Raw genomic sequence first — 262125 nt, 5'->3', positions numbered from 1 at the left:
TAATTTAGAACCTTGCATTACGTAGCTATTGTTCGGGTTCCTCTTTCCCAAATGCATCACATTGCACTTGCTCACATTAACCGTCATCTGCCATTTGGATGCCCAGTTTCCCAGTCTCGTAAGGTCCCCTTGTAATTTATCACAAAACTCTGTGTGATTTCACAAATTTTAATAACTTTGTTTTGTCAGCAAATTTAATTACCTGACTAGTTACTCCCATCTATAGATCATTTATAAATATGTTAAAAGGCAGTGAACCCAGCACAGACCCCTGGGGTCCCCACTATCTACCCTTCTCCATTAAGAATACTGACCATTTAACCCTACTGTCTGTTTTCTATATTTTAACCAGTTTTTAATCCACAATAGAGCATTACCTCCTATTCCACGACTCTCCCGTTTCTTCTGGAGTCTTTCAAGAGGTACTTTGTGAAATGCCTTTTGAAAATCCAGATACACAATATCAAACAGGAGTGGAAGAGTGGCCTAGTGGTTAGGGTGGTGGACTCTGGTCCTGAGGAACTGGGTTCGATTCCCACTTCAGGCACAGGCAGCTCCTTGTGACTCTGGGCAAGTCCCTTAACCCTCCATTGCCCCAGGTACAAATAAGCACCTATATATAATATGTAAACAAAAGCATGGGGTACAAATGTAACAAAAAAAAATGGGTCACCTTTATCCACATGTTTGTTCACCCCTTCAAAGAAATGTAATAGATTGGTGAGGTAAGATTTCCCTTCACTAAACCCATGTTGACTTTGTCTCATTAATCCATTCTTTTGCATATGCTCTGTAATTTTGTTCTTTATAATAGTCTCTATCATTTTACCCAGCACTGACTTCAGGCTCGCCGGTCTATAATTTCCCGGATCTCCTCTGGCACCTTAAAAAAAAATCTGCGTTACATTGGCCACCCTCCAATCTTCTCTTACCATGCTTGATTTTAAAGATAAATTACATATTACTAACAATAGTTCCACAAGTCCATTTTTCAATTCTATCAGTACTCTGTGATGAATACCATCCGGTCCAGACGATTTGCTACTCTTCAATTTGTCAAATTGCGCCATTACATGCTCCAAGTTTATAGAGATTTCATTTACTTTCTCTGACTCGTCAGCTTTGAATACCATTTTTAGCACCGATATTTCTCCCAAATCTTCCTCAGTGAAGATGAAGCAAAGAATTCATTTAATCTCTCCGCTATGGCTTTGCCTTCCCTGATTGCCCCTTTTACCCCTTGGTCATCAAGCAGTCCAACCGATTCTTTTGCCGACTTCTTGCTTTTAATATACCTTAAAAAAAGCTTTTCTATGTGTTTTTGCATCCGATGCAATCTTTTTTTTTTTCAAAGCCCTCTTTGCCTTCCTTATCAGTCCTTTGCATTTCACTTGCCATTCCTTATGTTGTTTCTTATTATTTTCAGTCGAGTCCTCCTTCCTTTTTCTGAAGGATTTCTTTTTACCTCTAATAGGTTCCTTCACCTCACTTTTTAACCATGCTGGCTGTCGTTTGGTCTTCCTCCTTTTTTAATACACGAAATATATTTGGTCTGGGCTTCCAGGATAGTATTTTTGAACAGCATCCACGCCTGATGTAAATTTTTGAACTTTGCAGCTGCTCCTCTTGGTTTGTTTTTGCTGTTCTTATCTATATAAATAATTCTCACCTTCTCTCTCACCTGCTGAAGCTCAATCTGTGCTGAAGCTCACTCTGTGGGAGGCAAACACAACACTCACTCTCACACTCATGCACCACTGTCACTCATAGACCCGCCCCCCCAGCCACGCCCCTTCCGGACATAATTCGCAACCCCAACGTTCTAAATGAAGCCTCCAAATTGCTCCAAACCGGAAGTGTGAGGCGTCAGAGATATCCTGTTTGCCCAGGCCTCCAAACGGGAACTCAGAACTCTGAAGCGCCGTATGCCCCGTCCTCGCGTCAGAATGTCATGACGACAAGGGCGGAGCACACTGCAGGAGCAGGACAAAAACTCTATCTCCCGGCTGGGACAGCGACGCTGCAAATGCTATCTCCCCGTGCCCGGCCCTCAGCGACTCGGCGGCCATGCCTCACACCGAACCTGCATCACAGAGGGGTTGCGGGACAGCTGCCTCGCTGACGGTACATCGATGCTGAAAACCCGATCTCCCCGTGCCCCAAAACCTTGCTAGCGCCCATTTCATCTCTCCAAGAAACGGGCGTTTTTTACTAGTTTCATCATAATCTCTATTTTGAAAATTAAATGCTAATGTATTGGATTTCCTGTATGTACTTATTCCAGAGTGGATATCAAATCTGATCATATTTTGGTTACTGTTATCAACCGGCCCCAACACCCTTACCTCCTGCACAAGATCGTATGCTCCACTAAGGATGAGGTCTAGAATTTTTCCTCCTCTTGTTAGATCCTGTACCAGCTGCTTCTTATAGCAGTCCTTGATTTCGTCAAGGAATTTTATCTCCCTAGCATGCCCTGATGTTACATTTACTCAGTCAATATCGGGGTAATTGAAATCACCCATTATTATTGTGTTGCCCAGTTTGTTAGCCTCCCTAATTTCTGATAACATTTCTGCATCCGTCTGTTCATCCTGGCCTATCACTATCCTTTTCCCCTTTACATACGGAATTTCAATCCATAGGGATTCCAAGATGTGTTTTGTTTCCTGCAGAAGTTTCAATCTATTTGATTCAAGGACCTCCTTAACATACGATGCTATCCCTCTGTACCAATTCGATCCACCCTATCACTATGATATAATTTGTACCCTGGTATGACAGTGTCCCACTGGTTATCCTCCTTCCACCAGGTCTTGGAGATGCCTATTAAATCTAATTTTTCATTTAGTGCAATATATTCTAACACTCCCATCTTATTTCTTAGGCTCCTGGCATTTGCATCTAGACATTTCAAACTATGTTTGTTGTTCCTATTTACATCTTGCTCAGCAGTTGACAGTGTTAATTTGCAATCTTTTGTCTTCCTTTTATTTAAAGACACCTGGAGGCATATTTTCAAAGCACTTTGGGAGGCTAAGTTCCATAGGTTTCTATGGAACTTTGGGAGGCTAAGTGCTTTGAAAATATGCCTCCTGGTCTACTATGGTCTCTATTTCAACCTCGCTATCGGGATACCCTATCTTTCCTGTTTTGGTGATATCTTTGAAAGATACCTTGTTCCAAACCATGCGCTTCTGAACGACTGTCAGCCTTCCCCCAGGTTCTAGTTTAAAAGCTGCTCTATCTCCTTTTAAATGCTGATGCCAGCAGCCTGGTCCCATCCTGGTTAAGGTGGAGCCCATCATTCCAGAATAGGCTCCCCCTTTCCCAGAATGTTGCCTAGTTCCTTACAAATCTAAAACCCTCCTCCCTGCACCATTGCTTCATCCACGAATTGAGACTCTGGAGCTCCGCCTACATCTTGGGCCCTACGCGTGGAACAGGGAGAACTTCTGAAAATGCTACCCTGGATTTGAGCTACGTAAGAGCCTAAATTTGGCTTTCAGATTCTCTCTCCCACATTTTCCTGGTCTCCGTATCTCAAAAAAGATATAGTAGAATTGGAAAAGGTACAGCGAAGGGCGACGAAAATGATAGTGGGGATGGGACGACTTTCCTATGAAGAGAGGCTGAGAAGGCTAGGGCTTTTCAGCTTGGAGAAGAGACGGCTGAGGGGAGATATGATAGAAGTGTATAAAATAATGAGTGGAATGGATCGGGTGGATGTGAAGCGACTGTTCACGCTATCCAAAAATACTAGGACTAGAGGGCATGAGTTGAAGCTACAGTGTGGTAAATTTAAAACGAATCGGAGAAAATTTTTCTTCACCCAACGTGTAATTAGACTCTGGAATTCATTGCCGGAGAACGTGGTACGGGCGGTTAGCTTGACGGAGTTTAAAAAGGGGTTGGATAGATTCCTAAAGGACAAGTCCATAGACCGCTATTAAATGGACTGAAAAAATTCCTCATTTTTAGGTATAACTTGTCTGGAATGTTTTATGTTTGGGGAGCGTGCCAGGTGCCCTTGACCTGGATTGGCCACTGTCGGTGACAGGATGCTGGGCTAGATGGACCTTTGGTCTTTCCCAGTATGGCACTACTTATGTACTTATGTACTTATTGGTACCCACATATACAAAGACAGCCGGGTCCGCCCCAGCTCTATCTAAAATCCTATCTAGGTGATGTGTGAGATCCAACACCTTCGCACCAGGCAGGCAAGTAACCAGGCGATCCTCACATCCACCAACCACCCATCTATCTACATGCCTAATAATTGAATCAACAACTACAACAGCTGTCCTAACCCTTCCTTCCTGGGCAGAAGCTCCTAGAGACACATCCTTGGTGTGAGATGATATTGCATCCCCTGGTGGGCTGGTCCTGGCTACAGGAAATCCGATACGTTAGCATTTAACTTTCAAAATGGAGACTGATTAAATTAGAAGAATGGTGAAAAGAAACTTAGCGGAGCAGCTGCGAACTTCAAAAATTTACATCAGGTGTGAGTGCTGTTCAAAAATACCATCCTGGAAACCCAGGCCAAATATATTCCATGTATTAAAAAAGGAGGAAGGAAGACCAAACAACAGCCAGCATGGTTTAAAAGTGAGGTGAAGGAAGCTATTAGAGCTAAAAGAAAATCCTTCAGAAATGGAAGAAGGATCCGACTAAAAATAATAAGAAACAGCATAAGGAATGTCAAGTGAAATGCAAAGCGCTGATAAGGAAGGCAAAGCGGGACTTAAAAAAAAAGATTGTGTTGGAGGCAAAAATACATAGCTGGCAAAAGAATCAGTTAGACAGCTAAATGACTGAGGGGTAAAGGGGGCACTTGGGAAGACAAAGTCATAGTGGAGAGATTAAATTAATTCTTTGTTTCGGTCTACACTGAGGAAGATTTGGGAGAGATACTGGTGCCAAAAATGGTATTCAAAGCTGACGAGTCAGAGAAACTGAATGAAATCCCTATAAATCTGGAAGTTGTAATGGCACAATTTGACAAATTAAATAGTAGCAAATCACCTGGACCAGATGGTATTCATCACAGAGTACTGATAGAATTGAAAAATTAACTTGCAGAACTATTGTTAGTAATATGTAATTTATCTTTAAAATCAAGCATAGGGTGTCACGTGATGCTCTGAAGAGAGGAAGACGTGGTCCCGCGTCCTCCAAGGCCCTGGCTCCTTACTAAGTATTAAAACTCTGGAAAAATAGCGAAAAGAAGCCTCAGTAGCTGTATACTGGCAGAGGAAGTCTTTATGGACAAATATCTGAACTCGCCAGCGCGTACGATGGCGAGTAGAGGACCTAAAAAGGACAAAGATAAAATGAAGGCGCCAAGTGGAGCTGATGATGGGCAGCACGCGAGCGGAAGTACGCCCTTCACTGCGGAACAACTGCAACAAATTACCGAGGCAGTAAGCGTAGCAATAGACTTAAAATTGGAGAAACTATATACACAGGTCTCTAACTTGGAGGCGAAGCAAATCGATACCGCGCAAAGAACAGGAGAACTGGAGCGCCGAGTATCAGAGATAGAGGATTCAGCGGGGCCTATGGCGCTCAAGCTCCAAAACATGGCTGCCACAGTGGAAACTTTGAAAGAGAAGCTAGATGACCTCGAGAATAGGTCGCGACGGGGAAACCTGCGGATAGTAGGGCTGCCAGAAACCGTAAATGATAGAATGCTCTCATCGGTCTTAGAAGTATGGCTATCAGAGGAATTTGCGCTGTCTGACAGCGCAGGAAAGCTTTGTCTCGAGAGAGCGCACCGCATTGGCAGACGACAAGATGGACGACAGACTCCACGGACAGTAATAATCAAAGTGCACAATTATGTACACAAAGAGGAGATTTTGCGCGGATTCAGACAGAAGAGAAATGAACTGCGGTATGAGGGACATCCTGTGCGCATATTCCAAGATTACTCGGCAGCCCTGCAGGAAAAGCGTCGACGATTTACGCCATTATGCCAGAAATTGCACGAGCGGCAAGAAATATTTATGCTGCTATACCCTGCAACTTTGAAAGTGAAGCAGGAAGGAAGGTGGAGAGCATTTAATGACATACAGGAGGCGCAAAAGTTTGTCAAAGATCTGGAAGAATCTGGACAGACTGCGGCGAGAACCACAGACAAAGGATGACTGTTTACAGCTGAGAGTTATTTAACAGAAGGTATAGTTGCCATCACAAGAAGAGGCTAATAATAAGAGACGGACATGCAAATTTCCAGAGTTAGAAGAGAAAGTTAACATTCAGGGGAGCGGGGGGAGGGGGAGGCGGGAAGCCCCATATGCCCATCTATGTTAATGGGACAAGGTTACAGGGATAGGTTTCAGGGGGGAGATGGGGAATTGGAGATGGGGATGGGGGGAAGGGAGGGATATGAGGGGAAAGGGCAGATAAACACACAAAATGGTAATGATGAGTGGTTGAGAGCACGGGACAGGAAGAGTTGGTGGGAAAAGCTGGTGCAGTGGCAGAGATTAACATGGAGAATTCTTAGGGTGGGTCATGCGCGAGAATATAAAATTTCTGGGGGGAGGCTGGGACCCCTGGGAAAGAAATATATTGGTATCTTAATTATCTTAATTATGTGCGAGAATACAGGCTAAGTCATCAAAGGGGAATACAAGACTGATATCGTGGAATGTGGGCGGGGTCACTTCCCCAGTAAAAAGGGCAAAACTCCTGGGTGCCCTGAAACGGCACGGGGTGGGAGTGGCCTGCTTACAGGAGACGAGACTTTCCTTAGAGGAACACAAGAAATTACACAGGCACTGGGTAGGCGAGGTGTTTTGTTCACCAGCAGTGGGACGACGCGGAGGAGTAGCGATCCTGATAAGTAAACATGTGGCAATACAGGCTAAACTATTGTTTGCAGACACTGAGGGTCATTATGTAGGGGTACAGATAAATCTGCAAGGGAAAAGCTACTTAATAGTAACAGTTTATGCCCCCCAGACTGGTGGAAAGAGATTCTTTGAGGATCTCTTTGCACAGTGCCAGAGACATGGAACAGACCCCATAATAGTGGCTGGGGATATGAATCAGGTTTTAGATCCCTTGTTGGATAGAACGGGGCGCACACGGGAAGGGAAGGCCAGTGGGGCCGGAATACTGGAGGCCTTTTGTGATGGACTGGGCTTGGTGGATCCTTGGAGATTGTTACATGAGGAAGAGCGTGATTTCACGCATACCTCGAGGGCACACGGAACCCAGTCCAGGTTGGATTACATCCTGGTGTCACAACAGCTGTTTGGGCAGATAGCGGAGGCGGAGATAGGCCCAGAGGAAGTTTCAGACCACGTCATGATCTGGGTAGACGTGGAGGCCCAGCCCTACTATCGGGCACTTGGGGGGTGGAGATTCCCGGCATACCTTTATAATTCCCCTGAATTCACTGATTACCTCATAAAAAAGTGGGAGGAATTTGCGGAACATAATGAACAACATGTAGAGACCCCGGGCCTATATTGGCATACGGCCAAAGCCGTAATGCGTGGGGAGGTGATTGCGTTTGTCAGTAGGAGGAATCGCAGGATAACGCAGAAGATAGTGGAGCTAGAAAGGCAGGCTAGATCGGCTAGGAAAAAATATGCGAGCAACTCTAATAAGGCCAATTTGGAGGCTCTGACTGCAGTACGTGTAGAGTTAAATAGCCTGTTGCATGACAGGTATTTGAAAGCAACAATAGTTCGCAAATATAATCTCAGTCGTTATGGAGACCGACCGGGGGGTATGCTAGTACGATTAATCAAAGGAACCCGTAAGCAATCTATTGTTGCTAGGCTGCGAAGCCCGACTGGGGCCTATACTTCTAGGCCAGAGGAGATTGCGGAGATACTTAAACAGCATTTTGAAAGTTTATATTCAGAAGAGAGCCAGGGGTCGGAGATACGCGATAAGATCAGAACATATTTGCACCGGGCGCAACTCCCACAGTTAGAGCAGGAGCAGACAGATTTTCTAGACTCCCCCCCGAGCACTAAGGAAGTGATGAAGGCTATAAAAGCATTAAAGATGCACTCGGCTCCGGGCCCGGATGGGTTTTCCGGAGAATTTTACAAGATGCTTAAAATACAAGTGTTAGGCCCATTGCTGAGCTTCTACGAAGAAGTGACTGCAGCGGGACAATTCCCCAGACATGATAATGAAGCGCTGATTAGCTTAATACAGAAACCAGGGAGAGATGCCACAGACCCAGCGGCATATAGGCCAATCTCGTTAATAAATGTGGACATTAAAATTTTGTCGCGGGTCCTGGCGGAGCGGTTGGCGCAAGTACTACCATCTGTAATAGGAGGTGAACAAGTAGGCTTTGTCCGAGACAGGCACTCTGTGATTAATGTGAGAAAACTGATAGCAGCCATGACAGAGGCTCCCGAGAAGACACCCAAGGGCATTGTTATTAGCCTAGACGCGGAGCGCGCTTTTGACAGGGTGGTGTGGTACTTCATGTATGAGGCCCTACATTGGATTGGAGTGAGGGGATGGGCTGCAAAAGTCATACAGGCGTTATACGCAAATCCGAGGGCAAGATTAGTAATCAATGGGGTTCGGACCGCAGAGTTCCCGATCATGAAAGGAACAAGACAGGGCTGTCCACTTTCCCCCCTACTGTTTTTGATAGTATTAGAACCGTTATTGTGTATCATTAGAAATGCCCCGGGGATTAAAGGGATGCAGGCGGGAGGAGAAGAAATAAAATTATTAGCATATGCAGATGATTTGCTGCTGTTAATAGATGACCCGCAGCGATCAGTGGCCTGTTTGTTAAGAGAGATTGGGCAGTATGGGGACCTTTCGGGCTTTCGTTTAAACATGTCTAAGTCTCTGGCACTCCCAATACTAGACTCTACTAGAAACACCTGGGTAGGTCCCTTTCCCTTTAAATGGACAGAAGGAAAGCTGAAATATTTAGGGGTGGAAATACCAGTGAATTTGTCCCTGTTATATAAAGAAAATGTACGGCCACTGGTAGCAGAAGCTAGGCGACTGATGGGTATCTGGAATTCTTGCCCCCTTTCCCTGTCAGGGCGCATAGCCCTATACAATATGATAATAGCCCCTAAGTGGCTATACAGGTTTCAGATGCTGCCGCTGCACCTGCGAGGGCGAGAAGAAAGAGAGTTAAAGGTAATTTTGAGGAAATTTCTATGGTGTAATAAACGCCCAAGACTCCCTCTGGAAGTACTATATAAACCCAAGACACATGGGGGCATGGGGCTGCTTAATATTAGATACCTTACCATTGCGTGCACCATGAGGCATGTTAGAGATTGGCTGGTGGGTAGTAGCCAATTCACGAACACGCAGTTGGAGGCCTCACTCACACCTGACATACACTTAAGTTGTCTGCTACACACCACAAAGAAAAGACCGGCAAAACCGCCTAATATGAACTGGTTCATACGCTCAGCCAGGGCAATGTGGAGATGGTTGTGCCGCAGACATGACTTCTCAGCGGCAGCTACCCCTTTCGTCTCACTGTCTTTGAATCCTGAATTCCCGGCAGGGTCAATGGGGAAAACATTTGAGATATGGAAGAAGAAGGGCATCTGCTATTTATATCAACTGTTGAATGAAGAAGGCCAACTTAGGCCACTTGAAGAGATACAGAAAGAGTTTGACTTGCCATTTGCGGACTACTATGCGTAAGCTCAGGTTAAACACTATGCACACTCTCTGGGAGCGTTTAATTTAAGCGAGGATGTGCAGGACACGTTTTCGACTGCACTCACACTGCACTCACAAAATACAGTGCCTCTCCGTTTCCACCATAGGCACCTTTTGGATACCACGGAGGACATTGATTATTGTACAACGGCGGAGAGCTGGACACGAGAGCTCGAGACAGAACTTACAACAGAGATGCTCCAGAACTTTTTACAATCTATTTTGCACAGAATCCCCTTCATTAGACAGTGGGAACGGCAGTATAAATTTGCTACGCGAGCATATATAGCTCCGATAAGAGCGCGGAAGGCGGGATTTGGAACTGGAGACTGCCCTAAGTGTGGAGCAGACATGGCAACCCTGGGACATATGTTCTGGGTCTGCCCGACCATTAGACAGTTCTGGATACAATTACTGACAGATATCGGCCAATGGTGGAAGCAGAAAGTAGTGGTTAATCCATTGATTTTGTTTGATGTGTTCATAATTGAGAAGCCAATACCATCCGGGTATGTTGGATTTTTACAAAAAGCAGTTGCAATTGGGAAAACAGTAATTTTGCTCAAATGGAGGGAAGAGCAAGCACCCACAAAGGAGCTGTGGAAGTCGAAAATGACAGAGCTATTACACTTGGAATTATGTGGATATACTCCTTATAGTGGAGGGAAGAAAGACTCGTCCGCTTTTAGGAAAGTCTGGGAGAGATATTGGAATACACTTCATCCCCTGTCAAAACGGAGAATTTTGCAAAAACTGGATGACAAAGACCAACCCAGGAATGTAGGGACAGTCGGTGGAAGACACCGTGACCACTCAGCCATTACGAGCTAGGGAGGGAGGGAGGGGGTGGGAGTGAGAGAAGAGCATGGAAGAACAAAGGGGAAGGTAAGGGGTAGCAGGGTGGGATGTTCAATCTTTGTAGAGGAATTTTCTAGGAAGTGATTACGATGAGGAAGTTGCATTTTTATTTGCTCTATAGTATATTTTGTTTTGTTATCACTTAAAATGTTTGGCAAATATAGAATTGATACGGGATGTAAACGGGGCAGCAGGGGGGAGGGAGGGGGAGAAAAACTAAAACTGTTTAATGATTCTTAGTCACTGGTTGGACTTATTGTATTGTAGACCGAATTGAATTGTTGTTATATTTCTGCTAATAAAAAAGATTTAAACATAAAATCAAGCATAGTACCGGAAGACTGGAGGGTGGCCACTGTAACGCCAATTTTTAAGGTGATCCGGGAAATTATAGACCAGTGAGCCTGACGTCGGTACTGGGCAAAATGGTAGAGACTATTATAAAGAACAAAATTACAGAGCATATTCAAAAGCATGGATTAATGAGACAAAGCCAACATGGATTTAGTGAAGGGAAATCTTGCCTCACCAATCTATTACATTTCTTTGAAGGGGTGAACAAACATGTGGATAAAGGTGACCCAGTTGATATTGTGTGGATTTTCAAAAGGCATTTCACAAAGTACCTCTTGAAAGACTCCAGAGGAAACGGGAGAGTCGTGGGAAGGAGGTAATGTTCTATTGTGGATTAAAAACTGGTTAAAAGATAGAAAACAGAGAGTAGGGTTAAATGGTCAGTATTCTCATTAGTTAGTGGGGTTCCCCAGGGCTCTGTGCTGGGTTCGCTACCTTTTAACATATTTATAAATGATCTAGAGATGGGAGTAACTAGTCAGGTAATTAAATTTGCTGACGACACAAAGTTATTCAAAGTTGTTAAATCACAAGAGGATTGTGAAAAATTACAAGAGGACCTTATGAGACTGGGCATCCAAATGGCTGATGACGTTTCATGTGAGCAAGTGCAAAGTGATGCATGTGGGAAACAGGAACCCGAATTATAGCTACATCATGCAAGGTTCCACGTTAGGAGTCACCGACCAAGAAAGGTGTCATTGTTGATGATACGTTGAAACCCTCTGCTCAGTGTGCGGCAGCAGCTGAGAAAGTAAATAGAATGTTAGGTATTTTTAGGAAAGGAATAGAAAACAAAAATGAGGACGTTATAATGCCTTTTTACTGCTCCATGGTGCGATCTCACCTCGAACATTGTGTTCAATTCTGGTCACTGCATCTCAAAAGAGATATAGTGGAATTAGAAAAGGTACAGAGAAGGGCGACGAAAATGATAAAGGGGAGGGGACGACTTCCCTTTGAGGAAAGACTAAAGCGGCTAGGACTGTTCAAACTTTTTCTACTAACCTATAAATGTACTCACTCTGCTGCTCCCCAGTATCTCTCCACACTCGTCCTTCCCTACACCCCTTCCCGTGCACTCCTCTCCATGGATAAATCCTTCTTATCTGTTCCCTTCTCCACTACTGCCAACTCCAGACTTCGCGCCTTCTGTCTCGCTGCACCCTACGCCTGGAATAAACTTCCTGAGCCCCTACGTCTTGCCCCATCCTTGGCCACCTTTAAATCTAGACTGAAAGCCCACCTCTTTTAACATTGCTTTTGACTCGTAACCACTTGTAACCATTCGCCTCCACCTACCCTCCTTTCCTCCTTCCTGTACACATTAATTGATTTGATTTGCTTACTTTATTTTTTGTCTATTAGATTGTAAGCTCTTTGAGCAGGGACTGTCTTTCTTCTTTGTTTGTGCAGCGCTGCGTACGCCTTGTAGCGCTATAGAAATGCTAAATAGTAGTAGTAGTAGTAGGTCTATAAAATAATGAGTGGAGTGGAACGGGTAGATGTGAATCGCTGGTTTACTCTTTCAAAAAATACTAGGACTATGGGGCACGTAATGAAGCTATAAAACAGTAAATTTAAAATGATTCAAAGAAAATATTTGTTCATTCAATATGTAATTAAACTCTGGAATTCTTTTGCAGAGAATGTAGTAAAAGAAGTAAGCTTAGCGGGGTTTTAAAACAGTTGGAATACCTTCCTAAAAGAAACGTCCATAAGCCATTATTAAAATGGACTTGGGGAAAATCCACTGCTTGATAAGCAATATAAAATGTGTTGTACTGTTTTAGGATCTTGTAACCTGGATTGGCCACTGTTGGAAACAGGATGCTGTGCTCGATAGACCTTCGTTCTGTCCCAATATGGCAATACTTACGTTCTTATGATTATTTCCCGCTGCACCAGGGTGATGCTCTCCTTTTAGAATACTTCCCTCCTCCAAGGCAGCACAGGGGCTGCCAGATTGGAATAAAATGGGCCCTGCTGCAGATACCTCGAGCTAAACTTTAGTAAAAGACCCCCTAAGAGACAACCCACCAAGAACAGGGTTGTGGCAATAGGAAGATGATGATAGTAGAAAACAAATGCTCAGCATATTTCATGAAAATTTCCAACCACTCTATGTCTGTATGATTATTTCTATTTATGCATATATGTGCTTTTTCTTTTTTTATGTTGTAAATTTGTGCATCTATATAGGTATACATATTCAATCTGTGTGTATGTATATGTTTGTTGGCTTTCTGTATGTCTGTGAGCAGCAGAGGAGATCAGAGGGAAGAGTGATTTCAAAGCTGCGATTTCCTCAAAAACGTTTTATCCATTTTTTTAGAGTGAGGCAGAAGGAGAGGACGTCAGCATTCTACCTGATGAGCAATGGGGTTCTGCAGGGTTCCTGTCTCTCCCCTCTGTTTTAACATATTTTTAATGTCAAAGACACTGATACATTCTTTTGGGTTTATTACCCACTTGTATGTGAATGACATTCAGTTAGCTGTAACCCTAGGTGGAAACTCAGGTCATATTCTAACTTAGCTATTACACCTGAAAATAACTCACCTTAAACTACCACTAGAAAGGTGTCACTGGGGATTTTGGCAGGTTCCTAGTAACATGTTAGACTACTTTCCTTGCTACTGTGATAAGCTGGAGTTGGCCGTAGAGTAAGACGTGAAAATAAAAACGACATGGCTCAAAATTCGAGAGACAAAGAAAAATGAAGGCAGGTAGGTAAAGACCATGTGGCCTATACTATCTACTACTTATTTCTATAGCGCTACTAGACGTACGCAGCGCTGTACACTTGAACATGAAGAGACTGTCCCTGCTCGACAGAGCTAACAATCTAATCAGCACAAACAGGAGAAATAAGGCATAAGGACAAAGAGTAGCAAGATTCCGGAATCCCAACAGTAGCAAGATTCCGGAATCCCAAAGAGTAGCAAGATTCCGCGCAGAATCCCAACAGTAGCAAGATTCTGGAATCCCAAACACTACTACTACTTATCATTTCTATAGTGCTACTAGATGTACGCAGTGCTGTACACTTCAAAATGGGTCACAAGAGAGTTCACCAGGTATGGGTGCTGCTTGGTTCCAAAAAACTCCCAAAACAATCTGAAGAGCTGGAAGATCCGGACCGGACCGGACCAGCATATCTTCTGGAACACGGGAAACGGTAAACCATCACTTCGCAGCATTCCCCAGGTCTAAACCCCGGGGACTGAGGTGACTGCGAGCCAGGGACCTGGGCACAACCGTGACATCGACAGAGCTCCCAGGCTCCCGCTCCATCACCCCCTGTTTTTGAGCTAACATCGATGTAGATTTGATCTCACCTTCTTCTCTTGGCTGGAATCATTATATGCACTACTACTACTACTACTTATCATTTCTATAGCGCTACTAGACGTACGCAGTGCTGTACACTTGAACATGAAGAGACAGTTCCTGCTCGACAGAGCTTACAATCTAATTAGGACAGATAAACAGCACAAACAAGAGATAAGGGAATATTAAAGTGAGGATGATAAAATAAGGGTTCTGAACAAGTGAACAAGGGTTAGGAGTTAAAAGCAGCATCAAAAAGGTGGGCTTTTAGCTTAGATTTGAAGACGGCCAGAGATGGAGCTTGACGTACCGGCTCAGGAAGTCTAATCCAGGCATATGGTGCAGCAAGATAAAAGGAACGGAGTCTGGAGTTAGCAGTAGAGAAGGGTGCAGATAAGAGAGATTTACCCAGTGAATGGAGTTCCCGGGGCGGAATGTAGGGAGAGATGAGAGTGGAAAGGTACTGAGGAGCTGCAGAGTGAATGCACTTATAGGTCAATAAGAGGAGTTTGAACTGTATGCGGAAACAAATAGGAAGCCAGTGAAGTGACTTGAGGAGAGGACTAATATGAGCATAACGACCCTGGTGGAATATTAGTCGTGCAGCAGAATTTTGAACAGATTGAAGAGGAGAGAGATGGCTAAGTGGGAGACCTGTGAGAAGCAAGTTGCAATAGTCTAAGCGAGAGGTGATAAGAGTGTGGATGAGGGTTCTGGTAGTGTGCTCAGAAAGGAAAGGGCGAATTTTGGTGATATTATAGAGAAAGAAACGACAGGTTTTAGCACTCTGCTGAATATTTATTTGGTGCATTTGTACCCCACATTTTCCCACATAAGCAGACGCAATGTAGCTTACATTAAGTCAAGAGTATACAGTTCAATATAGAGATGGCACAGAGAAGGAGAGGGAGGAGTCGAAGATGACCCCAGTGTTATGGGCTGATGAGACAGGAAGGATGAGAGTGTTATCCACAGAAATAGAGAATGGGGGAGGAGGAGAGGTTGGTTTAGGGGGAAAGATAAGAAGCTCAGTCTTGGTCATGTTTAGTTTCAGATGGCGCTGAGACATCCAGGCAGCAATGCTTATCCCCGAAATAAGCACAAGTACCAAGACGTGTGGAAAGAAAGAGGAGAAGAGAGGGAGCTGCCCTTATTAATGCCCTTTTCGCCAGATCTATTAATAGCTTTTTCTTTGTGCTTTCTCCTTTAATCGGTTGCGGCTTGAAATTGGCATGATTATACTTTGAAGATTGATGTTGAATACTTAATTACAGTCTGTAGATACATTTTTCTTATCAGCATTGGATGCTGTACCCTGATGCAGGCATTTACCAAAATGTGGCTGCCTAAAGTAGATCCTTATCAATAAAATCTATCTTCCAGCCATACTGGTTTGTGTTGTTCTCTTGCTTGGTCTTCCTGGTGTCTCCTGGCCAGGTTGGATTCCTCAGTTTGCCTAGTTTTACCCAGTACATGCTTGGACTTGTTCTAATTTCTCTATAACTGGGATATCAAACTGCAATTCTAGAGAACTGCAAGCAATTCAGGTTTTAAGGATATCCTTATTGAATATGCATGAGATTATCTGCACACCATGGAAGCAGTGCATGCAAATATATAGCGTGCTTATTCATTATATATGATATGCAAAGCTTGACCGGTTTTCAGCTCTCCTAGATTGCAGTTTGGCATCCCAACCCTTTGAAATGAGAATCTAGAAGGGCATGCAGTGGTGTAAAAACCAGAACTTCAGTGAGCCAGCTGAGTATCCTATGACAGTGGATCTCAATCCAGTCCTTGGGATATGTCTACCCAATGAATATGAATGAGATGGATTTGCATGTACTGCAGAGGTCTTTGGTCATTTTCAAGTTGGAGCCACTTAGGGCCCAAAAAGGCTGAAAGAGAGTCAACTTACATGGGCCATGACACCGACCAATGAGTGCTGACATCCATCCTCACCAGATCACCTGGCCACGGTCACACATGCAGAATACAGAGAGCCCCCTCTTCAAATACAGAATAAGTGATCAGAAACTAAAAATGACTAATGTAGATAAAAATTAAACTGAATTCGTAAGTACCAGATTCTGCATTTAATTCAACATCAGAGAAATAGAAAGAAATGCTTTTCATACAGCACAGTACCAAATATAAAGATAGCAGATGTAAATTCTGAGAACTGACATATTTCAATCACTAAATTGAAAATAAAATAAATGTTCCTATCTTTGTTGTCTAGTGATTTTATTATTCTCATCATCTTTTTCCCAATCTTTGGTTCTGTTTCCCTCTGTCTATGCTCTTAACTGTGTTTTCAGGGCTTCCTGTCCATTTGCTATTTCTTTTCTCTCCTCCTTTCTTCACTTCCTGCCTTACACCCATCTTTAGCACTGATCTTTCACATTCAATTTTCATCTGTATTTCTACTGCTTTCTTGAACCTATGTAATTTTCCATCTCTTCCCCTCTCCAACCATGCCCATAATCTCTTCCCTTCCCTTCCCCTCCCCTTTACCCATGTGCACAATCTCTTCTCTTTCTCCTTCCCTTCCATCCATGTGCACCATCTCATCCTCTCTCTTCATTTTCCTTCTATCCTTGTGCAGTATTTCCTTCCTGTCTATTCTCTTCCCCTGTGTCCAGCACTGCTCCTTCATGTCTCTTTCCTTATGCCTCAGTCTAGTCAAACATCTGTACTGTATGTCTCTCTCTCCCTTTATCTAGCTTCTCTCTTCCCTTCCTTTACCTGGGGTTGGCATCTCTCCTTCTCTGTCCCCCAATCCTTCCCCCATGATCTGGCGTCCCTTCTTGTTTGGGTCCAGTATCTCTTCTTCCCCTCTCTCACCCCCCCCCCCCCTCGGTTTGGTCTCTCTCCAGCAGCTCTCCCTTCCTCTCCTCCTCCCTCTACCCACCCACCCATGATCCAACAAGCTAGTTGTCTTCACTGGCAGCTACTTCTTCTAGAACTTTCCTTCTGCTGTTTTCTGCCCATAAGGCAATAGGAAATTAAGACAGAGGGCTGGAGGAAGCCTAGCTTTATCACTGTTGGCAAAGACAGCAAGTTTATGGGACAGAGGATCAGGGAATGAGAAAGGGATGAAGAGCAGCTGTCAGATCCACAAGTGAGTGTGTGGGATGGGGTGGTGAGAGAAACAGAGACTGGACTGTGGAGGGAGTGGCGAGAGATACTGGACCCAAGAAATGTTCTTCAATGCAAAGCCTAGAGCCGAATGATGACAGGGCCCTCACTGTCCTGCAGGCCTTGCATTGAAGAACAATGATGTATTGCCTCTAGTTATATGCAAATATATTGCATGTATATTCATTGTGAATATCCTGAAAACCTTTCTTAGATTCCTGATGACATGCTGTATAATACATTACAGAGGCCTTGTCCAACACCTGTTGCTTATAGTTACCTTTCCCCCTAAACCTACCTCTCCCCTCCCCCCCTTTCTCTATTTCTATGGATGGCACTCTCATTCTCCCTATCTCGTCTGCTCGTAACCTTGGGGTCATCTTTGACTCCTCTCTCTCTTTCTCTGCTCATATTCAACAGATTGCCAAAACCTGTCGTTTCTTTCTCTATAACATTAGCAAAATCCATCCCTTCATGTCTGAGCACTCTACCAGAACCCTTATCCTCACTCTTATCACCTCTCATCTTGATTATTGCAACCTGCTTCTCACCGGCCTCCCTCTTAGTCATCTCTCTCCAATCAGTCCAAAATTCTGCTGTGCGACTCATTTTCCGCCAAAGTCGCTATGCTCACATTAGCTCCCTTCTTAAATCACTTCATTGGCTCCCTATCCATTTCCGTATTCAGTTCAAGCTTCTCTTATTGACCTATAAGTGTATTCACTCTGCCGCTCCCCAGTACGTCTCCACTCTTGTCTCTTCCTACGCCCCCCCTCGGGTATTCCATGTTGTAGATAAATATTTCTTATCCGTCCCCTTCTCCTCTACTGCTAATTCTAGACTCCGTTCCTTTTGTCTTGCTGCACCTCATGCCTGGAATAGAGTTCCGGAGCCTGTGCGTCTAGCCCCGTCTTTGGCCGTTTTCAAGTCCAAACTTAAAGCCCACCTCTTTGCCACTGCTTTTGCCTCCTAAACAATACTCACTTGCCCTGTCCTTTATCCTCACCTATTTTTTCCCTTACCCTTAATTGTTCTGTCTGTTTGCCTGTCTTATCTAGATTGTAAGCTCTTTGAGCAGGGACTGGCTTTTTGTGTCTGGTGTTCAGTGCTGCGTATGCCTTGTAGCGCTATAGAAATTATAAATAGTAGTAGTAGTTACCTGGCTATTTTGATCTGGCCATTCATCCATCTGAATACCCCCAGGCCTGAGATGCTGCCAAACAGTGTCCTTGAAGGAAATGGATTTCTATGTGGTCATCTTCAGAAGTATCTCATGGTGCTCCATAACCATCTCATTTGCAAGTAAAACCTTTCATTTCATAATATTTATATCCCATCATATTCAAACATATTTTGTTCTAGAATGGATCATAAGAAGCATGCATAATAAAATTAGATGTCACCTTAGTTAAATTTAGCAATTACAACGATGATTCAGACAACTACATTGGTGCATAAACTCAGTGTAAATCTGTGCATAAGCTCCCACCAAGATCTTTCTGGAGAGCAACTAGGGTCGTAATGAGATACCTACTGAAAGATTTAGACTGAAATGTGTGTGGTAGTACTGACTCTGACCTATAGGTGGCAGCGACCCCTCACTATTGGAACGTGACTACACTGACTCACTCTGAGGAGAACTTCTTTGGCTGGAGAGGCTGGTTCTTCAAATTGTTATGTGTTCTGGGGAGGAGGGAGGGAAACAGAAAAATAACAACATTCCAGATATTGCACAGTAGAAGTTTCACTAGAAGAGGTTCAATGTTCCCAGCTACTTTCCTTCCCTGCAGCCATCCGGGCATTTGATTAAAAAAAAAAAACAACCTCATCACAATTAAATAAGTAAATGTCCTCTTTTAAGACGACATGTCCTCCTTTTGGACTTCTTCAGATATGTCCTCCAGGATTTTTACATTTTTAGGAAAACTTCCTATTTTTCTGAAGTGATAGTCTCTTACTCAACACCCTCACTTATCACCCCTACCACTGCAATTTCCCCACCCCTAGCTGTCTGTTCGTCTGTCCAATTTAGATTGTAAGCTCTGTTGAGCAGGGACTGTCTTTTCATGTTAATTTGTACAGCGCTGCGTAAGTCTAGTAGCGCTATAGAAATGTTTAATAGTAGTAGTAGTAGTATGAGCCAAGTATAGGACAGTCAAGCCATTGTGACATCACTGATGAGGTTGGCTCTTAGGCATTGGTGGACTGAGGCATTATGACATCACAATGTCAGCTCTGGTTAAATCACTGCTATGAGCCAAGTATAGGACAGTCAAGCCATTGTGACATCACTGATGAGGTTGGCTCTTAGGCATTGGTGGACTAAGGCATTATGACATCACAATGTCAGCTCTGGTTAAATCACCGCAGCTCCTCAGTACCTTTCCGCTCTCATCTCTTCCTATACTCCTCCCCGTGAACTCCGTTCGCTGGGTAAATGTCTCCTGTCGTCCCCCTTCTCCCCCACTGCTAACTCCCGGCTCCGTTCCTTCTATCTCGTTGCTCCCTATGCCTGGAATAGACTCCCTGAGCCAGTACGTCAGGCTCAGTCTCTGGCTGTCTTCAAGTCTAGGCTTAAAGCCCACCTCTTTGCTACTGCTTTCGACTCCTAACCATGACTCTCTTACTCAACACCCTCACTTATCACCCCTACCACTGCAATTTCCCCACCCCTAGCTGTCTGTTCGTCTGTCCAATTTAGATTGTAAGCTCTGTTGAGCAGGGACTGTCTTTTCATGTTCATTTGTACAGCGCTGCGTAAGTCTAGTAGCGCTATAGAAATGTTTAATAGTAGTAGTAGTAGTAATAGTCATTTTATGTGCTTATGACCAAGCCACATAACGAGAGAAACCAGCTCTGGACACATGGGGCTGCTAAAGAGAGAGAACGGCATTGCTGATCTCCTCTCTGTTCGCTGCTGGTTGAATCTGTCAAAGCAGTGGCGTTCCTATGGGGGGCGGTGGGTGCGGTCCGCTCCGGGTGCACGCCGCTGGGGGGGTGCCGCGCGCACCTGTCCTTCGTTCATTCCATGCTCCCTCTGCCCCGGAACAGGAAGTAACCTGATCCGGGGCAGAGGGAGCATGGAACAAACAAAGGACCGGCGCGCGCGGCACCCACCCCCAGCAGCGTGCACCCGGGGGGTTCTTTCGTGGGGGGGTGTCCTTTCGCCGGGGGGGTCGCGCTGCACCCGGGGTGGGGCGCATCGGCGATCCGCCCCGGTTGTCAGCCCCCCTAGGAATGCCACTGTGTCAAAGAAATTTTGTTCTTGCCACAGAACTTTAAGCAGATGTCATGCCACAACTTTCACATGTATCTCAGAAGCCAGTCAAAGTCACTGAGGTATATCCAACTCTTCTGATAAGTACGCTTGGGTTCAGACTTACTCAAACTCAAATCTGGAACATAGTAACATAGTAGATGACGGCAGAGAAAGACCTGTACGGTCCATCAGGTCTGCCCAACAAGATCGAAAAGTAGATTATTATCTACTGCTGTTCTGTAAGTCAGTCACTTTTTGATGTGTGCTCATTAACTAAAAGTCGTTTACACGTTTGCTACAATTAAATATTTCTTTTGCAAAGATAGAACCATTTTTATTTTTTGCATCCTCTCTTTTTTTTTTGTCTCTGCAAATATGGAAACTCTAGGTATAAGAAACCGATTGAACCTTGCAGGTAATTCTCAGTTTCATAATTTAATACACTTCGTGCATTTGTTTCGGGGGTGGGAAGGAGCTGTGTGTGCACCTTACCTTGAAATACAATTTCTGCTGGTGATATTTAGATCTCATTCTGGAGTCTGTAACATTTTAAACCTCCCCCTTAAGATCCATTTCCACAAAGTATATAGCTTTTTGGGAAGGTGTTTAGGAGAGCTGGATAACGCCATTTCCGCTCTCAGCAGGTAGGTCCCCTGGATTCTGTGTTGTCACATGATCACCAGGAGGCTCTGGGGTTTGTTTTTTTATTTGTACCCCGCGCTTTCCCACTCATGGCAGGCTCAATGCGGCTTAGGTACTTATTTGCACCTGGGGCAATGGAGGGTTAAGTGACTTGCCCAGAGTCACATGGAGCTGCCTGTGCCTGCAGTGGGAATTGAACCCAGGTCCCCAGTCCACCACCCTAACCACTAGGCCACTCCTCCAGGTTAGATTTTCATTAGGATGGAGATGGACCCACTGTGGTACAGTAGTTGCAGTTTGATCCCCATTGATGCAATTCCTTTTACATTCTGTGACATTTTCTCCATTCACACTGTGTCTCGCTCTTATAAAATCGCTGTGAAGCATTTTGGGGTGATGTTAGGGACAATGTGTTAACTTGGCATGGATGTACTGTGATGCAAAAATAAGGTGCGGTTAATTCAGTGTTGTATAGTAACTAAGTAAATATATCTAGTTACTGTACACATGGAGGGCCATTTTCGATGTGACGTCGTCTAAGTCCAACATTGGACATTTTGCAAAAAAACGTCCAAAATCTGCATAGAAAAGAAGGTCGTTTTCAAAAAAGAAAAACGTCTTGTTTTTTTTTTTTTCAACAAGGTTTTGTGATTTGGACATTTTGTTTTTTGGTCTATTTTCAAAAGAAAATAAAAAAGGTCCATGTGCAAAACGCACAAAATCAAGTCATTGCGATGTAAGAGGAGCCAGCATTTTTAGTAGACCGGGTCCCCCAGACATCCCAGGAGATAAATGGGGCACCCTAGGGGGTACTGAAGTGGACTTCAAAAACATGCTGCCAGATACACATCTCACCGCTCCCTTATTTTGTCTGCTGAGCCCCCCCCCCAAAAAAAAAACCCACTACCCCCAACTGTACACCCATTACAGTAGTCCTTATGGGTGAAGGGGACACCTATATGTGGGTGCAGTGGGTTTCTGGTGAGTTTTGGAGGACTCACAGTTTCCATCCCAAATGTGACGGGTAGAGGGAGATAGGGATACGAGTCCCCCAAGCCACGGTGCACTGCACTGACCACTACACTACTCCAGTGACCTCCATGCTGGCTCTAACATCTGAGGCTGGGAAGTCATATATTTATTCACATTTTTGGGAGGCTGGGAGGGGGGTCAGTGACTCCTGGGTGTGTTTTGGGGGGGGGGTCACCCCTGATTCTCTCCAGTGGTTTATTTATTTATTACATTTGTACCCCTCGCTTTCCCACACATGGCACGCTCAACGCGGCTTACATAGTAACAAGTAAAAAATAAAAAGAAATAACAAGGTCTTTAAGAAGATTGTACAAATTGTAGAAAACATAATAATAATGTGGTTAATGAATAAGTAAGAAGTAATAGGAGGGATTAAGTGTAGAAGGGAATGAGCGTAGGGAGATGGGCGTAGGAAGGATGGAGAGGAAAGCGATGGGGGGATGAACATAAGGAGAATAGGAGATATGGTCGATGTATAACAGTCATCATGTGGGTGGACTTTAGTTAAGTTGGATCATTGGGGTAGGCTTTTCTAAAGAGATGGGTCTTCGACGCTTTTCTGAAGGGCAAATGGCCGTCGATTGTTCGGATGGGTCTTGGTAAAGCGTTCCAAAGCTGCCTTCCCAAAAAGGAAAAATTGGATGCATAGGAGGATCTGTACTTGATACCTTTGCAGTTGGGAAGGTGTAAGTTGAGGTAAGTACGGGAAGACACCAAACTGGTCATTTAGGGCAACCTTTTGTGCCTTATTCGTTATAAAAACAGGTCTAGCTCAAAGTTTTAGTCTTGGGCGGTTTTGTTTTGTTCCATTATGGCTGTAAAACATCCAAGTCTTAGGAACGCCCAAATCCCGCCCTTAACACACCCACTTGTGTTTTGAACGCACTTCTGATGGACTTCAAAGAAAAACATCTAAAAATTAGTTTTGAAAATATTGATTTGGACATTTTTGTGAGAAAAACGTCCAAATGCTGCATATGCCACTTTTTAGACGTATTTCTCTTTCGAAAATGAGCTCCATTGTCACTTTTACTTATAAAGAAATACAGGAAACATTTGTTACTTTTACTGAAGTAATAATTTCACTAACATTTACTGCATCTGACGCTGACAGTTAAAAGTACAAAGCAAAAGCGGAAGTGAGACGTAAATGAAAATTCCTCAGTAAACCAAATGAAGCAGGAAAACCTGCACAGAGTTTTGTTATCGTGAACCTCATCACGCAAACAGTGGATCATCTGATCTTAAATTTTGCTGTTCAGTGAATACAGCTTATGAGAACAGTAGAGTTGCCTGTGCTTGTTGAACTGGTTACTGGTCTCCAGCCAAAGAGAACGGTGATGTTGGGTCACTTTCAAGCAGAGATGAAACTGGTGAACAGACATATGTCTTCACCACAACAGACTGCTGGTCATCCCATGCTTGTCTGGCCTTAGAGTTCCCACACATTTGACGTTCTGCATCAGTTCTCAAAGCAATTCAAACACAGGGGCCCTTTTACTAAGCCATGATAGGCTTAGTAAAAGGAGTGGAGGAGTAGCCTAGTGGTTAGTGCAGTGGACTTTGATCCTGGGGAACTGAGTTCAATTCCCACTGCAGCTCCTTGTGACTCTGGGCAAGTCACTTAACCCTCCATTGCCCTTGGTACAAAATAAGTACCTGAATATATGTAAACTGCTTTGAAGGTAGTTGCAAAAACCTCAGAAAGGCAGTATATCAAGTCCTGTTTCCCTTTCCCTTATGACATCACAATATCAGAAGTGAGCCAAGTATCAGGCAATCAAGCCATTGTGACATCACTGATGAGGTTGGCTCTTATTGGTGGAATGAGTGGAGGAGTAGCCTAGTGGTTAGTGCAGTGGACTTTGATCCTGAGGAACTGAGTTCGATTCCCACTGCAACTCCTTGTGACTCTGGGTAAGTCACTTAACCCTCCATTGCCCCTGGTACAAAATAAGTACCTGAATATATGGAAACCACTTTGAATGTAGTTGCAAAAACTTCAGAAAGGCGGTATATCAAGTCCCATTTCCCTTTCCTCTTTGCGAGTACAGCACATGCTCAAATGAGACTACCGCTAGGCCATTGCGCCCTTCTGGTGGCAATTTCAGATTTGGCGTGTGCCCATAACGCGTGGATGAATTATTTATTTCCTCCTACACACGTCGGTTCCGGCAGTGATTGGCACTCTGCATGTACCGACCAGTCACCATGTGTGTAACGCGTGAGCCTTTACTGCTAGATCAGTGGGTGGCGTTAAGGGCTCAGGACAGTTTTGGGCGTGCGCTGGTTTCATTTTTACCGCAGGCCCTTTTCCCGTCCCATTTTTTTAAAAAAGCCATTTTTTGGTAGATGTGGTAAAAACTGGCCCGGCACGTGCCCAATACATGCACCTACACTACTGCAGGCCACTTTTTACTGCAGCTTAGTAAAAGGACCCCACAGTTTGCCATCAGATGAAAAATTGTTAAAACAACAACATGTAATGATTCTAACTTTGTGAAAGCCTTCTCTGTAACTGGACATCATGAATAAAATGAAGATGAAGATGCAAGTGATGAATTAGCACTACTTCTTATGGGATCTTGCCAGGTATTTGTGACCTGGATTGGCCACTGTTGGAAACAGGATGCTGGGCTTAATGGACCTTTGGTCTGTCCCAGTGGGGCAACACTTATGTACTTGGGATTCTGAATGGAATGTTGCTACTCTTTGGAGCTCTACATGGAATCTTGTTACTCTTTAGGATTCTAGAATCTTGCTGTTCTTTGGGGTTCTACATGGAATCTTGTTACTCTTTAGGATTCTAGAATCTTACTATTCTTTGGGGTTCTACATGGAATGTTGCTATTGTTTGTGTTTCTGCCAGGTACTTGTGACCTGGATTGGCCACTGTTGGAAACAGGATGCTGGGCTTGATGGACCTTTGGTCTGTCCCAGTATGGCAACACTTATGTACTTATGTACTTGGGATTCTGAATGGAATGTTGCTACTCTTTGGAGCTCTACATGGAATCTTGTTACTCTTTAGGATTCTAGAATCTTGCTATTCTTTGGGGGTTCTACATGGAATCTTGTTACATACTAACATAGTAACATAGTAAATGACGGCAGAAAAAGACCTGCATGGTCCATCCAGTCTGCCCAACAAGACAAACTCATATGTGCTACTTTTTGTGTATACCCTACTTTGATTTGTACCTGTGCTCTTCAGGGCACAGACCGTATAAGTCTGACCAGCACTATCCTCGCCTCCCACCACCGGCTGGCTCTGCCACCCAATCTCGGCTAAGCTCCTTAGGATCCATTCCTTCTGAACAGGATTCCTTTATGTTTATCCCACACATGTTTGAATTCCGTTACCGTTTTCATCTCCACCACCTCCAGCGGGAGGGCATTCCAAGCATCCACTACTCTCCCCGTGAAAAAATACTTCCTGACATTTTTCTTGAGTCTGCCCCCCTTCAATCTCATTTCATGTCCTCTCATTCTACTGCCGTTACTCTTTAGGATTCTAGAATCTTGCTATTCTTTGGGGTTCTACATGGAATCTTGTTACTCTTTAGGATTCTAGAATCTAATCTTGCTATTCTTTGGGGTCCTACATGGAATGTTGCCTACTCTTTGGGTTTCTGCCAGATACTTGTAACCTGGATTGGCCACTGTTGGAAACAGGATGCTGGGCTTGATGGACATTCGGTCTGTCCCAGTATGGCAATACTTATGTAGGTGATAACTACAATGATGATGCCAAAGTATTATTTTCTATATGAAAATCAAGCATTTCAGACAGAGATTCCCTTGATCAATACCTGCAGACCAAGTCAGAAGATATCAGTAATATTGCAGCCTGCCCTGATTTGAAAGAACCTTTTATCAGACTGAACAATCCATTTCCTGTTTGTGTCGTTCTTGAACACCTTTTTAGCTGTGCTGGATTAATGACTCACATGCACGCTTGCATGAGCGATAGTCATTTTCAGAAATGTAGTTTTACTAAAAGCAAAGTGGATTGCATTGTAGAACAATAAAGTCGTTGGGATAAAAAAAATGATAATGACAGTTACATTCATTGTACTTATGGTGTTACAAGAAATTATTTATTTTGGGGAAAATAGCTCGAGAGCACTCGCTACTGTTTATAATTTAAGAGCAGATGCTGTATTTATAAGTTTTAGGATATTAATTTCTCCACCAATCACCAAAGGTGATAATTGCAATGAATTAAATAGATTAAGTATATATAAAAGATACCATATACTCAGAACACAAAGAGACCGTATTTTTAGCTTCAAAAAGGTTGATTTAATATACAATTGCACACGAGAGGTAGGTTTTAAGAGATCTTTACAGATAATCTGTGCATAAAATAGAACAAAGTAGCAGGTAGGTTAACTTACAAGTCCTTGTTACAAGCATGCTGTGGTCCAGCTGATTGATGAGCACATGTTGAGGAGCAAGGCATCAGGGCTTCTGCAGTGAGTGGATCTGAGTTGCTTGCAGCTGAAGAGAATCTGACTCTTGGGAAACAGCTTGTCCTTTTATACCTTGCAAGCTGCAGGAGGATATGCCATGTGGATCTTTGTCCTGATTTCCTGGTTTCCACACGACCCTTGGGCATTTGCAAAGCATTGTGGTATCTTGGTCTCATGTCTGCACACGACCCCTGAGTCTTGGTCTCATGTCTTATGACATCACAGACTTACAGGGCTTCCTGCTCAGTCTCTGGAGCAGATACACATTACAAGTCCTTCCTTTCTGCACATGTCTGAAAGCCAGTGTTGCCAGGTGGGCGGTTTTACCACCCAATTGGGCGGTTTTCCGCAACCCGCCGCAGGAAAGTTTTGCCCGCGGCGGGTTGCGGTTTTTTGGGCTGCTTTTTGGTCTTTTGGGCTGTTTTTTGGGCGTTTTTTTCCGGGGGGTGGGGTTAGTGATGTTTTGGGCGGGGTTAGTGACATTTTGGGTGGGGGCCGATGACGGGGGAGGCGGGGCTGATGACGGGGGAGGCGGGGCCGATGACGGCGGGGGCGGGGTTGATGACGGCGGGGGCGGGGTGATGACATGGGGTGGGGGTGTCAGGGGCGGGGTTTGAGTTTGGGCGGGTTTTGGGCTGGATTTATGCTGGTTTGGGTGGGAAAAAAATTTTCCACCTGGCAACCTTGCCTGAAAGCTGATGGGAGGGGCAGGTATACCTTTGACAAGCAAATGTCCTGTTTATGGTTTCCCCTCTGAAGTCTTTGTTTTCAATGGGGTATTCACACCTTTCCCACCTGCTTGACTCCTTGCATCCTCTGGTTAGGTCCAATCTTTGTTGTGTTGATCAGAGGAATAGAGTCAATTTAAAACTTTAAAGCAGTCTTAAGTCTTTTGTTTAAGGAATGAGAAAAGGCAAGGTGAGGTCCCTGCCACTGCAGCAGTACCTTTGTCTTGTAAATATTCCCCAAAGGGAGAGGGAAGAGGGCTTTTGGAATGAGACTATTTTCTCTGCTGCAGTGTCAAATATATATATATTTAAAAGCTGCACAAATATATTGGTGTATATATATGTATCTGATCCAACACAACATCATGCTACACATTTAATTCTGATGATTGGCTTATACCATAACAATGGTACTTTTGCTTTTTATTAGAAAAGTATTATATTAGACAATAACTTTTTTTACTTTCACTTAAGTACGTTTTTAATTTACATAAGTACATAAGCATTGCCACACTGGGACAGACCAAGGGTCCATCAAGCCCAGCATCCTGTTTCCAACAGTGGCCAATCTAGGTCACAAATACCTGACAAGATCCCAGAAAATTACAAAATATTTTATGCTGCTTATCCCAGAAATAAGCAGTGGATTCTCCCCAAGTCAATTTAATAATGGTCTATGGGAGGTCACGTGATGCTCTGAGAGCGGCGGCTGTGTTTTAGTGCTGCTCCGGGGTCCCCACTCGGTTCTCCTTTAAAATAAACCTTTCCTGCTTCTCGAACCGGTCGCCTGAAGTCAGCATTGAATTGGGACCCCTGCATGGACCAGTATATGGTGCCAATGCCAGCCGTGAGTACTAAACGGGGCACAAAGCTGGAGAGGGAGAAGTCGCGTGGCGCGGAACCTAAGATGGCGGACATGAGCTCCTGCACTGACACAGAGTTTTCGAGTAGACAATTGGCGCAGATCACGGCAGCAGTGGGAGCTGCTTTGGGGCAGCTCGGCAAATTAGAGAACCTGCTTATGGAGACAATGTCGCGGACCTCAGCAGTGGAGAAAAGAGTATCGAATCTGGAGGTCGCTTGGGCCCAGCAGAATCCCGAAGTCAAGGCATTGCACTGCAAACTAAAGGAGCAGGCAGATAAAATAGAGGATTTAGAAAATAAGTCGCACCACAACAATCTGCTCATTGTGGGATTACAGGAGAAAGTACCTGATCGGAATTTGGCGCCTTTGCTGGAGCAGTGGTTGGCTTAAGAGTTTGCGCTTTCAGACAGCTCTGGGCATTTTTGTATTGAGCGAGCTCATAGAATCGGTCGATTCCAAGATGGCCGACTACGACCACGGGTTGTGATAATAAAGATCCATAACTATACTCACAAGACTGAGATTCTGAGAGGGTCGCTTTACTCATACTACCCCTCTCCTCAAGACCCTTCACTGGCTCCCTATCCGTTTTCGCATCCTGTTCAAACTTCTTCTACTAACCTATAAATGTACTCACTCTGCTGCTCCCCAGTATCTCTCCACACTCGTCCTTCCCTACACCCCTTCCCGTGCACTCCGCTCCATGGATAAATCCTTCTTATCTGTTCCCTTCTCCACTACTGCCAACTCCAGACTTCGTGCCTTCTGTCTCGCTGCACCCTACGCCTGGAATAAACTTCCTGAGCCCCTACGTCTTGCCCCATCCTTGGCCACCTTTAAATCTAGACTGAAAGCCCACCTCTTTAACATTGCTTTTGACTCGTAACCACTCGCCTCCACCTACCCTCCTCTCCTCCTTCCTGTACACATTAATTGATTTGATCTGCTTACTTTATTTTTTGTCTATTAGATTGTAAGCTCTTTGAGCAGGGACTGTCTTTCTTCTATGTTTGTGCAGCACTGCGTACGCCTTGTAGCGCTATAGAAATGCTAAATAGTAGGACGTGCAGGACGTCAGACTCACAGAAGCAGAAGCCTGTGCGGCCACATTGGTGATCTGCAAGGGCCGACTTCTACATGGAATGTTGCTAGTGGAATAGCAACATTCCATGTAGAATCTCCAATAGTAGCAACAGTGGAGGAGGAGTGGCCTAGTGGTTAGGGTGGTGGACTTTGGTTCTGGGGAACTGAGTTCAATTCCCACTTCAGGCAGAGGCAGCTCCTTGTGACTCTGGGCAAGTCACTTAACCCTCCATTGCCCCGTGTAAGCCGCATTGAGCCTGCCATGAGTGGGAAAGCGCAGGGTACAAATGTAACAAAAATAAAGAGTTTCATTCTTTTCTGCATTCCAGGTGGGATGCTTATATTACTCATAATAAACAGCATTTAAACGACCCACAGCTATTTTGGTGCATGGCCAAAGCTGTTCTCCGTGGGGATATTATCGCCTATGTCACAGCACGTCGCAAACGGGTGGCCAGTAGTATTCAAAATCTGGAACGGCAGCTGGGGAGGGCTAAATGGGCATATATAAGGACTCCTATTGCTAGTAATAAAGAGATTTATATTTTGTTACAAATAGCTAAATTCACTGCTGCAGGAACAGACCCAACGTAGTGTTCTCTACCAAAAATATCGTTTTCATAGGTTTGGGAATAGAACGGGGGGGGGGGGGGGGAATCGCACCATTCACGTGCTTCGCAATGCTAAAGGCCAAGTAGTCCATCGTCCAGATCAGGGAATGCATCTATTAAAACAGCATTTTCAAGGTTTATATGGGAGGAGACCGTCCCCGAGGGAGGAGGAGGTGGAGGCCCTTTTGGCCAGAGCCCAGATGCCCCGTCTGTTGGAGGAGGCAATGGAGGCCATGGATGCTCCTATACAATCAAAGGAGCTTCAACGCTTGACTAAAGGCCTTAAGTCTTACTTGGCGCCAGGGGCGGACGGATTCTCTGGGGAATTTTTCAAGATTATGCAGTCAGCTCTGGTGGAGCCCCTACTGGAATATTACCAGACAGTGGTGCATAGAGGGGCTTTCCCACAACATGAGATTTATAGTAGTAGTAGTAGTAATTTTGAAGCCAGGGAAGTCTCAGGAGGCACCGGAATCTTATCATCCAATTTAGCTACTAAATGTTGACACCAGGAGCGTAGCTACGTGGGGCCACGGGGGCATGGGCCCCTGTAGATTTGGCCCTGCCCTCCCCTGCTGCCAACCCCTTCAACCCCCCTCCCGCCGCCAATCCTCCCCCGCCGCCATCTGGTACCTTTGCTGGCGGGGGTCCCCAACCCCTCTTGTGCGGCGCGGCCGCGTTGCTGATCTTCTGTCACGTTTTCAAAAAGCAGGAACTGGGTTTGTGAGCCCTTGCGCCACTGCTGAGGAGTGGCAGTGGCAGGCAAAACCACCCCACACAGGGATAAGGCAGAACTCTGACAGGGCCAGCTAGACTTCACCTGCACTTGACCACCGTTCCTCAGGAGTTGAGCCCCTGGGTGCAGGTGGCCGGCAGGACTTACTGGACAGGGCAGGAACTGGAAACCAGCAGGATACACAAAGGGTCTAGATCTGGGACTTCACATGTCGCCTTTCTGTGGTTTATGCAACCAACATTCAAAGTGGTTTACATAGTATATACAGGTACTTATTTATTTGTACCTGGGGCAATGGAGGGTTAAGTGACTTGCCCAGAGTCACAAGGAGCTGCGGTGGGAATGGAACCCAGTTCCCCAGGATCAAAGTCCACTGCACTAACCAGTAGGCTACTCCTACAGCTGACTGACTGATACCAGGGTTGACACTGCACCCAGAAGGGGAAATGAAATACAAACAAGCAGGAAAAGAGACAAACTTGGAGGTCAGACTCACAGAAACAGAAGCTGCCCTTGCAGATCAGCAACGCGGCTGCGCCGGACAAGAAAACTTCGGCTGGCGGGGGTTGGGGACCCCCGCCAGCAAAGGTACCAGACGGCGGGGGAGGGTTGGCGGCGGGGGGAAGAGGGGGTCAAAAGGGTTAGCGCTGAGGGGGGGTTAAAGGTGGTGGCGGCGGGGAGGTCAAAAATGGCGGGGGGGGGGGGGGTTCAAAATGGCACCGGAGGGGCTAAAATGTGCCCCCTCACCTTGGGCTCTGGACCCTCCTCCCGCCAAACTCTGGCTACGCCCCTGGTTGACACTAAATTACTTGCCCATCTGTCGGCTTCACAATTGGCTCGGTTCCTACCTGTTAATCAGCCCGGCCCAGGTGGGCTTTGTGCCAAAAAGACATCATCAGTAAGGTGATTTTATCTATTTCCCATTGCCGGAGAAACAATGTCCCTGCCCTATTGGTGAGCCTGGATGCCGCCAAAGCGTTTGACCAAGTAAATTGGGCCTATTTATTTCAGGCGCTACATTTGAGTAGGGCTCCCTGGTTTGTACCTGCAGGCCGTTCCAGACTCTGTATACTACTGAGCCATGGGCGCAGATAATGGTATATGGGGACTAGGCTCAGATGTTTGATCTCCAGTGTGGTACTAGACAAAACTGCCCCCTTGTCACCGCTGTTATTTGACCTTTTCCTAGAGCCGCTGGCTGCCCTTGCTGAACAATTCCCAAGAGGTACAGGGGGTGGAGCTGCGGAATCAGTCTGTCTTTGGCTGCCTTCACCCCCGCCAGGACCCTAGGAGGAGAGGGGGAATCCTAGAAAGGCAGCATAAACTGAGGCTGAAATAAGGATGAGTTCCTGACCCTAAGGGCAGTAATTGAGAGGGCGAAAAGAGCTCCAGGTGGGTAAGGGAACCCAGCCTGGGAGCAGGAGCTGGAGCAGAGGAAGGCTGTTCAAGGCCAGGGTGTAGCCCTGAGAGGTGCTTTGCTGGAAGGAGGACAGACAGACAGGATCACTGCCTGGTCTGATCCTGAGGGAAATGGATTGTGATCAGAGGCATCAGGAGCAGTCTTGGATTATAAAGCCCGAAGGGATGGGTGATGGACTGGAGGAGTTGTATATCCTATATAATAAAAGGCACCTCCAATATTCTGAAGCTGACTGCACGGCTGAGGCATTCCTGCTCTCTGTATCCATCTCCTGAATTGACATCACGTACTTCCGGGTTCGTCACAAGCAGAAGTGACCAACCACACGAGGTTTCTCGGCTTCAGAATGTTGGAGGTGCATTCTATTAAATAGGATTGGTCAGTTCCTTTCCTATATAATAAAAGGCACCTCCAACATTCTGAAGCTGACTGCATGGCTGAGGCATTCCTGCTCTCTGTATTCATCTCCTGAATTGACATCACGTACTTCCGGGTTCGTCACAAGCAGAAGTGACCAACCACACGAGGTTTCTGGGCTTCAGAATGTTGGAGGTGCATTCTATTAAATAGGATTGGTCAGTTCCTTTCCTATATAATAAAAAGCACCTCCAACATTCTGAAGCTGACTGCATGGCTGAGGCATTCCTGCTCTCTGTATCCATCTCCTGAATTGACATCACGTACTTCCGGGTTCCTCACAAGCAGAAGTGACCAACCACACGAGGTTTCTCGGCTTCAGAATGTTGGAGGTGCATTCTATTAAATAGGATTGGTCAGTTCCTTTCCTATATAATAAAAGGCACCTCCAACATTCTGAAGCTGACTGCATGGCTGAGGCATTCCTGCTCTCTGTATCCATCTCCTGAATTGACATCACGTACTTCCGGATTCGTCACAAGCAGAAGTGACCAACCACACAAGGTTTCTCGGCTTAAATAGGATTGGTCAGTTCCTTGAAGCACAGCCAGAGCTCAGCGTCTTGCACAGTAACGCTGAGACACCAGAGAGAGAGGGGGGGGGGGGGGGGCCTGACACCAGAGGGGGGGGGAGGTATCTCTGTCAGACACACACTCTCTCTCTCTCTCTCACACACACTGTCTCTCACACACTCTATGTCTCACACTGTATCACATTCACTCTCTATGTGTCACACAGTCACTCACACACTCTCTTGGTCTCATACACTCAGACTCACAGAGAGTCTGTGTCTCACACACTCTCTCTCTCTCTCTCTCTCTCGCACACACTGTATCTGTGTGAAACACACTCTCTCTCTCTCTCACACTGTGTCTCACATACGCACTTGCTCACACTCTCATTCTCACACACACTCGCACCCAGTCTCACTGTCTCTTTCTCACACACTCGCACATTCACTCTCTCTCTCATACACTCTCTCAAACATACACACTCCGAGGAAAACCTTGCTAGCGCCCGTTTCATTTGTGTCAGAAATGGGCCTTTTTCACTAGTTTGTAGGTAAGTTTGGATTGCAAAAAGCAAAATGTTAAATAGTGGATAAGTCTATACCAAAAAGTCTTGATTGGATTAAACCAAAAACCTCCTAAACCAAATGCTGACTCTATATAAGAAAATTTGAAGTTTGGATTTACTGCCATTCTAAAGTTTAGTAAAGTTTGCATGAAAGACAATTCAAGTGTACAGCGCTGCGTATGTCTAGTAGCGCTATAGAAATGATAAGTAGTAGTAGTAGTAATCCTTGGTTGCAGGGGCGTAGCCAGACCTTGGTGGGAGGAGGGTCCAGAGCCCAAAGTGGGGGGGGGGAGCACATTTTAGCCCGCCTCCCTCAGCCACCGCCCCTCCCCCGCCACTTCGGAACCCCACCCCCCCTGCTGCCACAAGGTACCTTTGCTGGTGGGGGTCCCCAACCCCTGCCAGCTGAAGCCTTCAGCGCCAGTCTCCGCTGCGCCGCATTCGCTGATCTGTGCTGCTTTCTTGAGTCCTGATGTCCTGCACGTTCCTTTAAGTGATACTGAGCATGCTCAGTTTCACTTAAAGGAATGTGCAGGCATGCTGCATTCACTGATCTGTGCTTTCTTCCTCCTGACGTCCTGCGACATCAGGAGGAAGAAAGCACAGATCAGCAAACGCGATGCGCCGGCGCTGAAGAAGGCTTCAGCTGGCGGGGGTTGGGGACCCACGCCAGCAAAACCAGGGGCCCGGACTAGGGCGCCCATGCCCCCTCCTAGCGACACCCCTGCTTGGTTGTGCTGAGTATTCTTGGAGAGAGCATAAGAGACAGTGAAAAGCTGACTCCAGAGCTGTTGGGGGTTGCTAAAAATAAAGGAACTCAGTTTAATATCCTACGGCCTTCCGGATTCTTATCTGGCCCCAGCCTGCACCCAAGCTCAAAAAAGAAAACTGGATATTGAGGGGAGAGTGAGTTGTGAAAAGTGTAAAAGTAAAGGATTCCCCCCCCCCTTGTCTGAGTGTGGCAGGGCCGCAGAGAGACTGAGCCGGGCTTGGGGCAAGGCTGCCCCCGGAGCCCCCGCCGCCCCCCCAATTGCTACCACTGTCGCCTCACTGTCCTGCTCCTAGGCCGCCGGTGCCGCAGTCCCCAGTCTCCACCCACCCACCCCCAGCCCCGTCAACAGCCCCCTCTGTCCGCCACCGGGTCTCCTGCATTCAAATCGGCATCGCAGCGTCAGCGAGCAGCGCCTCACCTCTGTGTGAAAGTGGCAGATCACCTCCCTTCGGGCCCTCCCTCACTGTACCCCCGCCCTCAAGGAAACAGGAAGTTACATCAGACGAGGGCGGTACACAGTGAGGGAAGGCCCGAGGTGATCTGCCACTCTCAAACAGACACGTGGCACTGCGCTGCCAACTAGAGACTCTCCCTTTTCCAAATGCAGGGGGCCCGGTGGCAGACAGAAGGGGGCTTCCGACGGAGCCGAGGGCAGGCAGGTGGAGTTCGGGGACTGCAGCGCCGGAGACCTGGGAGCAGGAGAAGGAGAGAGACCCTGATGCCGGGCCCGGGATATTTTGTCCCCCCTGCCCCCCCTCTTGGCGGCCGTGGAGTGTGGCCCAGGTCTGCAAGAGAGAATTGAGCTGGTTGGTGAGACATGTCTTCCATTAAATCTCTGTCAATTTCTTCTGTCTGTGTATGAACTGGGGATGAGATGGTTGCCAGTGGGAGAAACGCCCTTACCCACCCCCTTTCTCTTTGCAAGCAGCAAGTTCTAAAGACTTTTATAATTATATAGTTAAACTACATTTTTAATGGAAAAACAGGTGTTCCCACATAGCTCCGTAACTCTCTAAACATCCAGAGAAGAGGGAGAGATCAGTTTTCATTTTGAAGGTAGACTTGGGGAAAGCCACTTAATTCCAGGGTTTAAGTAGTATTGAATCTTTTTGGGACTCTTGTGATCTGGTCTGGCCACTGTTGGGAACAAGATTCTGTGTGTGACTGACCCTAGATCTGATCCAGTAGGGAAAAATCTTACGTTCTTCTAAATTTGCCAAAATAAGGCAACAGAAAACATTTCAGTAACTGTTCTTCTGGTAACTGTACTGATCTTTGCTGTCGCTTTACCTTCATTCTTGGGTGATATATTAGTGCCGCAGATGTCCTGCGATAGAAAACAGGGATAGGCGATGTGTGAAGATTTTTGTAAATGGCAAATAATCCATTTAGAAGTACTGCATAAGCTGAGCGGTTTGGCCATCTGTCAGTTCTAGCAGAGGCTTTGCATAAGCCTTTAGCTATAGACAGTGCTCAAAACCGATATTATGCCTTACACAAAATTCCCAAAATATCGCATTACTTCATAGCAAGCCAATGCTGCCATCCTCTTAAAGGGAGACTGCAGGCACACGGGTTTGATATTCTAATTGTCCCTGGATAAAACACTTCCTGCAATCTATTCATCTGAAGGAAACTGTACTTACTACTAATTGCAGAGAAGAAAAAAAAAAGTAAAAGTGACATTTCACCAGCCTTCGGGTGCTTTAGAAGACAGCTATGCAAGGTAAAATTAATCTTAAGAAATGGATCTATATTAAAACACCTGCATGTGTGCAAGAAAAGTCTTCTTATTAACAAGTCACTGCCAGCTGAAGATAGGAAATTATTTGTGAAGCAGATAAGATCCTTTCAAAAGAGCAGAACAAAGAGACAGTTTCCCATTTTGCAAATGTAGCCCCTCAACCTATAAGGCAGGGTGCACACTCAATACCAGAGCTAAGTCTCACAGATCACTTGCAAACCATGGCAAGACAGGATTAAGGTTTTTTTTTTCCTGTAGGGCCCACTGCACGTAGACTTTGGTACTCCAAAAATAAATTCTGGGTTAGGACAGGCTTGTCCAAGTTCAGTCCTGAAGGACCACAAATAGGCCAGGTTTTCAGGATATCCCCTGAATGTCCTGCCAGAAGGGAGGCTCCCTCGCTCCCAATTCTCCTACCCATAAGTACATAAAGTATTGCCATACTGGGAAAGACCAAAGATCCATCGAGCCCAGCATCCTGTTTCCAACAGTGGCCAATCCAGGTCACAAATACCCGGCAAGATCCCAAAAATGTACAAAACATTTTATACTGCTTATCCCAGAAATAGTGGATTTTCCCCAAGTCCATTTAATAACGGTCTATGGACTTTTCCTTTAGGAAGCCATCCATAGTAACATAGTAACATAGTAGATGACGGCAGAAAAAGACCTGCATGGTCCATCTAGTCTGCCCAAGATAAACTCATATCTTGAATTTGTACCTGTCTTTTTCAGGGCACAGACCGTATAAGTCAGCCCAGCAGTATTTCCCGCCTCCCAACCACCAGTCCCGTCTCCCATCACCGGCTCTGGTACAGACCGTATAAGTCTGCCCTCCCCTATCCTAGCCTCCCAACCACCAACCCCTCTTCCCCCCACCTGCTCCGCCACCCAATTTCAGCTAAGCTTCTGAGGATCCATTCCTGCTGCACAGGATTCCTTTATGCATATCCCACGCATGTTTGAATTTCGTTACCGTTTTCATCTCCAAACATTTTAAAACTCTGCTAAGCTAACCTCCTTTACCACATTCTCTGGTAACGAATTCCACAGTTTTAATTACATGTTGAATGAAGAAAACTTTTCTCCGATTAGTTTTAAATTTACTACATTGTAGCTTCATTGCATGCCCCCTAGTCCTAGTATGCCAAGTGGTGCTTAGATGGCAACCCTGGCTGTAAAAACTAAGGCTGGTTCTGGGCTGGCTTGTATGGTCTATGTCCTGCATATAGCAATCCAGTTTAGGATGGGCTGGAGAGGACTTAGACGGAGATTCCAGTAATTTGGAATGTGAGCACAGTGCTGGACAGACTTTTACGGTCTGTGTCCCGCAAATGACATGTCAGATTCGGATAGGCTGGAGTGGACTTTGACGGCAACTCCAGTAATTACATAGTAACATAGTAACATAGTAGATGACGGCAGAAAAAGACCTGCACGGTCCATCTAGTCTGCCCACGATAAACTCATGTGTATACCTTACCTTGATTTGTACCTGTCTTTTTCAGGGCACAGACCATATAAGTCTGTGCAGCAGTATTTCCCGCCTCCCAACCACCAGTCCCGCCTCCCATCACCGGCTCCGGCACAGACCCCGTATAAGTCTGCCCTCCCCCATCCTAGCCTCTCAACCACCAACCCCTCTTCCCTCCGCCACCCAATTTCAGCTAAGCTTCTGTGGATCCATTCCTTCTGCACAGGATTCCTTTATGCCTGTCCCACGCATGCTTGAATTCCGTTACCGTTTTCATCTCCACCACCTCCCGCGGGAGGGCATTCCAAGCGTTCACCACCCTCTCCGTGAAGAAATACTTCCTGACATCTTTCCTGAGTCTGCCCCCCTTCAATCTCATTTCATGTCCTCTCGTACTACCGCCTTCCCCTCTCCGGAAAAGATTCGTTTGCGGATTAATACCTTTCAAATATTTGAACGTCTGTATCATATCACCCCTGTTCCTCCTTTCCTCCAGAGTATACATGTTCAGGTCAGCAAGTCTCTCTTCATACGTCTTGGAACGCAACTCCCATACCATCCTTGTAGCTTTTCTTTGTACCGCTTCCATTTTTTTAACATCCTTCGCAAGGTATGGCCTCCAAAACTGAACACAATACTCCAGGTGGGGCCTCACCAATGTCTTATACAGGGGCATTAAAACCTCCTTTTTTCTGCTGGTCACACCTCTCTCTATACAGCCTAGCAACCTTCTCGCTACGGCCACCGCCTTGTTGCACTGTTTCATAGGCTTTAGGTCCTCAGATACTATCACCCCAAGATCCCTCTCCCCGTCCGTGACTATCAGGCTCTCCCCACCTAACACATACGCCTCCCTTGGATTTCTACTCCCTAAGTGCATCACTTTGCATTTCTTCGCATTGAATTTTAATTGCCAAACGTTAGACCATTGTTCCAGCTTCTTCAGATCTTTTTTCATGTTTTCCACTCCCTCCGGGGTGTCCACTCTGTTGCAAATCTTGGTGTCATCCGCAAAAAGGCAAACTTTACCTTGTAACCCTTCGGCAATGTCACTCACAAATATATTGAACAGAATGGGCCCCAGCACCGATCCCTGAGGCACTCCACTACTCACCTTTCCCTCCTCCGAGCGAACTCCATTCACTACCACCCTCTGGCGTCTGCCCGTCAACCAGTTCCTAATCCAGTTCACCACTTCGGGTCCTATCTTCAGCCCTTCTAGTTTATTCAAGAGCCTCCTGTGGGGAACCGTGTCAAACGCCTTGCTGAAATCTAAGTAGATGACGTCCATAGCACGTCCTTGATTTAATTCTCCCGTCACCCAGTCAAAGAATTCAATGAGATTCGTTTGGCACGACTTCCCTTTGGTGAAACCATGTTGTCTCGGATCTTGCAACTTATTGGCTTCCAGGAATTCACTATCCTTTCCTTCAGCATGGCTTCCATTACTTTTCCAATAACCGAAGTGAGGCTTACTGGCCTGTAGTTTCCAGCTTCTTCCCTATCCCCACTTTTGTGAAGAGGGACCACCTCCACCATTCTCCAATCCCTCGGAACCTCTCCCGTCTCCAAGGATTTATTAAACAAATCTTTAAGAGGACCCGCCAGAACCTCTCTGAGCTCCCTCATTATTCTGGGGTGGATCCCGTCCGGCCCCATGGCTTAGAACATAAGGACAGAGCCAGGAGGACTTGTACGGTCTATGTCCCAGAAACACCAAAGATAGATCATGATCAAATGGAGGAGTGGCTTAGTGGTTAGGGTGGTGGACTTTGGTCCTGAGGAACTGAGTTCGATTCCCACTTCAGGCAGCTCCTTGTGACTCTGGGCAAGTCATTTAACCCTCCATTGCCCCATGTAAGCCGCATTGAGCCTGCCATGAGTGGGAAAGCGCAGGGTACAAATGTAACAAAAATAAAATAGGTACTATTGGAGATTCTACATGGAATGTTGCTACTATTTGAGGTTCTGTTGCTACTATTGGAGATTCTACATGGAATGTTGCTATTCCACTAGCAACATTCCATGTAGAAGGCTGCGCAGGCTTCTGTTTCTGTGAGTCTGACGTCCTGCACGTACGTGCAGGACGTCAGACTCACAGAAGCAGAAGCCTGCGCGGCCTCATTGGTGATCTGCAAGGGCTGACTTCTACATGGAATGTTGCTAGTGGAATAGCAACATTCCATGTAGAATCTCAAATAGTAGCAACAGTGGAGGAGTGGCCTAGTGGTTAGGGTGGTGGACTTTGGTCCTGGGGAACTTCAGGCACAGGCAGCTCCTTGTGACTCTGGGCAAGTCACTTAACCCTCATTGCCCCATGTAAGCCGCATTGAGCCTGCCATGAGTGGGAAAGCGCAGGGTACAAATGTAACAAAATAAAATAGATACTATTGGAGATTCTACATGGAATGTTGCTATTCCACTAGCAACATTCCATGTAGAAGGCTGCGCGGGCTTCTGTTTCTGTGAGTCTGACGTACGTGCAGGACGTACGTGCAGGACGTCAGACTCACAGAAGCAGAAGCCTGCACGGCCACATTGGTGATCTGCAAGGGCCGACTTCTACATGGAATCTCCAATAGTAGCAACAGTGGAGGAGTGGCCTAGTGGTTAGGGTGGTGGACTTGGTCCTGAGGAACTGAGTTCGATTCCCACTTCAGGCACAGGCAGCTCCTTGTGACTCTGGGCAAGTCACTTAACCCTCCATTGCCCCATGTAAGCTGCATTGAGCCTGCCATGAGTGGGAAAGCGCAGGGTACAAATGTAACAAAAATAAAAAAATATTACTGGTCCACTTCTTCACTTGCACTTTTAGACTCCGTGGGTTTTTGCGTTCTTCCACCTAGGTGGACGATCTCCCTTGCCAAATATATAATATCACACTCATTGTTGATTTTAATGTTGAATTGATCATGAATGTGACTGTTGGGCAGACTAGATGGTCTTTATCTGTCGTCACTTACTATGTTACTAAGTGCTATTCGATAAAGGGGCATGCTTAGTGCCAGTTCCCTTGCCCACCTCTGGGTGCCAGAACCCAATATTCTAAAAAGCTGCACACAACCTTTTGGAACACCATTCAGCTTCTAGTTATCTTAATCCACTGGGACTGCTTTGTTCCTTTCACTGCCATACTGATTTCATGTTGTAAGCCAGATCGAACTCAAGATTCCTTGGGAAAATGTGGGATATAAATGTCACAAATAAATAACTTTCTGCTGTGCAGTGGCGTAGCCAAGGGTGGGCCTGGTTGGGCCAGGCCCACCCACAATGGGCTCAGGCCCACCCAGTAGCAGCAGCAGCACACCTATGCTAATTCCCTAGCCCCACCAGCTGAAAACTCCCAACAACTGTCCCTCCTACATACCTTGTAAATAGCAGATGGCATGCAGGTGAAACAAGGAGAGACCAAATCACCTGTGAGACAGGGAGGGGTTCTTCTGCCCACCCATCTTGAGTCCAGGCCCACCCAAAGTTGGGTGTCTGGCTACGCCCCTGCTGCTGTGATTATTTTACAGAGCTCTGCATTGCTCTGTTCAAAATTTTACAGGCAGTTAAGATTTCCTGTCCAAGCAAAGACAGAGGCATCCGAGTTCACTCAGATGCCTCTGTCTCTCTCTTAGAGGTTACAAGAAAACACTTTGGCGTCATCTTCTGGACTCGGTCTGATAAGGCTGATATTCACTGCCGCCTGCTCTAAGGTTTGTTCCTTGATACCAACGAGGGATGTGTGGGCTGGACCGCTGTTGCACAGCTGCTGCTGCTCGGCCATCTGCTAGATAAACCTGTTGCTCTGACATCTTTTGCAGAAATTGGTGTAGGTTCCCTTGCTGAGTCACAGCTTGGTGCTGCTCTGCTACTGCTGAGTCATAGCCCACTGCTACAATGCCAATCTTTCTTTAACTCCAGGTGAACCCAGACAGGGGGGGGGAAAAAAAATCTTTTGCAGCACACAGCCTGACATCCCACTTACCTTTTCACCAAAAGTGTGGTGGATGCCTGGAACGCTGTCAGGGTGGTGGAGGAGATGATTGAGACAAAAACAATGACAGAATTCAAAGAAAGTGTGGGATAAATACAGAGGATCCCTATCTAGCAAGAAGGTGGGATCTAAGGGAAACAAATGACAGAGGTTCAGTCCTAAACAAAGGCACAGAGGAGGTAACCTGCACGTACGGCACAGAGAGGCAGGTACAATCCTAACCAAGACAAGCATAGTTTAATAGGACAGAATCAGCATGGATTTAGCCATGGGAAGTCTTGCCTCCCCGGTTTGCTTCTATTCTTTGAAGGCGCGAATAAACATATGGATAAAGGTGAGCAGGTTGTGTACCTAGATTTTCAGAAAGCTTTTGACAAAGTTCCTCATGAGAGATTCCTGAGAAAATTAAAAAGTCATGGGATAGGAGGCAATGCTCTGTTTTGGATTAGGAATTAGTTATTGGACAGAGAACAGAGGGTAGGGTTAAGTGGCCATTTTTTTTTTTTTTCAAAGGAGGAGGGTGAATACTGGAATGCTCCAGGATTTGTACTGGGACCGGAGCGATTTAACATATTTACAAATGATCTGGAAATCGGAATGACAAGTAAAGTGAAAAGCAGCTCTGGAACGAGGGGGCATAAGATGACGGTGAAAGGGGATAGACTCAGAAGTAACTTGAGGAATTACTTCTTCATGGAGAGGGGAGTGAATTCATGGAATGGCCTCCTGGTGGAAATGGTGGAGACAAAAAAACAGTATCTGAATTCAAGAGAGCTTGGGACAACTACATAGGCTCTATAAGGGCGTGATAGCAAGAGTAGATGGCATGGATGGGCCATATGGTCTTTATCTGCCTACATTTTTCTCTGTTTGTATTAAATTTGCAGATGACACAAAACTATTCAAAGTTGTTAAAACACATACAGACTGTGAAAAATTGCAGGAAGACTTTAGGAAGTCGAAAGGCTGGCATCCAAATGGCAGATGAAATTTAATGTGGACAAATGCAAAGTGATGCACATTGGGAAGAATAATCCAAATCATAGTTATCTGATGCTAGGGTCTACCTTAGGAATCAGAACTCAAGAAATAGATCTAGGTGTTACTATTATTATTATTTGTTACATTTGTATCCCACATTTTCCCAGGCTCCATATAACCGTTAATGGCATTAGCCGATTCCGGTCTGAACAAATACATGGTATGAATGAATACAAAGTGATATTGTAGTAGAATGAGGTACATGTATGGTAGGTACAGTTGGGGGAACTTAGAGAGGAAAAGGGGGAAGAAGAGTCAGGTAATGTTCGTTATGGTCTTTGGTTGCATTGTGTCGCAGGTGAACAGGCATTTTTATGTTGGGTCGCCCATTCTGCCTCGCCTCACCCAATGCTTGGAGTAAACTTCCTGAGCCCTTACGCCAAGCCCCCTCCCTACCCATCTTCAAATCCTTACTCAAAGCCCACCTCTTCAATGTTGCTTTCGGCACCTAACCTTTATACCTTTCAGGAAATCTAGACTGCCCCTATTTGACTGACTGTACATTTGTCCTTTAGATTGTAAGCTCTTTGAGCAGGGACTGTCCTTTTATGTTAAATTGTACAGCGCTGCGTAACCCTAGTAGCGCTTTAGAAATGTCAAATAGTAGTAGTAATAGTAGTAGTAGTAAGGTCGGTGGGGTATGCTCTTCTGAACAGGTCTGTCTTTAGTGCTTTCCGAAAATTTAGGTGGTCGAGCGTAGTTTTTACTGCTTTTGGCAATGCGTTCCATAGTTGTGCGCTTAGGTAGGAAAAGCTGGATGCATAGGTGGATTTGTATTTGAGTCCTTTGCTGCTTGGGTGGTGGAGGTTTAGGTATGATTGTGCAGATTTTGTGGTGTTTCTGGTTGGCAGGTCGATGAGGTCTGTCATGTATCCCTGTGAGTCGCCGTAAATAATTTTATGAACAGTCATGCAGATTTTGAAAGTGATACGTTCTTTGATTGGTAGCCAATGCAGTTTTTCTCGGAGTGGTTTGGCGCTGTCAAAATGTGTTTTCCAAATATAAGCCTGGCTGCTGTGTTTTGGGCAGTCTGAAGTTTCTTTATGATTTGATCTTTGCATCCCGCATAGATTCCATTACAGAAATCTGCGTGGCTTAGTACCATTGACTGTACCAGGTTACGAAATATTTCTGTCGAGAAGAATGGTTTCACGTGTGTTAGTTTCCACATTGAGAAAAACATTTTCTTTATAGTGGAATTTGCTTGGGTCTCTAGTGATAGGTTATGGTCGATTGTTACTCCGAGAATTTTCAGGCTGTCTGAGATAGGGTGGGTGTACCCTGGGGTGTTAATGTTTGTGGGTTTGTATGTATTGTATTGGGATGAGATGATGAGACAGTGTGTTTTTTCTGTATTGAGTTTTAGTTGGAATGCATTTGCCCATGAGTTCATGACTTTTAAGCTTAGGATGTTGCGGAGGCCAAAAAAGCAAACAGGATGCTAGGAATTATTAGGAAAGGGATGGAAAATAAGACCAAGGATATTATAATGCCTCTATATCACTCCATGGTGCGACCTCACCTTTTGGTCGCCGTATCTCAAAAATATATGGCAGAATTAGAAAAGGTTCAAAGAAGAGCGACCAAAATGACAAAGCATATGGAACTCCTCTCATATGAGGAAAGGCTAAAGAGGTTAGGGCTCTTCAGCTTGGAATTGAGATGGCTGAGGGGGGATTTGATTGAGGACTACAAAATCCTGAGTGGTGTAGAACAAGTAGAAGTGAAACGATGTTTTACTCTTTCAAACAATACAAAGACTAGGGGCCACTCAATTTATTTATTTATTAGGATTTATTTACCACCTTTTTGAAGGAATTCACTCAAGGCAGTGTACAGTAAGAATAGATCAAACATGAGCAATAGGCAGTTACAGCAGTAAAAATATTCAACTAACAATGCAAAGTATGGCATAGAGGGGCATAATCGAACAAAAACGTCTATCTCCATGGGCCTTTATCTCCGAGAACGGGTCCGTGAAGGGGCGGACCGAACCGTATTTTCGCAAAAAAATAGACGTCCATGTTTTATTGGACAATTTGTGAGCTGGGCGTTTTTGTTTTTCAGTGATAATGGAAAATGAAAGCGCCCAGCTCAAAAACGAATAAATCCAAGGCATTTGTTCGTGGGAGGGGCCAGGATTCGTAGTGCACTGGTCCCCCTCACATGCCAGGACACCAACCGGGCACCCTAGGGGGCACTTCTACAAAAACAAAAAAAAAGGTAAAAGAGCTCCCAGGTGCATAGCACCCTTCCCTTGTGTGTTGAGCCCCCCCAAATCCCCCTCAAAACCCACTGCCCACAAGTCTACACCATTACTATAGCCCTAAGGGATGAAGGTGGGCACCTACATGTGGGTACAGTGGGTTTGGGGGGGGGGGTTGGACGACTAAGCATTAAGCAGCACAATTGTAACAGGTAGGGGGGGGGGATGGGCCTGGGTCCACCTGCCTGAAGTCCACTGCACCCCCTAACAACTGCTCCAGGGACCTGCATACTGCTGCCAGGGAGGTGGGTATGACATTTGAGGGTGAAAATAAAAAGTTGTGAAACATCATTTTTTTGTGGTGGGAGGGGGTTAGTGACCACTGGGGGAGTCAGGGGAGGTCATCCCCGATTCCCTCTGGTGGTAATCTGGTCATTTAGGGCACTTTTTGGGGCCTTATTCGTGAAAAAACAGGGTCCAGGAAAAGTGCCCTAAATTCTAGCTACAAACGCATACTTTTTTTCCATTATCGGCGAAAGGCGCCCATCTCTGTTCGGGTGATAACCATGCCCCAGTCCCGCCTTCACCACGCCTCTGACACGCCCCCGTCAACTTTGTACGCTTCCGCGATGGAGTGCAGTTGAAAACGTCCAAGTTCGGCTTTTGATTATACCGCGTTATTCGTTTTTGTGAGATAAACGTCCATCTCCCGATTTAGGTCGGAACTTGGGCGTTTTTCTCGTTCGATTATAAGCAGGATAGTGTACTATTTCCAATGTCAACACAATATGTACTAGAACATTATAATTGGTAGTGAAGGGTAAGGCAAAGTTGTAACATATAGATGAGTAAGAAAGTAGGAAGAATTAGAAAGTAAGGTGATTGATTTGAAGAAAGTTGCACGTGAGGTCAGAGAGATGGTTAAATATTATCTCAGCTAGGGTAGGAGTGGATAAACATGTCCTGTTGCAGTATGTGCAGCCCGAGTCACTCCTTGTGTGTGTGAGTGAGACTAACAAGTTAGTTGCTTCTTCCATTAAAGGCTTGGTTGAAGAGCCAAGCTTTCACCTGCTTCCTGAAATAGAGATATTCTTGTGTTAAGCGGAGCCTTTCAGGCAGTGCATTCCATAGTGTGAGGGCTACTCCGGAGAAGGCTTGTTTGCGGTTTTCACATCGTGTATTGTCTTTTGGAGATGGTGTGGTTAGTGAAAGTCCTTGGGAGGACCTTAGCGTCCTTGGCGGTGTGTGGAGGATCATCCTATTTTTCAGGTACTCAGGGCCAATTCCTTTCAGGGCCTTGAAGATCAGACATAGCCCTGTATTGCACTGGTAGCCAATGATGGTTTTTCCTAAAATGGTTTGATATGGTCACGTCGCTTGCAACCTTCTATGAGTCTTGCTGCTGCATTCTGAATCAACTGGAGCTGGTGCAGGCCCTTTGTAGTCAGACCATTGTATAGTGCATTGCAGTAATCCAGTCTTGATGTTACCATGGCATGTACAAATGGGATAAGATTTACCTTCTCAGTGTAAGGAGAGAGGCAGCGTAGCTGTCGCAAATAGTAGAAGCAGCTCTTGAAGGTTGCTTGGATTTGGGGAATCAGAGTAAGTGTTGAATCTAACTGTATTCCAAGGTTCCTGACTTGTGATTTGAGAGGGAGTTCGTACTTCCCAAAAGGGATTTTGATGTCAGGAATGCATCCAATTGTGTTAGGGACCCAAAGAAGCTCAGTTTTACTTGGGTTCAGGCAAAGTTTGTTGTGTTTAGCCCATTCTTGAATTGATGTTAGACAGGTAATCAGTTTATTCAAGGCTGTAGGTAAGTCAGGTTCAATGGGTATGAGTAGCTGCACATCATCCGCATAGATGTAGAACTGAGTGTCCATTGACCGAATCAGCTCAGCTAGTGGCTTGAGGTAGATATTTAACAGAATAGATGACAGTATCGATCCTTGTGGTACCCCTGGGATTAAAAAAGGTTTGGACAAGTTCAGTCTGCTATTGAGACAGACTTGGGAAAGCCACTGCTTGCCCTGGGATTGGTTGCATGGAATGATTATACTTGCTATAGCTACTCAGATAAGTTTAAATTTTTTTTATTGGATTATAAACCTGACCAAAATGGTGGTCGGAGGTACTTCATATCCTCTTCAAAAGGTTATTAAATTATTAGATTGATCAGACTTTAACATTGGTTTCAGTGGCGTAGCAAGGGGGCGGGAGGGGCGATCAGCCCTGGGTGTCAGCTCAGGGGGGGTGCTCCCTGCCAGCTCCCCCCCTCGGCGCATCGACACCCCCGACCAGCTCCCGCACCCTACCTTTAAAAGTATGTCGGAATCCAAGGCGAGGCGCAGCCCCTCGCGCCTGCCCTGCACGTAAAAGAAATGTGGACCGTCGGGCCTTCCTGCCCTCCGCTGACGCAACTTACTATTTCCGCAAGGGCGGGACAGACAGAGCGAGAGAAGGCCCGATGAGACGGTGCACATTTCTTTTACGTGCAGGTTAGGACACTAAATCAGGTGTGGACATTATTCAAAAATATCATCGTGGATCCCAGTCCAGATGCATTCCAAGTATTTGCAAAGGTGGAAAGAAGAGAAAACAACAGCCAATATGGTTAAAAGGTGAAATAAAAGAGGCCATTAGAGCCAAAAGAATGTCCTTCAAAGAATGGAAAAAGCATCCAAATGAAGAAAATAATCAGTATAAGCACTGGCAAGTCAGATGCAAAGCATTAATAAAGAAGCTAAAAGAGAATATGAAGAGAAACTTGCTGCAGAAGCTAAAACTCATAGTAACAACTTTTTTCAGGTACATCAGAAGCAGAAAGCCTGTGAGGGAATAGTTGGGATCATTAGATCACGAAGGAGCAAAAGGGGTGCTCAGGGAGGACAAGGTCATGGTGCAGAAACTGAATGAATTCTTTGCTTCTGTTTTTACGGAAGAAGATGTCAGAGATCTGCCTGTACCAGGAATGGTTTTCAAGGGTGACGATGCGGAGGAACTGAAAGAAATCTTGGCGAACCTGGAAAATGTACTGAGCCAAATTGACAAATTGAAGAGTAGTAAATCACCTGGACCGGATGGCATACATCCAAGGGTACTCAAATAACTCAAGCATGAAATTACTGATCTGCTGTTAGTAATATGTAACCTGTTGTTAAAATTGTCCATAGTATCTGGAGGCTGGCCAATGTGAGGCCGATTTTTAAAAAGGGTTCTAGGGGTGATCTGAGAAATTACAGACCGGTAAGTCTGACGTCAGTGCCTGGCAAAATAGTGGTATAAAATTACAGAACATGTAGAAAAACATGGTTTAATGGGACAGAAGCAGCATGGGTTCAGCCCAGGGAAGTCTTGCCTCACCAATTTGCTTCCTTTCTTTGAAGGCATGAATAAACATGTGATTGCGTCCCAACAGGAGCAGGAGAGAGAAAACTCTGGTGCTGGGCCCCACCTTGGAGGCTGGGGAAGACCTGGAGGAGCAGACAGCAGGCTGGCAGGGGTCCCCCTAGCAGAAGAGATCTTCCTCCAGCACTGCTCTTCTTCACAGTCTGCCGCACTGCCTTCCAAGCGGCTGATTTTCCCCTCAGGCCGTGCATGCTCGGGTTTTGAAACCAAGCATGCGCGACCTGAGAGAAAAAGCAGAGGCAGGCCACACGGCAGAGTGAAGAACAGTAGCGCTGGAGGAAGACTTCAGCTGGCAGGGCCTTGAGATCCCCGCCAAGGTATTTACAGTTGCGGTGGGTGGCAGGCAGCGGGGGAGGGGGTGGCGGCAGCTACAATCCTTGCGGGCAGGGAAGTGGCAGCAGCGACAATCCTTGAGGGGGGCGGCGGTGATCTTGGGGGGGGGGGGGGGGCAGGCCCGGTGGCAGCCCTGCCCCAGGTCCGGCTCAGTCTCTCAGCGGTCCTGATAGAAGTTAAGGTTCAGGTGTAGATTAGGAATTGGTTATTGGACAGAAAACAGAGGACAGGGTTAAATGATCATTTCTCTCAGTGGAGGAGGGTGAACAGTGGAGTGCCCCAGGGATATGTATTGGAACCGGAGCTAGTTAATATATTTATAAATGATCTGGAAATCAGAACAACAAGTGAGGTAATTACATTTGCAGATAGAAACATAGAAAAATGTAGGCAGATAAAGGCCATATGGCCTATCCAGTCTGCCCATCCATGGCATCTACTCTCCCTATCAATCCCTCAGAGGTCCTATGTACTTGTCCCAAGCTCTCTTTAATTCCACCACTTCCACCAGGAAACTGGTCCACGAATTCATCACCCTTTTCCATGAAGAAGCATTTCTTCAGGTTACTTCTGAGTCCATCCCCTTTCACCTTCATTTTATGCCCCCTTGTTCTACAGCTTCCTTTCAATTGAAAGAGACTCACCTCCTGGTATTTAAATGTCTCTACCATATCTCCTCTCTTGTGCCTTTCTTTCGAAGTATACATATTGAGATTTTTAAGTCTGTCCCAATACGCTCTCCCCTAAATTCTAGTTAGTGTGACTTAAGTTGCGAATGCAAATCCAGTCATATTCTTTTTTTTTTTTGTTACATTTGTACCCTGCGCTTTCCCACTCATGGCAGGCTCAATGCGGCTTACATGGGGCAATGGAGGCTTAAGTGACTTGCCCAGAGTCACAATGGCTGCCTGTGCCTGAAGTGGGAATCGAACTCAGTTCCTCAGGACCAAAGTCCACCACCCTAACCACTAGGCCACTCCTCCACTGTTGCTACTATTTGAGATTCTACATGGAATGTTGCTATTCCACTAGCAACATTCCATGTAGAATCTCCAATAGTAGCAACATTCCATGTAGAATCTCCAATAGTAGCAACAGAACCTCAAATAGTAGCAACATTCCATGTAGAATCTCCAGTAGTATCTATTTTATTTTTGTTACATTTGTATCCCGCGCTTTCCCACTCATGGCAGGCTCAATGCGGCTTACATGGGGCAATGGAGGGTTAAGTGACTTGCCCAGAGTCACAAGGAGCTGCCTGTGCCTGAAGTGGGAATTGAACTCAATTCCTCAGTTCACCAGGACCAAAGTCCACCACCCTAACCACTAGGCCACTCCTCCACATTCTGGGTTTGCGCATGCAACTTAATTGGCTTAACAAGTCAATCAGTGCTGATAATTGCCATTTAATAAGGAGAATACAGGAATTCAGCTGGGGGAATACCAGAGGAGGATTTATGTAAATATTGCACTCTACAATGAAGAGTTCATGCTATTGGATGTTCCTGTGGTTTAAGAACATAAGAACGCAAGAGTAACCATACTTGGTCACAGCAATGGTCCATCTAGCCCGATATCCTGTTTTCCAAACAGTGGCCAAGCCAGGTGACAAGTACCTGGCAAATTTCCATGTAGAACCCCAAAGAATAGCAAGATTCTGGAATCCTAAAGATTGACAAGATTCCATATAGAATCTCAAAGAGTAGCAACATTCCATGTAGAACCCCAAAGAACAGCAAGATTCTGGAATCCTAAAGGGTGACAAGATTCCATGCAGAATCTCAAAGAGTAGCAACATTCCATGTAGAACCCCAAACAATAGCAAGATTCTGGAATCCTAAAGAGTGACAAGATTCCGTTCAGAATCTCAAAGTGTAGCAACATTCCATACTACAAATCCCAGGGCAAGCAGTTGCTTCCCATGTCTGTCTCAATAGCAGACTATGAACTTTTCCTCCAGGAATTTGTCCAAACCTTTTCTAAACCCAGCTGAGGAATAAACTGTTTGAATTTAAGCTACTGACAGAGTGGTCATTTGGACAGAAAGTTAAACAGCTGTCTCCCCACAGGCAGCCTATTTTAACTTCCAGCTTTGTTTCTTACAGAGATTTGAACCTTGACTTTGGGTTTCCACAGGCAGATGCAAGAAGTGTTATGCTGCCCACTCGGACGCCGGATCCAGAAGCGCCCATGCAAAGGGTCGTACACGTGTTTTGGATGACTGCGCACACCGCACACATGCGGAAAACAAGGATCTATTTTCAACTTGCCCATTTCCGTGGGTAAAATACAGTCCTGTAATGTACTGCCATTCACCAGATTTTCAAGCCTATAGATGTGCAGCTATGAAGCTGCTTTGTCTGGAGATGTTAATTGCTTTTTAAAGCTGCATCAATTTACACCCACTTCACATCAAAAATGTTTGTACAGTTTGTATTGCTTTTGAAAGATGAATTTGAATTCCCTCAGTGTCTCTTAGTAATTCTCCCACAGTCTCTGCTAAGCCGTACCGTTTGATTCCGATACCGATGAACTTTCTGATTTAATTTCTTTACACAATAATCACACTTCCTGTTCCTTTTGTTTGATATTCTTCACCATATGACAATCAGTATGAAATACACCATTATTTTCTGTAAAGTACTCTAACATGCATTAGGGGTAGGCCTTGCAGCAGTACAATCTAAGGCTTATGAGATGATACTGACGGTCTTTGTGTGTTGTGCTTTCCATGTCTGTCCCTCCCTCCCTCCCCCCTCCACTAATTACAGCTTTTTAACTGCTGGTCACAGCCATGTGGGTGCTTCCTGCATCCCCCCTGCAGTGTGTACCCGGGGCAGACCGCCCCCACTGCCCAGCTGAACAAGGCCGAGGAGGAGTGGAGTTCTTACACAAACTAATTATGAAGAGGGAAGGCCTGTGATTTTTTTTTTCTCTCCCACATGGGTAGGGTTACCATATGTCCAGATTTACCTGGACATGTCTTCTTTTTGAGGACATGTCCGGGCAACCGGGCGGGTTTTGCCAATCTGCCCATTTGTCCGGATTTCTGGACAAACGGGATGGCCCGTCCTCCAGCCTGCCCGTTTGTCCAGAAATCCGGCCAAACGGGCAGATTGCTAGCCTCCCCTTACTTACTACTGCCCTGGTGGTCTAGTGACCTCTTCCGCCTTCGGGGCAGGAAAGAGCCCCCTCTTTCCTGCCCGGAGTTCTGCCCATAATGCATCCTTCGTGTTCCTGATCTCGGCGCCGATTCAAAATGGTCGCCAAGAGTTGAAGTGACCTCGCGAGACTTGAACTCTCGGCGACCATTTTGAATCAGCGCCGAGATCAGCAACAGGAAGGATCCATGTAGGGCAGCGCTCTAGGCAGGAAAGAGGGGGCTCTTTCCTGCCCCGAAGAGGTCACTAGACCACCAGGGCAGTAGTAAGGTAAGGGGAGGGGGTGTGTGACGGGGCGGAGCGAGGGCGTGACGGGGCGGTTGGGGTGTGTGGTGGGGGCAGAGCATGTGTCCTCCTTTTTGGGGGACAAAATATGGTAACCCTACACATGGGTTGCAAAGGAGGCTTCAGTGTATGGATTGTTTTTTGTTGTATTGATGATACTTTTATGTCATATATTTTTATGTGTGTGGTTTTTTTTTTGTATCTCGCCCTGGATAAGGGTTGAGGGTGGGCCTGTGAAATAACACAGCCAGATAAATTGATATAAATGAAAATAAGTGTTTACTTAATTGAATCCTGAGGCCTGTTAGGACACAGGACCAGGAACAAAAGATAGACCGCCTCTGCAGTTCATTGAGTAGTCTTAAGCAGGCCTCAGGCGGGCAAGGCCTGAACACAGTCTGTGGCTGGTAGGACGGCCCTGCCTCAAACTCAGCCTGGGAGTCTTTCTTGGTTCTTTTCTGAGTACTAGGGTCCAGTGGCGTAGCCAGAAGTCAGTTTTTGGGTGGGCCAACAGGTTGGATGGGTGGGCCCTAGACAGTGGTTTGCTAGTAAATGTTTAACAACAGGCTCTCTCCCTGGTCCACCTCTGCGCCCCCCCCCCCCCGGTCCACCTCCCCTCAAAATTGCAGAGCTGGCTATAGCCGGGGAGAGAGCCTGGGGGTGGAGGCAATGCATTACTCTCTCCAGGAAAAAAAATTAAATGTTCCCAGGTGCCAATCTAATTCATGTTTAATGTGGGATAAAATGCCATAAATAAGTAAATAAATATAAACTTTTAATGTTGAGCACCTGATTCTCAAAGTGGACATATTCCAAACACTATAATAAAAATAAAATGATTTTTTTCTACCTTTGTTGTCTGGTGACTTTGTTTTTCTGATCATGCTGGCCCAGTATCCGATTCTGCTGCTATATGTCCTCTTAACTCCGTTTCCAGGGCTTCCTTTCCATTTATTTCTTTCCTTTCCTCCTTTCTTCTTCATTTCTGGTCCTCCGCAGACTTGACTGTCCAGTGGATCCAGCTTCTGCCTATTTTCTCCATCCATGTGCAGTTTTTCTCCTCTCTTCTTTTCCCCTCATATCATCTCCTTCCTCTCTCTTCCTTCTCCTCCATCCATGTCAGCATTTCTTCTCTCTCCCTTCCGCTCCATCCATGTGCATCTCCTTTCTCTGTCTTCCCTCCCCTCCATCCAAGTCCAGAATTTCTTCTTTCTCCCCTCCATCCATGTGCATCTCCTTCCTGTCTTCCCTTCCTTCATGTCCATCCCAGACCAACAATTCTCTCCCTGCCCTCTCCTCCATCCACCCATGTCCAGCAACCCTCCTCTCTCCCCTGCCCTCTCCTCCATGTCCAGCAATTTCTCCTCTCTCCCTGGGCCCTGTCCTCCCATCCATGTCCATCGAGGCTCTTCTCTCCCCTTTGACCATCTCCCTCTCACTCCCTTTCCAGCACTCCTAGTCCCCCCTCTGTCTCTCCCTTACCCAGTCTCCTAAATTCCTCCCCCCATCTTTCACCCACTTCATTAGTCCCCCATTCCCCATACTCTGTACTCACCACCCCTCCCAATCCCATCCTTCCCTCTGCTCACCAACAATAAAGAACGACAACGTGGACGCAGGCAGCAGCTCACAGGTTTGCTTCCTGTGATTTGAGTGAACGGCGACGGCTGCGCGGGGGAGTAGAAAAAGATTTACTAAACGGCTTCCAGTTCCTTCCCTCCTTCTCTAGTCGCAGCGGCGAACTGGTGCGGGCGGCCAGTAAAAGCATAAAGCAGCCAGGCTCTTCGACTCCGTCCGACCTTCGCTTCCCTGCTCTCTCAGCGCGTCCCGCCTTCCTCTGATGTCATTTCCTTTCGGGTGGGCGGGACGCGCTGAGAGAGCAGGGAAGCGAAGGTCGGACGGAGTTGAAGAGCCTGGCTGCTTTATGCTTTTACTGGCGCCGCCGCGAGTCTGGAGCGATCAGATGAGCCAGAGTGGGTACCGTTTCTGCTGCAGTGTGTGCGCTTGGGTGGGCGGGCTGCCGGGCCTGAGCTGAAATTGGGTGGGCCTGGGCCCACCCAGGCCCACCCGTAGCTACGCCCCTGCTAGGGTCTGGCTGCAGCCAGACCTCAGAGAAAGGCTTGTCAGTCTCAAACAAGAAGCAAAAGCATCTTACCTCAGCCAGGTCACAATTCTCAACCATAGGTGGTGGTGGAGTATACTGGGGCTTCAATTCATTCTTCTCTCTGGGCCTCGTTAACCTCAGTCAGGCACGGTCTTATATACTTTATTTATTTATTTATTTTCTTCATTTGTTTCCGCTTACAATATACAGTAATGGCGATCGCCCTGCTCATTTCCGGGTGGGACTAGTGCTCTTAAGGTGGCTCAGGCTGTCTAAGGGACTGTTCTTAAGGATGAGGGGCAGAGTTCTAAATACCCCATCACAGGCGGGTTATAAATAATAAATCTAAACCAATATGTCTGGGTGTGTGTATTATTTATTTTGGGTGGGGTGGCCTTGTTAATCCAGGACTTATCAGAAAGAATGAGGTATCAAAACTGCATTTGCTGGAGTATCTGAAAGTAAACTAATCGGTGTGGGGCCTGAGAGGCAACACATGCTCACAGGCTTTGCCATAGCTCCACATGGTTTTGCTAGGTAACAGGAAGCCCTTGAGAAAGGAGGAGACCACCTGCTGCACTGAACTGATTATTTTTATCCATTACCTGTTGCTCTTAAGATCTGGGGATGTGGAATTTCAGTGCCCCTGAGTGGGCCAGGGCTTTGTGAAGGACATAGTTCACATACCCTTAAAGCCAATCCTGTCCCCATTGTATGGTCTTGCATTTTTTATTGGCTACAAAGGACACCAAGCATCATTCTACTGATTCTTCTATTTAGGAGTGAAGTCTCTACAGGATGGGACAGAGCCTCAATATTAACCCAGCACCTTGAGTTCTGTAAACACATCTGAAGTCACAGAATATAAGATGTGTCATAAATAGGTCAGACCAAAGGTTTACAGAGCCCGGCATCTCGTCTTTCAGAGTGGCCGATCCAAGTCACAAGTACCCAACAGGAGGGGCGTAGCCAGACAACAGATTTTGGGTGGGCCTAGGCAAGAAGTGGGTGGGCACCAAATGTTCTCTCCGCACCACCACCAAAAGATATCTCAGCTGGCAGGAAAATGCTTCTTTCCACCTTGGCAGTCTGCAGCAGGCATGCGCTGAAAACTGAACATGCGTAGGTGCTGGTATCGTGGAGAGTAGCGTTTTCATTACCATCAGGCGGAAGTCTTCAGCTGGTAGAGCTTGGGATCTCCACCAGCTACCGCTAAACATGTGCTACTGTTGGGTGGGCCTGAGCCCTAGGTGGATGGGCCCTGGCCCACCCAGGCCCCACTGAACAGGACCCTGGATAAATTCCATTGAATAGAAGCATTCCTTGTTGGTGAGATCTAAAGATGGCTAATAATAACAGTTTATAAACTTTTCCTCCTTCCACCTTAACGTAGTTAAAAAGTTGACCCCCCCCCCCCCTATTTTCTTAATAAACATTGAGGGGAAGTGTAGGTTTGAAATTAGATGATAATTACTAAGTGGCCCTTTGGATAAGCTATGGTAAAAAGTGGCCTGAGCTAGTATGGGCATGTGAAATTGGTGCACGCTGGGCCATTTATTTTACCTTGGTAGGCAAAAAATCCTTTTTAAAATGAGGCAGTAAATGGTCGTGCGCGATTAAAAGCAGCGTGCAGCAATGTACTGTCTGATCCCTTACCGCCATCTATTTACTTGGTGGCAGTGGCTCATACGCTACTTGTGAGGTAATCAGGCAGCTTGTGGTAATGTGGCCTTGCTGGGAACCAGAACCCTCATCCACACTCTTGTCACCTCTCGCTTAGACTATTGCAACTTGCTTCTCACAGGTCTCCCACTTAGCCATCTCTCTCCTCTTCAATCTGTTCAAAATTCTGCTGCACGACTAATATTCCACCAGGGTCGTTATGCTCATATTAGTCCTCTCCTCAAGTCACTTCACTGGCTTCCTATCCGTTTCCGCATACAGTTCAAACTCCTCTTATTGACCTATAAGTGCATTCACTCTGCATCTCCTCAGTACCTCTCCACTCTCATCTCTCCCTACATTCCTCCCCGGGAACTCCGTTCACTGAGTAAATCTCTTTTATCTGCACCCTTCTCCTCCACTGCTAACTCCAGACTCCGTTCCTTTTATCTTGCTGCACCATATGCCTGGAATAGACTTCCTGAGCCGGTACATCAAGCTCCATCTCTGGTTGTCTTCAAATCTAAGCTAAAAGCCCACCTTTTTGATGCTGCTTTTAACTCCTAACCCTTATTCACTTGTTCAAAACCCTTATTTTATCATCCTCACTTTAATATTCCCTTATCTCTTATTTGTCCTGTTTGTCTGTCCATCCTCATTAGATTGTAAGCTCTGTTGAGCAGGGACTGTCTCTTCATGTTCAAATGTACAGCGCTGCGTACGTCTAGTAGCGCTATAGAAATGATAAGTAGTAGTAGGTGTTGATGCCCCTCTACAAGTCGTTGTTGAGGCCCCACTTGGAGTATTGTGTTCAGTTTTGGAGGCCGTATCTTGCTAAAGATGTAAAAAGACTGGAAGCGGTGCAAAGAAAAGCTACAAAAATGGTATGGGATTTGCGTTGCAAACAGTATGAGAAGAGACTTGCTGACCTGAACATATATACCTTGGAAGAATGGAGAAACAGGGGTGACATGATACAGATGTTCAAATATTTGAAAGGTATTAATCCGCATACGAATCTTTTCCGAAGACGGGAAGGCGGTAGAACTAGAGGACATGAATTGAGGTTGAAGGGGGGCAGACTCAGTGTCAGGAAGTATTTTTTCACGGAGAGGGTAGTGAATACGTGAAATACCCTCCCCGTGGGAAGTGGTGGAGATGAAAACAGTAATGGAATTCAAACATACGTGGGATAAACACAAAAGAATCCTGTTTAGAAGAAGATTGGATGGCAACTCTTGTATTTGGGAAATGAAACCGGTGCTGGGCAGACTTCTACGGCCTGATCGTGACTGAATAGATAGGGATGGGCTTGAGTGTAAATTTTAAGGGGCTTCAACGTTAGCTTCAGAACGTTTAGTACAAGAGTGCTGGGCAGACTTCTATGGTTTATGCCCTGAGAATAGCAAGGACAAATCAAAATCGGGTATACATATAAGTATCACATATCAAATAAAATGAGTTTATCTTGTTGGGCAGACTGGATGGACAGTACAGGTCTTTATCTGCCGTCACTTACTACTTATGACTGGGAATGGGTGAGGATGGGGACCAGATTATGTCCCCGTACACACCTCTAGAGCAGAAGCAACACAGCACCAGTGCTGTATCTGTGTGTCATTTTTTGGGGAGTCCACCCTTGGCAACTCTGAGGGAGAGGGAAAAGGACTTGCCTAACTTACCCAGTTCTCAGCCCAGTGCTCCAGAACTGACAAGTTAACCACTTCCACGAAGGAGACTTTTTGACCAGTGCTCTTTTTACTTCTTCTATGGAGATCAGAAAAGAAATGCACAAGCTCTTTATACTGGGCCATCACACGCACAGAATAGTCATTAAACTACATGATCACCTTGCCTTAATATTAGAAAATCTGTTCTTTCCCCAGTCAATTAAAGTATCTTTTTTTTTTTTATCCCGCACTTTTTCCCACTCATGGCAGGCTCAATGCGGCAGGCAATGGAGGGTTAAGTGACTTGCCCAAAGTCACAAGGAGCTGCCTGGGCTGGGAATCAAACTCAGTTCCTCAGTTCCCCAGGACCAAAGTCCACCACCCTAACCACTAGGCCACTCCTCCACTCTTGCAATTGCTGGGCTGGGTCTGGTGTCACCATTGCGCTTTGCTCCAATTCTGTGCACCCTTTTGCAGCTGTACATCTGGTCTATGTCATTGAAACCCAATTGCTTTGGCAGCCATGCTGAAAAAATATTGTACAGATCCATGTTTGAGATAGTCTGTGGCAGCCCAACTATCCTTAAATTGTTGCGTCTATTCCTGTTCTCTTGTTCGTCCACAAGATCTCTTGGTATTGCAGTTTCTTTCTGCCAAGGCCTCAATTTGCTGCACCATGCACTGACTCATCTTCATAAGTACATAAGTAGTGCCATACTGGGAAAGACCAAAGGTCCATCTAGCCCAGCATCCTGTCACCGACAGTGGCCAATCCAGGTCAAGGGCACCTGGCACGCTCCCCAAACGTAAAAACATTCCAGACAAGTTATACCTAAAAATGCGGAATTTTTCCAAGTCCATTTAATAGCGGTCTATGGACTTGTCCTTTAGGAATCTATCTAACCCCTTTTTAAACTCCGTCAAGCTAACCGCCCGTACCACGTTCTCCGGCAACGAATTCCAGAGTCTAATTACACGTTGGGTGAAGAAAAATTTTCTCCGATTCGTTTTAAATTTACCACACTGTAGCTTCAACTCATGCCCTCTAGTCCTAGTATTTTTGGATAGCGTGAACAGTCGCTTCACATCCACCCGATCCATTCCACTCATTATTTTATACACTTCTATCATATCTCCCCTCAGCCGTCTCTTCTCCAAGCTGAAAAGCCCTAGCCTTCTCAGCCTCTCTTCATAGGAAAGTCGTCCCATCCCCACTATCATTTTTGTCGCCCTTCGCTGTACCTTTTCCAATTCTACTATATCTTTTTTGAGATACGGAGACCTGATTGGAACTCTACTTCTTATAGTCGTTGGCTTTGGGAATCAAATCTTTCTTTAATCTCCTCGACTACAGTTTGTTGAGTTTATCATCTAGGGCTATTGTGACTGTTTTTGAAATCTCTTGTATCCAATCCCCCCCACTGGGGCTGTGATCATGGCCTGGCCCTCTGCCATTTTGGCTTTATTAGCCCTGACCCTTCTTGGGTACTTCTTTGAGCTTTCAATGTCATACCCATCTCACCCATCATCAGCAGGAGCCATACATGGGAGTCTGAGAGGCAACTCACCTTAGATAGGGCACCAGTGGCGTTGGATAAGCCAATTTTTTGCAGGAAAGATCTCTGCGCAAGCTCCTTGATCACGTCTGCTCACCAAGCCAGCATCACATGATTCCCCCTCCCTTATTCAAAATTTCAATTCCCATCTGCTTCCAGTCTTCTAAGAAGTTCTCTATATTCTGGGCTGTTGATAAATGGGAATCAATTTCCTCCCCAAATTGTGGGCGAATGATTTTCTCTCTATATTGTCAAGTGCCAGGGAGCTGGGATTTTATGCTGACAGCATGAGAGATCAAGTTTGAAGAACATTTTTCTAAAGATAAGTACAATTAAATGAAATTTTATTATTTGAGTTAAACACCACATTGCGGTAGGCAGCAGGCCATTGTTCTTTTGTCCATTGTGGAATTGGAGTTTGTGGACTGGAATCTGTGAGCTAGATTATCATTCTTTGACTAATTGAGAGTTGCTACCCCTGTGCACTTCCTTTGATAAGGGTACTATCTACAGCTTAATCTCCGGGGGGGGGGGGGGGGGAATCTTAAGCCCGGAAGGTTGGTATCATCAAACCAAATTCCGTTGTTGTCCATGTTATCATCTTCTGGTGAGCCCAGGCGGAGCACGGACACTATTTACAGAGCTTCAGCTGGAGCAGTGGAAGTTGGTTGCAGCACTTGGGACGCTAGTCCTGCACTGTCATGAATGAGGCCTGAGCGAAGATGACCATGGTCTGGGCTGCTGGCGGCACAGAACGGCACATAGGCTGACCTGCTTACCCTCTCCTTGGACTACATACAGACCCTATTCTGCTTTTTGTTTACCACCAGTAGTGGAATTGAGCTTTATTCATATGCGTCCTTCTCACAGGGTCGCCCAAATCGGCATAATCGAAAGCCGATTTTGGCCGTCCCCAACTGCTTTCCGTTGCGGGGATGACCAAAGTTCACGGGGGCGTATCGGATGCGTAACGAAGGCAGGACTTGGGCGTGCCTACCACATGGGCGTCCTAGACCCATAATGGAAAAAAAAAAAAGGCCGTCCCTGACGAGCACTTGGACGACTTTACCTGGTCCTGTTTTTCTTATGACCAAGCCACAAAAAGTTGCCCGAACTGACCAGATGACCACCGGAGGGAATCAGGGATGACCTCCCCTTACTCCCCCAGTGGTCACTAACCCCCTCCCACCCTCAAAATACATCTTTAAAAATCTTTTGTGCCAACCTCAAATGTCATACTCAGGTCCATTGCAGCAGTATGCAGGTCCCTGGAGCAGTTTTAGTGGGTGAAGTGCACTTCAGGCAGGCGGGCATCCCCCCCTACCTCTTAAACTTGTGGTGGTAAATGTGAGCCCTCCAAAACCCACTGTACCCACATCTAAGTGCCCCCTTCACCTCTAAGGGCTATGGTAGTGGTGTAAAGTAGTGGGGTTGGGGGGCTCAGCACACACAGTAAGGGAGCTGTGTACCTGGGAGCAGTTTCTGAAGTCCAGTGCAGTGCCCCCTAGGGTGCTGGTGTCCTGGCATGTCAGGGGCACCAGTGCACTACGAATGCTGCCTCCTCCCACAACCAAAAGGCTTGCATTTGGTCGTTTCTGAGATGGGCGTCCTTGGTTTCTATTATCGCCGAAAATCAGAAACGACCAAGTCCTGGGACGACCATCTCTAAGGATTTCAGGATTTGGGCATCCCCGACCGTATTATCGAAACGAAAGATGGACATCCATCTTGTTTCGATAATACGGGTTTCCGCGCCCCTTCGCCGGGACGTTTAGCGAGGACATCCTCAGGAAAACTTGGGCATCCCTTTCGATTATGCCCCTCCACGTGGTAAGAAAGTGAAGAGACTGAAGGGGACTTTTGGGGCTTTCCAAGGAGCCGCACCATCTGAGGCGTCAGCATATTTCTCATCTGGAGGAGAAGATAGGCTTAGATTGACAGAGGTGTGGAAGGCAACTGATGGACTTTAAACAAAAAAGCAGCACAAAATTTATATTACCACAGATATAAACAGGGAAGCTGTTGGTGAACCTGTTCAGGCCTGTAAACACAGATTGTGACCGCGATAAAAGATGATAAAGGCATGAGATTTATGGAGGAAGATAAAATCATGGAGCAATTTGTCGATTATTATAAGGGCCTTTATGTGCAGTGCACCCAGGATGAGGGCGTTAGAGATGTCTTCTTTGGTGGAGTGTCCTCATTCTGCAGTTTACACTGGATCAGGTTCAGGGGTTGAGTCCTCTGATAATGGAGAGGGAGGTCCTGTTAGCGATAAAGAGATTAAAACTGAGGAAGTCATTTTTGATAATTCCTTGATACGCCTAACTCTGTATTGCTGTAACAGGATATTATTGCTTGTGATAACTGTTATTAAATTCAATAAAAATAAACTAAAATCAGTTCAACCTTTTTCTTTATCACTTCAGTATCAAATGGCTACTATTTGGAATTTGTTACTTCTATTTTTTCATCATTGTCAACATTATTTATTGTTTAGGAAAAATCTGAAAACATTTCTCTTTTCACAGGGCTTCAGATTTCTTAGATTTGGATTATATGGGATTATTTAGGTTATTCTACTTTGGTTATTGTAATTCCCAGATGTATTGGGTCTGGCTTCTTTATTGTTGTGATCTGCCCTGAACTGGTGTTGGCGGACTATAAGAAATGATGTAACATAACAGGAACTCCTTAGGTCCAGGGGAATGGGAGCTGTCGACAAGTCTTTCAATTGATCACAAAGAAATGGGGAACACTAGCTCAAGATCTAATGGCCTCTCACTACAACACGAGTTTGGTTCAGAAGAGATAGATGTGTTGCTCCAACCATGGACAGAGACAGAATTACACTACATCTTTCCGCCCTGGCCAATGATAGGAAGAATGCTCCACAGAATTGTGCTTCATTTGGGACAGATAATTCTGATGGCTCCAGCCTGGCCCATTTGACCTTGGTATGCGGACCTAATGTAACTTTTCATAGATAAGCGGTTTTGGCTCCCCATGCTCCAGGACCTACTCTCTCATGGACCCATATGTTTGGTCACAGTTTGGCTCTTGAGAGGTTGAAGTTAAGAAAGAAGGATTATTCTGATGTAATTACTTTTCTACTTCAGAACAGAAAGCATTCTACCTCTTCAGCATATGCACGTTTGGCGAGCACATGCTTGGCGGAAAGAGCTCTCTCTTCTTAGAAACAAAGAAATATGACGGCAGATATAAGGGCCAAGTGGTCCATCCTGTCTGCCCATCCTCAGAAACCACTTCCTTTCCTAAGGGATCCCACATGCCTGTCCCATGCTTTCCTAAATTCTGACACAGACCTTCTCTGCAGAACCCTGCCGAGAGGCCATTCCACGTATCCACCACCCTTTCTGTGAAAGAGTATTTTCATAGTTTCTTCCTAATATTTCCTCTTAACTTCATTGTATGCCCCCTCATTCCTGAGTTTTCCTTCATTTGAAAAAGGCTCACCTCCTGTACATTAACACCACTGGGATAATTAAATGTCTCTATCATATCCATTCTGTCCTGCCTCTCTTCCAGCATATACATGTTGAGGTTCCTAAGCCTGTCCCTATATGTTTTATGACCAAGACCGCTTACCTCTGGACCGTCCATCCTGTTTCTGTAGGTGTGGTCTCCAGAACTGCACCCAGTACTCTAAGTGGGGCTTCAGCAGAGACATATAAAAGGCACTATCATTTCTTTTTTTTTTCCTGCAGGTCATTCCTCTCCTTATGCAGCCAAGCATCTCTCTGGCTTTGCCGTCACTTTTTCTACCTGTTTGGAGACCTTAAGGTTATCAGACACAATCACCCCCAAATCCTGCTCTTCTTTTGTACAAAGAAACAGTTCACCCCCTATATTGTTCCGCTCCCCTGTATTCTTGTACCCCAAGTGCTTGACCCTGCATTTCTTAGCATTAAATCTTAGTTGCCAATCATCGGACCATTCTTCAAGCTTCGCCAGATCCTTCCTCATATCATCCACACCCTCTGGGGTTGTCCACCCTATTACATCATTCTTCCTTACCTCAAATTCTGGCCTTTTTACAGGTTGGTTTTAAGAAGGGTCTAGCCTATAACTCACTTAGCAAGTAGCAACACTGGCTTGTTATGGAGGACGTGTTTTAAATTCCTCTCCAAAGGCTCAGCCAGATGTAGTCCGTTTGCTAAAAGGAGTCAACCATCTTAAATCTCCTCTTTGTCATCATTGTTCTGAACTGAATCTTAATGTCATGCTCAAGTCTATTCAAAAGTCTTCCTTTGAGCCTCTAAAGAAGGCTATTTTGAAAGAACTTACATGGAAGTCAGTCTTTCTTGTTGCTATTACTTCTGCTCAAATAATTTCTGAGCTTCAGGCCTTGTCCTGTAGAGATCCATTCCTTCACTTCTCAGAGGCTGGTGTCACTATCTGTACTGTTCCATCCTTCATGACAGAAGTCATTTCTTTCCACATCAACCAATCTTTGTTCCTTCCTTCCTTCAGGAGAGAAGAATACAATAAGGATTTTGGCTCATTGCATTTTCTTGATGTACATCGAGTTCCAGTCAGATCATCTTTTTGTCTTCTTTACAGGTCCAAATAAAAGAAATGTGGCCTCTAAGGCAATGATTGCTTGATGAATTAAGGAGTCCATTTCTTCTGCATGTATTATTTCTGGTAAACAACCTCTTAGTGCTCTGGTAGCGTGAGCTCTCAAGGAACTATCTACATCATAGGTGGAATTTTGTGCTCTTTCTCTCAAAAAAAAAAATTTGTAGATCAGCTACTTGGTCCTCTTTACACACATTTTCCAAACATTAATGATTGGATATTGCTACTTGATTAGAAGAATTCTTTGGAGTATCAGTTCTCTCCACAGGTGTTTCTGTTTTCCCACCCTATTTGACTGCTTTGCTACATCCCACAGTTTTCTGGACTCTTCTGCTGATAAGGAAGGAAAAATTCTCACCTGAAAATTTTCTCTCATTTAATCACAACATATGAGTCCAGAAACCCATCCAAACTAAAATTCACACACTCCGTGACTGTTTGGCTATCAGCTATCCTTCATCCTCCCCCTCAACTTCTATTACTTCTACTTCTAAATCCTCTCCCAGATCCCTTCTATGTCTGATCTTGCCAGAATTATCTCCCGGATGAGATCCACCTTTACGACTTTGGATCCTTTGCATTCTTCTTTAGTTAAAAAAACACCATATGGACTTACTTCCTTTCCTACACTCCATGATTACGCTTTCTCTGCTAACCAGACTCATACCTTGAAATTGGAAGAATGCTACTATTTACCCTAAAAGCAATGACTCTAAACTCTCTTTTACTGACCAAATTACAGGCCTATTGCCAATTTACCTTTTCTTGTAAAGATTGTTGAAACCATCGTTCATTCACAACTCACCACATTCGCATCCAAACAAATGCTTTACACCCTAACTAAACATCCTTATTAGCACTTTTGGATGTCATTCAGTATTTCCTTGATAAATCTTGTTCAGCACTTCCTTCCGACTCTCAGTCTTTCAGCTGCCTTCGACCTTATTGACTCAGTTTTGTCCCACATGCACTAAATTACTGATACTGCTTATCATTGGTTTCAATTCTACTTTGTATTTCTCTGTTTATCACCCTCTTCTCACCTACCCACACCCATCCTGTTAGAATATCAATGAAATGCTTTGATGTCCCCATGCATACCTCCTACCCACCCCCACCCTGTCAGACTGTCAAAGTAGTGCTTGGATGTCTCACTCATATATACTATCTGCTACCACATTTGCTTATTTCTGATCTGACGAAGAAGGGCAACCTTCGAAAGCTAATCAAGAAATGTATTAAGTTATGGGGGGCAGACTCAGGAAAGATGTCAGGAAGTATTTCTTCACAGAGAGGGTGGTGAATGCTTGGAATGCCCTCCTGCGGGAGGTGGTGGAGATGAAAACGGTAACGGAATTCAAACATGCGTGGGATAGGCATAAAGGAATCCTGTGCAGAAGGAATGGATCCACAGAAGCTTAGCTGAAATTGGGTGGCGGGGGGAAGAGGGGTTGGTGGTTGAGATGCTAGGATAGGGGAGGGCAGACTTATACGGGGTCTGTGCCAGAGCCGGTGATGGGAGGCGGGACTGGTGGTTGGGAGGCGGAAAATACTGCTGGACAGACTTATACGGTCTGTGCCCTGAAAAAGACAGGTACAAATCAAGGTAAGGTATACACATATGAGTTTATCGTGGGCAGACTAGATGGACCGTGCAGGTCTTTTTCTGCCGTCATCTACTATGTTACTATGTTATTGATAATTCTACTTTGAAAATAGATATTACACTGTGCATTCTGCTGATACACAATCTAAACAATTTCATCTCAATTCAGGTGTACCCCAAGGTTCTATACTTTCCCCCTTACTCTTCAACATCTTTCTAGCACCTCTTCTTACTCTGGCACAATCTATAGATCTATGTTTGTATATACTGATGACATTTAAATTCTCTGTCCTATTAACCCTGCAGATTCATCTGATATCTTTTTCCTCAATACTCATCATAAGTACATAAGTAGTGCCATACTGGGAAAGACCAAAGGTCCATCTAGCCCAGCATCCTGTCACCGACAGTGGCCAATCCAGGTCAAGGGCACCTGGCACGCTCCCCAAACGTAAAAACATTCCAGACAAGTTATACCTAAAAATGCGGAATTTTTCCAAGTCCATTTAATAGCGGTCTATGGACTTGTCCTTTAGGAATCTATCTAACCCCGTTTTAAACTCCGTCAAGCTAACCGCCCGTACCACGTTCTCCGGCAACGAATTCCAGAGTCTAATTACACGTTGGGTGAAGAAATATTTTCTCCGATTCGTTTTAAATTTACCACACTGTAGCTTCAACTCATGCCCTCTAGTCCTAGTATTTTTGGATAGCGTGAACAGTCGCTTCACATCCACCCACATCCATCTTAAACTTATTACTTCATGGCTTACCGATAATAAATTGGTTCTTAATCCGGAGAAGTCTAAAGTACTCCTATGCAACCCTTCTGATCAGTTATCTCTGTCTTCTATTTTTTTGAACGATTTTCCAGTCACTCAAATATACTCTACATGCACTTTAGGATTTCTATGACTCATCCCTTTCTTTTCATGATGAAATTTCTAAAGTAGTCCAGCAGTTGTACGTCTTATCAGATCCATTCAGCCTTTACTAGATCCTTCTGCTCTTAACATCTTAATTCACTCAATTGGTCATTTCAAAGCTACATTATTGTAAGTCCCTCTACCTAGGCCTCCAGATAAAGGATTGACACCATTTACTTCAAAATACCGCCATTAGAGTCCTTTAGCACCTCAAGAAATTTGATCACATAACTTATCTTAATCCTCACATTAGCTTCTGATCTCTCATATTACTTACAAAATTTGTACAATAATCTTTAAAACTCTTGCTGCTTCTGAACCCCTCTTTTATGCAATCTCACCCCTTACATTCAAACACAAAGATTAAGGTCATCGCAACTCAACCTTCTCTCCATTCCATTGTACAGAGAACGTTTTCATAAACATAGTACGCATACTATATTTTCATTTCAAGGCCCAAAGAATATGGAATTCACTACCACCTCATTTAGACAAATTATCTAATTACCCCTCTTTAAGGCAGAACTCAAGACTTTTCTCTTTCAGGATGCTTATGCTTAGTTTGTTTTTTTCCCGAGGAAGCCACTCCTACCTGATTGTTTTCCCCCGTCCTATTGTCTTTCCAGGGGTGTATCTGGACTCTGGCGGTAGGGGGGGCCAGAGCCAGAGGGAGGGGGCACATTTTAGCCCCCCCCCCCGGCGCCACCGATCCCCCCCCGCCATTTCCGGACCCCCCGCCACTGCCAGACCCCCCCCTCGCCACCAATGACACTCTCCACCCCCTCCCGCCGCCGCCAACCCTCCCCAGCTGCTGTCACTTACCTTTGCTGGCGGGGGACCCCAACCCCCCGCCAGCCGAGGTCCTCTCTTCCATGCAGGCTGCAAGTTGCAATGCTTCCTGTTCTTCTGAGTCTGACGTCCTGCACGTACAACGCGCAGGACGTCAGACTGAGTTCCAAATTCTGAGTCTGACGTCCTGCGCGTTGTACGTGCAGGACGTCAGACTCAGAAGAACAGGAAGCGTTGCAACTTGCATCCTGCATGGAAGAGAGGACTTCGGCTGGCGGGGGCTTGGGGTCCCCCGCCAGCAAAGATCGGCGACGGGTTGGTGGCGGGCGTGCGGAAGGGAGGGGGAGGTGGAGAGGGTCGATGGTAGGGGGGTCCAGGGCGAAATCTGCGGGGGCCCAGCCCCTGTGGCCCCACGCAGATACGCCCCTGGTCTTTACCACCTTTCCCCTCTTTCCTACTTACACTGTAGTTCTACCCTAGTTCCTTCTGTTTCATGTTAGTAATGTATGCCCGTTTCTTCTTTCCTCTTCTGCGTTATTAGATTGTATGCCGCTCAGATGGCTTGTCCCATTTGGCGGGGTAGAAAGTCTTTAATAAATTTGAAACTTAATTCCTCAGTTGGTTTCTCTGTTTAGGACTGTTGCCTTAAGTTCCTGTTACGGTGTTGTTCATTCCTCTTTTCTGGGAGGAAGACGTTTCTTCTGGCTGCCCCAATTTGACTGCCCCTATCGGACCGACCGTTCACTTGTCTATTAGATTGTGAGCTCTTTGAGCAGGGACTGTCTCTCTTTGTTAAATTGTACAGCGCTGTGTAACCCTAGTAGCGCTCTAGAAATGTTAAGTAGTAGTAGTAGTATTACATATAGCAGTGATTTAACCAGAGCTGAGATTGTGATGTCATAATGCCTCATTCCACCAATGCCTAAGAGCCAACCTCATCAGTGATGTCACAATGGCTCGACTGTCCTATACTTGGCCCACTTCCCCCCTTAGTGTGAAGAGTTTCAGTCTCTGGTATCCAGAGCTGAGATTGTGATGTCATAATGCCTCATTCCACCAATGCCTAAGAGCCAACCTCATCAGTGATGTCACAATGGCTCGACTGTCCTATACTTGGCCCACTTCCCCCCTTAGTGTGAAGAGTTTCAGTCTCTGGTATCCAGAGCTGAGATTGTGATGTCATAATGCCTCATTCCACCAATGCCTAAGAGCCAACCTCATCAGTGATGTCACAATGGCTTGATTGTCCTATATTTGTCTCACTCTTATCTAGTAGATTGTAAGCTCTTTGAGCAGGGACTGTCTCTCTTTGTTAAATTGTACAGCGCTGCGTAACCCTAGTAGCGCTCTAGAAATGTTAAGTAGTAGTAGTAGTAGTATTACATATAGCAGTGATTTAACCAGAGCTGAGATTGTGATGTCATAATGCCTCATTCCACCAATGCCTAAGAGCCAACCTCATCAGTGATGTCACAATGGCTCGACTGTCCTATACTTGGCCCACTTCCCCCCTTAGTGTGAAGAGTTTCAGTCTCTGGTATCCAGAGCTGAGATTGTGATGTCATAATGCCTCATTCCACCAATGCCTAAGAGCCAACCTCATCAGTGATGTCACAATGGCTCGACTGTCCTATACTTGGCCCACTTCCCCCCTTAGTGTGAAGAGTTTCAGTCTCTGGTATCCAGAGCTGAGATTGTGATGTCATAATGCCTCATTCCACCAATGCCTAAGAGCCAACCTCATCAGTGATGTCACAATGGCTCGACTGTCCTATACTTGGCCCACTTCCCCCCTTAGTGTGAAGAGTTTCAGTCTCTGGTATCCAGAGCTGAGATTGTGATGTCATAATGCCTCATTCCACCAATGCCTAAGAGCCAACCTCATCAGTGATGTCACAATGGCTTGATTGTCCTATATTTGTCTCACTCTTATCTATTAGATTGTAAGCTCTTTGAGCAGGGACTGTCTCTCTTTGTTAAATTGTACAGCGCTGCGTAACCCTAGTAGCGCTCTAGAAATGTTAAGTAGTAGTATTTATTAATTGGTTCAGCTTTGTTATGAGAAATACTAACTGACATAGCTGCTTACCGTCCTATTACATAGAGTTCTGTTTGTTGTACTCTATCTCCACTTGCTGGTAGATGGTCATAACCCACAATTTTCGACCCATCTGCTACAATTAAAGGAAATAAAGTTATCAGATAAGTACATAAGTAGTGCCATACTGGGAAAGACCAAAGGTCCATCTAGCCCAGCATCCTGTCACCGACAGTGGCCAATCCAGGTCAAGGGCACCTGGCACGCTCCCCAAATGTAAAAACATTCCAGACAAGTTATACCTAAAAATGCGGAATTTTTCCAAGTCCATTTAATAGCGGTCTATGGACTTGTCCTTTAGGAATCTATCTAACCCCTTTTTAAACTCCGTCAAGCTAACCGCCCGTACCACGTTCTCCGGCAACGAATTCCAGAGTCTAATTACACGTTGGGTGAAGAAAAATTTTCTCCGATTCGTTTTAAATTTACCACACTGTAGCTTCAACTCATGCCCTCTAGTCCTAGTATTTTTGGATAGCGTGAACAGTCGCTTCACATCCACCCGATCCATTCCACTCATTATTTTATACACTTCTATCATATCTCCCCTCAGCCGTCTCTTCTCCAAGCTGAAAAGCCCTAGCCTTCTCAGCCTCTCTTCATAGGAAAGTCGTCCCATCCCCACTATCATAATTTCTCATATCCAGCATCTTACCTTCCCTTCCCCCTTTCCCTTCCCCCAGGTTTCCAGCATTTCTCCTTCCTTTTCCTAACCCCACAAGTGTACAGTAGCTACTCATCCCTATATTACCCCAAGTATCTAGCATCTGTCCTTCCCTCTTCTACTCATCAAGGACTAAATTTTATAAATAGTGTTGAAAAAATAGTGCAATTCTATAAACAGTGCTTAAAGTTAGGCACCATTTATAGAATAGCACTTAGCACCAGGAACCGTACCTTCAAGCACAACCATTTACACCAATGAAACCTTTGTGTAAATTCCTGCACGATCCCCTTTATTCTATAAAAATGCGAATAAATTAAAGGAACACCCCCAATCCTCCCATAGCCGCATCCTCCTTTTGTACCTGCACATAAAATGTATGTGTGGATCCTGTGCCTAAATTTGTGTGTGTAAATTTTAATCAAATCCAATTAGTACCACTAATTGCTTGTACAATCTCAATTATTGGTGCTAATTGGTTCATTATTCAATTAAATTGCATGCACACTTTTTAGTGACTTTTGTAGAATTTGGGGGTAAGTGTCCACTATCTCTCTGAATCTCCCCATCCCTGGTCTGTTTCCTCCCTTCATCTGCTGCCACTGACCCCTACTTCTTCCTGGGATGTTCTACAGTTCCAAAAACAGTGTGTACAGTTGTAAACCACTCAGATAATCTTTTGCTGGTTGTTATAACAAACACTTAGTAAACTTGGAGCCCTTCCACTCCAATGTAAACTTCTTCTCAGGGAGGGGTGGGATGCAGCAGATCTTGAGTGTGTGTGTGCTTGCTGGAAGGCCCGACACTCTGAGTAGCTTTCAAGTACTGCACTGCTGCTGTCTTGCCACCCCCCCCCCCCCAGACTTCTGCTGCCCTAAACAGACTAGACATCTAGTCTACCTAGTGTAAGGATGGCCCTGGTTATATATGCCTAGGAAAAATGTGAAGCTTTCAACGTTGGCTGTTGGGTTTTGCTGTGGTATGTGTGTGTTTTTGATGGCTACCCACTCTTGCCTGATCTTCCTTACCTTCTCTCTTCTTCCCTCATCACCCTTCTCTTTATGCTTCCACAACGAATTCCCAGGGCTACTCCTCCTTGGCTCCTATGCACCTTCTGCTTCAAACACAATGTGCACTGGTAAAACAGAGATGCTGCAGGAAAATGAGGAATTCCTTCAGCCCACTCTGTTGCTAAGGTTCTCTGCTGCTCCAGAACCAGGATGGGAGAGTGCAGGCATTTCCCTCATGAAGTCCATGAAGCAGGGTTCCTCATGGAGAGATTTTCTCTTTTTATGTGGTGGAGATAGAGATTTGATAACAAAGCAGTTGAACTTCCTCTTCAGAGAATCCGGTTCATAGTCAGAATCCCATTTTGAAATGTTGATGTTTATAGCGCTCTACAATCCTAGGGGCCCTATATCTCATTGCCCATCCTTTGTACTCTCTAGCCCTAGAAGTAACGGGCCTTATATCGCTGTCCCTATCTGAGTCATTCAGGGGCTCATTTTCAAAAGAGAAAAAATGTCCAACAAGTGGCATAAACAGGGTCAAAAACACAAACAGGAAGTGGCCTCTATGCAAATCCAACAGTAAACCAACGAGAAGGACAGGATGACACAACCAACCAGGGAGATGAATCTTAAAAGTTCTTTAATAAAAGCACCATGATGTGGACCCACATCCTGGTGCTTTTATTAAAAAAAACTTTTAAGATTCAGCTCCCTGGTTGGTCGTCATTTGTGTCATCCATTTGGCTCCAAAAAGTGGCATAAACCAGCAGATGGACATTTTTCTCGCTATTTTTTTTAGCCATTCTTTTATGCTGGTCATCTGCAGTGCATCCAAATCACATGGGGGGGGGGGGGGGGGTGATATGGACGGGATTTGGGCATTCATAACACGTAGACATTTTTATGCCATAATGGAACAAAGCAAAGATGTCCAGGGCTAAAAGTTGGACGTTTTGGTCTACACCTGTTTTAATGAAGACTAAGCCACAAATAGTGACTTAAATGACCAGTTGACCACTGGAGGATTAAAGGAATGACACCCACTTACTCCCCCAGTGGTCACTGACCCCCCCTCCCAACCCCCACAAATGTGAATGAAACAGTACATCCCAGCCTCTATGATAGCTTCAGATGTTATGGCCAGTCCCTATTACAACAGCAAGCAGGTCCCTGGAGTGGCCTAGTGGTCCTTGCAGTGCACAGTAGAGAAGAGAACCCTGGCCCATATCCCACTCTAACTGTTACACTTGTGGTGGAAAGTGTCAGCCCACCAACAACCTACTGTACCCACCTATTGGTGACACCTGCAGCCATAAGGGCTATTGTAATGGTGTATAGTTGGATACAGTAAGCTTTTGAAGGCTCATCATACAGTATAAGGGGGTAATAGTGAGATGTGTACCTGGAACCTTTTTATGTGAAGCAGTGGTGTAGCCACAGGGGCCTGGGGCCCTTGGTTTGGCTGGCGGGGGTCACCTACTACTACTATTTAGCACTTCTATAGCGCTACAAGGCATACGCAGCGCTGCACAAACATAGAAGAAAGACAGTCCCTGCTCAAAGAGCTATGTAATAAAAGTGAGCCAAGTATAGGACAATCAAGCCATTGTGGTGGCCTGAGGCATTATGACATCACAATATTAGCTCTGGTTACAAGAGACTACTACTACTACTATTTAGCATTTCTATAGCGCTACAAGGCATACGCAGCACTGCACAAACATAGAAGAAAGACAGTCCCTGCTCAAAGAGCTTACAATCACCAACCCTCACCAGCTGAAGCATTTGCCCAGTGCTGGTCTCTGCCGCATTGCCTGCCCCGCTCTTCCCCTCATGTTGTGTGCATGCTCATTTTAATGAAACTGAGCAGACAGGTAATGCGACGGAGACCAGCGCTGGACAAATGCTTCAGCTGGAGACGGTTCGGGACCCCCCCCCCGCCAGCCAAAGTATGTGAGGCAGTTGGGGGAAGCGGCGGGCCAAAATGTGCCCCCCCCCCATGTCGAGGTCTGGCTACGCCACTGATGTGAAGTCCACTGCAGTGCCCCCTAGAGTGCTCCACTGCTCTGCTGGGATGTCTGTGTGACCAGTCTACTAAGAATGCTGGCTCCTCCTACAACCCAATGGCTTGATTTGTGCGTTTTTCATTTGGTCTATTTTTTTTTAAATAGTCCAAAGAGATAGCTGAACTAAGCATAAAACATCTAGGAAATGGCCAGTTTTGAAACAAAAAGATTGACGTTTTTCAGGTTTGAAAATGGCCATGTGCACCACTTGATTTTTGGATGTTTTGCTGATGTCATATCGAAAATGCCCCCCTCGGTCTCCTAGAATTGTTAAGTACAAGTTGCTAATTTAATGAAGACTCATCTCTCCCAAGTCCCGTGTGCAGTTACCCTATACCTCCATGTGTAGCACTATGTAATTAGGATACAATACAAGCTATCAAAGATCCGATTCTAGAGAGTATGCTAAATCTTTGTTTCCATGCCCAAGTGCCATGAGACCCATGGCCTCTTTCCTTGCTTTGCACTGGAAGCTTCTTGCTACATCACTGGGATTCCAATTCAGTTACATCTAGACCAGTGGTTCCCAAACCTGGTCCTGGAAGCACCCCAGCCAGTCAGTTTTTCAGGATATCCACAATGAATATTCACGAGACAGATTTGCATGCACTGTCTTCAATGCATGCAAATCTCTATCATGAATACAGACTGTGTATATCCTGAAAATCTGACTGGCTGGTGTGCCTCCAGGACTAGGTTTTGAAACTACTGATCTAGACTTTGCTTGGGCCCTTCCATTTTCAAAAGATGTAACCTTCTTTAATCTGGCTTATCAACCGCAGCAGTTGTCCTCTACCTGAGAAATACAGATTGCAGTCCCCTCCTGTACCTGGCAGAAGGGCACCCTGAAATCATCAAGAATGTAAGATTGCTACATGGCTTCCTAACCTTCAACACCTTCCAGGACTGTGAATGCTGCCTTTGCAGCACCCTGAGTTTTGGCTGGCCTAAAGCATTGGAGCTAGAATCAGGATCAACCCTGGGTTTCTTACATGACAGCATACTGCTGTTGGGTGACTGGCCTGGTCTCAGATCATGTCGTCATAATCTACAACCAGAAACATTCAGAAAGTTAAAATACGACACTTTCTTCCAGATTACTTGTTGTTACCATCAGTCTGAAAATGCTTGAGCAAAACATACACCTTATGAAGATGGAAGAAAAGGCAAGTTTTGTTTATGTTCCGTTATGTAATTTCAGGTCACTATTCAGTAAATTATAATTTTGCTGCTCTCAAAATGTCACAGAGAAGCGTTTCAAATGGAGCACTCAAAGAAAATATGAATTATTCTTTTAAGGATATTATTTTCTTGGCATTCTCCTTCTGACAAATAACACTAACCAAAACTCATATTTGTTTCTCTTTAGTTTTGCAAACAGGATTTCTTTTGCAGGCTGATACACCTTTTATTGGCCCAGGGTATGAACTGTCCAAAAGTGAAGATGTATAAAAGAGGACACAGGTTTGAAAAAGAAAAAAAAAGCTGACACAGATAAGGTGGCTGGTTGTCTGGAATAGTTTAATATGCGATAGGTCATAACCACAGGTGCACGCTGATCACATATTTGGGGAGTGAGGGTTGTCTAGAAAGGAGGACCGCACAAGCAAGAGGAAGGATTAAATACCATATCCTCCTCCTCCTCCTGGTTTCTTCCAGCACACGAGGACTGTTATTTCACCAGTATAACCCCAAGGGAAAAGGACATCAAGATGGGGGAAAGTTGTGGCTACGGTGAAGAGGAGGGGAAATCACGTTACAAATGCATGGCATGTGTGTCAGGGGGAACGCATGCACCTTTCAGGTTGAAATGCTAGCCTGTTTTCCTAACACCCATGCATAATGATCTATCTCTGTACATAATAAAATATATTTATATATTCATATGCATAATGCATTTTTGCAAAGGAAAAAAAAGCACACTTCTTGGGATAGCGCTTTGGAGAGGTACATATATACTGGCATATTTGAGTTCAGAACTGGTGTCTGTCTGCTTCCCCCCCCCCCCCCACCCACCCCAAAAAGAAAAACAATACAACTGCTAAACAGAAATTTCTCAGACTTCCAAAACTGTGGAGAGAGGAGCGTTCCAGCAGCCAAATCACCCTCCAAAACAAGTGGGGGCAGAAGGGCCCCGCTGAACTTTCTTGATGCAGATGATCTGGGATTGTGAAGCTGAGTCAACCTATCGGCCTACGCTCATCCTCCTCACCAGCAAGCCAGTCTAGACCCAAGGTAGAAAGTTCCTTAATCTGTCTTCTAAAATAACAACAAATAAAAAGTAGCCCAGAAGATGTGTGTTCAACGCACAACGGGGAAGCATTCCAGCTACTGCTACATGGTTTTGGGTTCGTTTTCCTAACATTCGCTCAGGCATGCCGCTTACACTGCTCATCTTACCAGCACAGCAATTCAAGGCCGTAGTGCCTCACAGACATTTCCTATCAATTTCATCTCAGCCATTCATTCACTCCCTAGTATTATTTTATTACTAGGTTTGATTAAAATCTTATTAGAATCTCAACATATTTTTCAAATGAAAGAGGAAGCGGTGTGTTGGGGGGGGGGGGGGGAGAGAGAAATGGGAGGAACGATTAGTTCTCACGATACACCAATGGACAATTAACACATTACGTGAAAAGAAAACCTTCCATCGATGATTGTGGCAGACCTAGCTCAGCTCAAGTTATCTCTGCCTGCCCATTGGAAAATAGCTGCCTACTTACACCCGAAGGGTAAAGTGCTTGCAAGAAGCTAAAGCAAGACAGAATGACCTGAGTGGCAGGGCAGATGGTAAGGGAGACAATAGTATTAGCGAAAGGTCGTTCTAGCATGGAACATCCCCTGCCTGTACAATCATCAGCCTTGAATCGGTGCTTTAGGAAAAAACGCAAACACACACACACAAAAAAATATATGTACCATTAGAGTTAAGGGTAAACACATAAGTACGTAAGTATTGCCATACTGGGACAGACCGAAGGTCCATCAAACCCAGCATCCTGTTTCCAACAGTGGCCAATCCAGGTCACAAGTACCTGGCAAGCCCCCAGCAAACATTTAAGTCTTAGGGACATAAAATCTTGTTTTCTCAAAGGCTGGGTGTAGTGACCAGTGCCTCTGGCCTACATTTTACACTTCAAGCCTACCTGGAAGTGTCTGTTTTAAACTGTGTACAAAACATGAAGAAGAATGAAAAGAGAAGCACACAAGAAAAGAAGAAGAGACGAAAACCCTGATCAGAACTGTAGGAAAAGAAAAAGTAAAGGCCAAAATGGCAACCACAACAAGATTACTGAAAGGGAATATGGGATGTCTACAAAATGCTGCTTTGGAAGGTAACATGGAGTTCTTAAGTGAGGATAGAGTGGATTAACAGCTCCCGTAACACAGCAGATGCCTTGGAGAATTTCGGCATACTGTACTTTGAAGACGTTAGATTAGTTTGGGAGGATGATCCGCTGCTGAAGGTGAAAGGATGAGGAGCGGGTAAGGGAGATCCATTAACAGTCTCTGTTTATGTGGGAGAGTGATGCGTGGCGCATACACAAGATTGGAGTCTGTAAACTGGAGCACTGCCCACTCGCTAGACAGCAGATTTGGCAAAAAGGATTCTTTCATCATTCTTCCATCAGTTGGTGGGCCTGGGGACAGAAAGAGGGAAATAAAGGTTAGTTCTGTTTCCGTAAACACTAGCATAAGACAGACACATGGTGCACACTGCCAATGATTTTAAATGTAGCCCCTGCTGGCTTTTACCATCAACTGACTTCCATGCCACCTGGATCAGAAAAGCCAGGCCTGGTTTTCGCCCACTGACTTGCAGCTCCGATTTCTTTAAGAAAAGCAGGAAGTACAAGGTGACAGGGTAAAAACCAGATGTGGACTTGCCTGTCCAGAAGACATGGAAACAGCTGGCAACCCTGGGCGCAGCTTGTCTATAGCAGAACTTCCTAAACGTGTCCTGGTGACCCTGCTGTATATCTGGTGTCGAGTTTAAGGCAAATACTCCTCACATTTATCTCATGCATATTCATGAAGGATTACCAGGATAGGCTTGGGAAGTCAAGTGTACATGATGCCAACACTCACACTGGCCAAATTTATCTATAGTGAGCAATGTGCCCAACAACAATACACATTGGGTGAATTTTATATATGGTGCCGAAAAAAAGCGCTATTTTATAAGCCGCACTTAAATCTAGGCAAGGTTTACAGCAGAGGCGTAGCCAAACTCGGTATTTTGGATGGGCCCTTCCAAGCGCACGTGCCCCCTCCCCCCCAACCACACACAACAAATATCTTCCCGGAGATATTTTTTAAGAACATAAGAAGTTTTCTTTTGTCACCTACCCCACATCTCCTCCCTGTCCTCTGCGGCATCCCAGCATCTTCGCTCCCGTCTCTGGACTCCGTCCCTCTATGATATCGGTATAGGCGTCCTTGGTGCCTGCAGCGATTCATTCTTGCTGTTTGCGTCGGCCCCGCAGGCTTCCATCAGCCATGTCCTGCCCTCACTGACGTCATTGCCTGTTTCCTGTCTGGTGGAACATGGCAGATGGAAGCCCACAGGACAGCAAGAATGAATCACTGCAGGTGCCAAGGACACCTGTACAGACACCGGGGAGGGAAGGGGTTCAGAGACCAGAGTGCAGATGCCGGGACACCGCGTAGGAGCGGGGGGGAAGAGAGCAATGTGGCGCTGCAGCTGGGTGGGCCTATGCCTACCCAAGCCCACCCATAGCTGCGCCATTGGTTTACAGAATAGCGCTTACTTCCGGTGATTGCACCTAACTTTAGGCATGGCCATTTGCACCAACTGAAAAGTGGTGTGAATGTATGCGTCTAAATTGGGTACGGATCCCCCCTTATTCTATATGCTAGGAACTCCACCCACGACCCTCCCATTTTTGTGCCCCCCTTTTTTTTTTAACTTGCGCATAACATTTACATATGGATCCCAAACCTAAATTTATGCACATATGTTCTAATTAAATCTAATTAGTGCAAAGAATTGCTTGTTAAAAAGCCAATTATTGGTGCTCAGCTGGTTATTCAATTAAATTGTATGCACAATTTTTGGTCACTTTTATAGAATTAGGCGGATGGGGCAATATTTAGTATCTAGATGCAGTGTGCTAATTCTATAATGGCATCTCGGCACCCAAACTGCATTACAGAACACTACTGTAAGTTGGCATCAACAAACCTACATGTGTGCCCACTTATGCCATGTGGACAAAAAAACACCAATGTGGAGGCACAGGAAACAGTACGAACGTGAAGAACCACTGGTAAGTGAGTAGGGGTGCGGGGATGATTCCTCCAACATAAACCAGGGAGTCGAAAGCCTCGTCATACGCAGTCTTTACTGTCATAAGAACATCTAGGAGACTCAACAATGTTTCGGTGCACAAACGTTTCTCAAAGCTTTTGCAAGACATTCTTGTTTGAGTAGCTGAGAACGCACTGCAATACTTAGATACTGCCATTTATGCTTTTAGACTGTAACACACAGCGTTTATTTTATTTTCCATATATACATCTACAGACTCCTAACGCAGGCAATTACGTCGAAACACAGCTCCATGTCGAGTCTCCTCAATGTTTTTATGACAATAAAGACTGTGTATGACAAGGTTTCGACTCCCTGGTTTGTGTTGGAAGAGCCATCCCCGCAACCCTACTCAATTACCACTGGTTCCCAACTTATGCCATGCCAATAGCAGGCGTAAGAGCATGCCCGTATATGTGTAGCTTGCGATATTTATAGTATGTCAATATTTGGTACATTTTCACGCATTCAAGTGCAGGTAAATGTAAGTGCCCTGTGTACAGAATTGCCCTTCCCATGACTCTCCCACCCATGCTTTTATTCTGGTACTGTTTTGGCTCCTACCACCTCGCAATGATTGAGAGGATCTAATTGGAGGGGTGGGGGGGGGGGGTGAGGGTGCGCGGGAATTGAGTCAAATAAAATGAAACATTCCATATGAAACAAATAGCAGCATGGAATCATTATGGATAGAAATTCCATGTGTGAAGGGAAGGAGTATTTTTGTAGGGCTGCACTACCGTCCACCGGGGGCAGAACGAACAGACAGATGAAGAAATGTTTACAGACATTAGGAAAGCAGGCAAATTGGGCAACACATGGGTGATTTCAATTACTCCGGTATTAACTAGATAAATGTTACATCAGAGAGTGCCAGGGCGATAAAATTTCTAGATGTTAATAAACGACTGCTTCTTGGAGCAACTGGGGGGAGTCATTTTGGATCTGGTCCTTGGTGGTGTACAGGGCATAGTGCAAAACGTGGCAGTGTTGGGTCCCCTGGGAAGATGTAAGAGATCTGCCTGTACCGGAAATGGTTTTCAAGGGTGATGATGCGGAAGAACTAAAAGAAATCTTGGTGGACCTGGAAGATGTACTGAGCCAAACTGACAAATAAGAGTGGTAAATCACCTGGACTGGATGGCATACTCAAAGAACTCAAGCGACAAATTGCTGATCAAATCGTCCATATTACCAGAAAATTGGATAGTGGCCAATGTGATGCTGATTTTTAAAAAGGGTTCTAGGAGTGATCCAGGAAATTACAGCCCCAGATCACCCCTAGAGCTGACATCAGTGCCAGGCAAAATAGTGGAAACTATTATAAAGAATAAAATTACAGAACACTCGAGACAAACATGGTTTAATGGGACACAGTCAGCATGGATTCAGCCAAGGGAAGTCTTGCCTCACTAATTTGCTTAATTTCTTTAAGGTGTGAATAAACATGTGAATAAAGGTGAGCCGATTGATATAGTTTATCTAGATTTTCAGAAAGCTCTTGATAAAGTTCCTCATGAGAGACTCCTGAGAAAATTAAAGAGTCATGGGATAGGAGGCAAGGTTCTGATGTGGATTAGGAATTGGTTAATGGACAGAAAATAGAGAGTAAGGTTAAATGGTCATTTCTTTCAATGGAGGAGGGTGAACGGTGGAGTGCCACGGGGATCTGTATTGGGACCGGTACTATTCAACATATTTATAAATGATATGGAAATCGGAACAAGGAGTGAGGTGATTAAATTTGCAGATGATACAAAACTATTCAAGTTTGTTAAAATGCATGCGGACTGTGAATATTGCAGGAAGACCTTAAGAAACTGGAAGACTGAGCAACTAAATGGCAGATGAAATTTAATGTGGACAAATGCAAGGTGATGCACATTGAAAAGAATAATCTGAATCATAGTTACCTGATGCTAGGGTCCACCTTGTGGATCAGCATGCAAAAAAAAAAATCTAGTTGTAGATAATACCCTGAAATCATCTGATTAGTGTGCAGCGGCCAAAAAAGCAGACAGGGTGCTAGGAATTATTAGGAAAGGGATGGTGAATAAGACCGAAATTACTATAATGCCTTTATTATATTGCTCCATGATGCGACCACACCTCAAATATTGCGTTCAGTTCTGGTCGCCGTATCTCAAAAAAGATACAGCGGAATTAGAAAAGGTTCAAAGAAGAGAGAACAAAATGATAAAGGGGATGGAACTCCTCTCGTATGAGGAAAGGCTAAAGAGGTTAGGGCTCTTCAGCTTGGAACAGAGACGGATGAAGGGAGATATGATGGAGCTCTACAAAATCCTGAGTGGTGTAGAATGAGTACTAGTACATATTTTACTCATCCCAAAAGTACAAAGACTAGGGGACACTCAAGGAAGTTACATGGAAATACTTTTAAAACAAATAGGAGGAAATATTTTTTCACTCAAAGAATAGATAAGTTCTGGAACTTGATACAGCAGTTAGCATATCTGGATTTAAAAAAGGTGTGGACAAATTCCTAGAGGAAAAGTCCATAGTCTGTTACTGAGAAGGACAAAGGAGAAGCCAGTGCTTGCCCCGGGATTGGTTGCGTGGAATGTTGCTACTAATTGGGTTTCTGCCAGGTGCTTGTGATCTGGGTTGACCACTGTTGTAAGCAGGATACTGGGCTAGATGGACCTTTGGTCTGACCCAGTATGGCTATTCTTATGTGAGAGCAATTGAATAGATCTATTTTGAACAGCTTGAAGAAGTTTCTTAAGAAAGGACGCAGGAGGACCGCATAGAGTACATTACAGTAGTCCATTTTAGAGGTCACCAATGAAAAGAGTAATGCAGCACAAGCATCGTCTTCTAGATAATTATGGATGGAACGTATGTAACAAACAGAAAAATACCAAGACTTAACTGCAGAAAGGAGGAAGGGAACGGGAAATGGGACTTGATATACCGCCTTTCTGTGGTTTTTGCAACTACATTCAAAGCAGTTTACATAGTATATACAGGTACTTATTTGTACCTGGGGAGATGTAGGGGCTGAGTGCCAAATGGGAGTCTAGAATTATGCTTCTTAGATATTTCATGAAGCTGACCAGAGCTATCAGGACCCCATGCAACAAAGGTGTTGCAGAGGGGCTAAAAGGGCGGCCTGTGATCCAGATAGCAGAGGTTTTCGTTAGACTGAAGACCAGATGATTGTTTGTCAACCAGATGTCAACAGAGGTCAGATAGTCTTGTAGTTAAGACAAATCAGGATTATAAGGGTATTGAATAGAAAGAAGGAGGATATCACCAGCATAAAAACAGAATTTGATTGTGGTCTCTTGGATTAAAGAAGCCAGTGGGCTAAGGAAAATGTTGAAGAGGAGCAGTGACAGAACTGAACCCTGTGGGACGCCACAGGGAAGAGGACAAGGAGTAGAAGTAGAGGTTGGAAGAGAAACATGAAAGGTGCGTTTTGACAGAAAAGAAGTTAACCATTTGTGAACAACTCCTGAGATCCCAGCAGAGGACTTTTGACACAGCAATAGTTGATGATTTACCAGATCATTTTTGAAAACTGCATATTTGTAAAAACATACAAAAAAAATCATATAGAACTTGTAATATGCCAATTTTATAATTCTGATTACCATTAACAGAAATTCTTGAATGTTCTTAGGGTGTGCTAAAACAAACAGAAGAGTATATACTTTTCACATAGCCTAAATACAATCTCAGCTTAAACATAGTATGTAATAAAATCTAAAACCAAAATAGATGAACTTATATTGGAATGGAATCCACTATTACTGTCAGTTCTACAAATAGCATACAATTTGCAGGCAGACATACTCATGGGTGGAATGCACAATTATGCAGATATATGATATGATACTTATATCTAGTGCATCTCTGGAACACATTTAAACAAGCTGTATGGTTGGTATAGGTGCTTGTCCCCTAAGCGAGGCCCCCTAGTGCAGGTCTGAGGAATGACAAGGGTTAGATCCCTCCCCCTCCCTGATCCCAGTACTCTCAGACCTCAGCTCCCAGCCCAACCTAGTCAAACCCAGTATCCCCCCTTCCAATCTGCTCGATGAGAGCTGCTGTCTTTATCGTCTTTCCCTAGCTTCATCAATCCAAAGCCTGACTGCTCCTTCCACAGCATGGAGTGACTCTACCTTGGGCTGCCCTGGTGACACCATTATCAAAGGCCTCAAATGTTCACCTCTGATGATGCTTGCATCTTAATGCATTGTCAAAAGTGGACATTTTGAGCCTTAACAGTTGACATCACCAGGTCAGTGCTTGGCATGTGATTAGTGTTTTCATACATGTCCTTCTTTTCAAAGGACTGTCGGGGGTCTGGTTTTATCAAGCCTGCCTGTTCGTCCGAGATTCTGGGCTGGGCTTGGTTGGCTTTCCTCCCCCTCCGAGCCTCAGGGAGCCCTCCCCAAACCTATGTTAATGCGCCCCGGTGATTTAGTGGCCTGTTCGAGGCAGGAAAGAACTGCCGACCTGCTCGTTGCTGCTGCTTCTTCAAAATGGATGCTAAGACTTCCACAGAAGTGTTGCGAGGCCACCGATTGAAGTCTTGGCAGCCATTTTGAAGAACTGGCTGGAGTGAGCAGGTCAGTGGCAGTGGGCAGGAAAGGGGAGTTTTTTTTCCCTGCCCTGAAGAGGCCACTAGACCACCAGGCTGTGTTAAGATAGGTTCAGGGAGGGCACCATGACTCAGGGCTGGAGGGGAGGGGAGGTGGATGGATGGAGTTGTGTGTATGGATAGAAACATGGATGAAGTGCAGGAGTAGCCTAGTGGTTAGAACACCAGTCTTTGACATCCAGAGGTGGTTGGTTCAAATCCCACTGCTGCTCCTTGTTATCTTGGCCAAGTCACCTAACCCTCCATTACCTCAGGTACAAAAACAGATTGTGAGCCCTCCTGGGACAGAGAAATACCCCATGAACCTGAATGTAACTCACTTTGAGCTACTACTGAAAAAGGTGTGAGCAAAATCTAAAATAATAAAAAAATAAATAACACAAAAACATATAAACGTGATGGCAGATAAAGGCCAAAATGGCCCATCCAGTCTGCCCATCCTCAGTAACCCCTAACAGATCCTAAGTGCCTGTCCCAAGCTTTCTTAAATTCGGACACAGTTCTTGTCTCAACGACCTCCGCCGGGAGGCCATTCCACACATCCACCACTCTTTCCTTGAAAGAGTATTTTCACAGATTCCTCCTAAGTGTATTTCCTCTTAACTTCATCCTTTGCCCTCTCATTCCAGAGTTTTCCTTCATTTGAAAAAGGCTCACCGCCTGTATACTAATGCCACTGAGGTATTTAAACGACTCTATCATATCCCCGACTCTCCCGCCTCTCTTCCAGCGTGTACATGTTGAGATTCATAAACCCGTCCTTATATGTTTTATGACAGAGACCACTTACCAATTTTGTAGCTGCCTTCTGGACTGACTCCATCTTGTTTATATATTTCTGTAATGGGGCCTCACCAGAGACTTATACAAGGGCATTATCGCTCTTTTTTTCCATCCGGTCATCCCTCTCCTTATGCACCTGAGCATCCTTCTGGTTTTGACCATCACCTTTTCTACCTGTTTGGCCACCTTCAGATCATCAGACACAATCACCCCCAAGTCCTGTTCTTCTTCGTACACAGAAGCACGTCACCTCCTATACTGTACCGTTCCCTTGGACTTTTGTAACCCAAGTGCATTAACATCCATTTTTTAACATTTAATCTGAGTTTCCAATTGCTGGACCATTCTTTAAACTTCACCAGATCTCTCCACATGCTACCACACTCTCCGGGGTGTCCACCCTATTACAGAGTTTGGTATCATCCACAAAGAGACAAACCTTACCAGACAGTCCTTCTGCAAAATCACTTACAAAGATGTTAAAGAGAGCCAGCCCGAGGCTGATCCCTACGGCACACCACTGATAACATCTCTTTTTTTGGAGTAAGCTCCATTTACCACTACCCTTGGTCTCCTTCCACTCAACCAGTTTTTAATCCAGTCAGTCACTTTTAGGTCCCATACTGAGGGCACTCAGTTTATTTATCAGTCACCTGTGTGGAACCATGTCAAAAGCTTGGCTAAAATCCAAGTACACCACATTCTGCACCCCTCCCACACCCAACTGTTTGATCACCCAGTTAAAGAAATCAATCAGATTTGTCAGACATGATCTGCCTCTAGTGAAATCATGCTGCCTCGGGTCCTGCAGTCCATTTGATTCGAGAAACCTCACAATCCTTGCTTTAGAAGCGATTCCATTATTTTAGTCACCATGGAGGTCAGACTGACAGGTCCAATTCCCAACCTCCTCCTTACTTCCATTCCTCTGCAGAGGGACCACATCTGCTCTTCTCCAGTCCTTCAGGACTACTCCAGACTTAAGGAAGCATTGAACAGCTCAGACAGCAGAGCCACCAGAACTTCTCAGAGTTCCTTGAGTACCCTCAGATGTATCCCCATTGGGCCACATCGCTTTGTCTACTTTTAGTTTAGCTAGCTCCTCACGAACACAGTCTTCTGAGAATCGGTTCTGGTCTACCATACATCCATCCCCATTAGTATTTGTTTTCTGCGGTCCTGCGCCCGGCTTTTCATCCATGAACACAGAACAGAAGTAACTATTAAGCAGTTCAGCTTACCAGCTTCTAGCGGAATTAGAAAAGGTTAAAAGAAGAGCGATCAAAATGATAAAGGAGATGGAACTCCTCTCATATAAGGAAAGGCTAAAGAGGTTAGGGCTCTTCAGCTTGGAAAGAGATGGATGAGGGGAGATATGATGGAGGACTACAAAATCCTGAGTGGTGTAGAATGAGTAGAAGTAAATCAATTTTTCACTCGTTCCAAAAGTACAAAGACTAGGAGACACTCGAGGAAGTTACATGGAAATACTTTTAAAACAAATAGGAGGAAATATTTTTTCACTCGATGAAAATAAAACTTGTGGGACCGATTATGCCTACACACTGTATGGAGAGAGATGAATCAAACTGAGGAAAATGAAAATCTACTCCCCAGAAGTTTAGGAGGCAGGGTGACTGATGGCACGACTAGAGAAGGGAGCCTGAGGAAAAAAATTTGGTAAACAGATTGACTCGCGTGGAACCAACGAGAGGACATGAAATGAGATTGAAGGGGGGCAGACTCAGGAAAGATGTCAGGAAGTATTTTTTCACGGAGAGGGTGGTGGATGCTTGGAATGCCCTCCCGCGGGAGGTGGTGGAGATGAAAACGGTAACAGAATTCAAACATGCGTGGGATATGCATAAAGGAATCCTGTGCAGAAGGAATGGATCCTCAGAAGCTCAGCCGAAATTGGGTGGCAGAGCAGGTGGGGGGAAGAGGGGTTGGTGGTTGGGAAATGAGGATAGTGGAGGGCAGACTTATACGATCTGTGCCAGAGCCGGTGATGGGAGGCGGGACTGGTGGTTGGGAGGCAGGAAATACTGCTGGGCAGACTTGTACGGTCTGTGCCATGAATAAGGCAGGTACAAATCAAGGTAAGGTATACACATATGAGTTTGTCTTGTTGGGCAGACTGGATGGACCATGCATGTCTTTTTCTACCGTCATCTACTATGTTACTATGTTATCTGCATGGTTCTGGCTGGACATGGAGATTGCTCTCTAGTAGGGAAGCCCTGAAACTGGTGATTACAGAGCCTTGATAAAGGCTGGCAAATCTGAATCCCAGCACTGAAAGCATCTTTAGAGGCTTCCCTGAAGACATAGAGAGTGGAAGCCCTTGGGAGCTGGGCTCAAGGTCAGGAAGCCTTTCGGAGCAGCTCAGGGCAGAAAAAGTAGCAGCAGCCCTTGGGGGCAGGCACAGCTCAGGGCAGAAGAAAATAGCCTGTGGCGGCACTATCACTGCTTAGGGCCAAGAAGAGCAGAGGTAGTCCTCTAGTGGGGAACCCTGGAACTGGTGGTTGCAGAGCCTGTTAAGGGCTGGAAATCCTGAACCCTCGCATGGAGAAACCCTCAGAGGCTCCTCTTGAAGGGAGAACCAGTGAGGAAGAAGGCCTCCAGGGTTCAATCGGAACTAGGGGCCCAGGAAGGGAGAAGGCCTCCGGGGGTGCAATCGGCACCAGAGAGGAAGGACAGCTCTTGGGAGGACAGTGGGTCCTCTGAGCCCTGGGAGGTTCCAGGAAGCAGTACCGGGTCCTGTTCCCAGCCCAGCAGCCACCAGCCCAAGAAGCCTTCAGAAGGAGTGAGATCTGAGGGGACTGGGAGAGGGTAGACCTGCAGGGAAGGAACTTGGGCCACTCAGCCACATCCACACACTAATTTGACTAGGCAGCAAGGAAGAGCTTACAGCTGCTACATGGGCAAGCCAAACTGATAGGGACTAAGCAGTGTGTGAAGGACTGGGTCATGAACTCTGAATACCTGAGCCTAAGAATAAGTGTTGAAGCCAGAGGTTACTGTCCATATATATGGTTTGTTTGTGCTTGTTTAAAGCAGTTAAGAGTAAAAACTCTAAGGAGACTGTGTATATGAACTGAACACGGATACATATGCACAGATTTGTGTAAACAGTTAAATAAAGCTTGTTTAATTTATTAGCCAGCCCTGTTCACAGCATTTTTTATTTTATTATTGTTCCTGGGGAGAGAAGAGGATAATTTCACCTACTACTACTACTACTTATCATTTCTATAGCGCTACTAAACGTACACAGCACTGTACACTTGAACGTGAAGAGACAGTCCCTGCTCCACAGAGCTTACAATCTAATCAAGACAAACAGGACAAACAAGAGATAAGAACAAAGAGATTCCGGAATCCCAAAGACTACTACTACTTATCATTTCTATAGTGCTACTAAACGTACACAGCACTGTACACTTGAACACGAAGAGACAGTCCCTGCTCGACAGAGCTTACAATCTAATTAGGACAGACAAACAGGACGAACAAGAGATAAGGACAAAGAGTAGCAAGATTCCGGAACCCAAATAATAGCAGGATTCCGGAATCCCAAAGACTACTACTACTACTTATCATTTCTGTAGCGCTATTAGACGTATGCAGCGCTGTACACTTGAAGATGAAGAGACAGTCCCTGCTCGTCAGAGCTTACAATCTAATTAGGACAGACAAACAGGACAAACAAGAGATAAGGGAATATTAAAGTGAGGATGATAAAATAAGGGTTCTGAACAAGTGAATAAGGGTTAGGAGTTAAAAGCTGCATCAAAAAGGTGGGCTTTTAGCTGAGATTTGAAGACGGCCAGAGATGGAGCTTGACGTACCGGCTCAGGAAGACTATTCCAGGCATATGGTGCAGCAAGATAAAAGGAACGGAGTCTGGAGTTAGCGGTGGAGAAGGGTGCAGATAAGAGAGATTTACCCAGTGAACGGAGTTCCCGGGGAGGAATGTAGGGGGAGATGAGAGTGGAGAGGTACTGAGGAGCTGCAGAGTGAATGCACTTGTAGGTCAATAAGAGGAGTTTGAACTGTGTGCAGAATCCCAAAGAGTAGAACGATTCTGGAATCCCAAAGACTACTACTTATCATTTCTAAAGCGCTACTAGACGTAAGCAGCGCTGTACACTTGAACATGAAGAGACAGTCCCTGCTCGACAGAGCTTACAATCTAATTAGGACAGACAAACAAGACAAATAAGGGATAAGGACAAAGGGTAGCAAGATTCTGTGCAGAATTCCAAAGAGTAGCAAGATTCCGGAATCCCAAAGAGTAGCAAGATTCCGGAACCCAAATAATAGCAAGATTCCGGAATCCCAAGGACTACTACTACTTATTTCTAAAGCGCTACTAGACGTATGCAGCGCTGTACACTTGAACATGAAGAGACAGTCCCTGCACGATAGAGTTTACAATCTAATTAGGACAAACAGGACAAACAAGAGATAAGGGAATATTAAAGTGAAGATGATAAAATAAGGGTTCTGAACAAATGAATAAGGGTTAGGAGTTAAAAGCAGCATCAAAAAGGTGGGCTTTTAGCTTAGATTTGAAGACGGCCAGAGATGGAGCTTGATGTACCAGCTCAGGAAGTCTATTCCAGGCATATGGTGCAGCAAGATAAAAGGAACGGAGTCTGGAGTTAACAGTGGAGGAGAAGGGTGCAGATAAGAGTTCCCGGGGAGGAATGTAGGGCGAGATGAGAATGGAGAGGTACTGAGGAGCTGCAGAGTGAATGCACTTAAGTTATCAAAAATTCTTCCCTGACATATGAAATATGGCAGACTCAAGAAAAATGGAATGCTTGGAACGCCCTCCCACGGGAGGTGATGGAAATGAAAACGGTAACGGAATTCAAACATGCATGGGATAAGCATAAAGGAATCCTGTGCAGAAGGAATGGATCCTCAGGAGCTTAGTCGAGATCGGGAGGCGGGGCTGGTGGTTAGGAGGCGAGGATAGTGCTGGGCAGACTTTTACGGTCTTGTGCCAGAGCCGGTGGTGGGAGGCGGGGATAGTGCTGGGCAGACTTATACGGTCTGTGCCCTGAAGAGCACAGGTACAATTCAAAGTAGGGTATACACAAAAAGTAGCACATATGAGTTGTCTTGTTGGGCAGACTGGATGGACCGTGCAGGTCTTTTTCTGCCGTCATCTACTATGTTACTATGCATCATTCACTTTGTTGCTCACTGAAAACCCACCACCACTTATCTTCCCCAGGTGGAGGCACCGAGCACCACAGTGACCAAGGGACCGACAGAAACTGCCTTTGGGAGTTTGGACCCCGAATCCAGGTAAAAATTTGTTGATGTTGTAAGGAAAGCCAAGTGGCTGCTGCAATTTTGGGGATACATAGATGTGTTTCCCATTGATGTTAGGCGACCTTTCTGGTTCGAGTTACGACTGCTCTTCTTTCATGTGTGCTGCGTTTATCAGAAGTCCCTATGGAACGTATTCAAGAAGCACGTTTTCCATAGGTATAGAATGAAGGAAAGTGATTTATAACTGGGGTCCAAATGTCTTTCAAATGCCTGACAGCCACGCCTACAACAAGGCACAATCATTAATCATGCCTTAGAAAACTTTTCTAAAGTTCACCGATGTTTTTCAGATAGTAATTTGATGAAAAGCCTTCACATAGAGGAGGTGTTTTTGTTTCCGAGGAATAATGTTGTCTCACTGTAAGCAGAGTCGCACTGGGATTTTACAAATAGTGATGCTCTATTTGTCAGCTTTTTTTTTTTTTCCTGTAAAACATTTTGCTGGTCTTTTTCTTTTTTTTTGTTTTGCAAATTTCCTCAACTCCTGTACTAACTTGCTTTAAGTCTTGCATTAAGGTTTTCCAGTTTGTTTGTGGTTTGGCCGGAAGCCTATGGGAATGGCTGAGACCAGCTTTTGCTAGGATTTAATTTTTGAATGCAAAGGTTGGGAGGCTACCCAGTGAAAGAGTTCATGTTTGCCATATGCTGTAAAACACACCGCTGCATTTATGAGCAATTCAGCTCCTTGTTGAATGAGGTATGGCATCACAAGCCACAGCATAGTACCCACCAAACCACTAACACTTTTGCATTTTGTAATAGCAAGAAAGGTCAATGAGAAAATGCCATACAAAAGTCTACAGGAGTTTTGTTATAAGCTCTGTTGAAAGGTTTCTTGCCTGTATGGATAAACAGTAAAATAGTAGATGACGGCAGAAAAAAGATTCACAGACCTATCATGCATCACACCAATGATCTCTAATTGTTCTCATACCTCACACTAACATTATCGGCTTTTGTCTCACGCAGAATGTAAACCGCACGGAACCCTGGAAAAGGGATATTAGCGATATACAAGAATTGATTTGATCAAATCTGCCCAATTATTTTTTTCCATCTGCCAACCATAGTGTGTGATGTCTTCTAAAGTAGCTGTCCCTATCCAGGACATTTTCTGTCATCTTCCCAATTTATACCCCACCATCTTGGGCAGATGAGTTTAAAATATCCCCCTATTTATTTTTAAATCAAACTAGGGGCATAGCCAGACTTCGGCGGGAGGGGGGTCCAGAGCCCGAGGTGAGGGAGCACATTTTACCCCCCCGCCATTGCCACCGCCACCACCAACTTCCCCCCCCTGCCGACGACCCTCTCGACCCCCCTCCCGCCGCCAACCCGCCATCGCCTACCTTTGCTGGCGGGGGACCCCAACCCCGCCAGCCAAAGTCCTCTTCTTCCCGCAAAAGGCTTCCTTCTGTTTCTGACGTCCTGCACTTTGTACGTGCAGGACGTCAGACTCACAGAATGAAGCCTTGCAGATCAGCTGATGTCCTGCATGTAACAGAAGGAAGCCTTTTGCGGGAAGAAGAGGACCTCAGCTGGCGGGGGTTGGGGTCCCCCGCCAGCAAAGGCAGGCGACGGCAGGAGGGGGGGGGTAGAGAGGGTCGTTGGCAGGGGAGTCCAGGGCCAAATCTACGGGGGCCCAGGCCCCCCTGGCCCCACGTAGCTACACCACTGCAAGATGCAATTAAACCAAAGCTCTCTGTAAATTACAAATAGAAACATTACACAATAAGGTATATAAGCAAAGAAGAATGAATATATTAAAGAAAAAAACCTGAACAGTTACAAAATAAGATGAATTTTAAAAAACATTGTTAAAAGTAACGGGTAGAAAAAAACCCAATTGCAAAAATCAAATAAACTGAAGAGTGAAAGTACATTAACACCCAGCATATGTTCCTTTCCATATCTAATCAGAGAGTTTTGTAATAATCCACTGGTTCCCAAGCCTGGTCCTGGAGGCACCTCAGCCAGTCAGGTTTTCAAGATATCCACAATGAATATTCATGAGAGAGATCTACATTCACTGGCTCCACTGCATGCAAATCTCTCTCATGAATATTCATTGTGGATATCTTGAAAACCTGACTGGCTGAGGTGCCTCCAGGACCAGGTTCGGGAACCACTGTAATAATCTATAGTGGTCAACGTTTGGAGCTAGTGCTGGGCAGACTTATACGGTCTGTGCCAGAAGCTGGTGGTTGGGAGGCGGGGATAGGGCTGGCCAGACTTATACGGTCTGTGCACTGAAGAGGACAGTACAAATAAAAAAAGTAGCACATATGAATTTATCTTCTTGGGCAGACTGGATGGACCGTGCAGGTCTTTTTCTGCTGTCATCTACTATGTATGTTACTATGTTTGAATGGCCGTTGTCTGAAATTCCAGCCTGCGAGGTGTCCTAAGCATCCTGCCAGATGAAGCCAGCCTGATAATTACTTGCATTTCTGCTAGTACTTCGTCTGTCAGACAGACTCAGCTGCTAATAATGTTATACAGGATTTGGGGACACATAAAGGGTTCCCTATTTTGTCAAGGAAAGTAGGTGCCTAATTTTTTTTAAACAGAATATTAGCATTACTAGGTATATATGACCTCGTGTGCAACTTCCTTTAAATCAGTCACCTTATTTTCAAACTCCTCTTACTCTCTTGCCTATCTATATGTTCCTTCTTTGCTTATACCCTACGCTGCCTATTAAAATGTTCTATTATATATTGTGTTGACGTTGTAATATACTATGTCGTACCACTGCTGTAATTGTCTATTGCTTATGTTTGATTTATTCTTACTGTACACTGCCTTGAGTGAATTCTTTCAAAAAGGCGGTAAATAAATACTAATAAATAAATAAACAACAAATAAATATGTGTGTGTGTGTGTGTGTGTGTGGTTATGCCATTTCATAGAGCTGCTGTAAAAGCTTGTGCCCAGATTGTAGAGATACCTGGGCAACATAGTAGTTATGTTAAATGCGCCTGAGCCCCTGACCCACCCCACCCACCTGCAGGCTTCACGTTATGAAAAGGTATGGACATAAGTACATAAGTATTGCCATACTGGGAAAGACCAAAGGTCCATTGAGCCCAGCATCCTGTTTCCAATAGTGGCCAATCCAGGTCAGAAATACCCGGCAAGATCCCAAAAAAGTACAAAACGTTTTATACTGCTTATCCCAGAAATAGTGGATTTTCCCCAAGTCCATTTACTAATGATCTATGGACTTTTCTTTTAGGAAGCCATCCAAACCTTTTAAAAACTCCGCTAAGCTAACCGCCTTTACCACATTCTCTGACAACGAATTCCAGATTTTAATTATACGTTGAGTGAAGAAACATTTTCTCCGATTCGTTTTAAATTTACTACATTGTAGCTTCATCACATGCCCACTAGTCCTAGTATTTTTGGAAAGCCTGAACAGATGCTTCACATCTACCCGTTCAACTCCACTCATTATTTTATAGACCTCTATCATATCTCCCCCTCAGCCACCTTTTCTCCAAGCTGAAGAGCCCTAGCCGTATTAGCCTTTCCTCATAGGGAAGTCGTCCCATCCCCTTTATCACTTTCGTTGCCCTTCTCTGTACCTTTTCTAATTCTACTATATCTTTTTTGAGATGTGGCGACCAGAATTGAACACAGTATTCGAGGTGCGGTCGCACCATGGAGCAACACAAAGGCATTATAACGTCCTCATTTTTGTTTTCCATTCCTTTCCTAATAATACCTAACATTCTATTTGCTTTCTTAGCTGCAGCAGCACACTGAGCAGAAGGTTTCAACCTATCATCAACGACGACACCTAGATCCCTTTCTTGGTCGGTGACTCCTAACGTGGAACCTTGCATTCCGTAGCTATAATTCGGGTTTCTCTTTCCCACATGCATCACTTTGCACTTGCTCATGTAATTAAAGAATAATGCGTAGATGGATTTTTGGTATTTATGCGTATTTAGCATCTGAATGTTGGTGTCCACTTTATAAACGGATTCCCTTTATGTGCTCAGTTGGTTGTTATAACATCGTGTGGCTGTAAATGTGCATACAAGTCAGTGGCTTAGCCAAAACTGCAGCAGCCACTTGGACCTCCCCACAACATCACAGCAACAAATCCTTACCCATGCAACGCCTCTCCACTGGGTGCACCCAGACCCATGGTTCAGCCCTCCTGAAGGCATCCTTCGTCCCCCCCCCCCCCACCGTGGCACTCAGCGCCCCCGCATGGGGAAGACAAGTGCCAGGTGGTGGGACCACCCTCCTCTCCCCAGAGCAGCAATAAAAACCACTGTGAACAGGGCTGGCCAACAAACCAAACAAGCTCTATTTAACTACTTACAAAAATCTGTGCATGTGTATCCGTATTCAGCTAACCCTTTAAACCAAACACCACTCAGACCATGCCCTCCAGCACCAAAAGTCACTCCCAGGCCTGGGTACCCAGAGTCCATCACCCAGTCCCCACCAGCCCAGCCCATCCAGGCAGCAGCTGCAAGCGCCCCCCTGCCGCCCAGCCAAACCAGTGTGCAGGTGTGGCTGAGTAGCCCAGGCCCCCCGAAGGCCCCCCCACTCCCAGCCCATCCTGCTGAAGGCCTCCCGGGCTGGTGGCCGCCGGGCTGGGAATAGAACTCAGAGCCACCCCCTGGCCTCCCATGGCTCCGAGGACCCACCGTCCCCCCCCAAGAGCTGTCCTCCCTCCCCAGGCCCCCAGTTCCCCAATTTTGCTTGGTTTGGGGTCCCCCTCAAACTGTAGTACCCTGAACGGCTGGCAGAGATGGGCATCCCCACCAACAAGGGAGGCAGGGGGGGAGAGTAGAGAGGAACAGGTGGCCCCCTTCAGTCCACCCTGGGCCCACCCCCCATAAATGGGCTGCTGGCTAAGCCCCGGTACAGGTACACTTGCTGACAGGAGCACTCACTCTTATATGTAGAGTTGTACCTTGAGCAGAGCAAAGCCACAGTTGCAAGGTGCTCATATACCCACACAGCCAGTGTAAATTTAGAACCAGCCACACCTAGTTTACGGAAGCCATAAGGCACCTAACTTCTACTATAATAATTTGCACCTCCAATGTTCTGAAGCTGACTGCCAAGAAGTTGAAGCTTGGTTTGTAATGTCTGAAGCCTTCCGGTGACATCACCGTGTTGCCTGGGAAACCGCGACGCGTCTCAAGCATGAGCTAAGAGTTCGCAGTACTCAGAGTACATGCTGGGTCAACAGGCAGGCAGCAGGCACAAAGAGTAGTCAGAGAACCAGGCAGAATTCAGCAACGAGGAATCAAGCAGATAGAAAGCAAGTAACAGGGCAAAACAAACACCTACTGAGGTAGAAGCAGAGCTGGCGTCTGACGTCAGCAGGGGTCTAGCAAGAAAGGAAGAACAGCCATAGGGCGCGAGGAAGGAGAGGAACTCATCTGGGCCAATAGAAAAGGATCAGAGGGAGGCTATGAAGGAAAAGAGACACCAGATTGGCCAGCAAACCTCCTCCTTCCTTATAATTGCATGTGGGCATGTATGTGCCTGAAGGAATAGTTACATATGAATTTATTTATTTATTTTATTTGTTACATTTGTATCCCACATTTTCCCACCTGTTTGTAGGCTCAATGTGGCTTACATAGTACCGGAGAGGCCTTTTCAGGCTCCGGTGTGAACAAATACAGGGTGATGTTGTGGTAAGATCAAATTCATGTGGCACAGCCACATTAGGGAATCGGAGAAAGGAAGAGTTGTGTTATGTCCATTATGTGCTTTAGTTTGGTTGTGTTGCAGAGATTAGGCATTTAAGTTGGATCGGTAGGGTATGCCTTTTTAAACGGGTTGGTTTTTAGTGATTTCCGGAAGTTTAGGTGGTCGTACGTCATTTTCAAGGCTTTTGGGTAATGCGTTCCACAGTTGTGTGCTTATGTAGGAAAAACTAGATGCGTAAGTTGTTTTGTATGTAAGTCCTTTGCAGCTTGGGTAGTGCAGATTTAGATAATATCGTGTTGATTCAGATGTATTTCTAATTGGTAAGTCGATCAAGTCTGTCATGTAACTCGGGGCTTCTCCGTAGATGATTTTGTGAACCAGGGTGCAGATTTTGAAGGTAATGCGTTCTTTGATTGAGAGCCAGTGTAGTTTTTCACAGAGGGGTTTTGCACTTTCAAATCGTGTTTTACCAAATATAAACCTAGCTGCCCTGTTTTGAGCTGTCTGAAGTTTCTTTAAGGTTTGTTCTTTACATCCCGCATAAATTCCATTGCAGTAATCTAAGTGGCTTAGTACCATTGATTGTATCAGGTTGTGAAATGTTTCCCTCGGGAAGAATTGCTTCACGCATTTGAGTTTCCACATTGAGTGGAACATTTTCTTTGTTGTGGATGCCACTTGGCTCTCTAGTGTTAAGTTACAGTCCATTGTAACGCCGAGGATTTTCAAGCTGTCTGAGATAGGAAGGGTGTGATCTGGGGTGTTGATACTTGTGGGGATGTCCGCACTGTGTTGGGATGAGAGGATGAGACAATGAGATTTTTTCTTTATTGAGTTTTAGTTGAAATGCATTTGCCCATGAATCCATGATGTTCAGGCTGAGCTTGATTTCGTTGGTGATTTCTTTCAGTTTGGTTTTGTAAGGAATGTATATTGTGGCATCGTCTGCATATATGAAAGGGTTAAGGCCATGGTTGGATAAGGACTTGGCAAGTGGGGTCATCATTAAGTTAAAGAGGATTGGTGATAGCGGTGATCCTTGTGGTACTCCACAGTCTGCTTTCAACGGTGATATGTTTGAATTTGATTTTACTTGATATGTTCTTGTGGTTAGGAAGCCCTTGATCCAGTTAAATATGTTTCCACCAATCCCGAACTTATCTAGTAATCTTATTAATATATTATGGTTTACCATGTCGAATGCACTAGACATGTCGAATTGGAGGAGAAGGATGTTTTTGCCTGTTGATATTTCCTGCTTGAATTTGGCTAGAAGAGTGAGTAATACTGTTTCCGTGCTGCTTCATCTATTCTCCAACCCTAGGGAAGCTTAGGCAATGTACTACATAAAACTATGTATTTTGGGCAGTGGCACAACCAGATGGCTGATACAGGGTTGGTCAGAGCCCAAAGTGCATCTTCACCCACAGGAGTCAACTTTTTTAAATTATTGGGGGTGCTAAACGCAATGGAAATTACCTCTCCCTGGACACAGTCAAACAGTTTGCTCAATACTGGGGGGGATCAAACACCCACAGAGCAGGCTTCTCGGTCTCAACCCCCACCCTCAGTGCGCCCAAAACTAGAAGTCCTGCCAGCCAAAGTCCTCTTCCTAGCTGAACACTTGCAACCTGGGCAGTGATGGCAGTGTTCCTGAGCTGCTGCCGCTGACCCCCTGCCCCCCCCCAAGCATGCTCAGTTTTCATGCATGTGCAAAACTGAGCATGTATGGGAGCTGGCGGTGGTGGCAGCTCGGGGACACTGCTGCCAGCTTCCCAGGTTGCACCTGTTCCAGACGGAAGGAGGTCTTCGGCTGGCAGGGCCAGGGCTGCTGAGAGACTGAGCCACGGGCCCGTCCCCCCCAGGATCAATGCTGCCACTGCTGCCCACCAAAGGATTGTCGCTGCCGCTGCCCGCCCACCACCACTGCAACTACAATACCTTGGCTGGTGGGGATCCCAAGGCCTCGCCAGCAGAAGAGATCTTCCTCCAGAGCAGCTCTTCTTCGCTCTGCTGCGTGGCCTGCCCCTGCAGCTGCTTTTTCTCTCAGATCGCATGTGCTCAGTTTCAAAACCGAGCATGCGCGGCCTGAGGGGGAAATCAGCAGAAGGCAATGTGGCAGACTGTGAAGAAGAGCAGCGCTGGAGGAAGATCTCTTCTGCTGGCTGGCTGGCAGGGCCCCCCTCCCCCACAGGGAGGGAAGTCACAAAGGGAGGCGATCTGCAGACTGCCTCTGCTGTGCTTCTTTCACAAGGAGCGAGGTCGAGGTGAGGCGCTATGATTTTAAATCGGGGGGCCCGGCCTGGTGGCGGACAGAGGGGGGGGGGCGGGTGGAGGGGACTACGGCGCCGGGCCCCCCTTGGAGGCCTGGGGAATTTTGTCCCCCCTGCCCCCCCTCTCGGCAGCCCTGGTAACCAGCAGAAGAAGGGAGGTGTTGATGCCCCTGTACAAGTCGTTGGTGAGGCACCACCTGGAGTATTGTGTTCAGTTTTGAAGGCCATATCTTGATAAGGATGTAAAAAGATTTGAAGCAGTGCAAAGAAAAGCTACAAAAATGGTATGGGATTTGCATTACAAGACGTACGAGGAGAGACTTGATGACCTGAAAATGTACACACTTGAGGAAAGGAGCAACAGGGGTGATACGATACAGATGTTCAAATATTTGAAAGGTATTAATCCGCAAACAAACCTTTCCGGAGATGGGAAGGCGGTAGAACTAGAGGACATGAACGGAGGTTGAAGGGGGGGCAGACTCATGAAAAATAGGAAGTAATTTTTCATGGAGAGAGTGGTGGATATGAAAACGGTAACGGAATTCAAACATGAGTGGGATAAATACAAAGGAATCCTGTTCAGAAGGAATGGATCCACAGAAGCTTAGTGGAGACTGGGTGGCAACACCGGTAATTGGGAAGCAAAGCTGCTGGGCAGACTTCTACAGTCTGTGCCCTGAAAATGGAGAGGGGGAGAGGGAGAGGGAGAGGGAGAGAGAGAAGTGCATAGAGTGTGGATCAAAGTATCTACAAACTTTGCAGCTATCCCTGTAGTTCTGAAAGCTCCATCCGGAGTAACTATGGGCCTGTTTACGAATGCTTTCCTCTCATTCACTGTGGCACTCTTTCGTTGACCTACGAATTCTACTCAAAACTTATCCAATCAGCTTTCCACTCAACAACTACAACGCTGAACAATTTCTGTGAAATCCTGTGGACTGATACGCACTGCCAAACCAAGTTGTGCATCACTAAGCAGCCAGACATGCTCATGTTTTAGCCAACTGAGTCGACAATAAACTCTAGGTCAGGGCTTCCCATATCTGTCCTGGAGATCCCACACCCCAGTCTTTTCAGGATATCCATAACGAATATCTATGAGAGAAATTTCCAAACACTGGGTTTTTAATATATGCAAATTTATCGCAGGTATATTCACTATGGCTATCCTGGGAACTTGACTGCCTGTGGGGCTCCCTGGATAGGTCTGGGAACCCCTGCTCTAGGCAGTACATGATGGATCGGGTCTAAACATTTTGTCTTTCTAGCTCCCAGTGGCATTAATTGCAAAGCATCTTCAGAGTACACTCTCATGGTTCGTCCTCCTCCCCTATCCCGCTCTCTGTTGGAGTTCCTCAAGGATCTGTCCTTGGGCCCCTTCTTTTCTCAATCTACACTTCTTCCTTAGGCTCCCTGATCTCTTCTCATGCTTTCCACTATCATCTTTATGCTGACGACACCCAGCTTTATCTCTCCACACCAGAAATCACTGCGGATACCCAGGCCAAAGTCTCGGCCTGCTTATCCGACATTGCTGCCTGGATGTCCAACCGCCACCTGAAACTGAACATGGCCAAGACTGAACTTATTGTTTTCCCACCCAAACCCACTTCCCCTCTCCCTTCACGCTCTATCTCAGTTGATAACACCCTCATCGTCCCCGTCTCATCTGCCCGCAACCTCGGTGTCATCTTCGACTACTCCCTCTCCTTCTCTGCGCATATCCAGCAGATAGCCAAGACTTGTCGCTTCTTCCTCTATAACATTAGCAAAATTCGCCCCTTCCTCTCCGAGCACACCACCCGAATTCTCATCCACTCTCTCATTACCTCTCGCCTTGACTACTGCAACCTACTCCTGACCGGCCTCCCACGTAGCCATCTATCCCCCCCCTTCAGTCCATCTTGAATTCTGCCGCATGTCTTATCTTCCGCCTTAACCGATATACTCATATCACCCCTCTCCTCAAGTCACTCCACTGGCTCCCAATCAGATACCGCATACAGTTCAAGCTTCTCTTACTCACCTACAAATGCACTCGATCTGCGGCCCCTCCTTACCTCTCTACTCTCATCTCCCCTTACGTCCCTACCCGTAACCTCCGCTCTCAAGACAAATCCCTCCTTTCAGTACCCTTCTCCACCACCTCCAACTCCAGGCTCCGCCCTTTCTGTCTCGCCTCACCCCATGCCTGGAACAAACTCCCTGAGCCCATAAGCCGTGCCCCCTCCCTACCCATCTTCAAATCAATGCTCAAAGCCCACCTCTTCAATGTCGCCTTCGGCACTTAATCACAACACCTCTACTCAGGAAATCTTAACTACCCCAACTTGACATTTCGTCCTTTAGATTGTAAGCTCTTCTGAGCAGGGACCGTCCTTAATTGTTAATTTGTACAGCGCTGTGTAACCCTAGTAGCGCTCTAGAAATGTTTAGTAGTAGTAGTAGAATGGAACAGTGATGTCTTGGTAGGGAATTTCCACAGCGCCTGCTGCTGAAACTATGATTCACTCTGCCATCCAGTCCACCGATTACAAGGAGAAAGTATATTCTGTGATTTATCACCTCATCCGAAAATTCACCTGAGGCTTTTGAAGAGAGAAAGCTGGCAGGAACTCCCTCCCAGGGCAATTGCCATGGCTTCCTCTGCTGCAATAAGGTTTCCAAAGTCACAGAAAACAGGTCTGAACTGACTATTATATTCTTTCTCTAGATCTCTAGTCACCTCACAACAGAATAATCATTCTGCTAAGGCAATGGCATGGAGACTTGGGGGAGAGATACGTAGGCCATCAGAGAAGGAACAGACAAGTGCATCTTAAAGAAGGTCTCTACAACTAAAAGTTTATCTGGTGGACACCTGTGAACCCCGGTGAGCACAGCTAATACACACATCTTGCAGCAGTTCCAAAGGTGGCATGCAAGACGTCACATTCTCTTTCACAAGACTCAAGAGAACGTTAACTGTAAGTAAGTAAGTAAAGCACTGATGAGCTAAGTCTTCGTTGCATCCCAGGGGTAAACCTGCTTCAAGCAATAGCTGCAGCACGACCAAGTTGACAAATCCCAACAGAAAATCAACCAACAGCACTGGATCAGCAGGATGTCATGCAAAAGACAGAATGAGGGAAGAGGATTCTGAGCAGGGAATGTAAACTTTTATTACACCTACGGAAAATGCACTGAAACACGTCCACGTTAAGCGGGAAAACAAATATGCAATAAATTTGAAACTTTTGAGATCATGGATCGATTCTTTCCATAGCTATACACAACATCTGATGATGGAAGCCATATGGTCTTGACATTTTCTCTGTAATATTTTTGATCCAAATATAGGATGTAACAACCTGCAAGCACTTCAATAGATATAAGAACATAAGAGTAGCCATACTGGGTCAGACCAATGGTCCAACTAGCCCAGTATCCTGTTTTCCAAACAGTGGCCAAGCCAGGTCACAACTACCTGGCAGAAACCCAAAGAGTAGCAATATTCTAAAATCCCAAAGAGTAGCAGGATTCCGGATTCATAACGAATAGCAAGATTCCATGAAGAATGAGATTCTGGGACTCTCAGAATGTTGCTACGCTCTTAGCAAGATTCTGGAATCCTAAAGAGTGACAATATTCCATGCAGAATCTCAGAATAGCAACATTTCATATTACAAATCCCAGGGCAAGCAGTTGCTTCCCTTGTCTGTCTCAATAGCAGACACTATGGACTTTTCCTCCAGGAATTTGTCCAAACCTTTTTTAAACCCAGATACGCCAACTGCTGTTACCATATCCTGAGTTTCAGAGCTTAACTATTCGTGGAGTGAAAAAATATTTCCCCCTATTTGTTTTAAAAGTATTTCCTTGCAACTTCCTTGAGTATCTCCTAGCTTTGCAGCCCTTCTCTTAGTGGGATGACAGTACAAGCCCTCCATCACTTGGTTACCCAAATCTACCACAGTTGGATTGTGGGGTTACCAAGCCAGTCATGAGAACGCTAAGTTCATTTATGCTATGTAACGCTTTGAAATATAGATTCTATTGTGAACAGTTCTGATGATTGAGAATATGGGAAAGTATACCCCATGAAAGAGACAAGATCACAGGCACAAAAATCTCATGTAGATACTAGTGTCCTGGTGGTCAGACCTTGGTGGAAACCTTGGTTTCTGAGGGTATTTCCCACTAGTTAGTCATTGCTGTGCATTTATTCCACACGACCCTTTCAGATTGTGTTTGGCTGTTTTTCAGTTATTGTAGTGCTGCTAAGAAAGCCCACAAGGATCTTCGGGTGATGCTGTGTCTTGATGCAGTGTGAGTTTAAACTGGAAGATCTAGAGAACAGATCACGCAGGAATAATCTGTGTTTTTGGGTTTGCCCAAAACGGTGCGTGATGCTGAACTGCTCAAATGTTTGGAGGAGTAGATCAAGCGGGAATTACTCCCGGAGAACAATCTGGGCAAACTTCATGTCGAGCGGGCACATTGCCTGGGCTGCATGATGGTGGGAGACCGTAGACCAAGCGCCATCATTACTCGTTTCCTTCATTTTGAACATTAACAGCTGGTACTGCGAGCTTACTGTCAAAGCAAAGATCTAAGCTATCACCGTATCCGTGTGTTGATATTCCAGGATTATTTTTCAGGAGTCGCAACTAAGAGGAGAGCATTTGGTACTAATTTGTAAGACACTGGTGGAAAAACAAATGCGGTTCACTCTGCAATATCCAGCACGCCTCCACATTGTTCATAATGGTGTTCCATAAATATTTGAGACGCCAGAAGAAGCTACCAAACAACTTCAGCAATTATTAAGGCCTATGGAGTACCAGGCAGCGGAAGATGTGGGTTGAATATAACTCCTTCTGTTGTATGGCTTGTATACCAGCTGATGGGTCTGATATTTGGTCACCATGTTTTCATATTGTATGACACTAGAGAGGGGACTTATTGGGGGTGGGGGTTGTGGTGAGCAAGCATAAGTGATCCATGCAGATGCTTTATTGGGGATTTCTGGGGACGTTATTGCCTAGGACATTGGGATGGGAGGGATTGTGTGCTTGCATATATGCTAGTGTGGTACATTAGGGTAGGGCCTTTTTCATTGCTTTGGATGGATGAGCTATTATTGGTTGCGAGTGGGGGTTTGTGTTTATAGTTACCTGGGGGTCTAGCGAGGGCTGGGCATTGGATATCCTGTTATCTGGTATGGTTCTTTTTGGAACTTGATTACTTTACCTAGTATGGGTGACGGCTGATGTACGCGTAGCATCGTGGAATGTTTCGGTTATTGGGTCCCTAATCAAGCGCCAGAAGCTCCTCGCCTATTTACGCAATTATAAAATACAGTTGGCTTGTGTGAAGAAAAAATGTGCCCACCCCCCACCTTGGGCTCTGGCCCTCTCCCGAGGCGAGGTCTGACTACACCCCTGCTTTCATGTAAATATGTTAAAGGCCTATGCAAGTCGCACAGCTATAGTGTTAGCTGCGTGCAGCCTACCAGAAGCGTGTCGGGATAGTGATCCCACACCTGACCTCTTAGCAGAGACATTACCAGGGCAATCTGACCCTGAAGACTGTGGAAAACCCTTCCGTCAAAAGAGGGATTTAGAACAACAGGAAACATGTATAAAAGACACACATTTTACATGCTCTAAGTATGAGCAAGATTTCAGTATGAGAAAGGAGCTAATGAAGCACCTGAAAAATAAAGAAACTGGAATATGTACAATTATAGAATATAGGACAAGCTGTATCAATATTTTATTTATTTATTGGGATTTATTAACCGCCTTTATGAAGAGATTCACCCAAGGCAGTGTTCAGCTGGTACAGTTTAACATAAAACTTACAATTTTGTTAACAGTAAAAATGACTAACATAAATACAATAACCCCGTTTACTAAGCCGTGCTAGCGGCTGCTGCGCAACAACGCCAACACAGCCCATTCAAAGGGCTGTGTTGGCATTAGCGCACATATGCTGCTAGCATAGCCCAGCAAACAGGGGGGTAAATGAGGTAAACTTGAGAACAGTAAATTAAAACCTTAATACGACTACCATGAAACGATATCAAAAATATACACAAAGCAAACATTACAAAATATCAGGAAAATACTAATCGAAGAATATCTTCATGTCCTGGTTATGACAGTAACTTCAACCAGGAAGAAAGCTGCACAAGAAATGCAAAATTTCACCGAGGAGAGAGACCAGTTTCAAGTACAGAGTGTAAGAATAATTTCAGTTGCCGGAAAAATATTGTTCAAGCAGCTTAGAATCCACTCAGGAATGAAACTGTTTACATGCATTGAATGAAGAAAAAGCTTTATTCATAAATCACAGCTAACAAAGCACCAGAGAATACACACAGGAGTAAAACCATTCACATGTTATTGTTTGCTGATTGCACATTTTCTGTTCAGTGTTCATTATTTTTATGAGAACAAAATTGTTCGCTTTGCTTGTCTGGACTGATAAAGAATCCTGGTGTTTTGGGGGTTGGTCTGTGAGTGCTTTCTGGGAACTGTGGGACCACTGGAAGTGTGACTCCAGTAACCTAGAAATCACTGGGGATAATCTGAGAGTGGGAGACTCACCCAGAGGCAGTTGTGACCCAGTCGGTGGAAGGAGGGTAGAGCAGAAGCGGCAGGTGCAGACCAACCTGAGCTGTGCTGGGGATAGACCCTCTAAGTGGTTACGGGATAACCGCAGGCGGTTGGCTAGGCGTTTCGTAAACCTTGCCTATAAGAAACCTGGCTTTCAGACTCTGAACATACTAAATTGCGCAGTGATTGGGCACAGAAGGTTGTGGTGGCTTCCTCTGGGGAATGTAGGACAGGAGTGGCCATTCTCATTCGTAAAGTGTTTCCTTGTGTGACTGAGCAAAAATAATCTGAATCATAGTTACCTGAAGTTAAGGTCCACTTTGGGGGTCAGCACTCAAGAAAAAGATCTTGGTGCCATTGCAGATAATATGCTTAAATCTTCTGCTCATTGTGCAGAAGCGGCCAAAAAAGCAAACAGGATGCTAGGAATTATTAGGAAAGGGATGGGTGAATAAGAGCGAAAATACTGTAATGCCTTTGTATCGCTCCATGGTGCGACCGCACCATGAATACTGCGTTCAGTTCTGGTCGCTACTACTTAACATTTCTAGAGCGCTACTAGGGTTACGCAGCGCTGTACAGTTTAACAAAAAGGACAGTCTCTGCTCAAAAGAGCTTACAATCTAATGGGCGAAATGTCAAGCGTCAAGTGGGGGTAGTCTAGATTACCTGAATAGAGGTATGGTGGTTAGGTGCCGAAGGAGACATTGAAGAGGTGGGCTTTGAGCAAAGCTTTGAAGATGGACAGGGAGGGGGCCTGGCGTATGGGCTCAGGGAGTTTATTCCAGGCATGGGGTGAGGCGAGGCAGAAAGGGCGGAGCCTGGTGGAAAAGGGTACTGAGAGGAGGGATTTGTCTTGAGAGCGGAGGTTACGGGTAGGAACGTAAGGGGAGATGAGGGTAGAGAGGTAAGGAGGGGCTGCAGATCGAGTGCATTTGTAGGTTAATAGGAGAAGCTTGAACTGTATGCGGTACCTGATCGTATCTCAAAAAAGATATAGCGGAATTATAAAAGGTTCAAAGAAGAGTGACCAAAATGATAATTGGGATGGAACTCCTCTTGTAAGAGGAAAGGCTAAAGGAGGTTAGGGCTCTTCAGCTTGGAGTTGAGGTCTCATCATCAATTTATCGTTGTCCAGTGGTCAAAGCTTTACAGTCGAATCTGAAACCAGATTATTATGGGTCTTGCTCGATTCATCACTCACCTTCTCTTCCCATATTAATCAGCTGTGGAAGAAAACACTATTCAAAATGAGACTGCTACATCTAGTCAGATCATTCCTCGACCAAAAAGCCTTCGCACTACTAGTCCAAATGTTAGTTCTACCTCATTTGGATTACTGTAACGTTCTATTTCTTGGTATTAAGTTTCAATATCAGAAAAAAAATGCAAATCATACAGATCGAAGCTGCTAAACTAATATACAGAATGAACAGATATACTAGTGTTTCAACTCATCTAAACAAACTGAACTGGTTTCCCACAGCAGAAAGACTCAGGTTCAAAGCTGCTTGTTTAGTTTTTCAAATCTTACAGGGCTTCACCTCTGAACTGCTAAGACCGCTTCGCTATATCTGGTCCAGTGTAACAGACTGAAACAACAACAACTAATGCTTGCATCACCATTTCAAAAGACAATTAGAAAAAAGATTTTCAGCTCTCTATTCCCTGTATTTGGGGTCAAAATATGGAACTCTCTACCTATTCCCATCAGAATAGAAAACAGAAACCTCATCTTCAGAAAGAGGCTAAGAACCTTTCTCTTCCCAAAGACTGCTTCATAATAATCCATCATGACGTCTACTTCCTAGTATCATCCATTATCCTTTCTTTTAATGTTTTTGGTCTCATGCATTACACCAATGGTTTCTAATGTTTCTCATACCTCACACTAACATTATCTGCTTTTGTCTCACCTGAATGTAAACCACACTGAAACATGGAAAGGGGATATTAGCAGTATACAAGAAATGAATTGAAAAGAGATGGATGAGGGGAGATATGATTGAGGTCTACAAAATCCAGAGTGGTGTTGAATGAGTAGAAGTAAATCAATTTTTTTTACTCGTTACAAAAGTACAAAGATTAGGGGACACTCGAGGAAGTTACATGGAAATACTTTTAAAACAAACAGGAGGAAATATTTTTTCACTCAACAAGTAGTTAAGCTCTGGAACTCTTTGCCAGAGGATGTAGTAACAGCAGTTAGCATATCTGGATTTAGAAAAGGTTTGGACAAATTCCTGGAGGAAAAGTCCATAGTCTGCTATTGAGACAGACATGTGGAAGCAACTTCTTGCCCCAGGATTGGTAGCATGGAATGTTGCTGCTAATTGGGTTTCTGCCAGGTGACCTGGCTTGGGCACTGTTTGGAAAACAGGACACTGGGCTAGATGGACCATTGGTCTGATCCAGTATGGCTACTCTCATGTTCTTATCCCTCTATGCCCCTGTCCCTCCCCTGTGTTCAGCTTCTCCTCTTCTCCTCTCTATCTTCTGCATCCCCCATCCCAGGGCCAGCATCTCTCTCCTGGACCCACCCCATGGTACAATATCTCCCCCTCTCTTACTCTTTTCTCTCTGCTCACTACCTAGGCAGCTCACTACCTGCGCCCCATCCCATTCTCTCTCTCTCTTTCTCCCTCTGTGCGTCCATCTTTTCTCTCACCTTCATTTGTTCTCACCCCAACTCCCCACAATCTAGCATTTCTTTTTTCTTCTCTCCCCCCCCCCCCCCCCCCCCCGTTGCGGGTGTATCCTCCATTTCTCTCTCTCTCTCCTCCCCACAACCTCCCCTAGTGGGTGCTTCATCCATCTCTCTCTCCCCCTCTCCCCATGGGTGCATCATCCATAGCTCTCTGTCTCCCCCCTTGCGGGTGTAATGCATGTCTCTCTCCCCCTCCCCCTTGCGGGTTTAGTGCACATCTCTTTCCCCCCCTCCCCAATGCATCATCCATCTCTCTCTCTCTCTCTCTTTCCCCCTTGGACATTCTCCCTCCCTCCTCCCCCTTTCCCACAGCCCGGTATCTATCTCCCCACTTGTGGTCTGTCGTCTTCCCCTTCTCTTCCTGCTCTCGGCACAGCAGTCTTCTGATCTTCCAGCAACATCACAGATCAACGCAGTCTCGTAAGTGTATGTGAATGCATTTTACATGCAAGTTATGCTGTTTTATAATTGGCAGTTATGTTGTCTATATAAACATAGTAACATAGTAGATGACGGCAGAGACAGACCTGCACGGTCCATCCAGTCTGCTCAACAAGATAAACTCATATGTGCTACTTTATGTGTATACCTGACCTTAAAATAGCACCAAAGTAGGTTGCTACTTGGACTTGTTACCTGGGTCACCTGTTTTAAAATTACCTTCTTATTTGCCATGTGGGCCACCAATCTTTCTGTCAGGCAACTGGAGATCCTCTCTGTTTATCCCATGTGTTTTTTGAATTCCATTACTGTTTTTGTTTTTTTTGTTCTCACCACTTCTACTGGGAAGGTTTTCCAAAAACAGCGCCGGAATTCAAAAAATGCGTGGAGTAAAACTGCTCAAACTGTTAATTAAAAGTAAAGACTTAGTCTAGTTTTAGGACTTTTCCTTCGTTTAAAATGACGAGATGGACAGAATTGTGTGTTATTTGCTGGTTTTTTTTTTTGCACGTACAATATTAGAAATACTGAGCTCAATATTCAGAAGAAATTCTCTGCATATCACATAACTTCTGCTGACCATGTCATTCTTGGATTTTCAGCAACACTTACCTGAAAACCCAGACAGACTGCTTTGGCATTACCCAGTTCGTGCCCAGGCAGTCTGGAGTGCAGCTGGGAGTTATCCAGGTGCTGCCAATATGCAATGGAGGTACCGGACAGAAAAAGCTAGCTGGGTACCTCTTCTGAATACTGGCAATACCTGGCACTCAGTTCTGTGGTGCTCCAGAGCTGGGTATTCAGAGCTGATAGCCGGATATGACCCGGCATTGGATATCAAGATGTAATTCAGACTCTGCCAGGTAGCATTTATAAAATACCGACTGTTCTAGGCTGGATATTGACCAGACTGATGTTAAATTTTATTACTGTAAACAACTGAAGAACTCTACCACTGATATTCAAAAACCATTTAACCAGTCAGGAACGGCACCTGGTTAGTCAAATGGTACTTAGCCAGCTATTCAGCGATGTCCAGCGGGAGATGGCCAGCTGTCTCCTGCTGAATATCGCCGGTTAGCGCTTAGCAGATAGATGGTTATATTGCGATATACGCAAACACAAATGGGGTTCACACTTTCCAAAAGAACAGAACACAACAAAAAATTTGAATTTGTTCCGGTTGGACGTTGCACACATTTTGACCAAGTGATAGATATTCATGCGCTCCATCATCAATCGATATATAGCTGAGCACTCATTGATTGACCCCTGAGGAAGGCTTTTGTAGCCGAAACACGGACCGTGTAGGGTCCAACTAAAGTTGTGTTTGGAGCACCTTATCCTGGTGTTTGGACTGATGTCTTGGACTTGGTTCTTTTCCACCCTGTTTTTGTTGTATATTGCGATATAACCAGCTATCTGCAGATTTTTCAGCACGTCGCCGGCCAAGTTTGGTGGTCAAACATGGCCGTGTCAATACCTGGAATATCTCTGGCTGGTTCAAGCTTAACCGGTCAGTGCTGAATATTGGCTTGGCCGGTTAAGTTGAAGCTGGTCAAGAATAAGCAGGACATTCAATGTTGGTCACCAGAAACGGCCTGAATATGCAGGCTCAGTGCTGACCACGGGAGGCAGCCTGGCTACCTCCTGTGGTCTAAATATCAGCCACCTACTGTCACTTAGTGGTGAATCAAGCCAGATAAATAAATCGAAAATGAAATTCTTTCTAGGGCACTAACCTGCCTTGCCCTGTTCTCCTCTTCTGAAAGACCCTTCAGCCTGGTACCCAGCTTTGTGATGAGGTCTGCTTAGCACCACTGAAACTCCCCACGTTCAGGCTCACCACATTCTGAGCTGAGATGAGGGAATCAAAGTTAAAATCCAACCCGTCTGCATCCATTAGTTCATTTCGGATGATGGAATCCATGTCACATTCCAAACTTCCATTGAATATATCCAGGTCCAAATCGCTTGGGAACCTCTCATGGCCAAGGACTGGAAGGTTCATGCTAGTGGAATACAAAGAGCCTGAAAAGGCCTCAGAAAGTGTTTGCATAGAATGAGCGGCAGAGGATGGTTGCTGGTGTTTGGTTGAACCGGCAGTGTTAGTGTCGTTTAAGCCAGCATTACTTATGGAATTGACAAGGTATGGCTGCCACTTAGCAAAGAACTCTGGGCTTGGTGCTGGAGTAAGTTCTGGTTGCCTAAACCTCCCTGGTTTGGAGAAGCGGCAAATGACATCATAGGGTCATTCCGCAGTATGATGCTTCTTCGTGAGTTCTGGGCAGACATTGCTGTGCTGGCTTGGGACATGAGTGGATCTGACTGTGTCATCAAGACATCACTGTGGCTCAGCGAGTTAGGTGTCAGCAGATCCTGCAGAGTCTGGTTACTATAATGGTTCATGGAAGAAAAAGTAGCTTGCTTATTCTCCTGGATGGTCTGCATGGGTGACTGGCGCAAAGAAGTCAGGGCAGATGGTCCAAAAATAGAATTGTTGAAATTTGCCGAAGAGGAACCAAGGCTTGAACCTTTGGAACCATATGTAAAGCTAGAACTTCTCTGCATGAGGCCCCCTGGAGATGACTGCTGGGAAGAAGTAAGAGTAATGTTGTCCAACAGGTCATCCATGAGGTTTTCTGTTAATCCATCATTCAAGTTCATGGTGCCTGCCATATCAGTCAACCTAGGCAGCTCAACAGTACTTGGTTTATTTACAGATGGAGACAAGCTTCCTGGACTTCCATACAACATGGGAGAAAGTGGGCAGTCATCATCTTGAACATTCTCTATCTCGGTGGCCAGTATAGGGGACAAACGGCCACTTATTGTACTAGCGTTGGAATTTGTCCGAGAGCGGAAGTCTGTCCAAGCATCTAACTCATCACTGCTACGGGACGTAGGGCTCCCAGGCCACTTAGCCAACTGGGAAGGGCTGTCCTCACTTCCTTCTGGGGCCGTCTGAGTAGCGGCCTTTTTCTTGGCCGCTCGGCCTCGGCTCTTTGTGTACTTGTTACTGTTGTCCATGGAAACGGCACGTCTTCGCGGGGCCTTTCCACCCTTTCCACCTTCAGGGTTGATCATCCACCAAGAACTTTTTCCTGTGCCTTCGTTCTGTACCCTGATGAACCTGCTGTGCAGAGACAGGTTATGCCGGATAGAATTCTGTGGAAAGACAAAGAACATGTTTAAGATGAGCCATCTTCTTCAGCATGCTCACGCTCCATAACTAACTGAAAACATGAATGAATCCTATAAAACTAGATTAACTGCAATGGAATATTTAGTTTTCATGTTTTTATTGACGTGAACACACAATGCTTGCACATCAATTGATACAGCGTGAAACACAAATATGGTACAAGCATAAAATCCCAGTAACATCATCAGACGTCAAGTTTTTAATTTTTCACCCCCCACCCCTTCCCTCCCCGAACTCTGCTTTGAATCCAACACTATTTGATAACAAACCCCCATAACTTCCTCTTTCGTAAAGAATCAGATAGGAAGGTATACAGACTATCATCCAGCTGTTAACACATACTCCCCCCTACTACCCTTCCTTCTTTTAATATAACACTATAATATACAGAAACCAGACGTTTGAACTCTTCCCCCTACCTCCTAAACTTCCCCTCCCTTATGCCCACCTGGACCTAAACTCTGATTGCAATGGAATATTTAAATACATTCTTATTGAAAGTAAGCAGGGACAATTTTTAAGATACGTTAACACGTGTTTTATGAACAGATTTTAACAACAGAAGAAGAGGCTTAGAAAATTTTAATCAGTCCACTTTTGTGGCAAAGTGTTTGTAAGGAAGGTTTCAACAAATCAGACTGGAAAGAAACCAAACAATAATATATTCACAATATAATTCAGTAGTAATACTTGGTTGATAGACAGATTTCCCAATGCTTCATGCCCTCCTAAAGGGTCCTCTCATGTTATCATGGGTCTCTTCCTTTTAGTGACCTTTTGATCATGAAGAGTAACAACGACCCAGAATGGTCATGTGGTTTTAAGAGGACCTTTCTGAGGGCAAAAGAAACAATAAGATAACTGCTCTTCTGGGGCAGGAGTGGGGAGGAATGTTATAGGAACCAAATGAGTGTGTGTGTTGGGGGGGGGGGGGGGCAAACTTCAGGAACAGTCATCAAAGTGAATGGTTGCACGAACACTTGAGGTAGTTACAGTTTCTTCAGTTGATACACAGTAATATTTTCAACAGGCAATCCTCTCACTCACTCCTTTCTAGGTCTTCCTGGGACCCTTGTTGATTTAGTATTTCCTGGAGCCCCTTCCCTTTAGGGGTGCAGGAACCTCTCCTGGTGAACTGAGCCCAGCTGTGTGTGTCTCTCTCTCTCCTCAGATATACAGAGACAGGCAACCCCTCCAGTCTTTTTCTTTTGACTCCAACTCTCTGTGAATTCAAAGAACCTACTGGCTTGGGCTATTCCAGCCAGCTTGGTAGAAAAAGGAACCCTTCTAATGTGGCTATTTCCACACTGTACTTGGGGTAATGCTGAGCCAGGTGTGACAGCTAAGGCACAGCATTCAGGCCAGCTTGCAGAAGTAAGTAGCCACCTTTCTATCTCTCATTGGAATAGACAGTCTCCCTGTTCTAGGCCCTGCTATCTCCCTGTTCTAGGCCCTGCTATCTAGTAGACAGAGTAGTTTAGCTTGTGTTTCCAGGACACGCTGTTTACTTCTAGCTTTCAGGGTTCATGAAAAAGATGCTTACCCTCTGCAATCAGAAGAATACACTGTCTCCCTAACCTTCCAGGCCCACCTACAGGATTGGGCTTAGTTGCTACTCTATAGGAAATGGCCAGGGGTATTCTCTTGTTGATTCCTGGGCATAGACTCCGTTCACTGGGTAAATCTCTCTTATCTGCACCCTTCTCCTCCACTGCTAACTCCAGACTCCGTTCCTTTTATCTTGCTGCACCATATGCCTGGAATAGACTTCTTGAGCCGGTACATCAAGCTCCATCTCTGGCCGTCTTCAAATCTAAGCTAAAAGCCCACCTTTTTGATGCTGCTTTTAACTCCTAACCCTTATTCACTTTGTTCAGAACCCTTATTTTATCATCCTCACTTTAATATTCCCTTATCTCTTGTTTGTTCTGTCTGTCCTAATTAGATTGTAAGCTCTGTCGAGCAGGGACTGTCTCTTCATGTTCAAGTGTACAGCGCTGCGTACGTCTAGTAGCGCGCTTTAGAAATGATAAGTAGTAGTAGTAGTAGCATAGACTTCCCTGCAACACCCAGCATGTCTGGACTAAGGGCTAACACCAGGCTTTACACCCCCCCCCACATGCTAGAACCTAGCCTACCTTGACAACCTGACCTCACAGACCTGACCTGCTTTCACTACAGCAATTAGTGTCCCCTTCATGACCTCTAGACACTGTCCCAGACTGTTGTCGGCTTCAGGTGCCGGCATTTTTCCCTCTCTTGCAGCCTGATTGTACTGCTAATTTGACTTGATCGCTGCCAGTAGCGACACTGCAGCAATGAAAGCAAGCTGCCTCATGCCCCTCCCAATGATGCCTCCCCCCTCCTCTGAATCAACTTCCTGTTCTGAGTGGGTGGTAGGCATCACTGGGAAGGTCAAGGCCCCCCTTCGCTGCAGTATCACTACTGGCAGTGATCAAGGCACATTAGCAGAACCATCCAGCTGCAGGGAGGAGAGGGAGAGTCAGAGAGGCTGGAACTGCAAGGTTGGGGTGGAAGGAAAGGGGAGAACCGCTGTACTTGTAGAGGGAAGGAGGGAGGGAGACAGAGGTGCTGGACCTGGGAAAGGAGACTGCTAGATCCTGGGGGAGGGGTGAGAGAGGAGTGAAGGTGTGGAAGAGAGTGAGAGATACATTGGAAGCCCAAGAGGGAGCAATAGAGGACCCTGAAGGGGGCGGATGGGAAGAGAGAGGGAGAGGTACAGGCCCCAAAGTAGAAGTGCATGAGGAAGGGAAGAGGGAGGAGAGTAGAGGGACAGGGAGATAGAGAATAGATGCTGGGCATGGAGAGGGTATAAGGACAAGGACACAGACGAGTAATGCTGAACGGACAGAAACAGAAGATACTGGTCCTGAGAAGCAGGAGAAGACACAAGAGGTGTCTGAGATCGACAAAGAGAAGAGACTGCCAGTGGGATGGCTAAACGAATTCTGAAGGTGTACAACTGAAAGAGAAACAAAGAGGAGTCTCACTGGAGTGCAGAGTCCAGAATAAACAAAAAAGAGACTAAGTTTCCTTTTGCTATTGTTGTGAGATCTTTGTCACTTTTGCTTACAGGCTCTTTTTGTAATTTTGCAAATAAAATTCTAAATATTATCACTTGAACAGAAAAAGAAAAGCAACAGATTATATCAAAAGAAGACTACATAAATGCAGAAGAAACCAGCTATTTAAATCAGTCCACAACAACTAAGAAGAGCCAAGACCAAAATCAGTGGAGAATAGAGAGTGTGGATTGTTCCGCCAACGTCACCCCCCCCCCCCCCCCCCACCTCAGGGATTATTGGTCCCGACCTGGATCCACCAACAAAATTAATATATCTTAAGTAAAGTAACTTGCTCTAGACTGATCCAGGCAGGTCACATAAATTGGCCGTCAAAAAGCTACAATGTCTGATTTTGGGCTACGGACTAAAAAAAATGCGTCGGCAGAGAAGCTGTTGACACAAGTGGCATTTGAAAAATAACACAGCAGAAGGTGTTTGTCCACAGTGCCCCTCATTCTAGAATCTCGAGCGCCCAGTTTGTGCACGCTTATAAATACCTACAGTTACGCAAGTAACTTCATTGACAAATTAGCTGTTAATTACACTAACCAATTATTGGACACAATTAGGGGTAACTGGCACTAATTTGCAGTTTCATGCTTGTGCAAATTCTGTAGCATGTAATTGAAAGGGGGTGTGAACATGGAGTGGCATGGATGGCTCAGGGCCTAGAACTTAACACGCTAAGGTTATCGGAATACCGACAGTTACGCACACAACTGCAACATTTAGTCATGTACGTTAACACTAGCCAATGACAAGGTTAAGCAGTCACACCCAAATGCTACTACTACTTATCACTTCTATAGCGCTACAAGGCATACGCAGCGCTGTACACCATACACAAAAAGACAGTCCCTGCTCAAAGAGCTCACAATCTAAATATGGAATGTTGCTAGTGGAATAACAACATTCCATGTAGAATCTCAAATAGTAGCAACATTCCATATAGAATCTCAAATAGTAGCAACAGAATCTCCAATAGTAGCAACATTCCATGTAGAATCTCCAATAGTAGCAACAGAATCTCCAATAGTACAACATTCCATGTAGAATCTCCAATAGTAGCAACAGAATCTCCAATAGTAGCAACATTCCATGTAGAATCTCAAATAGTAGCAACAGAATCTCCAATAGTAGCAACATTCCATGCAGAATCTCAAGTAATAGCAACATTCCAGAATCTCAAATAGTAACAACATTCCATGTCCCACTGCACTAACCACTAGGCTACTCCTCCACTAGCAACATTCCATGTAGAATCTCAAATAGTAGCAACATTCCATGCAGAATCTCAAGTAATAGCAACAGAATCTCCAATAGTAGCAACATTCCATGCAGAATCTCAAGTAATAGCAACATTCCAGAATCTCAAATAGTAACAACATTCCATGTCCCACTGCACTAACCCCTAGGCTACTCCTCCACTAGTAACATTCCATGTAGAATCTCAATAGTAGCAACAGAATCTCCAATAGTAGCAACATTCCATGCAGAATCTCAAGTAATAGCAACATTCCAGAATCTCAAATAGTAACAACATCCCATGTTCCACTGCACTAACCACTAGGCTACTCCTCCAATAGCAACATTCCATCTAGAAGCCTGCCCTTGCAGATCAGCAATGCGGCCGCGCAGGCTTCTGTTTCTGTGAGTCAGACGTCCTGACTCACAGAAATAGAAGCCTGCGCGGCCACGCTGCTGAACTGCAAAGGCAGGCTTCTACACTACTACTACTAATCACTTCTATAGCACTACAAGGCATACGCAGCGCTGTACACCATAAATGAAAAGACAGTCCCTGCTCAAAGAGCTCACAATCTAAATAGGACAGGCAAACAGACAGAACAACTAAAGGGAATTAAAGAGAGGTGGGGATAAAAGGGTACAGTGCAAGTGAGTAATGGTTAGGAGTCAAAAGCAGCATTAAAGAGGTGGGCTTTTAGCCTGGATTTGAAAACGGCCAAAGACGGGGCTAGACGTACAGGCTCGGGAAGTCTATTCCAGGCGTGAGGTGCAGCGAGATAAAAGGAACGGAGTCTGGAATTAGCAGTAGAGAAGAAGGGGACAGACAAGAGACATTTATCCATGCTGCCTTGTAACTGCGCAGAATCCCAGCGCTGAACCTCAGGCCTGCAGAAAATTACCCTCACTGTGCCCAGGACTCAAACCCACAGCGCTGCTCAACTCAAACAACAGATCATTCTATATTTGGTTGTAGAAATGAGGCTGCATACTCAGACAGGATTCAAATCTAAATAAAAGTTAACCTAAGCTTTCACTGGTAAGGAGAGGAAATTATTTCTGTGTCCCATCCTTCCAGACCCTGTTTACCTTGCAGGAGTCTGCCTATTAACTCAGACACCAGCTGCAAGATCTTCCCCAGGAATACAGAGACTTTTTGTCTGGACACTGCATGCATGTGGTATCAATTTATCATTCCTAACAACAGCAACCGGGAACCCACTCCTAAGGAGCTGTGTAACTTAACTCTCAGAAACTCCCCCTTAAAAAAAAAAAAATAAAATTGAAAGACAGCAAGGCCAAGAGGAGAAGGGTAAGCTTGAGCTTCTGCATTAAGCCAAGCAACACAAGGCAGCGTGTTTTCCTTTCAGCAGTTCTGGGCATGTTTCCTCCACCTCATGCACGTGACAGCGACTTGTCTTACTGCAGCATGAGCTGGAACCCAAAGTCTCCCTTCTCGTGAATGGAAACAGCTGGACAAGAAGCGTGAGCCCTGCACGGCGGCCCCCTCGCGCTTCCCGGCTCAGAGCCGCCCACTGCCAGGAACAGAGAGCCTTCTGCGTCTGATGCTTTGCCCATGTGGAGGAATCCTGCTCAGCCTCGCGCTGGTGAGACACCGATTCCTGCCACGCTACGTACTTTCTTGCTATCGCTGCTGCTAATGTCTGGATTTTGTTTCGGCCCGACAACAGCTGCAATACTAGAGCCTGCAGGCTTTCTTTTCAGGGGACTCTTCACTGGGATTTCTTCGGGTAAATTGGTGCTTTAGCTGCACAAAAAGCTTCTTTGCAAATTTGACACTGAGCACAAGTGGGGAAAAGTATGCAGTATTATAATTAACTTTGAAGTTAGTAGAGGCTCTGTTTTGAGTTTTATCCTACAGTGGAGTACTTGCTATAAACTGGTGTCTCAGTCTAGCTGCCCCAATGCTGCGCGCTTAACGCCAATTCTAAAACCACATCTCAGCGCCAAGGTTTTGTTACAGAAAACTAGTGTAAGGTCAGCTCTGGTGTGCCCTCTTTCACTATGTCAATGGCAGGCATAAGCGGACACATCAAAATGCTCCAAGTGACATGTGTGGTTTATGGTATTGTATGAACTATTCTCCTAACTGGGAGACACACCCATGCTCCGTCCACAAGTAAGTCCCAGGGGTCTAGCCAGATCGGTTATAGGCCCAGATTTAAGATGGGTGAGCCTTTGTATTGCATTTCTCTCTTCTGCCCCTGCCCGCAGCCTGGCAACTCCTCCCCAGCCTGCTCAACATCAGGCTTCACTCTGGCACATCCTGCTGGAGAAGAAAAAGGAAGCCTCATCAACGACAGCAGGACGCGGGCAGAGAGATTCTTGCACAGAGGCCCGTGCAGGCAGCGGACGTGCATTGCTGCTCCTGCAGGGAGGGGGTACAGAGAACGGGGGTGTTACTGGGCAGCGGGCAGGGGGCAAACGCTGGATCTGGGGGCACAGAAGAGGGAGAGAGGGGAGCAAGGCGGCCACTGTCGAGGGTGGCCAGACAGGGTGGGCCTGAGCCAAGAATGGGTGGGCCTGTGCCCACCCATAGCGATGCCACTGATATAGCCCACGCCCCACCTTGGCAGCTACATGCTATGACACTTAGGAAAAGCACCTAGTGCGCAATTTCATGGTACCTTTGCTTCATGTAATTGGTGTCTACCTCTAGGCAGCACTTTATAAAGTTGCTCCCTTGGGACTTGATTCAGGAAATGGTGCCAAAAAAAAAGCCCACCGAGCACTATTCTATAAATGACACTTCGAGTTGGGCACCGTTTATAGAACAGTGCACAGTGCTGGGATCTGAAGATTTACACCAACTGAAACCCGGTGTAAATTAGGCACACAAACACCCCCGACCTATCCACGCCCCTCCCATGGCCACGCCCCCTTTCAGCTGTGCACTAAGAAAAACGTGCGCGTCTGTACAGAATAGCGCTTAGCAAGATGCGCATTGCCAATTAGTGCCAGTAATTGTCAGTACCCAATTATTGGCGCTAATTGGCTCGTTACAAAATTAAATTGCGTGTGCAAATTTGAGTGCCGTATATAGAATCTGGAGGTTTAGCGCTTAGAACATTGGGTTGAGAACCAGGGGAGGCCAGGATTCAACCCTGTGACCCTGGGAAAGTCACCTCACCCTCTGCTGCCTCATCAACAAGCTTAGAGGCCCATTTCCTAAGCTGCATTCTGGCACTAATCAGGGCCGCCGAGAGGGTGGGGGGGGGGGGGGCAAAATTCCCTGGGCCTCCAAGGGGGGCCCGGTGCCGGGGTCAGGCCGCCGGCGCTGCAGTCCCCGGTCTCACCTGCCTGCCTCCTTGGCTCCGGGCAGATCGCATCTCTTCTGGCTTTCCCTCCCTGTGTCCCGCCCTCGCGGAAACTGGAAGTTACATCAGACGAGGGCGGGACACAGGGAGGGAAGGCCAGAAGAGATGAGATCTGCGACTGCCGCTTTGAATGAAGGGGGCACGGAGCCGTGGAGGCAGGCAGGTGAGACCGAGGACTGCAGCGGCGGGGGTGGGGCGGCAGTGGCAGGGGGAGCGACGGGGGGGGGGGGGGCGGCAGCGGGGTGGCCTTGCCCCGGGCCCGGCTTGGTCTCTCGGCGGCCCTGGCAATAATCCCTCTTGTTGGTCAATTAGCATGCACTAATTGGTGGTAACATGTGTTATTTACAAATAATAGGGCATTGGGCAGTATTTAAGCAGGCAGGAGCCTTTCCCGCTTTGTTAAAGCCTGTATTGAAACTCAACCGTTCAGTAGCTCGTGAATCTGCCTCATATGTCGGGGAGCTCACTGGGAACCTGGATATCAGTCATCATCTTCGCCATAAGTTCATCCCTTTGTAAACAAGCTAAGGACAGACAATACTGGCAGGAATACAGTGTGATTGTTGCCTAAACAAAAAAATCTGTGCTCCCGGCATGCAGGAATTCCTCTCAGGCTCTGCGGATTGCCAAACTAAAATCCACAAAATCCAAAGGACACTCATTTCTGCCTCAGGGTGCGCTAGGGAGGTAAAATTCCTAGATGTAATAAATGCCTGCTTCTTACAGCCCAATGTGGGGCCATATCCGGGTACTGGTATTGAATTTCTGGGTTTGCAGAGCCAGCTAACACATATCTGGTTAAGTGCGGTATTCAGCACTTAAACGGCAATGGGTCACTGTATAAAGATAGGACTGATTTTTATGCTGTCAACTCGACCGGTTCAGTTCTGAACATCAGCACTTAACTGGCTAAATGCTGACTCCACCCCCAGAATGCCCCCCCCCCCCCCAAATAGCCGGTTTTCAGTTACTTTCTTTCACTGAAATTGACCAGTTTGCGATTTACCTTGTACAATCCATCCATTCTGAACAACAATATAAACTCATAACATATGAGGAAAGGCTAAGGAGGTTAGGGCTCTTCATCTTGGAAAAGAGACAGATGAGGGGAGGTATGATTGAGGTCTACAAAATCCTGAGTAGTGTAGAATGAGTAGAACTAAATCGATTTTATACTCACTCATTCTCAAAATATAAACACTAGGGGACACTCGAGGAAGCTACACAGATTAAATACTTTTAAAACAAATAGGAGGAAATATTTTTTCACTCAAAGAATAGTTACGCTCTGGAACTCTTTCCCGGAGGAGGTGGTAACAGTGGTTAGCGTACCTGGGTTTAAAAAAAGGTTTGGACAAATTCCTGGAGGAAAAGTCCGTAGTCTGCTATTGAGACAGACATGGGGAAACAACTTCTTGCCCTGGGATTTGTAGTCTGGAGTGTTGCCACGATTTGGGTTTCTGCCAGGTACTTGTGACCTGGCTTGGCCACTGCTTGGAAAACAGGATACATGTTTATTCACGCCTTCAAAGAAATGTAGCAGATTGGTGAGGCAAGATTTCCCTTGGCTAGATAGACCATTGGTCTGACCCAGCATGGCTACTCTTATGTTCTTATGCCACGCAGCTCAGATAAGCCGAGAGACACACGTGGGTCCTGGAATGTATCGGCTGTTCTGGGGTAGTACAGGAAGAATGCTGAGCAAGGTGGGCTGCATAGCTGATGAAAGGATCAGGTGAAAGAAGACCATGCTGGGATACTGCTTCATCATCAGTTTAGAGGGAAATGTGCCCCCTGCTGGGACATTTGTACTGGAAAAGAGAGAAACTGTCACCTAATCCTAGGTCAGTACTTTCTCAGAGGAGAGAGTGTCCCTAACACCGTGTTGGCAGATTAGCTGATATTAGTTAAAGAGGAGGTGTGTAACATCCAAGGTCCTTGGAGGTTTCCCAGTCAAGTACAGGCCAGTCCAATCCAGTTTATCCTATTTGACATCTCCCAACACCATCATCCCAACATTATGATACTAGCCATGTGGAATTAAGGATGACAATAGATAAATGGATTCACCAACCTCTATGACCTTTTGCTCTGGGGCTAATTATTACAAGGAGGGTTAATTACAAGCACTTAATAGCCAATTGTGTTTGACACAGGGTTCTGACACAACCCAGACATTTAGCAAACGCAATGCCAACAACTGGAGATTTAAAGGACTGAACTGGCAGGTCTGACTGGGAGAGACTCATTCTGTGCAGACCTGTAGAAGCCAATTCAGGCAAGAGGCAGACTTATGAACTCTGTTAATATACGTAAGCGTTTTGTAAGTCATAAGCAGCAGTGTTAAAAATCTACTTGGGTCTTACAACGTGAGGTACTGAAACTGAGAAGACATTGAGGCGTATTTTCAAAGCACTTAGCCTTACAAAGTTCCATAGGTTTCTATGGAACTTTGGAAGGCTTAGTGCTTTGAAAATATGCCTCATGGTGTCATGTTTTCATGGCATAACATTCTGAAAATCTTTTATGTAGCGATCAAACAAATCAACATGAGAGAGAGAGAGAGAGAGAGAGAGAGAGAAATGGGAAGATAGAAATCTGAAGGGGAAGATTCACATCTGTCTGGTTATTCTCACCAGTAACGTACAGGGGATTTTATGCATCACCATAGGTTAACCTGGCCAGAGTTTAATTTTGGAAAGTTTAAGGTTCCAAGGTATAGAAGACAGGTGAGATAGTTAGGGATATTTAGGAAATCCCAATAGAGAGGGTTCAATCACTGATCTAGGCCTCTCTTCACTAGGTAGACCTTTGTGTTTAATACATTTCAGTAAATCCACTTTTATGGTCCTGCTTTCCATCTGGTGAATGACAAAAACGCTTAAAAATAAGGCAAGTCACTTAACCCTCCATTGCCCCAGGTGCAAATAAGTACCTGTATATAATATGTAAGCCGCATTGAACCTGCTATGAGTGGGAAAGCGTGGGGTACAAATGTAACAAAAATAAAATAATCTCTATGTATTACTCAACAAATGGAATGCAGCTAGCATTCATTGCCAGAGAATGTGGTAAAGGCGGTTAGCTTAGCGGGGTTTAAAAAAGGTCTGGACAGCTTCCTAAAGGAAAAGTCCATAGACCATTCTTAAAATGAGTTGGGGAAAATACACTGCTTATTTCTAGGATAAGCAGCATAAAATGTATTGAACTTTTTCAGGATCTTGCCAGGTATTTGTGACCTGGATTGGCCACTGTTGGAAACAGAATGCTGGGCTTGATGGACCTTTAGTCTGTCCCAGTGTGCCAATACTTATGTACTTATGTAACAGTGCTCATCGACCCCATTAATACAAAATATAGGGCCTATAGGTCTCTAAAATACAGACCATAGCTTACATAAGCTTCCCAAAATTACAGACCTTATACAGACAAACTATGGTACCAGTGCCTGGAGTCCTCAGAAAGTAAGTTCCAGCATCCACATGCCTTAGAACCAGGTTCCAGCACTGCCGGACCTGAGAAACCCAGGCTATTGAACTCACATGCCTTAGAAATGCTTTAGAAGAAAAGGCTCTAGTGGCCATGGGTCTGACAAATACATTACAGCTCACTTTCCTTCAGGATCTCAAAGAAGAACAATTTTTACAGGTAAGTACAGATTTCAACATCTTGGAATATTAGGTCTCCCAGCACCCAACCACGTCACACAATACTTCACCTGTCACCGCAGCAATCATTCTCTCTATGTAAGCTTCACCTTTCTCTCACAAATAGCAGCACCGGTTATACCAGTTATTTTTGACTTTTAATAATAGATTGCCTCTTCTGAACAAAAGAAACAGCCACCTGACAACAATGAAGAGGGCGCCTTAACTCACCTCCCTTCCTGCAGGGTGTCTCAAGGTGCTCACTGATACCACAGGAAATGACACATCCATGTCCTAGGGACCTCACTGCAGTGGCCAGGCCAACAGCCACTTACTCAAGCACTCTGGAATTAGGATCACTGTCCGGGTTATTATGAATGGCTTTCACACAAAAACACAGGAAGCCTCCAGATGAGGAAAGACCTCCCGTGCCGCCTTCTTACATTCTTCCCAATGAATCAAACAGGCACAGTACAGAAGTGAGGACTAGGGTCAGGACAACTCCCAGCACATCAAGGCAGCAGAAGCAAGGAACGGCTACAGTCACCTGTGTGGAGTGGTAGCCAATTGAAATACAACTATGCTGCCTTTCACAAACTCATTGGCCTTCCCATACTAGAGACACGACTCGGTTTGCAATTGTTCTCAGACGCCTATATCTAGTTAACATCTCTCCCAAAGAAGCTTAACTTAGTTGGGCCAATTTTCAAAACAGTTATACATTCACTAGCGGCTGGTGAGCGTGGATAAGATTCTAGACAGTGCTGGGGAGGAGTCAGCTGTCTTGGTACATAAGTACATAAGTAATGCCATACTGGGAAAAGACCAAGGGTCCATCGAGCCCAGCATCCTGTCCATGACAGCGGCCAATCCAGGCCAAGGGCACCTGGCAAGCTTCCCAAATGTACAAACATTCTATACATGTTATTCCTGGAATTGTGGATTTTTCCAAGTCCGTTTAGTAGTGGTTTATGGACTTGTCCTTTAGGAAACCGTCCAACCCCTTTTTAAACTCTGCTAAGCTAACCGCCTTCACCACTTTCTCCGGCAACGAATTCCAGAGTTTAATTACACGTTGGGTGAAGAAATATTTTCTCCGATTTGTTTTAAATTTACTACACTGTAGTGTCATCGCATGCCCCCTAGTCCTAGTATTTTTGGAAAGCGTGAACAGACGCTTCACATCCACCTGTTCCATGGGGATACAAAGGACCTAGGAAAATGTGGGTGGGAGGCAGGTTCTGCAAGACAATTTTAGCCTTCTGGGTAGAAAGCTGAAATCCAGATCCTCCAGTGTAGCATTTTTGAAAATGCTCCCTGTTCCATGCGCAGGACCCAAAAAGGTAGGCAGAACTCTGAAGTCTCAATGTGTGGTTGGGCCGATGGTGCAGGGTTGAGGAATTTAGATTAGTTAGGAACTGGGCAACGTTTTGGGAAAGGGGGAGCCTATTCTGAAAGGATGGACTGCACCTTAACTGGGATGGGTACTAACTTTTAAAAAGGAGACAGAGCAGCTTTTAAACTAAAATAGGGGGGGGGGGCGACAGTCACCCAGGAGAGCGTGGTTCGGTGTGGAGTATCCTTGAAGGATAATGTTGAAACAGGATATTTAGGGAATCTCAATAGAGAGGGTTCAACAATGGTGAAAGAAAGCCAGGAGTCTTTAAGGGGAGAGCAGAGGAAAGGATGCAAATTATCCCCTTCATCTTCTAAGCAGCTTGTAGATGAAAGGAAAAAAAACACAATTTGAAGTGTCTGGAAAGAAATGCTAGAGGCCTAAAAAAATAGTGTGTGTGGGGGGGGGGAGGGGGGTTAAGCTATATGTTAAAGAGGGAATCAAGTCAAACAAATTAAATGTTCTACATGAAACAGATAACAGCACCTTATAGATAGAAATTCTATGTGTGAAGATACTGGTAGGGCTGTAGTACCGTCCACCAGGACAGAACAAACAGACAGGTGAAGAAATATTTACAGAAATTAGGAAAGCTGGCAAATTTGGCAACAGTATAATAATGGACAATTTCAATTACCCCAATGATGACTGGATAAATGCTACATCAGGGAGCGTTAGGGAGCTAAAATTCCTACACATAATAAATGACTGCTTCTTGGAACAACTGGTTCAGGAATCGGCAAGAGGGGGAAATATTTTAGATCTAGTCCTTAGTGAGGGCATAATATGAGGGGTAATGGTGTTGGGTCCGCTGGGAAACAGCGATCATAACGTGATCAAGTTTCAGCTACTATCTGGATTGCAGTCACTATGGAAATCTACTGTAGAAGAATCTAATTTTTGAAAGGGTGACTATGATAAAATGAGGAAAGTGGTTAAAAAGAAGCTACAAGGATCGGCTGCAAAGGTTAGGAGTTTAAATCAGGCATGGACATTGTTTAAAAATACAAAGCCCAGACCAGATGTATTCCAAGTATTTACAAAAGGTTGAAAGAAGAGCAAACAGCCAGCATGGTTAAAAGGGGAAGTTAAAGAGGCTATCAGAATTAAAATGACATCCTTCAAAGAATGGAAAAAGGAACTGAGTGAAGAAAATAAGAAAGACTTGGCAAGTTAGATGCAAAGAAGAGAATATGAATAGAAACTTGCCACAGAGGCAAAAACTCACAGTAACAACTTTTTTCAGGTACATCAGAAGAAGAAAGCCTGCGAGGGAATCCATAGGACCATTAGATCACGAAGGAGCAAAAGGGATGCTCAGGGAGGACAAGGCCGTAGCGGAGAGACTGAATTGAATTCTTTGCTTGGGTCTTTATAGAAAAAAATGTAAGAGATCTATCTGTACCAGAAATGTTTTTCAAGGGTGATGAACCGGAGGAACTGAAAGAAATCTTGGTGAACCTGAAAGATGTACTGAGCCAAACCAACAAATAAAACAAGTTCACCAGGACCAGATGGAATGCATCCTAGGGTACTGAAAGAACTCAAACATGAAATTGCTGATCTGCTATTAGCAGTTTGCAACCGGTCATTAAAATCATCCGTAGTACCTGAAGATTGGAGGGTGGCCAATGTAATGGCGATTTTTTTAAAGGGTTCTGGGGTGATCTGGGAAATTACAGACTGATAAGCCTGACTTCAGTGCTGGGCAAAATAGTGGAAACTATTATAAAGAATAAAATTAAAGAGCACAGAGACAAACATGGTTTAATGGGATAGAGTCAGCATGGGTTCAGCCAAGGGAAGTCTTGCCTCACCAAGTTGCTTCATTTCTTTGAAGGCATAAATAAACACATGGATAAAGGTGAGCCAGTTGATGCAGTGTATCTAGATATATAGAAAGCTTTTAACAAAATTTCTCATGAGAGACTCCTGAGAAAATAAAAGAGTCATGGGATATGAGACAATGTTCTTCTGTAGATTAGATATTCGTTACTGGAGAAAAATCAGAGGGTAAGGTTAAACGGCCATTTTTCTCAGCAGAGGGGAGCGAATAGTGGAGTGCCGCAGGGATCTGTACTGGGACCTATGCTATTTAGCATATTTATAAATGATCTGGAAATCAGAAGGACAAACGAGGTGATTACATTTGCAGATCACAAAAAACTATTCAAAATTGTCAAATCATAAGCGGACTGTGAAAAATTGCAGGAAGGCCTTAGGAAACTGGAAGGCTGGGCATTCAAATGGCAGATGAAATTTAATGTGGACAAATGTGAAGTGATGCACATTGGGAAGAAGAACCCAAATCAGAATTACCTGATGCTAGGGTCCACCTTGGGGTTCAGCACTGAAGAAAAAGATCTAGGTGTGGTTGTATATAATACACCAGTAGTTCCCAAACCTGGTCCTCGAGGCACCCCAGCCAGTCAGGTTTTTAGTATACCCCCAATAAATATTCATGAGAGAGGTTTACAAGCAAGGACCTGGATTGGTCTCTGTTGGAAACAGAATACTGGGCTAGTCTCAATATGGCTATTCTTATATTTTTAAATAGGCCTTGGGGAGTTGAGTTGGATTCTAGGCCCTAAATAAATTTTGAAGGACAGTCTGACCAAACCAGCAGTCATGTCAGGAATCTTTTTCTAGAAAGTAGGGAGATGTGAATGTGTGGACAGAAGTCCAAATTGCAACTCTGTAAATCTCCTCTATGGAGGCTGACCTCAAGTGGGCTACTAATGCAGCCATGGTTTCTTGATGAGTCAGCCAAGCCTGGGCATAAATGAAGGAGATGCAGTCTGCTAGCCAACTTGAGAAAGTGTATTTACTGATGGCAGCCCCCATTCTGTTGGGGTCAAAAGAAAACTAAAAGCTGGGTGACGTTTTTAAGGGCTTTAGTCAGCTCCAAATAGAAGGCCAAGGCTCTCTTCCAGTCCAAGGTATGCAGTGTGCTTTCACCATAAGGAGCAGGGGGCTTAGGGAAGAATGTTGACAAACAACTGACTGGTTAAGATGGAACTCCCTCCAACACTACCTTAGGAAGGAACTTGGGACTACTCTGTTGTGATGACATTTTGTATAAGGTGGATCAGCTACTAGGCCTACAGCTCATTGACTCCATGGGCTAAAGTAACCAGCACTAAACACAGGAATTTCCAGGTCAGGTACTTTAGATGACAGGTATCAAGTGGTTCAAATGGAGCTTTCACCATCTGTGTCAGGATGATGTTAAGATCCCATGACATTATAGAAGGCATGATGGGAGGTTTCATAAGGAGTAAGGCTCTCATGAAGCAAATAATTAAGGGAAGGTTAACCTCTACACAGTGATGGTAAGCAAAAATTACATTAAGGTGAACTCTTATAGAGTTAGTTTTGAGACCAGACTCAGATGTGCAGAAGGTATTCAAGCAGTTTTTGTGTAGGAAAGGAAAAAGGGTCTTGGGAACTAAGAAGCACATTTTAAACCTATGGGCTTCTTAGCATTTAGCATGTACTAACTCCGTTAGCACACGCTAAGCTTTAGTAAAAGGGCCCCTCAATCACCTCACTCATTATTCCTGTTTCCAGATCTTTTAATAATTTTCCTCAGGAGTCATTCATGCAGTATTTTATCAAATATCTTCTGAAAATCCAGATACACAGCATCAGTCAGCTCACCTTTATCCACATGTTTATTCACGCCTTCAAAGAAATGTAGCAGATTGCTGAGGCAAGATTTCCCTTGGCTAAATCCATTTTGGCTTTCTCTCATTACTCCATGCCTACGTATATGTTCAGTAATTGTTTTCTTTATAACAATCACTACCATTTTGCCCGGAATCAATGTTAGGCTCATTGGTCTATAATTTTCTGGGCCACTCTGGAACCCTTTAAGAAAACTGTTACATTGGCCATCCTCCAATCTTCCTATACAATGCTTGATTTTAAAGATAAATTCCATATTATTTATTTATTTAAAAAAACAACTTGTATTCTGCTCTATCAACAAACTTCTGGGTAGGGTGTACCTTTAACAGACATAATAATTTGATATAACAAATAGTATTTAGTATATACACAAACAAACAGAACCAGTAGTACAGTACAAATTACACATATCAGACCTCAACACTACAACCAGCCTCCCTCCTCAATACAGCGTCTCTTAACTATATACTCCTTCATACTCCTGTCTAAACAAATATGTTTTCAACATGTTTTGGGTTTTGTTTTAAAGCATCCATCTCCCGGACCTCTCTAACACATCCACAATCGTGGCCCAGTAATATACAAGATGGAACTTCAAAATTCTTCCAGTGTAACATCTTGATATGTTGATACTTCCAGTAAGACTTTGTTTGAGGATTGCAATAATCGCCTTGGCTGCTAAACATATAGCCTTGTAGCGAAAATAGCTGATATCCTAGTTGCCAACCAGGGGCGTAGCTAGGTGGGGCCACAGGGGCATGGGCGCCCGCAGATTTAGCCCTGGCCCCTTGCTTTCACACACAAACACCCGAGCTGCCGACCCTCCCCCACCACATTCGACCCCCTTCCGTCCCACTGCCGCCAACCCTCCCCCACCGCCGCCGTCAGGTACCTTTGCTGGTGGGGGTCCCCAACCCCTGCCAGCCGAAGTCCTCTTCAGCGCTGGTCTCCAGTGCGTTGCTGATCTGGATTCTGTTTCTGTGAGTCCTGATGTCCTGCACAGAAACAGAATCCAGATCAGTGAACGCGCCGGACTTGGAGACCGGCGCTGGAGGGACCCCCGCCATCAAAGGTGCCTGGCGGCATCAGGGGAGGGTTGGCGGAAGGGGGGGGGGGGTGTTGAAAGGAATGGGGGAGGGGGTGCCGGGGGGGAGGCAGTCAAAAGTGGTGTGGGGGTCGACGGTGCCGGGGGGGGGGGGGGGGGCTAAAATGTGCCCCCTTACCTCGGGCTCTGGACCCCCCTCCTGCCGAAGTCTGGCTATGCTCCTGTTGTCAACACCTAAAAACAGTCCATTGCAGTAGTCAAAGCAGGGTGAAAAATCACATTTTGTACTACTACTACTTGACATTTCTAAAGCGCTACTAGGGTTACGCAGCGCTGTACAATTTAACATAGAAGGACAGTCCCTGCTCAAAGGAGCTTACAATCTAAAGGACAAATGTACAGTCAGTCAAATAGGGGCAGTCTAGATTTCCTGAAAGGTATAAAGGTTAGGTGCCGAAAGCAACATTGAAGAGGTGGGCTTTGAGCAAGGATTTGAAGATGGGTAGGGAGGGGGCTTGGCGTAAGGGCTCAGGAAGTTGATTCCAAGCATAGGGTGAGGCGAGGCAGAATGAGCCTCTACCAAGTGAAAGTTACCTGACTCAGCAATTCTTTCAACCAGTTTTTAATTTGAAAAATACATCTCAAAGCTTTTTGTACATGAAATTTCATTGAGAATGTGGTGTCCGTCATCATTCCTAAATTCCGCATCTTACTAACTATAGGAATGGATTCGTTCTCAAATTTGAACACAGCAGGACTGAGGCAGAGCACTAGATGGGGTCTATTTGATTTTAGCAAAGCTTTAGACACAGTTCTGCACAGACGACTAATAAATAAACTGAGTGCCAGTGGCATTCCTAGGGGCGCTGACACCCGTGGTGGATCGCCGATGCGCCCCGCCCCCCCGGGTCCAGCACCCCCCCCCCCGTGCAGTGCGACCCCCCCCCCGGCAAAAGGACACCCCCTCACCCTGGCAAAAGAACCCCCTCACCCCCGGGTGCACGCCGCTGGGGGGGGGGTGCCACGCGCCGGTCAGTAACCTGTTCCGGGGCAGAGGGAGCATGGAAACGAATGACGCTGACCGGCGCGCGGCACCCCCCCAGCGGTGTGCACCCGGGGCGGACCGCCCCCCCTTGGTACGCCACTGCTGAGTGCCCTCCCTATGAGCCCTAAAGTGAGTGACTTGGTTATGAACTGGTTGAGTGGAAGGCAACAGAGGGTAGTGGTAAATGGAGCTCATTCTGAGGAAAAGGATGTTACCAGTGATTTGTGGCAAGATTTGGCTCTTGGGTTGATTCTTTTCAACATTTTTGTAAGCGATATTGCTGAAGGGCTGTCTGGTAAGGTTTGTCTCTTTGTGGATGATACCAAAATCTGCAACAGGGCAGACATCCCTGGTAGTGTGGATAACACAAGGAAGGACTTAGCAAAGCTAGAGGAATGGTCTGGAATTTGGCAGCTTAGATTTAATGCTAAAAAATGCAGGGTCAGATCTTCGAGCTGCAAAAACCCAAAGGAATGCTACAGTTTAATGGACGAAGAACTTTTGTGCATGAAAGAGCAACAAGACTTGGGTGTGATCATATGTGATGACCTTAAGGTGGCCAAACAGGTAAGGAAAGGCAACAGCGAAAGCTAGAAGAATGCTTGGGTGCATAGGGAGAGGAAAGGCCAGTAGGAAAAAGGAGGTAATGCTGCCCCTGTGTAAGACTCTGGTGAGACCTCATTTAGAATAGTGTGTACAATTCTGGAAACCACACCTGGAAAAAGATATAAACAGGATGGAGTCAGTCCAGAGGGTGGACATTAAAATGGTCAGTGGTCTTCATCATAAAGCAGACGGGGACAGACTTAAAGATCTCAATATACAGTGATACTTTGGTTTTCGTCGATTTTTTCCCTGAAACATTTGTCTTGGATTTCGTTGGCGCAGCCACGTGACCTCGCTGCTAATTTTGCGAAAACAAAAGCGACCCACACGTTCTCCTGCTCATTGATTCATATGGAAATAATTGCCTCGGTTTTCGTCGGCTTCGGATTTCGCCGATTGTTTTCGGATGGATTATCGACGAAAACCGAGGTATCCCTGTATATACTTTGGAAGACTGACAGGAGAGGAGAGATATGATAGAAACATTTAAATACCTATGTGGCATAAATGCACAGGAGGCGAATCTCTTTCAATTGAATGGAAGCTCTGGAACGAGGGGGCATAGGATGACGGTGAAAGGGGATAGACTCAGGAGTAACCTGAGGAAATACTTCTTCATGGAAAGGATGATGAATTCTTAGAATGGCCTTCCGGTGGAAGTGATAGAAACGAAAACAGTATCTGAATTAAAGAGAGCTTGGGACAAGTACATACGATCTCTAAGGGAGTGGTAGGGAGAGTAGATGGCATGGATGGGCAGACTGGATAGGCCATATGGTCTTTACCTGCCTATATTTTATGTATTTATTTATTACATTTATATCCCGCACTTTCCCACTAAAAGCAGGCTCAATGCAGCTTACATAGTAATAGGTAACACAGAATTTTGTTATGTAAAGTTATGTTTCTAGGTGGGATACACCTAGAGACTGAAAAATAAGCTCCCCATGTTTACCTCACAGAATTTGATTTTCTACTGCTAGTGAGAACCGCTAAACAGAAGCAGGAGCTGGAGCTAGGCAGCAAAACTGACAAACATCTCCACTGCTGCCAGGGGAGCGGACTCAGCGAATACCCCTCTTCCCCCTACCAAGAAGCAGCAGCAGCACGGAGGACTGTGGCTCTAGAGCAGGGGTATCCAACCTCAGTCCTTGAGAGCCGCAATCCAGTCAGGTTTTCAGGATTTCCTCAATTAATAGGCACGAGGTCTATTTGCATGCACTACCTCTACTGTATGCAAATAGATCTCATATGTATTCATTGTGGAAATCCTGAAAACCCAACCTGGTGAGTGCTGAGGTTGGACGCCCCTGGTCTAGAGGGAATGAACCAATCCCCTCCTGTGAAGTCTGCACATAGGACACAGCACAGGAAAGCAGGGCTGTGGGAAACACCCCTCCTCCCCACGCCAACAAGCAGCAGAAGCGTGGAGGAGCGAGAAGGGAGCCAACATATGCATGAAATCTCTAGTAATAGTTTTAGTGTCTGTAAAGTACAGGAAATATTTATCTGGGAGAGATTTGATTTGAAACACATACAGTATCCAGTCTCTTTCACTCACAAGGTTTTGGCAGTTCCAAAGTTCTGATCTTTTCCTTTACAATTAATATAAATGAGTGAATGTTGCAAGTTGTTTTTTTGTATTCTTCCCCTTTCCTTTTTTTTTTTTTAAACTTAGAAATAAGAGGCGCAGGAGACAGTAAAACCCTCCCCCCCCCAACCTATACCAGCGGAGGAGGTCATGCAACAGCAAACACCCCATAACTCATTCTGTCACCCACCTAAGATTACAGATAGCGTAGGCTACACATTTTTAAAATAAATAAATAAATACATAACTAAAATCTAGGAGAGGAGGAACACGGCCGCCCCCACCCCCCACCCTTATAACCTATGGCTGGTTGACAGGAACTGTAAACAATATACCAGAGCCAATTCTGCTTGAGGAGAAGGAAGACCCAAGATAAGGGCAGTAGCCCAGGATCCAAATTCTAATGAACCTGGCCTGACAAATATTAACAGGCTGCCTCCTCATTTAGTCAGTCAGTACGAGAGAGAAAAGTGCCTGCACGTTAATTCACAGTCATATCTTCAGCCCAGAAGCAGAGAAGGAAGGGAATTAGAGTGAAAAAGATGCAAGAAGTCTTCGTGTACCCTCCAGTGCAACGTCAACCCCCAGCCACTTCAAAGCTGGTCTGTGAAGGCAGAACATTTCTCAAGGAATTTTTTCATGATTGGTGGAGTGATGCTCCTGAATCTGAAGTGGCCAAGAGCAGTGTTTGCACAAAGTTTCCACATTTAAGTGTCAGTAATCCAACCCCGCATGCAGTTTCAAGGTTCCATTCAAAATAGAAACATTGACATTTCATGGCAAGTCAGCAGTTCGTGCTAAGTGTGCAGAAGTTTCAAATGCACGGACAAACCCAGACAAAACACCAATACATGCAAAGAATGAAGGCTGAAAGGTTTCAGGCCATATATATATATATATATATATATATATATTTTTTTTTTTAATCTAAAATATTTCTCTTGTTTATCTAAGAACCTGGCTCATTTATAACCAAGGCTGACACCATGAGCCTTATTTCTCATTCTGCTCTCTATATCCATCCCTACCCATAGTCTCTACGCCTATCCAGGACTGGTGCCCACCTAGTGTGTCAGAGTTTGGAAGTGAAAGAGCTCTGGCATTGCTCTGGTGCAGAGGATAAACTTCCCGTTGTCATGCCTGCTGCTGCCACCCTTTACCTTCTCCTGCAGCCCAAAGCTTAAATGAGACTGAGTGCTGCGTAGGCCCTGTAAGCACAGGCTGACACTCGAGCACTGCTCCGTCCTAGGCTGTCCCCCTCTTCTTGTGTTGTCTTCACCTAAATTCTTTTCCAGGGTCTAAATGTTATTTCTTCTTTCTTCTCTTGTCTTCATTTCCTCTCTGCATCTGTCCGACATTGATCCTTCCCCTTAATCGTTTTTTCTCTATTTCTCTCTTCTGTGCATTTCCACTCAGCAACTAGATTTTACCCCTCATTATTCCCTTCTTTCACACTCCAGTCTTCAGTTTCCTCTTTTCACATCTTACCTAGCTATGAGCTTTCCGTCTTCCACTCTTGCCTCTCCTTTGCTCTCATGATCTTCCTCCAAGTCTCAACCCTAGCTTATTACCTGTCACCCAACATGCTACCCGGTTTCCTCATTTCCTTCTCAGATCGGTTCCCATCATCTGTTCCTTTACAGTGCGTCTCTCAACCCTTTTCCACCTATTCCAGCTCCTTCACCTTCTCTCTCCCTCCATTCATCCCCCTTCTCACCCCCTCTTCCTCCATTCTGATCCCTTCTCACTACTTCCTATCTTCTTTCTTTTCAATCTGACCCCTACTATCCAATCGCCCACTGTCTGTCTTCTCCCTCCCTACCCGCCTCCATTCTGTCTCTTCTCACCCTCTGCCTTCTCCCATTGTCCACCTCCAGTCTCTGCACCAGCCCCTAACCCCCTTCTTCCAGGCCAAGTATCAGACCTGTCTCCAAGCCCAATCCTGTTTCTTTCACCTGCCTCTGTGTCAATCCCTCAGCCCCTTCAGAGCTAGAACCCTTCCCCTATGTCCCTTAACATCTGCCCTTTCTCCCATCCCTGGCAACTATGTTAGCTCCAAACTGTCTTCTCTCAGCCCTAGCATCAGACCTATCCCCCTGTCCCAGTATGAACCCCTACTACCACCCCATCATCTGCCAATATCAGTCCCCTTCTGCCATCTCCAGCCGTCAGCCTCCTTTACCCTTCTACATCCCCAGCACCCTTGTTAGCCACCTTCTCCTACTCCCAGTCCCTGTGTCAGCCCCAACATCAGCTTCAGAGTCGCTGCCTAGGGCCTGCTCCGAATCTACCTCTAATGCTCCCCCCACCCCGACAAGACTTCCTGCTCCAGCAGCTGTGAAACCCTGCTGCTGGCCAACAACCTTTTGCGATTTTTGAAGACAGACAAGGTGGGGGTGGGGGGTTCAGCCTAAAAGATACCAGATCATGGACAGGAAAGGAGGGAAGTGGAGGACAGCTATTGGATTGTGGGAGGGACTTGGCAGGTCTTAGGTTTAGAAACAGGTGGTCCCTACCATTGGGCAGCCCTGGACATTTTGCTGAGCTCGTTCAATGGTAGATACATCCCTGTTTCCTATTACCCCCATTTCCCCCTCCTCCATTTTTGCATCTTTGCAGACAAAATTTCTATTCTTAGCAGTTGCTTAATGGTTAAAGCAGAGGGCCAAGACTCAAGCAAAGCAGTGTTCAGATCTGACCGGCACTCCTGATTTTGTCCAGGTCAATAAACCTTCCACGGCCTCAGTTATAAACTTAGATTGTAAGCTCTCCTGGGACAGGGACATATCTGCTGTACCCGAATGTAACTTGTGTTAAACTACTATTGAAAAAGTATGAGCTAAATCCAAAATAATTTTTTTAAAAGATGATCTAAGACAACTCCAGGAGAGACTGAGTGGTTGACAGTTAAGATTCGGTGCATAATCATTTATTAGGGACTTATTTATTTGTTGCATTTGTATCCCACATTTTCCCACCTATTTGCAGGCTCAATGTGGCTTACATTATGCCGTAATGGCGATCGCCATTTCCGGGGTGAGAAATACAAAGTGGTATTGCATTAAAGTTCATAAGTGACAGAGTAGATTAACGGAATGAGAACTAAAGTGGAATTGCGTTCATGATCCTTAGTGACAGAGTGAATGAACCAGTCAAGTGTAGAGAGTTCGGTTTTGTCCAGTTCTGATATACGTTTCATTGTTTGGTATTTAGGTTGGGTCATTGTGGTATGCCTTTTTGAACAGGTTGGTTTTTAGTGATTTTCGGAAGTTTGTTAGGTCGTGTATTGTTTTTATGGCGTTTGGTTGTGCATTCCATAGTTGGGTGCTTATGTATGAGAAGCTGGATGCATAGGTTGATTTATATTTTAGTCCTTTGCAGCTGGGGTAGTGGAGATTCAAGAATGTGCGTGCTGATCTTTTTGTGTTCCTGGTTGGTAGGTCTATGAGGTCTGACATGTAGGCCGGGACCTCGCAATGAATAATTTTATGAGCCAAGGTGCAAAGTTTGAACGCAATACGTTCTTTAAGTGGGAGCCAGTGTAGTTTTTCTCTTAGGGGTTTGGCGCTTTCATATTTCATTTTTCCAAATATGAGTCTGGCCGCTGTGTTTTGGGCAGTTTCGAGTTTCTTGATGATTTGTTCTTTGCATCCGGCATAAATTGCACTGCAGTAATCTAGGTGGCTTAGCACCATTGATTGTACCAGGCTGCGGAATATTTCCCTTGGGAAGAAAGGTTTTACTCTTGTGAGTTTCCACATTGAATGGAACATTTTCTTTGTTGTGTTTTTCGCATGGCTTTCTAGTGTGAGATTTCGGTTGATTGTGACTCCGAGAATTTTCAGGCTATCTGAAACAGGAAGGGTGTAGTCTGGGGTGTTTATAGTGGTGGGTTTGTTCGTGTTGTATTGTGATGAGAGGATGAGACATTGTGTTTTTTCTGTGTTGAGTTTGAATTGAAATGCATCCGCCCAAGAATTCACGATCTGGAGGTTGTGTTTGATTTCATTTGTAATTTCTGTTAGATCATGTTTGAACGGAATATAAATCGTGACATCGTCTGCGTAGATGTGGGGATTAAGGCCTTGGTTGGATAGCGACTTGGCTAGAGGTGTCATCATTAGGTTGAAAAGGGTCGGTGAAAGCGGTGAACCTTGGGGTACTCCACATTCTGGTTTCCATGGTGATGATGTGTTTGAATTTGACATTACTTGGTAAGATCTTTCGGTTAAGAAGCCCTTTATCCAACTAAGTACGTATCCACCAATCCCGAAGTATTCTAGGATGTTTAGTAGTATTTTATGATTTACCATGTCGAACACACTGGACATGTCGAATTGTAGGAAGAGTACACTATTGCCAGTTGCAATTGCTTGTTTGAATTTGGTTAGGAGAGTGATTAGTACTGTTTCGGTGCTGTGGTTGGATCGAAATCCTGATTGTGATTCATGTAGTATAGAGAAATTGTTTAAGTAGTCGGTAAGCTGCTTGGTTACCATACTTTCCATTATTTTAACTACCAGAGGGATGGATGCTACCGGGCAGTAGTTGGTTATGTTGTTTGCTTTTTTCTTTGAATCTTTAGGTACTGGGTTGAGTAGTATGTTTCCTTTATCCTTAGGGAAGAGTCCATGTTGTAACATGTAGTTTAGGTGTGACGTGAGGTCTGTTATGAAGCGTTGAGGGGCGGATTTTATTAGGTTGTTGGGACATGTGTCCAGTTTGCAGTGGGATTTGGCGAACCTGTTGATTGCTTGAGTAACGGTTTCATCGGTGAGTACAGCGAAGTTAGTCCAGATTCGGTCTGCCGGGTATTCATCGGGGATTGGGTCCAGACAATCAATGAATTTTTCGTGGTCATTGATATTAAGTGGTAGCGTGCTTCGTAGCTTTATAATTTTTTTCGTTAAAGTATTTAGCAAGGTTGTCATTGAAAACCCATCTCTTTGATAAAATTTACTGAAAGAATCAAAACACATTAAGTCCGCACACACTGTTAGTAATGCAACAATACATGCTCTTCTGAATTCCCATCCCCCATAATTTTTACCACATTTATACCTCTACTCATAGAAAAATGTTATACCGAATTGTTCTCCTACTATTGTTTAGTTGCCCTATCAGTTCCCGTTGTCTCTTTCCATTGTTCTATTCCCTTAACGACACTTTAACTTTATTTTCGCATAACCCCTCACAATGTAATCCATAACCGAGTTGTAACAAACTGTATTTCCACCATTCACAATGTATTGTAAGCCACACTGAACCCGCAAATAGGTGGGAAAATGTGGGATACAAATGCAATAAATAAATAAATAATAAATAAATGGGGTGTCTATGTTGGTTGTGGTATCTAGTAGTTTGTTCACAAGTTGGAAGAGTTTATGCGTGTCTTTGTAGTCTGGCCCTATTTTGGTTTTGTAGTATGACCTTTTGGTTTGTCTTATTGCATATTTGTATTTTCTTTGCGTTTGTTTCCATGCGTTAAGTGTGTATTCATCTTTTATTTTATTCCATGCTCGTTCAAGCCTCCTAACTTGTTTCTAGGACTGAATAACTTGAGTGTACTGGCACAGGGATACAGAATATGTCACCTTTATGACTGTATAATCCAGGGTGACTATGACATGGATACAGAGCTCTTTACCTCTAGGATGGTCAGAAGTTTGATGTAAAGATCCCTATGTAAAGATAGGGATACTCTCTAGGACTGCATGGCTCAGAAGATGGGTACAATAATACACAGCCTACCCCTTCCAGGGCTCAGGGATACAGAAGCACCTGTTGATTTCTAATTAGAATCTGTGTCACATTAATAGTGACCTGAAATGCACTGCAGAAAGCACGAAGAAGTGCTTTTTGTCACAAGAAGCACATTCTCTCACTGGAACAATCACTGTTACGAACTCAAAACAGTCTTCTCCCTTGAGGAGTATCTAAAATCGAAGCAGATTATATCACCCACTAATCTTTTCTTCCTCCCAAAACTCTGAAATCTATCCGATGATGAGGCTTGGATGACCGTCTCTGGAAGCGTATTCCACAGAATTACTGAGCTCTGTGTGATATGCGCCATACTCTGTGACCGTGAAAGCGAAATATCTTTCTATTCCTTCTTGTGAGTTCTGCAAGAGCAAATCCCGTGTGTACGGCCCTTGCACTGTGGAATCGGGTCCCTTCTCAGCCGTGTTTTTCTTGAGCAACAGATGCCTAGCCTGACAAACCTCCCTTCAGAGGTCATCCTCTCCACTCTTTTAATTCATCTATTTACCCCTCTCTGCACCTCTTTCTCCAATTCGTTTTTTTTTTTTCAAGACAGATCATCACGCTGAAAAACTGGAGTACACAATAAACTCTTAACTAGAAATTCTTAATTCATCAGCACTGGGCGGACAAAAGAGTTCTTTGTATCTGTACCCAGCTTAAGTGCCACTGGTATTTTCCTGCCTACAAGGAATCATGTTACAACTCAAGAAGCTGAAATGGCTGGGAAACAATAGAAGAGTTTGTGAAACATTTAAGGGCCAGAGAGGCAAAGGGATTCATTTTATAAAGACAGCCCGAACATTTGCAGGCCAAGAGAGCTAGTAAATAATCAGGATACCGGAAGGACATATTATGGGGTAAATTCAAGAAAGGTCCCCAAACATTTGGGTGCTAAGCATACATTTTATAACAGCAGTTTAAGAATAGCCACACTGGGTTACACCAAAGGTCCATCTACCCAGTATCCTGCTTCCAACAGTGGCTGATCCAGGTCACAAGTACCTAACAGAAACCCAATTAGTAGCAAGATTCATGCTACTGATCCCAGGGACAAGCAGTGGATTCCACACGTCTATCTCAATAGCAGACTATGGACTTTTCCTCCAGGAACTTGTCTAAACCTTTTTAAGCCCAGATACACTAACCGCTGTTACCAAATCCTCTGGCAAGGAGTTTCAGAGCTTAACTATTTGTTGAGTGAAAAAATATTTCCTCCTGTTCCTTTTAAAAATACTACCATGTTTAGGGAAGAAGTGCATACTCAAGCAGTGAGTACATGAAGAACCACCCTCATTCTGGAACCGGAGGCACAGATTGCATGCTCTCATGTTATGGGAGGCAAGGGCTGCTAAGGGTTCCCCAAAGGGGTGAAGGGCTTTCATATCTATCTGGAACTGTTATTTGCATACTATCTCCCATAAAGCTAGAAGCGCTGTACTGAATACGTTTCAGAGTGTCGCATGAGTTTGTGCCGCTATATAAAGGATTGTTTTGGGGTTCTTAGTTTGGGAAGGGGAGGGAGGGATTGGAATATTATTGAATTATTTTTCCTAAGATGGCCTGGGGTTATAAGAGTCCAGATGCCGGCCATCTTAAAAATCTGACAAGGCAAATAAGCAGTGGATTTTCCCCAAGTCCATTTTAATAATGGTCTATGGACTTTTCCTTTAGGAAACCATTTATTTATTTACCTCATTTGTACCCCCCCCCCCCCCCAGTTTCCCAACAGTGTCAGACTCAATGTGGCTTACAACAGACCACAGAGGCAGACGCCAATGCAGTAAAATGAAGCTAATACAGCAGAAAAACCTACGAGAGATATTGGGGAAGAGTAGGAATGGAAAACCTGGAGGGAAGAGGGACGGGGAATGTGTCCAAAATGTCTCTAGATCGATGCACTTCCAACAGTGGAGACACATGCAGTGGCATTGGGATAAGCACTTCCAAATAACATTGTCTTTAGAGATTTCCTGAAAGTTAGATGGTTGGTGATGGTTTTAATGGTCTTTGGCAAAGAGTTCCAAAGCTGAGTGCTGATAAAAGAGAAGGAGGTAGCATACGTGGATTTGTACTTGGGAGGCGGGGCTGGAGGTTGGGAGGTGGGGATAGTGCTGGGCAGACTTATACGGTCTGTGCCAGAGCCGGTGGTGGGAGGCAGGGATAGTGCTGGGCAGACTTATACGGTCTGTGCCAGAGCCGGTGGTGGGAGGCAGGGATAGTGCTGGGCAGACTTATACAGTCTGTGCCAGAGCTGGTGGTGGGAGGTGGGGCTGGTGGTTGGGAGGCGGGGATAGTGCTGGGCAGACTTTTACGGTCTGTGCCCTGAAGAGCACAGGTACAAATCAAAGTAGGGTATACACAAAAAGTAGCACATATGAGTTGTCTTGTTGGGCAGACTGGATGGACCGTGCAGGTCTTTTTTCTGCCGTCATCTACTATGTTACTATGTTACTTGATGCCGTTGCATTTTGGATAATGAAGGGTAAGATATAACGGGAGAGTCTAAATGTATTCCGGAGAGGTAGGATGATGAGATCTATCAAGTAGCCAGGTACCTCACCATATAGCATTTTGTGAACTACCCTGCTAATTTTTTGTAGACCTCTATCATATCCCACTTCAGCCAACTCTTTTCAAAGCTGAAGAGACCTAACTTCTTAAGCCTTTCCTCATATGAGAGGAGTTCCAGCTCCGTAATCATTTTGCTCACCCTTATTTGAACCTTTACTAATTCTGCTGTATCTTTTTTAAGATGGTAAGATCTGTTTTATTGGTGCAGTAACAGACAAAAGACAAATACATGCCAAGTTTCTCATAAAGCCATCAAAGAATACTAACCAAACCAAAGATTTGCCCAAAAAAACCCTCCCCCCCTACACTGACAATGAGATCCAAATCTAAAGACCTACACTGCTTGAGTATACACAGGCATAGTTAAAGGTTTAACAAATAGCTACGTGCTCTTGAAAAAGGGGTAACGTTTGAAAAACATAAAGTCACTTAGGGGCTTGAATCATATTAAACAAGTAGACCCGGCCCCATAAGGATAAGAGGTAAGTCTTCCAGTGGCGTAACTTTAGTCTAGTGTCAGCTAAGAGTGTTTTAACATTCAGGGAGTACAAAGTGCTTAAGTCTACAGGTAATTTAATCCCTAAATATATCAGTGCCCTGTCTTCCCATGCAAATGGAAAGACCCTTGTCCACTTAGTGCAGACCTCTGTCTTTAGACTTTGTCAGATTTAGTGTGGAGAAGTGGCCTAGTGGTTAGGGTGATGGACTTTGGTCCTGAGGAACTGAGTTCGAGTCCCACTTCAGGCACAGGCAGCTCCTTGTGACTCTGGGCAAGTCCCTTAACCCTCCATTGCCCACTGCATTGAGCCTGCCATGAGTGGGAAAGCGCAGGGTACAAATGTAACAAAAATAAAATAGATACTATTGGAGATTCTACATGGAATGTTGCTACTATTGGAGATTCTACATGGAATGTTGCTACTACTGGAGATTCTATATGGAATGTTGCTATTCCACTAGCAACATTCCAAGTAGAAGGCTGCGCAGGCTTCTGTTTCTGTGAGTCTGACGTCCTGCACGTACGTGCAGGATGTCAGACTCACAGAAGCAGAAGCCTGCGCAGCCACATTGGTGATCTGCAAGGGCTGACTTCTACATGGAATGTTGCTAGTGGAATAGCAACATTCCATGTAGAATCTTAAATAGTAGCAACAGTGGAGGAGGAGTGGCCTAGTGGTTAGGGTGGTGGACTTTGGTCCTGAGGAACTGAGTTCGATTCCCACTTCAGGCACAGGCAGCTCCTTGTGACTCTGGGCAAGTCACTTAACCCTCCATTGCCCCATGTAAGCCGCATTCAGCCTGCCATGAGTGAGAAAGCGCGGGGTACAAATGTAACAAAAAGAAAAATACCGAAAAACTCCCAAAGTGGGCTATAAGGCGCAGCAGTGAGACGGTGACATCAGGAAGATGTCATCAGAATATGCCAAAGTTTTAATCAAATGTTCATATAACTGGAGCCCAGGGACGTTAGGGTGCGGAAGTAAGTACCCGAAGAAGTGGTTCCAAAGAGAACACAAATAACAATGGTGAGAGCCTCTGCCGATCCCAAAAGAAGGAATGCGGCCCCATCAACCATAAGTTGTGCCTGCGGAGAGCGATACAAGGCTTGCACGGCTTGAAGAAACCACCCATGAATTCCAACCCAATCCAATACTTTAAACATATGTTGCCAGTGCACCTGATCAGACACCTGCGTCAAGGCTAAGTACCATGGAAGGAATCTCTTGGGCTTGACAGTACGACATAGTAAACCTTTATGCACATTCAGTAGTGATTGGCGAGCTTTTGCAAAACCTACTTGCTCAGGCCTAATTAAGGTAGGAAGATTCCGCCAGGCATGTAGCCAACACACTTGCCAATATTTTAACATCTACATTAAGGAGCAACATACGACGATATGAATCTGCTTCTTCCCGGGGTTTGCCTAGCTTAGGGATGAGTGTTATAAGTACTATATTAGCATGAAGCGGGAACTCACCCTCAACTACCACTAACTGGTAGTCTTTTAAAGGCCCCAGTAACTGGCACTATAAAAGTTTGTAGAACTTCCCTGAAAAGCCGTCTTCTCATGGTAGGCAGCAGGAGAACAGATATCTGATAGCTTTCTGTATCTCCTGCATTCTGAGTGGGGCATTTAGTGCATTACTGGCCTCTGTGGACAATTTGGGCATATGGGCCTCTTTCAAAAAAATCAGCCATTATGCTTGATTCCACATTACGTCGCCTTGCATACGAGGCCTGAAAATGTTCAGAGAAGCGCTGTGCTATTAAATCTGGTTGGGTGACAATATGGCCCTGTGTATTTCTCAAGGAAGCTACTACTCTGGAGCCTCCTCATACTTTCACTATTTAAGTTAGCATTTTACCAAATTTTACCAAATTTATGGAAGCGATACTTGTGATATATGGTGCCCAGTGTGTGGTGGCAGCCAAGAAAGCAAACAGGATGCTAGGATTTATTAGAAATGGGCTAGAAAATAAGACAAAGAATATTATAATGCCTAATGCCTCTGCATCGCTCCATGGTGCAACCACACCTTCTATTGTGTTCAATTCTGGTTGCCATATCTTAAAAAAAGATATGCAAGAGTCACGTGGTGCAATGAGAGAGTAAAGATGGTTTCTTTGCTTGCTCCAAGAGTCCCCTCTAAATTTCTTTTGTTTTTTCAGTATCTGCTCTCGTCTCCCGTGATTGCTTTACTGGGGCTGGGACTTTAACACTTATGGACAAATTTCTTCATCCGTCCCTCCGAGTAATGACGAGTAAAAACAATAAAAACAAAGGACATCATGGCAAGCCTCTTGAGGACAAGATGGAGGCACCTGTGGGGACGGCGCTGACCAAGTTCTCTGAACTGGCCCTGGCAGACCTTACAGCAGCGATCATGAAGGTGCTTGATCTACGCATGGAGCAACTCTCTGCCCAGATTAATCAACTAGATGCCTCCTTACAGGGAATAAGAAGTTGGATCACAAAGCTCGAGGGCTGAATGTCTAAGATGGAAGATGACACAGGGGTGCTGAGGTCTGAGTTGGATATCTCAAGGGCACAGGTCACGAAACACTATGACTGCATCGAAGAATAGAAAATCGCTCTCAGTGATTTCTTGGCTTTCCAGATAGCCAGATACTGCCCGTGCTGAAGAGCTAGTTAGCAAACAATTTTCCATTGAGGGAAGGCATGGGCCCCATTAGACTGGACTGTGCACACCATGTGGGGCGCCGACACGAGTAACATAAAAAGCTAAGAATAATAATAGCCCAGTTCCAAAGTTTCCTTCAATGAATGCGTCAATACCGTTCAAATTGGGAGTTCACTTATGACAAGCAGCAAATTCATATACCACAAAAGGCCAAGAATAATACTTGTGATGTATGTTTGCTCACGTATGTTTAGAGCCACCTGAGTAGACACATAAATGTACCTTGCTTTCTTAGAAGGGTCTTTCACATAAGCGTTTTTGGCCTTGCATAGTTGCGCTTCTAAATGGCGGATGCTAGCCAAAGCTTGCTTACAGCGCCTAGCAGTGAAGGATATATCACCACCATGTAATATGGCTTTTGCCACACTCCAGAACAGGGTAGGTTGTATGACGTGCTGCATGTTGATAGAAAGATATTGTTCTCAACAGGAAATCAGATGGACATGAAACTTGGGGTTATGGGCCAAATACTGTGGAAATCTCCACGTCTTGGTGTCAAGATAGGTGGGTTGTGGAGACAAGGACTGTGTCAGATTTTAAAAAAACAAGGGAGAAGTACGTGGGATCCCCTAGGAAAAGGAAGAGTTAATGGTTACGGAGGATGGGCAGATTAGATGGGCCATTTGGCCTTTATCTGCTGTCATGTTTCTATTCTATAAGTGGAGGAGGCCTCTAGGTCAAGCCATATCAATGCATGGTCCGAGACCTCCTTGGAGCCCAACCACCACCTCCGTAACTGCTGGGAAGAAAGAACTAGAAACAAACATATAATCTAGTCTGGAAAACATGTCATGGGCCCTGGATCAATGAGTATAATCTTGCACCTCTGGGTGAAGAAGACACCCTCAGGCATCTACTAATTCAAGTACCAAGCATAAATTTTAAAGGACTTTACACACGGGCCTGGTGGAAAAACGAAAAAAAAAAGTGTGAGTTGCAGAACAATGCAACTTGTGGTCCAGAAGCAGACTGATATCAACAGCAAGTATTAGTTCTCTCCCCAAGTAAGGGTGTAGCAATTTCAACAGTGCTGGGTAGAAGGCAGGATCATAGTGGGTAGGCCCATAAATATTCAATAGTAGTATTTCCCTGCCTTGCAGCCACAACTTAAGGAGTATGTACCTACGTTTACCATCCTTCGCCAGCTCCTCCACTGAATAATCAAGGGATTTGTTAAAAAGTACTGCCACTCCCCCATGCCTTCCACCTGAAGATGCAAAATAAACATCCCCCACCTATTGCTTTTTTTTAGTTTTTTGTGCTCCTGATCATTCAGTCGTGTCTACTGGAGACAAGCCACATTGACCCTCTGCCACCACAATGTGGTTAAAATTTATGCACACTTCACGGGGGTGGAGGTGTGGAAGGAGGAAGTAATCCCTCTCACATTGTTATGCGCCTACAACAAAGGACCGACAATTCCCTCAGAATAATGCTAACCGCCCAAAGCACAGAATAGTAACATATAGTAACATAGTAGATGACGTCAGAAAAAACCTGCACGGTCCATCCAGTCTGCCCAACAAGATAACTCATATTTGCTGCTTTTTGTGTATACCCTACTTTGATTTGTACCTGTGCTCTTCAGGGCACAGACCGTATAAGTCTGCCCCGCACTATCCCCGCCTCCCAACCACCAGCCCTGGCACAGGCACAGACCGTATAAGTCTGCCCCGCACTATCCCCGCCTCCCAACCACCAGCCCTGGCACAGGCACAGACCGTATAAGTCTGCCCAGCACTATCCTCACCTCCCCACCACCAGCCCTGCCTCCCAACCACCGGCTCTGGCACAGACCGTACAAGTCTGTCCAGCACTATCCCCGCCTCCCAACCACCAGTCCCGCTTCCCACCACCGGCTCTGGCACAGACCGTATAAGTCTGCCCAGCCCTATCCCCCCCACGCATGTTTGAATTCCGTTATCGTTTTCATTTCCACCACCTCCCACGGGAGGGCATTCCAAGCATCCACTACTCTCTCCGTGAAAAAATACTTCCTGACATTTTTCTTGAGTCTGCCCCCCTTCAATCTCATTTCATGTCCTCTCGTTTACCACCTTCCCATCTCCGGAAAAGGTTCGTTTGCGGATTAATACCTTTCAAATATTTGAACGTCTGTATCATATCACCCCTGTTTCTCCTTTCCTCCAGAGTATACATGTTTAGTTCAGCAAGGCTCTCCTCATATGTCTTGTAACGCAAATCCCATACCATTCTCGTAGCTTTTCTTTGCACCGCTTCAATTCTTTTTACATCCTTAACAAGATACGGCCTCCAAAACTGAACACAATACTCCAGGTGGGGCCTCACCAACGACTTATACAGGGGCATCAACACCCCCTTTCTTCTGCTGGTCACACCTCTCTTTATACAGCCTAACAACCTTCTAGCTACTGCCACCGCCTTGTCACACTGTTTCGTCGCCTTCAAATCCTCAGATACTATCACCCCAAGATCCCTCTCTCCGCCCGTACCTATCAGACTCTCCCCGCCTAACACATACGTCTCCCGTGGATTTCTACTTCCTAAGTGCATCACTTTGCATTTCTTCGTATTGAATTTTAATTGCCAAACCTTAGACCATTCTTCTAGCTTCCGTAGGTCCTTTTTCATGTTTTCCACTCCCTCCGGGGTGTCCACTCTGTTACAGATCCGCAAATAGGCAAACTTTACCTTCTAACCCTTCGGCAATGTCACTCACAAATATATTGAACAGAATCGGCCCCAGCACCGATCCTTGAGGCACTCCACTACTTACCTTTCGCTCCTCCGAGCGAATTCCATTCACCACCACCCTCTGGCGTCTGTCCGTCAACCAGTTCCTAATCCAGTTCACCACTTCGGTGAATGTTGCAATGCATCTCGTGCGCCCAGCCAAACCAGCCAATACAAGCCTCCAAGAGTACTTAACTGCCTTCTGCAGCTCTGCCATGTGTGTGGAAATCACTCTCACATCTTCGGGGGTCAAGGGGGGGGGGAAGGTCAGTGACCACTGGCGGATTAATAGGGGTTATCCCTCCAGTAGTCAGCTGGTCAGTTAGGGCACCTTTTTCTGACTTAGACATGACTGAAAACAGGTCTGGACATAAACATCCTTCTTTTCTGCCCTGGACCTTTTTTTCTGTTCCATTATCACAGAAAAATGTCCATCCAAGTCGAGCCCAAAACATGCCTCCAGCACGCCCCCACCCTATCTGGACAAACTCCGTGAAAAATGTCCCAATTCTGTCTTTTTGAAAATCGCAGTTTAGATGTTTTGGTAAGGCAAAGTGGCCATCTGTCACTTTGTGCTGCTTTTCAGATGTTTTTCTCTTTTGAAAATGAGCACCATGGAGGAAGTCTGGGCAGGGCGTGGGCAACGCACACAGTTACATGTATAAATTATAGAACACTATAATTTATATGTGTTAGCAATTGCGGCATGAGCATTTACACCAGCTCTATGGATAGTGTAAGCGCTTGCACCAAAATACAACATTCCATAAAGTAGACGCCTGCTCTCTTTTTATTCAATGGGCTTCAGACTACTACTACTTATTTCTGTAGCGGTACTAGACGTACACAGCGCTGTACACTTGAACATGAAGAGACAGTCCCTGCTCGACAGAGCTTACAATCTAATTAGGACAAATAAGAGATAAGGGAATTACTAAAGTAGGGATGATAAAATAAGGGTTCTGAACAAGTGAGTAAGGGTTACGAGTTAAAAGCAGCATCAAAAAGGTGGACTTTTAGCCTAGATTTGAAGACGGCCAACGGAGAAAAACAGTGGAGAGTCAGCTGTAATTTTCTCGACCTGGGTTACTTGAAATAAAGCAAAAATATAACTGCACTCATACAAGGAACAACTCTTACAAAACAGAGAACAGTCTTTTCTGGAAGCAAGAAGGACACAGGAGACACCTTCATGAAGATGGAGACAATCCATTACTAGGCTCCTAACATCCAAGCTGTGAGGGCCAGAGTTTGGAGGCTGGGATACAAAAGTGATCCCTCATTCTGGGTGATGAGGGTCAGAAATATCTCCAGTCTCCATGGGTCTTCGGAGGCTAACGCCAAAAGTAGAGGAATCATATCTGCCTTGGATTATAGGGAGCGATGAGGAACATTGTTCCCTTGCTCTGCTTGAGTTTCAGTAAATTCTTCACTATCAGAGGTATGGGAAGATATGCATAGAGAGGACCCCTCCCCCAATCAAGGAGAAAGGCATCCGAGGCTAGTCTGCCATGGGATCTCAGTCTGAAGCAGGACCTTGTTGCTCAAGTGACTGGCAAACAGATCCACCAAGTTGGTGCCCCACTCTCGAAAGATCTCTTGAGCCATGCCCATGCTGAGTGACCATTCATGCAGCTGTTCAGTCCGTTCACCAGTTTGTTGTTCTGTCCCACCAGGTAAGTGGCTCTGAGTACCATTTTGTGTTTGGACGCCCACTTCCACTAATACGGTAAAATTGGGGGACAAGACCTTTTTCAGATATGTAAGTGACAAGAGGAAGGGCCATAATAGCATTGTGAGGCTCAAAGTTGAGGGAGAGAAATATGTGGAAGATGATAAGGAAAAAGCTGACCTGCTTAATGATTATTTTAGCTCGGTGTTCACGAATGAAAGACCGGGGGTAGGACTGCAGAAAACAAAGGCTAAAGGGGATGGATGTATGGTAGACCAAGACCCGTTTACGGAGGACTGTGTTCGTGAGGAGCTTCCCAAACTAAAAGTAGATAAAGCGATGGGGCCTGATGGGTTACACCCGAGGGTGCTTAAGGAACTCGGAGAAGTTCTGTCGGCTCCACTGACGGACCTCTTCAATGCTTCCTTAGAAACTGGAGAAGGGCGGATGTGGTTCCTTTGCACAAGAGTGGAAGTAAGGAAGAGGTTGGGAATTACAGACCTGTCAGTCTGATCTTGGTGGTGAGTAAGCTAATGGAAACGCTTCTAAAAAGGAGGATTGTGACATTTCTTGAACTACATGGAATGCGAGACCCGAGGTAGCATGGCTTCACAAGTGGCAGGTCGTGTCAGACGAATCTGACTGTCTTCTTCGACTGGGTGACCAAACAGTTGGATGTGGGAGGGTCGCTTGATGTGGTATACTTGGATTTCAGCAAAGCCTTTGACACAGTTCCGTACAGGCGACTGATAAATAAATTGAGTGCCCTCGGTGCGGGACCTAGAGTAGCTGATTGGGTAAAAAATTGGTTGAATGGTAGGAGACAGAGGGTGGTGGTAAATGAAGCTTTCTCTGAGGAAAAGGAGGTCGTCAGTGGAGTACCGCAGGGATCAGTCCAAGGGCCGGCTTTTTTAAACGTTTTTGTGAGCAATATTGCGGAAGGGCTGTCTGGTAAGGTTTGTCTCTTTGCGGATGATACTAAACTCTGCAACAGGATGGACACCCTGGAGGGTGTGAATGACATGAGGAAGGACCCAGCGAAGCTAGAGGAATGGACCGATAATTGGCAACTAAGGTTTAATCCCAAAAAATGCAGGGTCATGCACTTGGGTCGCAAAAATCTGAGGGAACGGTACAGTATAGGGGGGTGTGGTGCTTCAGTGTGCGAAGGAAGAGCGGGACTTGGGGGTGATTGTATCTGACGACCTTAAAGCTTTCAAACAAGTAGAAAAAGCGACAGCCAAAGCCAGAAGGATGCTTGGGTGCATAAAGAGAGGCATGACCAGCAGGAAAAAGGAGGTGATAGTGCCATTGTATAAGTCTCTGGTGAGGCCTCATTTGGAGTACTACGTGCAGTTCTGGAGACCGCACCTACGGAAAGATATAAACAGGATGGAGTCGGTCCAGAGGGTGGCTACGAAATTAGTAAGCGGTCTTGAATGCAAAAATTATAGGGACAGGCTTATGAACCTCATCATGTATACGCTGGAAGAGAGAAGGGAGAAAGGAGACATGATAGAAACGTTTAAATATCTCAAGGGCATTTATGTACAGGAAGAGAGCCTTTTTCAAATGAAGGAGAGCTCTGGAATGAGGGGGCATACGACAAAGTTAAGAGGAAATAGGCTTAGGAGTAACCTAAGGAAGTATTATTTCACAGAAAGAAAGGGTGGTGGAGGCGTGGAATAGGCTCCCGGTGGAGTCGAGGACTGTTCCAGAATTTAAAAAAGCATGGGATAAGCATGTGCGATCACTTAGGAACAGGAAGAATTAGGGGTTACAGAGGATGGGCAGACTGGATGGGTCATATGGCCTTTATCTGCCGTCATGTTTCTACGTTTCTAAACAATCTCAACATCTGCCGAGCTGTGACCTGTTGGTTCTGGTGGACCTGAAATGCAGTACAAACTAGGGTGTCTCCATGCTGTTCTGGGAGATTGGTCTGGCCTGAACTGTGACTAGCAGGTTTCCAATGAACTTCAAGTTTTGGACAGGGAGCAGGTGCAACTGTGGGCAGTTGATAACAAACCTTAGGTAGCTCCAACACCTGAATAGATCTGGACATGGATTCTTGAGCTCCTTCCTTTGATGTGCTCTTTACCAAACAATCATCTAAGTAAGGATAAAAATGCATTCCTAGTCTGCGTAGCAATGCTGTAACTACTGCTAGACATTTTGTAAATGCTCTGGGAACCAACACACAGACGAAAGGCAAAATGAGCTACTGGAAGTGGTGCTTTTCTTCTCAAAATTGCAGGTATCTCTTGTGACCCAGATGTATCGGGGATGAACGTGAGTATAAGCATCCTTTAATTCCAGAGAGCATAGCCAATCTTGTTCCTGAATCATAGGGAGCAAGGTGCCAGGGAAACCATCCTGAACTTCTCTTTTGCAATTTAGGGGGCGTATTCATCAATGAAGGATGTAACTCATCATTTTGAGAACCCACTAGTCTGAGGTTACAAGGGGTTACCTTAGAAAAAAATTTAGCCTCTATCCTACCAGTAAGCCATCTGGAATGGATACTTTTATGGCGGCAATGCTCTCGTGCAGCCAGTCAAAAGCTTGTCCCCTGCTTTGACTGAGGAGCCGATTGGGATTTCTGAGCTTTCTGCTGTCTCGGGTGGGAGGTCTGGGCTGACGGGAAGGAGGAGGACCCCTAAGCCTTTGAAAGCAGTAGGGCCTTCTCTGATCTGTACCAAAATACCTCCTAGAAGAGAAAGTTGCATCAGGAGTAGGCCAGGATGGCAACTTTATGTTGTTAGCATGTTTCTTGATAAGGTCTGGGGCCTCCACCACCAGTTTTGCATTTGCTACTGCTACTACTAATAAATATTTATGTAGTATTAGATGCATGCAGCACAGTACAGACATGTGGCGCTTAGAATCTAGTTAACGGACATGAGAACGGATGGACAGTGAGGAGCAAACATGGCTTCTGAAGTGTAGTCAGGATGTTAAGTGGAAATTTCTTCTCTCTTCTTCCTCTCTTTTGCCCATTAACATATGGCTAAGGTAAAAATGGAACCTGCAATACGACCATTTACTAGAGGGAAAACAGAACAGAACAATTATAGTTAAGGAAGACAATCGTCTATTATCATTACCATTACTGTAGATAAACATCACCATTATGACATCCATGGAACTTGTTTGGGAGTTATGGGGAGCAGCAGGTTGGGAATTTGAAGCAGTGTCAAAAAGGTGGGGATTTGAATGTGGCTAGGTAATGAACCAGATGTACCAGTTCAGGAAAGTTGTTTTAGGCATTTGGTGAAGCAAGATAGAAGATATAACACTGGAATTTGGCAATAGATAGATTGTCCTGTTTGTCTGTCCTAATTAGATTGTAAGCTCTGTCGAGCAGGGACTGTCTCTTCATGTTCAAGTGTACAGCGCTGCGTACGTCTAGTAGCGCTGTAGAAATGATAAGTAGTAGTAGTAGTAGAAGTAATATCACTAACATTTGCCCTTTTCTTTCTGAGCACACTACCAGAACCCTCATCCACACTCTTATCACCTCTCACTTAGACTATTGCAACTTGCTTCTCACAGGTCTCCCACTTAGCCATCTCTCTCCTCTTCAATCTGTTCAAACTTCTGCTGCATGACTAATATTCCGCCAGTGTCATTATGCTCATATTAGCCCTCTCCTCAAGTCACTTCACTGGCTTCCTATCCGTTTCCACATACAGTTCAAACTCCTCTTATTGACCTATAAGTGCATTCACTCTGCAGCTCCTCAGTACCTCTCCACTCTCATCTCTCCCTACATTCCTCCCCGGGAACTCCGTTCACTGGGTAAACCTCTCTTATCTGCACCCTTCTCCTCCACCGCTAACTCCAGACTCCGTTCCTTTTATCTTGCTGCTCCATATGCTTGGAATAGACTTCCTGAGCCGGTCCGTCAAGCTTCATCTCTGGCCGTCTTCAAATCTAAGCTAAAAGTCCACCTTTTTAATGCTGCTTTTAACTCCTAACCCTGATTCACTTGTTCAAAACCCTTATTTTATCATCCTCACTTTAATATTCCCTTATCTCTTGTTTGTCCTGTTTGTCCTAATTAGTTTGTAAGCTCTGTAGAGCAGGGACTGTCTCTTCATGTTCAAGTGTGCAGCGCTGCGTACGTCTAGTAGCGCTATAGAAATGATAAGTAGTAGTAGTAGGGATGGAACTTCTCTCATACAAGAAAGGCTAAAGAGGTTAGGGCTCCTCAGCTTGGAAAAGAGACAGCTGAGGGGAGATATGATTGAGGTCTACAAAATACTGAGTGGTGTAGAACGGGTAAAAGTGAATCAATTTTTTACTTTTTAAAAAGTACAAAGACTAGGGGACATTCAATGAAGTTACATTACTTTTAAAACAAATAGAAGGAAACATTTTTTTTCACTCAACACACTTGCAGAACTATTGTTAGTAATATGTAATTTACCTTTAGAATCAAACAAGATACTGGAAGATTGGAGGGTGGCCAATGAAATGCTATTTTTAAAAAAGGTTCCAGAGGTAATCCAGAAAATTATAGACCGGTGAACCCAACGTCGGTGCTGGGCAAAATGATAGAGACTATACTATAAAGAACAAAATTACAGAGCATATATATAAACATGGATTAATGAGACAAAGTCAACATGGATTTAGTGAAGGGAAATCTTGCCTCACCAATCTATTACATTTCTTTAAAGGGGTGAACAAACATGTGAATAAAGGTGAGCCGGTCGATATTGTGTATCTGGATTTTCAAAAGGCTTTTGACAAAGTACCTTCAGAGGAAATTGGAAAGTCCATGGAGGTAGTGTCCTGCTGTGGATTAAAAACTGGTTAGAAGATAGAAAACAGAGTACGGTTAAATGGTCAGTATTCTCAATAGAGAAAGGTAGTTAGTTGGGTTCCCTAGGGGTCTGCGCTGGGATTGCTGCTTTTTAGCATATTTACAAATGATCTAGAGATGGGAGTAAACTAGTGAGGTAATTACAACACAAAGTTATTCAAAGTTGTTAAATCGCAAGAGGATTGTGAAAAATTACAAGAGTACCTTACGAGACTGGGAGACTGGGCATCCAAATGGCAGATGACATTTAATGTGAGCAAGTGCAAAGTGATGCATGTGGGAAAGAGGAACCCGAATTATAGATACGTCATGCAAGGTTCCATGTTGGGAGTCACAGACCAAGAAAGGGATCTAGGTGTCGTCGTTGATGATATGTTGAAACCTTCTGCTCAGTGTATGGCAGCGGCAGCTAAGAAAGCAAATAGAATGTTAGATATTATTAGGAAAGGAATGGAAAATAAAAATGAGGATGTTATAATGCCTTTGTATCGCTCCATGGTGCAACCGCACCTCGAGTATTGTGTTCAATTCTGGTCGCTGCATCTCAAAAAAGATATAGTGGAATTAGAAAAGGTGCAGAGAAGGGCGACAAAAATGATAAAGGGGATGGGATGACTTCCCTATGAGGAAAGGCTAAAGCGGCTAGGGCTCTTCAGCTTGGAGAAAAGGCGGCTGAGTGGAGATATGATAGAGGTCTATAAAATAATGAGTGAAGTGGAATGGGTAGACGTGAAGCATCTGTTTACGCTTTCCAAAAACACTAGGACTAGGGGGCATGCGATGAAGCTACAATGTAGTAAATTTAAAACTAATCGGAGAAAATTTTTCTTCACTCAACGTGTAATTAAACTCTGGAATTCGTTGTCAGAGAATGTGGTAAAGGTGGTTAGCTTAGCGGAGTTTAAAAAAATGTTTGGCCGGCTTCCTAAAGAAAAAGTCCATAGACCGTTATTAAATGGACTTGGGGAAAATCCACTATTTCTGGGATAAGCAGTATAAAATGTTTTGTACTTTTTTGGGATCTTGCCAGGTATATTGTGACCTGGATTGGCCACTGTTGGAAGGCTTCTACATGGAATGTTGCTAGTGGAATAGCAACATTCCATGTAGAATCACCAATAGTAGCAACATTCCATGTAGAATCTCCAATAGTAGCAACAGAATCTCATATAGTAGCAACGTTCGATGTTCCACTGCACTAACCAGTAGACCCCTCCTCCACTCAGCAACATTCCATATAGAATCTCAAATAGTAGCAACGGAATCTCAAATAGCAGCAACGTTCGATGTTCCACTGCAGTAACCAGTAGGCCCCACCTCCACTCAGCAACATTCCATATAGAATCTCAAATAGTAGCAACATTCCATGTAGAATCTCCAATAGTAGCAACGGAATCTCAAATAGCAGCAACGTTCGATGTTCCACTGCTCTAACCACTAGGCCACTCCTCCACTCTAAATGTGGAAATTCTGTCAGCTGGTGTCTTTGTTACATTTGTACCCCGCGCTTTCCCACTCATGGCAGGCTCAATGCGGCTTACATGGGGCAATGGAGGGTTAAGTGACTTGCCCAGAGTCACAAAGAGCTGCCTGTGCCGGGAATCGAACTCAGTTCCTCAGTTCCCCAGGACCAAGGTCCACCACCCTAACCACTAGGCCACTCCTGTCTTGAGGCAGGTGCTGCTTAGGCACATCAAAGGTGCCACTACTGACATTTAGGTGTCTACGTCTATCTAGTAGTGTCTCAGTGCTATGCAAGGGGAGCGTACAAGTGTGTGTGGGGAGGGGGGGACCACGAGCACGTCTCCCACTTACGTGCACAGTTTATAGAATAAACAACTTAGCTGTGCCAGCTTACAGCTTGCAATTGGCATAACAGAATGTTGGCTTCAAGATACCATTAAAAAAAAGCTGGTGCTGAACATATTTATTTATTAGGATTTATTAATTATTTATTGCATTTGTATCCCACATTTTCCCACCTATTTGCAGGCTCAATGTGGCTTACAATGTTCCGTTAAGGCATTCGCTATTCCAAAGTAAAAGATATAGTTGGTGTTTTATAGAGAATAGGATGACATAATAGAATTAAGCAAACAGGCATAGAAAGAACCAGTCAGAATGTAAGGTAAGTGGTGATGTGTTACAATTACAATTATTGATCGTTGTGGTATGTCTTGTTGAAGAGATAGATCTTCAGGGATTTATGAAAGTTAATTAGTTCGTAAATTGTTTTTAAGTTACATGGCAATGCATTCCACAACTGCGTGCTCATGTAGGAAAAGCTGGACGCATGTGTTAGTCTGTATTTTAGTCCTTTGCAGCTGGGGAAGTGTAGATTAAGGAATGTGCGGGCTGATCTTTTAGCATTCCTGGGTGGCAAGTCAATAAGGTCTAACATGTAGGCCAGGGCATCTCCGTGATTATGGCATTGGGGGGGGGGGGGCCTAAAGTGAGACACCAATCTATACTATTCCCCCCCCCCCCCAAAAAAAAAAAGATTTGCCCAAGATCACAAAGAGTGTTGGTGGCAGAAGTGGGATTTGAACCCTAGGTTCCCTGGTTCTCCATCCTTTCCTCTAAGCACTAGAGAATTCAAAGCTTCACACATTTACTCTCCTGAACTATAACCCCAGTTCAAATTCTTTAGTTTCCTTATCATGAACAGACACAACCCTGTGATAAGGCCATCAAAAGAGCTATAAACACATAAAAATCAACCATGCACTTAATTCCTAAACTCTCAGCCCCCCCTCCCCCCCAACCTCCAAGCAGTGGCAGCAATTTAAGTTTCCACTGCATATTGTCCCTCAGACCTCTTTAAAACACAGGTCCCAGGACACACCTCGGTGCTGCCTTAGAACGAAGCATGGATTTTCTTCTTTATTCCCTTTTAACATACTTCCAAGTCTGCACTGGGTTACACCTGCTTTAAAACAGTGACAAAAACGTGGGCAACCTTTAACTAAGCACCACAGTCGCAGTGTGTGCTAGGGTGGTCATTCGTGCAGCTGCTCTGCATTTGTGGCATTTTGCATTCTCAGAACAGGAGTGAAGGTGAACTTTAGAAGGCTACGCAAAACAGAGCCCCCCCCCCCCCCCCCCCTTCGCCATATCTGAAAAACGAGGGTGTGTGTGCTCTCAGCACATACGCCTCTGGCAGAGACGGCAGTCATCTGGGGCCTGGCAAATGTGAGCTGGCTCTTCGGAAAAAGTCAGCTGCTCTAAAAGGACACTTCGTACCAAGATTCCAGCACGCAATGTGTGTGACCCTTATTTGCCAACATGCTGAATTTAACTCCACGTTAGGCCTTTAAATTTGAAGGCTCTTCAGATCTTGTCCTAGTAACCCTACAACTATCCACAGAGAATATACATGAGATACAGTTGCATCTAGCGGAGACGGCGTATGTAAAAAAAACCCCAGATCTGGTGCATTAGTCATGGAAGATACAGTAACGCTGACCGGTGTACAATGCCCAGCAGGCTTCTCTCACCGACTGTATGTCTGCTTATGTTAGATCATTTCATTATTCTTACGCTGTTAACAAAATTCTAAGTTTATGGTAAGCTGTAGCTGCCTTGGGTGAAATCTCTTCAAAAAGACAGTTAATAAATCTCAACAAACAATATAAATAGATTAAATAAAATAAATAAACAGACTGTTTTCTGGTGGAGTACAGTTAACTCAGAATGTCAAGCTTAGATGTCAAAGCAGGGGCATAGTCAGCAGTCTACTTGGTGGGGGGGGGAGGGGAACACTCCTCCCCCACTTCTCCCTAAGCTGGGTTAAAAATAACGCCTTTGGCATCTTCTCCAGCAAAGTCCTACCAGCTGAACAGATCTGCTGCCCATGCCACCCCCTCTCCCTCCCCCCTCATCCTGCTCATGTTTCTTCATGTGCGTGGGCATCCCCGCCAGCCACTGAACGGGTGCTGCAGTTTTGGAGGGGGCCACGGCCAGGCCCCTCCTCCCCCTTAACTTATTCCTACAGATCAGGTCCAGTTATGTACACAAGATAAAGTCGGAGTTAAAGCTTAAGGAATGGGAATAGCTTTGAGGCCGACTGCTCAGATATGCTGCTCCTGACTCTTTTGAGGTGTATGAATAGAAAGCACAAGGCAACTGAATTGGATTTTCAGCGGGGGCATAGTCAGACCTCGAGATGGGAGGGGGCCAGAGCCCAAAGTGAGGGGGCACATTTTGTTCCACCTCCACGCCCCCACCCACCGCCAGCTGAAGCACCACCGCCGCAGCCCAACATGCCTTGGCTGGCGGGGGTTGCTGAAGCACATTTTCCCTGCTCTCTCTTCCCCTCATGTCATGTCCGGCATGCTCAGTTTCACTAAAACAAGTGTGCTGGATGTGAGGAGAAGAGAGAGCAGGGCAGAAAATGCGGTGGCGCCAGAGACCAGTGCTGGAAAAAAACGCTTCAGCCCCCGCAAGCCAAACCGGGCGCACAGATCCAGTTTGGGAGGGGCCCAGGCCCCCTCATAGCTACGCCACTGGTTTTCAGATCTAGGCCAAGCCAGGTAATGAGTCCCTGGTTTTCCTGACGATTGCTAGGGAATAAGTAGGGAGTGGCATGGATGTTGGGAGTGGGGGAGGGGAAGCAGCTTCTGCCTCTGATAATTACAAAAAGTTTTGTTCTAACAAATAGCCTGGCAGCCAACAAATAAGTTTTGACTGCATAACACAGTAAACATACGTGGAGGGGCATTTTTGAAAAGACATTCAAGCCAGAATAGGGATGTCCATGAGAGAACATCCCAAACGGATGCCCATCTCAGATGTACTTTCTAACAGGAAATAAGTTGACATTTCCTGTTCAAAAACACAACACGAGGACATCTGTGTGCTGGAGACATCCAGTGCATACAGCCATTTTACAAACTGGAACGTCCAAATTATGAAAGGGGAAATTAACAAGGTGGGACAAATGGTAAACAGGTATTTGCAATGATATGACCAGCAATGACGACAGCAGACCAGCAAATACACATAAAGCAATGGTAGAAGTGGAAGCTTTAAATGAACAATAAAACGCACTTCGCCTATAAGGGCTGCGTCAGAGGCAGCTCTTAACCAGATATAAGCACATTAGTAAATCAACATAAATAGATAATAAAATTTAAAAATGACAAATCAATTCAAATCATATCAAAAACATAAACAATTAGAATCATTTAAAAGTATAAAAAACGCAATTACAGCCACTTACATATATAAATAAATGAACATTTAATCAGCGAGATATCTATCTCCCCCCCCCCCCAACCTCTCCCCCCCCGCCCTGCGGTCCTCCAAACGCAGTGTATAACTCGCTGACGTCAGCAAGGATCAAATCATGCTGTTCCGGCCTACATCAAACCCTATCCCTGCCACGCCCACTCACAGGAAGTTGCAGCAGAAGGAAGGGTTTGAGGTTGGCCAGAAGCCAGTGTGTCTTGCTGGTGGCTCACTGTGTTTAGAGCACGGAGAAGGAGGGCAAGGGAGAGATGCAAGACCTGTGGGAGCCTGGGGGGAGGGAGAGAAAGAAGGAGAGATATGGGACCACAGGGGCAGAGAACAAATGATGATGGAAGAAAAAACCCCCCAGCCTTTTCTATTGTTGGTTTTAAGAGTCTGTTGGCAGCTGGATAGGCTGAAAACCGGCCAACTGGCAACCCTAGAAAAGAAAGAAAGGAGACACATGTGAGAAAAGGTATGAATGGTATTACAGTGTAGTTATACGGAGGGTGTTTGTGCACATGAGAGATGTAGGCAGGGCAGCGATCAAGACACACTGCTTCTGGCCGGCCTGAATGCCTTCCCCTCTGCAGAATCCCAGATTTTGTGGAGTTCTGTGGTATTCTGCATCCTAGACGGTCCGCGTTTTCTTTGGTCTATAGTACTGAGACAACTTTAACAGAATTTCTGAGTCAGGTGTGGAAGATTTTAGACTAGAAGGATTTTGTCTTAACATTATGATCTGTTACTTGCTCAGTTGAAATCCTTGGGTCCTGAGGGTGAGGTGTTTACATGGTTTAGGTCCTTTCTGACGGGTCACGCTTTTGCTGTTGTATCCGATATTTCTCAACCTAGGGAGTCAAACTGTAGGGTTCCTCAAGGTTCAGCATTGCCCTCCATTCTTTTTAATACATTTATGAGTCCATTATTGGAAATAAATCAATCTTATGGTGTATGTGTATATACCTATGAAGATGACTCTCTCTTAGTCTGGATCCACTGCATTCCTATATGCTGGCAATATCTCAGTGGATCACCAACCATAAGGAGAAGTTAGGTCTCACCTCTTCAATGCTTACTTAGAATCCGGAGTGGACCTGGAGGACTGGAGGGTGGATGTTGTCCCTCTACACAAGAGCAGAAGGACAAGGTTGGGAATTACAGACCTGTCAGTCTGACCTCGGTGGTGAGTAAACTAATGGAAACGCTTCTAAAGTGGAGGTTTCTCGAATCGAATGGACTGCAGGACCTGAGGAAGCATGGTTCACTAGAGGCGGGTTGTATCAGACGAATCTGATTGGCTTCTTTGACTGGGTGACCAAACAACTGGATATGGGAGGGGCGCTAGATGCGGTTTTACTTGGATTTTACCAAAGCCTCTGACACAGTTCCGCACAGGCGATTGATTAATAAACTGAATGCCCTCAGTAGGGGACCTAAAGTGACTGACTGGGTTAAAAACTGATTAAATGGGAGGAGACAGAGGGTAGTGGTAAATGGAGTTTGCTCCAAGGAAAGGGATGTTATCAGTGCTGTACCGCAGGGATCGGTCCTAGGGCTGGCTCTTTTTAACATCTTTCTGAGTGATATTGCGGAAGGGCTGTCCAGTAAGGTTTGTCTGTTTGTGAATGATACCAAACTCTGCAATAGGGTGGACACCCCGGAGGGAGTGGATGGCATGAAGAAGGATCTAGCAAAGCTTGAAGAATGGTCTGAAAATTGGCAACTAAGATTTAATGCTAAGAAATGCAGGGTCATGCACTTGGGTTACAAGAAGCCAAGGGCACAATACAATATAGGGGGTGAAGTGCTCCTGTATGCTCAAGGTGAGGTCACACCATGCAGCAATACAGAAGCATTATAGCATTCTTGGTCTTATTTACCATCTCTTTTCTAATAATTCCTAGCATCCTGTTTGCTTTTCTGGCTGCCGCAGCAAACACAGAGCAAAAGATTTCAGTATATCGTTTATGACACCTAAATCTCTTTCTTGGGTGATGGGTGCTGACCCCCAAGGTGGACCCTAGCATCAGGTAACTATGATTTGGATTATTCTTCCCAATGAGCATCACTTTTGCATTTGTCCACATTAAATTTCATCTGCCATTTGGATGCCCAGTCTTCCAATTTCCTAAGGTCTTCCTGCAATTTTTCACAGTCCGCATCTGTTTTAAACACCTTGAATAGTTTTGTCTCATCTGCAAATTTAATCACCTAGCTCGTTATTCCAATTTCCAGATCATTTACAAATGCTAAATAGCACTGGTCCCAGTACAGATCTCTGCGACACTCCGCTATTCATCCTTCTCCATTGAGAAAAATGGCCATTTAACCCTACCCTCTATTTTCTGTCCAATAACCAATTCACAACAGAACACTGCCTCCTATCCCATGACTTTTTAATTTTCTCAGGAGTCTCTCATGAGGAATTTTGTCAAAAGCTTTCTGAAAATCCAGATACACTACATAAACTGGCTCACTTTTATCCACGTTTAATCACACCTTCAAAGAAATGAAGCAAACTGGTAAGGCAAGACTTCCCTTGGCTAAAACCATGCTGACTCTGTCCCATTAAACCATGTTTCTCTATGTGTTCCATAATTTTATTCTTTATGATAGTTTCCAGTATTTTACCCGACACTGATGTCAGGCTTACTGGTCTGTAATTTCCCGGATCACCCTGAAACTCTTTTTAAAAATCAGCATCACATTGGCCACCCTCCAATCTTCAGGTACTACGGATGATTTTAATGACCGGTTACAAACTACTAATAGCAGATCAGCAATTTTATGTTTGAGTTCTTTCAGTACCCTTGGATGAATGCCATCCAGTCCAGGTGATTTACTACTCTTTATTTGGCTTCAGCTCTTAAAAGCAAAGAATTCATTCAGTGCCCTTTTTGCTCCTTCATGATCTAATGGTCCCATGGATTCCCTCACAGGCTTTCTGCTTCTGATGTACCTGAAAAAAGTTGTTACTATCAGTTTTTGCCTCTGAGGCAAGTTTCTCTTCAGATTCTCTTTTAGCCTTCTTTATCAATATTTTCTATCTAAGTTGCCAGTGCTTATGTTGTTTCTTAATTTCTTCATTTGGGTCCTTTTTCCATTCTTTGAAGGACATTCTTTTGGCTCTAATAGCCTCTTTCATTTAACCTTTTAACCATGCTGGCTGTCGTTTTCTCTTCTTTTACCTTTGTAAGTATGAGGAATGCATCTGGTCTGGGCTTCCAAGATGGTATTTTTAAACAATGTGCATGCCTGATTTATGTCCTAACCTTTGCAGCCAATACTTTTTGCTTCTTTTTAAACATGTTCCTCATTTTTTTGTAGTCACCCTTTTGAAAATTACATGCTGCTACAGTAGATTTCCTTTGCGGTTTTATTCCAGATAGTAGCTCAAACTTGATCATGCTATGATCACTGTTTCCCCAGTGGAACCAACACCATTCTCACATACTATATACCCTGTTCTCCACCAAGGACTAGGTCTAAAATGGCTCCCCTTCCTGTCGGTTCCTGGACAGTTGCTCCAAAAAGCAGTCATATATTACCTCTAGGAACTTTATCTCCCTGGCGATCTCTGATGTAATATTTATCCAGTCAATATTAGGTAATTGAAAATCACCCATTATTATACTGTTTCCCTGCAAGCAAATAAGATGATGTGATAGCCTCCTTTAGACAACTAGCAATTGAGGGCTTGGAAGCCACAAGGCCAAGGTAAAATTATGTATAATCATACCTGATAATTTTCTTTCCATTAATCATAGCTGATCAATCCATAGACTGGTGGGGTTGTGTCCATCTACCAGCAGGTGGAGATAGAGAGCAAACTTTTGCCTCCCTATATGTGGTCATGTGCTGCCGGAAACTCCTCAGTATGTCGATATCAAAGCTCCATCCGCAGGAGTCAGCACTTAGAGAATTACACCCACGAAGGGACACTCTGCCCAGCTCACCACCGCCGAAACGGGGGAGGGGAATTAACCCAGCTCATCCCCACACAAGTGGGGGAGGGGAATCCGTCCAGCTCATCCCCGCGGAGCGGGGGAGGGACACCACACCCGCCGATGCGGGGGGATCTGGCTTATCCTGCAACCGCAACCGCGGGAGGAGCTGACTGACCCTAACACCGCCGAAGCGGGAGGGGTACAAAGCTGCCCTACAGCCGCACGAAGCGGGAGGGAGTGCCGGCAGAATTTATGTCTCAATCCAGCCCCGTAAAACGGAGGGGAGAGGAATGCAGCAGCTCACTGTAACACAAACTCGTCTCAACTCTTGAAGAATCCAAGTGAAAGAAGAACTTGAACACGAAGTCCTCCTGAAGTAACTGAAGGCTAAACTTGAACCTAAAATTCAACCAGAATATAAACAGTACAGATATCTGGGAGGGGCTATGGATTGATCAGCTATGATTAATGGAAAGAAAATTATCAGGTATGATTATACATAATTTTACCTTCCATATCATCAAGCTGATCAATCCATAGACTGGTGGGATGTACCGAAGCAGTACTCACCCAGGGCGGGACATAGAAATCCCTGACCTCAACACTGAAGCTCCAAACCGGGCCTCCGCCCGTGCAGCCACAGTCAAACGGTAATGCTTGGAGAATGTATGAGCCGAAGCCCACGTTGCCGCCTTGCATATCTCTTCCAAGGAGACGGATCCGGCCTCTGCCATCGAGGCCGCCTGAGCTCTCGTGGAGTGAGCCTTCAGCTGGATAGGCGGCACCTTCCCCGCGGCCACATAAGCCGCTGCAATGGCTTCCTTGACCCATCTTGCCACTGTAGGCTTAGCAGCCTGCAGACCCTTACGAGGACCTGCAAACAGGACAAACAGATGATCCGATTTCCGGAAATCATTGGTCACTTCCAAGTATCTGATGATGACTCGTCTCACATCCAGATATTCAAGAGCGGAGTACTCCTCTGGGTAGTCCTCCCTACGAAAGGAAGGGAGACAGAGCTGCTGATTCACATGGAAGCGAGAACCAATCTTGGGCAGGAAGGCAGGCACTGTGCGAATAGTCACTCCTGCCTCAGTGAACTGCAGAAAAGGCTCTCGACATGAGAGCGCCTGGAGCTCGGAAACTCTTCTGGCTGAAGTGATAGCCACCAAAAAGACTGCTTTCAACGTCAGGTCTTTCAGAGATGCCCTCGACAAGGGTTCCAAAGGCGGCTTCTGCAATGCTCTTAGCACCAGGTTGAGATTCCACGCAGGCACCACTGAGTGCAGAGGAGGGCGCAGGTGATTAACTCCCTTGAGAAAGCGCACCACATCTGGCTGCGAAGCCAGGGAAGCACCCTTCAGGCGGTCCCTGAAGCAAGCCAGAGCCGCTACCTGGACTTTAAGGGAACTGAGCGACAGGCCTTTCTCCAGACCTTCTTGCAGGAACGCCAACACTGAAGAAATTGGAGCAGTGAAGGGAGAAAGTGAGCCTGCTTCACACCATGCTGCAAAGATACGCCAAACCCTGGCGTAAGCAGTAGAAGTAGAGCGCTTCCTCGCTCTCAGCATAGTGGCGATGACCTTGTCTGAGAAGCCCTTCTTCCTCAGACGCTGCCGCTCAATAGCCAGGCCGTAAGACCAAAGGGAGAGGGATCCTCCATCACCACGGGACCCTGATGCAACAGGCCCTGCTCCACTGACAGCCGCAGAGGATCGTCGACTGAGAGCCTGAACAAGTCCGCATACCAGGGACGTCTGGGCCAATCCGGACCCACCAGGATTACCCTGCCGGGATGCTTTGCCACCCGGTCTAGCACCCTGCCCAACATGGGCCAGGGCGGGAACACATAGAGGAGCTCTTGTGTCGGCCACTGTTGGAGAAGAGCATCTACTCCCAGGGATCGAGGGTCCCGTCCTCTGCTGAAAAAGCGCGGCACTTGGCCATTGGCCGAAGACGCCATCAGATCTAGGCTCGGCTGGCCCCAGCGCTTCGTGATGTCCAAGAACGCCTGAGCAGATAGTTGCCACTCTCCGGGCTCCAAGGTATGGCGACTGAGAAAGTCCGCCTTGACATTCATGACTCCGGCAATGTGGGCCGCTGCAAGCTGCTCCAGGTTCGCTTCCGCCCACTGGCAAAGACTCATAGCCTCCTGGCTAGAGGGGCGCTCTTGGTACCTCCCTGGCGGTTGATATAGGCCACAGCCGTGGCATTGTCCGACAGGACCCGTACAGGCTTCAACACCAGTACCGGGATGAACTCCAATAACACCAACCGAATGGCTCTGAGTTCCAGGAGGTTGATAGACCACTTGCCTCTGCAGGAGACTAGAGCCCCTGCGCTGTCCTTCCCAAGCAGTGGGCTCCCCAGCCCATCAAAGAGGCGTCTGTCGTGACGACAATCCACTCCGGGGTCACCAGAGGCAATCCTGCAGACAACTTGTCTGTCTGCGTCCACCAGCTCAGCGCCTTGCGCACTGCTGGGTCCACGGGAAGGCGCACAGCATAATCCTCCGACATCGGAGTCCAGCGCAGCAGCAGAGATAGCTGTAGTGGTCTCATATGAGCCCTGGCCCAGGGCACTACTTCCATCGTGGCCGTCATAGAGCCCAACAGCTGCACGTAGTCCCAAGCCCGATAGGAGAGGCTACTAGGAACTAGTCCACCTGAGCCTGAAGCTTGACAATCCGATTGTCTGGCAGGAACACTCTGCCCACTTGGGTGTCGAATCGAACTCCCAGATACACCAGGGACTGAGTCGGGCGCAGCTGGCTCTTCTTCCAGTTGATGATCCATCCCAGGGAGCTCAAAAGAGCAACTACCCGGTCCATAGCTTTGCCGCACTCTGCATAAGAGGGGGCTCGGATCAACCAGTCGTCCAGATAAGGATGGACTTGTACTCCTTCCTTTAGCAGGAAGGCCGCTATGACCCCCATTACTTTGGAAAAGGTCCGCGGAGCAGTAGCCAACCCGAAAGGGAGGGCTCTGAACTGGAAGTGTCGTCTCAGGACTGTAAAACGCAGAAAGCGTTGGAGAGGAGGCCAGATGGGAATATGCAGGTACGCTTCCTTGATGTCCAAGGAAGCCAAGAACTCTCCTGCCTTCACTGCCGCTATAACAGAGCGGAGAGTCTCCATGCGAAAGTGCCTCACTTTCCAGGCCCGATTGACCCCTTTGAGGTCGAGGATAGGCCGGACAGAACCTCCTTTCTTTGGAACCACAAAGTAAATGGAGTAACGTCCCTTGCCAATCTGATTTTTTGGCACCGGAACGACCGCACCCAGGCGGATCAGGTTGTCCAAGGTCTGCTGCACTACCACAGCTTGACCGGAGACTTGCAGGGAGAGAGTACAAACCCGTCTCTTAAGGGTTGGCAGAACTCTAGCTTGTAGCCGTCTCTGATGACTTCCAGCACCCCACGCGTCTGAAGTTATAGTGGTCCACTCGCCCAGAAACGAGGACAGCCGTCCTCCAATCTGCACTGGGGCGTGGACCAAGGCCCCGTCATTGGGTACGAGACCCTGGGGGAGGACCGGAGGGAGCACCTCCGGGACGGCGGTCTCTGCGAAAGGAATGCTGCTTGGGGGAGAAATTCCTCTTGAAGGAAGAGGGGGCAGAGGAACCCGACTTGCCCGGGCGAGCCAGGCGGGATTTAGAGGCGTGGTCAGCAGACCAATGTTTCAGCCAAAGCCACCGCCGCGCAGAGACTGTCTGAGCCATGCCTTTAGCTGAGGCTCTCCAGACATCATACAGCAAGTCTGCCAAATAGGCTAAGCCCGATTCCAGGGCCGGCCAATCAGCCCTCAAGGAATGATCCGAGGGGGAAGCCCGCTGCACCATAGTCCGGCACGCCCTGGCCACATAGGAGCCGCAAACTGAGGCCTGCAAACTTAAAGCAGCTGCCTCAAAGGACGACCTTAAGGCCGCCTCCAATCTTCTGTCTTGGGCGTCCTTTAGGGCCGTGCCACCTTCCACCGGCAACGCCGTTTTCTTAGTCACCGCAGTGATTAAAGAATCCACGGTAGGCCACAGATAGGCCTCACGTTCACTCACAGCCAAAGGATAGAGGCGGGACATGGCCCAGCCACTTTAAGGCTCGTTTCCGGGACATCCCATTGAGCCGCAATTAAGGTGTGCATGGCATCATGCACGTGGAAGGTTCTAGGCGGGCGCTTCGTCCCCAGCATAATGGCAGAGCCAACAGGGGCTGAGGGAGAGACGTCCTCCGGAGAGGAAATCTTCAAAGTGTCCATGGCCTGTAACAACAGGTTGGGCAAATCCTCTGGGCTAAAAAGCCGCGCTGCAGAGGGGTCATCCGCTCCATCCGAGCGGGGATCTATCTCCTCCAAGGAATCCACAAAGGATCGTTGGGAGACCTCAGACACGCTGCCCTCATCTACATCGGAGGAGACAAAAGTCCTCCAAGGCCTGGAAATCAACCCGAGGGCGTTTACCTCTGGGAACCTCAACCTCTTTATCAGAAGAGGGAGCAGGGGCAGCGTTTTGCATGAGGAAAGCCTGATGCAGCAGCAAAACAAACTCGGGGGAGAAACCCCCCAGACTGTGCACTTCCGCAGCCTGGGCAACAGCCCTAGACGCACTCTCAACCGGCGCTCGCAATAGCGGGGGAGAGACATGCTGCGCATCCAAAATGGCGTCCGGCGCGAAACTCCGTGAAGGAGCCGCGCGGGAAGAACGGCGCTTAACTTTAGCCGCTTTTGTGCCGTCGCCCAAATTAAGGGCGTTCATGGCATTAATGTCTCCAACCTCAAGGGCGGCCCCGAAGAAGCCGTCCGAGCCGCGTGGCCGGCCAAGATGGCGGAGGCGAGGAGCGGGGGATGGGCGTTTATGGCGGGAAAAAACCGCCACGCCGGAGGAACGACCGGGACGTTCATCGGTCACTAAACTATCACCCATCAAGGGCGAATCAGGTTGCAAAACCCCCGCATCCCCTCTAGAAGCGCTCCAGCGATCCGGGGAGCGACCCTTTGCGCCCTCGCCCTCCGACGCCATTGCCACGAGGAGAAGAATCGGGGAACCCCCTGCCCGCTATAAAAAGGTAAAATTACCTGCTTGCCGCTCCGAGCTGTAACGAACTGGTGTCCCAGTGAGTAGCTGCAATGAACGTTTAAAGAAACGTCGAATTAAACGCCTTTAAAGACGTTTAAAAATTTTTTTTTTTTTTTTTAAACGGAGCCAGCGGGAGGGGGGAGAAAAGGAGGGACCTGGCACCACCAGGTTTGCACTTGCTCAAAAGAGCCCTCAACCCCAGGCCTCAACAAAACCTAAGGATTAGGCTTGGAGGCCTAGCCAGAGCTGCTGCTGTGTGTGACCACCACCTGCTGAGATAGAGAACATACTGAGGAGTTTCCGGCAGCACATGACCACATATAGGGAGGCAAAAGTTTGCTCTCTATCTCCACCTGCTGGTAGATGGACACAACCCCACCAGTCTATGGATTGATCAGCTTGATGATATGGAAGCCTCTGTTTACCAAAAAGCACAGTGTGTCTGATTTGTGAAACTCAGTTGCGACTCCCAGATATCTAATGAGGACTATGCACATCGAGAAGCTTCAAGGAAGAATACTGAGCCTCTTTGTTCTTGATGCAAATGGATGGAAGCTCCACAGATTGGTTGAGATGAAATGCTGATATTACTTTCAGAAGAAAGGAAGGAACCGTGTGCAGGGAGACCCCCCGCCTCCAAAAAGTGAGGAAAGGGATCTTGACAAGAGAGAGCCTGGTGCTCCAAAATCCTACAGTCCAACGCAACACCCACCGAATGCTGTCTTTAGCACAAGAACTTTCAAGGCAGCCTTCCAGAGTGGTTTAAAAGGAGGCTTCTGAAGAGCCCAGAGGACTAAATTATGGTTCCACTCTGGATACAGTGCACGAAAGGAAGGCTATAAGTGGATCACTCCCCATAAGAATTTAATGATATCTGGGTGAGTCGCAAGAGATGTCTTCTTTAGTTGGCCATTGTAACAGGCCAAAGTTACAACCTGAACTTTTAGAGAACCCAATGCCAATTCTTTCTGAAAACCTGCCTGGAGAAACACTAGGATGTGCATAATTTGAGAAGAGAAGGGAGATAAGTCTGCACTCAGAACACCAGCCCTGGATGTAGAGCGTTTCCAATCCTGAAGCAAGGTAGCAATGACTGAACTAGATTAACCTTTTCGACTCATCTGAGCCCTTTCAATGGCTAAGCTATAAGACCAAAGGGGCACAGATCCTCCATGAGCACCACACCTTGCTTCAGTGGGCCGTGTACCTGCGAATGAAGGAGAGGATCCCTGTCTAGCAGTCAAATCAGGTCCATGTACCATGGCCTCTGTGGCCAATCTGGGGCAATGAGAATTATTTGACCCCTGTGCAATGCGATCCTTTTCAACATGCGGCCTACCAGGGCTAAGGAGGGAAGACATACAGTAGATGTGTGTACTGCTATGGATTTACAGCCTGCTTCACTGACACAGACTATTCAATAATTACTGTGGATTCTTTTGTATTCGTATTAGGTAAATGAGACCTTTGTTAGAGGTGCTAAAATCTACAATGATTAAGATATACATACAATGATTAAATCATCTAACTAAAAGAAAGCTATAAGACAGATATATACATATTATACATACAACATCACTGGTCAGGAATTTCAGGCCCTTATCTCATCAGCTGGGAAGCCCGTTGCAGCGAAAGCCCGAAGTCTCCTTATGACCAGGCACAAGTCTTTTCTGCATGATGCGTCCACCCACAGATGAGCCTCAAAGCTCTGCTGCAATAAGTCCCCCTTTTTATTAAGCTAAAGCTTATTTTCAGAGCCTAGGAAAATTACAGAATGCTTGAGAATAGATAAACAAGCATACTGTGGGAATGTGGTCACATGTTTCCAAGTCTAGGTGGCCAGTCTGAACCTCGAAAACAAGCACCATCCTCCTCTTCACATACCAAATTAATTAGAGCTGTCTTATCTTCTGCATTCCAACTTATTTTCACACAATCAAAGTTAAACAATCATTTTTAAACAGAATTACTTCTAATCAACAATACAGACCCCAAGTGCACTTGTTAGTCAAGGCAGATAAGAGTTGAAAAGCAATCTGTAAAATCCTTTTTATTACAATGTGTCTCCGGCCACTAGAGTTCCTTTCTCCGTTTTATTTAGCTTTTTATTATTGTACACTGCTGTGTTCTTGTGTAAAGCAGTATAGCAAACTGAATAAACTGTAACTGTAAAAGTTAAAGAGTAAAGGGTCATGGGTACAAAACATCGCCTTTCTGTGGTACAACCAAAGCAGTTGGTCCAAGAAAACAGCAAGGCAAACGATCTGCAAACTCCAAGATGGAAGGAACAAAAAGCAGATCAATCAAAAAAATATAGTTTATTAAATGACAACCAAATAAACAAATCAGCTGATTTGTTTATTTGGTTGTCATTTAATAAACTATATTTTTTTGATTGATCTGCTTTTTTGTCCTTCCAACCAAAGCGGTTTACATTTACTATAATGCAGATAACTGTACTGCCTCCCGCCCCCTCAGAGGTAAATTTCCTGTCAGAAAGGGGTGAGAAACGGCAACTCTTGCGCATGGGCCAGTGCTTTAAGTGCTGCTCTCTATACCACACTGTTGCCCCCCTCCCCCCAGGTTCTGCCATCACGTCAGTTGGCAGGGCTTAGAACCCCCGCTAGTATGCCAGTCTCTTCCGTGTCCCCACATGAGCCTCTACCTTCAACCAGTGCAGCTTGGGGATTCCCACTGTCACTCTGCTCTCCTCTGCATCATTGCCTTTCTCCTAAATGTCCTCATTTGCTATTCAACTGTACGTACACTAATGTATATGGATGGACAGATGGATCAACATAGACAGACAGATAACTCCCTCAACAACTAGGGCTCCTGCTTATGCAATACTTTGCTAAAAAGAAAAAAAAAATCATACATGCGAAAACATGCCATGGAACTTCTAGAAACATGACAATAGATAAGGGCCAAATAGTTCATCCAGTCTTCCCATCCTCAGTAACCAGTAACTCCTCCTTTTCATATGAGATCCTGCGTGCCTGTCCCAAACTTTCTTAAATTCTGACACGGTCCTTGTCTCTACGACCTCCACTGGGAGGCCATGCTACGTATCTACCAACCTTTTTTCATGAAAGAGTATTTTCTTTGATTCCTCCTAAGCCTATTTCCTCTTAACTTCATCCTATGCCCTCTCATTCCAGAGGTTTCCTTCATCTGAAAATGGCTCACCTCCTGTACAATAATGCCACTGAGGTATTTAAACATCTCTATCATATCCCCTCTTTCCCAGTGTATACATGTTGGTGTTTATAAGCCTGTCCCTGTATGTTTTATGACAGAGATCACTTACCAATTTTGTAGCCACCTTCTGGACCGACTCCATCCTGTTTATATCTTTCCGTAGATACGATCTCCAGAGTTGAACGCAGTACTCTGAGTGGGGCCTCACCAGAGATTTATACAAGGGCACTATCTTCTCTTTTTTTCCTGCTGGTCACCCCTCTCCTTATGCACCCAAGCATCCTTCTGGCTTTGACCGTCGTCTTTTGTACCTATTTGGCCACCCCAATCACCCCCAAATCCCGCTCTTCGTTCGTACACAGAAGCATTTCACTCCCTATAGAGTACCGTTCCCCAGGATTCTGCCTGAAAGCAGAATAGGCCAGCAAACTTTAGTTCACATGGAGGTGTATTTTCAAAGCACTTTGAACTTACAAAGTCTGTAAGTCTAAGTGCTTTGAAAATAAGCCCCATGGTCGTCTTCTGTGGTTCTTGTTCTTGCCTCCCTTCTGAAAGTCTCAGAAAATTAAATCCACGGAAACATGACATGCCATTTCAAAAACTGAGTGAAAGACTTTCTGCACTCATTTCAGGACCTTTAAACTGAAAAGAAAAAACAAACAAGGTTTCTGAAGCTTTTTTTTTTTTTTCCTTGCTTGCTTTTGTCCATCCTCAAAACTCTTATGGGATTTTAATTAAAAGGAGAATGTCTGTAACCGTGGAGACCGCATATTGCAACACAGAGCTCCAGGAACTATCCACTTTCCAAGAAAAAGGAGGTGGGACTAATCTTCCATAAGCTTCCACAGCATTTTGTTTAAATATTAAGGATCCCCCTTGTGCAGCTATTTGGGACTTGTAAAGGTTTTATTTGTTGTGTGCAGGTTCCTCCGTTGAGAACGGTTTGTGATTTCCTGGACTGTTTCTGGCATAGAAAGATAGAAAACAGAGAGTAGGGTTAAATGGTCAGTATTCTCAATAGAGAAGGGTAGTTAGTGGGGTTCCCCAGGGGTTTGTGCTGGGACCGCTTTACTCATACTACCCCTCTCCTTAAGACCCTTCACTGGCTCCCTATCCATTTTCGCATCCTGTTCAAACTTCTTCTACTAACCTATAAATGTACTCACTCTGCTGCTCCCCAGTATCTTTCCACACTCGTCCTTCCCTACACCCCTTCCCGTGCACTCCGCTCCATGGATAAATCCTTCTTATCTGTTCCCTTCTCCACTACTGCCAACTCCAGACTTCGCGCCTGGAATAAACTTCCTGAGCCCCTACATCTTGCTCCATCCTTGGCCACCTTTAAATCTAGACTGAAAGCCCACCTCTTTAACATTGCTTTTGACTCGTAACCACTTGTAACCACTCGCCTCCACCTACCCTCCTCTCTTCCTTCCCGTTCACATTAATTGATTTGATTACATTATTTTTTGTCTATTAGATTGTAAGCTCTTTGAGCAGGGGCTGTCTTTCTTCTATGTTTGTGCAGCGCTGCGTACGCCTTGTAGCGCTATAGAAATGCTAAATAGTAGTAGTAGTAGTAGTAGGACCGCTGCTTTTTAACATATTTATAAATGATCTAGAGATGGGAGTAACTAATGAGGTAATTAAATTTGCTGATGACACAAAGTTATTCAAAGTCATTAAACTGCGGGAGGATTGTGAAAAATTACAAGAGGACCTTACGAGACAGGGAGACTGGGCGTCTAAATGGCTGATTACGTTTAATGTGAGCAAGTGCAAAGTGATGCATGTGGGAAAGAGGAACCTAAATTATAGCTACATCATGCAAGGTTCCACGTTAGGAGTCACAGACCAAGAAAGGGATCTAGGTGTCGTCGTTGATGATACGTTGAAACCTTCTGCTCAGTGTGCTGCTGCTGCAGCAGCTAAGAAAGCAAATAGAATGTTAGATATTATTAGGAAAGGAATGGAAAACAAAAATGAGGATGTTATAATGCCTTTGTATCGCTCCATTTTGCGACCGCACCTCGAATATTGTGTTCAATTCTGGTCACCGCATCTCAAAAAAGATATAGTGGAATTAGAAAAGGTGCAGAGAAGGGCGATAAAAATGATAAAGGGGATGGGATGACTTCCCTATGAGGAAAGGCTAAAGCGGCTAGGGCTCTTCAGCTTGGAGAAGAGGTGGCTGAGGGGAGATATGATAGAGGTCTATAAAATAATGAGTGGAGTTGAACGGGTAGATGTGAAGCGTCTGTTCACGCTTTCCAAAAATACTAGGATTAGGGGGCATGCGATACAATGTAGTAAATTTAAAACGAATTGGAGAAAATTTTTCTTCACTCAACGTGTAATTAAACTCTGGAATTCATTGCCACAGAATGTGGTAGAGGCGGTTAGCTTAGCGGAGTTTAAAAAAAAGGTTTGGACAGCTTCCTAAAGGAAAGGTCCATAGACCGTTATTAAATGGATTGGGGGAAAATCCACTATTTCTGGGATAAGCAGTATAAAATGTTTCGTACTTTTTTGGGATCTTGCCAGGTATTTGTGACCTGGATTGGCCACTGTTGGAAACAGGATGCTAGGCTTGATGGACCTTTCGTCTTTCCCAGTATGGCAATACTTATGTACTTTTCTATAATTTTATGGAGTTCGTTTTGTCTTAATATTCAATTGACTTTGGTTGGTTCCAGTTTCTTTGGATAGCCTGGTTTATATTCCCACCTGTGTTTTTTTCTTGCATTTTAAACAGAGAACACAGTTAGATGGGTCATTTTCAGCACCCCTCCCCCTCCCCCCCCCCCCCCCCCCCCCCCACAGCAATTGTGCTGGATATTGCCCAATTGTACTGGGAGTATCTTCTGAAGCCACTGGGGTTCTTCTGGGGCATGGCATAACGAATCACAGCTAAATCAAAAGGCTCAACAGTGAGGCCAAAAAGGGGCTTATCTGAGCTCGGTGCTCTGGCCTAAGAGGGCCTCGGAAGTCGCAATAAAACAAGAAAAGAGCCGAAAACGCTAAGAAAAATATGAGGGACAAACTGAGAGGGAAGAAAATAACAAAATGTGAAAAATACACAGAAAGTCCCGTATACAATTTATTGCCCCCATCTTTGCAGCTGTTAAACATTGCACAGTCATCACCATAAACAACCTGCACGGAATGGTGAATTTCAAAGAACAAGTGAACAAGTGTAGCGTGTCAGTGCTGCCATCTGTTGAAGAATTATAGAGCTGGAGGCACTATTTTTCATTCAACCCTCAGCATATGGTAAGTGCATAACTTTACTGCATCAGCCCTGGTCTCAAACCAGATTTCTGAAATACATTGAGACACTACACTGTCCTCACAATACAGAAAATAAGCAGTTTAGGAGGGGCCAGCCCATGAAAGGGGAAGATATTTGATCTATCATCCTTCTATGGTTACAATCAAAGTGGTTTCCATAGTATATTCAGGTACTTATTTTGTACCTGGGGCAATGGAGGGTTAAGTGACTTACCCAGAGTCACAAGGAGCTGAATTAACCACTAGGCTACGTTGGTAGAGACTTTATACAATGGGTGGCAATCTTGGAAGGGGCTCCCACCAGTCAATCAATTTCCCAAACAGAGGCATCTCATGCATGTCCATCAAGGATATCTTGAAAATCTGACCAGTTGGGTACGCCTGAACTAGGCTTATCTGCCAGGAAAGGGACTTGATATACTGCCTTTTGCAACTACATTCAAAGCAGTTTACCTAGTATATACAGGTACTTATTTGTGCCTGGGTAAATGGAGGATTAAGTGACTTGTCCAGGGTTACAAGGAGCTGCAGTGGGAATCGAACTTGGTTCCCCAGGATCAAAGTCCACTGCACTAACCACTAGGCTACTCCTCCACTCATTCCACCAATAAGAGCCAACCTCATCAGTGATGTCACAATGGTTTGATTGCCCGATACGGCTCACTTCTGATACTGTGAATAAGGGAAAGGGGGAAAGGGGACTTGATATACCGCCTTTCTGAGGTTTTTGCAACTACATTCAAAGCGGTTTACATATATTCAGGTAATTATTTTGTACCAGGGGCAATGGAGGGTTAATTTGTCCAGAGTCATAAGGAGCTGCAGTGGGAATCGAACCCAGTTCCCCAGAATCAGAGTCTGCTGCACTAACCACTAGGTGACTCCTCCACTAGCAACATTCCATCTAGAATCTCAAATGGGGAAAGGGAATGGAACTTGATATACCACATTTCTCTGTTTTTTGCAACTACATTCAAAGCAGTTTACCTAGTATATACAGGTACTTATTTGTACCTGGGGCAATGGAGGGGGTTAAGCGACTTGCCCAAAGTCACCAGGAGCTGCAGTGGGAATCGAACCCAGTTCTCCAGGATCAAAGTCTGCCTCACTAACCACCAGGCTACTCACAGACCGAAATGCCCTGATCAGAGAGGATTAGTGTTACTAGAAAACTAAAACTTGCATACAAGGCTCAGGAAGGCACTCCTCTATTGAACGGTTTTTAACCTGTTGCTGCAATGACCAGACCAGGAACAGTGGGAAGGAAGGTCTATTAGAACAGGGAAAAACTGCCAGATAGTTGTGAAAGGAGGCGGCTTTTGATGCCAGATCCAAGCCCTGCTTTCAATTCAGCTGAAAGAAAAATGAGAAAAGAACCGTGCCAAAAAAAAAACAAAAGCTAAAACTAAAAATTGTTTGCTTTGGGGCTTCGAATGGATTTTTCATTGATATGCTTGGCACAAACATTCCAATTAAGGGAAAGAGTACATTCCCAGGGAATTATTGATGTCCATTCGGATCGCCTGCAAACCTAATTCTCCTTAATTCACAATGGATGATTTTGTGCTGCACAACTGGTCCAACTCCGAGTCTGAAACTTTACATTTTTGAAAGACGGGGTAGGTGAGGTGAGGGAAAACATGGGAGAATGGACTGGACAGGGAACAAAAATGAAGCATGAGTGTATAGAAAGAGAGCATGGTTGGGGGGGGGAGGTACGATCAGGGGAGATGTGGTGGCGAAGTGGAGGAAAGGGGAGAGAGTAGGGGAGAGCTGTTAAAGTAAAGGAAGAAAAAGAGCAGGGGGTAGGAATCTGGAGTGGAAAGGGTGCGAGAGCACAAAACACGTCATTTTAAGTTGTGGAGCAATCAAATGCTTGTTTTAGAGTGAGCCTGCTCTTGGAAGGAAACCGTTTCTTTCTAGGAAACCAAACCTAGAAGCCAAGGCCAGCAGCAGAAAGGTAAGTGGGAGAGAAGCCAGAGCTAACAAGTTTTAGAACTGAACTGAAGCTTGCGCCTGTCCTTTCGGCCTCTCAATCGTTCTGTGAGGCAGCTGCGGCAGAAAACGGTCCACGGAGTAAAACGAGAGGATCCTCCTAATCCGAAAAATGCTGGCAAAAAGTTTTTTTAAAAACAGAGACTTAGAAGGCACTGGCCAATTAGGGCAGTTTGCCCATTTGTGCCCAGGTTTTAATTTGATGTGTATGTGATTCTCCCTCGCCCCTCTCACCAAGTTCCTTTTAATGTCTATTCTAAGCACACTTACTTTCTGCTACTCAAAATATGAAAATAGCCGGTGCCAGTCAAGCCCCCACCCCTGTGGGCCAACACTTTACAAGACCAGAACACTGCACCAGTGATTTCACAGTAAGAATACTGAAAGGTAATTTTAAAACAATACAGGACCGTAAGACCTTTGAAGTCAGAATGATTGAATATTTTGACACCCAACAGACAGGACTTAATAAGAATCTGGGTTTTCTAGCCCATTATAAACCATAAAGTTGTATTTCTCTGTTTATTTCTCTGCTCCTCTCACCTACCAACACCCATCCTGTTAGAATATCAATGAAATGCTTTGATGTCCCCATGCATACCCCCACCCTCCCACTCTGTCAGACTGTCAAAGTAATACTTTGATGTTTCTCTTATATACACTGTCAGCTAGCACATTTGCTTATTTCCGATCTGAGGAAGAAGGGCAACCTTCGAAAGCTAATCAAGAAATGTATTAAGTTATGTCGAATAAAAAAGGTATCATCTTATTTTCTTTTCCGTGTTTTATTTTGTTTGATTTCTATTGATAACCTTTAAGAGTGGACTAACACGGCTACCACACCTCTCTTTCTGCTACTCTAAATTCTCTTGTAAATTTCCGCAACCAAATTTATTCGACACCTGCTGAGGAGATTATATAGGGCAGTGCTAAAATAAAACGAAAGATTAACCCCTCCCCACAAAAGCAAATAGTTAACACTTCCTCCTCCTGTAGCCAAACCAGTTCTTCCTCCTGCTCCCCTTCTGAGAACACAATGCTGTGTTTAAGATACCCACTGGTTTCATGGTCTTAGCTGTCTGGACAGCACTGCCACTCCCAGAAGTACAATACAGTCCCTGAGTCAGAGTGGCATTCCACCTATCTACAAAACCAGAAGAGTGTCCAAGAAGTTCCACCTTACCACTTAAATAATTCATTTCCAGTTTAAAAATAGCTCGTTGCTCTCCTACAGCACCCAGCCTGGTCCTCCCCTCCTTCACATTGTAAAAAGACCCGAAAACAGTATCAACAATGTATGACTCAGGTGGCCACAAATGAATAAACCTGGGAGTGGAGAGGTTAAATGGGTCCACTGCATCCTGCAGCAACCATGAAACACCACCTTCCCTGTGAGCCTCAAACATTGCTCAAAACTCAGGCTGTACTAGAGATATATAGAGGCAAATTAAATTATTTCCTGGGGGCGGAGTCACCGGAGATTCCACCTGAACCCAAATAAAACAGATTTTATGGGTTCCTAATACAACCAGACAGATGGCTTCAAAATACCATTTGGGAAGTTATGAACTCCCATACTACAAAACTGAAAAACAGCCAAACCCAATCTCAAAGGGTCATGTGTGGTGAATATACAACAATGAATGATAAATGGGAAATACCCTCAGAAACCAAGGTCACTGCCAAGGTCTGACCATCAAGACACTGATATCTATATAAGATTTATGTGCCTGTGATCTTATCTCTTTCATGGGGTATATTTTCCCATATCTTGTCAAGAGAATTGATTCACAATGAAACCATTACTTCCAAACATTGCTGAGTACAAAAAATTCACCAAGCATCAGCATTACTTAAATAAACAAACTTAGCTGTCTCATTGCTGGCTTAATACCCCCCACACTCCAACGGGGCTCAGATCGTTTCGCCCACTTCAGGGCTTCATCAGGAACCACTCAACTTAAGCATAATTGTTGGGGCATGAATTTCTAGCTGTCCAAACGTCTTGGAGACCAAGAAGTTTGGACAGCTAGAAATTTAAGCAATGCTGCTGCTTGGTGAGTTTTTTGTACTACTACTACTACTACTATTTAGCATTTCTATAGCGCTACAAGGCATACGCAGCGCTGCACAAACATAGAAGAAAGACAGTCCCTGCTCAAAGAGCTTACAATCTAATAGACAAAAAATAAATAAAGTAAGCAAATCAAATCAATTAATGTGAACGGGAAGGAAGAGAGGAGGGTAGGTGGAGGCGAGTGGTTACAAGTGGTTACGAGTCAAAAGCAATGTTAAAGAGGTGGGCTTTCAGTCTAGATTTAAAGGTGGCCAAGGATGGGGCAAGACGTAGGGGCTCAGGAAGTTTATTCCTGGCGTAGGGTGCAGCGAGACAGAAGGCGCGAAGTCTGGAGTTGGCAGTAGTGGAGAAGGGAACAGATAAGAAGGATTTATCCATGGAGCGGAGTGCACAGGAAGGGGTGTAGGGAAGGACGAGTGTGGAGAGATACTGGGGAGCAGCAGAGTGAATACATTTATAGGTTAGTAGAAGAAGTTTGAACAGGATGCGAAAACGGATAGGGAGCCAGTGAAGGGTCTTGAGGAGAGGGGGTAGTATGAGTAAAGCGACCCTGGCGGAAGATGAGACGGGCAGCAGAGTTTTGAACCGACTGGAGAGGGGAGAGGTGACTAAGTGGGAGGCCAGCAAGAAGCAGATTGCAGTAGTCTAAACGAGAGGTGACAAGGGTGTGGATGAGGGTTTTGGTAGAGTGCTCGGAAAGAAAGGGGCGGATTTTACGGATGTTGTAAAGAAAGAAACGACAGGGTACTCAGCAATGTTTGGAAGTAATGGTTTCATTGTGAATCAATTCTCTTGACAAGATATGGGAAAATATACTCCATGAAAGAGATAAGATCACAGGCACATAAATCTTATATAGATATCAGTGTCTTGATGGTCAGACCTTGGCAGTGACCTTGGTTTCTGAGGGTATTTCCCATTTGTCATTTATTGTTGTATATTTACCACACATGACCCTTTGAGATTGGGTTTGGCTGTTTTTCAGTTTTGTAGTATTAGATTACCTAAGTGTGACTAACAGCCCATACTGTTCATTGAACTTTGGTCTAAGTTATGAACTCCCCCCCCCTAAAATCTCAGATTAGGAATTTTGGGATGCTGTACTGTTAGAGTCAAGCTCCATCTCTGGCCGTCTTCAAATCTAAGCTAAAAGCCCACCTTTTTGATGCTGCTTTAAACTCCTAACCCTTATTCACTTGTTCAGAACCCTTATTTTATCATCCTCACTTTAATATTCCCTTATCTCTTGTTTGTCCTGTTTGTCTGTCCTAATTAGATTATAAGCTCTGTCGAGCAGGGACTGCCTCTTCATGTTCAAGTGTACAGCGCTGCATACGTCTAGTAACACTTTAGAAATGATAAGTAGTAGTAGAGTCATCACTTACTTTGATCCCATAAATTCAAATAACCTTAAAAACTGTTTTGAGTTTCATCACAGTGATCCATGTTATGATACCGTCCAGCTAGACTAGTGCAATGCCTTCTACATTGGTCAACTTGATCGCATCAGCTCCAACTTATTCAGAATGAAGTACAATTGACAGAGGGTTGCAAGCAGCGTGAGCACATCACACCCTTCCTATAAAATCTACACTGCCTACCAGAGCTCTATGGGGCCAAATTTAAAATTCTGTCGTTGATGTTTCAAGGTCCTCAGTCAAATTAGGCCAGAGTACCTAAAGAATAAGTTGGCCTCTAAGGAGCCCTTTTATTAAGCTGCGGTAGGCTCTACGCGCGTGCAACGCATGCCAAAATGAGACTACCGCCAGGCCAGTGTGCCCTCCTGGCGGCAATTTCAGATTTGGCGCAGGCCCATAATGCCTGGATGAATTATTTATTTCCTCCTACGTGCGCCGGTTCCGGTGGTAATCGGCACTTGGAGCGTGCCACCAACCAGTCACCATACGTGTAGCGTGTCAGCCTTTACCACTAGATCAATGAGAGATGTTAAAGGCTCAGGCCGGTTTTGGGCACGCACGCTGGTTTCATTTTTACCGCAGGCCCTTTTCCCATCCCATTTAAAAAATTTTTTTTTCTGTAGATAAGGTAAAAACTGGCCTGGCGTGCACCCAGTACACGAGCCTACACTACCGCGGGCCACTTTTTACTGCAGCTTAGTAAAAGGACCCCTATGGTTCTTTGAAGGGCCATGACTATCTGTACCCAGATAAAAAGAATTTGCACAATGTGATACCTGCCAGTAAACCTTCTCAGGATTAACCCTCACACTCTGAAATTCACTCCCAGAGAGGCTTTGCCTACCTCCAGACTACCTCTACGTCAGGATCAAGACTACCTCTATTTCAGGGAGCAGGTGAAAGCCTGGCTCATCTCCCAAGCTTTTAATACAAGAGGCGAATGACTAATCAACTCAGCATCTGGCCATATATCTTATAACTAAGACCAGTTCCTCATACCTTATTCAACTGTACGTATAGTATGCCTTCAATTTAGCCTCCCATCAACTTGTTCTACCCATCTTGTCTATGATCCTTATTTTTGAAGTTCCATTCGTGTTTTGGACATCTGAAAACCAGCATTTAGACATCCATACTGCAAGGACGTCCAAATCCTGATTTTAAAAAGCCAGGATATGGATGTCAAACTGCAGTTAAGTCCTTATGGCAAGGGGGCATGGTTTGGGCGTGTTTCGGGCAGGACTTGGGCAGGAATATGGATGTCCAACTCCAATTTCAGAAGGGGTAGGGATGTCCATGACCCAAAAATGGACTTTGTTATTTTGACTTGGTATTTAGCACATCCAGGTTACAGAAAAGTGCTCCGATTTAGAAGCTGTCCACTGGAGAGATTAAGCAAGTCACCTCCTTAATCTTCTAGTCATGGGTTGCTGTCCCCCTTCCCTCCCCTGAATGTGAAACGAGTAAGGGAAATTGCAGTGGCTTACCAAGGGGGGGCGGTGGGGGCGGTCCACCCCGGGTGCACGCCACTGGGGGATGCCGCGCGCCTGTCGGCTCCGCTCGTTCTCTGCTCCCTCTGCCCCGGAACAGGTTACTTCCTGATCCGGGGCAGAGGGAGCAGGGAACGAGCGAAGCCGACAGGCGCGCGGCACCCCCCAGCAGGTAAAAATGCACCCCGGGGGGGTGGGTGTCCTTTCACCAGGGGGCGGTGCCCTTTCGCTGCACCCGGGGGGGGGGGGGGGGCATCGGCGATCCGCCCCGGGTGTCAGCCACCCTAGGAACGCCACTGGGATATTGGCTTCTATAACAGCAGCTTCAAGAACTATGGACATTCACTGTATTAAAATATTTTTAAGATTAATTTCTTAATAGATTTATATGCAGAGCTGATTGGGCTGAAAGCCAGGAGACTAAGGTTAAAATCCTACTTCGCCTGTTTGTGATTTGTTTGGGGTTTTTTTTTTGTTTTTTTATAATTGTGAGCCCTCCATGGATAGAAAAATACCTACTATACCTGTATGTATAAGAAATCTGCAAGAGAGAAACAGGGAAGGGGTAGGGGAGGGGAGTGGAGGAGTGGCCTAGTGGTTAGGGTGGTGGACTTTGGTCCTGAAGAACTGAGTTTGATTCCCACTTCAGGCACAGGCAACTCCTTGTGACTCTGGGTAAGTCACTTAACCCTCCATTGCCCCATGTAAGCCGCATTGAGCCTGCCATGGGTGGGAAAGCGCGGGGTACAAATGTTAAAATATATATATATATATATCTGGCACCACAAGGTGTACCCCAAACTGGCCGAGCCTAGCCAACACCCCCAGCTCAACTAAACCTGAGGGAACAGGCTAAGAGCAAGGTCCATCCAGAGATGTCCATCCACCTGCTGAGATAGAGAGAATACTGGAACTGAGGCTGCTGCACAGTATCCTTTATGGCAGAGCTCTAGTGTTCTCTCTCTCGCCACACCTGCTGGTAGAGGGACATTACCCACATGTCTCTTGCTAGATCTGTGGGACGCTATGGAAGGCCCCATTAGCCCAGCACAGGTTATGCACCGACTGTATAAGAAGAGCAGTGCAGACACACCAGTACTGGTAGAAAAGACTTCTGGAACACGGCCACCAGAACTTCTGCTCATCTGGACTTTCTCCTTGGTTCCTGTTCTATGCCAGGCTCCTCAGTTCAATTCCATGCCAGTCCTGGCTCCGGTTATTCAAACCTTTGCAGATATGCTTTCCCTGTGACTACCATATAGGCTTAACGGGACATTCACCAACAGAGAATACCCATTCATCTGTTATTTAGATGCCCAGTCTCCTGAGGTCTTCTTGTAATTGTTCACAGTCCTCTTGTGAGATTTAACAACTTTGAATAACATTGTGTCATCAGCAAACTTAATTACCTCACTAATTACTCCCATCTCTAGATAATTTATAAATATGTTAAAAAGCAGTGGTCCCAGAACAGACCCCCGGGGAACACCACTATCTACTCTTCTCCATTGAGAATACTGACCATTTAACCCTACTCTCTGTTTTCTATCTTTTAATCAATTTTTAATCCACAATAGGCCACTACCTCCTATCCCATGACTCTCCAGTTACTTTGTCAAATGCCTTTATCCACATGTTTGTTCACCCCTTCAAAGAAATATAATAGATTGGTGAGGCAATATTTCCCTTCACTAAATCCATGTTGGCTTTGTCTCATTAATCCATGCTTTTGAATATGCTCTGTAATTTTGTTCTTAATAATAGTCTCTACCATTTTGCCTGGCACCGACGTCAGACTCACCGGTATATAATTTCCCGGATCTCCTCTGGAACCTTTTAAAAAAAATTGGCGTTACATTGGCCACCCTCCAATCTTCAGGTACCACGCTCGATTTTAAGGATAAATTACATATTTCTAATAATAATTCTGCAAGTTCATTTTTCAATTCCATCAGTAATCTGGGATGAATACCTTCCGGAGCATGGGATTTGCTATGCTTCAATTTGTCAAATTGCACCATTACATCTTCCAGGTTTATAGAGATTTCATTCAATTTCTATGACTTGTCATCTGTCATCTTTGAATATCTTTTCTGACAACTGTATCTGTCCTAAATCTTCCTCGGTGAAGACCGAAGCAAAGAATTCATTTAATCTCTCTGCTATGTAGTGCCCCTTTTACCCCTGGCGACGCTGGTAATTGGAAACAAAATAGGAGCTCGGCAGACTTCTACGGTCTATGCGCTGATCGTGACTGAATAGATATGGATGGGCTGGAGTGTAAATTTTAAGGGGCTTCGATGTTAGCTTCAGAACTTAGTACAAGAACAGTACTGGGCAGACTTCTACGGTCTGTGCCCTGAGAAAGGCAAGGACAAATCAAACTTGGGTATACATATAAAGTAACACATGCCATGTAAAATGAGTTTATGTTGTTGGGCAGACTGGATGGACCGTACAGGTCTTTATCTACCATCATTTACTATGTTATATGTTAGTTTATCTTACCATACGTGTTTCAGGATTACTGTCTAAATTTACCTTGCATTATAGAGACCTGCTTCTGAGAAAGGTATGGTATCAATCATAGAGGCTGATGCAGTAAAGTGTGCCAAGCTTTGTACACCGGTTAACATGGCTTAGGTGCATAATTTTGTGGATGCAAAGTATAAAACGGAGTTTTGCGCAAGAAAACAATGTGTGAACTAACCAACTTTCGGAAGTCACTGAAGACTTGCCTCTTCAACAAGGCATACCGCAACGATCCATCATATGAATTTTAACGCAATACCACTTTATCTCTTATTCTAAATATGATCTCTTTATACTTGTTTGATTAATCTACTATGTCACTCATGATCTTTATGTAATACCAACTGTATCTCTCACTCTGGAATGGCGATCGCCATGACGGAACAATGTAAGCCACATTGAGCCTGCAAATCGGTGGGAAAATGTGGGATACAAATGCAGCAAATAAATAAATAAATAAATAAATAGATAAAGTTAACCGTGCCTTGCTAATGAAACTATTAACTATTTAATGTAGATGCAGAGAACACCAACAGGCTGTCCCAATACCAGGGCTTTAACGTAAGGTCCAAGGAAGTATAAAAGGTTGACTTGTTCTTCTGCAGTCAGCTTTAGTGAAGATTTCATGTCCGTTTCTTCTCTTTACTGCAAGCATATAGACCCACAACCTTTTTCTGGGTTCCATAAAGAGCATGGGTATAAAAAGTTTAAAAAATCTGGACCAAGGGGGAGATGTGGAGGAGTGGCCTAGTGGTTAGGGTGGTGGACTTTGGTCCTGGGGAACTGAGGAACTGAGTTCGATTCCCACTTCAGGCACAGGCAGCTCCTTGTGACTCTGGGCAAGTCACTTAACCCCCCATTGCCCCATGTAAGCCACATTGAGCCTGCCATGAGTGGGAAAGCACGGGGTACAAATGTAACAAAAATAAAAAATAAATGTGCTGGAACAAAGAAAAAAGGGCTGAACACTTGAGTAGCACATTGTGATAGAGTCACATCCAGGATAGTTGGGTTAAGGCAGTTTCAGTCTGAAATACAAGTCCCAGAAGGCATTGCAGGCAAGGAGCCAGGGGGTGAGATGAAGAACCCGGACTGGACTCCTGGCTGCAATAGGGGAAGACATGGGTGTAAGATGGCAGGACGTGTAGATTGGCTGCCAATAGGGGGAAAGAGAGATAGGAAACCCTGTGTGCAGGAGCTCATCATTAGTCTAATGCTCAACTCAGCTGGTATGGGTGTGGGGGAAGCTAATGGAAGGAGAATGATTGGTTGTGAGAGCAGAAGCCAGGGATTGATTAGGCAGGTGGGAAGGAGTCCCAAGGGAGAGAGAAGCAGAAGGAGAGAAGAGGGTAGAGTGAAGCAAATGCAGGGTGAAATCCCTTGGGTGTGAGAAAGTCCAAAAAGTATTTGCAGGCTGAAAACCCTTGGGTAAAGGAGGTCCCTAAAGTATTGAATCTACCAGTGAAGCTGATGTAAAGGGGAATCCCTTGGGGTATGAGAAATCCCTAAAGTATGGAACCCCTCCTGAAGGTAAAGAGAGTAGAAGGCAGAAACTGCTGCTTTGTGATTTAACTGTGATGATGAACTGAATGAACTGCTTCTATTTGGAATTGAACTACTGCTTATTGTGCACTGGATAAAGAGCCCAGACTGGAGCTGACTGTGAGCCTGTATTGAATCCTGGTATGTGCTGATAGCCTACTGCTTAAAGGGGACTATTTGCCACACACTTTCAGGTGGCTTATATGTGCTTAAGATTGAAGGTGAATGCTGCTGTTGGACTATGTATCAGGTCTACTAGAAACCTGCATGGAATAAAGTCCTTAAGATTGAAGTTGCTGGTGGACATTTATTTCTTGACTGTACCGGGAGCCTGTGGCTGGAGGAGATTGTTCTATCCTTGGCTGCACCTAGAGGTACCTGGTTACAACATGCATACAATTCCAAGCACAAACATTTTTGCAATGCCGATACTTATGTGCAGAATAGCATTGCAAGAAACAAAAAAAAAAAAAAAAAAAAAAAGGAGATCCAATCCAGCTTTTCTTCGCTGGCGCCGTCAAGTGTTGATGGTTTTACTTCCATTCCTTTATATGCACCGATTAAATTTGAATTGCCAAACGTAAAGGCAGGCACAAATGCTGGAATATGGCCGTGTCGAGTCTTTTCCATGTTAGGTAATTGGCTTTGAGGACAGAATAAAAGATTTTGCACCAGAATTTGGGAATCCTGTTGCCTCACTTTTTTGTCTTGCTGAAAAGCACTGCAGCACATGCACAAATGGAAGGGGAAGGGAAATGGGACAATATACCACCTTTCTGAGGTTTTTGCAACTACATTCAAATCGGTTTACATATATTCAGGTACTTATTTTGTACCAGGGGAAATGGAGGGTTAAGTGACTTGCCCAGAGTCACAAGGAGCTGCAGTGAGAATTGAACCCAGTTCCCCAGGATCAAAGTCCGCTGCACTATCCACTAGGCTGGGATTCCAGAACCTTTCTATTCTTTGGGGTTCTACACGGAATGTTACTACTCTTTGAGATTGTGCATGGAATCTTGTTAATGGAACTTCATATACCACCTTATATATTGCAATATTCCATGTAGAATCTCAAATAGGGAAATGGGACGATGTACTGCCTTTCTGTGGGTTTCCATAGTATATACAGGTATTATTTGTACCTGGGGCAATGGAGGGTTAAGTGACTTGACCAGAGTCACAAGGAGCTGCAGTGGGAATTGAACTCAGTTCCCCAGGATCAAACTCCACTGCACTAACCACTAGGCTACTCTTCCACAGCACTTTTTTTTACTTTTTTTTAATTTCACAATTTGTTACAATTTTTTATATATATTTTCTCTTTTTATCACTAGTTATTATTGTAAACTGCTTAGAGGGTACTGATGGGTGGTATAGCAAGCTTTAATAAAGATATAAATACATTCTTATCAAAGCCACATGCTAGGATAACTAACATACTCTATGCTCAGCATACAGAAGTATGAAGGTGGTTTCATTTTTGTTCTTGCTGTTTGCTTTATTCTCCTGTGGCTACAGAGGAATTCAGCAGGAGGGCGAGTACAGCTGGTTAAGTCATCTCAGCCGTATGCCTGCTGCCAGGTCACACAGAAGCCTTGAACCTCAGAGCTCTAAGCGGGCAGGTCTTTCTCAACTCGTGCTTCCGGACTATAATATTTACTTATCTGAAAGGCTGCAGCGAATCGCATCTGTCGCATCTCTAGGGACGGGGCGGCAGCAGTAACTTCACCCAGTAATGCACAGTGCAAGCGGGACTGGACTATGCCAAGGTGGCTCTTACACAGAGCTGTTGTGACAGCCTGACTGTCCCTCGGCGCAAGCGAGAACAAGTAGGGGGTCATCAATGAGAAACATTAAGGGCCTCTTTTACAAAAGGCACGCTAGCATTTTCAGCACGCACTAAAAATAAGCGTGTGCTAAACGTTAGAGACGCCTATATATTCGTATGGTTGTCTCTAGCATTTTGCGCATGCTAAAAACGCTAGCGTGCCTTTGTAAAACCTTTCTTCCCTAGGGAAATATTCCGCAGACCGGTGCAATCAATGGTGTTAAGCCACTTGGACTACTGCAATTCCATCTACGCCGGATGCAAAATACAAGTCATTAAGAAACACCAAACTGCCCAGTATACTGCAGCCAGACTCGTATTCGGAAAAGCGAAATACGAAAGCGCCAAACCCCTCAGAGAAAAACTACACTGGCTCCCACTAAAAGAACGAATTATGTTCAAAACCTGTACTCTGGTTCATAAAATTATTCATGGCGAGGCCCCGTTATACATGTCAAACCTCATAGACTTACTAGCCAGGAATACAAAAAGATCATCACGTACATTCTTGAACCTCCATTACCCCAGTTGCAAAGGACTTAAATATAAAATCAATATATGCATCTAGCTTCTCCTACATCAGCATGCAACTATGGAATGCACTACCAAATGCCATAAAAACAATGCACGACTTGACAGCCTTCGGGAAATTACTAAAGACCAACCTGTTCAAAAAGACTTATCATAATGATCCTTCATAAATGACCTGACATAAATACTCTACCAAAACAAGGTAACATTGAACTCCTTATACTTGTTTACTTCAATCACTTTGTCACCAATTGAACGTTATGCATTACCCCCTTATCTCTTACGCCTGTAATGAACTGTTTATATACTTGCTTTAATTTATCTTAATACTGTTTGTATCCTAAATGTTATAATACCTTGTATCAGTGGCGTAGGAAGGGGGGGGGCGGTCCGCCCCGGGTGCACGCCGCTGGGGGGTGTCGGCTCCGCGCTGGTGCACTGCCCTCTCTGCCCCGGAACAGGTTGTTACTTCCTGTTCCGGGACAGAGAGAGCAGTGAACCAGCGCGGAGCCGACACACCCCAGCAACGTGCAGTCGGGGTGGATCGGCCCTCCCGCCTGTTCCTCGTCGCAGGTATGCGCTCCGGGGGGGGGGGGGGGGGGGCGCTCCAGCAGGAGGAGGGTGCGCCGTGCTGCACCTGGGGGGGGGGGGGGGTGCGCAGCGGCGACCCGCCCCGGGTGTCAGCTCCCCTCGCTACGGCTCTGCCTTGTATTTCTCATTCCGAGAATGGCGATCGCCACTACGGCTTTATGTAAGCCACACTGAGCCTGCAAAAAGGTGGGAAAATGTGGGATACAAATGCAACAAATAAATAAATAAATAAATAAATAAAAGACCCCCTTAGAGATGTAATGGTGCAGTTTGGGGCCATTTCATCCAGTTCAGAATAGACGATGAGCAACTAACAGTTGCCCCCACAGAACCCGAAGTGCATCAAAGCTTATGTACACATGTAAGTGAGTAATGTAACATAGAAACATAGTAGATGACGGATGATAAAGACCTGTACAATCCATCCAGTCTTCCCAACAAAATAAACTCATAGCATAAGGTACGATCAGATACTACATATGTATACTTGATCTTGAGTGTTTCAGTAGGCCCAAAACATGTGCAAATATGTATGTAACTCAGAACTGTGTTAAAACTATTCCTGTACTCTTGCGGTACTTCTACAATGAATTAAAAAAAATAGGAGGAAAAGACCTCAGAAGCCCCTGGTGCTCAGTGCAAAAGCACAGACAATTCTAGCACTCAGATGGGCGACTTGCTTAATCATAGGTCAGAAAAACCTCCATATTTATTTTATCTTGCATCTTTTAATTTTTTTTTTTTCAATTTTGCATTTAAAACAACAAAATAATATTCTTATAAACCTGTGTAACAGTTTCTGTATGAAGTCAAATATTTACGTAAGACATGATGAACACATATGACAGAGCAAGAATGCGTGGAAGACAGAGATAGCTTAGCGGTTAGCTTAGTGGGGTTTAAAAAAGGTCTGGACGGCTTCCTAAAGGAACAGTCCATACACCATTATTAAATGGACTTGGGGGAAAATCCACTATTTCTGGGATAAGCAGCATAAAATGTATTGAGCTTTTTTCTGGGATCTTGTCAGGTATTTGTGACCTGGATTGGCCACTGTTGGAAACGGGATGCTGGGCTTGATGGACCTTTGGTCTGTCCCAGTGTGGCAATACTTTATAGCTGCAATGGTGTCTATGCAAGAGAGAGAGACAATAGAACCTAAATACAATGTGGAGTGTTCAAGCACATTGGAGAGTATGCGTGGGTGTGTGTAAAGAGAGAAAACAAGTTGTCTGAATACAGAAGAGTGTCAGACGACACCCAGGAGTTTGCTGCTGCATGAGCACTAGTTATTAACCACAGACACTAGGATACAAACAGTCATGGAATAATCTTCATTATACATTAGAAAATGATACCTTTTTTATTCGACATTTCTTGATTAGCTTTCGAAGGTTGCCCTTCATCATCAGATCGGAAATAAGCAAATGTTGGTAGATGACAGTATATATAAGTGAAACATCAAAGCATTTCAGTGACAGTCTAACAGGATTGGGAGGGGGGATAGGTGAGAGACAGGAAGAGGGATATATCATTCAGTGTAAAAAAATGCAACGAAGGCCGCTACATTGGAGAAACCAGTCAGATGCTAAAAAAGAGATTTAATTTACATAGACACCATATGAAAAATGCCAGTACCAATAAAGATGTCACACCTGTGGGGTAGCACTTTACAAAACCAGAACACTGTACCAGTGACTTCATGGTATGAATCTTAAAAGGGAACTTTAAAACAATACAGGAACGTAAGACCTTTGAAGTCAGAATGATTAAATATTTTGACACCCACCAGACAGGACTTAACAAAGATCTGGGTTTTCTAGCCCATTATAAACCATAAAACTGTACTGCTTTGACACCCTCCTGTCTCCATGCATATCTCCCTGTCCCTCATCCACCTGACTCTTCCTGTCTCTCACCTATCCACCCCCATCCTGTTAGACTGTCACTGAAATGCTTTGATGTTTCACTTATATATACTGTCATCTACCAACATTTGCTTATTTCCGATCTGACAAAGAAGGGAAACCTTCGAAAGCTAATGAAGAAATGTATTAAGTTATGTCCAATAAAAAAGGTATCATCTTATTTTATTTTCCATGTTTTATTTTATTTCTATTGATTACCTTTAAAAGAGGACTAACACGGCTACCACACAGCTCTACATTAGTAACATAGTAGATGATGGCAGAAAAAGACCTGCACGGTCCATCCAGTCTGCCCAACAAGACAAACTCATATGTGTATACCTTACCTTGATTTGTACCTGCCTTATTCAGGGCACAGACCGTACAAGTCTGCCCAGCAGTACTTCCCGCCTCCCAACCACCAGTCCCGCCTCCCATCACTGGCTCTGGACAGACCGTATAAGTCTGCCCTCTGCTATCTTCGCCTCCCAACCACCAACCCCTCTTTCACCCACCTGCTCCGCCACCCAATTTCGGCTAAGCTTCTGAGGATCCATTCCTTTTGCACAGGATTCCTTTATGCATATCCCACGCATGTTTGAATTCCGTTACCGTTTTCATCTCCACCACCTCCCGCGGGAGGGCATTCCAAGCATCCACCACCCTCTCTGTGAAAAAATACTTCCTGACATCTTTCCTGAGTCTGCCCCCCTTCAACCTCATTTCATGTCCTCTCGTTCTACCACCTTCCCATCTCCGGAAAAGATTTGTTTGCGGATTAATACCTTTCAAATATTTGAACGTCTGTATCATATCACCCCTGTTTCTTCTTTCCTCCAGGTTATACATGTTCAGGTCAGCAAGTCTCTCTTCATACGTCTTGGAACGCAAATCCCATACCATTCTCGTAGCTTTTCTTTGCACCGCTTCCATTTTTTTAACATCCTTCGCATGATACGGCCTCCAAAACTGAACACAATACTCCAGGTGGGGCCTCACTAATGACTTATACAGGGGCATCAACACTTCCTTTCTTCTGCTGGTCACACCTCTCTCTATACAGCCTAGCAACCTTCTCGCTACGGCCACCGCCTTGTCACACTGTTTAGGAATGGAAAGTAGCAACAGCTTAACTGAAAAGGTCCAAAATTTGAACCCGGTATCTAGCACCAAATGAGTGGTTTAGCAGAATTCAAACAGATAAAGTTTTAGAAAGCAGGTTTAGTTCCTTTTGTCTCATTTATATACCTGTATAATCCACCCATCTCTCCCCCATATACAGCCCATTTCCAACCCTCTGCCTGCAGCTTGGAAGAGTCTCTTGAAAGCGCTGTTATTTCTTATTTGCTTCGGAGAGCGTAAACAGACGTTTCACTTCTACCCGTTCAACTCCACTTATTATTTTATAGACCTCTATCATATCTCCCCTCAGCCGCCTTTTCTCCAAGCTGAAGAGCCCTAGCCGCTTTAGCCTTTCCTCATAGGGAAGTCGTCCCATCCCCTTTATCATTTTCATCGCCCTTCTCTACACCCTAGTACTCGCAGAAGACCCAAAGACTTGCTGGCTGTGTTTGGGTCAGGGCCATCCTACCAGCCACAGACTGTGTTCAAGCCTTGCCAGCCTGAGGCCTCTGCTTAAGGAACTACAGAGGTGTTCTATCTTTTGTTCCTGGTCGTGCGATGTAACAGGTCTCAGGATACAATTAAATAAAAACACTTGTTTTCATTTATATCCCTTTGTCCAGATGTGTAATTTCACAGGCCCTCGATTGGGATGTCACAGGCTCCTTGTGACCCTGAGCAAGTCACTTAACCCTTCACTGCCCCAGGTTCAAAAACAGACTGCTTTGGTTGTACCACATAAAAGGTGATATATCAGATACCTGACCCTTACTCCCCCACTCCCTGTAGCCAGCATTTCTCCCCCTCTCACTAGCATTGCTCTTCTCCCCCTTGTCCCCAGTGGTATACAGCATCTCCCCCTCTTCACCTCACCCTACCACCACTGCCATTGCCCCTACCACTGTGGGATCCCACAGAAAATAAAAAGGTTTGGGGTGCAGGTGAGGGGTGGCAGCACAGCCAGCAAAGAAAGTGACAAAGAAGCAATTTAAAAGCCATTGAATGGTGGGTCTTTCAGCATTTACGCATGCTCAAAGCCTGCCATGGATAGCCCCCTCTTACATGATGTCAGAGAGGACAGGCCTTGAATGCAGGGATTCTGGAAAGCCCACTGGGGATAATGGCTTTTTAGAGGGCTTTTTTTGGCTGTGCTGCCACCTTCTAAAGCTAGTCCATGCTGTGGGGTGAACATATTATCAGCTACCAAGGAAGCAGTAATCAATTTACTGGTATAATTGAACATGAACAAGGGCATAGGACTCTGATGGGTTTACATCCCAGAACACCGAAGAAACTATGGGGGCCCTTTTACTTAGGGTTACCATATGGCTCCAGAAAAAGGAGGACGGATTGAGCCAGCCGGGTTTTACTTCCATTGCTTTCAATGGAAGTAATTGCTTTCAATGGAAGTAATTGCCCATTGCTTTCAATGGAAAGCAATGGAAGTAAAACCCGGCTGGCTCAATCCGTCCTCCTTTTTCTGGAGCCATATGGTAACCCTGCTTTTACTAAGCCACGGCAGGTTTTACGCAGCATGCGCCCAAATAAGACTACTGCCAGGCCAGAGCGCCCTCCTGGTGGTAATTTCAGATTTGGCGCGCGCCCATAATGCATGGATGAATTATTTACTTACTTCTTCCTACGCGCACCAATTCCGGAGGTAATCGGCACTTGGAGCATGCCGACTGGTCACCACATGTGTAGCACGTGAGCTTTTACTGCTGCACCATATGCCTGGAATAGGCTTCCTGAGCCTGTACGTCATCTCTGGCCGTCTTCAAATCTAAGCTAAAAGCCCACCTTTTTGATGCTGCTTTTAACTCCTAACCCTTATTCACTTTGTTCAGAACCCTTATTTTATCATCCTCACTTTACTATTCCCTTATCTCTTGTTTGTTCTGTCTGTCCTAATTAGATTGTAAGCTCTGTCGAGCAGGGACTGTCTCTTCATGTTCAAGTGTACAGCGCTGCGTACGTCTAGTGGCGCTTTAGAAACGATAAGTAGTAGTAGTAGATCAATGGGTGGTGTTAAGGGCTCAAGCCAGTTTTGGGCGCGCACTGGTTTCATTTTTACCGCAGGACCTTTTCCCATCCCATTAAAAAAAAAAAAAAAAAGCCATTTTTGTAGATGTGGCAAAAACTGGCCCAGTGCGTGCCCAATACACACGCCTACACTACCGCAGGCCACGTTTTACTGCGGCTCAGTAAAAGGACCCTTATAGTAGGTTGTTACAATACCATTCAGAGTTTTCAACTTAAACAGGAGGCTGGAAAGCAACAACAACAGAGGAGGAAACAGAACTCTGCAGATCTAGTAACTCAACATCTGTGAAGGGCAAAGCAACGGAAGTAATAGATTGGGGGGGGGGGGGTGGTGATAGGGAGATTGTGCAGTAGACGTGGCCAATCTGGATTTTATTAAGGCCTTTTACATCGTTCCACACAGAAGACTGTCAAGGAAGCCAGCCTGTGTGGGGGATGGTACAAAAGATCTGAAACTGGGCAAGAGGCTGGATGAGCAACAGGACTCAAAGAGAGAGAGAGTCAATGGTGTCCATTCTGGTAAAGGCAAAGTGATTAGGAAGGTGTCACAAGCATTAGTTCAACTCAAAGGCATTGAAAAAAACTGCAAGTAAAGTGACATTGAGGAAGGTTTAGAAAGGAAAATGTGCCTGTTTCTAGATAAGAATATTTGCAACAGAGGAGATCTGACAGAGTTGGATAAAGAAGATAAAAGATGAAGACTTTAAACAATCGAAAAAAAGTCCGATAATTATACGTAATCCAAAAATAAATGCAAAACCATACATTTGGAGTGCAGAAATCCAAGGGCCAAAGAACAGGAAATTGCCTTGAGGTCAGATTTGGAAAAAAGATGAACAAAAAAAAAAATAATAATTCTAAATCCAAGCCAAACTGGAAATAGACCTGACAGATCATCATCATCTTTGACCTTAAGTGAGTCAGCCAAAGTAAAACAGTAACACCTTTCATTCTAAACTCCAATATCTAAGAACCATCATTCATAAAGAAGAAACCCCATATTTTGACCATGTTTTGTTATCCAGAAAATGTCTGCTATTTGAAAATGGACACTCCATGGAGGTCAAAACCACGTACCTCAGCTTCAGCGGGAGAAGAGAGGTTGACAAGGGGAAACTGTGTTGGGTTGAATTTGGATGTCAAATACTTATCTAGGTAAAGTGGAAGAGTCACAACTGAGCATCCAGGAAGGCTCGATTTGATTTTCAGGTGCCATCATCAACCAGAGTGAGAAAATTCAATGCACACACACCAATTATATTTAATGTATTCTGATTTTCGTTAATATTGCTTTATTCATCATTGGACTTCCCATACGAGCTGTGAGGCATCTCAGATATGTGAGCGTGTTTGAAGATGGCGTCGTCGTACCAGCATTTTTGATTGTGTTAGCGACTGCTTTCAATCACCCCGGAAGCAGGTCGCACTGATCGAAACGCCTTTTGTTTGTTTGTAGATGTTGGGTTACATAAACTCGCCTTCACAGAGCTGTGGACTGTGTGTCTGTTTCAGCTAAGTAGTCGCTCTCTATTTTACTATTTCAACTATCTTGGAAGTGAATAGTTTATGATAAATTCACTGTTTTAAAATATTAGTTTAACCTGGGCTATTGGAGGCAGATAACTGTTGAAGGTTTGAGAGCTTGGATTTGAAATAGCTTTGTGCTATAGGAGATCCAATAGCTTATCACATGTTTAGTACTGGAAGTCCAACAATGAATAAAGCAATATTACTGAAAAACAGTATATATTAACGAAGGTTAGAATACATTCAATATATTTGATGTGTGTGCATTGAATTTACTCACGCTGGTTGCCACATCTTCATTACTACTCCCAGGGGCCCTTTTACTAAGTTGCGCCGAAAAATGGGCTGTGGTAGTGTAGCCGCATGTTTTGGGCGCACGCAGATACATTTTTCAGCACGCCTGTAAAAAAAGGCCTTTTAAATTTTTGCTGAAAATGGACGTGTGGCAAAATAAAAATTGGCGCAGTCCAATTTAGGTCTGAGACCTTACCACCAGCCACTGACTTACCCTGTGGCGTTCCTAGGGGGGCTGACCCCCCCCCCCCCCCGGCAAAAGGACCCCCCCCCCCAGGTGCACGCCTGTTCCGGGGCAGAGGGAGCACAGAACGAACGTAGCGGACAGGCGCGCAGCACTCCCCCCAGCGCACCCACCGCCCCCCCTTGGTACGCCACTGGACTTACCGGTAAGGTCTCATACAATAACCGTATGGTAATAGTCTACGCACGTAGAATGACGATTACCGCCCGATTTGTGCTGCGCACCAGAAAATAAAACTTTTTCCCCGGCGCTCGTAGCAGGCGCACGTTGAAAATGAAATTATCGCAAGGGCTATGCGGTAGCTGGGCGGTAACTCAAAATTGATGCGCATTGGGCGAACATAGGAACCCCCGTGGCTTAGTAAAAAGGTCCCCTAGTCTCTTTGATATTACCTGTAGAGTGGTTTTTGTCCTTACTCTTTTTGAATCATTTACTATGATGTCAATATTTAAGAGCCTGTGGAGAGGGTAATGATTACTGTCTACATTTAACTGGTTATGTTGATTTAAATATTTGAGGGCATTTATCTGGTGAAAGCCGATACTGAGTTCTGGATAAATCTACCTGCACTTATTTATTTATGACATTTTTAGCCCACATTAGCTCGAGAGTGACTCAGGTTCAATGTGGCTTACGTAACAAACAATTAAATGGATGATACATATTAAAAATTACATAAACAGATTATAAAGTACAATAATGCTATAACACTAGCTTTGTAAAAAAATATATAACATGTGGTGAATTAACCTGGATGCAACTGTTCTTAAGGGTAGATGGATAGAGAAGAAGATTAAATCGTAATTAAGTTTGTTAACAAAGAAGTGAAGATGAATAAATATGGGTACAATTAGGGCTAGATAGGATTAGGGAGGAAAGAAGAAGTGAAGTTATTTGCATGACTGGATAATGTTCAAATAGAATTCTTTGCTTTCTGAAAGGCTAAATTGAAAAAAATGAGTTTTCAGTAGGTTTCTGAAGGAATGGATCCTAAGGAGCTTAGCCGAGATTGGGTGGCAGAGCCGGTGGTGGGAGGCGAGGATAGTGCTGGGCAGACTTATACGGTCTGTGCCAGAGCCAGTGGTGGGAGGCGGGGCTGGTGGTTGGGAGGCGGGGATAGTGCTGGGCAGACTTATACCGTCTGTGCCAGAGCCGGTGGTGGGAGGCGGGGCTGGTGGTTGGGAGGCGGGGATAGTGCTGGGCAGACTTATACGGTCTGTGCCCTGAAGAGGGCAGGTACAAATCAAAGTAGGGTATACACAAAAAGTAGCACATATGAGTTTGTCTTGTTGGGCAGACTGGATGGACCGTGCAGGTCTTTTTCTGCCGTCATTTACTATGTTACTATGTAACACAGCACAACAATCTGTGAATGCAGCTGTCTGAAGAGATTCACCCAAGGAAGTATACCGTAGGTACCGTTTAACATAAAGCTTATAATTTTGTTAACAGCATAACAAAAGCAAAATAACCAAGAAGAAACATAAATACAATAAATGAGGTAAACCTGAAAACAGTAAATTGAAATCTAATAACAGAACTACCGTGAAACAGTATCAAAAATGGACATATTTCACAGCACTGGAATTCGAATACCAGAGATATAATACAAGGTTAGCATAATACTAATGATACACCGAATAAACATGCATTAGAACATTCAACTAACACAGATATAATGCTAAAGATTGTCTACAATATGGCTTACTATATAGCTGAGGGGCCAAGAGCAGACACATGATGAGAATAAGATGGGATAATTTGATGGTTCGTTAAACTCAAGGCAAGTTCTTTGTACAGTTAAACAAGATATAAGGAACTGGTCTAAGTTACAGTGTGTGTAGCAAGCTAGTCCAGGTGCAGAATGGGTGTCTAGTCAGCCACCCTATGTATTAAAGGCTTGGGAGAAGAGCCAGGTTTTCACCTGCTTCCTGAAGTAGAGGGTAGTCTCCAGTTAGACATAACCCCTCTGGGAGTAAATTCCAGACCATGGGGGTTACTTCTCAGAAGGTTCGCTGGTGGGTATCATATCATACAATTTCTTTTGATGAAGGTACAGATAGTGATGATCCTTGAGAGGGTAGTGACGGCAGCTGGCCTTGCTGAGTTTAAAGGGGGTCTGGACAGATTCCTGAAGGAAAAGTCCATTGATCGTTATTAAATTTTGGGGTTTTGCCAGGTTCTTGGGGCCTGGATTGGCCGCTGTAGGAGACGGAGTGCTGAGCTTGATGGACCTTTGGTCAACTCCTAACCATGACTCTCTTACTCAGTATCCTCACTTATTGCCCTGTCCTTCATCCTCACCTCTTTATTCCCCTACCCTTAATTGTTCTTATCTAGATTGTAAGCTCTTTGAGCAGGGACTGTCTTTTTTTTGTGTGTGTATGGTGTGCAGCGCTGCGTATGCCTTGTAGCACTATAGAAATGATAAGTAGTAGTAGTAGTAGTTTTCCCAGCGTGGCAGTGCTTATGTACTTAGAAGTCTCAAAGGTTTGTAAAGGGCAAACTTATTCTTTAACTACTCTGGCCCATTTTGTCTGAGGGCCTTGAAAATCCTAAGTACATAAGTATTGCCATACTGGGAAAGACCAAAGGCCCATGAAGGCCAGCATCCTGGCAAGGTCCCAAAAAAGTACAAAACATTTTATACTGCTTATCCCAGAAATAGTGGATAAACTTAAGAGTTTAAAATTTAGCCCTGTAAAGTATTGGGTAGCTGTGTAGCTTTTGCACTCAGTCTGCTGCCCCTCACTATCTTTCTACCCTCATCTCCCCTTACGTTCCCGCCCGTAACCTCCGTTCACAGGATAAGTCCCTCCTCTCAGTACCCTTCTCCACCACCGCCAACTCCAGGCTCCGTCCATTCTGCCTCGCCTCACCCTATGCTTGGAACAACCTTCCTGAACCCTTACGCCAAGCCCCCTCCCTGCCCGTCTTCAAGTCTTTGCTTAAAGCCCACCTCTTCAATGCTGCGTTCGGCACCTAACCCTTACCGTTCAGTGAATCCAGACTGTCCCAATTTGACTGCCCCTATCGGACCGACCGTTCACTTGTCTATTAGATTGTAAGCTCTTTGAGCAGGGACTGTCTCTCTTTGTTAAATTGTACAGCGCTGCGTAACCCTAGTAGCGCTCTAGAAATGTTAAGTAGTAGTAGTAGTAGTAGTAAACTTAAGAGTTTAAAATTTAGCCCTGTAAAGTATTGGGTAGCTGTGTAGCTTTTGCAGTAAGGGTGTGATGTGGTCATGCCACTTGCAGCCTTCTATCAGTCGTGCTGCAGTATTCAGAATTAGTTGGAGATGATATTGCACTAAATAAACAACCCACTCTAAAACACCCTAACTTACTATAAAATAATGAGTGGAGTTGAACAGGTAGATGTGAAGCGTCTGTTTACGCTTTCCAAAAATACTAGGACTAGGGGCCATGCGATGAAGCTACAATGTAGTAAATTTAAAACGAATTGGAGAAAATGTTTCTTCAACATGTAATTAAACTCTGGAATTCGTTGCCAGAGAATGTGATAAAGGCGGTTAGCTTAGCGGAGTTTTAAAAAGGTTTGGACGACTTCCTAAAGGAAAAGCCCATAGACCATTATTAAATGGACTTGGGGAAAATCCACTATTTCTGGGATAAGCAGTATAAAATGTTTTGTACTTTTTGGGGATCTTGCCAGGTATTTGTGACCTGGATTGGCCACTGTTAGAAACAAGATGCTGGACTCAATGGACCTTTGGTCTTTCCCAGTATGGCAATACTTAAGTACTTGCAGGTGGAAAACCGGTCAAAATAGCCCCGACAAAATGCACCCCCCACAAAATAGCCCTGACAAAAAGCTCCCAACATAACAGCCACTGTCAAAACGGGCTGCCTACAATATAGCCCCTGACAAATGAGCCCCCCGTCAAAAGAGCCCGATCAGGCTGCCCAGAATATGGCCTCAGACAGGGGGAGAACTTACCTTGCAGTTCACTGCAAAAGGATCTGCTCAAATTTACTTATAGAGAATCCCTGTATTCGTGGAGAACTGATCACCAGCCGACCCCTTGTGTCTGGATGTCTCTGCCTCGTCACGTCTACGCGGTAACAGGAAGTAGCAGTAGAGATGAGAATTCTGGGTTCGGGTGGTGATAAGTTTTCCTCAAATACAGGAAGTCTGCTGCAGTCTTTGCTTTGAGCTAAAGTTTTTAAAATACTAATTTTATAGGTAATAAAGACAAAATTAGTTTTAGGTTAAGAGTTCCAACACAGTCTATTTGGGTAAATGCCTTTGTTAAGATAAACAGACTATGTTGGAACTCTTAACTAATACTATTTTATTAAGGGGGTTATTTTGTGGGAGAGGCCATTTTGTTCTGGGCCATTTTGTCAAGGACTATTTTGTTACAAGGCTGTTTTGTCGGGGCTATTATGTCTGGGTACCCCCAAGGAGTATCCCTAATCACGCCCTCTCCAAAGTACATCAGACGATGCGATACCTGCAAGCAAGCCTTCTCCGGAGTAGCCCCCACACTCTGGAATGCACTTCCTGAAAGGCTCTGCTTAACGCAAGACTATCTCTACTTCAGGAAGCAGGTGAAAGCTCGGCTCTTCAACCAAGGCCTTTAAATGGAAGAAGTAACTAACTTGTTAGTCTCACTCACACACAAGGAGTGACATGAGCTGTACATTCTACAGCAGGACATGTTCGTTCACTCCTACCCTAACACCTTTCTGACCTCATTTGCAACTATCTTTAAATTAGTACCTTATTTTCTTTCTCCTATTACTCTATCTTATGTTCTATCTTTGCTTATACCCTAGGTTATTAAAATGTTTTATTACATATTGTGTTGACGTTGTAAGTCGTATACTACGCCATACTTCATATTGTTATTTGAATATTTTTACTGTCTATTGCTTATGTTTGACTTATTCTTGCTGTACACCGTGCTTGAGTAAATTCCTCCAAAAAGGCGGTAAATAAATCCAAATAAGTTTTACTTGCAAAAATGTAGCTAGGTAAAAGAGAAGGGTAGAGAATTTTGAACGGGAGTGGGAGGTAAGATATAAAACTTATATGCATCTAGAGAGTCTGCTATATCATTTGCATCTCACTCTGGTACGCTTGAAAGCAATGAGGGTCTTTTAGTAAAGCTCGGCTCAAGTTATCTGCTGCAGGACCCATTTTATTCCTATGGGCCCTGCTCCAGATAACTCAAGCTAATCTTTAGTAAAAGACCCCCTGTTGGGAATCAGACCTCTGTTGGCGAACCTTGGAGGCCAGGGCACATTTGGGGACAGATAATGGAATGGGTGTCTTGAGATCCTGGGGGTTCGGGTCCCACCAACGGTGGCTGACTGTTTCCACCATTTTGGTCCTGCAGAACTGTGGGTGAGGAGCTACCGCTTAGTACATCAGCAGGTCGCTTAACGGAAGCAGCAGGACGTCCCTGCTCTCCATCAAGTTCAGTGCAAAGTCTATTTTGTATATTTGATGTATATACTCACTGCTATGTGTTGAAATAGGCTCTCTCAGTTTCACACAGTTTGGGAGGCTTATATGAATAGGCTAGAGAGGTCGTTCCAGGTAGCCTGAACTTGTGGGTGTCTCCATACCTGAACTGAATGGATTTGGTTGAACGGTATAACTATCTCACACTAGCGCCACACAATTTTCTCTGGTTGTTAGCACTGTGAGCCACCTACTCAAGACTGCAGACTGTTGGGAGGGGGAATAGGGGTGAATTTCTGAGTTGTTAAATTGTCAATGCTTTATGCAGGGGCGTAGCCAGAAACACAATTTTGGGTGGGCCTGGGCCAAAGATGGGTGGGCAGAAGAACTCCACCTTGTCCCACAAGTGATTTGGTCTCTCCCTCTCTCGCCTGCATGCCATATGGTCTCTCAAACACCCCCCCCCCCTGCATACTTTTTAAATAGTAGATTTTCACCAGCAGAAAGCACCAATACACACTGTTCACGTTGGCCCCACAGTCTTCCTGCTGATGCAACTTCCTGTTTCCGCTTAGGCGGGAAATACATCAGAGGGAAGGCTGTAGTGCAAGTAGTATGTATCAGTCGCTGCTCACTGCAGGCGAAGATATTCTATTTACAAGTTATTCAGGAGGGACAGTTGTTGGGAGTTTTTGGCTGGTGGGGCTTGGGGATCCCTGTCAACCACATCATAGGTGTGCTGCTACTAGGTGGGTCTGGGCTCACCCGGGCCCAACTTTGGCTACGCCACTGGCTTTATGGTGTCTTACTTTAAGTGAAATAAAAAGATTTAACAAAAAAAAAAAAAACCCCAAGTATGGTTATGCGAATTAACAATTCTAGCTCTGAAAAACGTAAACGTCAATGAAACAAACAACTAAATCCAAGAAATGTTACCAGGTGAAACTAAAGAGTATTTACCATTGACAGAATGCAAAGTACTAATGATATTGTAAGTTATCAAGTTGAATTTCTAAATTCACTGCATCCACCGGGAATTCCACCACATCAACTACACTTAAAAACTGTTTCGCCAATCATACTGCTACAAAATCTAAATGCTCCAAAGCTACGTAATGGCACACAAAACTCTAATGCCACACTTTAATGAAGCTACAATCTTGAGAGGCTGAGTCAAAGGACAGCACATTTTTATACCTAAAATTCCTCTTATTCCATCTATCAGATACACTTCAAAAAACCGCAGTTTCCAGTTCAACTAGTCTTTGCAATGTCGATAAATAAGGCTCAAGGTCAAATGTTGAATCAACTTACAAAACCCATTGTACGTCGCCTGTTCACGAGTTGACTCAAGTAAGTCTTTATACATATGTGCTCCGAATTGAAAAACAAAAAACGTCTATCAAAATGTGTTCGAATGAGAACTTAAAACAAAGTATATTAAACATATTTAATATTTTTCTACTCCTGTGTGCTCTGTTTCTGTTTTTACAAACAAATATATCTACTATACCTATTCCTTATGTTTCATTTCTCACATTAAACACAAACAAAATGTAACAAATATCATAAAGAATTTAAAAATACAATACTTATGTAGTGTTATTACACTTGCTTTTCTCAATTACAAAGTACTAACCTACTGCTGAGCAACAGGGCCGCTGAGAGACTAGGCTGGGCGCAGGGCAAGGCCGCTCCGCCTGCGCCCCCCACTGCTGCCGCCCGCCCGTCGCTCCCCCCCACTGGTGCCACCCCCGCCGCAGTCCGCGGTCTCACCTGTCTGCCTCCACGGCTCTGGGCCCCCTGCATTCAATGTGGCAGTCGCAGATCGCCTCTCTTCTGGACCTTCCCTCCCTGTGTCCCGCCCTCGTCTGACGTAACTTCCGGTTTCCATGAGGGCGGGACACAGGGAGGGAAGGTCCAGAAGAGAGGCGATCTGCGACTGCCGCATTGAATGCAGGGGGCCCGGAGCCGTGGAGGCAGGCAGGTGAGACCGGGGACTGCAGCACCGGCGGCCTGACCCCGGTGCCGGGCCCCCCTTGGAGGTCCGGGCCCGTGGAATTTTGCCCTCCCTGCCCCCCCCCCTCTCGGCGGCCCTGCTGAGCAACACCAGCTGGGACATTCTCAAAAAATGCACACTTTTTCGAGTAGTGCATGTGAAGGAATCTGCACGAACGTGCGTGCACATGCACACTCTTGGCAAAGAGTGTACCCTCCTTGCACATAGTGTGCCCTCATTAAGGAGAATGCTCACTATTACTCACAAATGACAGCCCATCCTTACTATTTTCTTGTAGCCAGTACTTCAACTTCAGCTTACAAACTTTCTCCTTGATGGAAGAGGGAAGGAATGTAAGAAGGAGGCCACCTTTTGCTTCACACCTCATGACAACAAACAGGTTTATACCTAATCCATTTTTCTCCAGTCTACCCATAGCTGAAAACATGCCAGATGGGAGCTACTGAACTTGATGCTTGCTGTGAAGTGACCTAGCAATAATCTTTCTTAGGCCATGTGCCTTGAAGCCCAGTCATGCTGTAAAGCAGTGGGAAAGGCCATCTGAGCATATTTTCACTTGATATCAGAACCTAAATACTAAAAAGGAAAGGCCATGGGGCAGAAACACTTTCTACACCTGTAAACATTTGTAGACAACACTAATAAACTTAATATTAATCTTACCATCAAGAGGAAGAGGCCACATGACCTCTTAAGCTTCAGAGGCAAAGAAGAAATCTGATTCTGAAAAGACGGAAAGGTGCTTATGTACACTAGATTTATAAGTAGGCAGTCAAATTACCAAGAAACATCGGAGAAATCCCTGGTGCTCTGACTGCAGTGGTTAGTCCACGAGAAGTTAGTTCTGGGCTAACCAATGAGCGCCAAAAGCAGCAAATGAGAGACGTGGCACCTCGAATATTGTGTTCAATTCTGGTCGCCATATCTCAAAAAAAGATACAGTGGAATTAGAAAAGGTGCAGAGAAGGGCGCCAGAAATGATAAAGGGGATGGGACAACTTCCCTATAAGGAAAGGCTAAAGCGGCTAGGGCTCTTCAGCTTGGAGAAAAGGCGGCTGAGGGGAGATATGATAGAGGTCTATAAAATAATGAGTGGAGTTGAACGGGTAGATGCGAAGGGTCTGTTCAAGCTTTCCAAAAATACTAGGACTAGGGCGCATGTGATGAAGCTACAATGTAGTAAATTTAAAACGAATAGGAGAAAATTTTTCTTCACTCAACGTGTAATTAAACGCTGGAATTCGTTGCCAGAGAATGTGGTAAAGGCGGTTAGCTTAGCAGAGTTTAAAAAAGGTTTGGACAGCTTCCTAAAGGAAAAGTTCATAGACTGTTATTAAATGAACTCGGGGAAAATCCACTATTTCTGGGATAAGCAGTATAAAATGTTTTGTACTTTTTTGGGATCTTGCCAGGCATTTGTGACCTGGATTGGCCACTGTTGGAAACAGGATGCTGGGCTCGATGGGCCTTTGGTCTTTCTCAGTATGGCAATACTTATGTACTTATGAAAACCCACTACATTTTAGGGAGCAAACGGTATAATATAATATTTCCCCTGAAGAACTGAATACGTATACCCTGGAGGAGAGGAGGGAGTTATCATAGTCTCATTTAAATTCTTGAAAGATATTAAGGAACCAAATAACCCTTTCCAAAAAACCGGAGAGGCTGTAAGACTGGAGGACATGAAAAAGTTGCAAGGAGGGAAATTTAAAAACAACATCAGGGAATGTTTTCATAGGGTGGTGGATGCCTGGAATGCTCTTTTGGCGAAGTGATGGGGGTCAAAAACAGTGAAGGAATTCAAATAGGTGTGTGATAAACAGAGGATCCCTTTATGGCAAATACAGAGCATTTCCACATAGTAAAACTTAAAATAAAACTTTCACACTTCAAAGAAAAAAAAGGCATGGAGTAGACTGAACTAGGTATCAGTTACAACAAGGGCTGAAATTTCGATTAAAATTTTAGTTGTGATTAACCGCGTGATTAAAGGTATGTAATTTATTTTTCTTTCCCCCACTGCAGCTCCTTGTGACTCTGGGCAAGTCACTTAACCCTCAATTGTTGCAGTAGGGGGAACAAAAATCCATACCTTTAATTGCACGATTAATCACAATTACAAATTTTAATTGAAATGCAGCCCTAAGAAACACAAAATACAAATTAAAGAATCTAAAACAGCATGAAGACAGTTTTCACAGCCTACCTCAAAAAAGCAAGCCTAGTTCCAACCCTAAAGACAGAGGGAAATATGCATGGAGTTGAAGTTACAACCCTGCCCACCTTTCAGGGCAGGCTGGATGGGTCAGGCTGGTCTTTATCTACCGTCATTTACTGTGTTACTATGTATTATACACCAACCACTAAGACAAATCCTCCATCAGCAACAAGGGAAAGGGAACTGGGACTTGACATACTGCCTTTCTGAGGTTTTTTGCAACTACATTCAAAGCGGTTTACATATATTCAGGTGCTTATTTTGTACCAGGGCAATGGAGGGTTAAGTGACTTGCCTAGAGTCACAAGGAGCTGCAGTGGGAATTGAACCCAGTTCCCCAGGATCAAAGTCCACTGCACTAACCACTAGGCTAACCACTAGGGAAGCTTGCAGGAATTTCAAACACCCGATACCTTTCCAGAACAAAATAAATGGGAATCGAAATATGGGGCATTGTTGTTCCACCCCCCCCCCCCCCCCCCCCCGGTGTTTCAACTGTAATGAAAGGTAAAGCAAGGTGCAAGCCATATAATCACAGTGTTCTGTTCTTCTCGAACGTTTTTTTATAGAGGCACTACGATACGAACCACACCCACCCAAAAAGGACTGAAGGAGGCTTCACAGAATGCCAGAAACAGAAATACACGTGGCATTCATTAAGGGGTGGTGTCATATTATCCTGTTTGCAAAACAGCCGCAACAGAAAAAGAGACGGGCCTCGCACGCAGGCAATGTTTCACGAGGCAGAGCCTGGCCTGTACTCCTGAGGACTGTAATTCAAAAGGAAAGCCAAAGAGACACCACTGAGGTCACTGTTCAATTTCAGTATGGTGCTTCAGTAGCAAAACAAAAATCCTATTTCTCTTTTTCCTGCTTCTGTGTTACCGTCACATAAGAGCAGACTGCAAGCACCTTTTGTTCCTGGCCTCCCAAAACGACTTCCTTTTTCAAGTGATACCTTTTTTTTTTTACTAGACTAATTAATTAAACTCTGGAATTCATTGCCAGAGAATGTGGTAAAGGCGGTTAGCTTAGCGGAGTTTTAAAAAGGTTTGGACGGCTTCCTAGAAGAAAAGTCCATAGACCGTTATTAAATGGACTTTGGGGAAAATCCACTATTTCTGGGGTAAGCAGTACAGAATGTTTTGTACTTTTTTGGGGATCTTGCCGGGTATTTATGACCTGGATTGGTCACTGCTGGAAACAGGATGCTGGGCTCGATGGACCTTTGGTCTTTCTAGTATGGCAATACTTAGTATGTAACAGGTTTTTCCCCAGATTCTATAGAATGCGACTTTGGTTGAGCGCACAATTCTGGTGGCATTCTGTATGGGGTGCGTAACTTAATTATCTTAACAAGCTAATAAGTGTCAATAATTGCCACTTAATTGATACTAGCTGGCCCAGTTCTCGGGACATATCCAACCAGTCAGGTTTTCAGGATACCCACAATCAATATGCATGATAATATACAATTCAGGTAGTGGATGCAAATTTCTCTGATGCATAAACCTAAGTGGCTGGGTGGTGGTATGGCGAGGACTGGCTGACAACCCCTGCTATAAGGTGAAAGAAGTCAGAATCTCCTGACAGCTCTCGGGTAAAGTTGCAAAACCAGAGAAACAGCTCAGACTACAATCCCAGCTCTAAAGTGAGACAGGGCTTTTTATAACCTTAAACACAGGTACTGTACCTGGGCAAACTTCCAAAGGAACTCTCAGAGATTTCTAACAAAAGAATCTTACCTTATATGAAATGAAGTCTAAAAAAACCAGCCTCCTTCTCACTAGGGTTTTCCTTTTTTTTAAACAGAAGCAATGATCAGGACTCCCTAAATACACTAGAGAAAACATACAGTAGATTCTTAGCCTACAAAATATAGCACACTGTTTAAATGAGCTTTATCTGAACTATTCTGGTACATAAAAACCCTTCTCTCAATCCCCTTCCAGCTCTTTTCCTTTCCCCTACTTCCTGCCTCCTTCCCTTCCCATCCTTTTCAGGTTTTTTTGTTATTCTCTTTTTCAACTGAAAGAGTAGTTTGCCAAAAATCACTCAGTCCACCAGCAGCGGTTTTGAGAAAATCAAGTAGTGGCTTTTGGACTGAGTGAGTTTTGCATACAGTATTCAATGCAAACTCATTAAAATACCACGGACTTGGTGAGTTTTGGCACAGGAATAAGCTTTGCCCTGATAAAACGAAATTAATTGTGTTAACTCCAAACTGACAAAAAAAATGGACTGAGGGAGTTTTGGAAAAAGTGCTCTTCAATTTCTGTAATCTAAGTACTCGTCTTTGCGTATCTCTTGTGCATATAAACGTCTTACACATGTAACCGAGAACCGTGCGTTATTCTCTACTGATGCGTGAACATACGGGTAAAGCATGAGCAGGTCTCTCTGTTATGAATGTAACTGATGGAACACTGTACATTATCTCCCTGATTCTATCACCAAAAATTGTGTGTGTAAATTTAGGCGCGGCCCTGATTTGCACACGCAACGCAATAGAACAAGCCAATTAGTTCCAATAATTGGATTTTTGACAAGCAATTATTAGCACTAATTAGATTTAAGGACCCTTTTACAAAGCTGCAGAAGTGTGGACGTGAATTTTTTTTTTTTTTACCGCAGCTGGGGAAAATGGCTTTTTTAAAAAATGGGGCAGTAAATGGCCAGTACGCAGCTATTTACTGCGTAAGCCCTTACCGCCACCCATTGACCTGGCGGTAAGGCTCACGCCATTACTCATGTGGCGATCAGGCAATACACATCAATGTGGCCACGCTGCCGATTACCGCCGGGAACGCCCCCTGCGGTAGATAATAGAAAAACGTTTTCTACCGTAGGAAACAGCGCGTGCCAATTTCAAAATACACCGCCGGGCACCCACGCTACCCCAGCGGTACTGTCAACTTGGCGCACCTTAGCCCTACCGCTGCTTAGTAAAAGGGCCCCTTAATTGGGAATTAATCGTCTTAAATTTGCACGTGGCCCAAAAAAGGAGGTGTGGAAATGGGAGGGTGATAGGCATGGTTTTTAATTACATGCGTAATTGTAGAATAATGGTGCTCCACATATTAAAATTTAGGTGAAGGCATTAGCACCATGTTTTTGTTGGTGCAAATGGTAGCGTCTAAATTGACGCATGACCTCTCAGCTTAAGCATTAATTCTATAAACCACGCTGAACTTTAGGCACGGCTTATAGAATACCGCTTAAGCATTTTTTTTCAGCGCTGAAATTTTTAGGTGCCATCAGGGGCGGCTCGACCATTAGGCCACCTGAGGCGGGGGCCTCAAGCGGCACTCTTCAGGGAGTGGCACCTCCCCACTCTTCTGGGAATGGCATCTCCCTTCCTTCCTCCACCCTGTTTGCAGCATTTACCCGATTTGTCACATTCCAAACCCGGCAGTGATTCCCGTACGCTGCACTGCTGCCGGCACCCGCCTCTTCCCTTTACTACGGACGCCTCTCTGATGCAACTTCCTGTTTTTGTCAGAGGCTCAGAAACTGAGACAGGGGATTCGCCTCGTTGTTAGTACTGCTAGATTTCTCAGCAGCTTTTGACACTGTGGATCATGATATCATGCTAACACGACTAGCAGAAACAGATATCAATGGAACAGTATTTGCGTGGTTCAGATCCTAATCTATCATACAGGCAACAATCCATAATATCTGGCAGCAGCTCATCGCCAACCCTATGGGCACTGACCTGAAGCCACTAACTGAGCTGATTTGGTGGTCAATGGACACTCAATTCTACATCTACGCAGATGACGTGCAGCTACTCATACCCATTGAACCTGACCTTCCTACAGACTGGAATAAACTGATTACCTAATAATTCAAGAATGGGCTAACAACAACAAACTTTGCCTGAACCCAAGTAAAAACAAGCTTTTCTGAGTCCCTAACACAAGTGGACACGTACCTGACATCAAAATCTCTTTTGGGAAGTACGAACTCCCCCTCAAATCACAAGTCAGGAACCTTGGAATACAGTTAGATTCAACATTCCCGAAATCCAAGCAACCTTCTAGAGCTGCTTCTACTATATGTGACAACTACGCTGCCTCTCTTCTTACACGGAGAAGAAAAATCTTATCCCAGTTGTGCATGCCATGGTAACATCAAGACTGGATTACTGTAATGCACTCTACAATGGTCTGACTACAAAGGGTCTGCACCAGCTCCAAATACCGCACATCCATTTTCGGTCAAAAAAAAAAAAAAAAAGAGGCCTTTTTTGAAGGGGTGCTGAAAAAGAGACCTGCGTGCATCCAATACACACACCTATAACAGCACAGGCCACTTTTCAAAGCACCTTACTAAAAGGACCCCTAAGATGGGTAAAGGTTTCTTGATGGTGACAATAAGTTTAGAGATAATTTGCCAACCATTCAAATCCCAAGTCTAATTACTGTATGCAACACGTCGGTCTCAGACTTTTCACCGATAAAGTTAGTCATTTTTTCTCAAAGTTCTAACGTTCACTTTAATCTTAACGGATGTGTATAAGCCAAATGGGGTCCTTTTAATAAGGTGCGCTGAAAAATGGCCTGCGCTGTTGTAGATGTGTGTATTGGACAAGCGCAAATCCATTTTCCAGTGCGCCTGCAAAAAAGGCCTTTTTTGGGGGGGGCGAAAATGGACGCGTGGCAAAAATGAAAATTGGTGCGCGTCCATTTTGGGCCCGAGACCTTCACTTAGCGGTACGGTCTCATGCGTTAACTGGCCGGTAATCGTCAACACATGTACAATGCCGATTACTGCCGCGCGCCGGAAAATAAAATATATTTCCAGTATGCGTACTGGACACACGTAAAAAATGAAATTACCACCTGGTATGGTGGACATGCCCCAGGGTGGTGCCCTTTTGGCAGGCTGTTATGAAGGCGTCAGTGGCGTTCCTAGGGACGCTGACACCCGGGGCGGATCGCCGATGCGCCCCCCCCCGTGCAGCGCGACCCCCCGGCGAAAGGACCCCCTCACCCCCGGGTGCACGCTGCTGGGGGGGGGGGGGGTGCCGCACGCCGGTCAGCGTCATTCGTTTCCATGCTCCCTCTGCCCCGGAACAGGTTACTTCCTGTTCTGGGGCAGAGGGAGCATGGAAACGAACGACGCTGACCGGCGCGTGGCACCCCCCCCAGCGGCGTGCACCTGGGGCAGACCGCCCCCCCCCCCTTGGTACGCCACTGGAAGGCGTCGCTAAAGTTGATTGGATCATCTTTGGTGTGCCTCTTGGAGTTACATAATGAGAGGGACTTGTGGGAGGAGCGTAAATGACTGCGCTAGGGGTTGGCAGCAGCTAAGTGTCTCATAGCACAGCATTGGAAGAGGGCGGACTCCCCAACATTGGGTGATTGGAAATGCTACTACTACTTATCATTTCTATAGCGCTACTAGACGTACGCAGTGCTGTACACATGAACATGAAGAGACAGTCCCTGCTCGAAAGCTTACAATCTAATTAGGACAAACAGGACAAATAAGGGATAAGGATAAAGGGTAGCAAGATTCCGGAATCCCAAAGAGTAGCAAGATTCCGGAATCCCAAAGACTACTACTATTACTTATCATTTCTATAGCGCTACTAGACGTACGCAGCGCTGTACACTTGAACATGAAGAGACAGTCCCTGCTCGACAGAGCTTACAATCTAATTAGGACAGACAAACAGGACAAATAAGGGATAAGGACAAAGGGTAGCAAGATTCCGGAATCCCAAAGAGTAGCAAGATTCCGGAATCCCAAATAATAGCAAGATTCTGGAATCCCAAAGACTACTACTACTACTTATCATTTCTATAGCGCTACTAGACGTATACAGCGCTGTACACTTGAACATGAAGAGACAGGCCCTGCTTGACAGAGCTTACAATCTAATTAGGACAGACAAACAGGACAAACAAGAGATAAGGGAATATTAAAGTGAGGATGATAAAATAAGGGTTCTGAACAAGTGAATAAGGGTTAAGAGTTAAAAGCTGCATTGGGTCAGTTAATACAAATGGAGCACATAACGACATACTGCAGGGAGGGGGGGTACTGCGACATAAAGGCGGATGGGCTCGATTACAACAGCGATTGACATGCATTTAGGATGGTGGAGTATTATAGGAGGTGGGTGGGTTTGGGGTGGTGGGAGGGGGAGAGAGAGCGTGTCCCAAAGAATCAGGGGGCATTCTCAAGTTGGATGTGGTTGGTGGGGCGGGAGAGGTGATGGTGTATACTATGGGCGCACGGGTCTGTCTGGGGAGCGGATACTGTTTATGGGACTATTTTGATAACGTGTTGTGGAGAAATGTATATAGTTGATAAGTTCAAGATGTTATAGTCCAGCAAATGATGACCCCTGCGTGGGCAAATGTGAGAAGGATGTGCTCTTTGCGAAAATGACTGTTACAGAATTATTACAATAAAAAAACCTTAAAGTGGAAAAAAAATGAAATTACCACTTGGGCCACGCGGTAGCTGGGCAGTACTTCCGAACTGGATCACATACTTAGTGAAAGGGCCCCAAAGAAAATTCTGTTTAGGAATATATTACATTAATTTCACATCACGTTTAACAACGAGATATTTAGGATTTTTTTTTTTTGTTCAGCTGTGAATTGCAGTGTTCAGTGCGTCAGAACAGAAGAAAGATCCAGAACCGCTGGACTAGATGAACCTGGGGCCCCCTTACAGGCTGTGCAATATTCAGTTTCTACGTTACATAAGACGCATAAAACATAGCTTTCAAATCTGGGAGCTCTTGCATATTCAGTCCCCTTGTGCTGCGTTTTGAAGAGGGTCTCTAGGTCTCCGGCAAAATCCCTGAAAACCCACCATCAGAGCTGTGTGTTTTGCAAACATACATGAGCCTACTACTACTACTATTTAGCATTTCTATAGCGCTACAAGGCGTACGCAGCGCTGCACAAACATAGAAGAAAGACAGTCCCTGCTCAAAGAGCTTACAATCTAATAGACAAAAAATAAAATAAGCAAATCAAATCAATTAATGTGAACGGGAAGGAAGAGAGGAGGGTAGGTGGAGGCGAGTGGTTACAAGTGGTTACGAGTCAAAAGCAATGTTAAAGAGGTGGGCTTTCAGTCTAGATTTAAAGGTGGCCAAGGATGGGGCAAGACGTAGGGGCTCAGGAAGTTTATTCCAGGCGTAGGGTGCAGCGAGACAGAAGGCGCGAAGTCTGGAGTTGGCAGTAGTGGAGAAGGGAACAGATAAGAAGGATTTATCCATGGAGCGGAGTGCACGGGAAGGGGTGTAGGGAAGGACTAGTGTGGAGAGATACTGGGGAGCAGCAGAGTGAATACATTTATAGGTTAGCAGAAGAAGTTTGAACAGGATGCGAAAACGGATAGGGAGCCAGTGAAGGGTCTTGAGGAGAGGGGTAGTATGAGTAAAGCGACCCTGGCGAAAGATGAGCCCATGTGAAAGAGGCAGAAGAAAAAAAAAACAACCCCCCCCCCCCCAAGAGCTTACAGAACATTAAATGCTAAAACTGGAGGGCACGAGAGGACAAGAAAGTGCAGCCTACGCTGCACACAGACACTCATTCAAAAACCACAACGCCTCCCTCTCACCCCATCCTAACTCCTCCCTGTGGGATGACAGATCTGGGTGGTGGAGTCACAAGCCTCGGTGCCCTAATACCTTAAGCAATGCTTCACACAAAAAAAAATGATTTCAGGCCAGCGATTACAATGGCCGAGAAAGGCCAAAGGTTATCAGTGGGCAACAGGCTACTACTGATTCTCCCAGTACTATCTGCCCCCAAGTCAGAGCATATCCAGCTGGGAGACCTTTGCTCTCTGGGTGATGAAATGATCCCAATGAAAACAAGGGCTGGGTACATACAGTCTGTTGTATCTGGCACACGTTCTTCTGTTCACTGCGATCAGGGCAGTGCCAGACCCACTCACAGAGCCCTTTTTAATTAAACCACTTCAAGGTTTCCTGGCTTTCCTTCTGCTGCCCCCCTCTTTCCTTTTTCCAAGATAGTGCATGCAGTAAAGCTGAGAGGGTTGCAGGCTCCACTGCAGCTACCAAAACTATTCTCCTGGCCCAAGACCACAGAAACTCACACCCACTGTGGCAGTGCTACTACTACTACTATAAATCATTTCTATAGCGCTACCAGTCGTACGCAGCGCTTGACAATTGAACATGAAGAAAAGACAGTCCCTGCTCAGAAGAGCTTACAATCTAAATCAGGACAGACAGACAGGACAATTAAGGGATAAGGGTAGGACAGACAGATAGGACACATAGGAATGATTCTAAATGGAATGTTGCTACTATTGGAGATTCTACATGGAATGTTAATGTTGCTATTCCACTAGCAGCATTCCATGTAGAAGCCTGCCCTTGCAGATCAGCAATGCGGCCGCGCAGGCTTCTGTTTCTGTGAGTCTGACGTCCTGCACGTACAGACTCACAGAAACAGAAGCCTGCGCGGCCGCGTTGCTGATCTGCAAGGGCAGGCTTCTACTACTACTACAAATCATTCTATAGCGCTACCAGTCGTACGCAGCGCTTCACAATTGAACATGAAGAAAAGACAGTCCCTGCTCAGAAGAGCTTACAATCTAAATCAGGACAGACAGACAGGACAAATAAGGGATAAGGGAAGGCCAGACAGGCAAAGGGGTATCAAATTGTAATTTTTAAATTTTCTCCAGACTCAGAAGACTTCAGCTAGAGAATTATTTTATACTTTCTTACAAACAATATTGAAGTTTCCGTAGGCTGCTAGGCTACCTTTGCAGAGGATTTTCTTTGTGACCTCTACTAAAAAAGATCTTCTGAACTCTTGTTGTTAAGAATTTCTGTCATAACATCAGATATCTACCTGACCCCTGAGGCAGGCCCCCGCCCCAAAACACGTGCTGATGACCAACAGGTAGAATGGGTGGGCACGACACATTTTTTCTCCGTCTCCCCTGCTAAACTTAAATACCTTAGCTGATGGGGATTCCACGACCCCCCCACCAGCTGAAGACATCCGCAGCTCACCGTAACTCCCCTAAGATAACCAGTGCAGTTACTGGCAGCGCTCCCAGCTGCCAATACTGAAACCCCCACACATGCTCAATTCTCAACCTACGTGACTCACCCGCTGCCCCCATCCCCCCCCCAAAACCCACCTTCTTTGCAACTTCCAATGAGAGGAGACAGCGGGCTGGGAATAAATTTTACTTCCCTGCATATTTGCATCCTGAACAGCCTCACTGCTTGCACAGCACTTGATACAATTCTGCACCACACCTCTAATGGTGATCAGCACAGCAGCACCTCCAAGTTCTGCAATACCGGATGTGAATAAATCTGTGCAAGTTTTCCAATTCCTAAAATCCTATTTTTTTTTCTTGTGCTAAGATTTAAATAAAGAAAAAAAAGCAAAATATTCACAACTGTTTACATAAGAACGTAAGAGCATCCATACTGGGCCAGACCAATGGTCCATCTAGCCCAGTATCCTGTTTTCCAAACAGTGGCCAAGCCAGGTCACAAGTACCTTGAAGAAACCCAAATCGTGGCAACACTCCATACTACAAATCCCAGGGCAAGCAGTTGTTTCACAGGTCTGTCTCAACAGAAAACTATGGACTTTTCCTCCAGGAACTTGTTCAAACCTTTTTTAAACCCAGATACGCTAACCGCTGTTACCATATCCTCCAGCAAAGAGTTCCAGAGCTTAACTATTCGTTGAGTGAAAACAATATTTCCTCTTATTTGTTTTACAAGTATTTCCATGTAACTTCTTCGAGTGTCCCCTAGTCTTCGTACTTTTGAACACTAGTTTAAAAAAAAAGTATGCTACAACTTTAATTCTTCCAAATAAACAAACTCAGAGCAGAAAGTGGATGGTAATCCTACCATTCTGCTGCCTTGCTTGGATCCTGGGTGACGCATAAACTAAGCCTGGGTGAGGGAATTGAGTGCAGCAGCCCACCCCAGATGCTGACCCTTAATTTTATTTATTATCTCATTTATACCCCACATTTTCCCAACAGCGTCAGGCTCAATGTGGCTTACAGCGCACCGCAGAGGCAGACGCCAGTGCAGTAAAATTAAGCTAATACAACACAAAACCTACATAAGAAATAATGGGGAAGAGGGGGAAGGGACGGAAGGAGCAGGGAAACCGGGGCAGAGGAGGGAAGGGTAGATGTGTCCAAAATTGTCACTAGATTGACATGTATCAAGCAGAGGAGACACTTGCTGAGTCCTTGGGATAAGCTTGTCCAAATAGCATGGTCTTGAGTGATTTCCTGAAATTTTGATGGTTGTGGATGGTTTTGATGCCTACATCAGCGCAGGCCATTTTTCGGCACGCCTTAGTAAAAGCCCCCCCCCCTAAGTCAAAGTAAAGAGGTTGTTGGAGAGATCCATGGTTTGAGAAATCCACGCCTAATTAAGTTCTGTGAATAATTGAGGAGAAAGTACAGATACATGTACAATACAGCCCCTGCTCTGCAGAGTTTACACAACATACAAGACAGAAAGACTTCTGGAAACTATTTATAAAAACTGTTAAAACCTACAAGGCTGTGTGATCAGGAGGACCACGGGTTAAGATTTAAAAGAAGCCTTAAAGAGACTGGACTGGAATAAAGCCAGAGAGGGAGCATTACAGCAGCATTTTGTTTGAAAACTAAAATATATCAAAACTCTCTTTTTTTTTTTTGGTGTAGAGGGGACTATGTTAATCCCTTAGCTGCTCAGTGCTCGGAGTGTCTTTCTCTGGCAGCGTTTCTTTCTGGTGCTGTGGCTTTCCGCGCTTCATTGCAATACTGATGAAATCCAGAAAAGGAATGTAAGTAGTAAGCTTAATACTACTACTTATCATTTCTACAGTGCTACTAGACATACGCAGCACTGTACACTTGAACATGAAGAGACAGTCCCTGCTCGACAGAGCTTACAATATAATTAGGACAGACAAACAGGACAAATAAGGGATAAGGACAAAGAGTAGCAAGATTCCGGAATCCCAAGGAGTAGCAAGATTCTGTGTGGAATCCCAAAGAGTAGCAAGATTCCGGAATCCCAAAGACTACTACTACTTATCATTTCTATAGCGCTACTAGACGTACGCAGCGCTGTACACTTGAACATGAAGAGACAGTCCCTGCTCCAGAGCTTACAATCTAATTACGACAAACAGAACAAATAAGGGATAAGGACAAAGGGTATCAAGATTCCGGAATCCCAAAGAGTAGCAAGATTCCGGAATCTCAATGAGTAGCAATATTCCGGAATCCCAAAGACTACTACTACTACTTATTTCTAAAGTGCTACTAGACGTACGCAGCGCTGTACACTTGAACATGAAGAGACAGTCCCTGCTCAACAGAGCTTACAATCTAATTAGGACAGACAAACAGGACAAATAAGGGATAAGGAAATATTAAGGTGAGGATGATAAAATAAGGGTTCTGAACAAGTGAATAAGGGTTAGGAGTTAAAAGCAGCATCAAAAAGGTGGGCTTTTATGAATTGACTATATGCCGTATTTGGTCTTGAGGAAGCCAACCAGATGATCAATGTGGAATAATGAAGTAGATGAGTAATATCTGGGGATAATCAGGTTAATACCATATTTTCTTTTTTCAGTTTAATTGATCTCCTTGTCTTATTTCACTCTCCCTATTTTTCTTCACTTTGTGGTCTAAGAAAGGGAAAGATTGTACATAATCCATATATTTAGTTGGGATTGTTTTCGTCTTATATTGTATTAATGTGCAATCATCTCTGTATTACTGTTTGCAAGTGACCCTTGTAAAATGAAAAATTATAAATAAATGATTTTTTTTAAAAAAGGTGGGCTATTAACTTAGATTTGAAGACGGCCAGAGATGGAGCTTGACGGACCGGCTCAGGAAGTCTATTCCAGGCATATGGTGCAGCAAGATAAAAGGAACGGAGTCTGGCGTTAGCGGTGGAGGAGAAGGGTGCAGATAAGTACATAAGTACATAAGTAGTGCCATACTGGGAAAGACCAAAGGTCCATCTAGCCCAGCATCCTGTCACCGACAGTGGCCAATCCAGGTCAAGGGCACCTGGCACGCTCCCCAAACGTAAAAACATTCCAGACAAGTTATACCTAAAAATGCGGAATTTTTCCAAGTCCATTTAATAGCGGTCTATGGACTTGTCCTTTAGGAATATATCTAACCCCTTTTTAAACTCCGTCAAGCTAACCGCCCGTACCACGTTCTCCGGCAACGAATTCCAGAGTCTAATTACACGTTGGGTGAAGAAAAATTTTCTCTGATTCGATTTAAATTTACCACACTGTAGCTTCAACTCATGCCCTCTAGTCCTAGTATTTTTGGATAGCGTGAACAGTCGCTTCACATCCACCCGATCCATTCCACTCATTATTTTATACACTTCTATCATATCTCCCCTCAGCCGTCTCTTCTCCAAGCTGAAAAGCCCTAGCCTTCTCAGCCTCTCTTCATAGGAAAGTCGTCCCATCCCCACTATCATTTTCGTCGCCCTTCGCTGTACCTTTTCCAATTCTACTATATCTTTTTTGAGATACAGAGACCAGTACTGAACACAATACTCCAGGTGCGGTCGCACCATGGAGCGATACAACGGCATTATAACATCCGCACACCTGGACTCCATACCCTTCCTAATAACACCCAACATTCTATTTGCTTTCCTAGCCGCAGCAGCACACTGAGCAGAAGGTTTCAGCGTATCATCGACGACGACACCCAGATCCCTTTCTTGATCCGTAACTCCTAACGCGGAACCTTGCAAGACGTAGCTATAATTCGGGTTCCTCTTACCCACATGCATCACTTTGCACTTGTCAACATTGAACTTCATCTGCCACTTGCACGCCCATTCTCCCAGTCTCGCAAGGTCCTCCTGTAATCGTTCACATTCCTCCTGCGACTTGACGACCCTGAATAATTTTGTGTCATCGGCGAATTTAATTACCTCACTAGTTATTCCCATCTCTAGGTCATTTATAAATACATTAAAAAGCAACGGACCCAGCACAGACCCCTGCGGGACCCCACTAACTACCCTCCTCCACTGAGAATACTGGCCACGCAATCCTACTCTCTGCTTCCTATCTTTCAACCAGTTCTTAATCCATAATAATACCCTACCTCCGATTCCATGACTCTGCAATTTCTTCAGGAGTCTTTCGTGCGGCACTTTGTCAAACGCCTTCTGAAAATCCAGATATATAATATCAACCGGCTCCCCATTGTCCACATGTTTGCTTACCCCCTCAAAAAAATGCATTAGATTGGTGAGGCAAGACTTCCCTTCACTAAATCCGTGCTGACTTTGTCTCATCAGTCCATGTTTTTGTATATGCTCTGCAATTTTATTCTTAATAATAGCCTCCACCATCTTGCCCGGCACCGACGTCAGACTCACAGGTCTATAATTTCCCGGATCTCCTCTGGAACCCTTCTTAAAAATCGGAGTAACATTGGCTACCCTCCAGTCTTCCGGTACTACACTCGATTTTAGGGACAGATTGCATATTTCTAACAGTAGCTCCGCAAGTTCATTTTTTAGTTCTATTAATACTCTGGGATGAATACCATCAGGTCCCGGTGATTTACTACTCTTCAGCTTGCTGAACTGACCCATTACATCCTCCAAGGTTACAGAGAATTTGTTTAGTTTCTCCGACTCCCCCGCTTCAAATATTCTTTCCGGCACCGGTGTCCCCCCCAAATCCTCCTCGGTGAAGACCAAAGCAAGGAATTCATTTAATTTCTCCGCTACGGCTTTGTCCTCCTTGATCGCCCCTTTAACACCATTTTCGTCCAGCGGCCCAACCGACTCTTTGGCCGGTTTCCTGCTTTTAATGTATCTAAAAAAATTTTTACTATGTATTTTTGCTTCCAACGCTAATTTCTTCTCAAAGTCCTTTTTTGCCCTCCTTATCTCCGCTTTGCATTTGGCTTGGCATTCCTTATGATCTATCCTGTTACTTTCAGTTGGTTCTCTTCTCCACTTTCTGAAGGATTGTTTTTTGGCTCTAATGATTTCCTTTATCTTACTGTTTAGCCACGCCGGCTGACGTTTAGTCTTTTTTCCCTTTTTTCTAATACGTGGAATATATTTGTCCTGAACCTCCAGGATGGTGTTTTTAAACAGCATCCACGCCTGATGCAAGTTTTTTACTCTGCGAGCTGCTCCTTTCAGTCTTTTTTTCACCATTTTTCTCATTTTGTCGTAATCACCTTTTCTATAGTTAAACGCTAGCGTACTTGATTTCCTAGTTTCACTTCCTTCAATGCCAATATCAAAACCGATCATATTATGATCACTGTTATCAAGCGGCCCTCGTATCGTTACCCCCTGCACTAGATCATGAGCACCACTAAGGACTAAGTCTAGTATTTTTCCTTCTCTTGTCGGCTCCTGAACTAGCTGTTCCATGAAGCTGTCCTTGATTTCATCAAGAAATCCTATGTCCCTTGCGTGTACAGATGTTACATTAACCCAGTCTATATGCGGGTAATTGAAATCCCCCATTATTATTGTGTTGCCCAGTTTGTTTGCGTTCCTGATTTCCTTTAACATTTCCGCATCCGTCTGTTCGTCCTGGCCAGGCGGACGGTAGTACACTCCTATCACTATCCTTTTCCCCTTTGCACATGGAATTTCAATCCACAGTGATTCCAAGGAGTGTTTTGTTTCCTGCAGAATTTTCAATCTATTTGATTCAAGGCTCTCGTTAATATACAATGCTACCCCTCCACCAATCCGATTCACCCTATCACTACGATATAATTTGTACCCCGGTATGACAGTGTCCCACTGGTTATCCTCCTTCCACCAGGTCTCAGAGATGCCTATTATATCTAATTTTTCATTTAGTGCAATATATTCCAACTCCCCCATCTTATTTCTTAGGCTCCTGGCATTCGCATATAGACATTTCAAACTATGTTTGTTGTTCCTAAGTACATCATGCTTAGTACTTGACAGTATTAATTGGCAATCTTTTGTCTGATTTTTATTGTTATTTAAAGATACCCGATCTACTACAATCTCTTTTGCAACCTCACTATCAGGATACTCTATCTTCCCTGTTATGGTGATATCTTTGAAAGATACCTTATCCCGAACCATGCTCTTTTGAGCGACTGTCGGCCTTCCCCCCATTTCTAGTTTAAAAGCTGCTCTATCTCCTTCTTAAACGCCGATGCCAGCAGCCTGGTCCCACTCTGGTTAAGATGGAGCCCATCCTTTCGGAATAGGCTCCCCCTTCCCCAGAATGTTGCCCAGTTCCTAACAAATCTAAAGCCCTCCTCCCTGCACCATCGTCTCATCCACGCATTGAGACTCTGGAGCTCTGCCTGTCTCTTGGGCCCTGCGCGTGGCACAGGTAGCATTTCAGAAAATGCTACCCTGGAGGATCTGGATTTCAGCTTTCTACCTAAGAGCCTAAATTTTGCTTCCAGAACCTCTCTCCCACATTTTCCTATGTCATTAGTACCCACATGTACCAAGACAGCCGTCTCCTCCCCAGCACTATATAAAATCCTATCTAGGTGACGCGTGAGGTCCGCCACCTTCGCACCAGGCAGGCAAGTCACCAGGCGATCCTCACGTCCACCAGCCACCCAGCTATCTATATGCCTAATGATCGAATCACCAAGTACAACAGCTGTCCTAACCTTTCCCTCCTGGGCAACATTTGGAGATATATCCTCGGTGCGAAAGGATAATACATCCCCTGGTGGGCAGGTCCTGGCTACAGGAGTACTTCCTACTTCACCAGGGTGATGCTCTCCTTCTAGGAGACCTCCCTCCTCCAAGATAAGAGAGATTTACCCAGTGAACGGAGTTCCCGGGGAGGAATATACGGAGAGATGAGAGTGGAGAGGCACTGAAGAGCTGCAGAGTGAATGCACTTACAGGTCAACAAGAGGAGTTTGAACTGTATGCGGAAACGGATAGGAGGCCAGTGAAGTGACTTGAAGATAGGACTAATATGAGCATAACGACACTGTATTTATTCATGTATTAATTTTCTCCTATGCTTCTTCCCAGTAACAGAATGTGCCTGGGGGGGGGGGGGGGGGGGGGGATCCTTAAGATTCAGTGCTTGATTCCAAAATCCTATTTTTTCTACTCCCCACGTAGCAGGTATCCACTATGAACACGATTCTATATATGGTGCCGTAAAAATTGGTGCCTAGTCGTAACCTGTAACCTACACCTAAAGTTAGGTACGGTTTATAAAATATACATAGCGCCTGTCCAGGCCACTAAATTTAGTCGCAAGCATTTGGCCAGTGACTTAGGGCTTCTTTTACAAAGCCAAGCGAGCGACTACAGTTCATCAACTTATTGCAAAGCAGTTTTTGAGTATTTTTGTCTGATTTTTTGGTCCCATATGCATCTGATTGAATCATTTATTCCTCTCAACAACATCTTTTTATTGTTCCTTCTCATCTTCATATTTGGCTTGACGTCCTCTGCCACACCTGCTTCAGTGTTGTTGTCCCAACGCTCTGGAACAATCTTCCCCCCTTCCCTTACAGCTGAGGCTTCATTTCAGAAATTCAAAGCTTCCCTTAAGTCTCATTTCTTTCATTCAGGTAATTCCACAACTTTGATTTGTATTTTCTATAAGGCTAAGCCTTGTTTTGTAGCAGATGGCATAACAGTAGTTAATTCCTTTGGGGTCCCCCACCCCTTGATCCTGTAATTTTTGTGCATTGTTAATTTATAAATTGCAATTTTATCCTTTTTTTATTTTTCCTTTTTATTTGACTCATCGGCTTGTAACCTTGGGGTCAACTTCGACTTCTCTCTCTCCTTCTCTGCACATATTCAGCAGACTCCTAAAACCTGTCGTTTCTTTCTCTATGATATCACCAAAATTAGCCCTTTCCTTTCTGAGCACACTACCAGAACCCTCATCCACACTCTTATCACCTCTCGCTTAGACTATTGCAACTTGCTTCTCACAGGTCTCCCACTTAGCCATCTCTCTCCTCTTCAATACACAGTAACATAGTAGATGACGGCAGAAAAAGACCTGCACGGTCCATCCAGTCCATCCAACAAGACAACTCATATGTGCTACTTTTTGTGTATACCCTACTTTGATTTGTACCTGTACTCTTCGGGGCACAGACCGTATAAGTCTGCCCAGCACAATCCCTGCCTCCCACCACCGGCTCTGGCACAGACCATATAAGTCTGCCCAGCACTATCCCCGCCTCCCAACCACCAGCCCCGCCTCCCACCATCGGCTCTGGCACAGACCGTATAAGTCTGCCCAGCACTATCCCTGCCTCCCAACCATCAGCCCCGCCTCCCGATCTCGACTAATCTCCTGAGGATCCATTCCTTCTGCACAGGATTCCTTTATGCTTATCCCACAAATGTTTGAATTCCGTTACCGTTTTCATTTCCACCACCTCCCGCAATCTGTTCAAAATGTTCTCCCAATCTGTTCAAAATTCTGCTGCACGACTAATATTCCGCCAGTGTCCTTATGCTCATATTAGTCCTTGAGTCACTTCACTAGCTTCCTATCCATTTCCACATACACTTCAAACTCCTCTTATTGACTTACAAGTGCATTCACTCTGCAGCTCCTCAGTACCTCTCCACTCTCATCTCTCCCTACATTCCTTCCCGGGAACTCCGTTCACTGGGTAAATCTCTCTTATCTGCACCCTTCTCCTCCACCGCTAACTCCAGATTCCGTTCCATTTATCTTGCTGCACCATATGCCTGGAATAGACTTCCTGAGCCGGTCCGTCAAGCTCCAGCTCTGGCCATCTTCAAATCTAGGCTACAAGCCCACCTTTTTGATGCTGCTTTTAACTCCTAACCCTTACTCATTTGTTCAGTCCCATATTTTATCATTCCCACCTTAGTAATTCCCTTATCCCTTATTTGTCCTGTTTGTCTGTCCTAATTAGATTGTAAACTCTGTCGAGCAGGGACTGTCTCTTCATGTTCAAGTGTACAGCGCTGCGTATGTCTAGTAGCACCATAGAAATGATAAGTAGTAGTAGTTATTGTTTACTTCTTCCTTTATCTTTTATGTTGGTTTTTGTTTGTTCCCTTTCATATTAAATTGTAAATCGCTTAGATATTTTTGTAATGATTTTGCGGTATATCAAAATAAAACTGAACTTGAGTGCCTGAGCGGGCATTCTCAAAGATGGCAAATCCGACAGTCTCAAATAGCCTTGTCCTTCCTATCAGCATGTCTGCCACTATCACATTGGTTGGCAGACCTGATCCCGAGATTGTTCAGAAGGAATCGGGCCGGAGGGACAAAGCGAAACTTCACTCCCAACACCTGAGCCCTCCCTCACACTCAGGCTGGCTGGTTTGCCCCATTGTATAGTTTTGTGAAGCTGGTAATCTCCACCTGCCTCAATGGCAGGGTCTGATGCTGCCAGTCAGGAGCCTGCAACTTCCCCTTTCGTTTCAGCATGAGAAATATAAATACATCAGCTAAAAAGCCAAGTAAAAATAAACCACAAACAGGAGAGATTCAATCAGCATCTTCACTGTGTCGCCATCTTAACCTCCCCTGATTTTGCTTTTTATATATATATATATATATATATATATATATATTAAAGTATAATTGCCACAAGTTTGACTATTTTTCCAAATTTAAAAAACTTTTTTCATCTTACCTCTTCTCATATTTGAATTTTTAGATTTTTTTTTTTTACTTGTCTTTCTAAATCCAAACTCAAAGCAAGTAACTTTCTGGTACACAAGTTATTTCCATGCCTAAGTGGATTTACAATCTAAATCATACCTTAGGCAACGGGGAAGTGACTTGCCTCTGTTGCAATATTCCAAAATATCATCTGCAAACAGTACACTTTCTTCTCCAGCCCTTCCTCAGTGTCACTTATATAAAAAAAAGACTGTGATGAGAGACTTTGACAGAAGACCGCAGACGCGGAAGACATAAGTACATAAGTACATAAGTAGTGCCATACTGGGAAAGACCAAAGGTCCATCTAGCCCAGCATCCTGTCACCGACAGTGGCCAATCCAGGTCAAGGGCACCTGGCACGCTCCCCAAACGTAAAAACATTCCAGACAAGTTATACCTAAAAATGCGGAATTTTTCCAAGTCCATTTAATAGCGGTCTATGGACTTGTCCTTTAGGAATCTATCTAACCCCTTTTTAAACTCCGTCAAGCTAACCGCCCGTACCACGTTCTCCGGCAACGAATTCCAGAGTCTAATTACACGTTGGGTGAAGAAAAATTTTCTCCGATTCGTTTTAAATTTACCACACTGTAGCTTCAACTCATGCCCTCTAGTCCTAGTATTTTTGGATAGCGTGAACAGTCGCTTCACATCCACCCGATCCATTCCACTCATTATTTTATACACTTCTATCATATCTCCCCTCAGCCGTCTCTTCTCCAAGCTGAAAAGCCCTAGCCTTCTCAGCCTCTCTTCATAGGAAAGTCGTCCCATCCCCACTATCATTTTCGTCGCCCTTCGCTGTACCTTTTCCAATTCTACTATATCTTTTTTGAGATACGGAGACCAGTACTGAACACAATACTCCAGGTGCGGTCGCACCATGGAGCGATACAACGGCATTATAACATCCGCACACCTGGACTCCATACCCTTCCTAATAACACCCAACATTCTATTCGCTTTCCTAGCCGCAGCAGCACACTGAGCAGAAGGTTTCAGCGTATCATCGACGACGACACCCAGATCCCTTTCTTGATCCGTAACTCCTAACGCGGAACCTTGCAAGACGTAGCTATAATTCGGGTTCCTCTTACCCACATGCATCACTTTGCACTTGTCAACATTGAACTTCATCTGCCACTTGCACGCCCATTCTCCCAGTCTCGCAAGGTCCTCTATGTTTAAGAGTCCAAACAAAGGAGTAGTGTGACCAGTAGGGCACCTCCAATAACAACAGGCTTATTGGATTATTGTGTTCAGTTTTGGAGGCCGTATCTTGCTAAAGATGTAAAAAGACTGGAAGCTGTGCAAAGAAAAGCTACAAAAATGGTATGGGATTTGCATTGCAAACCATACGAGGAGAGACTTGCCAACCTGAACATGTATACATTGGAGGAAAGGAGAAACAGGGGTGATATGATACAGATATTCAAATATTTGAAAGGTATTAATCCGCAAATGAACCTTTTCGGAGATGGGAAGGCGGTAGAACTAGAGGACATGAACTGAGATTGAAGGGGGGGGGGGGGGGCAGACTCAGGACTGATGTCAGCAAGTATTTTTTCACAGCGAGGGTGGTGGATATGTTGAATGCCTTCCCGCGGGAGGTGGTGGAGATGAAAACGGTCATGGATTTCAAACATGCGTGGGATAAACACAAAGGAATCCTGTTTAGAAGGAATGGATCTATGGAATCTTAGCGGACATTGGGTGGCGACGCTGGTATTTGGGAAGCAGCCCTGGTACTGGGCAGACTTCTACGGTCTACGCCCTGATCGTGACTGAATAGATAGGGATGGGCCGGAGTGTAAATTTTAAGGGGCTTCAATGTTAAACTTCAGAACTTAGTACAAGAACAGTGCTGGGCAGACTACTACGGTCTGTGCCCTGAGAAAGGTAAGGACAAATCAAACTCAGGTATAAAGTATCACATACCATGTAAAATGAGTTTATCTTGTTGGGCAAACTAGATGGACCGTACAGGTCTTTATCTGTTGTCATTTACTATGTTACTATGTAAGAGGAAGACAAGAGTACCAGTAGAAAAAACTTTATTTTAATACCTGACACGGCACCATGTTTCAGCCAACTGCCTGTCTCTTAATATGAATAAATAAACTTGGGAATGTGTATAATCCTATTGTGGATTAAAAACTGGTTAAAAGATAGAAAACAGAGAGTAGGATTAAATGGTCAGTATTCTCAATGGAGAAGGGTAGTTAGTGGGGTTCCCTAGGGGTCTGTGCTGGGACCGCTGCTTTTTAACATATTTATAAATGATCTAGAGATGGGAGTAACTAGTGAGGTAATAAAATTTGCTGATGACACAAAGTTATTCAAAGTTGTTGAATCACAAGAGGATTGTGAAAAATTACAAGAGGACCTTACGAGACTGGGAGACTGGGTGTCTAAATGGCAGATGACGTTTAATGTGACCAAGTGCAAAGTGATGCATGTGGGAAAGAGGAACCCGAATTATAGCTACGTCATGCAAGGTTCCACGTTAGGAGTCACAGACCAAGAAAGAGATCTAGGTGTTGGCGTTGATGACGTTGAAACCTTCTGCTCAGTGTACTGCTGCGGCTAAGAAAGCAAATAGAATGTTAGGTATTACTAGGAAAGGAATGGAAAACAAAAATGAAGCCGTTATAATGCCCTTGTATCGCTCCATGGTGCGACCGCACCTCGAATATTGTGTTCAATTCTGGTCGCCACATCTCAAAAAACATATAGTGGAATTAGAAAAGGTGCAGAGAAGGGCGACAAAAATGATAAAGTGGATGGGACGACTTCCCTATGAGGAAAGGCTAAAGCGGCTAGGGCTCTTCAGCTTGGAGAAAAGGCGGCTGAGGGGAGATATGATAGAGGTCTATAAAATAATGCGTGGGGTTGAACAGGTAGATGTGAAGTGTCTGTTTACGCTTTCCAAAAATACTAGGGAGCATGCGATGAAGCTACAAAGTAGTAAATTTAAAATGAATCGGAGAAAACATTTCTTCACTCAACATGTAATTAAATTCTGGAATTCATTGCCAGAGAATGTGGTAAAGGCGGTTAGCTTAGCAGAGTTTAAAAAAGGTTTAGACGGCTTCCTAAAGGAAAAGTCCATAGACCATTATTAAATTGGACTTGGGGAAACTCCATTGCTTATTTCTGGGATAAGCAGCTTAAAATGTTTTGTACTTTTTTGGGATCTTGCCAGGTATTTGTGACCTGTTTGGCCACTATTGGAAACAGGATGCTGGGATTGATGGACCTTGGGTCTGTCCCAGTGTGGCAATACTTATGTACTATGTACTACGTACTTATGTGTAGCACTTGCTGTCTAGAAAAAGGCGCTTGGTGCAGAAGAGAGGTTCAAGAAAAGCGCTAAAGTCAGCGATTACTGTAAAAGAGGAAAAACCCTTTTCTGCACAAAGTGTCTTTTTCAAGACAGCAAATGCTACACATTCCCAAGTTTATTTATTCATATTACGGCCCCTGAGACAGGCAGTTGGCCGAAACATGGTGTTGTGTCGGGCATTAAAATAAAGTTTTTTCTACTGGTACTCTGTCTTCCTGTTTTTATTGGAAGTGCCCTGCTGGTCACACTACTCCTTTGAGAGAGTGACAGCACACTGCTCACATCCCTTCACCAGGGTGGACACCATTTGCGACCAGTGTCGCCCAGTTCATAATTTGTGTTCGAACTCACAGACTTGCTAATTGTTAAGGGCCTTTTTAATAAGGTGCACCGGAAAATGGGCTGCGCTAGTGTAGGCACGTGTTTTGGACGCACACAGATCCATTTTTCAGCACGCCTGTAACAACAAAAAAAAAGGCCTTTTTAAAATATTTTTGCTGAAAATACATGTGCAGCAAAATAAAAATTGTCGCGTGTCCATTTTGGGTCTGAGACCTTACCGCCAGCCATTGACTTAACAGTAAAGTCTCACGTGTTAACCGTGCGGTAATCATCTACGCACGCAGAATGACAATTACTGCCCGGTTTCTGCCACGTACCAGAGAATAAAAATTAATTTTCCGGAGCACGTAGCAGATGCGCGTCAAATGAAATTACTGCAAGGGCCATGCGGTAACTCCAAATTGACGCAAGTTGGGCGCACGAAGGCGCCTACGTGGCTTAGTAAAACGGCCCCTAAAAGTCTTCTGTGTGGAACAATATCAAAGGATTTATTGAAATACATCTAGATAGGCCACATCTATTCCAATACTCTGATCTACCACTCTGGTCACATAAAATAAATCAATCCAGTTTGGAAAGATCTTTTGAAAGGAGGAGATAATGGTTGCTGTGGATGGGCAGAATGGATGGGCAATTTGGCATCTCCACCACCTCCACGGGAGGTGGTGGAGATGAAAATGGTAACAGAATTCAAAAATGCGTGGGATAAACATAAAGGAATCCTGTTCAGAAGGAATGGATCCTCAGAAGCTTAGCCAAGATTAGGTGGCAGAGCCGGTAGGGGAGGCGGGGCTAGTGGTTGAGAGGTGGGGCTAGTGGTTTGGAGGCATGGCTAGTGCTGGGCAGACTTCTACGGTCTGTGCCCTGAAAATGACAGATACAAATCAAGGTTAGGTATACACATAAAGTAGCACATATGAGTTTATCTTATTGGGCAGACTGGATGGACCTTACAGGTCTTTCTCTGCCGTCATCTACTATGTTAAGAGAACATTGATGTTTTCCCAGGGCCGTGCCGATGCGGTAAGCGGGGTAAGCGCCGCAGGGGGGCGCTATCCTCTGTAGGGCGCCGCCGCTGCGTGCTTACCCTGCCCGCCCTCTTCTCCCCCCCAAGATCCCGTTCCTTTTAAATTTACCTTCCTCTGGCAGCGCAGCGTCATTGAAGGAGGCGGCGCTCCCTGTCCCGACGTCTCTAGCCTTCCCTTGTTCGCTGCTCACGTATGACGTATGACGTCAGAAGAAGGCGGGGCAGTGAGCAGCGAACAAGGGAAGGCTAGAGACATCGGGACTGGGAGCGCCGCCTCCTTCAATGACGCTGCGCTGCCGGAGGAAGGTAAATTTAAAAGAAAAAAAAAAGGAACAGGATCTTGGGGGGGAGAAGAGGGCGGGCAGTTCCTACATGGGAGCGGGAGGGCAGGGGAGAGAGGGGAATCGCTGCCTTGGAGCCAGGCAGGTGCGGGGGGGGGGGGGGGGCGCCGCCAACTGGTAGTCTGCAGGGGGGCGCCAGAGACCCTTGGCACGGCCCTGTGTTTTCCCTTTTCAATTTTCATTTGTATGCAAGAGAGCCCTTCTCTTTCTTTGTAGTGGTTTACTTGATACTCATATTTCATCAGAACATTTTTTTCTGTTTCTCTTTGGGTCGGTAGTTTACTTGCATTAATGTTCTTTGTAGAATTGTACTGGATTCTGTCTAAATGTTTTGAATTTTCATCTTTGCTTTCTTTGTATCTCCACAGTGTTGCTAATTTATCTTAAGAACGTATCTGCCATCATGTTTCTATGGGGTCCTTTTACTAAGGTGCACTGAAATATGGCTTGCGGTAGTGTAGGTGTGGGTTTTTGGTGTGCGCCGATCCAGTTTTTAGCGTGCCTGTTAAAAAAAAAAAGGGCCTTTTTAAAAAATTTTGCCAAAAATTAAGGTTTGGCAAAAATCAAAATTGCCACGCATCCATTTTGGGTCTGCAACCTTACCACCAGCCATTGACCTAGCGGTAAAGACTCACACGGTAACCAAGAAGTAATGACCTGCACGCGTCCAATACATTCATCCAAAAATAAAAATTATTTTCTGGACGCACATATTGGATGCGCGCCAAAAATGAAATAACAATAAGAGCACACGGTAGCTGGGCGGTAACTTCATTTTGGCACGCATTAGGCACAAGTTGACCAGGGGCGTAGCCAGACTTCGGCGGGAGGGGGGAGTGGCCCCCCATTTTTTACCTCCCTGCCGCCACCACTACTACTACTACTACTTATCATTTCTATAGCGCTACTAGACATACGCAGCGCTGTACACTTGAACATGAAGAGACAGTCCCTGCTCCACAGAGCTTACAATCTAATTAGGACAAACAGAACAAATAAGAGATAAGGGAATATTAAAGTGAGGATGATAAAATAAGGGTTCTGAACAAGTGAATAAGGGTTAGGAGTTAAAAGCAGCATCAAAAAGGTGGGCTTTTAGCTTAGATTTGAAGACGGCCAGAGATGGAGCTTGACGTACTGGCTCAGGAAGTCTATTCCAGGCATATGGTGCAGCAAGATAAAAGGAACGGAGTCTGGAATTAGCGGTAGAGGAGAAGGGGACAGATAAGAGAGATTTATCCACAGAACGGAGTACCCGAGGGGTGGCGTAGGGAGAGACAAGAGTGGAGAGGTACTGGGGAGTGGTAGAGTGAATGCACTTATAGGTCAATAAGAGAAGCTTGAATTGAATACGGAAACGGATAGGGAGCCAGTGAAGTGACTTGAGGAGAGGGCTAATATGAGCATAACGACCCTGGCGGAATATTAGTTGTGCAGCAGAATTTTGAACAGATTGAAGAGGAGAGAGATGGCTAAGTGGGAGACCTGTGAGAAGCATGTTGGGGACCCCCGTCAGCAAACGTACCCGACGGTGTTGGCGGGGGGGGGGGGGGGGGGGGGGGGGGGGTCGAAGGGGTCGGCAGGGTTGCCGGGGGGGCCAGGGCCAAATCTACGGAGGCCTATGCCCCCGTGGCCCCACATAGCTACGCCCCTGAAGTAGACGCTTACGCAGCTTAGTAAAAGGACTCCAATGTTTCTATTCCCTAGAATCCTATACAGTGGAGGAATGGAGGAGTAACCTAGTGGTTAGTGCAGTGGACTTTGATCCTGGGGAACTGGGTTCGATTCCCACTGCAGCTCCTTGTGACTCTGGCCAAGTCACTTAACCCTCCATTGCCCCTGGTACAAAATAAGTACCTGAATATATGTAAAACCACTTTGAATGTAGTTGCAAAAACCTCAGAAAGGCGGTATATCAAGTCCCATTTCCCCCTTTCCCTTATGACATCACAATATCAGAAGTGAGCCAAGTATCGGGCAATCAAGCCATTGTGACATCACTGATGAGGTTGGCTCTTATTGGTGGAATGAGTGGAGGCGTAGCCTAGTGGTTAGTGCAGTGGACTTTGATCCTGGGGAACTGGGTTCGCTTCCCACTGCAGCTCCTTGTGACTCTGGGCAAGTCACTTAACCCTCCATTGCCCCTGGTACAAAATAAGTACCTGTACGTACTATGTAAACAGCTTTGAATGTAGTTGCAAAAACCACAGAAAGGCATTATGTCAAGTCCCATTTCCCTTATGACATCACAATATCAGAAGTGAGCCAAGTATTGGGCAATCAAGCCATTGTGACATCACTGATGAGGTTGGCTCTTATTGGTGGAATGAGTTGAGGAGTAGCCTAGTGGTTAGTGCAGTGGACTTTGATCCTGGGGAACTGTATCGGGCAATCAAGCCATTGTGACATCACTGATGAGGTTGGCTCTTATTGGTGGAATGAGTGGAGGAGTAGCCTAGTGGTTAGTGCAGCAGACTTTGATCCTGGGGAACTGGGTTCGTTTCCCACTGCAGCTCCTTGTGACTCTGAGCAAGTCACTTAACCCTCCATTGCCCCTGGTACAAAATAAGTACCTGAATATATGTAAACTGCTTTGAATGTAGTTGGAAAAACCTCAGAAAGGCAGTAATTCAAGTCCCATTTCCCTTTCCCCTATAAAGCCACTAGCTTGAAAGTACTGCATTATTCTACCCTTCAGTAATGGTGCTTCCATTACTTTGTTCACCAGTACAGGCCTGTAGTTCTATGTTTCCTCCTTGTTCCCATTTCTATGGAGTAACGTTATCTCTGCTTTTCAGGATCTTTGAGCCTCTCCTGCTACAAGAACACAACACGCATGCAGTGAAGACTAATCAGAGTGGGCAAAGAAAGGTGAGGCATAAACACAGATCTACTTTTGTACATGTGACCAACGAAGGGGCTCGTACAGTTCAGGACTGAATGTACCAGGACTGCCAGAGAAAGTCAACAAAGCTTTGTGTGTGTGTGTGTAACTGAAATCCTAACTTTGTTAGCTGGAGAATTCCTAAACTTTCTGTTCTGGAAGCCTGTGCGTCACAAGGTCTCCAGTTGCAGCTTACAACCTGGCTTCCTTCCAAGAAACAGAAGAATAAATAAAGACAGTTCAGTGACAGCCTGCAGTATTGCTGTTCTTTTGTCCTCAAGAGAAAAAAAAAATGTAGATGAAGGTGGTTGGATTTTAGGAAGTCAAAAATTAAAGCATATTAAATTGTGGAAGATTTATTTATTTATTATTTCTTTACGGTTCATTTCTACCCCACATTTTCCCACAAATGCAGACACAATGTGGCTTCCATGAATTACAAAAGTTAAGAGATACAGCACATGAATTTAGCAGTAGAATAAGGATAAAACGTTAACAGAGCAAGGGTAGGTGAGCATTGAAGAAGGAGTAGAGGAAGAAGGAGGGGGATGGGACACGGGATAAGCAAATGGAAATTTGGTGGGAGACGTAGTCTAGGTTATTGTCGTCGTTTCCTGGATATGTGTTGGGTAGATGGATACATAGGATTAGTCTGGGTCGTTTGGGTAGGCTTGTTTGAACAGATGGGTTTTTAGTGATTTCCGGAAGGGTAGATAGTTACTGATTGATCGGATGGGTCTGGGGAGTGCATTCCAGAGTTGGCTACCTAAGAAGGAGAAGTTGGATCCATAGTAGGTTTTGTACATAGTAGGTTTTCTTTTCTTGAAAGTCTAAATAAGACCACATTTTTTTTAAAGAGAAAAAGAAAAATGTTTTAAAGTCAAGAGAGGTACTTTGTATAAAATCATAGTAGCTGTACTGGTCCTAAAGAAAAAAACTGAGTTATTTATAGGCTGTGATACCTTTTATTGGACCTACACAAGAAGTAAGTATCTCAAGACAATGATTTACAGAACCATTAGACATGTCATACAAGGCCCCCTCAGCCATCTTTAGAACATGGGTGACATCATCATCGTTATCTTAGGTCAAAGTGTTACAACCTGAGAAGTTTTTTTAAATAACCCCCCTACCCCCTACCCCCAACCCCCACACACACATACTACTACTACTACTACTACTACTACTACTACTACTACTACGTCTTGCCCCATCCTTGGCCACCTTTAAATCTAGACTGAAAGCCCACCTCTTTAACATTGCCTTTGACTCGTAACCACTTGTAACCACTCGCCTCCACCTACCCTCCTCTCTTCCTTCCCGTTCACATTAATTGATTTGATTTGCTTATTTTTTATTTTTTGTCTATTAGATTGTAAGCTCTTTGAGCAGGGACTGTCTTTCTTCTATGTTTGTGCAGCGCTGCGTATGCCTTGTAGCGCTATAGAAATGCTAAATAGTAGTAGTAGTAGTAGTACTACTTAACATTTCTAAAGCGCTACTAGGGTTACGCAGCGCTGTACAAGTTAACAATAAGGACGGTCCCTGCTCGGAAGAGCTTACAATCTAAAGGACGAAATGTCAAGTTGGGGTAAATAAGTTTTCTGAGAAGAGGTGTAGTGATTAGGTGCCGAAGGCAACATTGAAGAGGTGGGCTTTGAGCATTGATTTGAAGATGGGCATGGAGGGGGCACGGCGTATGGGCTCAGGGAGTTTGTTCCAGGCATGGGGTGAGGCGAGACAGAAGGGACAGAGCCTGGAGTTGGAGGTGGTGGAGAAGAATACTGAAAGGAGGGATTTGTCTTGAGAGCGGAGGTTACGGGTAGGGACGTAAGGGGAGATGAGGGTAGAGAGGTACGGAGGGGCCGCAGATCGAGTGCATTTGTAGGCGAGTAGGAGAAGCTTGAACTGTATGCGGTATCTGATTGGGAGCCAGTGAAGTGACTTGAGGAGAGGGGTGATACGAGTATATCGGTTAAGACGGAAGATAAGACGTGCGGCAGAGTTCTGGATGGACTGAAGGGGGAGTAGATGGCTACGTGGGAGGCCGGTCAGGAGTAGGTTGCAGTAGTCAAGGCGAGAGGTAATGAGAGAGTGGATGAGAGTTCGGGTGGTGTGCTCGGAGAGGAAGGGGCGAATTTTGCTGATGTTATAGAGGAAGAAGCGACAGGTCTTGGCTATCTGCTGGAGATGCGCAGAGAAGGAGAGGGAGGAGTCGAAGATGACACCGAGGTTGCGGGCAGATGAGACGGGGACGATGAGGGTGTTCTCAACTGAGATAGAGAGTGAAGGGAGAGGGGAAGTGGGTTTGGGTGGGAAGACAATAAGTTCAGTCTTAGACATATTCAGTTTCAGGTGGCGGTTGGACATCCAGGCAGTTTGAGAAGTCAAACTATGTGATAGAAACTATACTATCCTATTCAGTGGGATCTGAAATTCTAAGGTCTCTTTCATTCATCAAAGATTCCAGTATACTTTCTAACAGGAAGAATATAGATTTATTTTTAAACAAAGTGCTTAGGTAGGGAAGTCAATAGATGAATACCTTACATCTATTTTATAAAGGCATCGTAATGTACCTTTACAGAATCACCTACCTGAACCCTTCTGCACAAAACGTTACCCCTGTTCTTATGTGTGCATGTGCCAGTAAGAATACCATTTATGCACTTTATAAAATGTATCAGCATCAGCATGAGCCCTGCCCCCTCTCTACCCATTCCCCATCCCTGGGAATGCCTACGTTTATGTTGCGTAACAGTAGGTGCTATTTCCTCATAGAGCCTACTTATAAAATTGTTCCTGCACATTGCTTACTTACAACACTGAAAATGCAATTCTATGTACCCAAATTGCACCACCTTTAAATGGGTAACATAGAGGGGCATAATCGAACGGGAGCGCCCATCTATAGGGGCGCCCATCTCCGGTACCGGCCCCGGGAAGGGGCGGAGCCAACCGTATTATCGAACAAGATGGGCGTCCTATCTGTACCCTTCTCCACCACCGCTAACTCCAGACTCCGTCCCTTCTGCCTCGCATCATCTTATGCCTGGAACAGACTCCCCGAGCCCATACGCCATGCGCCCTCCCTGCCCATCTTTAAGTCCTTACTCAAAACCCATCTCTTCTCCCTTGCTTTTGGCGCCTAACCACCTTCCCCATTCATGATACACTGACTACACTGACTACATAGTTTGTTACCTTTAGACTGTAAGCTCTCTTGAGCAGGGACTGTCCTTCCCCATGTTTTAACTTGTACAGCGCTGCGTAACCCTAGTAGCGCTATAGAAATGCTAAATAGTAGTAGTAGTAGTAGTAGTAGTCCATCTTTCGTTTCGATAACACGGTCGGGGCCAGCCAAATCTCAACATTTAGGTCAACCTTAGAGATGGTCGACCTAAATGTTGACATCGCCGGACTTAGAGATGGGCGGCCTCGGTTTTCACCGATAATGGAAACCGAGGCTGGCCATCTCAAAACCGGTCAAATCCAAGCCATTTGGTTGTGGGAGGAGCCAGAATTTGTAGTGCACTGGTCCCCCTCACATGCCAGGAGACCAACCGGGCACCCTAGGGGACACTGCAGTGGACTTCATTAATTGCTCCCAGGTACATAGCTCCCTTCCCTTGGGTACTGAGCCCACCAAATCCCCCCCCCCCAAACCCACTCCCCACAACTGTACACCACTACCATAGCCCTTATGAATGAAGGAGAGTACCTACATGTGGGTATAGTGGTTTCAGGTAGGTTTTGGAGGGCTCACATTTACCACCACAAGTGTAACAGGTAGGAGGGGATGGGCCTGGGTCCTCCTGCCTGAAGTGCACTGCAGTACCCACTAAAACTGCTCCAGGGACCTGCATAGTGCTGTCAGGGAGCTGGGTATGACATTTGAAGCTGACATAGAGGCTGGCAAAAAAATGTTTTTAATTTTTTTTTTTAGGGTGGGAGGGGGTTGGTGACCACTGGGGAAGTACAGGGAGGTCATCCCCGATTCCCTCCGGTGGTCACCTGGTCAGTTCAGACACCTTTTTGAGGCTTGGTCCTGAAAATAAATGGACCAAGTAAAGTCGGCCAAATGCTCATCAGGGCTGCCCTTCTTTTTTCCATTATCGACCGAGGGTGCCCATGTGTGAACCACGCCCCCATCCCGCCTTCGCTATGCCTCCGACATGCCCCCTTAAACTTTCACCACTCCTGCGATGGACTGCAGTTGAGGGCGGCCAAAATTGACTTTTGATTATACCAATTTGGCCACCATTAGGAGAAGGGCGCCCATCTCCCGATTTGTGTCGGAAGATGGGCGCCCTTCTCCTTCGAAAATAAGGATAGGATTCTAACTGTGGTAAAAAATTGGCCTTTAGAGCACACTTACACATGTCTTTCCCGCCCACCAAGACCATAAAATATTTTTGCATTAATAGCCATGCGCTAATATTGCCATTAGCATTCAGCCATTTTTAAAAAATGACTGCAGAAGCACTTACTGCCACCCATTCTGTAGGTGGTGGGGGCTCCTGAATTAACCATGCGCTAAGCAAATGGAATGCAGTAATATAAATGAGCTAACTGGTTGGAGCAGGAATGTCTACTCTCCACCCCTGACACACCCCCTCAAAAAAAAAAAAAAGAAGAAAAATATTTTAGCATGTGCAGATTACAAAATTACCACAGGGCACTACACTAGAGTGCGACCTGCAGGACTCCATTTTTTTTTGCTGCGTTAGGCGTCCATTAGCACCTTACACGGTTTAGTACTAGGACCTCTATAGTAACATAGTAGATGACGGCAGAGAAAGACCTGCACGGTCCATCCAGTCTGCCCAACAAGATAAACTCATATGTGGTACTTTATATGTATACCTGACCTTGATTTGTATCTGCCTTTTTCAGGGCACAGACTGTAGAAGTCTGCCCAGCACTAGCCCCGCCTCCCAACCACTAGCCCCGCGTCCCACCACCAGCTCTGCCACCCAATCTCCGCTAAGCTTCTGAGGATCCATTCCTTCTGAACAGGATTCCTTTATGTTTATCCCACGCATTTTTGAATTCCGTTACCGTTTTCATCTCCACCACCTCCTGTGGGAGGGCATTCCAAGTATCCACTACTCTCTCCGTGAAAAAATACTTCCTGCCATTTTTCTTGAGTCTGCCCCCCCATGTCCCTTTATAAAATAAGCACCCCCAGAATTATGCCCAAGAAAGCACAGAGGGGTCTTTTTACTAAGATGTGGGGAAAAGGGCCCTGCAGTAGCGGCAGGGGTCATTTTTCCCGCGCGCCGAAGCCATTTTTACCGCAGCAGGTAATAGCCCCTAAAAATATGGCTATGTGGTAAGATAACACTTACCGCATGACGAGGAGCGCTTACCGCCACCCATTGAGGTGGCGGTAACCGGGCAGTGTGGCGAATACCGATTACCATTGGATTAGTACCATACAATAAAAAAAACATTTTCCAGTCCAGCGCAAATGGCATATGCTCGAGGCAGAACTACTGCCAGCGGCCGCCTTGGACCGGCGGTAGTTCCGAGTTAGCGTACCTCTGCGTGTAAGTTTGGGGCCCTCTTACAAAGGCAGATGTAAATAAGCATTTTATAAAACACACACAAACATCACAGTTCCATCCAAAAGACATCCCTGGAAATTCCTACACGGAGAGCACATAAAAGCAGGCACTGAGTTTGTGCACCTACATTTTACACAAGCATGTGTCCATTCAGTTTAGCAATATCTCATAAGTACATAAGTAATGCCACACTGGGAAAAGACCAAGGGTCCAACGAGCCCAGCATCCTATCCACGACAAGCTTCCCAAACGTACAAACATTCTATACGTGTTATTCCTGGAATTGTGGATTTTTCCCAAGTCCATTTAGTAGCGGGTTATGGACTTGTCCTTAAGGAAACCGTCTAACCCCTTTTAAAACTCTGTCAAGCTAACCGCCTTCACCGCGTTCTCCGGCAACGAATTCCAGAGTTTAATTATGCATTGGGTGAAGAAAAATTGTCTCCAATTTGTTTTAAATTTACTACACTGTAGTTTCATCGCATGCCCCCTAGTCCTAGTATTTTTGGAAAGCGTGAAGACGCTTCACATCCACCTGTTCCTCTCCACTCATTATTTTATATACCTCTATCATGTCTCCCCTCAGCCTTCTCTTCTCCAAGCTGAAAAGCCCTAGCCTCCTTAGTCTTTCTTCATAGGGAAGTCGTCCCATCCCTGCTATCATTTTCGTCGCCCTTCGCTGCACCTTTTCCAATTCCACTATATCTTTCTTGAGATGCGGCGACCAGAATTGAACACAATACTCAAGGTGCGGTCGCACCATGGAGCGATATAACGGCATTATAACATCCTCACACCTGTTTTCCATACCTTTCCTAATAATACCCAACATTCTATTCGCTTTCCTAGCCGCAGCAGCACACTGAGCAGAAGGTTTCAGTGTATTATCGATGACAACACCCAATCCCTTTGTTGGTCCGTAACTCCTAACGTGGAACCTTGCATGACACAGCTATAATTCGGGTTCTTTTTTCCTCACAAGCATCACCTTGCACTTGCTCACATTAAACGTCATCTGCCATCTAGCCGCCCAGTCTCCCAGTCACGTAAGGTCCTTCTGTAATTTTTCACAATCCTGTCGTGAGTTAACGACGAATAACTTTGTGTCATCAGCAAATTTAATTACCTCGCTAGTTACTCCCATCTCTAAATCATTTATAAATATATTAAAAAGCAGCGGTCCTAGCACAGACCCCTGAGGAACCCCACTAACTACCCTTCTCCATTGTGAATACTGCCCATTTAACCCCACTCTCTGTTTCCTAACCTTCAATCAGTTTTTAATCCACAATAGGATTTTTCCTCCTATCCCATGACCCTCCAATTTCCTCTGTAGCCTTTCATGAGGTACCTTGTCAAACGCCTTTTGAAAATCCAGATACACAATATCAACCGGCTCCCCTTTGTCCACATGTTTGTTTACTCCTTCAAAGAATTGTAGTAAATTGGTCAGGCAAGATTTCCCCACACAAAAGCCGTGCTGACTCGGTCTCAGTAATCCATGTCCTTGGATGTGCTCTGTAATTTTGTTTTTAATAATAGCCTCTACCATTTTCCCCGATACCGACGTCAGACTCACCAGTCTATAATTTCCCGGATCTCCCCTGGAACCTTTTTTAAAAATCGGCTTTACATTGGCCACCCTTTCCCCTCCGAAGGGACACCACCTTGTAAGTGGTGGAGGGGCTTCCGTGTTTCAATGACTCAGAGGGCTATGCTGAAGGGTTACCCATATCAGACAGGCCTCTGAGGAGAAACCAGACAAAGAGTGTCCCAAATTAGGGAGAGGGGAAAGATGGTGACCTGAAGTTCGTACACTCAACGGCCCAGCTGTCCTCTGAAGTTCAGTTTTTGTTCACTTGAAATTTCCTTAACAGAGGAAGGGGACAATGGGGGGTCAGCCGCTGATGACCAGCGTTTTGTCCCCTGTGCAGCAAGTGTGGGACCGCTGTGTGACGAGCTGCCCATAGATGACTAGGTTGATGAGTCCTTTGATTAGCGCCGACGAAGGAGGGTCGATGCTCTTGGACCTGGAAACAACTTCATCGCTCAAAAATCATTTAACCACCATGCCCAAAGGAGTGGAGGAATGAGTCAGGAGTGTATGCTGAAACGGAAGTCGTTTACAGCTGAACCCGTGTCGGCGGTGCTACTCCTAAACCCTTAAGAGTTATCAGCTTGGAGTTTTTGGCTCCCGTGGAGGTTGCATTGAATGTCATCTGGAGGGTGCTCCAGGACTTGACGGTGGTAGAGAATGACTTTGCTTCAGATATAGTCTTGTTAATGAGCCACATGGATAATCTAATCAAATCCTTTGAGAATATACAGCAAATGAAGTTCTACTGAAGTAGGAAATGGTTAAGATTTGAAAATGATAAAAGACCAGAAAAATATAGTCTTGTTAATGAGCCACATGGATAATCTAATCAAATCCTTTGAGAATATACAGCAAATGAAGTTCTACTGAAGTAGGAAATGGTTAAGATTTGAAAATGATAAAAGACCAGAAAAATTTGAACAAAATGAATATTGTTACAGATGATTAACATCGAGATTGTTGTTTTCCCAGAGTTCCGGGTATGACTCCTAATGTTTTTTTTTCCTCTGAAATGATTCCTCTTAATATATTAATTCAAAAGGAGTGAAGCCTGTGAAACTGGGATTACTTTAATCAGCGGGAATTGGATTGGAGATTCAAGGGTTTGTATTGTTAAACAATTTCTGGTTTTAAAAGGGAAAAAAATGAAATCAGGTGTATTACTTTCACTAATATTGGACAATAAGTATGTTTCCATACATGAAACTGATGGACTATGCACCGTTATGGTCTTGAAGAAACCAACCAGATGATCAATGTGGAATAATGATTTAGATAAATAATAACCGGGGATAATCGGGTTAATACCACGTTTTCTTTGTTTGCTGTTGTTTAAATTGATCTCCTTGTCTTGTTTCACTCTCCCTATTTATTTTGTCGTCTAAGAAAGAGAAAGATTGTATAAAATCCATTTATCTTGTTGAGATTGTACATTAAAACAATATTAGAAGAAAACAATCATCTCTGTTTTACTGTTTTGCAAGTGATCCTTGTAAAATGAAAAAATTATAAATAAATGATTAAAAAAAAAACATTGGCCACCCTTTAATCTTCTCGTACCACGCTCGATTTTAAGGATAAATTGCATATCACTAGCAGTAGCTCCGCAAGCTCATTTTTCAGTTCTAGCAGTACTCTAGGATGAATACCATCCGGTCCAGGAGATTTGCTACTCTTCAGTTTGCCGAACTGCCCCATTACGTCCTCCAGGTTTACCATGAAGTCAGTAAGTTTCTCCGACTTGTCCGCTTGAAATATCATTTCCGACACCGGTATCCCACCCAAATCTTCCTCGGTGAAGACCGAAGCAAAGAATTCATTCAATCTCTCCGCTACGTCTTTGTCTTCCTTGATCGCCCCTTTTACCCCTCGGTCATCCAGCGGCCCAACCGATTCTTTTGCTGGCTTCCTGCTTTTAATATACCGAAAAATGCCTCTAATGCTATCTTTTTTTCGTAATCCCGCTTGGCCTTCTTTATCTGCGCCTTGCATTTGCTTTGACACTCCTTATGCTGCTTCTTGTTATTTTCAGACGGTTCCTTCTTCCATTTTCTGAAGGCATTTCTTTTAGCCCTAATAGCTTCCTTCACCTCACTTTTCAACCAGGCTGGCTGTTTCTAACAGTGGCCAATCTAGTAAGTACTTAAGTACCTGGCAAGATCCCGAAAAAGCTCAAATCATTTTATGCTGCTTATCCCAGAAATAAGCAGTGGATTTTCCCCAAGTCAATTTAATAATGGTCTATGGACTTTTCCTTTAGGAAGCTGGCCAGACCTTTTTTAAACCCCACTAAGCTAACCACCTTTAACACATTCTCTGGCAGCGAATTCTGGAGTTCAATTACACGATGAGTGAAGGAAATTTTTCACTAATTTGTATTAAATTTACTACTTTGTAGCTTCATCGCATGCCCCCTAGTCCTAGTATTTTTGGAAAGAGTAAACAGATGCTTCACATCTACCCATTCAACTCCACTCATTATTTTATAGACCTCTATCGTATCTCCCCTCAGCCGTCTTTTCTCCAAGCTGAAGAGCCCTAGACGCTTCAGCCTTTCCTCACAGGGAAGTCGTCCCATCCCCTTTATCATTTTCGTCGCCCTTCTCTGCACCTTTTCTAATTCCACTATATCTTTTTTTGAGATGTATCGACCAGAATTGAACACAATATTCGAGATGCGGTCTCACCATGGAGCGATACAAAGGCATTATAATATCCTCGTTTTTGTTTTCCATTCCTTTCCTAATAATACCTAACATTCTAGTTGCTTCCTTAGCCGCCGCAGCACACTGAGCAGAAAAAGGTTCTTATAACAGCATGACCACATCCTGTATAATAAAACCCACCTGCAACGTTCTGAAGCTGGCAGCGTGGACAAAAACATTGAAGCATTCGTGGTCCTGTTCCCGCAAGCGTCATCGACTGTGTCCAATCACAGAACAGCGGCGCGAGTCAACGTGAACTCCTACGTATTTAAAAAAAAACGCTTTGAAGGGCTGACAAAATGGCCACCGTTCCGGCCAAAACAGCAGCGTGACCCGAATCTGAGCAGCGTGAAGACCAGACCGCCGCTGACGCACCCGAAGGCTCCACCAAACCAGCTGAAGGAAAAAGAACCGCCAGAACCGGATCATCAGCTGTATCCACGGCGGTGCAGAACTTGCAAGCGCCGGAGGATCCCACCCCTTGGCGCAGCTTCTCGGCCATCATGCGGCACCACAGCTACAGAGCTGGGAGATTTCCTTTTCTTTACTTTTATTTTAAACGACCCGAGCTGAAGACTCTCTACAGCAATCAAAAACGCACACTCCCAGAGCTGCTGTGCCGTTTGCTGCTAGAAGTCTGATGAAGGCTCCTGTCACAGCAACCTTTTTAAAAGGAGAGGGAGGGGGGTGGAAGGGACCCAGAACGTGGGAGGGAGAGGGGGGACGACGACCCTGAATGGCAGAGGTAGAGGGGGAAACCCTGGAACTGGGATGGGGGAGGGAGGAAGGAGGGGGGAGGGGGCCCATGCCGCCTCTCATTCTCACACACACACTCTCATTATATGTCACACACACAAACTCGCACATTCACTCTCTCTCTCTCTCTCTCTCTCTCACACACACAGTCACTCTCACACACATTCTCTCAAACATACACACTCCGAGGAAACCTTGCTAGCGCCCGTTTCATTTGAGTCAGAAACGGGCCTTATTTACTAGTACATCTATAAAAAGTAGGCGCACAGAAATATAATGCTTGCTCTCCTCCCCAAAATTTTTATTATGCTGCAACACACTTAATGACTCCACAGGACATGCAGAACTGAGGTGGCCCGCACGGCAATGCTGATATAGGAAAATCTGGCAATGCACAGTACAGCATTCTCTAGAACTCTTAAGAACATAAGCAGTGCCATACTGGGTCAGACCAAAGGTCCATCTAGCCCAATATCCTCTTTCCAACAATGACCAATCAAGGTCACAAGTACCTGGCAAGATCCCAAAAAGTAGATACCTACCTCCAGGGGTAAGTAATGGCTTTCCCCAGGTCTACCTTAACAATAGATTACAGACCTTTTCCTCCAGGAACTTATCCAAACCATTTTTTTTAAACAGGGTACGCTAGTTGCTTTTACCACATCTTCTAGCAACAAATTCCAGGGCTTAACTATGCTCCAAACTGGGCTTCATCAGATGACCTTGCTCACTTGTAAGAAATGTCATCCTGCATGTCCCCAGGAAAAGAAATTAAAAAAAAAATTTGTAAAGTAAAAAAAAAACATTAGCAAGTCTGAGAAATTTGGCTACCTGCCCCTCCCCCCACATACCTTTGTTGCAGATGCTATGCACTGCTGATACAGGCTTATTTCCAGGTGAACAGGTAGCCATTTCCAATTCAAATGTGGGAACAAGTTACAGAACTAAAATGCTTCTTTTTCAAACCATAAACCACATGGTACTTTGATGTTTCCATTCGAAAAGTCTCTGTACTCTGAATGGCACCTGGGCTCACAGCAACGTCGTCGTATAATGTGAATGAGTTCTAGGAATGTTCTGAAGTGTATAACCACAAAATCAATGGTTTGAAATTCACAGCACGTCAGGCAACTACAAGCCACAAACATTCCAGCTTGGAACATGTGTGGGTCAGCCATTTAAAGAGAACTCTCTGCTCAAAATTCAAAACAGCTCCTTGCCTGGACAAGTGGATATAGCCCCTTGCCGACTCGTATTTTAGACTCCAGAAGTATATAAGTACCGCCATACCGGGAAAAGACCAAGGGTCCATCAGCATCCTGTCTCCAACAGTGGCCAATCCAGGCTTCAAGAACCCGGCAAAACCCCCAAAAAACAAAAAAAAAATTTAATTCTTAATAATGTTCAATGGACTTTGCCCTCAGGAAATTTAAATTCCGTAAGGCCAGCTGCTGTCACTACATTCTCCGGCAACGAGTTCCAGAGTCTAACTACACGCTGAGTAAAGAAAAACTTTCTCCTGTTTGTTTTAAATCTACCATATTCTAGCTTCATCTTGTGTCCCCTGGTTTTGTTGTTGTTTGAAAGTGTAAACAAACGTTTCACATCTGTCCGCTCTACTCCGCTCATTGTCTTGTAGACTTCTATCATATCACCCCTCAGCCGCCTTTCCTCCAAGATGAAGAGCCCTAACCTTCTCAGCCTTCTTCATAGGGAAGTCGTTCCATTTCCTTTATCATTTTTGTCGCCCTTCTCTGCACCTTACTCTGAAGTCAGATCTCTGCTGATGACACCATGAGCACCCATTTTGCACCAGAAACAGTTGAAAATCTCCAAAATCCCACACTGTAGAACACTACAGCAGCCACACGCTGCTGACAAAAAAACAAAAAAGGTGTGATATGCCATGGAGGGTTAAGCTTGTGTAGCTGACAGCTGGGAGATATCCTTAACTAGAGAAGTGTAAATGGAACAACATGGCAGGCCAAGTGCCTCAACCAGTCCTTAACTGTCAGGCCTCTACTATGGAGGAAATTTTATAGCTGCATCGATTTACAAATAGTACAAGCATACTTTTTCCGTTGGAGGAACCAATACATTTTTAACCCAAAAGCATACCCATATTCCCACTCTGGAAATTACCCCCGGAAATCTATGGGTCCGATATTCCGTCAGCGGCAATCGGCTGGTGTTAAGCTCAGAAATTCAACGCCACTTCCAGACTTTGGCACTGAATTTCTGTGTTTGCAGAGCCGTCTAACACATAGCTGGATGTGTGTGATAGTCGGCACTTAAACCGGCTATGGGTTACCGCATAAGAACATAAGAGTAGCCATACTGGGGCAGACCAATGATCCATCTAGCCCAGTATCCTGTTTTCCAAACAGTGCCCAAGCCAGGTCACAAGTACCTGGCAGAAACCCAAACCGAAGTAACACTCCATACTACAAATCCCAGGGCAAGCAGTGGCCTCCCCATGTCTGTCTCAACAGCAGACTATGGACTTTTCCTCCAGGAATTTGTACAAACCTTTTTTAAACCCAGATATGCTAACCGCTGATACCACATCCTCCTGCAAAGAGTTCCAGAGCTTTGAGTGAAGATAACTGCTGCCTACAAGTCAGTCCTAACCAGCCAACTTTGCCCCTGGAACACCCTCAAAATAGCTGGCTTTTAGTTCAACACTAACAGGTTTAGTGCCGCTGCAAATGACTGTTTAGCCCTGAGCAAGTGATTTAACTGGCCAGGAACCGTTTCTCCGAGCACTCTACCAGAACCCTTATCCACACTCTTATCACCTCTCGCCTAGATTATTGCAACCTGCTTCTCACCGGCCTCCCACTTAGCCATCTCTCTCCAATCAGTCCAAAACCCTTCTGCGCGACTCATTTTCCGCGGGAGTCACTACGCTCACATTAGCCCTCTCCTCAAGTCACTTCACTGGCTCCCTATCCGTTTCCGCATTCAGTTCAAACTTCTCTTACTGACCTATAAGTGCATTCACTCTACCGCTCCCCAGTATCTCTCCACTCTTGTCTATCCCTACGCCCCCCCCCCCCCCCTCGGGTACTCCATTCTGTAGATAAATCTCTCTTATCTGTCCCCTTCTCCTCTACTGCTGATTCCAGACTCCGTTCCTTTTATCTCGCTGCACCTCACGCCTGGAATAGACTTCCCGAGCCTGTACGTCTAGCCCCATCTTTGGCCGTTTTCAAATCCAGGCTGAAAGCCCACCTCTTTGACGCTGGTTTTGACTCCTAACCACTACTCGCTTGCACTGTACCCTTTTATCCCCACCTCTCTTTAATTCCCTTACCTCTTAGTTGTTCTGTCTGTTTGCCTATCCTATTTAGATTGTGAGCTCTTTGAGCAGGGACTTTCTTTTCATGTATGGTGTACAGCGATATAGAAGTGGTAAGTAGTAGTAGGTTAAATCGCTGTGAATACCAATCCCTGCTCTTTGGCATGCACAATTTTCTGAATTAATTTGCACACATACATGTGTATTTTAGGTAAAGTAGTAGGTTAGCCATGTTAGTCCACTTTTAAAGGTAATAAATAGAAATAAAACAAAACAAAGAAAATAAGCTGATACTTATTGGATTAACTTAATACATTTTGTTGATGAGCTTCCGAAGGTAACCCTTCTTCAGATCAGAAATTCAGAAAGGAGCATTTTATGAACGATACATGGAAATGATAATCCCTCTCTAACCCTGCCCTGGCAATGCCTCCACTCAAATCCAGTAAACTTGTGTGTGTATCAAGAAGACAATTTTATAATGGCCTATTTCTGCATGCAAAATATTGTTTTATTTGTGGAAATACCTTTTTAAAATTATCCTCAGTGCTACTGTAATGCAGTAACAGAATTAATCAAGGCACACAATGACCAAAATGGCCCACTCAGTCTGCTCAGGGATGATTTTTCCATTTTGAGAAAATGCACATATAAATTTCCACAAATAACTTGACACCCCTCTTCCTTCCCCAATGTTACTCATCCAACCTTAAGTAGTATCACTGCCTTTCAGGCTTGTAACTGCCGTTGGAATTATCCCTTTCTTTCCTGGAAGTACATTGCAGCTGCATCACTCAACGTGTAATTAAACTCTGGAATTAGTTGCCAGAGAATGTGGTAAAGGCGGTTAGCTTAGCAGAGTTTAAAAAAGGTTTGGACGGCTTCCTAAAGAAAAAGTCCATAGACCTTTATTAAATGGACTTGGGGAAAATCCACTATTTCTGGGATAAGCACTATAAAATGTTTTGTACATTTTTGGGATCTTGCCAGATATTTGTGACCTGGATTGGCCACTGTTGGAAACAGGATGCTGAGCTCGATGGACCATTGGTCTTTCCCAGTATGGCAATACTTATGTACTTATCACTATTGTTTTGGGCTGTAAATGTGAGGCCTATAGTGGACATTTTACTTAACCACTAAACATCACCTATGTTTTCCATTCATTTTTCGACCACAGTTTGCATCTACAAGACAAATACATTTTTCTACCTATCACCAGTATTATAAAATGCACTCCCTCTTTCAATCCAGCGTAAAGAGTTATCTTTCCCAAGGTAGGCAGTCATGAAAGTACTTACTTTGGAAGAAAGGCGGGAGAGGGGAGATATGACACAGATGTTTAAATATCTACGTGGCAGAAATGCATAGGCGAGTCTCTTTCAACTAAAAGGAAGCTCTGGAATGAGGGGGCATAGGATGAATGCAAAATATAACAGATTCAGAAGTAACCCAAGGAAATATTTCTTCGTGGAAAGGGTGGTGAATTCGTGAAACGGACTCCAGGTGGCGGTGGTGGAGACAAAAAACGTATCTGAATTCAAGAGAGCTTGGGAGGAGTACATAGGATCTGTAATGGACTCTTATTTTATTTATTTTTATTTTATTTATTGCATTTGTATCCCACATTTTCCAACCTCTTTGCAGGCTCAATGTGGCTTACAATACATCATGAATGGTGGTTTTCCTTGCTTTCTTTGGTGTGGTGGTCTGAGGCGACATGGATAGCCATGCTCTGTTCCTCTTCTCTTCCTACGTATCTCCTATATCCTGCTTACTGTGCTGTTTATTTTGTGGTTCCTTTAACTTTGTATTTTTGAAAGACTAAACAAGCGATTCACATCCACGTATTCCATTCCACTTACCTCTACTTTGTAGCTTCACTGCATGCCCCCTAGTCCTGGTATTTTTGGAAAGAGTAAACAAAATAGTCACGTCTAGCCATTCCACTCTACTCATTATTTTTATAGACCTCTATCATATCTCCCCTCTGCCGTCTTTTCTCCAAGCTGAAGAGCCCTAGCTGTTTCAGCCTTTCCTCATAGGGAAGTCGTCCCATCCCCTTTATCATTTTTGTCACCCTTCTCTGCACCTTTTCTAATTCCACTATATCTTTTTTTGATATAGTGGCTCCCCCCCAGCTCGAGTCACATGCCGTCTCATCTGCCCGCAACCTCAGTCATCTTTGACTCCTCCCTCTCCTTCTCTGCGCATATCCAGCAGATAGCCAAGACTTGTCGCTTCTTCCTCTTTAACATCAGCAAAATTCGCCCTTTCCTCTCACCACCCAAACTCTCGTCCACGCTCTCATTACCTCTCGCCTTGACTACTGCAACTTACTCCTCACCAGCCTCCCACTTAGCCATCTATCCCCCCTTCAATCCGTTCAGAACTCTGCTGCACGTCTTATATTCCGCCAGAACCGATATACTCATATCACCCCTCTCCTCAGGTCACTTCACTGGCTTCCAATCAGATAACGCATTCAATTCAAGCTTCTCCTTCTTACCTACAAATGCACTCACTCTGCTGCCCCTCACTACCTCTCTACCCTCATCTCCCTTACGTTCCCGCCCGAAACCTCCGTTCACAGGACAAATCCCTCCTCTCAGTACCCTTCTCCACCACCGCCAACTCCAGGCTCCGCTCATTCTGCCTCACCTCACCCTATGCTTGGCACAACCTTCCTGAGCCCTTACGCCAAGCCCCCTCCCTGCCCATCTTTAAGTCTTTGCTTAAAGCCCACCTCTTCAATGCTGCGTTCGGCACCTAACTCTTACCGTTCAGGAAATCCAGACTGCCCCAATTTGACTGCCCCTATCGGACTGACTGTTCACTTGTCTTTTAGATTGTAAGCTCTTTGAGCAGGGACTGTCCCTCTATGTTAAATTGTACAGCGCTGCGTAACCCTAGTAGCGCTTTAGAAATGTTGAGTAGTAGTAGTTTATAAGCCTGAGAGGGTGGAGACTGACTGTGGATCCTATTAGCTGATTTTGCTGCTTAACTCAAACATTTAAGATCTTTTGCCAAGGCCCTGGACATAAGCCTGAAGCTTGAACTGCCTTCCCTTATTCATGAAATGGGATTTGTGAAAGGCAAATCCTCTACTTCAAATACGAGGTGGCTCTTTAATATCATCAACTGGGCTAAGGCCCAGAAAATCCTGGGTCTGGTCACATCCCTGGATGCTGAAAAAGGCATTTGACAAGGTGTTTTGGCAACCCCGGATAAATACAGCTCTCCCGCAAGCTTTATGACAGGGATTAGAATTCTGTATTACAATCCCTAAAACACAGTGCTAGTTGATTGATGTTTATCTTCTAGGTTCCAAATCAGAGTGGTACACAGCAGCAGAGCTTCCTCTTTCACCTTACATGTTCAATCCTGTCATCAAACAGTTAGCTCCACCTATTCGATAATAACTCCAACTTGAGGAGTTTTGCATGAGAGATAGTACGCATAAAATCTCTCCATATGCTGATGTCTTGAACCTGTCAAAGTCGGCGGCATCAACCCCTAGGGTGAAGGAGAGGGGTTCAGGTGGAGACTTCCTCCTCTTCATCAGGTGGAGAGGGGTTTGAGGGTATGCTATATGACCCCTCCTCCGAGATGCAGTCTAGCTCTTCCTTAGACTCCCATGACCAGTCTGTGTCAGACTCAGCAAAATAGTTCTGACGGGACTTCTGAGGCTGCGTCTTGTCTCGGCTGTCTGGAAGATGTCCAGGCCTCGGCACCAAAATGCATGCATACCTCTTGATCTCAAGGTGACATCAGAATAAAAGAGGGGAAGTAGTCCTCTCAGTGTCGACGCTTCTGGGTGCCGGCGAAGCCAATGTCACGGAGCTCCCGGCACTGTGAATCAAAAGGGGGCCGATGCTTCTTGGCTTTCTCCCAATGCCTCACATCGGGGTCCCTTGGTGTCAAAGAGGAAGACGTTGAATCCATATGTCCTCAATATCAGGTCTGATACAGATCAGTTCCGGAGCTTGCTACTAGTGCCTGACGTCAAGGGTGGTGGAGAGGTCCTCGATGGAGGTGCACTCCCAGTGTTGGACGGTGCTGATGCTGATAGACTGGACTTCGAGGTCCCAAAAAGTTCCCTCTGGTGCCTGTGTTCTTTTCTGCATTTTAGAACAGAGAACAAAGTTAGATGGGTCTTGACAGGCAGATCCGAAGAACCCTACACACCAATTATGGGGGTCAGTGCTGGATATCACATCATTGAACTGTGTGCATCTTTTGAAGACACTGGGGTTCTTCCGAGGCACGGCAAAAAGAACCGCTGCTAAACCAAAATTCTCAATGGTGAGGCCAAAAAGAGGCTTATCTCAAATTCAGTTCGGTGCTCTGGTCTAAGAGGGCCTTGGGAGTTGCAAAAAACAAGAATACCTGAAAGTGCCAAAAATGCTAAGAAAAATATGAAGGACGAACTTAGAGGGAAGAAAGTAACAAAATGTGAAAAATACCCGCATGGTAAGGCAACTATGTGAGAAAAAGGCGCTGGAGGAGATAAGCGGGATGTGGCCACCTTGATCAACGGAAAAAAACAAATACTGAGGGTCCTGCGCTCGAGTGTTGGGTGGGAAGGCATTGGCACATTTGTGGTGGGACTGCTGCTAAAAGCCACTTAACGATATACAGCCACATATTAGCCCTCTCCTCAAGTCACTTCACTGGCTTCCTATCCGTTATCTGCACCCTTCTCCTCCACCGCTAACTCCAGACTCCGTTCCTTTTATCTTACTGTACCATCTCTGCCTGGAATAGACTTCCTGAGCCGGTCCGTCAAGCTCCACCTCTGGCCGTCTTCAAATCTCAGCTAAAAGCACACCTTTTTGATGCTGCTTTTAACTCCTAACCCTTATTCACTTGTTCAGTACCCTTATTTTATCATCCCCACCTTAGTAATTCCCTTATCTCTTGTTTGTCCTGTTTGTCTGTCCTAATTAGATTGTAAGCTCTGTCGAGCAGGGACTGTCTCTTCATGTTCAGTGTACAGTGCTGCGTACGTCTAGTAGTGCTATAGAAATGATAAGTAGTAGTAGTAGTCTTTGGGATTCCGGAATCTTGCTATTATTTGGGTTCCGGAATCTTGCTACTCTTTGGGATTCCGGAATCTTGCTTCTCTTTGTCCTTATGCCTTATTTGTCCTGTTTGTCTGTCCTAATTAGATTGTAAGCTCTGTCGAGCAGGGACTGTCTCTTCATGTTCAAGTGTACAGCGCTGCGTACGTCTAGTAGCGCTATAGAAATGATAAGTAGTAGTAGTAGCCTCAGCAACGTTTGCACCAGGGGTCCATCGGGATGACGTCAACCAAGTGTAAGGATACATCTGTTCTGCTTGTCCTCGGAGGATACTAGGATTTAGAAATGCTCCCTGAAATTAACGGCAGCAGATTTAAAAGAAATTTAAGGAAGCATTTTTTCAGTCAACACACACTTAAGCTGTAGCATTTGCTGTTACAGGATGTGGCAAGTCTGTGGAAGACAGATCCAGTCAGAGTTATTACTCAGCTAGATTAGGGATCCACTGCCTCTTTTGGGAGTGTGCAACAAGTAAAGAGCTCTTAATTAAGGGATACCGGGTACTTCTCAGTGACCTGGACTTGTCACTGTCAACGACAGAATGCTGGGCTTGATGGACCATTAGTCTGACCTAATCCCAGCATGGTACGTCTGATATTTTCAAAGTGTAAATCATTTTTAAGTGCAGTGTTCACTTCTTGCCATTTTTTTCGTTCAGCTCTCAGCAGCAGGACTTTGTCCCTTTGCTCATAAATATTGTGCTATGTCACAGAAATCCCCTGGTATTCCTGGGTTTTTTTTTTCAATCATCTCCCAGCTGATAACATGACCAGGATCCGAGCACAACCGATAAAATATGTCGGGTTTATGTTGTCCCTTTTCATCCACATAAGATCATGGTGGGTTTTAATAAGTGCAGCTAGCGCTACCTCGGATATGCATGGCTGACAAGCACATTTCTGGTTCCCACACTACATGAAAGTTTCAAGAGAAGAAGCAATTATATTTTTATTATTTCAATTACAGAAGAACACAGGGAGATAAAGTGAGTCAGCTAGGGTTACATATTTGAGTCAGTGACAGAATTGAGATTAGAAAGGAGGCACAGGGTGGAAAAGTGACCTGCCAGGAGTCCTACAAAGAGTCAACAACACAGCTGGAATTAGAACAAAAGGCATCAAGGAAGTTACAGTGACTGGCCCGGGGTCTAGGATCAGTGCAGGCCTAAAAACAGTGTCCAAGGTGGTCTGTGTAGGGTTCTCCTTCAATACTAGCTGAGCCAGACCCCCTTCAATGACACAGCCACTGTAAATACATCAACAGAAGTAAATTACCACACACTCAGTCCCTTCACTGGAGCTCACTGTCATCTCTGCAGTGACAACAGCGGACATGGTGTGCCGACACCTTTCCTTACCTCCCCCCCCCCCCCCCTTCTGCCTGTCACCTTTGCTGCCAACCCCTCTCAAAAAGTCAATATAAAAAAACAGTAACACAGTAGCTGTGGCCAATCCTTTTGCCAGTTGCTTCCTACCTCAAAGCGCTGCAGATCTATAATTTGCCTTAAGTAATTCATATGCTATATATAAGTCAAATATAATTACACTACTCTGAAAGTTCAAAGCTTCTCGATGTATGACTAATACTGAACGTTGACTTACATTACCCATTGGTATTAGCAGATTATCTGATGGTGATCTTCGTACAGGTAATACACAGCCGTGGGGTATAAAAAGATGCGGACTCTACAGAATTTTACTTGCAATTTCCCCGCGGGCTATATACGGATTTAGGCTATACACGCAAAAATATGGTAAAGCGCTAATATTCTACACCAGCCCTTTGTTGTTTCCATCTGTATTTGACTAGGACCGGCGCATTCTCTGTAGAAGCGCCACATGAATGGAACAAATTGCCTCTGCTCTTAAAGAACGAACCACAGTTGCCACGTTTAAGAAGAGGAGTGTGGTAGCCGTGTTAGTCCACTCTTAAGGTTATCAATAGAAATCAAACAAAATAAAACATGGAAAAGAAAATAAGATGATACCTTTTTTATTGGACATAACTTAATACATTTCTTGATTAGCTTTCGAAGGTTGCCCTTCTTCGTCAGATCGGAAATAAGCAAATGTGCTAGCTGACAGTATATATAAGTGAAAACATTCAAGCATTACTATGACAGTAAAATAGATACCATTGGAGATTCTACATGGAATGTTGCTATTCCACTAGCAACATTCCATGTAGAAGGCTGCGCAGGCTTCTGTTTCTGTGTGAGTCTGACGTCCTGCACGTACGTGCAGGACGTCAGACTCACAGAAGCAGAAGCCTGCGCGGCCACATTGGTGATCTAAAAGGGCCGACTTCTACATGGAATGTTGCTAGTGGAATAGCAACATTCCATGTAGAATCTATAGAAATCAAACAAAATAAAACATGGAAAAGAAAATAAGATGATACCTTTTTTATTGGACATAACTTAATACATTTCTTGATTAGCTTTCGAAGGTTGCCCTTCTTCCTCAGATCGGAAATAAGCAAATGTGCTAGCTGACAGTGTATATAAGTGAAAACATTCAAGCATTACTATGACAGTAAAATAGATACTATTGGAGATTCTACATGGAATGTTGCTACTATTGGAGATTCTATATGGAATGTTGCTATTCCACTAGCAACGTTCCATGTAGAAGGCTGCGCAGGCTTCTGTTTCTGTGAGTCTGACGTCCTGCACGTACGTGCAGGACGTCAGACTCACAGAAGCAGAAGCCTGAGCGGCCACATTGGTGATCTACAAGGGCCGACTTCTACATGGAATGTTGCTAGTGGAATAGCAACATTCCATGTAGAATCTATAGAAATCAAACAAAATAAAACATGGAAAAGAAAATAAGATGATACCTTTTTTATTGGACATAACTTAATACATTTCTTGATTAGCTTTCGAAGGTTGCCCTTCTTCGTCAGATCGGAAATAAGCAAATGTGCTAGCTGACAGTGTATATAAGTGAAAACATTCAAGCATTACTATGACAGTAAAATAGATACCATTGGAGATTCTACATGGAATGTTGCTACTCTTTGAGATTCTACATGGAATGTTGCTACTATTGGAGATTCTACATGGAATGTTGCTATTCCACTAGCAACATTCCATGTAGAAGGCTGCGCAGGCTTCTGTTTCTGTGAGTCTGACGTCCTGCACAGACTCACAGAAGCAGAAGCCTGCGCGGCCACATTGGTGATCTACAAGGGCCGACTTCTACATGGAATGTTGCTAGTGGAATAGCAACATTCCATGTAGAATCTATAGAAATCAAACAAAATAAAACATGGAAAAGAAAATAAGATGATACCTTTTTTATTGGACATAACTTAATACATTTCTTGATTGTCAATACGAAGAAGGGCAACTTTCGAAAGCTAATCAAGAAATATATTAAGTTATGTCCAATAAAAAAGGTATCATCTTATTTTCTTTTCCATGTTTTATTTTGTTTGATTTCTATTGATCATGTTTAAGAAGAACCTAAAAGATTTCTCGTTTTGTCTGGCATTTTTTTTCTACTTGATTGCTGTTTAGTACTACTTATGGACTGCTATTCTGTTGTACGTTTTATTTGTATTTTATGTTTGTTTTTTTTGTACCCCGACTTGGATAAATGTGGTTTACAAATTAAAAAGTCTAATTCTAATTCTACACGTTTATATGTATAACAGACATGTAAATGCGAGCACCTTGATTACAGAATTGCCCTTAAGAGGACAACTGTACAAAACTACTACTACTACTATTATTACTTATCATTTCTATAGCGCTACTAGATGTACGGGGCACTATCAAAGATAGGCATGTAGTTAAAGCGAAGTTATTTAAACTGTAGTAGGTGTTCTCCTATGGACAGCAAGACAAACGTTCTCACATATGGGTGACATCCATCCACGGAGCCACGCTATGGACGCTGCCCAGCGTTCTTACACTTTTCAGAAGACTTTGGCAGGCCTGACCGCACATACATGAATGCCTTGCTGTCCGCTCAACTCACGTGGGACTCGCAGATTAAAAAGAAAACAAAGAATGCAACTCCTAGGGGATCATGAGAGGGTATGTGAGAACATCTGCTACAGGTGAGTAACTTCATTCTCTCAGAGGACAAACAAGACATGCTGTTCTCACACACAGGAATCCCTGAAAACAATAGGGACTTGCAACGGCGAGGCCAATGTGAACCAACACCAATAACAAACTTTTGTGTAGTGAAGGTGCAGCCTGGAACCGAAAAGAAGAGGCCTAGGAGGGTGGGGTTGCATGCTAGACTCCAAACAAATTACGCAGCACTGTCTGACCAAACCGCATTGGGTATTCTGTTCTAGCAGTGCGTTTTTTCTAACGTAAAAGGTGCCGGTACTCAAATGCCAGGCCACCCTTCAGGGGTGAGGTGATCACTGAGGGACCCACACCACAATGGTCAGGCCCCCTGCAACCAGTCACATAATCTATGACAAGGCAGAATTGATGTGTAGGGCCTGAGTTCTTTCACATAAACTTGGGGGCCATAGGTCAATTTTAGTAGACAATGAAAAAGGTGCCAGTACTCAGTACCCCCACAAAAAAGCCCTGTGTTTTAGACATTACATTACACTATACTTTTATAGACTGCCAGTACCATGTTCTAAGCGGTTTACAAAACGCAAGAAGCCAAGGCAAACCCTCAGTTTGACAGTATGGTAATGCTTAACCAATGAAGTTTTTCATAACATTTAGTGATTCAATCAATCTCACCGCAGTATTCTGGATTAACTAACTTTTATGAAGTTTGTTTAGATGCCCCCAAATATAAACAATTACAATAATCCAATTTAGAGAACAAAGACAAAGATTAAACAAGTAGTCTAAATCGATCAACTTCAAAAAAGGTGGACCCTAGCATCAGATAACTATGATTCAGATTATTCTTCCCGATGTGCATCACTTTGCATTTGTCCACATTAAATTTCATCTGCCATCTGGATGCCCAGACTTCCAGTTTCCTAAGGGTTTCCTGCAATTTTTCACAATCCGCATGCGTTTCGACAATTTTGAAGAGTTTTGTAAATACACTGGAAGCGGACGCAAGGCCAAACAGCAGAACATGGTACTGGAAGTGGTATTTCTCTGTTTGAGATCTGAGATACCTATGACCTGGATGTATCTGGATGCGCGTTGTGATCCCGTAAGTAGGTCTCACAAAGGTGGAAGGGAGCAGCAAGTTGACTCTGGCAAACTTGGGAACAGTGCACGTCCTCAGAAGAGTCCGAAATTATTCAAAATAGTTCCTTCACCTCCTAGCGACAGAGCCCTAAGGGGTCCTTTTACTAAGCTATGGTAAAAGGGGGCCTATGCTAGAGTCGGCGTGTGTTTCTTACATGCGCTGAGGCCCACTTTTACTGCAGTGGGTAAAAGGAAGGCTTTTTTTTCTGGAATATAAATGGCCGTGCGGTAAGAGAAACTATTTACCGTGTGGCCATTTTGATTGGGAGCACTTACTGCCACCCACCGAGGTGGTCAAACTTTATCAGTGTTAAATACACCCATTTCTCAGCGCATCCCGTGATAGTGCTCTTTTACCGCGCGGTAGGCTTACCGAACCTTAGTAAAAGGACGCCACTGAGAACAAGGAACACATGGGACCTCTAGTCAATAAAGATTTTTTTTTTTATACAGCTACAGATTGCAGGGAAGACCTTTCTGAAAAAGGTCCCGTGCTGCAAAAGATTTCACAAACCTCCTTATCGCTTTGCTGCACTGGCATCAAACTGTGACAATGTTGATTGCTGAAGCCTGATTTGTGGGGGGGGAGGCGAGGGGGGGGAGAAGAGAAGAACACATAACCATTATACCTCCATTCAGGAAATCTAGACTGCCCCAACTTTACATTTCGTCCATTAGATTGTAAGCTCCTTTGAGCAGGGACTGTCCTTCTTTGTTAAACTGTACAGCGCTGCGTAACCCTAGTAGCGCTTTAGAAATGTTAAGTAGTAGTAGTAGTAACACGAATGCCAAGAAAAAAGTAAGGCTTACATTTTACTAATACTCCAATACATTCTTAATAATAAAGATGCTCATTTTCAAAGAACACACGCTTGCAAAGTTACATAGAGGCGTATTTTCAAAGCGCTTAGGGCACTGTTTACTAAGCAGTGTTAAGGGCGTGTTAGCGTTTTTTAGTGCGTGCTAATGATTAGCACACGCTAAACGCTAAGTCGCCCATATAGAAACATAGAAACATGATGGCAGATAAGGGCCAAATGGCCCATCCAGTCTGCCCTTCCTCAGTAACCACTAACTCCTCCTTTTCCTAAGGGATCCCATGTGCCTGTCCCACGCTTCCTTAAATTCTGACACAGTTTTCGTCTCCATGAGCTCCACCGGGAGGCCATTCCATGCTTCCATCACCTTTTCCGTGAAAGAGTATTTCCTTAGATTCCTCCTAAGCCTATTTCCTCTCAACTTCATCCTATGTCCTCTCATTCCAGGGTTTTCCTTCATTTGAAAAAGGCTCACCTCCTGTACATTAACGCCACTGAGGTATTTAAATGTCTCTATCATATTCTCTCTCCCAGCGTATACATGTCGAGGTTCATAAGCCTGTCCCCATATGTTTCATGGGTGACTCTACAATTTAGCGTGCACTAAAAATGCCAGTCGGCTTAGACTTACAAAGCTACATGAGTTATTAAGGGGCCCTTTTTACTAAGGTGCGCCAAAAAATGGTCTGCGTTGGTGTAGGCGCGTGTACTGGATACGCACAGGTCCACTGACTTAGCAGTAAGGTCTCGTGCGTTAACCAGGTGGTAATCGTCAACGCGTGTACACTGCTGATTACTGCCTGGCTAGTACCATGTGGTAGAAAATATTTTCTGCCGCGCGTTTTGGACACATGTCAAAATTAGAATTACCGCCCAGGGCACGCGGTAGCTGGGCGGTAGTTCTAATTTGACATGCGTCGTACGCATGCATGCTCCTACAGGTCTTAGTAAAAGAGCCCCTATGTAACTTTGTAAGTCTAAGTGCTTTGAAAATATGCCTCTAAGGGCCAGATGCACTAAACTTACGAGCCATTAACGAGCAAGTAGTAAACCCTGGCATGCACTAAAGGCTTCTCCGAGCCATTTTCCGATCACGGTAGCAGCTAATGAAAACGGAATGCAGATGATCCAAAGGTTATTATAATGAGCTGCACTACCGTTTTCCGATCCCCTTACCGTGGAAAACCTAATGGGAGGTCTACATCTCTCATTGGGGCAAAGGAAAGAATCGGAAGAAAATAAATGTCATCAGGGACGTCCTTTTTGGACGTCCTTCACCTGAAAAAAAAAAAAACCCCACTCCAAAGATGTTCTTTTTGGACGTCCTTCACTTAATAATAAAAACCCCAACCGTCCAAGTGCTCATCCGGGACGTCCTTTATGGACGCCCTTCACGCAAAACAAAACAAGAAAAAAAGGACGTCGTACTTCTTAATTTTTACTCTTGATCTTCTGTTTTAAATCTTCCTTTGAGACATTTTTCCCTTCCTCATCGGCAGCTGAAGAGAGGGCTAATGAACGATTGTGCGGCCACCCCACGGCCTCTCAGCCAATCATAGCGCGTTTAGCTGACACCAGTGAGAGCTAAATGCGCTGTGACTGGCTGAGAGAGACCTAGGGGTGGAAGATGGACGGGAGTTGAAGACGTGGACGACAGACGTCCTCAACTGCGCTCTCCTGCACTTTTCTTGCCTGGGGTGGGCTCTCAGGGGTGGCGGCTGAGCCGGGATCAAGGAAGGGAGGAACATCGGAGCCTTCCTGCAGCAGGCTGTGGAGCGGGCGAATGGCGCGGCGTCTTCCTTTTCCCGAGCGGCACAGGGAGGTGCAGGGATGGCCACAGGCATAGCGAAGGTGCCATAACTTAAAAAAAAAATTTTAAGTCCCTCACGAGCACTTGGGACACGCAGCTTGTTCTTTTTTTTTTTTTTTGAGATGGGTGTTTGGCGCTTTTTGGACTTATTTGGCATGCGCAGAGCAGCCAGCATAACACTTGGCTGCTCTGCGCATGCTCGACCGGCCGACTGGCTTCCGAGGGAATAGAGAATGCAAGTGAGCTACAACGAGCAGCTCATTTGCATTCCCTTTCATTGATGCATTCCCGTTGCTTACCAATTCGCTGAGGAATTGGTAAGCAACGGGTATTAACGATTGTTTTAGTGCATCTTCCCCTAGTGGTTAGGGTGGTGGACTTTGGTCCTGAGGAACTGAGTTCGATTCCCACCTCAGGCACAGGCAGCTCCTTGTGACGCTGGGCAAGTCACTTAACCCCCCATTGCCCCATGTAAGCCGCATTGAGCCTGCCATGAGTGGGAAAGTGCAGGGTACAAATGTAACAAAAATAAAATAGATACTATTGGAGATTCTACATGGAATGTTGCTACTATTGGAGATTCTACATGGAATGTTGCTATTCCACTAGCAACATTCCATGTAGAAGCCTGCGCGGCCACATTGGTGATCTGCAAGGGCCGACTTCTACATGGAATGTTGCTAGTGGAATACCAACATTCCATGTAGAACCTCAAATAGTAGCAACAGTGGGCGAGTGGCCTAGTGGTTAGGGTGGTGGACTTTGGTCCTGGGGAACTGAGGAACTGAGTTCGATTCCCAGCACAGGCAGCTCCTTGTGACTCTGGGCAAGTCACTTAACCCTCCATTGCCCCATGTAAGCCGCATTGAGCCTGCCATGAGTGGGAAAGCGCAGGGTACAAATGTAACAAAAATAAAATAGATACTATTGGAGATTCTACATGGAATGTTGCTATTCCACTAGCAACATTCCATGTAGAAGCCTGCGCGGCCACATTGGTGATCTGCAAGGGCCGACTTCTACATGGAATGTTGTTGCTAGTGGAATAGCAACATTCCAGGTAGAATCTCAAATAGTAGCAACAGTGGAGGAGTGGCCTAGTGGTTAGGGTGGTGGACTCTGGTCCTGAGGAACTGAGTTCGATTCCCACCATTTCAGGCACAGGCAGCTCCTTGTGATTCTGGGCAAGTCACTTAACCCTCCATTGCCCCATGTAAGCCGCATTGAGCCTGCCACGCGTGGGGTACAAATGTAACAAACAAAAAAAAAAGTAACAGCATTTATTTATTTTATGGCATTTGTATCCCACATTATCCCACCTCTTTGCAGGCTCAATGTGGCTTACGATTCGTCGTGGATATTGGAAATAGACAAGAATTTACATTTGGTTTATGGAGGGTTAGGGTTACATGGTGGTGAAGTACATGGTTGTATTACAGCAAAAGACGTTATAAGACATTCCTATATATATTAAAGATTGTACAGTTACATGTAGTAAGTCTATGTGCTTTGAAAATGAGCCTCCACGTTAACCAAGTAAGAAATGTACCACATGGGGTACCAGAACCACAGCTAACTGCTCCAGTGTATTTATATTTATCTGAAACATTACCCGACATTTGCTGGTCAAAGCAGGGATTTAATAGCTCTAGCACGTTTCTCATCTCCCCCCCAGCCCCATGTTACTGGATACACATTTTCATTTAATAAAAATTAGAAACAAAAAAAAAAAATAAAATCAAGGTTCTCCCAACCTGAAATAAACCTATCACCAAAGAAGAAAACAAACTGCAATGCACATAACACAATATCCCAACACAAGGACGTTGTTACCTTGTTGCACTGCAAGTCCTTTACTGATAATGGTCTGGCTACTAGCGCCCTTTGTCTTGAGAACAATCCGATTAATGGTATTTTTGGATTGATTTGACCTACAGACTAACCTTTGCCCTTGAAACTAATTCAATCCAGTGCTCACATTCGCACTCTGTTGAATAAAAGCAATTATAGGGGTGCGCAGTAACTAAACAGTTAAAAGTATTAGAGCTCTCTGCAGCAACCTGAAGCACCAAGACAATGGTTTAAGAACTGAAGGTGAGGATGACCTGAAACCCGGGGGCCTGACAGCTGGTCTTGTACATCCCCTCCCCCCAAATCCAGATCCTCCTCTTTCCTGTCTGGATTCAGCTTTCTAAGCAGACTGCAAGCCACATGTTTGTAAACAGAGTTCACCCCTTCTCCCTCCCCCTCTCTGTACAATGCAGTTCCAATAGGATCCGACCATCAGGCACATGAGGGGGACGGGGCTCTTGGTTGGCTACACTGAGCTGGATCCATTCAGCTTTTTTCAGGGAAGCCAGAAACAGAGCTCTGCTAACAGACAGCTGAAGTGCAGCAGTGGGGCAGATTCCGATTATCCCACCTAGGAGAAGGTCCTGGGGCAATTACGTGCCCCAGCAATTATATTTATCAGTAGATTATGGGCGTTCACAAGGCCTGGAAATGTGTAAAAACCGGATCCTCTGAAAATTCCCCCTATTTTCCGTTTGCAAAAGAAAATAACAAAAACAGAAGGCCAGTGATTTTTATTTGTAAGAACTGGGGATTGTGCTAGCTGTCAGGAGGGTACTTTACAAGATCACAAGTACAAATAAAGATACTCTGGCACTGGCAGCATTCCTAGCAAAAGCTCTCTGTTAAAATCATTAAACTTTCTTAGTGCATTTTTAGTTAGTTGGGAATTCAGAAAACAATATTGTAAAATAATATGGCTTTTATTGGTTCATATAATCACTGTATTGAGTAATAACGTATAATATCAGACATCATAAGGCATCGACTTGGCGATCGCCTTGATGGTACTATGTAAGCCACATTGAGCCTGCAAATAGGTGGGAAAATGTGGGGTACAAATGTAATAAATAAATGATCATTGCCTCTTATCCTCACCCAGATTTGACACTCTCTTCCTCTGTGCACACACACACACTCCACCCCCTTAAACTTCTCTCAGGCTTCTCCAAGATCAGTCCTCTAGCTCTCTAGTCCCTCCGTTCTCCACCCACCCCAAGGTGAAATGCAAATTTCTGGGCAGGAGAGGAATTCTGCACTGTGCAGAATTCTCCCAGGACTACCCTTGGTAATTATTCTATTTATAATACTGCATCCCACCCATCTCAGGTTACCAAAGAAACTGCCAGTCGATCTGATGGCTCATTCAAAACTTTGCAACAATGCTGGAAACTTAAAATGTCATGCAAAGCAAGAAGATTCTCTTTCTAACTGAAGCAAATTTCCTGTCCCAGTCCATGGCCAGCAGGATCAATTTTTGTAGAATGGAGTTAGACGTTTCCTTGGCATTCATTCACCCTGTGCTCTGAAATGTAACATCTATGCCCCCACCAAAAATATATATATGTACAGTAGGTGGGAAAGACGTGGTATTAGGGTTTTCAACAAAGAAGCATGATTTCAAGATTCTAAATATTTGTATCTTGCACTATAGATATGAAAAGGCTGCAGAAATATTGCGTTGTGGGCTAAGTACTTCGGTTAACATCTCTTTTACAGAGATCACAAAATTCTAGGCTTTCTTTTGCAAGCTCTGTAACTCCAACTTATTGGGGGTGCTAAGCCCAGTGGAAATAACCCCTCCCTGGACTTTTCTCAATATTGGGGGTGCTCAAGCACCAGGTGTGTACTACAGCCCTAGGAGAAAAGTCCTTGTATGCGTCCAGGGAGGGGTTATTTCCACTGGGCTTAGCACCCCCAATCATTTTGAAAAGTTGGCTCCTGCCCTGTGCATCAAAATGAAAGGTGAAGTTGCAACTAAGGCTTTTGCTAGAAACCCATTCTTCCCGGGTGTGGGGGGAGGGGAGGGGGTCCCAGGCCCACTCTCTCACCTTCCAGCCGGCGGAGCTGTTGCTGTCCCCTTTATCCTTGAAGTAGGGCACACAGCGGACCATCCAGTCGTAGATCTGGGACAGGGTGAGTCGCTTGTCGGGGGAACTCTCGATGGCCCGGGTGATCAGATCAGCATAGGACATGTTGCCCCAGGCATTCCTTCGGGACGAGCACTTCCTCTGCTGCTGCTGCCCTGCGCTGGCAGCGACAGTCACGCTGAGCCCCGCTGTGCCAAGCGACGATGGCCCGGAGCCTGGAGCTGGGGACAAGAGCAGGGCACCAGCCTCGTGCGCCAGGGCTCCTCCACCGCCTGCCCCCACCAGGCCTCCGCCGCCCAGGGTCGCAGCACCGCCACCTTCCTCGTCCTCTTCGTCGTCCTCCTCCTCCGGGATCATGGAGGTGTCGCCCGGCTCCTTGGCCGGACTGGACTGCAGCTCGGGCCCCTGCAGGGGCCAAGTGCACGAGCGAGGTCGGCTCTGGGGTTCGAAATCGGGGTCGATTTCCAAGTCCAGAGGGGAGAGAGGGGAAGCAGCTTCTGCCATCTTCACTTACTTTAGCCTGGCAATTTTTGAAACTAGGGCTCCTTTACTTGACGCGCAAAAATTCCATGAACGCCAGATTTCCTTCTCCAGTCCTCCTCCCTTGCAAACCCCGGCGGGGACGGTGCACTTCACAACTGCAGATCAGCCTTTTGCAGGGACAATGCAACAAGCAGGAGGACGAGTAGGATCCAGGTTCATATTCACCACTCCATGCCGCTAAGAAAAAAAGTCCTGTCCAGCATCAGCCTCCGATCCGCAGTACACGCTTAGATTTCCCATAAAGATACCCGAGCCGTGACTAAATGTCAGTCTTGTGTGTAGCGTCAGTACTTTCGGGCTCTTTCAATCACATGGATTACTTTATTACCATCCACTTGGATTGAGACATCCCAGCAAACACCATCATTTTCCCCCAGATCTTCATGCCACTTTCCAAAACCAAGAGAGACAAACCCCCTGTTATAATGTTCCTCCTAGGATATTAAAAAGATACAAAATCATCCCAAACAGCAAAATGTTTTAAAATGGGGGGAGCCGCTCACAGCTGAATTTTCCTCTTTTTCTTGGTTTGGTTTTGGTTTTTTTGCTGACATGTGCATAGCTCAGATGCATAACCTCTTTGCTCCTGCTGCTGCCATCTTGACAGGTTTCCTTTTCCCCCCTTTCACTCAAGTCATTTAAAAAAAAAAAAAAGGCAATGGTGGTAACAGCCGGGCAAGGGAAAGGGGAGCAGGAGCAGCGACTAGCAATCCACAGCATGCAAAACCTTCTCCTTCCACGGCCTAGCTGCTCGCAGATCTTGCTGGAGAACAGTATGGGGAAAGGGGCAAGCAGTCAGCACCAAAAACTCAAGTCTTCTTAATGCAAGAAATCAAGGGCCAGAGGGGGAATAAAGCTGTCAGCCTCAAGTCTGCAACCAGCCAGCTCACGCTTGACTTCCACATTCCTTCTCCTGACAATCAGCAGCGGTAACACAAAGTTATACGAGCTGAGCAGGAAGCCTCAGCCTAACTTGCAGGCTGCCCGAGCCCGCCTGCAAGCTGGAGAAGAGCAGGGGAAGCGCCTCCTCTTAAAGACACACGGGCATCAGGAGTTACTTCGTTACCCTTTCTCTTTCCTGCATCAATAGCGGAAATTGCCATTTTTTGCTCCCAAAACTTTGCAACAACAAAAAAAAAAGTACTAAGCTAGTCCAATAAAAAGGAGCTCCTTATGTTCCTTTTTTGTTTGTTTTTTCTATATTAAACTTTATTGCAGGGATTCACTTCTGGAATTCAGATTGCTCACA

General features: G+C 45.0%; 1 protein-coding gene and 1 long non-coding RNA gene across 2 annotated transcripts; one reads left to right on the top strand and one right to left on the bottom strand.

Annotated features, from left to right (window-relative positions):
• Window positions 1–75451: 75451 nt before the first annotated feature.
• On the bottom strand, window positions 75452–261826 carry FOXO3 (forkhead box O3). The gene is given in 4 exon segments (XM_030199185.1): window positions 75452–76527; window positions 108440–108842; window positions 108845–109865; window positions 260295–261826. Coding segments are annotated over 3 exon segments (1932 nt in total). The 5' UTR covers window positions 260838–261826; the 3' UTR covers window positions 75452–76527; window positions 108440–108474.
• On the top strand, window positions 255070–260180 carry LOC115467316. The gene is made up of 4 exons (XR_003941676.1): window positions 255070–255081; window positions 255539–255545; window positions 257869–257871; window positions 260105–260180. It is a non-coding gene; the product is annotated as an uncharacterized LOC115467316 (long non-coding RNA).
• Window positions 261827–262125: the final 299 nt, after the last annotated feature.

Source organism: Microcaecilia unicolor, chromosome 3 (assembly GCF_901765095.1).
Source record: "Microcaecilia unicolor chromosome 3, aMicUni1.1, whole genome shotgun sequence".
Taxonomy (NCBI): Eukaryota; Metazoa; Chordata; class Amphibia; order Gymnophiona; family Siphonopidae; genus Microcaecilia; species Microcaecilia unicolor.
The sequence above is the reverse complement of the archived record's forward strand: the minus strand, read 5'-3'. Positions and strand labels throughout refer to the sequence as shown.